This window comes from Sorghum bicolor, chromosome 6, assembly GCF_000003195.3.
Source record: "Sorghum bicolor cultivar BTx623 chromosome 6, Sorghum_bicolor_NCBIv3, whole genome shotgun sequence".
Lineage (NCBI taxonomy): Eukaryota > Viridiplantae > Streptophyta > Magnoliopsida > Poales > Poaceae > Sorghum > Sorghum bicolor.
This window is the reverse complement of record NC_012875.2, coordinates 51,731,272-51,989,433: the sequence shown is the minus strand read 5'-3', so window position 1 is coordinate 51,989,433 and position 258,162 is coordinate 51,731,272. Positions and strand designations below refer to the sequence as shown.

The window sequence follows — 258,162 nt, the reverse complement described above, 5'->3', positions numbered from 1 at the left end:
CAGGATTGGGATGCCGACTAGTTTCGTCTCAGAATCTGGTACACGTTTCTGCAAACGAGGAGTTTTGTTCGAGAAACAAAACAGGGAATTTGAGCACGTCGACTCATTCTGGAACAAATAGCTACTTAATGTAGCCTACACAGCACAGCAATTTCTACGTATGCATGGATACGCAAGATATATGTGTCATGCTCCCAAATATCTAAAATACTCTACTGTTCAATTTTCAGTTCGGCAGGCTACAGCTCTATATATGTTGAGGAAATTTCACTTGCACATACATCTTCGGATTTATTTTTAGTATATGTCAAGGAGCGGGAGTGTGGTCATGCATGCTTAGGGCTGTTTGACGGAGCTTAACTCTTCTCAGCTCTAACTCCTTCACCATTTTGGTAGAGTGTGGTTTTAATTAATTGATTGTGCTGGTGGGGGAGTAGGGTGAGGAGCAGCTAAGAGTTGATTCTAGAGTGATGTTGCTGGAGATTGAATAGGAAGCTTTGAGAAACATTTTTTTTAATGTTCCAACTCCTCATTAGAATATACGCGTAGTTTGGTTATTTGGCTAAGGTCTAAAGAAGAGCGATTCTTAGAGAGAAACCACTCCGAGAAGCTCTATAAAATGGTCTCTGCTCATGCTCCTCCGTGTGGAGACCCATGGTTTCGGGTTTGAATCATAGCAACTGATGATTGTCACACTAAATTTGATGGTTGAAGCAAATCACTTTTTATCATATGAGGAGCATATGAGTTTTGAGAAACATGTTTTTTTTTAAATTTCCAGCTCCTAGTATAAATAGAGCAATTATTCTTGTTTGCTCTCCACCAGCATCTACATGTAGTTTTGTTGTTTGGCTAAAGAGAAGTGTTTCTCAGAGAGAAACCACTCCGGGGAGCTCTATCAAACGGTCTCCTCAGATAGATAAGCAGCATTCAAATTTCTCCGCATGGATACCGTGGTTTCACGTTAGAATCATAGCCAACTGATGATTGGAACACTAAATTTTGATTGTTAAATCAACCACGATCACATTTTGGTTTTGGTTTCTTGCCAACACGCTTAAGATCTAAGCTACGCTTTCCAAGAGTCGATGAGGAAATTATGGAATTGTGATCCTAAGAGTTTTTTTTTGGAATTATAGAAAAACAAGCCGCGGAGGGAATGACCTCGCCACCGGTTTTCATTAAGAAGAAGAACTTTTCACGCAGCTCGAATTTTTTTTTATCTTCTCCATATTACCATATTACTTTTTGATAAATATTTTTATAAAAATAAAAGGTTAAAATTATACTTTGAAGACCACATGATTGTCTAAAATAACTTTATTTTTAAGTATGGAGGAAGTACTATCTATTTTCTAACTAAACTTTATAGTTCGTTTTAGATTTATACTAAAATAAAAAATAAATGTGTTAAATTTATAAAAAAATACACAAACATCGAAGATGTCATATCACCTTGGGCACGAAATACCGAAAACCGAAACTGAACCGAAAAAACCGAGAACCGAACCGCAAAATACCGAAACCGAATAATTCGGTTCCAGTTCGGTACCAGGTTCTCAGGTACCGAATTTACAGAGTTACTTTCGGTACTGGGCCTAGGTAAACCGAAATTCCCAAACAGTACCGAATTAGCCCAATAGCAGCCCATGTAAGTACGTAACAGACTAACAGCCCATGAGTCCATCCAACCAAAACCCTAGGGCACTCCTGCCCGCCCCCGACTCGATGCGCAGCCCCCATCCCCCGAGGCCCTGACCCCGACGCGCAGCCCCCGTCCCCCGACGTGCAGCCGCCCGCTCGGCGCTCGCCCCCTACGCTGCGCGCCTGCGCCACCGTCGCCCACTCACCCGTGCCTCCGCCGCCCACCGCGCGCATAGGTCCGCCACGCGCCCAAGCCGGCCGCGCCCCCTCCTCCGCGCAAAGATGCCATTTGCCATATTAGGCCTTGTTTAGTTCCCCAAAAGTTTTGCAAAATTTTTCAGATTCCCCGTCACATCGAATCTTTAGACGTATGCATGGAGTATTAAATATAGATGAAAATAAAAACTAATTGCACAGTTTGGTCGGAATTGACGAGACAAATCTTGAGCCTAGTTAGTCTATAATTGGACAATATTTGTCAAATACAAACGAAAATGCTACTATTCCTATTTTGCAAAATTTTTTGGAACTAAACAAGGCCTTAGTTTCACTACTTTTCAAATATGTGTTTTCGTGTATTTCTTTATAAACTTAGTCAAAAAGTAACTTAGATAAAGCTAAAATAGAGAATTTTTATATTTTAGGTGTCTGAACTTTTAGAAATTTTAAGCAACATGCAACATTATTAATCAAACAAATAGTTCAACTGAAAAGTCAACTCATAAGAGTTTTTCTTTTTTTCCCCTGGAAAGCATAAGAGAATTTTTATAGCCAAACAATGTCAAAATTACATATTGCCTAAACAATAATAAAAAAAATCAAGCATAGAAATAGAAGAACTAGTGGCTAAAATAATCTATGGTTTGGAACCGGTAGAGCATAACAGCATATATTCCACTGCCCACTAGCCTATAAAAAATAGCAACCGGTTCTCTACAATGCAGGTATATTCTCATTAATTTGTTTTCAGTTCTGCAACATGTGTTTGCGTAGGTCCTATATTTATAAATTCAATTCAAAGATCACATATCAAGTTGTTTAATTTGTCTTATACTACATGAACTTTAGCCAAAGAATTTAAAGGACGTCACCTCATTCTGAAGCAACTATCAGCACGCGCCTTCCTGCGTGGGCTATGTCTAAAATATTGTACAATTGTACAGACATTCAACGTTCTGTGAGGTGCAGTTCTCTATTGACCCATGAGAGTAACTCCGACAATGACCCCCATAAATCAGGGTTTCTATTAGGATGTGTTTAATTAGGTGTGGAATGAGCTAGAGAGACGGGATGAATCCCTTTCAGTTTTTTTCAATGGGATGGTCTCCGCTGCTGGTTTGATTGAGGAGATGTAGATATCCCTATTTTACGTTTGGTTAAAGAGATGAGAATAAAAAGGGTAATATCCCGTCCTTGTTCTATTACACTTAAACATTTGTTAAGTGGGACCTGCATGTCATTCTCCCTTACCTTCTTATTCCTTCCTCTTCACCATCTATGCCCAACCCGCATCTAGCAACCGGGGTTGATGTTGCTCCCACACCATGGCCATGGTTGCACCCGCCAGGGGTGAGGTTGCATCCACGACATGGCCATGTCCGTGGTCGTTCTCGTACTACGTCGAGGGCTGTGGACGAGCTCATGCTCATGCCATAGTAGTGTTGGAGCTCGCGACAAGGCTGGGCCGAGCCCGAGCTTGCGCTTGCGCTGGGGTCTGACACCGAACATGCATCAGGGTCGAGAAAGAAGCATGAGAAAAAAAGAGAATGGTGTTAGAAAGGGATGAGCTCGTATCTCAGATTTGGAGGGACACCTTGGGACATTTTGAGGGAATATTCTTCCTAGTGTCAGTTCTGTCCCACCTGCCTCTCAACTAAACATCGGAATGAAGTAGGATATCCCACTTTGCCTCTATCTCGCCCACAACCAAACACAATCTTAGGATTCGAGTACTCACCTACTTTTGAGTCTTCAATTTTTTACATCACTCTATCAAATAGTCCCTATATTCCAGCCTCAAATTCTAGGACCCATCGATCATTGGAAATAATGTTTTTCTCTCCCTCTCCTTTAACACCAAAGAGAGGTGTGTGCCAACAAGAGGCGCATCGGGATGGTCAGCGCGCGTAGGGAGAAGAGCACCCGGAGGATGTCCGGGAGAGAATCTTGCAGTAGCGGCACCTGGGAGAGAAGCTAGACATACATAGTGTATGGGAGTAGAGGGAAGCCACAGCTAGAATAACTTTTCGAGAAAGAATAACTTCTACCAAACAGTGATCTATAACATCAATACAAGCAATTTTATGTACATTGACCAATCCTACATACTCCTATCACAACATTATATACCAGCCATCATTTGACCGATCCTACTCTGCCACAACATTTTGTATATTTGGATGCTACTACCATACTTTCCATAGGATTAACTTCCAAGGGTATTTATTCTGTAATAGATCCTTTAGGTTCAACCTTAACTATGTTACAATCTCAGATTGTTGGCCACAAACATTATAAAACCGTGCAAGAAATTAAGAAAACCTTACAACATTACAAACAACTTCAAGACATTACTGCAATTCTCGAATTGAATGAATTGTCAAAGGAGGATCGTTTAGTTGTAGCAAGAGCAAGAAAAATCAAGCAATTCTTATTACAATCATTCTTCATGCCAGAAGTTTTTACTGGTTCTCTAGGAAAGAATGTTGGTGCGGGACAAAGGAGGCTAGATTTGGCTAGTGAGGAAGGAGGGAGCGATTGGCAGGGGCGAGTTGGGAAAGGGCTGTCAGGGAGGGCGCACTAGTGGGCACAAGCTGGAGAAGGACAGTCGAGGAGGGCATGACGGGCAGGGGCAAGTCGGGAAGCATGCTAGCGCGAGCAAAGGAGGGGCTAGTAGGCGGTGACGGAGGAGAGGGCATGAGCGAAGGCCTCGGGCCCTCGGCTCATGTTGATCCAAAGGGACACTGAGGGAGCAACCGGATTTTTTCCACCACTAGCTTGAGTTGGGTCATGCTTAAGTTACCCTCTTGCTCTAAGAGCATTCACAGTGTGTATCGAAGCCGGTTTGATGCATTTAATGCATGTATAGAACCCGGTACGCTACACTGTGTGGTTGTTTCTATGGAGGAGTTAGCTCCGATATATAGAACTCATCCCTTTAAAAAATTATATCACTCTGACACATGACACAGGTTCAACACCCGCTCTCTTTTTTTTTCTGTATGTGGGTCTGGCAATCGAGTCGGCGTCCGGTTCTATCCATTGGGAGCTCATTAGCAAGATGCGTCATGTTGTTTGTGGAGCCCATGATCGAAACGACCCCAGTACTCTACACTGCGGACACTCTAAGAGGGCTAAACTTACACAGTCCTTGTTGGTTAAGCAACAGAAAACCCATTTTTAAATTAATTATCTATCAGGAAGATTCAACATTTATACGGAGAGATGCTTTAGCCATTCCTTGTTACAATAGTGTGCTATGAAAGCAAATGCATAGTTCTTAATGAACAAGATGCTTGAAAATAGATATCTATATCCCTTAACTTGGTCCTATTGCTAAATCACCATTGATGATTGGCAAAGATCTCTATTGGGGCACTTTCAAAGAAGAACAGATATAACTTGGTCCTATTGCTAAACCACCATTGATGATTGGTGATCTCTATTGGGGTACTTTCATAGAACAACAGATCTTGCGCACAAGTTCCCGATCCTACTATTTTTGTAACAGCACCTAAAACCTTATTGGTATTGGTCATTTTACTTACACCACGTAGCCAAGAACCAAACCAACTTAAGGATGCATATATATACTGCAACCAATGTCTGGTGATTGGTAGTACTTGATTTCTGCTCGCGATAATAGTCGACAGGCCCACTTTGATTAGAGTTGAAGGTAAGGTAAGCATGCGCGCGCTCGGCATCAATCGATCAGTGGCCTCCTCCCCAGCTCTCAGCGCGCTGCTAGCTAGCTTTCAGCATCAGATCGACAATGACAAGTGAGAAGAGACAAAAGGTGATCTGATGATGTTGTGTGTCACAAACTTTTGCCGCAACAACATGTCTAGTTGTCTAGTAATCTAGTACCAGTAACTGCTGGGGCAGCACTGCTGGTTAAGTTCTGGTCTAGATTCTGGAATTCTGGATGAAGGAATCGCAGTTGCCTGAGGGCACCTACAACGGAAGCATACAGAACCATTAGCCTCAGGTTCCACGTTGACAAAAAAAAAAGCCGCCACTCTCTCTCTCTCCTAAGGCCACACCATCACTTTGTCCCGTCGTTCTGCTCGCAGAGAAAAAGATAATGCATGCAGTACCTTTTGTCCTTTCTCTCCTCCAAAGCCACCATCCGGCCGGCCACAACGCAAGAAAAACGTTCTCTTCTACTTTTTGTCAGGTGAGGAAGCGTTCTCTTCTGCAAGCTACTACACACATCTGCGAGACCACCAAATGAAGTGACATGACATGTTGATGCCACACTGGAGGATGGAGCAGCACGCCATCTGGCGCGTTGGGGAAGCCCTGAAGAAGCAGGTTGCGTCAACGGCCTATACCAAACCTAGCCTTGTTTAGTTCGCAAAATTTTTTGCTTTTGGGTACTGTAGCATTTCGTTTTTATTTGACAAATATTGTCCAATCACGGAGTAACTAGGCTCAAAAGATTTATCTCACAAATTGAACCAGGGTATTTTTTTTTTTGACGAAGGAATCGCAGTCCATTGGAGAGCATCCGTAGATTCCATGCGTATATAACAGGTTAATAGCTGGACCGGACCACATCAATGGCCCCGGAGGAAGGAATTGTCGTCACATGTTTTTACTGCCAAAGGTAGGCCCACTGGGCCCCGATCCGAAAGGACAGGAATTTCTTCATCTGGAAGGCCGACGGAATTGCGTGCATCCAAGGCTCCGGCGGTCCAGCCTCCAGGCATAAATGCAGCTTCTCATTTACACCCCTTATCTCTCGTAATAATAACAAGCAAAGCCCCCGATCTTACACATGGGTACATCGTGTTATCAGTCAAAGTTACCAATGACACACAATGACACAACTACGTAATAGGTGCCGGATGAAGCGCTTGCCAAGTGTTGTCGTCTCGGCCAGCCGCCCACACGCCCAAGGTGCCGGTCGCGGCTACCGACAAAACCGCGCACCTGCGCGGTGCTCCTCCCTGCCGGCCGGGCGATTCCTCGCGCCGGGTTCGCTTCGCTCCAAGCGGTAGAAAACACGCGCGGCCGCTCGTCTGCGTGACGCATTTTAGGCCTTGTTTCCTAGAAAATTTCGTAAAATTTTTCAGATTTTCCATCACATCAAATCTTTAGACGCATGTATAAAGTATTAAATATAGACGAAAATAAAAACTAATTGTATAGTTTGGTCGGAATTGACGAGACGAATCTTTTAAGTCTAGTTAATATATGTTTGGATAATATTTGTCAAATACAAACGAAAGTGGTACTATTTCTATTTTGCAAAAAATTTTGAAACTAAACAAAGCCTTATTTCTTCTGGCGGTTCGTTCTATGCTGGTACACTACTCCAGTAGACGCTTTTCCCTCCCGGAAACAGAAGAGTCTCGTACCAACACTGCATCTGCATGTGACCACTGGTGCCCATGTCAGTGCCCGCGACTCATCGAAGATATTGGCACTCGGGGCTGCCCGTCTCGGCGTCCCGTGCGCGTGCAGTGGTGCTTCTGTGCCACTTCTGCTTGCCAGTCGCGCTGCTTTGAATTGCGCGTTGTTGCCTTGGCGGCTCGGCCTAGCAGCGGCGGCGAGAAGCACTTCTCGAGTCATCGGAATGGAAGGAGACGAAAGCCCTTTTCATGGGACAAGCCGGAGCTCGAAAAAATAGCCTCGATCGCCTTGGGGACGCGCGGACAAAGCTCTTCAAACGGGACTCTAGGCCTTGTTTAGTTCCGAAAAGTAAAAAGTTTTCGATATTGTAGTACTTTTGTTTGTTTGTGACAAATATTATTCAATCATAGACTAACTAGGATCAAAAGATCCGTCTCGTAATTTACAGCTAAACTGTATAATTAGTTTTTTATTCGTCTATATTTAATATTTGCCACAAGATTCGATGTGACGGGAAATTTTGAAAACTTTTTGGTTTTCAGGGTGAACTAAACAAGTCCCTACTATATATCACTCTAATCAGGCAACGAAGTCAGAGTCGCTTCGCCATGCATGCTGAGCAGGAGAAAAAAATGGTTTTGAATATGCAATATACATTATGATAAATAAAATTGCTGTTATTGCCAAACATTTTCTCTCAAGTGGAGCGGTTCTACAACAACTTTGTACAGAGACCCGGCTTGCCGAGTGGTCGTACGCGTACGACACGTATAGTTTGGGTACCGAGTCCTTTTAATTTCTCTTAAAAATGAAGTTTTTTTTGACTAAAGTGGCACGGGCACGAGCAGTGTGTAGACAGGCTGTAGTTGTATTATTCGAAAGAGATATATACACGCAGTACTCTTTTTGCAGAACAGTATTCTTGGTGTCTGGTGGTAGATGAACTCATGGTAGCAGTGATTTTTGTTCTGAATAAAGGAGGCGCGCACCTATAGTTGCCAGAGCGAAATGAGTACCACATGATCATGCACTTCTGGACGGTGCATGAGTACTGCAACTTCCAACGACGATGCAGAAACGTCGCCTCTAGCGATAAAGGGTTAAACTTGAAAATTACAACCCCCCCCCCCCCCCTCTCCATTGAATTTAAACCCTTTGTACATCTACGTGCTCTAATTAGTAATCTCGTCGTGCATGTTCAAATTAATCAACAGGAAACTCGAGCGATTCTTACGAGTACAAACTTGAAGTAAACTCTAGAATGACCAAACTTGGGAAGCTGATCCTGACCGTGCAGCTCAATGTCCATTTTCAAAGAACAAAACGATGCTGTACTTCTACCGGACGAAACTACCGATGCTCAATTTTGGTGAAGGTTCCGGGTGGAGTCACCTTTTCACGCTAGAACAGAATACTATGGGCCAGTTTGATAGAGTTTTGACTTTGGCACTTTTTTTGTGTAACTACTTCTCTAGTAGAGGTAAACTATTTATAGGAAAACATTTGGCAAAAATGACTCTAGTTTTTTTTAGTTTTGTGACAGTTTGTGTTAAGTTTGCGAAATAAAACATGGAGAAAAAATCACAATTTTTACAGTTCCGACTCATTATCATTATAAAAATGGCTCCGACTTCGACACTGACGGACTCCTTGCAAGAAGCCATTTTTATTTCGTTTAGAGCAACTCCAGCCCAGCATGCAAATTGGGCCCCTATTTTTTTTATTTGCATGCTGGGCTGCATACAATAGGGGCCTGAAATTGAGTCCAACTCCAGCCCAAAATGCCCCGCCCGCACGTCGCGCCGCCGCCTGTGCCCCGCCCGTGCGTCGCGCCGCCACCCGCGGCCCACCGCACCCGCCCGAGCCGCGACGCTGACCCTCCTCCTCCCGCTCCGCCTCCTCGCCTCCCCGTCCCTCCTCTCCGCCTCCGCCGCCGCTGGGACGTCAGGGCGTCGGGGCCGCTGGATGGTGTGCTGCTGGGTGCTCCCCTCCGTGGACGCCGAGAAGCCGACGTACATGGCCTCCTTGAGGTACGGCGAGAGGTCGACGGCGACGGAGAGGACCGGCCGCTTCGGCTTGGTGGCCACGGCGTAGCTCAGGAACACCTCCAGGCGGCGGTCCCCGCTGTGGTAGTCGATCCACGCCGTCGTGAGGCTGCCGCTTTTGAGGTTGACACCGGACGCGGCGAGGTCGACCGTGGCGACGGAGAGCGGCGAGCCGAGGTCCAGGCCGACGTGGTTGTCGCCGGGGTCGGCGAACTCCGGGTTGGCCATGGTGTCGAACTCGACGGCGACGATGGCGGCGGACGCGGACCCGTTCTTGGCTATGGCGGAGTCGGAGGAGTTGAAGAGGCTGAGGTATCCACCGGTGGCGCCGAGCGTGGCGCGGCTAGCGGAGATGAAGAACGCGATGTCGTCGCCTCCCGCGGCGCCAGCGTTGGGGTCCTATTCCTGGGGGCCTCCAACTAAATTTAGGAGCTCTCCTAAAATAAGAGCCCAAGTAGAAGGCCCACTGGAGTTCTCAAACTCCTAAAATTTAGGATGGGAGCCTGTTTAGGAGGTCCATTGGACTTGTTCTTAGCATGACTTCACGACATGAGCCCCTAAAAGCCAAAGCCACCGTGACGATAAAGGAGCCCTATATATGGTAATATAATATCGATAACATCATAACAAATTAACAACTTGCCATCACATGCATGCATTGAGAGTTTAGTTTATCCCAGAGACCACTAGACAATTTGCATGCGCACAACGGCACAAAGAGATCGAACAGCCGAGCGGTCGCTATTCCGCGAGATTATAAGATACTATAATAACTGCGTTAGCAAAAGGGGTGAAAGTAAGGTGAGTGATGCACGGCTAAATGAGTACGTGACGATCGTTTATATATGTCTCACAACACCTCGAGTGAAACCGAAGAAACCTCATAGCGGCACCCAACAAGCAGCATTTGCTTTGCCACCAAGGCATTGTAAATCGCCAGTCGTATCAGCGTGAATCTTCACCCTTTTCTCCAAAGAAATTCTCTAATGCAAGATCGTGCATCATTCATCATCGCCCACTAACCGAGCCATGTCGACTATCCTATGATTCCCTATCCTATCCACTAGCAGCAAAATCTGCCTCGGCAAGACACCTTTGTAGCTATGAGTCAGTTCTAGAGTTCGTAGCCTAAAGTGAAGTCATTTAGGCCCCCATTTAGTTACTGTCGATAAATTTTAGTCCTTATCACATCAGATGTTTAGACGCATGCATAAAACATTAAATATATTTTTAAAAAATTAAATATAAATTATTTATAAAACTAAAATATAGTTAGAGACTAATTTGCTAGATGATTTTTTAAGCGTAATTAGTCTATGATTAGACACGAATAGCTATAGTGACACATGTGCTAAAGATGAGTTAATTAGGCTTAATAAATTCATCTCATAGAGTACCGACGGAATCTGTAATTTATTTTTCTATTAATATACAAATACCCCATGATACCTATTAAACTTTAGTCCCTACAATCAAACACCTCAGTCATTTATTTATTTTACTCTATATGTATATAAACCCGGAAATAAAGTAATTTAGCTATGCCAAGCAGGGCCAGGGAGACGCGACGCGATCACGGGAGTCGCACGCAATACGGCCAAGCGCCGAGGGCCTGCACGCAAAACGTGCGGCGAAGACGGTAGAAAAAACAGGGGGAATCAAATTTAACGGTCCCCTCCTCCCTCTCCCTCTCCGTGCGTTGCGGGGTAAAATTGAAAAGCAGGCGAGGAAAAGGAGGAGGGGGCGAAAAGGGCCGCCACCGTCCTGTGCGATCCTCCCAAGAGGACACGACCACCACTCTCCACCAGATCGTGGCTTCGTGTTCGTGGGGGAAGTGGTGAAGGTCGCCGCGGTGGCTTGCTGCTCCCTCATCCAACCGCCACTGCTTGCTAGACCAACAACCCCTCTCGGCTTCTCCTCCTCAAACCACTGCCCAATTCTGCTAGCTGCCCAAACGACGCCCGGCCGCCGCCAGCCGGCCGACTAGTGCTGCTCCGCCATGCCCGCCGCCGCCGCCGACGAGCTGAGCCCCCGCGCCGTGGCGGGCCCACATCTAGGCTGGGTAAAATTCCGCTCCCGCTCTTATTCCCAGCTCCTTCCGTGTCGCTGTCGCTTCAGCATTACAGGTTTGCCGTGGGGGATTGCGATTGAAAGCTTGGTGGCACAGTGATGGCTGGTGAGTGTGTGAGGCGCCGGGTAAAATTACGGGCAGTAGGGAGACTGTCCTGTCATGTGATCCCGCTCCCGCCGTCGGTGGGATCGTAAAATATGCCTCTCTCCCTCTTTCTCTTTCTCTCTCGCGGCGTCCTCGGGAAGCAGGAAGGTCAACATTGCCATGAGTGGCTACGCTGGTAGATTCGTGCTCCTCGTCTTCCCCGGCCTAATCAGTGTGATCCCGATGTCGGAGTAGACGACACTCTAACCACCATCCTAATCAGCGCTGTAGCACCGCCGGGACGGGCCCCGCGACGAACGCCCGCCCGCCCGCCTGCCTCCTCCGCCACCTACTAGAGCAACCACTTACTTGCTCGACAGCGTGGCTAGCTAGCTAGCTCCGCTCCACGTCCAGATCACTCGAGTAGGCCGGGCGGGGCGCTTCGATTCCTCTCCCAGTTCCGTTCGTTGGTTTTGTTTGTTTTCGATGTTGGTGCGCTTTTTCTGTTGCTTATAATGCTGTGTGATCTTGGCAGATGGTGTAAGCGGGGGCAGGGAACTGCGGAGAGGAGGGGGAGTGAGAGAGGAGAGGACAAGGAGCGAGAGAAATGGGGGCGATTGGAGGCGACGCGCCGGTGCAGTGGGACAAGGTGGATGGGGCCGAGGTGGCCAATGGCGGCGGTGGAGGTGCTGCGGGAAGGCTGGAGAAGATACTGGTCTCGGTGAGGCTGAGGCCGCTCAGCGACAAGGAGATTGCGAGGGGGGACCCGGCGGAGTGGGAGTGCATCAACGACACTACCATCATCTCCCGGAGCACCTTCCCGGACCGGCCCACTGCTCCGACTGCATATTCATTTGGTTAGTCCTTTGCAAATCAGGTTTCTTTTATTCAGTTGGTCTTCTGGATGCAGCATTTCATTATCTCTGCAGGTTCTGTTTGGAAATTGGCTGCCCAACTGCTACATTCAATTTGAAATACTCATGTTCAGTTTTATTTCAGGGTGAAATGTTGAAGTTTCATAGTTTATGCTTTTGATATTGCTCAGAATTCGGAATATTTGTCTTACCTCCATTTCCCGGATCGTTGGTTGTTTATCACTATAATTACTGTCGTTTGTTACTAGCAGTGAAAACACCTTTGCTAAGTTGATTTTGGAGTAATGGTATGAACAACCTGAAGTGACTCTTTCAGTGTAGCAAGATGGTCCCCTAAGAGTCTATTTTATCATAAAGAAACTCCCCTGAAATTTAACCGTACGATTTCAATTGTAGTTGGCAGATTTTTATCTGGCTAGAGTACAGATAGTCAGTGATGCTTTACTCTTTTCACAAGTATGCACTACAAAGTCCCTTACTTTCCAGCTATGTTGTAGTGTGCAACTTCTTTGACACAACTCTGTTCATTTGTAGATAGGGTATTTCGTTCTGACTGTAATACCAAAGAAGTATATGATGAAGGGGCCAAAGCAGTTGCCCTCTCTGTAGTTAGTGGCATTAACTGTAAGTCAACACCTGCTTCCTATCTTACTCCATTTTTTTAATCAAAGTATTCCATGAAGTCACTGAAATGTGTTTTTTCCCCCTTTATTTGTTTGTTACAGCAAGTGTTTTTGCATATGGTCAAACAAGTAGTGGAAAAACATACACCATGACTGGAATAACGGAACATACAGCAGCAGATATCTATGATTACATTGCCAAGGTAACCAAATAATCATTACTGAGATTAAATTCATAACAAATCTTCAAAACTTTACCATTTATACTTGCCAGCTGATACACATGGCCATTTCTTTCTCGCAGCATGAGGAGAGAGCATTTGTATTGAAATTTTCAGCAATTGAAATATATAACGAAGTTGTAAGGGATCTTCTTAGTGCAGAAAGCACATCACTTAGACTCTGGGATGATGCAGAGGTCAGAGCAAGAAATAGCTATATTTTTTATTTTTTTAGAGAAAAGAAAGAGAGAAGAAAAGGTATCCTACTGTCCCCATGCACTGATTATGGTTTTTATGCTGTTTATTTCTACAGAAGGGAACATATGTAGAAAACCTTACAGAGGTGATCTTGAGGGATTCAAACCACCTGAAAGAACTTATTTCTGTGTGTGAAGGTGTGTACTTAGTAGTTTGTTTAAGGAACACCTTTGTTTAATATCTAATTGGTGATTATTGTCATCTCACTGTACTTTATGTTCTTGTACCAGCTCAAAGGAGGACCGGAGAGACATACTTAAATGAAAACAGCTCCAGATCACACCAAATACTTAAACTGGTTTGCCTACTGCTTGGTTGCATGTAGAAAAGAAAAGAGCTTGGTAGATTCATGTTAAATAGCCGCCGCCTAATTCCATCACTTATGATTTGATAAATGACTCTTTCAGACTATCGAAAGTTCTGCTCGTGAGTTCTTGGGTAAGGACAAGTCAACAACACTTGTTGCTAGTGTGGTGAGAAATAATAATTTACTCATATTTCTTTCTTGGCATAAAATGGGTAAGTAAGTGTAAGCACATTTGACTGTACCATGCAGAACTTTGTTGATTTGGCTGGAAGTGAACGTGCATCTCAGGCATTATCAGCTGGGGCTAGGCTGAAGGAAGGTTGTCATATTAATAGAAGTCTACTGACCCTAGGAACTGTGATTCGGAAACTAAGGTGCAACCTTAACTCTGTTTAAATTCCAGTTTAGCATGCTCCTCATACGATAAACATATGCTTTATTTTTTTGGAGCATCAGAGCATTTAATTGTTTACCTATTTTCATTTGTGCAGCAAGGTAAGAAATGGACACATACCATACCGAGATTCAAAGCTCACACGCATATTACAGCCTTCTCTAGGAGGCAATGCAAGAACAGCTATTATTTGTACAATGAGCCCAGCCCGAAGCCATATGGAACAGTCAAGGAATACCTTGTTGTTTGCAAGTTGTGCAAAGGAAGTGGTGACAAATGCCCAGGTTAATGTGGTTATGTCTGATAAAGCACTAGTTAAGCAATTACAAAAAGAACTTGCAAGGTTGGAGAGTGAATTGCGATGCCCAACTTCATATTCTGGTCTTGAAGCATTAGTGAAGGAAAAAGATAATCAAATCCGGAAGGTAACTGCTACTTATGACTTTTTCATGTGTATTCATCTCACCATCTGTGTACATGAAAAAACATAGTAACCATAGTGAACTAACTACGCATCTTGCATTTGCTATTTATCATGCCAGTTGTCTTCACTGCAAAAATATGACTACTTCCATACATGGTGTAAAATTTCACTTGTTCTTTGCAGATGGAGAAAGAAATTAAGGAACTGAAGTTACAACGTGATCTCGCTCAATCTAGACTGCAAGATTTGCTCAAGGTTGTTGGAGATAGCCACAGTTCGAAGCATCCCCTGGTAGACACACTTCATTGCTTTCATGTTGATCAGCTTGACTGTTCCTTCATAACAAAAGAAATTTCTCTCTGTACAAATGTAGGCTTCTTCTGGAAGAAACTTTACTTTTGATGTTCCTCAGCCATGTGAGGATGAGCGATCGACGACATCAGAAGTTGTCAGCAGTGGCCAAAATTTTAGGCTTCAAGGACGCCAGACAATACAAAGAGATTATAGGTCCCAGCAATCTGAAAATGATGTGCAGTTTGCTACCCCTCTTAGCTATTCAGTCAGTAGTCCCCCATTCAGTGGGATGCCCCCAACTAATGGCAGAGATGATAACTCTCAAATATCTAATGAAGATTCAGAGGATCTTTGCAAAGAAGTACGGTGCATAGAGACCAATGAAACAGAAGAAAATGAATGTTTAGAGTCATCAGCTGTGGGAAGCAATAGTCTGCAAGATTCAAATGTAGCTTCCAGCATGCAAGGGGGTAATCATCCAAATCGATCTGTGAATTCTAGACAGCATGATGCATCTCCTATTACCCTGGAACAACATTTGGAGAATGTCAAAAAACCGTTTGCCAATCTTGGCATGGATCTGGGATCCTCTACGCATAACTCATCAAGGTCAAGAGTAATTGGCAGAAGCAGGAGCTGTAGGTCTCTGATGAGTTCTACTTTGTTGGAAGACTTGGAGAAAGAAGATTGCACCCCTCCAAGCAGAAGTTTCATGGACTACCCAGGGAGACCAGAAACATGTCAAAGAAGGGTACCTGCACTGAACTATGATGCAGAGAGTGAAACTTTATCCAGAGCAGGATCAATGCTATCTGAAATTATCACCACGAGGGATGGACTGAAGGGAAACAGCTCTGTTGCTGGTGATACAGAATTTGTTGCTGGCATAGGTGAATTTGTCGCGGAGCTAAAAGAAATGGCTCAGGTACAGTATCAGAAGCAACACGGTGATCAGGTGCGAAACTTGAAATGTTCTGGTTTTCCTGCTGGCATGGTTCATTTCATTATTATTCTAATGAAATAAAATTTAGGGCACAGCTATGTCCTACATTTTTTATTACCTCATTAGAACAATGTAACATGCAGAATTTCAGTGAAACACCTTTTTTTATGTTACCATTTTCAGGGTGATAATGGAGAATTGGCCGAAGGGACCATAAGGAGCGTGGGTCTGGATCCCATTATGGATGCCTTGCAATCGCCTTCTCGCTGGCCATTAGAATTCGAGAAGAAACAACAAGAGATCATTGACCTGTGGCATGGATGCAACGTTTCCTTGGTCCACAGGACTTACTTTTTCCTGCTGTTCAAAGGGGACCCAGCCGACGCCATTTACATGGAAGTGGAGCTTAGGAGGCTATCATTCCTCAAAAATACCACATATTCCAACGGAAGCATGGGGCGTAACGTGGTGGTAGCAGGCAGTCCGAGCACTTCTCTGGTCTCAAGGTAACTCCTCTCCATATCTTTCGCAACTTTGCTGTGTTGCAGCACTCAAACTCAGTGACCTGCTGTGCAGTGCAAAGAAGCTGCAACGTGAGAGGGAGATGCTCTGCAGGCAGATGCAGAAGCGGCTGACGATCCAGGAACGTGAGAGCTTGTACACCAAGTGGGGAGTCTCGCTGTCCTCCAAGAGGAGGCGTCTGCAGGTCGCTCGCCGCCTTTGGACGGAGACCAAGAACCTGGAGCATGTGAGGGAGAGCGCGTCCCTCGTGGCCAGACTGATCGGGCTCCTGGAGCCTGGCAAGGCGCTGAGGGAGATGTTTGGTCTCAGCTTCGCGCCGCAGCAGTTCACCCGGAGATCGCACAGTAGTTGGCGATATGGCCGTTCTTCTCTAGACTGACTGAACTCGAAAGACGCAGCTGACAAAAAAAAAAGTCTTTTTCGTTTTGTGTAATAGGTTGTTGTTGCCCTGTTGGAAATAGAACATTTTTGTGATTAGTTCGCGAGGAAATTTGCCTGGTACCATTATCAAGATTTACACTTGTTTACAGTTGCAATTGGCAGCAAACCGTCGACGAGAAATCGAGACGAGTTATTAATAAGAAGATAAAAAAAAGAAACAAAAAACAATGGCAATGTTTCTTGGCTTGCTAATAACGAAGAAGTAATGACGCGACGATGACGATCAATGTGGCTGAGCTAGGTGCCAGCCAAGGTCATGGCGGTTCCCGGTGTCTTTGCCGGAGTCGACGGCGGCCCCGTGGGCCGTCCTCCCCTGCATGGCCTCCTCGACCGCGGCCCACACCATGGCGTCCACGAAGTGGCGGGGCCTGCAGGGGACGCGGATCACGTCGCCTTGCTGCACGCCGTACTCCGCCTCCGCCTCGGCCATCAGCGGCGCCAGGCGCTGGTGGCCCAGCAGCGACGCCGGGAGCACGTACTCGCGGCCGACGTGGCCCGGGACCTCGACGCGCGCCGTGACGAGCCGCTCGGGCGACGCTGCTGGCCCTCGGCGACGCCCCTGCTCCTGCTTCTTCTTCTTCTTGAATAGTAACATCGTGGCGGAGTCGTCTACCGGAAGCTGGTGCCGACTGCCGACCTGGGAGCTTTCTGTGAACTCAATGACCTGGGAAGATACTATTTATCTCCAGTTGTCCAAAATCCGAGTCCGTCCCGCAAAACGGGCGCACAAATCGGAAAACAACCGAGCAAAGCAATCCTAATCTTCCGAGTCCGTTGCAGGTAAGCCCGCCTTGGTGTCGCTTGCAAGTGGCGCGGGCTGCGCCGTCGGCCCACCGGGCAGACCGGTGCCACCAGCCTGCACAAACCCGCAGAGTGGCCCACCTTCTTAAAGCAGATTTATGCGGCTAAACCCGCATAACCCAGCGGCGCCGCTCCAGCCCGCGTACTCGCAAGTCACGACTACCGCCGCTTGCCTGGCGTCCCTTTGGGTAGGTCGTGTTCGTGCCCTCACCTGCAGCGTCGATGACCGGTTCATCGTCCTTTCCTCGCTCTCGGCGGCCGCAAGGGGAACTGTGTGACTGACCAGCTAAGGCGGAGCATGATGCTATGATGAATTGACGATCAGCAGAGGCGGCAGCTGAAGCTTTGCATGTGCGCAACGAGATCTGTCCTTGTTCGATGTCCATGGCTGTCGTCCAGTCCTCCTTGATCCCTCCCCGTTTGCTTGTATGCCTGAAGCTGTGTACTCAATTGGCCCAATTTTCTATTCGGAACTTAGGTGCTGATGTCTACTTGAGGAGTTAAGCGCTTGCGGACAGAACTGCGCGCCGCCGGGCGCCGCAAGCATAACGCGGTGCAAAACGGGCGCCGCGCGGACTAGACGGACTGCAACATCGCTGAATAGTGAATATTAGCCCCTGAACTTCTTGTCGTGGTTTGAAAGTAGTTTTGAAGGAGGTTTTTTTGTTTTTAGTTAAAAATAAATTGATAACTACTTGATAATAAGACTATGTAATATTCTAAAAATTTTTTGGGGAAAAAATCCTAGTTATAGATTGGGATATGATGAAATCCAAATAAAATATTTTGAACTCATTATATTTTTAGAAATTTCTAGAAATTAGATTTATCTCAAGGAAAATAGAAAGGTATCTAAAAAATCTAGAAATTCTGAAAACATGGATGTTTAAAATGTTCTTAAAACTTATCACAACAAACAAATAATACACAACCAGCACAAATGCATAGCATGAATCCATTCAGCATTAATATATATGTTGCGTTTATGCTGACTTCATCTCATATTTTTATAGTGCAAAGTTTCTAAATTTTAGACAATGACTGAATATAAACTTTTGGAATTTTCTAGATTTTCTATATATTTTTCTCATTTTCTTTGACCTATATCTATTTTTTGAGGCTTCTAGATATGTTTTCACGAGCTCTAAATATTGGATTCTTCATATCCCAATCTATCTCTATGATTTTTTTTTTGGAATTTTTAGAAGGCTAGAGACATTTTGTGGTTTAAAAACCTTGTCAAAGTATTTACTGAAAAAATAACTAAAAAGACAAAACCGCCTTTGTTCAACCCATGGTAAGGAGGTATTTCAGATCATTTTAAGAGTTCAGGGATAAAGATGTCTAATTTTAGAGTTTGAGAAAAAAAAAACTACGTCAACATTTTAAGAAGGAAAAATACTTTTTTTTTGTCTTGACTGTCTACTACAATTCCACAGGTCTGGCAGAATGATGGGTTGTGCTCCATCCTCCCTTTATTTCTAGATAAATACACGTAGAAAGATTTCATTATAGTTTTTTTCGCAAATACCAGTGGATATGAAAATCAATGATTTATTTATCAAATCAAACCTTAGAGAAAATTATATTCAACTTACTGATTTAACGGAGAGCACATTTTACAATCTGCTTGCCAGGGCCATTAAGAGCTTCCAACTTTGGGTTTTAACACGAAGTCTGGCCTATTTTCTGTGCAGTAGGACGGACTCACGAAACGGGGAAGCAGCGAGTGGACACGACTAGACGATTGTCCAGAATCCTAACATGTCACACCGTGTGCTCATCACTGAAACGCCCACGTGAACAATGAGCTGTTATATGAACCACTTGTGATAATGTGATCTTCCCGGATCAGATAAGGACGATTTAAAAACCATAGAACATGACTTCACCGGAATGCTGTCCCAGCAAGTAATGTTCCGAGTACTCGGTAAACAATTAGTATAATGCTGGATGACAAAGAAGAGGATCAGAAGTTTCAGCATTATACATTGTTTACCGAGTAGTTGAGTGTCATAAAGGGCGGTGGAATGAAGGAAACATCTGATAGTCATCTGATCTGATATTATATGAGCAAGTGCGCTGCATTTTCTTCGCTCGACGAGGTCGTTGTTTCTTGCAGGTACAACAAGTGAAGGGCTGGATCTGTGGATCATGACACAGCAGTCGACAGAGAGGACTTGGAAGTCGTCATATCAACAAGAAAACGGTTTCAGGCGCTGACGGGGAGTTTCAGGGGTGGTCGATCGTGTGTTTAAAGACCGGCTAACTGGTGGTTATGGATAAGCGTCTTCGCTACCAGTGAGTCAGGCACATTTGCTTCCTGGCTAGTTTATATGGATGGATATATATCATCATCATTTGAGCAGCAATCAACAATTAACAACAAACTCTGTTTTGTCAAAGAAAAAAACTAACATGCAGGAGAGATACTCCCTGCACAAAGGAAGATATGATAGATTAAAAATAATAGGATGGCCAATCCTTCGTTTCAAAGAAAAGACGAAAGTTTGGTAAAGGAGAAAAATTAGGCGCTGACATAATCTAGGGAGCATCCCACAAAAGGCATAAAAGCATCCCAGTGTCATCTACAACAACTATTTGTTGTCACTGAAAGCACAAAACCAAGAAGACAACATAAGATGATGATAGAGCACTAAAAGAATGCACGGCAACCCTTTACGCTTCTGACTAAACAGCCTAAATTTTCTAATCGCAAGTCGACCCATCTTACCTTCTTTCGTTGTCAGAGAACATATGTGATTATGCTACTTAAACTCCCAACCCAAATATGTTTTTTTTGCGATATCGACGTTACTCTTTTTTTTAGATAAAACAACGGCGCTATTGATGAAACACTTAGGTTTATTAGAAAAAATATCTATTTTTGGCCATCTAGTTATTGCTTTGTGTCAAAATTATTTTGGTCATGCAAGCCTAAAACTATGCAATCATAAACTTGGCTATATAATTCTTTTTAAATGTAGTGTTGTGTTTCGACAATAATAAGTGTGTCTTTATTTTCTAAAAAATCCATAACCGTTTTATTTTAAATAGAAATTGAAACAAGTATAAAAAAATTCTAGAAATATAGTGTGTCATTGGTACCTGATTTGGTGCAATTTGGATTTATTTATATACTTGTCCCTAGTGTTTTTTTATTGAATCATAGTATAGATACCAACGCTCACATGCATACATGCACATTTGACTTATCCCCTATGAACATCTCCAAAGACTAATGATGTCATAATAGTTCTAATGTCTAAATTCGATTTATATGTGGTGGAGCATGGCACCTAGGAGCTTGCTGTGGATTTTCTTGGTCAATCTTGTGGTACAACATAGGACAAAATGACATTTTAAATAAAGATAATGACTACAAGCTATAAAACACTAGCTAGGAATAGGGACAAATAAAATGCAAATAGCTCTAAATAGAGTATGGATAGAAATATTATGTTATAAAAAAACTAAGTATTTAGCTCATATTTTCTATTTTTCTAATTATAATGAATTTATTATGTAATTTTAAAATATAAATGATTTTATTGTAAATATAAAACCACCTTAAAACCAACTAAATATCCAAATTTGTCCATTATGGATAGTTTCATAGTCAAATATTATGATTTTAGAGCTATGTGGCTAAAAATAAGCTCACACAATAATTGGATAAACAAAAAGCAAAATTCTCCCAAAAAATATACAGCTCATTAATTAAAGGCAAGAACTAGTCTTCTAGCCCCAAGCTCTCCTTGTAGCTAAACCCTTGTTTCCTTGATTATGTTGTCTCCTCCCTCCTCTCCTCTTTGAGTTGCAGGCAACAAAAGGGATGAGGTACATCGCTTCCCCTAGTTTAATAGAAGTTTTATGTTTACTTCACCCATAAGGGCTTTTCCACCTCTGTCGCTATTTTCTATGGACTTAACTTGGCCACTATTGTCATTTTCATTGTTGCCGCTATGTTCCTCGTCATCAAAGGCTCCAATGCTTTGTCCTCTATTGTGGTTGTTCTCTTGCTACATGGGGTTCAATAAAATAAAGCCCCATGCCCACCGTGACTTAGATCTGTTTTGCCTCACCTCGCCTCGCGTTATCACCGACTCGGATCCACCCGCCTTTACCTCATATCCAATCGTTTAAAGGTGGATCATGCCACCCCAACCTCTTACAATATCCTATGAGAATATGAGTGGCCAACTATTCCTACTCTTAAGTTATCTAGCTAGTGCCAAAGCCGAGATCAAAGATTGATTTTAGGGTTTCAGTGGTTGATGAACACAAGTGTTACGACTAATTTGTGTTTTTGTAGTAGTAATCATATTTGAGTTAGTCATAATTTGAATGGACACAAATGACTTCACCCCGATGACTTGATTTGAATTTTGGTGTATGGCGCAAAGGATATTTGTGAAGACTTAGGACACTATAGTGAGAATGTAGGATCTGTGCATGCAGACATTTGCTATAGTGTGTATTTTTTCCTTTGGCCATACTATGAGGGGGTTACAATTACAAGGCATTCATCTTGAGGGAGTCAAAGCAAGGGGATGTGGATGCATAGGAAGCTAATTCTCACTCGAGATGATGATAGTAAGTGGCCAAGTGGTTTCAAGTCAAGAATCTCAAAGAAGTTGGAACGATCAATCAAACTTGAAAAAGGTAAAATCAGCATTGCAGTGTGCACTGGACGATGGGGTTGATCCCCGCTGGATCGTCTGATGGTACCATTTTCCAGTCAGAAGTGACTTTGCCCAAGTGATCAAGTGGTCACCATATGATTCAGCTGGGATTGTGTGACCCTAGTGGATCATCTAGTGAGGCACAACTTGACTTATTGACTCATTGATCAACCCATTTATGTGTGTCATATGATTCGGTAATACTATGTGACTCACAATGGGTCATCCGACAAGGCATCAACTTGACTGAGTGACTTGTTGGTAGGGTTATTAGAGTTTACCATATGATCCGGCGTTGTTTGTGTGACCTCGAGCAGATCATCTGCTTGGTCAAGCTTGATTGAGTTAGTGATAAGTTGGCTAAGTCTCTATGGTACACCATATGATCCAATGAGGTCGTTACTCACCGGTGTATCATATGGTGAGCACAACACCATTATATGATTTTGGCTTGGCCAGTGGAGCACAACACCACTAGTCTTTTATAGTTTTTGTTTACTACAATGGCTACAACCTCTTCATCTTGTCTATAAGTGGTACCCCTAGCTAATTTAGAGACGCTCTTGCACACCATTGCTACTAACACTTATTGAGAGAGTAGTGAAACAAATGGGTAGCCACCCAAGCTAACAGGTGACAAATGAGTGTTCGCCTTGAGTGATATCATGTTCTTGTCTGTTTTTCAAGCTGAAAACTTGTTGCACTTGGTGACTGACATCACCTAGACACCATTGTGGAGGACTTGGTGATCTTCCTCAAGGGAGTTATGATGAGGAAGCTCCGACAGGTGTATATGGTCTTCAAACCCACCATGTTGAAGTGGCAAACATGTATGTGGTGGATAGGTTTTTAACCGAGTCTTGGATGCTCTAGCATGAATTAAGGGGTGTGGCAACAACTTGAGACCACATAAAAAAGAGTAAAGTGCACTAGCGGTCCTCGAGCTAAATATTCAGCTGTGTCATCTTGGTCTTTAAACTCGTAACTCGACCATTTAGGTCCTCAAACTTGTTCATATATGTCATCCAGGTCCCTAGACATGGAAATTGCTCGCTTACGTCCTCAAACTTATTCGACTATATCATCTAGATCCCTAAATATGCAAATCGCCCGTTTAGATCCTCAAACTTATTCAATTGTATCGTACCGGTCCCTAAATATTGTAAACTTATAAATTCAATATATATTTATAGAACTATCAAAAAGTATAAATCTAATTTTCTTAGGCTCCTCGTAACATGTACTTTAAATTAGAATAAAAGAAATTACCATATATTTTCTATTTTTAACTCTATAGTTTAATAACTAAATGTGCATATACATTTTTAGGATTATAAAAGTATACGTAACTATTTAGTCATTTAACTATAGAGTAAAGAGAAAGTACATGCTGTTTTCTTTTACTCCAAATTAAATTTGAAGTTGCTAGGAGTCCAACAAAATCAAATAATTTTTGGACAATTCTATAAATATATATTGAAAATTTATAAGTTTATAGTATTTACAACATTTAGGGATCGGGATGACACAAATGAACAAGTTTGTGGACCTAAATAGATGATTTACAATTATTTAGAGACCTAGATGATACAGTCGAACAAGTTTGAGGACCTAACCAAGCAATTTACGAGTTTAGGGATTGAGATGACGCAGATGAACAAGTTTGAGAACCTAAATTGTCGATTTACGAGTTTAGGAATCAGAATGGTACAGACGAATAAGTACAAGACTACTAGTGGACTTTACTCTAAAAAAATATTATGTCTTTCTTACTCTTTACTTGCTCTACTTTTGTTGATTGCAAGTTTCTTTGTTGACAACTAGGATGAAATTGTTGGTGTGCTTAACGTAGGTTTCATATTTGCAAAATTATGTACCTTACTCTTACTGTAATCCTCTACTAAGTACATGGCTGGTTGCGTTTGCTATATAAGAAATCATTAGCTTGTTTTTGCATAGTTTAAGATTACTGCCATTAATTTTTTAGAGTCCAATTCAGTCATGTTGGGCATTCGATCCTTCATGGTGATGATCGCCCACCTAAACCATGAGTGCCTAGGACACCACCCAGCCTCTTTGCACATGCTGGGTATGTTCGTGTTGTTGTGTTTTCTATTAAACTTGTTTTTCTTTGTCCCTCTTTCTTCCTCTCCCTATCTCCTCCCGTCTCTCTATATGAAATATTGTTTTTTATAGAAAAACTATATAATATCAGTTATTTTAAGTAGAAAGAATTATGTATCACAAAAATATATTTTCATGATATACAACTATGCTAATATGGTTCACCTATACAATTTTTAGTTATTAATGATCAAAGCAAAAAGGTATCTAACTTTGTATTTGTTTCATTCTAAATTATAAATCGTTTTAGTTTTTCTAGGTATATTGATTTCGCTACGCAACTAGATACATTATGTTCAGATAAATATCAAAAGTAATATATTTAAAAAAGATCATAAGGATTTATAATTTGGAATGGAGAAAGTATATGATAAATATTTAATAAGAGCAGAAGTAAATTCATTCATATGTAAGAAGAATCGTGTTCTTTACATAAAGAAAACAAATTAAACAACTTATGTTTCTCTTTAGGATTCCGTATCCGGTCCATGAAAGGGAGAAAAAAAATTAATAAAACTAATGAAAGCAGAAATTAGTTCACACGGTCATCTATACCCCAGGAATCGAAAGACCCACCATACTTAAGCCAGAAAAAACCCTAACACTAACCATCTGCTATCAAAAAAAAGTTAATGTAGATGATTGACAGCTTAGAAGTTTGAATGCCACGTTTACCAGCGCATAAAATCACTTTGGGTTCGTCTTCACCGCCATAATATATCCATCATGACGACACCAACAGCGACGTATTAACCCAAACCCGGAGCACAGCCAGCGATCCTTAATCCTCCCTGCAGATAAACACCCCCTCTCCCTCTGCATCTCCACACCCAAATCCCCAACTCTTTCAACCTCCCCTCTCCCTCCCCATCAGCGCACAGATCTATCGATCGCTACGATCCCACGCACCCAACTAGGCCTCCGATTCCGATCGCCAGCGGATCGGATTTATGCAGTCTTACTGCCGCGAGCGCCAGCCATGCCGCGCGGCAGCAGCTTGGACCAGAGCTTGAGCGACGACGAGGAGGGGTCGGCAGGTGCTGGGGCGGTTTGCGTTCGGCGTCGCCGGCAATGTCCGGGATGTCCGACTCCGGTGGGGGCGTGCGCGCGGGCGCGGAGCTGATGGTGGAGCAGTTCCACCTCAAGGTGCTCCACGCCGTCCTCGCCGTGCGCACGCCGCGCCCGCTCGCCGCCGCCGCGGCGTCGTTCAGGCGGAGGGACAGGTGGTTCCATCTCCCGCTCCATGACCCGCCGCCGCCGCCCGAGGCGGCCGACCGCCTGGACGAGCTGGCCCCCGGGGAGCCGCTGGTGGTGGACGTCCTCCTGTGCCCCGCCGGTGGTGTGGGAGCCCGAGGGGAGGTGGTGGAGAGGTGGACTGTGGCGTGCGAGCCCTGGCCGGACGCCGCGGGCGGCGAGGAGGTTGCCGTGAACCGGGCGTACAAGCACTGCTTCACGCTGCTCAGGTCCGTCTACGCCGCCCTCCGCGTCCTCCCGGCGTACCGCATCTTCCGCCTCCTCTGCGCCAACCCCTCCTACAACTACGAGATGGGCCATCGCGTTGACACCTTCGCTGAGCCCTTCTCGCGCCCCCAGGAGGCCGCCATGCGTTCCCAACGCTTTGTTCCCGTCGAAACCCAGCTCGGTCGCCTCGTCGTTTCCGTCCAGTACCTCCCCAGCCTTGCCGCCTTCAACCTCGAGATCACCTCCCTTTCGCCCTCCGTGATAATCCCAGACTACATCGGCAGCCCAGCCGCTGAGCCCATGCGAGCCTTCCCGGCCTCCCTTACAGAAGCCACGGGCTCCGGCTTCCCGCCGTCCTATCAGCAGCAGCGCCCACACAGCTGGGCTTCGCCTGCTTTCTGGCCGCACACGCCGGCACACCAGGCCAGGTTCTCGCCGCCTCCAGTGTTTTACGCGTCACCGACGCCGTCGCCTCCCCACTTTCCACCCCGTCTCATGAGGTGGGAGTCTGCACCAATGCCCATACCACAGGTGAGCGAGAGGAGGAGCCCCGCACACCGCCAGAATATGCTGCCACCTCCTTCGCCGAGAAGGGGAGACATGGGGGCAGCAGGTGCTCTAGAGTCTCCATCTGAGAGTGGCCGGTTGATTGGGAGGATGGAGGAACTTCGGATAGCTGATCCATATGCAACCTCGTCACCCAGACATAAGGTGATTCATGACTCTACTTAATATGTTCAACTGTCGTACTTGTGTGTGAATTTCAATTCTTCAGAGTGAAAGATTGGATCTTTTTGACCAGTAGAGTTTGGACAGTAGGATACCTGATGTCCTGATCAATTAGAATGATCTGTATATATGTATTGGGTCTGAGTTAGTAATGGAATAGCTAATCTTCGTTTGTTCAATTTATTTTAGCAGTATCATATTTGACAGGCTCATCGCACCAGTTTATTTTTAGAGCAAGGTGGAGCAGATACTTACAAAATAATAAAAAAAATTATTCAGAGTCCCAAGTATCATGGTTTCATGTATGTACAGAACCGATTAAAATGCAAACAAGTTGAACTTTGAACCTAAAAACTTCGGCTCCAAGTTCCTTGCTAAGTTACTTGTACCAAACTTCGCTCATTACCATGTTTGATGGAAGTTTTCTTGGCGTATACCATGACATCTAGTCTCGTGCTGAACCAATAATCTATAAGATGTTCAATTTAGCTCTTTTTTTACATGCTGCGACAATACTGATTTTGATTTTGTACAGGTCCAATCATCCTTGATGCTTGTAAAAATGCATATTGTAATAATATATAAGTTGAACTATGAAGAAATGTTTAATGACGTTGTGATTTTACTCTTTGCAGTCTATGAATCTTAATTATCAACTGAAAGGGCACTCTAACAGTTTGAGAATAATTAAGTTGATCTGTTTCCCTCAATTGACACTGTTTGGTGGATATGCAGGGCAAGGACAATAAAGATGAATCTGGCAGATTCTCTGCACTCTCCTCATGTGATTCACCACGGCAAGATGATCTGGATGATGTGGATTACCATTTTGACGTTGATGATGTTGACACTCCAGTCTCCCAGCCTCGGTATGTTTAAAATGATATCCTTTAAGGTCATTTTTGGTGTGTGAGTTTCACAATATTCAACCCTATTGGCTTTATCTGGTTCTGACTAGAGAATGTGCATCTCAGAGTTAAATTTGATACCTTTTGAATATGCCAAGTAGGCAGTAGCGCAGGGATAACTTCCCTTCATATAGATAGACTGACTACTGTCAGTATCATGTGGTAGTGTATGAGTGCATTGGAGATCTGACCGACTACTGTCATGTGGTAGCGCATGAGTGCATTGGAGATCTTGATTTCATGGATTATTCTTTGTCTGTAGAAACTAAAAGGTAGAGCACATTTCCATTAGCAAATTGTTTGTTGGTTTGTGTATCTAGCTGTTAAGGAATGTTAGAGCTATATTATCGGCATATGTAAGCTTTCAGCTCTTTCCTGTAGCCACATGATTGATCTTGTCAAAATTCTGCACATTAATGAGATTGATGTTACTATGAGGATTTAAAACCTTGGCATGAGAAAACTGCCTACAGTATTTGATTAAGTGAAGTTATTTTTATTTTCATTTTATTGTACAAAATAGTGTGTTGGGAAATTAGTTTAGAACAATCAGATGGCAATTAATTTGAGACTTTGAGTCTGCTGCTGGAAGCATTTCTTTGATTGCTGTATTTGTGAGGAACCAATCCTAGATGGCCCTGAGCCCAAGTGTTGTGACCAGTCTTACCACAAGGGCATGTAGGAAAAGGGAGACATCAGACAGATTGGATTTCTTATTGCTTGGTGAATGTTGATATGCTAGCAACCCTTTTATAGAGCTTCACTCCCCCTAAGAAACCAGATATAATCTTATCTTTAAGTGAAAATCATGTCTAATCATATCTTCAATTGATATCCAATCTAATATTAGCACTGGCAACTGATTCTCTCGGCTAATAACCTATAATTGATGAATAGATAAGGAGGCTTATCACCCATCGTTAAAGAACTGTGGGTAGTAATCCATGTAAACTGTCTGTAGTGAACAGCCCTTAGGGCCTGCATGCAGCAGTAACTCTGAAGTACAAATGTAAGCAGTTATACATTATAAGCAAAGATGAAAAAAAGCTGTAACTGTCTTCATTTTACAAGTTTGTTATTCTATATTAGAGTGGAAGGCATTGTGTTTGGTGAATTTCATCTGCGAGCAAGTTCTTCATTGTGTTCTAGTGAAGTGGCCTTATTGTTTTGTACTTTTATCTTTTTCGGCTAACTGTGAGAAAACATTTAACTTCATCCATATGCCACATTCCATGTATGTCGCTATTAAGTCCATTTTAACGATTAATTGAGTTATATATTTTTTAAAAGAAAATTCACTTATGTTATTGCTAGTGATCTTGATCTGTGACAATGTAGTGGCAAATTTTGCAAGTGAGTACTATTTGGTGTGCAGGCAACATTCCTTGCTCAATAGGCTGTGGTTTATATTTATTCTTAGCAAGATGTTACTGAGTGGATTTCATAGCATCAGGCAGTCTCTTTTGGCCTCTTGACAGCTCCCTACAACAGCAATACACATAATCAATTGACAAATTTGCTTTGTTCATGGACCACCTCATATCGCTACTACTCCACTCTTGAATTTATTAGGAGTCTAATTTCTTCTTTGTGGATTATACAGGAGCGCTGATGGGAAGGAAACAGGTGATCAGGTTGGTTCATCATCCCATAAATCTCAAGACGCACAAGTCGGTTCTCTAGTCAACCTGCTGAGAAACGCCTGTCCGCTGCGAAATCCTAGCAATTCATCACAAACATCAAGGGCTGAGTCTAGCGAAGTAGCCTCAGCAAGCTCAGTTACGTCCCGCAGGACATCTGATGCGCTTGAGGAGCTCCAGTCCTTCAAAGAGATAAGGGAGCAACTGCTGGCCCGGAGCAGCTCAAAACATCAAGAGCCACCGGGAAAGCCATAGGGCCATTCTTTGCTTTGTTTCTCTTAACGTGATCGCTGATAGACCGACCCCCAACTGCAAAACGGGATGCACAATGAGCTAAGCGAACTATAGTCGCTGTGGTTGTATATATGACTGCTGAAGTTGATGCATTTGGTTGAAGAGAAGGCACCAGTTTCCATTTATTTCAGCGGAAGAATCACTCGTCGTTCTTAAGAGTGATGCCGTTGTTGTTACTCTTTTGTGTATATGGGCAGTGAAACCGATACACGTAGGTGGGAGCGAGGGAGCCTGTGATGGATGAAAGCAGGGCTCAGTGTGTGTGCGTGTGTGTAAATTATGTAACTGCTGGAAATCAAATGTTCATTAGACATCAACCTTTGAAGAATTGCTCGCACTTAACAATACTAGTTTTATTTGCTCTTGCTATTGGATCTGGGAAGTTGTGGATTGGCGAACTGCAGACTGCAATTTGAAAAAGAACTCTCAGTTCTAAGTTATAAGACGTTTTGTTTTTTCTAAATATATTGCTATATATAGTGTACAGTTAAGTGCATAGTAAAACTTATATATCTAGAAAAGTTAAAACATCTTATAATGGAGTATATGTATATCGTGTGTGTTTTTATGTTTCTAACAATCGGTTGTGCAATACGCACGATTGTTGCTGTTACTATTATCTGATCGGGAGAGGCACTGGTCAGAGAGATTCAGAGTTTCCACCGTCTCTGAACTTCTTATCCACTCGTGTTGTGTCCTTTGGGCCTCGAGACAATAGGCAAAGCTTGTGGTTGTGGACCTCAAACTGTAGCGCGATCCCTTGCACAGGCCTAATCCCAACGTAGTGTTTTATAGGTGGGCTGCTCTGTGTGAGCGTGTTTTCCTATCATTTTCATTTAAAATTGTTTTTGAAAAATTTGCTCAAATAAAAAAGGCATACAAATATGTACACCTCTTGCCAACTGAAAAAAGGAGAAATTAAGATTTCACCATTTCAAAGGGAAAGATTTAATTTTACCATTTAAAATGGAAAAGTATCCCTTTCAAGTGCAATACATTAATAACTTCTCTGTATGAGCTTTAATGAAGATTAAGATTTATATAAAAATTACAGAGCTCATCAGAGTTTACAACTTTGTAGCCATGTTCATATATGTGTACAAACATGTAGATCAGTCTGAAGTCTATATCTTTTATGTAGTTTTTCTCTATCCATGTTCATTTAAAATATTATGGTTTTTTTAATATATATTGGGCTAGGGAACGTGAAAAATTATAACTTCTTCATATGACCTTGGATGGAGATAAAAGAAATAGATTATAGATAGATGAGGTCTATAAATTTGTAGCTTATTATGTTTTCATTTAAAGCGATCTTGTACAAAATAATCAACACAATGTTCATGTTTGTAACTAAGATGGCTTCAAATGACAAAGTAACGAGCTACAATGTTGTAGATCTCAAGGGAAATCTCCCACTCCAGTACCGAGCTACAAGGTGGATCCACGTCTAGAACATGTAGAACCCCTATTTGAGGTGGAGTTCCCCCTTTCTAAAATAAATAAATTATGTTCTGATATCTATAAGAATTTTGCATACAACCATATGTTATTATAAAGTCTAGCAAAAAGCAATAAAGCTTTGGGAAAAAAAGGCAACTCAAGCGGCACCAAGACTATTAGATACATCGTACATCCACCATAAGATCTCTATCACAGCTGTTTCAAATAAACAGCAAGCCTACTTCACCATTGTCTGAACACTTTCCTTCTGTAATTGGGACCAAAAGGGAATATGAAGACTTTCTCTCATCGAGCTTGTATAGAAAGAAGTATGTTTTTTTATGATGTATTTAATAGAAAAATAATATCTACTTGAAATGGAGAAATTAAATCTTGTTATTTCAGTCGGTTAGAAGAGTATTTCTGCATTTTTATTTCACATTTTAGGGTGTGTTTAGTTCCTCATAGAATGCAAAGTACAAAATACCAATTACTTTGGAATGATGAAATGCAAAATACTAAATTTTTTATGGTCATGTTTAGTTCCATCTAAAATGAAAAATTTATTACGCTCATTAGAGTATCTTGAAGCTCTTTTAGAACTTTTTTTGGGTCTCTTGAAGCCAAAATCTAAAATGGAGAATAACCACCTTTTTGCTAAAAATTTGCATGGTGTTTAGTTCCATTATGCAAAATGATGAACCAAAACAAAAAAATTTGAAATAAAAGGAAAACTAAACATCCCATTATTTTAGAAAACTGTAATTATTTATACATAAAATGAAAATGAAAAACACTACATGCCTTCCTTACTGATTTGCCTTGCCTCGGTGTCTTTCCCCCGCCTCTCTCCGTCCGTTTATTGAGAAATTGAGAGGGAGATGGGCCTGCGTATACTATGCCAAGCCCAGCTGTCCTCGAGTGCGTCACACGCGCAGCCTACCCGACCCAACGGGCGAGCGCAGTCAGACTCACGACGTCAAAGAAAAATATAAATCACAAAACGGAGAAAAGGGGTTTCTTCAAAAAAAAATGATGAGAAAAGTAAGCCAGAAGCAATTAGTGTCTGGAACGGAGGAAGTGGTGATTCTTTTTCATTAAAATATCACGCCATATTTTAGCATATATTCATAGCGCAAGAATTTGACAAGAGTGTATAGAAATTCCTAGAAATCAATTTGTTTTCATAAAAAAACATAAAAATCATGATAAAAATCCTGCATTTCAAATAAGACTATAACATAAAAAAATCAAATTTGAACCATATGTTTTCCGATGAAATTCCTATAAAAACGCTTTTATCTTTAGTCTTGTCTTATTTTTGTAGTTTCGTAGAGGAAAATGAGATGAAAACCGAGAGCTAACCCAAGCAAAAGTAGCCAGCTTGGCAGGCTCCGGCTGCTATGGAGTAGCTTTTCCGAAGAAGCGGAAACTATTTTATAAAATATTTGCAAAAGCAAATTTAGTTCATTTTTATAACAATTTATATCAAATTTGTGACAAAGATCAAGAGGAACCATATCTTCTGGCCTGGCTCCTTGATATAAAAGGGGCTCCATCATATCAAGTTGTTTTGTCGATGATCATTTGGTAGGGCTTCTTACAAGAAGTCAAAGCCAAAGCTCTGCTAAAAACCTAGTTATTTGCTCGTTACATTTGTGATGATCTCGTGTAGGTTACCACACTTGTCTGGGAGGACGTGCCTACCATGTCCACATGGATTAGCGCTAGTGCAAGGAGATTACACCACTTTTCTATATGTATGGTTGTATGTAGGACCTTTTGCAATTTGGATCATGGACTTCTAATCAATGTAGGCAGCAAGCTATCTTAGCCTAAGCACCTAAGACTATCTTTGACAACATCACTCAAAGGTCCAATGTGTCTTGTATTTTAGATGGACATCTCACCCAACGTCACCCAAAGATTAATGATCAGAAATGAAAAACCCAGTCTTGAAAAGGCTGCCCGTTGCTTTTCTCGACATCGGCCGTTAGAGATGTTAGAGTGCGCAGCAGAACTTAGCCTAGCTTGTTATATGCACGAGCTGTCAGCCCCTCGGGTCTAGGTCCACCGAAGCCCACAACATAACCAGGCACTGGGCCTAACTCAACCTAAAAGACTAGCCTTATAGGTGAGGGCTGCCCCCGCTTTATATGTTGTGTTCTCCCACCATCAATTAACGATGTGGGACTAAACCTAACAATCTCCCCCGTCACACATCGGACCCAACTCTTCACATCACACTACACCATGTGATCTCCGGAAGTTGTTCTCCAGGCCCCGAGTTCAACGCTCACATCACACACAATACCAGTGTGATCTCCGAAACGTTAACGGGCTTCCCCGTCACCATGTGACCCGTGAGATTTTTTAGGTTTTCTAACCATGGGCTCTACCACTTGTTAGAGTGCGCAGCGAAACTCGGCCTAGCTCATTATACCCACGACCTGTCAGCCCCTCAGGCCCAGGTCCACTGGAGCCCACAACATACCCAGACATTGGACCTAACTCAACCCAAAAGACTAGCCTTTTGGGTTGAGTTAGGTCCAATGTCTGGGTATGTTGTGGGCTCCAGTGGACCTGGGCCCGAGGGGCTGATGGCTCGTGGTATAACGAGCTGGGCCGAATTTCGCTGCGCACTCTAACAAGAGACGGTATCAATAAAAAATTGATTTATCTTCGTCAATCTTGGGTGACTATCTTCTAATAGGCTTAGTGTCTGGTTTGGTCCATAAGTGTGTTTTATATTCCTATTAGTTTTCTCTTTGGGAGTTTGTTCATTAGTAGGACGCTAAACTTGTAATAGGGAAGGGTTAAGCGATGCTAGAATAAAAAGAATTCTATTTTTGAAATGCTCATGCGCATCTATTAGCAGAGCGATTGAGTATGCAGCAATATATTGTTGACATCCTCCAAAACCTCCTCTTGAGGGACTAGCTGGATGTCAACTGTTTCTATATTTGATTTGACCAAGTAATTAGATGTGCAGCTTAATCATATGAGAGTATGTCACTTAGAACTAGAGATGTCAACGAGGAATTTCTTTGTCGGGGATAGCTTCACATCCTCATCTTAGAACAGATCAGAGAAAATCCCTCTGTCACCATCCCATGAACACCTGTCACCATCCCATGAACACCGCCGGAAAGCATTTTGCTCCCATCCTCGCTCCATGCTGAGAACTTTATCCCTGTTAGCTCCCCAACCCCGCGAATACAAGCAATCAAAGCTCTTTCTCCTTATCCATCCACTCTCCATAGGCTACAATGCGAGGATGCATGTGCCTCCCTAGAGCCTTGACTTGCGCTCCTCGCTAGCACGACCACCTATACGCGCCTCCTCGTTGGCACCAAAACCTCTCCTCGACCACAGTAGCCACCATCCCACCATCTCGTCAATGTTGTACTACCTCTTCGCTAGATCTAGCTAGAGCAACAAGGTTGACCAGATCCATGTTGCTTGGTTGCTCCTCCACTCGATGACGTGGGGGCCAAAGGGGCCGCGAATCGCGCTGTCGGGCAGGCAAGGTGGCAGCACAAAAGAATAAGTGGGAGAGTAGAGGAGATGCTGAACATGTGGAGTGGTGGTGCAAAGGAATCGTAGGAGAGGATAAGATAGGGTTGGTGGAGTCTTAGGATGGGGATCCCCACATGGATGAGGATAGTGGTCCCCTTCCCCACCAGTCCGGGGGGATAAAATTATCCCGTTTTCATTTTCTTGAGAATGAAACTCTTCTATATCTATTTTTTAATGAAAAAAATCACGTAAAGGAATTGGGCCTAGCATCATATATGGATGCTCCTCACGTCACCTCAATAGCTAGCAACTGACACTAGTTGTAGTTGCCTTGTAACTGAAGCACCACACGCTATGAACTGAAATCCTCCATCTTTGGGCTTGGCCATCCTTCACATGTCATGGCCTCACTAGATGTCTCTAAAACTGACGCCTAAATTGTGCCTAGCGCTCAAATAATATAGGTGCACGCATAGTATTTTCCCATACGTATTTTTTGGTGTACCGAACGGGCACGCAACAAACTACCGCAGAAGCCGTTCCAAAATTCCTCATCAGGTCCAGGCCAAATGGACCTTCGTTCTAAGCGTACGTGTCGAATATGCTTATACGTTCAACGGAGAGTATCTTTACCCAAACCGTTTGTTTTTAGTTACATATACCGTTCCGTATATCTACACCTTGAATTTACTGCACATTACTCTGATAGGCTAATGCGTCCGATATATGGACGAATAATTCGTCGCGCACTTGGGCCTGATGATGCCGATGCCGGTCGCTTTTTCCCGTGGTTTACCTTTTCACCAGAAGGGACGCACTACCCGTGGTGGCCACGCGCCCATCTCATCTTTTTTTGACGCGAGTGGCCGCACCCACGCACATTCCGCAGTTTTAATACGAAGGGACGAAACAGCTCTCGTCTCCATCGAATATTTCCATGTCTCCCACTCGGCACTTTTGGCGTTTGGCCGCCATTTTTTAAAAATAAATCACTACAGTTTTTCAACCATTGTCATGGTCGAATGGCCGAATGAACGAAGCTGCCGTGCTGTGCTCGACGTGGATTTCTACCACCACTATTAAATCAACGCTAATGCTATCCCGCACGGGATTAGTGCTACCCTAATGGGCAGTAATGCATTCTGACTAGACAACGCTAATTATTAGGTCTGGCCAAAATTAAAAAAAAACATATCTCACGGATGGTTTTATTGGATTTTTATTTACATAAGTATAGGTACATATCTCATGCATTCATACTCCATATTTAAAAAAGATTATGTAAATGAATTAAGGCATTCATACTCCATATTTTAAAAGGTTATATAAATGAATTAAGGCGTTAATTCACACTCCATATTTTAAAAGATTATGTAAATGAATTAAGGCATTTACGCTCCATATTTTAAAAGAATATGTAAATGAATTGAGGCATTCATACTCCATATTTAAAAAGATTGTGTAAATGAATTAAGAGTCAGTTTAGAGACACTCCGGCTTCTCTCGAAGGGCTCCGGTTACTCTTGTGAATCAACTTTTCTGATGAAGTCGAAGCCGTTTTAGAAGACATTTAGCAAAAACAACTGACGTGATAGTTTTGTTATAATTTATAACAAATTTGTGAGAAGTTAGAAAAAAATCATACATGTTGTGGCAACTTTGACTCCCGAATTAAAAAAATATTGCTCCTGTTTCTCTAGACATTTTTTGTGAATGAGCCTTTTTTTTTTTTGAGAACATGTGAATGGGCCATTTTGATACACACTGTTTGGTACATCTTCAGGACAAGAGCCGCTAGGAGCGGAAGCAGGCGCCGTGCTAAAACGAGCCTCTAGTGAATTAATCAATGAAATATAACAGATTGTGGGGCGCGTGCCACGTTGTAACTTTTTTTTTAAAAAAAAGTGTGTGGGTATGTGGCTATGTGCAAGGCAGCAACTGAAAACAGTTTGGAGGCGTGCGTGGAATCCGCGAAGCGCCTCGCGTACACGCTTACACTTCAGCATGGAGCGCGTGCTCGCCACAGGCGACGCGATCGCAGCCGTCCGTTCCTGAGAACCCTAGCGGATTCCGCTATAAATACCCCTTCCCGGGGCGTGTGGCAGCCACGCACCCATCCTCATCCATCGACCGATCTCACCTGCACACTCCCCCTTGGCCTCCTCCAGTCCTCGATCGACGATCGGCTTGCTTGCTTCCTCTCGGTGATCCATTAATTCCCATGGACCCTCACCTCAGCTCCCAGGTCCACGCGACGGCGGCGGCCGCAGCCTCGGCCTTTCCGAATGGTAAGAAGGTGGAGAGTGACGTGCTGCCGCCACCAGGGGTTGTCATCCTCGACGTCGAGGCGGGTGCGCCGACGAACGCGGCCGGCGTGGCCGATCCGCGCGACGTCGACGACGGGGACGACGCCGGCGTCGACTACATGGCCCGCGCGCAGTGGCTCCGCGCGGCCGTCCTGGGCGCGAACGACGGGCTCGTCTCCGTGGCCTCCCTCATGATCGGCGTCGGCGCCGTGAGCGCGACGCGCAAGGCCATGCTGGTGTCCGGCCTGGCGGGGCTCGTGGCCGGCGCCTGTAGCATGGCCATCGGCGAGTTCGTCTCCGTGTACGCGCAGTACGACATCGAGGTCTCCCAGATCAAGCGCGACGGCGGCGGCGAGGACGAGGAGGAAGGCGCCAGGGACAGCCTGCCGAGCCCGACGCAGGCCGCGGTCGCGTCGGCGCTGGCGTTCGCGTTCGGCGCGCTCCTGCCGCTGCTGGCGGGGGTGTTCATACCGTCGTGGGCCGCCAGGGTGGCCGCGGTGTGCGCCGCGACCAGCGTCGGCCTGGCCGGGTTCGGCGTGGCGGGCGCGTACCTGGGCGGCGCCAGCATGCTGAGGTCCGGACTGAGGGTGCTCCTGGGCGGCTGGTTCGCCATGCTCGTCACCTTCGGCGTGCTCCGGCTGTTCGGGACGGTGTTCCACATACAAGTCTCGTCGGCGTGACAGCCCTCCCCTCGGGCTGTGGTGGCAAAGGAATAATGGGACAGGCAGGGCCTAGAGCAGCGCCTAGCTCTGCTTGACATCGGAATGTGAAAGCCTGCATGTCTTGAGTAGGAAACCTAGCGGTCGCCTGGATAGCGAAATGAGGAGGAATAATTAAGGGGTGTGTGATGTGGGTAGTGGATGTACTGGTTGTTGATTGTAATGTTATCTCGTGTGCTAATGGTATCTGACGAGAAAATTGAAAACATAGTGAATTATATATACTTCTGCTTGTCTACATGCTTGCCAATTGTTTTGTTTAAGATAATTCCTCATGATCTTGAAGGCTCACAGGGTACATATGCGCAGTGCCGTGGTTGTTTGCTAATTATACTTCTGCTTGTCTACACGCTATGCACGACTTCCGGTTTGATATGCACTTTACAAAACGAACTGATGTTTTCAACATACCCATGAAACTGAATATATATCACAAACAGTATGAGAACAACAACAAATAGATATTTTTATCTGGTCATCAGATAAAGTTTAAAGTAGATATGCTACAGCAGGGGCTATCTGAATAAACTTGTGCTTTTTCTTCCGGTTCCGGTTGATCAGCAGAGACTTTTAGCTGCTGCTGCTTATTTAGATATAGTCAATCATACCAGCAATTCTCTTTTGGAAGTGATGAATGACATTTCTTCCAACATCATGGCTAAAGATGTGGATCAGTATGAGTTGTCACGCACCTCTCAGTTATCATGCTTGAGCACTTATGTATCCTGACGACGACGGTTGAATGCTCAACAACAGGCCGATCTAGGATAATAAAACAAACAAGAATTTAGTAGTAAGAGATATTTCTGTGCCTGAATGATGAACTTCTAGTGGACAATCCGGGTAAAGTTGGACCTTGCAGTACCCGCATAATCTTTACTTAAAGTGCTTATTGTCATTGTCTTTTTAACACTTATTGGTTTCTCCAAAATAATGTTTGCTAAAAAGCAATAAAGGATGAAGCTTTTTTTGTCACTTGACATCTGAGTTTTTCTTAGGTCATATTTGGATCCACTAGTGCTAATAGCTAGCTAGCTATGAGTATTTCCAAAAGAGATGCCCTTGAAGTTGCTTTAGTAGCTACTAACTATTAGTAGCTAAATAATTATTAACGAGATCTGTTTGATTCCAGCTGCTGATAGGTGGTTGGATAGTTGATTAGATGTTTATGAACTATTAGCATCATCCACCTACTAAGAACCTATTTGGATCCACTAGTGGTAATAGTTAGCAACTAAGATTATTCCTACTAGATCAGAATAGATCTGCTAATAGACCAACTAGATATTAGCTAGAGGACTGCTAACTATTAGTTCCACTAGCATGTGCTAACCATATATTAGCAAAATATTAGTATATGGATATCTAAACAATCTCTAGATAAGAGCATCTCTAAGAGATTAGCCAAATCATTTTCTATAAAGGTAAATTTGGCTATTATATTGATTAAAGGGAAAACGTCTCCAACAGAGTTTGTAAATGACTCTCCAAATTTAGTAGCTCTCCATCTCACCTCATTCATTCTCTACCTTTGGATAACCTACCTCAATAGCCATCCATAGCCATCCACCCTCTTGGCGCTATCGGCCTTTCGTACATGTATGCTTTGTTAATTGGCTCCCCTGCATGCTTTGTTGATTGGATCCTATTGATGGCGTGACACTTTTGAATATGGAGTGGTGGAGTCCTCTATTCTTTTTTGTCAAATCTATTTTTGAGAGAGTAGCTAAATTAGTAAATTTAACTAATCTCTTGGCTAATCTCTTTGGCTAGTCTTCTTTGGTTAGTCTTCTTTGGCTAATTTTTTGGCTAATCTCTTGACTAGTCAAATCTATTAGTACTAGTGGATCCAAATAAGCTCTAATGAATAAATTGTTAGCCCCTACACTTGCTAATAGTCAGCATATTTCTATTTGAATCCCTACTTGCTAATTTTATCTTATACTCCTAACTACTAGCACTAATAGATCCAAAGAAGCCTTTAAATATCTGAATTCTTTGTAGTAATGCGAACACAAGGTCGAGAAATACTCTTGTGGTACGTTTTGTGATGAGTGGTTGTCAACGTGATCCACGAATAGGTTGAGTTGGTGACTAATATTACCATGGCGAAAGCTATGTGTGCGACATGTCTCTTGGCTTGTGGTGTTCAGCTGTGGAGCTCGGAGGCGGTGGTCGACGGTGAGGTGAAGGTCAAGTAGAGACGTGTCGTGCCGATGGACCTGGAGCGGTGAAGGACGGACGTGAGGCTTGGACTGAAGGACCAGGAGGCTGGGTGACCAGCCGCAGTGGCTGACATCTAGAACATCGACAAGTGCAAGTGTACATGGGAGTGACCGTGTTGACCAAGTCAAGACGGCGGACGCGAGTCGAGCGAGGCTCAGGAGGACTTGGTGGGCCGACTGGTCGAGGACGACGGCGACACGTGTCGAGTGGCGGAGAAGCGTATGGAGTACGCTACTCGCGACGGGTTTCGTGGGTTTGGGCATCAAAACCCGGGCGGAGATCCCGATGCGGACGGATGGCACGTGACGGCATCGGAGAGATCGCTTCGGAGCGAGGCTAACAGTGAGTAGGCGCGGTGGCCGTCGGATCAAGAGAAAGAGTTGGACTAGAATGCCCTGGGGCTAGCTAGTTCGCTCAAAAATATCTAGAGGACATTTGGGGAATATGTAATATGCCTGAATAAATAAGCCGGGGGAGTCCCCCATCTCCTCTGCCTCTTTTTCCACCTCTCTCCCTCTCTCTTGGTCTGTTCTCCCGTAGGTCTCCTCCCTCCTTTAGGTTTTGCTGTTTAGTTTTGGAGAGGTCAAAAAATCTGAACTTTGAGTATGTGTATTCGTTGAGATTTGAGATGGGAAAGAAGGCCCAAATCCTTCTCGTGCCCTCTGGGTTTCATGACATATATTTGTGATTTGGGCAATGCTAAGGTACACTTTTTACCTAGAAGAAAGTAATATCTCAAATAGATCTGAGCCGTAGATTTTATGAGTTTGAATTAATTAAGAAATTAAAAATCTAGGAAAACAAATAAAACTCCTCTCACTTCCCATAATGACGTGAGTAAACATGGTAGGGAATCCTCCTTTCTCAAAAACAAGCCTCCTGATTCTTCTCTAATACTGGCAGCAACGCATAATTTCATAGGACTAGCCAGCTTGACAGGTTTTAAAATATGTTTCAAAATCTTTTACACTCATATTTTAATTATTACTTGCACAATTATAATTTGTTCTACTAAAATAATCAATAAAGCAAATGGATATTGCATTTGTTGTCTTCAAAATCAAAGTTGATATTAGGATGTAAGTATAAATTCGAACTATCCATATCGGTATTGAAATTTGAATTAAACTCCTGCTTAAGAAAAACATGCCAAAGTACGATCTTGAAAAAAGAATGAAACTAAAATAGGGTAAATAGTTCTATCTGAATTCAATTTCACACGTATTTGATTTAAATCTACTGACGGTCTTAGACATGCACACACATGCAAATCATTGAGGCTAGCACGCATCAATCAAATCAAGAAAAAGATTGTTTATATCTAAACTTCCCTTAATTATCTTATTTTACAAAATAAAAAATATGTATTCCACATATTACCTCCTATGAGGTAATAGATGATTGTAACTATCCGATCAAAATAAATGAATGGCTCACAGTTGTTTGTGAGTATCATAGCAAAGCTCCTGTGATTTTGTTTTCACTGTGTTCTTCATTTTTCTTTATTTTCGTGCTTAGCTGTGATCCAGTTTTCCCGGAGTTTGAGCGAATCTCAAGCAATGAATTTTAGGGAATAGTTTTGTGCCTAGGTGAATTTTATCTGACCAAAATTTGGGAGCGATTCGTGAAGATTTGAGTCGAATTTTGTTGTTTGTTTTAGCCGCACTTTTTTTTTCTGTTCTTGGAGCTCGGTCTCCTGTTCATCCGTTCAACCAATCAGGCTGCAAGTCACTTGAACCAATGGGAGCTGGGTTTTGTACGTGAGTACCCAGGACCTTCGAGTCTTTAGCCAGCAACTCTGCAGTCCACTGCTTTTTCTCTTCTGCTCGATCTTGGTTCCTTTGTTCGGTAAGTGCTGGTACTGGAGAAATAGCAGCAACGCTGCAGTTGCAGCGCTGAGCGCCTCCCAGCCAGCTAGTGCTTGCCGAAGGTCTCTGTTGCTGGCTGCTTCCGCAAGTGTTTGATTCCTATCGCTTCAGGTTTCTGGTAGTGCAGTTTCAGGCAGTGCAGACCCTGCCTATCCTCAGCAGTCACGTTCAGGAGCTCCAGTTTCTCCGCTCATCGAGTCCCCAAACAGGTCATCGATTTTGTGCGTCTGTATTCGTCTGCAGGTTGCCGTTTCTGCAGGGCCGGCGTCGAGCAAACAAGCACAGCAGTGCTTGCCCTTGGTGGGCTGTTCGTGGAACGGAAGCATAGCAAAGATTTCGTTTGGGTATCCTGCAGTTTTTATTCTTCCATGATGAACGATTTTTCAGGGGATTTTCTGTCTATTTTTTTCTTAGTCATGATTTCTTGTTTCACTCGTAATTTGGTCGTTTGAGCTCCAATTCGTGTTCCGTTTGTTTCGTTAGTCTCCTACCGTTCTGAAGAATTTTTCTAGATACTTTCGTCACTAGTTGGCTAGAGTATTTTAGTTTTGGATCGTATTTGCGCTTGCGGTGATTTTGGGACAGCAGCTAAAATTTGAGACTCTCATTCACCCCCCTCTGGTCGCCGTTTTCGGTCCTTCGAGTAAAAAGGAGTTGCATACATGGTCATCAACACGGTGCTATGCGGCCGGAAAAACCTGCTTCTAGTAAAAGCACACCCTGACTTCTAGCTTCTCAGGCTATAGTAGTAGTAACAAAATATAAGGATGTTATTGCTTCTCGAAAACTATAGCCACAAGTCAGAAACTCAGAATCCAAATAGAAGCGTAAACGAACAATGTTACATCCTGTTCGTTTGAGCTTATCAGCTGAATCTGTCAGTCATTCAGCAGTGTTTTTCTCTCACAGCAAATCGGTTAACGGTACTTTTTGCCATGTCAGAATCCAATAAAACCGGACAATTAGTTTCACGATTCTAGCTGGTGCATCATTTCAGAATCAAGATAAAACAATCAGTTTCGGACATTCTTGCCACAAGGCTTTCTGGCTTTGTCATGGACTGGTAAGGGCCGAGCGAGTACAGTGGCCATCTTGTTTTTGTGGCCATTGCCCATGCCCATGCAGGCTACAGTTCACCCTGACGCCAGCAACACTGCCGTCATCTGCCGACGAGGCGGCGACCGGCGTCGAGCGTCGTTCGGAATTGCACCGTTCCTGTGGTCGCCACGCGCCACATTCCCCTAGTTTTACTCGAACTTCACGTAAACTGTTGTGCTGACCTGAGCAAAATACTACTCACTGGCTACCGGCCGGCGTGTTGCGCCATGGCAGTATGGCACGCCGAACCTGGACGCTTTACGCCAGCTGCTCCATTGATGACTTGTGAAAGTGATTGCTAGAGGTTCAGCGCCCTTGATTTTGGTCAGCTTGTGCTTATTGGAGCATCCGCTTGGATATCTTCAGAGCGTTTTTCTTCCAATCGAACAGAATGTTTATTTTTTCTCTCTCCATCTCCAAATAAATTAATTTCTAGAATCTATGTCAGTCAAACTATCTTAAGCCTGAATAACTTTATAGAAAAAAGTAACAACTAATATGACATAACATTAACACATTATGAAAATATATTCTATGGTATATCTAATGATACTAATTTGGATGTCATAAATCTTGAAGGGGTTTTCTAGGAATTAAGTAAAGTTTTAAAAATTTAACTTAAGACAACTTTAAGAATCTATTTATTCAGAGACAGAGGGGGTACTTTGAATAAACAGATTGTAAGTAGATACTGACGTAACTAAAAAATCAATAGGGGATAGAGGCCCAGTTTCGTAGGTTGTTGTGGTGCTCTTAGTTCAGTTATATACTATTTATGTAATATCGAAGTTTGTAATAATCTGCTAGGAAGGTCCAATCTAGATGTAAGATCATCTAGCGTGTTCTTCAGAAGCGTGTCTTTTGTATGGTTAAACTCTTGTTCTTAATTACATTGATACATAAATCTTTTGCGTATTTGATAAAAAAAAAATCTAATGGAGATGAGGAGGAGGCTTGGGTGATTAGCTTCTCCAGCTTTGGAGTAAGCGACCCGGCCAAGTTCAAATCCCCGTGGGTGCACTCTCTCGCTAGAGTTGGAGGACGACTTGGCCGAGGGAGAGGTCCTTGATACCTATCGTCCTTTATTGGAGCTTTGCCGCTGGCAACTTGCAGCAGCATGTGCCCAACCTCAAACCGATTCCGGCTGAACAGCCGAACATGTGTGCTAGCTTGGCAACTCCACCATTTATGTATGGCTCACGTACAACTAGCCTAGGCGTCAGCGGACTCAAATCACCTCTTAGTAGATGATGTATGTATGGATCATGAGCTTGAAATATTGCAACTTTTCGCATGAAACTTACATGGCTGAACAAAACTATTTTGCCTTGAGCAGGCAAGAATATTTGTAATACTAATTGAGTAAATTTTTAGTGGGAATGATCTTCTAAACATGGGTGCATTTAGTTCAAGGACGAAGTTGGATGAGATATGATGATCTATGGATATTGGGACAAGGATATCATGATGTATGTTTGGTTGGATGATGAGACAAGTCATTCTTCTGTTTGATTGGATGGATGAAAGTGGATGGGATGAGAATAGTTGACTAATTATATTTATTATTTAAAAATAAAAGCAAATAATTAGACACTAATAAGTATGCACAATTACTAATTTTGGCATGATATTCACCATTCTAAAATATGTTAGCCAGGCCTGGGACTAGAAAGTCCAGTGCGATAGCTGTTATCTCGTACCGTACGAGGCAAAAGCTAAAGATGGGGATGATCCTTTAAATAGATAACCGCGGTTCTTCTCTAGTGTAATTTAATGAACTAAGTAGACAATTTCTCCTCTTATTTTTTTTTCATTTAGTTACCCTAGAAAAGACGCACCCTCCCATCCTTAGGCAAAGCTTTGCTTCTCCTGCTCAGCCAGTTTTGCGGCCATCCAGCATTCCAGCTACAGTGTCCCACACGGCTCTGACAACCCGGAGTCCCTGAACCCGATCGCGTCGAATTCCTGTGGCCAGCACACGCCGCCGCATCTTCTCACAGCTGGCCGAAGCTGATCAAGCGCCCGCGCCGCGCGGCATCGCCGGTGATCGCAGCCGTCCTTTGCGGGGATCGGATTCGCACAAGTCCCGTGGTCGCCACGCGCCACCGGTTAGTTTAGTCTCGACCTGCACATAATATTCGTACTGGCCCGAGAAGAAAACTGGCTTTCGGCGTGGCAGCCACGCGCCCGGCGATTAACCTATTCCCATGTTGCAACATGGCACGCCGAACCTGGACGCCTTACTACGCCAACTGCTCGATCGTCCACTGGCCAACCAATCGTCGTGACCTGTGAAAGTTTACCTCGAACGAGTATTATAAGCTCTGCTCTCGAAGGCGTTAATTAGGTGATTGCTGGAGGTTTACTGCCGCCCTTGATTTTGGTCAGCTTGTGCTTAGCAAGTTAGCATCATCTCGGTTAATAAGGTTGAAGCCAAACATGCCTCGCCAAACATCGAGTGCCTCATGTGCACCCACTACAGTGCGCATACTAAGGAGATAATAAGGACACTCACAACACACCGTAGTTTCTATAGATATTAATTACACTATTGATGAGAGAGAGGAAAAATCCAAAAAAACATATCTAACTAAGATCAATGGACAAGAAACTACTCGTGGTCTATTGGGAGAGTGAATATGATTTCTATCACTCTACTTATGTCGTGTACTGTGAAAAAATTTACATCGAGAAGGATGGTTTCTTGTTACGATGTCATATGCTATATAGAAATTGCTAATAGTTTAATGCATTGGGAGCGCCCTAGTTGTCGCTCTTTCCTACGGCGAATGACTAATTTCTCAACAAAATTAGCAAGTGATGGTTATCGTGTTTTCGTGAACATGAACGACTCAATTCTAAGGGAAGTCATTTCATAAAAAAGAAACCCCCTCCGAACATGTATTTCATCAGGCTACACTAGGTTGAGTGGTAAGTTTAGAGCACCGCATCCTATCACTATTGTTAGTTCAAGAGATGAATATTATGTTAGAGATGAAAAAAAAGATAAGAGAAACAACACAAAAAAAAAGATTATTTTGTTATATTTGCAATCAATTTGTTAGGTAACCACAATCGGCCATCACTCTTTACCATTATGGGCTAGCATCGTCATTTCTTTTGGCGTTGTTTCCTACCTGAAGACATCGTAGGCTTTTCTAGCTCCGCTGTTTTGACAAAGCCATGATAGTGCTCCACGTTGTCTTGTTGGTGGTGCTCGTCAACATGTCAAATTTGTTAGTTGTGCTCTATGTTGGTGGTGCTCGACAACATGCAAGTTTGTTTTTTCTCTATGGTGTTGCTTGGCAATGTATCTAAATGGCATATACATTCCCATCAGGTTGAGATGCTTTGTGTCGCTTTAGAAGGTGTTTAGGACTACTTTCTAAATTTTTTAGCTCTGCTCTAAGAAACTTTGCCCTAGGAAAAAATATACGGTGGAGTCTTCACATTCACCAAGCAATGCATGCAGTTATTGATAGACAAAAAAACCATAGTATGCATTTCCGTGTATTAGGTAAAGCATTGCGTATGTCGGGGGGAGATCATATCAGTAGGTAAGTTAGAAGGGGAACGCAAATTAACTTTAGGTTTTGTTGATTTATTGCACAAAGAATTTATTGAAAAAGACCGTTCTCGTGGTATCTTTTTCACTCAGGATTGGGTATCCATGCCAGGTGTTATACCGGTGGCTTCACGTGTATGATAGCACCTAAACGGATTGTCCACATACTTTTTACGAAGTTACTCCACGGTGAAATTTGTGGAGGAGTCACAGACACCCCCTTGGTTGTTACTCCCTCCATTTTGGTTTGTTAGGCGTTCTTACGTTTTGGAGTTAGTCTGCTATGTTAGGCGTCAATGCTTTGGAATACTTGCACAGTAAATGGACTTCCATGGCGCTGGGTGAGAATACGAAGCATTTGCATGCAGGCGACTCCAAGAGACGTGCGGTGGTGCTATTTGTACGTATTGCACTCTTCTTTCTTCTTTGTGTTCTCTCTTTCGTTGGTTTTGTCTCGGCGAATCTGTCACCATGACAGCTCCAGGTGCAGGGATACAACTTACCTTCTTCATTCGCTTCCCAAAACTCGGTATTGTTGAACTGAAACAAATCTTCCGGTACGTCATCCCAATCGCTAGGATTTGGCAGGTAAACCTCAACGGTATTGCGCCGCTCCACCACATCAACTGCTACATGAGCATGTACAGGCAACGGATCATTGAGATCAATGTCATGAACTGGCACCTGTTCATTTAGATCAATGCCAACATCTCGTTGTGGGTTTGCCATGGCTAAAGTTCATGATGGGAAGATGAATGGGGATGAAGAAGAAAGGGCTCCGGAGGGCAATTTATAAGCATGTAGTTGACGCTGTTCCAAATTTGTTTTAGTGGCGCGAACGACTGGGTTGGAAAGGCGCCATGCAAAATTTTTGAAAGGGATGGCTCGCATGTTTTGCCACAGCGTCGAAAAAAACGTGCCACTCTTGCCGCGCGATTAGGAAAAAATACGAAACTACTCCGGCTATACACGCGCGCTCGAGGAAGATGGATCGGTTCAGCTTCTCCGGCTGCATGGCAGCTTCATGCATTTAATCCCCGTAATCACCGTACTCTGTGCTGCATGTATTAACGTGTGTGTTTATTACTCTCCTTGGTATCTGAGATTTTGTTGATATGCCTAACAAACCAGAATGGAGGGAGTAGCTTTTTGTGAGTTGAGCTACTAGTTGGGTATTGGATTAAATTGGCTCAGTGTAGTTCATCTGAGCAAGTAGTGGTGTGAAGCTAAAATATTTTCTTGAAAGAAAATTATCCATTATGTCTCTATCCATTGGCAAAAACTACCCATTAGCATCACACACAAAATTTCTGATAGATATATGATGGTTGAACTGAAAGTGTTAAGGGCACAATATCCAATCCAATTGAATATAAAAATTATTAGAGAAAGAAAATAATATATGATCCTACTCATATATTACGGCCTTAAGTCCAAAAAATTTCAAAATTCTTTATCACATTAAATCTTGCGGCACATATATGGAGTATTAAATATAGATGAAAATAAAAATTAATTGTATTGTGAGACGAATCTTTTGAGCCTATTTAGTCCATGATTAGACAATAATATCAAATACAAACAAAAATACTATAATACCCAAAATTCAAAAAAAAACCTACTGAACAAGGCCTTACTTGGTCTGCAGCAAGAGAGGGGCGAGGCCGTAAGGACCTAGACTGCTGGAGCCTGGAACAGTGGCTGTCTAGCTGGTCGTTCATAGTTCGGCAACCAGGAACAGGAAAAGTCAAAGGCCGACGACCGGGCGCGGGGCGGGGGGCGATCGTTCTCCATCACATCGAATCTTTAGACACATGCATGGAGTATTAAATATAGACGAAAATAAAAAGTAATTGCACAGTTTGATCGAAATTTACGAAATGAATCTTTTGAGCCTAGTTAGTCTATGGTTGAACAATAATTACCACAAACAAACGAAAGTGCTACAGTGTTCCAAAATTTTTCAGTTCCGGAACTAAACACGGCCTAAATACTGGACTGCTGAACAACAAAGGAGTAAATACTGGACTCTTTGTTCAGTGAGATACAATACCCTTTATTGTCTCTGAGAGTCTCCATAGATAGTAATTAAGGCCGTCCCAACAGCACCAATTAACTAAGGACTTCAGTTCAGGCTATCTGATTCCCTTAGCCTTCCTTAGGGCACTTACAATGCAAGACTCTATCACAGAGTCCAAGACACTTAATTACATATTGGTATTTTGCTGATGTGGCAACATATTTATTGAAGAAAGAGGTAGAAAAAAATAAGACTTTAAGTCTTATTTAGACTCTAAGTTCACATTTTTCGAGGTAATAAATGACTTTAGACTCCATGATAGAGTCTGCATTGTGAGTGCCCTTATGCTCAGACCTACATCATCTGCTTTATTAGATCGCCATCATCGTACTCGCCACATGCCTCGCGAGTAATTTAGCACCTAAGATTCCTGCTACGCATCAGACTATTCAAGCCTTCCCGTGTTAGCCACGCGCCTCGGATTAGTTTAGTACTAAGAGTGCCATCACATGAGCTGGATACAGCTAACTTGGTAACCCAGTGGCACTAATTAGTCCATCCTTAATTGACCGGGAAAAGTTTCTCTCCTCATTGGCAAATGCTGGACAGTCCAGATGGATTAGGTAGGAGGTTTCACCAAGCGTTGTGATTATAAATAGCTGAGCCCCTAGATATGTCCACCACATACCCATTTCATTACACGCAAACCTTTCATCAAGAGGAGAGAGCTAGCGTCAGAGTCGCATACCTTGGTATCAGAGAATATAAGGTAAGCACTTAAAGTAGGCAAGTAGCATAAGAAGCACACGTATTTTGAGGTGTTCAAGTTTTGGTTTCCTTGTTGACCTTTTGTTTTCCATATCACAAGTGTTTGCTGTGTCAAAAACCAGCATACACGGCATATATTTATATACTATATTTGAGTTGTCTGTGTACTCTATACTGTCTGTAGTTTGGTTTTCTTCTTTGATCTTGTAGCACACTTTTTTTCATACCACAATCACTGAAACTGTATTGTTATTTGGGACAAGCAATGGTTCAGACGTTCAGTAAATCTGATCTCCTGCCAAATTCTGAGCCTTGCTGTCGAAAATGTCGATTATCTGGGGTTTATTTGTTTCCGTCTGATTCAGTCAGTGGCCTTTATCATCTCATGGTAATATTTGAGAGATTGAAGAATCTAGTTTCCATTATCAAGTAAATATCAGATTGTGTCAGTAGTATTTATACTGCCAACATAAGACCAGAAAGTGTACTAATCATCTCAATAAACTCTCAGATTATCTGAAACAATGAACTCATGACCCTGTAGCTGTAGACATGAAATTTGTAGACCCCAAGTACTTAGCGCAAGGAAATAGGAATCCATTGTTCCTCATTCGTACATTAGTTCCTTTATATATGGTTGGAAACATGGACTGTCGAAAATCCTGATGCCTTGCAGTCTTGCAGATGAAAACAGCACTTCTTATCAACATCTGATCATATTACCAAATGCAGATATCGTCACAGGGACTATAACTGAACCTTAATATATAATAAGGTCGCTTTGGGCAGCGGCACACCATGCAGCGGTGGACTCGCAACGGGATGCTCGACTTCTCGCAGCCGTCGGCGTCATCCCCGTACGGCTTCTACGACGCCGGGCAGGGAGCGTCGAGCAGCCGCGGCGGCAGATCACACGGCTGCCGGAGCCAGGACAAGGAGCAGCGCAATCTGGAGAAGAACCTGAGCAAGGTGCGCAAGGAGTGGATGAAGGTGAAGGAGGAGATGGGGTACGCGAGGCTGCTGAGCGAGCACCTCAGCGAAACAGTGACGGAGGCCGACCGGAAGGTGGCCGCCATGCTGGAGGAGCTCGACCGGACGGACAAGTATATGCAGGACATACTGTCCTCGTCCCAGCACAAGTGAGAATTAGCCGTGGTGATAGATGCAATTTTTTTTTTGGTGCCTGATATTCTAGCTACTAGAGCTTCCTCTTTGGGGCATTTTGCCATTTGGTATTATGGTAGATGATGTCCAGGCCGGTATGGCCGGCGTATGTGTAGTTGTGTACATCGTATGGAGTTGCATTGTTCTTCAGTTGGCTTCATTTCAGTGCTTGATTACTATGAGTTTCACCTTCAGTCTTCTAAGCCTTGCTGAATTTAAGGCGCAAAACCAATGACTCATCTTAGCTACTACTGAGTAATCCCTTACCCTTCAAGTGCTGCTATATAGTGTTTTCGTTTTATTTACTAATTTAGCTTAAAACATTCGTTTCGCCATTTACAGACAAACTGTATAATTAATTTTTATTTTCGTCTACATTAATGTTTTCATGTATCAAAGATTCAATGTGATGAGGTGAAATTTTTTTGTTTAGGGAACTAAACAAGCCCTTAATTAAACAAAAACTGAATGGGCCCGCCCAGGCCCTCTTTTACCAAAAGCACACTTGGCGTACGCTAGGAACTAGCGTCTACAGTAGTCATCTGTGGCAGCAGGCAGCAGCATGCAGGAGACAACGAAATCTTGCGTCGCGTTAGTTTACAAGTAATTACCCACTTGGGAAGGCGCCTGCATTATGAAATCTCAGCAACAGTGGTTTAGGGTTCCTAATCCGGTGGGCGGTTTGAAGATTATATGTCAGGCCTGACGTAACCCCCCATCCTCTCCCATCACATCACACAGGTCAGGTGCCATTGCCAATGGGCGTGGCAACCATACCGGGCGGCGCGGCAGCTCCTAGTTTAAACCCAAGTTGAGCACCTCAGCAGATAGACACGGGCTGTAAATTTACCTGGGCTCAACTTGATAGAGACGGGCTGTAAATTTACCTAGGCTTGTACAGTTGCGACGATTATGTTCCGGGCCCAAAATCTCTCGTGGGCTTGTCAGCTTCGGCCTCCTTTAGCAAAGGCTTTGCAGTTCCTTACATAGAGCTCGGAGGAGGAGGAGCTATTTTGTACTGAGAGACGAAGTCGAAAAATATAACTTCTCATCATGAACTTGATATAATTATTATAAAGTTTTCATTGAAGACATTTATACTAAATATTTTTCAAAACGACTTCAAGTCCACTAGAGAAATTGCTCCACAGGAGAAGCAAGAGCCCTAAACAGGGCTTAATATATCCTTTAAGGAAGAATGCACCAAAAAAACACAGAGGGTGAAAGAGTGAACTTGTGCAAATGGCACAAACTGATACTAAAACAATCAATATAAAAAAACATATCTTTTTTTAAAAAAAATATATATATTTTTATTCTAGTATCTACATAAGTTGTGCACTCAACTAAAATAGAATTAAAACCTATTTGGTCCCTACAAAAGATCATAAACATTAGTAATCCAAACAAGACCAAATTCAGTGGCAAAGCACCGTACATTCGGTGAACTCGAAAAGAAACTATTCTTTATTTTTTAAAAATCACTATAATTTATTAGGTAACTTTTTTTTACACAATGAAGATCGCTCTTGCTCAAAAAACTTCTAGCTCCACCACTGACCAAATTTACTAGCACCTTATGAAAGGGACATCCCATCCAACCGTTCAATCTTATTTCAAACATTTCTTCAACTGTTTTTCAATCCTTGCCATTTAATTTAATTTTCTAATTAACGTGCATGAACGCCCATGTATCCAAATGGGTATGAGCTGAATTTACATTGCCCAAAGCAGTAGCTTCAATTCAATTCTGTGCATATCCTTTCATATTACCGTGATCCATATATTGTCGGCTAATCATCCTCTTTCGCTTAGGGAAAATGGTAATTAACGCATCCACCATTAGGGAACTGTATATTGGTGCACACATCACCAACGACAGCAGCATCCGGCTACTAGCTCCCATGTTTGTTTTTGTTGAAATATGGCTTATAATGATGCTGATGCTGCAATGTTATGAGAGAAAAACATTGCTAAAAAGGTATTACTGAAGTAGCAGGATTTGCGAGCACAAGAAAAAGCCGAGTGCGTGGCACGGTACGAGACCATAAAAAAAGTTCATGCACGGGAGAGAACTGAACTCACAAGTCACAAGTCAGAGACAGCGCGCGCGAGCACAAGAACAAAACAAGATGAAAGCAGAGTATCTGGTTGCTGGCAGTAAGAATTGGCAGCCGTTCTGCCAAGAAAAATGCGTGCAAAACTTGGTAAAATTCGCGGATTTTGCTGCGGATGCGAGCGGGGGCAGGGCGCAGGCCCTCAAGTTGGCGGCGTAGGATGCTTTCGTGTGGTGGCCGCCGAGCTGTGAGCACAAGAACGTCCAAAATTTGGATGACTGCACCGGGGCCCTGGCCGCCAAGGGGCGGGCATGCACGGCCACTCGTGGTCGGAACTCGGAAGTGTGGAGACGTGGCCGTTTCGCCGGCACCATTTTTCATCCTACCTACTACAGTTGCGAAGTTGCCATGATTCGATTTTATATGACCATTTTTTTAGCCACCAAACTACACTGCTTCAGCACCAGGCTCATAAGTCAAAATCCGTATAATAAATCCCATAATTTGCCTCTGACAGATGGTGAAATACACCGGCTTCAATTTTTCTTCTTACTATTACCATGCAAAATGCAAAATACTGAAATGAAATGAAATTATGAGAGAAAAGTGCTCTGATTAGACAAGCGAAAAACTGAAAAAAGCGGCAATCCATAACGTGAGACGGGGAGGCGTCGTCCCCTCCTCGCAGCCGCGCGCGGCTCACATTATCCTCAGGCATCACCGGCGTCATTGGCCGCTCGCTCGCGCGCATAAAACCCACAGGCCCCCGCTCGCGACAGCCTCGCGGCGCAGGCGAGCAGGCGAGGGGAGAGACGAGAGAGCTCGCGGCAAAGCCACACCAAGAGCGAAAAAGAGCCAGAGAGACAGTTCTCCATGGCCGCCGAGGTGCCCGTGCGAGCCCCCGCCGCCGCGGCGCGGTCCGCGCGCAGCCGGCCGGCCGCCGCCGCCGCCGTCGTCTCCGCCTCGTCCGCCTCGCGCCTCCTCCTCGGCTACCGCCCCTTCCACGCGCCGCGCTTCGCCGCTGGGCGCGCCGCGGTGGCAGGCCCCGTGGCCGGACTCCGCCCGCGCTCGCGCAGGCCGCGCCTCTCGGTCGTCGCCATGGCTGGCAGCGGTGAGCCAGCACTGTAATCCTTTTTGTGAAGTTTCCGTTCTCTTATTGGGCGCGGCGTTTCTGTAGTGCACCGGTGCGTGAGTGGTCTAAGTGTTTGTCAAAATGGCCAAGAGCGTACCTCCGTACAGCTGCGGTGGATTGTAGTATACGGGAGCGAAATTATGGTTGGTCGTTAGTGATTGTGCTGCGTCGTGCTTACCCAAAGGGACCGGTTTGCTTGTTCACGTGCTTGTCTCTGCAGTGCCTATAATGCTTGTTTATCGTCTGTGCTCTACCGGGCAAATTATTGTAAGTTGTTTCTTGAAAAAAGATGGTGGAATTATGCTCAGAATCGAAGTTAAAGCAATGATGAACTTCATAGCTTGCTGATGGACTTTGTTTCTGTAGATGGGCAAATTTGATTATGCTCAGAATTCAAGTAGAACTAGAACCACTCAAAAGTCTTTCTAAACTTCAATATCTATTTATCTATTAAAGAGCCATGCCATTAATATTCTCTTTATATGTCTCTCGTGTCTCCAATCGACGGACTCCAATAGCATATCATAGTTTCCTTGTGTGAAAAAAAAAATCCATAAGAGAACTACCATATATGCCTCTCCATTAGTGGAGGGCGAGAAGGGTGGTTTTGGGGAGCGGAAAAGATGTACAGTGGTGTAGAGAGTCCTTTGGAGTCTGAATTTTTGTCCCCTGAATTTTGTGATAAAGAACCATGAAGAGAGTCACTTGTAGATAGTTTAAAGAGGCCCAGTAATGGAGATTCTGCAAATATTTAGGAAAAACAGGTTCCATGCCTCCAAGGCCTTGTAAATGATTGTACCTCTTCATGAGTTTGCTTCATGCGAATTTTCAGCAAGTATGAAATGTGGAGGGCAGAGGGTGTCAATGTCCCGTGCTTTTTATGCCACTTGGTACTATAGATTTGGTTGTGTGCAACTTAAAATATTGGCATGTGTCATATCAATACTAAACCAAATGAACTCTGAAAATTACATGTCACTTGCTTTTTTAATTACATTTTCTTATTGCTAAATCCACCATTCTTGTTGGGAATAATATAACATTTTGTTGGTTTAATGAGTTAGATATTAACTTGCTTTTTTTGTATCCAGACCGTCAAGTGCCTTTACATGATTACCGCAACATTGGTATTATGGCCCATATAGATGCAGGAAAGACAACAACTACTGAGCGCATTCTGTATTACACTGGAAGGAACTACAAGATTGGTGAGGTTCATGAGGGAACAGCTACAATGGACTGGATGGAACAAGAACAAGAGAGAGGAATAACCATTACATCTGCAGCAACGACTGCCTTCTGGAACAAACACAGAATCAACATTATAGATACTCCTGGTCACGTCGACTTCACTCTTGAGGTTGAACGTGCTCTCAGGGTGTTGGACGGTGCTATATGTCTCTTTGACAGTGTTGCTGGGGTAGAACCACAATCTGAAACCGTGTGGCGCCAGGCAGATAAATATGGGGTTCCAAGAATATGTTTCGTGAACAAAATGGATCGCCTTGGAGCTAATTTCTTTAGAACTAGAGACATGATAGTTGCAAACTTGGGTGCCAAACCATTGGTGATTCAGTTGCCGATTGGTTCGGAGGACAATTTCCAAGGAGTTATTGATCTAGTCAGAATGAAAGCTATTGTATGGACAGGGGAGGAGCTGGGTGCAAAATTTGAATACAAAGACATACCTGATGATCTCCAAGAGCTGGCTCAAGATTATCGTGTTCAGATGCTGGAAACTATTATTGAATTGGATGATGAAGTTATGGAGAATTATCTTGAAGGAACTGAACCAGATGAGGAAACTGTTAAGAAATTAATCAGAAAGGGAACAATCTCTGCCAGCTTTGTTCCAGTTTTATGTGGTTCAGCATTCAAAAACAAAGGTGTCCAACCATTGCTTGATGCTGTTGTTGATTACTTGCCATCTCCACTTGATCTACCTTCAATGAAGGGTACTGACCCAGAAGACCCTGAAATAATATTTGAAAGGCAACCAAGTGATGATGAACCATTTTCTGGGTTAGCTTTCAAGATCATGACTGATCCATTTGTGGGGTCATTGACATTTGTTCGCATATACTCCGGGAAGCTGGTAGCTGGTTCATATGTTCTCAATGCAAATAAAGATAAGAAAGAAAGAATTGGAAGACTCCTTGAGATGCACGCAAACAGTAAGGAAGATATACCAGTTGCTGTGACAGGTGACATAGTAGCGCTTGCTGGTCTGAAAGACACAATTACTGGTGAAACACTCTGTGACCCAGACAAGCCTGTAGTGCTTGAACGTATGGAATTTCCTGATCCTGTCATTAAGGTTGCTATTGAACCCAAGACCAAAGCTGATGCCGACAAAATGGCTAATGGGTTAATTAAGCTTGCTCAAGAAGACCCGTCATTCCACTTCTCTAGAGACGAGGAAACTAACCAGACTGTTATTGAAGGAATGGGAGAACTGCATCTTGATATCATTGTAGACAGACTAAAGAGGGAGTTCAAGGTTAGTATTATGACTATCTGCATTTATGCAGTGCATGCCGTCGTATGTTTCGTTAATTCTATTCTATATAGAAATTTATTATTTGGTCGTTAGCTGTTGTTAACTCAGAGTTTTGTACCTGTCACATTACCTTTACTTTTATGCAAACGATCTGTGCAGGTTGAAGCAAACGTTGGAGCTCCACAAGTCAACTACCGCGAAAGTATTTCCAAAGTTGCAGAAATACAATATGTCCACAAAAAGCAATCTGGTGGATCTGGGCAGTTTGCAGACATTATTGTGCGTTTTGAACCTTTGGAAGCTGGAAGTGGGTATGAGTTCAAGAGTGAAATCAAGGGAGGGGCAGTGCCCAAAGAATATGTACCAGGAGTGATGAAAGGATTGGAAGAAAGCTTACCCAATGGTGTCCTCGCTGGTTACCCAGTTGTGGACTTCCGGGCTGTGCTGGTTGATGGCTCATATCATGATGTCGATTCAAGTGTCTTAGCATTCCAAATTGCAGCCAGAGGAGCCTTCCGTGAGGGAATGAGGAAAGCTGGTCCAAGGCTTCTCGAGCCTATAATGAGAGTTGAAGTGATAACTCCTGAAGAGCATCTGGGTGATGTTATTGGTGATTTGAACTCTAGGAGAGGACAAGTTAACAGCTTCGGGGATAAGCCTGGTGGACTCAAGGTATGAAATAATACATCCTCCCCTTTTGTAGACTAGTTTATCAGTCTACTATTTGCAACATGAGCTCAAACATTTTGCTTACAATGCTATTGGTCACAATCCACAGGTGGTTGATGCTTTTGTGCCACTTGCTGAGATGTTCCAATACGTCAGCACCCTCCGGGGCATGACTAAGGGGCGAGCATCCTACACGATGCAGCTCGCCAAGTTTGACGTCGTCCCACAGCACATCCAGAACCAGCTCTCCACCAAAACGGAGGAAGCTACTGCTTAATTTTCATTTCCCGTAGATAAATCCATACTGCAACAGCAGGGCAGGTTGATAGGAAGGGCATCAAGTGTATGTAGCTTTGTAGTGTATTTAACCCCGTGAGGGGGCATTATTTGCCATTGATTTTGGACCTGATAATGGCCTTGTCGAGGTTTTGCGATGAGAGGACAGTGAAAATATATGTTTTTGGTTCCTTGCTCCTGTTGAGAAGCTGAGAAGTTGCACCGTTCTCCCTCTTGTTCTATTACGATATGTAAAAAGTAACGTAGAGATTACTGGGATAGCATTTCCAATGCTATGACCTTTCTACAGAAATGGCGCCCCCTTCTCGACTCGGAGCAGTAGGTGAAGCGGTGCCATGATTTCGTCCCCCCTGATGAGCAATGTTTCGGATACTGAAGAATTCTGATTTTGCCTAGACTTGTAATAGGCTGTTGTCCCCTCTTGTGATGTTCTTTTGTGAGCTGGTATGCCCAGTCTTCTTCTTCTTCTTTGATACGGTATCCCCAGCCTTACTTTGTGAACATTTAATTGCTTTCAATATAAGCAGAGGAATCTCGTTTCAAAAAAAGAAAGTACTGAGCTAGCACGATGCCATTATGATCACCTGGGAATTACTGCAAGAAGCCAAGATGTAACAATTTTGGGCTTCAGGAACTCGATTGGCGCCTGTTACCTATTTTACCCAAAGCATAAAAGCAATTATCAGATCATCGCCAATCTGAACTTTACACGATGGAGACCTGCCACTCCACTGGCAAGGCCCGACGTATCGAACTATCGAAGGAGCCGAACCGATGTGGTGTTGTTGGCGAAACAGCTGGTGCTGATCCGACGAACCCGGGTGGTGAACCACTGCAGCTTTTCATAATCTAGAAACTGCTCGAGTGCGAGGAGACTGAATACTCTTCCTCTTCACACGGCAATTCAGGGGGGGAAAAGGGCACGAATTCATCTTGTAAACCATATGGATAATTAACAGCCATGACCACACAAACCGATTCAGTTTCCAAAATGCGAAACAATGATGATCAGGTTCATAGCATTTCCAGCACAGATCCCAGTTCTGAACCCGGACATTCCAGCCACTGTCTACTTCTACTTCATCTGAACTATCCCTGCGCTGACGAGCTTCTGGATCTTTTGCATCACTCCGGGGTTCTTGAGGTGCGCCTGGGCAGCCCGAGGGTTCTCCTGCAAATCAGTCAAAACCTGCACGGCAAGGTCGGCATCATCAGATCTTCATCAGCCTCACCTACCTTAAGTGCACATAAAATCAAATGCAGACGTTTGTCATTACCTGCCGCATGATCGGATCAGTAAGGATGTTCTGGATTTCAGGGTCCTGCATGGCTTTGTTCTACATAACAAAGGGGCTGTTAGCCAGTTTGTTCTTGGTTTATTGCATTAATAGTGGATGGAACGACTGACAACTACTCTATCCATAACGAAGATTTTCTAGAGACCGTTTACCTGTCTCTCTTTCAGTTCCTCCTCGCTGAGTTCGCCCCTGCTCGCCTTGTTGATCTGTTCAACACACCTGAAAAGAAATATATAAGAGCAACGATTAGGATTGCTGCTTAGCACACACTAACATCCGTGTATGATCTCTTCCACCAGCAGCATTACCTCCTTACACCATCAAGTAACTCCTGGTTTTTCGGGTCATGCTTTAAGCCAGCTTGATAAGTTTCCAGCGCTTTGTCATATTCTTTCATGAAAAATTGGATAGCACCTTTCCTTGTGTATCCCTTGGAGAATGTGGAATCTAGCTCAATGCACTTCTCAGCATCTTTCAAACCTTCAGGAAGCGCCCCCAGCTTGGTGTAACAGGCAGCCCTATTGCTGTATACCTGAAAACATCCATGAAGGTTAACTTAGAAAAACGTCCACACATCAATCACATGACTACCTGGAAGCCAAAAGGCAAACCTAAAGTTCGTCTAAAAAAAAGGCAAACCTATAGTTTTCAAATTGGAACTAGCAGAAGTCAAAGAACCAGTTGTAGATTCATTCAAATGCTATATTCAAGTTTTCCAGTGTTGTACCAATTTATATTCTAAAATAATTTTACCCAGTAGATTAAAGGATGCACAATGACTCTATGCAGACTACAGTTTATGCAAGTGAGGAAGGATGTCCAACAAATTACCCTTGGGTCTTTGGGGTTTCTCCTGAGAGCTTCAGTGTAATGCTTCACTGCTTCTGGATATTTCTGCTGCTTAAAGAACTCATTACCTGCACAGAAATAACAAATGGTTTTCAACACCACATGCAATTCTTAACAAGAAACAAACTGCAGACAACAGAACTCGCTGCATGAATAAGGATCAAGTGATATAAGTGATAGCAGACAGAAGTCATGTGGCATACCTTTTTCTCTCTCCTCGTCAGCAATTCTTGGGTCATAGTACTCTTGTTGCTCCAGCTCCTTCTTTGCTCGTTCTGCATCATTTAGTTTTTTCAGGGTATCTGGGTTCCGATGCTCAGTTAACGCCTTCTGGAAAGTCTCAATGGCAGCATCATAGTCTTGTGATGATTTAGCAAGTTTGGCAAGAGCAGTTCCTTTTCTGGTGAGTGCCCTCGAGATCATCTTGAAATCAGCATGTAGTTCCCTTCCTCTCTCAACAGCCTTATCACAGTCCTTAATGCATTCATCATACTGGAATTCAAAGGAAAAATATTATTAGTTTCGAAGGACACCTGAATCCTACTTGTACAACGCCAGATAATGCTTAATAGGAATGGGAAAACCACTGCCAAGATATTATTGTAGGACATGCCCTAATTATATATGTTGTTTTGTTCTAGCTACAAACACTTCTGCAGTCCTCAGATTAGTAGATTACCATCTAGCAGAGACAATTTCTACCCTTTTTCTATTCTTCAGCTCCTTTTCTGTGAGCTACCCAACAAAGTTCCATTAAACCTTTTGGATTGCCTAAGCATAAGCCAACAATAGGAGTGAATTTATTCACGACTCGAAGTAAAAAGAATACAAGGAATCACTTCAACAATAATGTTGTTCTGGCTTGAGCCTACTCATCAAGCTCCAGTTGTCCCTATCAGAAATTTCAGGACTAGGGAACTCCCAAGTGGCATGTATCAGAATTTCATGACTGTGGAACACTAAATTATTTTGCATTTTTGCTCACTATCACGATCACCAACTCCTACCACAAAACTTCCTTTAACAATGCAACTCGCGTTCCTGACCAATTAAAGTGGGTCTAGAATATCATTTGCCTCAATTACTCCAAGGAGAGACCAATACTTAGCCAATTTCATATCTAAAAGCTGCTTGCAGTATGTGGTAAAAAGGTCTCCATCGGTAGCTGATCAATACACAAAATTCAGACATCCCACATTTTACGTTTTTTTTCCCTTTAACTACAATCTACATGTAAAATAACTTCGATTTAGAACTAGGACGTAGGAGGCCTTACCTTTCCCATCTCAAGATAAACAGCAGCACGATTGGTGATGTAGGAGATGTCCTCATCATCGAGCTCCATGGCCTTTGTGTAGTGCTGGATCGCGGTATCAAAATCCTTCCTTTTGTAAGCGGCGTTGCCGGCTTCCTTCTCCTTCTGCGCCGACGCTTTCCTCTCCTTCCGTTCCTTCTCCTCCTCTGTTACCTCCATAGGCTCGGGCTCCGGCCCCGGCTCCGGCTCCAGTTCCCTTGCCTGCGCCTCTGGCTGCTGCTTTGGTGGCGGCGGGTTCGATTGCGCTGCGGCCGGCTCAGGCGCCCCATTGCTCTGGTTCTGGAGCTTGATGCCCAGCATGAGGGTGAGCACCTGAACCATTCGTTGGTCAGAAAGGTAGCTGTTCAGGCTGCTGGGGTTCCGCTGCACCTCCCGCAGCATCTGAACGAAGTCCGGCTGGTCGAGGTAGCCACGCGTGGTGGGATCCGCGGCGACCTTGGTCCATAGCTCAGGGCCCTGGAACATCTTGCCGACGGCGTCCGCCCCGGAGCCCACCGGACGTCTCGGCGCCGACGCGGCCTGGCGCGCCTGGGCGAGGCCGGACTTGAGCGCCTCATTGGACGGCTCGAGCGCGAGCCCTTTCTCGTACGCCTCGACGGCCTTGGGCGCGTCGCCGAGGCCCAGGTGCGCGGCGCCGAGGCGGGAGTAGCCCTTGGCCCAGTCCGGCTTCAGCGCCACGGTCCGCTCGGCGTCGCCTAGCGCCTCCGCGTAGCGCCCGAGCGACGCGTACGCCGCCGAGCGGTTGGAGTAGAGGACGTGGTTGTCGGGCGCGAGCACGATGGCGTCGCTGAAGTGCTGGACAGCCTCCTCGAAGCGGCCGGCCGCGAACGCCGCGTTGCCCTTCGCCTTCGCCTCGTCCGCCATCGCGGCGGCGGCGGGTGCTGATTGGCGTGCGATCGGGAAGGTGGATCGATCGGGATCGTCGGATTCGAATCGGCTGGCGGTGTTCGTTCCGGACCATTTGGCGAATCGTCGAGGGAGGGGCAAGTATAAAGAGGAGAGAGAGAGAGAGGGAGCAAGTTCTAGTTCCGTCCGGTCTCCACGATTCTGGAAGGTTCCGACTTCCGATAGGAGAAAACGAGAAGTCGCCAGACGCCCAGAATCGAAAGGTCATCGTGTGAAAATGTCAGAAATTTCGCCCCAATCCTACAGAAATTTGACAAGAATCGATTAAATTCATAGAAAAAGTAGAAACAAACGGAGTATTTAGTTTGTGGGATAAAATAATCTTTAGATTTTTATTTGGTTTATAAAATAAAATATGTTAATCTATCTTTTTTAAAAAAAAAGATAAAATATATTAATTTATCGCTGTCTTATTCTCACAAACTAATTACTACTAGCACTACTAGTACGAGTAGTACACTTAGATTTTTTACCCTAACCTCACTTGACCTTTGGTGGAGTTGACACACGCATCCCTCACGCACATCACTTGCACACAAAACAAACCTATAACTACACTTAGACCCTGTTTGGTTCACCTTGCTAAATTTTAGCTAGCTAAATTTTAGTCACTTTAGTAGCTAAAGTTCCAAACACATTGACTAAAAGGAGCTAAAACAGTTTAGTTTCATTAGTCACTCAAGAGTAGCTACAATAATTTTAGCTAGCTAAAATTTAGCAATGGGAACCAAACAGGCCTTTAGTAGATTTGAAGACTGCGTCTTTAGAGTGATCACCAGGATCATCTATGGCACTGTAGACGATGAGCGTATCGTATTCTCTTTGTGCTTTAGGGCACTCACAATGCAGACTCTATCATAGAGTCTAAAGTTATTTATTACCTCGAACAATGTGGATTTGGAGTCTAAATAAGACTTGGAGTCTTATTTTTTCTACCTCTTTTTTCAATAAATATGCTGCCACATCAGCAAAATACCATAAATAATATGTAATTAAGTGTCTTGGACTCTGTGATAGAGTCTTGCATTGTGAGTGTCCTTACGCACCTGAGAAACTGGAATTATTTGGGGACATACCTGTGTAATTCCAAGAATCGAATTCGCGCAGGCTGTACGCACCTGGCTCCGCTAGCCATCCGAGCACACGCTCGGTTCTCAAAGGATGTTATTATAGGTGTGCTCGGTGCGTAGCTAAGATCATAGCTACAGTGATTTCGCCGTAGGCCGTACGCAAATTGGATGTCTAGGCAGAGAATCAAATGGCTAGAAACTCAGGTTCGTAGGAATGATAAGGATCTCATAATAAAAGTGAAGAAAATGGCAACCATTGGTAATGCAAATATGCAATGCATGGCGAAAAATTTCACAAAAACCAAATACGGAACTACATGTATACCTTCATGTAAGAGTCAAAGGAGCAACACGCGGGTGAATAATACTCTACCAGCTAAATTACAATTTTGACATGTAGTTCATGATTATATACATGTCCTAAGACTCCTAGCGTCATGAGTATAATAATGACATGATGTAGATTTTCTGATTCTTTGCTCCTCTTTCAATTAGAGGACAATTGTTTTTTTTCCTTTTGAAGATTGAATTTCTATAGAAAATTTTGTATTATATTTTATAAACAAAGGATGAGTTCTACGGCATCGTTCGAGATTTCTGTGGAATGTGCTATGCAACGGGACTTTTGAAGGAAAATATGCATAAAGTCCAACCTCATGTCTTCTTACCATCCAAACGCCTCATTCGTTATTCTCCCATTCTGTTTTCGATTGAATTTTAATTTTTAATCGGATAGGCACGCCAATCATACGTTTTTTTTTAATTCCTGATAGGCGTCAATTTTGATTTCTGAGTCGCAAATCCTACTTTGAAATCTCTTCGCCATCAATTTTGAGTTCTTGAGTGGCACATGCTACTTGAATCGCAACCGCGCTCGATCTCATTTCAGACCGCGTGAAGCAATCACGTTATCCCTCCTCCTTGGTCCTTGCTCGCCGGCAACGTCTAACACCCTTTTTGGCACAAGCAGCACAAACGCATGCCCCGCCCCCGGTTTGCTCGAGAAGAGACGGAAACGTTCCACGATTTCCTGCAGCGATTCCAGACTCTGATGATCAGAAACAGTCGGTTTCTTTGCGTCTCCCCCCTCTGGCCCTCTCCCTTTCCCTTTCGTGGCGATAGACCAAAAAAAAAAAAGGCTAAGCAGATCACGCGGGTCACTGTCAACTCTTCGCTTTATCAGCTCAAGAAATCCCTTCGAAATCAGTCAGTTGACGACGACCCGACGCGCGCATTTTCTTACGCCGAAGCATCGGAATCTTATCCGGTGCTCACTCACGCGACGGAGTCGTGTTTCCAGCGTCCAGCCTTCCGGGCGCCTCTGCTGCCTGCAACGGTGCAGCCTGCGCGCGTTGTGATTGTGAAGCCGTGAACGGCAGCTCGGGCTCGGCGCAGCCGCGCAGGGCCCCTGCCGCGCCGGCATCGCGCCGCGGCCGCGGTGCGGGGCATGCTGCCTGCGTTGCTGGCTTGCTGCGGCACGCCACGTCACATCGGGTTGTTTTTAAGAGGCGCCCTCCGGACCTAGACTCGCCGTCACCGCTCACCACACTCTCGCACCTACTACCCGCCTGCTCTCTCTCTGTCTGACGCGCCGCCCTCGCGATCGGTGATGGCAGCTGCGGCGTGGCTGTGTGGACTCCTGTGGCTCCTGGCCCACGCCGCCGCTGTGGCGTCGGCGGCGGATGGGGCGGATGGTGGGTGGGAGCCGCTGATACGGATGCCGACGGGGAAGGGGGGTGACGCTGCTGCTCGGGCGGTTGAGGAGGATGATGAAGTGGGGACGAGGTGGGCCGTGCTCGTCGCCGGCTCCTCCGGATACGGGAACTACCGGCACCAGGTGAGCCGAGCGGGGACTTAATTCGAAGCATGGGATGGATTTCCCCTCCTGCGCATGCCTGTTAGCTTGATAGTGTTGCGACTTTGCGATTGATTCGAAGCTTTTCGAGTTTTGGTGCTTCGAATTTGTGGGGATTTGAAGCTGATCTGCGCTTCCGGTCGCTATCTGGAGTTTGGAATTGTCTGTGTACAGTAGACACGGTTTGCCCCGTGAGATTTTTAGGTATGAAGGACCGGGCTGTCCGATCCTTAGCTGCTTTGCTTCGTTAGAAAGGTCCATACATGATTTGGCTCAGCTGTTTGGGGCGGTTGCTATCTAGGTGGATAATTTTAGGTGCGAGACATGCTTCATTGGTGGCAGGAATTTTGTTTGACTGAATATCTGCTAGGAATGTCAGGAATGTGGGGGGCTATTTGAGGTTTATTATATTACGCCTGGATTCTAATGAATGAACGTGCCACAGAGAAAAAAAAATGCTATGTCGTGCTTCCTTCTGTGCAACTATATTTGTTTATTTTGTGTTTTCTACAAAATTTGTTGTATGAAATCGTTATGACTGCTTACTTACGGCATAATGGTACACTTGATGCTTGACAGGCCGATGTGTGCCATGCGTACCAGATACTGCGGAAGGGAGGAGTGAAGGAGGAGAACATTGTGGTGTTCATGTATGATGACATTGCCCATAACATTCTGAACCCGAGGCCTGGGGTTATCATTAACCATCCAAAAGGCGAAAATGTTTATAATGGTGTTCCAAAGGTAAATACTTGGTGTTTCTTCACTTCAATCTCAGTTTTGCACAAGTGCATGAGTAGTCTACCGTCAAAATCAAAATATGATTGTGCTTTGTGATCACATATGGATTGGCAGCTCCATGTTTTGCACCAAGTTGATCAAGTTTGCATTCATTGCAGGATTACACAGGTGATCAGGTCACTACCGAAAACTTCTTTGCTGTCCTCTTGGGCAATAAAAGTGCTATCACAGGAGGGAGTAAGAAGGTGATAGACAGCAAACCTAATGACCACATCTTCATCTATTACTCAGATCATGGGGGTCCTGGAGTTCTTGGTGCGTACTTTAGACTTACTGTGTAAGGGATGTTGTTCAGTTGATTTTCTGTATGGTACTTACTTAACTAAGCAAAATTTTAGGTATGCCGAACTTGCCATATCTGTATGCTGGCGACTTCATCAAGGTTTTGAAAAAGAAGCATGCTTGCAATAGCTACTCAAAAATGGTATATATCCTTCATTTTCTTTTCTACTCCAGAAAAGTCCATTCTGGAATTGATACACTTTACATTGAATGTCAGGTTATATATGTTGAAGCATGTGAGAGTGGCAGTATCTTCGAGGGATTAATGCCTGAAGATCTGAATATTTATGTCACAACAGCCTCAAATCCAGTTGAAAATAGTTGGGGAACATACTGCCCTGGGATGGAACCATCACCCCCTCCTGAGTACATTACCTGTTTAGGTGATTTGTACAGTGTTTCTTGGATGGAAGATAGGTAAGACCATAAAACTCATTTGAGATCCACTGCTGTGCAACATTATATTATGTTAGATCAAAAAAAAATCTAGCTTTTCTACACTCGTGGAAGGTATATCTTATGGAGCCTGCATATTTGATATGTTGTTTTGCCACTTTTAGTTATATGTGTGATACAATTCAAGTTATACTAGGTGTTTTTATGCTTGGACTATTGTGTTATGGCCCATGATCAAATTGCCTTTTTTCATGATTGGTCCATTTGTTTTATCTTGGATTCTTGGTTCATTCTACGCAGCTAAACTTTGCGTCAACTCTGTTATTTGGAACCTATTCATGAATTCTTTTCTAAACTTGTTACTTGTACATACATGTTATTGACATGTCTTCATATCACATTAAAGAAATGCTACTCCCTCCGATGTTCTAGTTTTGTCCAACCTCCAACTTTATAAAAAAAATATACTAACATCTACAGTACCAAGTAAATGCACTATCACGACATATTTCCTGATGGATTTCATGAAACTCATTTGATGTTGTACATATTTGTGTATTTTCTATAAACTTGGTTAGAGTTAGAGAATTTGACTTAGGACAAAACTACAGCATTTTTAATTTTGGAACACAGGTAGTACGTACGAAGGTATTGCGGTTGTTATTTAGTACAATATATTAATCCACTTTGCTAGTATTTAAGGTATTGACAGATCAGTCTTGAGTCCTAAGTGGTAATAGCAAATACATGTAAAAAACAGTAGATAATTGAAAAGGTTGTGGAAGTATTGGTTGTCGAACAACCAGAGGACTGTTAACAAGTAAATGCATAGTGCTTTTATGCTTTACTTTTCTTTCAGTCAATATGACCTGAATATACAAGCTTGGTAGTAAGTACTTATGACTGTTATACGTACTAAGCCTGCTCTTTTGAACTATCTGGCTCTAATTGGCAGTCAAACCCACAATCTAAAGAAGGAAACCATCAAGGATCAGTATGAAGTGGTGAGTCTCAAGCACATCCTCCACGTTTAATAGCAGTTATTAGTCACCTGCTTTGTTAGGAAGTGAAAAGGAGAACTAAAAAAAAAACAAATAATTTGTTGGGCAGGTGAAAACAAGAACCTCAAACTCGAATAAGTACAAAGAGGGTTCTCATGTTATGGAGTATGGTGATAAGACCTTCAAGGATGAGAAGCTTTTCCTTTATCAAGGTTTTGATCCTGCTAATGCCAACATCGCAAACATGCTGCTTTGGCCAGGCCCAAAGGGTGCAGTCAATCAAAGAGATGCTGATCTTCTCTTCATGTGGAAGAGGGTAAATCCGAGCTATTCTTTCATTCTCCCCCATAATAGTTTTAACTGTTCCTCTAAAAGAAGAACTGCAATGATATAGACTGACAGATTGAAAAAAAAGATGGACGCTATTCTGAGTAATATTCATGGAATATATCATGCCAAATAGGACTATTGGTTGTTTCTTGTTTTCTGTTCTTGTCCTCTACTTTGCTGAATTCAAACATGATGCATTGTTGCGCTAGGTAAAAACATGCAGAAGCCATTTCACTGATGAAATCTCTGTAAATGGCTACTTATTTGTCTTGAAAAGTATGCTACTTGCTACATTGCTTGATATATATGGCATACTTACATTGTGTTGTTACAGTAAGATATTTTATTTCTTGTTTTTATAACCATCCTTATGCTTATTTGTATGGTTTAGCTGGTAGAGTTGTTTATTTCTGTTTACTTGGTTATCTTCCAGAAATTCTTCACACAAAAGATCAGGCTCTCTTTTTTATTATGTGTGTTGTTGGTAATGATACAATGAGTATGCTTTAGTTTTTTATGACCACTTTATTTCTTTTGTTGGAACATGCAAATTTAAGTCCTTAAAAGTGCTCATTTGAAAAACAAGCCTAGGGGCTAACATCTGGCACATTTTATACCTATGTTTTAGAGAAATTTAGATAATAATTGACAACAGTTCAAGGAAGGGATTTTGCTTGTTCCATCACTGGCAAAAAGCTGTTGTGCTTTTTCCTCCAAGTTCACACTATCACCATTAAAAGTTGAAACTATGTGGCTTGTTTGGTATGGCTTAGCTAGTCTTGTAGACAGGAGGAAGAACTAGCTTTCTAATATAAATGTGGTCTTGGTGAGAGGCTGTTGCGATTGCACCACGCTTGAAAGGGTTAGGGCTGGTACATTCGCCTCAATGTCAAGCTCACTCCTCTAATACCAAAGCTGAAGTTTTGCCAATCACTTGTGGTAGCCACCAGCCTCCTATTTTTTTTGTTTCCTAATGTTCAATTCTTTCTTTCAGTATGAGCAGTTAAATGGGGAGTCTGTAGAGAAGCTGAGGGCTCTCATAGAGATTAAAGAAACTGTTCAACATAGGAAGCATCTTGACAGCAGTATCGATTTCATTGGGAGGCTTCTCTTCGGATTTGAGAAAGGGCCTTCAATGCTTGAGGCTGTTAGAGCCTCGGGTCTACCATTAGTCGATGATTGGGATTGCTTGAAGAGGATGGTGAGTATACTGATTTTTCTTATTCGAATCTGACATAAGCCGTGCACATGAAGTTCCTTGCTATTGCACATTCGCATTCAGTCTCAGTGTCGTGCTGAACTTATTTCATCGTGATGTCTTTTGCTAGGTGCGCATTTTCGAATCCCAGTGTGGTTCACTCACTCAGTATGGCATGAAGTACATGCGAGCATTTGCAAACATTTGCAACAGCGGTATATCTGAGATGAAAATGAGGGAGTCCAGCATCAGCGCTTGCAGCAGCTACAACTCCGCGAGGTGGAGCCCGATGGCTCAGGGACACAGCGCTTGATGCTAAGATCAATAGCAGAACCCCCGAGGTCTGCTGCCCCCTCCCCCTGTGTGCGAGCTCGTATCATCTGGGGACCGTGTGCACCCATGATTACTTGTATATATCATCATGTACTTATGTTCGTAGTACCTATGTAAAGTAATGCCAAGTCTGATCTTCATCCAACTACCGAAATGATTAAGATCAGATGTGAATGGTGTTGCGATGGATGATCGCAAGGTAGGCCATTTATCAGTGGACCAAAAATGATGACCCAAATCAAGGTAGTGCTCCTCTGATAGCCCATATCTATTGCTAACAAAATGAGATTACATTACATGTGCTTTACGAAGCATTTTGCAGGCCATATGCTAGTAGACCAATCTCCTTTCCGAGCCCTTCCCTATGTTCTCATGCCGTACGCGTCTGAGAGTGGAAGCCCGTTTCGTTCCAGTGGCCAAGCTAGCCTGCATTGGGACACCAGTTGCATGAGGTTAGTTAAGGCAAGGGCTCGATCCCTTGTGCATGATTGCACGACGCTTAGCAGGTCTGGGGCTGACATGTTTTCCTGAGGAACGAGATGAACACCACGAAGAGCGCCAGTCCTGCCAAGATGCCGACGATTATGGCCACTGTCCTCCCGACATCATCCTGCGAATAATCTGTGACCACAACCACAAGAGGACATCAGAATCAGATCATCGGATGCAGGATTAGAATAGCATATGCAAAGTTGGCGCACTTGCCCGAGTGCTCCTTTTGTTTTATCGGGAATATATTCATCGGCACAGGAGGTGGTTTGGCCGCCGCCGCCGCCGTCAAGCCCCAATCCCACAATGCGCGTGCCTATCGCGGCCGCGCAGTCCTAAATAAACCTGATAGATATGCTTGGTGATAGGCATTTTTTGTTTATTAGTGGAGCTACCGGTGGATGAGGACAATCCTTTGGGTCAGTATATACGACAATAGATAGAGAAATCGACGGCTAGCTTACTGCTGAAAAGTGCTTTGTATCTGCAGGTGACGATGCAGGGACATGCAGGAAATACGAATCTAGCATACTCAAATTAACTTTTTTTTAATTAAAATGTAAGGTCAATCTTAATAAAGTTTTATTAAAGTTTTATGGACATTAAATATACTGATATGACATTATATTAATGAAAATAGAGATGATAAGAGTTTTATACGAATAGAGAGAGTTTCAGTACGTCGAAAAACTGGATCACGAAGCTCCACTAAGGATGATGCAGCTCCTTACATTACTGTCACTTCAAAGCATCTACTACCTGATTACAATGGGTCCAGTTGTAAATGTGCGTCGCATGCGGTCCACTAGAAACTCCGGGATGATTGGCATACCAAACCCCATAATATTGGACCGGATTGTGCTGGAGCCGCTACTGATTTGACTGATCAGTTGGCGCGCGCGGCGCGGTTGTCAATTTTCATGTAACAGGCACGATTGATCGAAAATTAAGCCGTTGGGAGTGAGCTTTCGTGTGGAATTATTACTCGCCTAGTCGCCTTGTGTGCGAGGGCCTCGGACATTCTCGTCCGCTCGCCATCCATTGGTATGACCATAGGGAGGAAAAGGGTGACAGAGGACATATTCTGCCTCATCTCTTTGTTACAAACTTTGGGAAGTTTACCTATCGGCTATCGCCTACTGGAATCAATTCCTACTGCAACTCGAGTTGGGCACTCGCAAATTGCGATCCGTAGTACCTCGCACTAGGCAGCACTGGCAGTCTAGCACTGCAGCATCAGTATTTTCGCCGTGCCGAAGGCTCAAACGCAAGGGCAAAAACCGCGTACAATTTGCGTTGGAAAATACAGTAGTAGTAGTTTGTACGTACCATGTGTCGGGCGGAAGTAGTAGCCGCTGGCCCAGTACCTGACGTAGCACTGGGCCAGGTACACGTCGGCGGCCAGCGCGGTGCCGCAGGTGCCCTTGAGCTGGCCGACCGCCTGCGCCAGGCACGCCGTGCAGTCGGCGGCCGCGAGGTCGCCCAGGCACTGCGCCACGCCCTGCACGCTGCCGGCGGTGCTCACCTTGTACCCGCTGGCGTTGGCGCCCTGCACCTGCACCTGCTGCAGGTCCCCGAGCACGGCGTCGCGGTTGCTGAGGAACCCGCCGTCGCTGCTGCTGCTGGTGCTGCACTTGCGGTACACCATGGCGGCGTCGGGCGTGCCCAGGAAGTTGGTGCTGTCGTACCGCACGTAGCACCCTTCCAGCTGCAGCGACGCCGCGTACGCCGCCGCGCACACCTGGCTCAGCTGCGCCAGCGCGTCCCGCACGCACGCCGCGCAGTCGGCGCCGCCGCCCAGGTCGCCGCGGCACTGGTACAGCCCGTACGCGGCCGTGCCCGCCGTGCCGTTGTTGGCGCCCGCCGTGAAGCTGCTGTACCCGGCGTGGGGCGCCGCGCTGGCCATGGAGGCGAGGAGCGAGTCCAGGTTGCCCTCGAAGGCGGTGCCCGGCTGGTACTTGGACGGCGAGCAGCCGGCGTAGATGAACGTGCCCGTGGCCGCCTCGACGACGCCCGCCGCGACTAGCCCGATGATGACGATGGTGGCGGCGAGAACAACCTCAGCGACGACGCGGGAGCGGCGAAGGTGCATGGCTGATGATGAGACGGCGGAACTGCGCGCCTTCTTGCTTGCGGTGCGTCGCTGGCTTCGATGGCTGGACCCTGGGGCTGCTTGGGAGCAGAGCAGGGGCGATCGCCCGATGCCTTTTCCGAGTCCTTGTCCGTCTAGTCTAGGCAGTGAGGAAGAAAGGTGGTGGAGGGGAGATTATACAGAATAAATGCGCGCTTTCGTTGCGCTTGGGCCGGGGAAGCCGGAGGACTTGTGGTGCGCGCGCGGCCTCTCTAGAAATTTTATACGTCGGTCGAGTCCACACGATGATTCCTGCTTGAACGGTTGGACGGACCTCGTCTGGCCGGTGACTCTGGTCTGGCTCCGGTCCGTCCATGAGCAAAGGGATCGTAGTCAGGCGAGAGCGAGACTACGCGAGGAGTAGGTACAGGGGAACGGCTGTCGGTTCTCGCTCCTTCTGTCTCCCCAGCTGGCGATAAGAGTGCAGCATGGGCAATTGCGTAGTGGCGCGACTCCGACTGTTGTCGCGGACCGGTGACGCCTTGACATGGTAGCACTGTAAGCACAAGTACATGGAAGGCAGATGGTTTCAGCAGCTGCTGTTCATGCTGATTTATTACGATAAAAAAGTATTTTTTTTTTCTTCAAAAAAAAAGTATGACTAGTTTCCCTCGTTGAGTGCGCACCATCGGAATGTCCTCATCGGTTTATGGTGATCGCGACTTGCTTTCGCGTGATTCGAGGATTTTTGTGTGTCCGTGTATCGTGACCGATTCTGGATCGGCGACCCGGGGAGAGGATTAGTAGGCCCGTCGATCCTTGTTCGTCCGGGTGTGGTCGCTTCCATGACACATAACAGTGGCACGTATAACGTCAATGCAGGGTTACTTCAGCAGCAAGCCGGCACCGATCCCCGCCCCGGCTGTTGGAATCCACCGATCCAGTGTGCTTGCTATAGTGTGCTCCGTAGATTTCAAAGCTCTGATGGATGCACAACATGGTTTCCTTCCATTGCAGGATGACACGAGGGCGGGTTCTACTGCATTCCTCGTCGAGATAAAAAAAAAAAAAAAGACGAGCACGAAAAACAGCTCGGCGGACTCGAGACCGGACAGGAATCGGCCGGCGACGACGGACGTGCAGAAAACGACCGGACTCACCCTCCGCCTTTTCAGCGCACCCCTGTGTTCCCTTCCCGTCTTCCCGAACGTTCCGAGGACCGGATGGCTGGGCTCCACCAGCGGACGCCCAACACTGGGACCGTCCTGCCGCTATGCCGCGTCGTCGTCCATCGCGTCGATTCCATGGCTCATGCGGAGCACCGTAGTAGTAGCCGGTAGCCCGGACACCGGACAGGGCACAGGAGCAACAGGCCAACAGTCTGATCTTACCCCGCCGGTTGTAAAAAATCATCATAAACTACTGGATCGTGTCAAAACTAGCATGAGCCAATTCTAAACAGGCATGGATCCAATTTAAACGTCAACAGTTCATGTTTGCAAAATGTTTTCACCTGAACTACTATTAAAAGGTTGATGTATATAAAAATAGAAAATAAAAGTTCTCACGAAGCATCCTACTCTGTAAGACGCAACTTAAGTTGCTGAACTTATATATTTTTTTATATAGAAAATAATGATTATGTGTTTGAAAAAATGTTGTACCTTGTTTTAAAAAAATATTGATAAAGGCAGCCTAAAAGACACAACCGTAAATTGCTAAACCGTAGCCTTTGGCGTCAGGTATGAAAGAATCATTTCACGTGCAGTTTAACACCATTAGCCTATCAAACTAACGAAAAGGCCAAAAAACCAAAGCAAATTCGTTTTAGGGCTAAATAAACAAGTTCGAGAAAAAAAAAGAGTCAACATACAGGGCAAGCAAATGATTTCCTCTATAAAATATGGTGGTAAAAAAAAAGTAAAGTCTATCACGGGTCCTTAAACTTGTTCGGGTGTGTCATCTCGGTTTCTAAACTTGCAAAACGATCGTTTAGATACCTAAACTTATTCGGCTGTGTCATCTTGGTCTAACTTGGAAATCTCCTATATATGTTCTCAAACTTGTTTAGTTGTATCATCTCGGTCTGTAAACTTGTTTTTGAGTCTCATCTGGATCAAAACAAGACGAATCTAAAAACTTTATATCGAAAAATAACTCATAACTTTTTCATATGAACTTAAATAAAAATAAACTTTATATCAAAATTATAGTTAGCAACGTGATCTATAACTTTGTAGTTGAAATGTTTTTAAATTAAAATTGTTTAGGATCCCATTTTTTTTGTAAATTTATAGATTTTGAAATTGAAAATCGAAAATTAAATTTTGTGATACTAAACGATTTGAAATAAAGACTTCTCAACTACAAAGTTGTAGATTGCATTGAGGGATACATCTTTGATATAAAGTTAGTCTTCATCCGAGTTTATATAAAAAAGTTATGAATTATTTTTTGGTATAAAGTTTTTATATCACTTTGTTTTGACCTATATGAGACAAAAAAACAAGTTTAGAGACCGGGATGACACAAGTGAATAAATTTGAGAACCTAAACGGGTGATTTGCAAGTTTAAAAACCGGGATGACACAATTAAACAAGTTTAGGGACGGAATGATATAGACAAACAAGTTCGAGGATCTGAATTATCGATTTATGAGTTTAAAGACCGAAGTAACATGAGGTATAAGTTTAGGGATCGGTGGTGAACTTACTCTAAAAAAACATCCAGAGTGTTTTCACCCCTAAAACACACAGGGTACTTCTGTACACAGCTTCGGGCTTTGGGTGAAACGAAGATCATGGATACGCCATCTTGGCCAAGACTTCTGTCTGGGCCTTAGAGCTCTTCGGCTTCATTCCTCTTTTGCACACACGATTTGTGGACTTGTCATGAAATCGTTCTGTTGACGCGGCCCAGCGGCCAGTGCATTTCCCGAAGTAAGGCCCAAAATCTGTGGCCCTGAAACTGCCGTGCTAGTTGGCTGGCCCAGGTCCTCATTTAGCCTTGCTTCTGGAGTTCCGAACGAAAGCACGCATCTGCACTTCTGCAGCAAGCTGTTTCGAAGTGCTTTAGAATAGAAAATTTTGGCGGAGACCTTGGCGATGCGAAAAGTTTTTGAATTTCGCTAGTGTAGTACTTTTGCTTGTTTGTAGCAAATATTGTTCAATTATAAACTAACTAGGACTGAAAGTGTACAATTAGTTTTTATTTTCGTCTATATTTAATACTCCATGCATGCGTCTAAATATTCGATGTGACGGAAAATCTGAAAAATTTTACAATTTTTTTTGAAAACTAGGACTGGAAGGCTGCAGGCTAAATCTTCACACTCTTTCAAATGCATTGAGTTCAGATTATCTCACAGTCCGGTGTATTTGTAACTGGCTCGAAGCCTCGAACTCGATCGTCTGAACGTCACATCAGACTCAACCCTGCAACTACCAACTAGTACGGAGTATGCTGTTTAGATTGGGAACGAAAATTTTTTGGGTGTCACATTAGATGTGTCGGAAGAATGTCGGGAGAGGTTTTTAGAAACTAATAAAAAACAAATTACATAGCTCGTCAGGAAACTGCAAGACAAATTTATTAAGCATAATTAATTTGTCGTTAGCATATGTGGGGTTACTGTAGCACTTAAGGCTAATCATGGAGTAACTAGGCTTAAAAAATTCGTCTCGCGATTCTTAACTAAACTGTGTAATTAGTTTATTTGTTTATCTACATTTAATGTTACATGCATGTGTCCAAAGATTCAATGGGATGGATGAAAAAAATTTGGGTAGGGAACTAAACAGGGCCTTAGTTTCCGGGCGAAAAAAATTCACGACACTGTAGTACTTTTGTTTGTTTGTGATATTTATTATGTAACTATAGACTAACTAGACTCAAAAGATTTGTCTCGTCAATTTCGACCAAACTGTGCAATTAGTTTTTATTTTCGTCTATATTTAATACTTCATGCATGCGTCTAAAGATTCGATATGATGACGAATCTTGAAAAATTTTAGGTTTTTGAGTGGAAGTAAACGAGGCCTGAATATACTGTCATCCCGCATCCGGGTCTATGTATGACCTTGCTTAGTTTTGAAAACCTTTTAGTTTCAGATATTGTAGAATTTTCATTTTTATTTGATAATTATTGTCTAATTATAAACTAACTAGGTTTAAAAAAATCATCTCATAATTTATAGGTAAACTATACAGTTAGTTTTTGTTTTCGTCTATATTTAATACTCCATATATATGTCCCAAGATTCAATATAACGGGGAATCTTGAAAAGTTTTTGGCTTTTGGGTGGACTACGAGATTCCATGCATGCTTCATTTCATTCTGACATTTAGGCCGTGAAGGAAAAATTTCGCGACATTGTACCACTTTTCGTTTGTTTATGTTAATTAATGTCCAACCACTAACTAGACTCAAAAGATTCGTCTCGTACATTTGGACCAAACTGTGCAATTAGTTTTTATTTTCATCTATATTTAATATTCCATGCATGCGTTTAAAGATTCGATGTGATGAGGAATCTTGAAAAAAATTGGGTTTTGGATGGAAGTTACGACACATTCATGAAACATTAAATATAGATTAAAAAGATAACTAATTGCGTAGTTTATCTGTAATTTATGAGACGAATCTTTTAATTTTAATTAATATATGATTGGACAATAATTGTTAAATAAAAACGAAAATACTAGCCTTGTTTAGTTCGCAAAAAATTTTGTTTTTGACTCCGTTTTTATTTGACAAACATTGTCCAATCACGGAGTAACTAGGCTCAAAAGATTCATCTCACAAATTACAGGTAAACTGTGCAGTTAGTTTTTATTTTTATCTATATTTAATGCTTCATGCATGCGACCAAAGATTCGATGTGACGGGGAATCTTGAAAATTTTTACGAACTAAACAAGGCCTAACAAAATCCAAAAATTTTTAAGAACTGAACCAAGCCTAAACAAGGCCTACCGGAGCAAGCTTTGCATTGTTACCACGTGAAAACGTATGGAGTGTTTTTGACTCGGTCGGCAACCAAGACGAAACAAGCACAAGTACGGACACCGCGTCGTCCTGTTGTTGTCGTCGTCGTCCTACACGTAGGTCTTGTTTAGTTAAAAAATTTTACGATTTCTCATCACATCAAATTTTGCGAGATATACATGAAGCACTAATAGATTCAAAAAAATAATTACCGACTGAACAAGGCCATAACCAAACCTTAACCCAGTCCAGATACAGATATACCATATATATCATCCAGCGCAACCAATCCGCGCATAGCATAGGCCGTAACGAAACTCTCCATTTCTGACATCGGAGCTTCTTCGTCTGCTCACTTCAGGGGCAAGCCCCTCGTGTTTCCCCAACCGTGCCGCGCTCTTCTGGTTCTGGCTTACAGTAAAGAACACAACGTAGGTGGAATTTGAAAGGGACGCGATGGAGTGGAGCCGTACGTCCTGCAAAGACGACGCAACGTACATATCTTCCCTTTTTTCCCGAAAGATGGACGGCAGATTTTCTAGTTCGGCTTTCTTGATCGCCTGACATAATGCATAGCAGATTAGCAGGATATCGTTTTTTTTTCTGAAGACCCGGTGGTCCGGCCCGGCGGAGCGCCAATCCTGGGCCCCAGGCGGCGGAAGGAACGAACGAACGAGGCCGGCCGGGGAACAAGCTCGAAAAGGGACGTGATGGACGCCACGCCAGTGCACCACGCGCGCCGCGCGAAACGGCGATCACAACTTTTTTTGGCAAAGCCAATCCGGGGAGATGTCGCGCGCGGCTCTATCGTCTTTTCTCTCTCTCTCTCTCTCTCTCTCCGGCGGGCGGCTGCGCTGCGCTGCGCTTGCGTAGCGTGGTGGTGCGCGACCCGCATGATTGCGTCCGTGCAGCACCCACGCCGGGACGGTGAGCGCGCGGCGCGTGCCTTGCCTGCGAGGGAGAGCGCCAGGGCCGGGGACAGGACAGGTCTCTCGTCCTGCTCCTGCGCCTGCGCGAGCCATCGTTTGCCCCGTGAACGGACAGCGGCCTCCTTGTACGATCCCATGATTGTTGCTGTAGAATTCTGGTAGTGCACAGCAGCCGGCCGCGCGCGTCCGCGTCGATCAGGCGCCAGGAAATCTCGTCCTGCTCCCTGCCGCCAGGGGACAGCCAGGGAGGGCGGTGCACTGTACTCGCCGGGCACACGACGGAGCTTACCACCAGTGACCACGCACGCTTGCTTCCTCGCCAGCAGGACAGGGACAGTGATGATGCCTAGCGAGGCCAGCCAGCCAGCCAGCGCTCTGGCGTGCTGCGTGCAAAAGCGGCGCGCGGCCGAAACGGCGTGCTCCAACGGCCGACTCTCGATTGATCCTGCGTGGGGTACGGATGAATGCGTGCGTACGGTACGGGTTCGTGCAGTGGTTGGCGCGCCGTTTTCACCGCCCGAGCACGTTGGCTGAATCTGGATGGCACGCTTTTCCGGGCACCTGATTCTGGCGTACTAGTAGGCAGCAGAGGTAGCAGAGCAGATGAAATTGTTGAAGAGAGTGGGCCGTGAGAAGTTTGCACTCAAACGAGGCACACAAGAAGAAGACAGAGCATTTGCTCTCGTAGTGCGTAGTACTCCAGTACCGCTGGATTGTGGCAAACGTGGAGGATTCAGCACACTCGGTCAGCGACACTTGGATGATCCGCGATGAAGGCAGGAAGCCCGTCGCATAACGGAGAAGAGAAATTCCAGCGATTTGAAGATGAATCGGCGTATTCCAGGACCAAGAATTTTAAGCATCGACGAACAAGAGAACCGGGTGGGATGCATCAGTTAAACAGGACCAAGAATGCAAAGATTAAAAGCAGCCCCATTCTGAACTTCTGATGGAAACACATATGTACACCATCCGCCTCCGCCGCCGGCCGGCCTGCGGCGGTCAGGGGCCTCCCTCTCCCCACCTAAGGACTAGTGCCCGCCCTGCCTACCACCTGCCGAAGCCCTTCTTCCCCGCGGCGGCCAGGGCGGCGGCCTGCTCGAACCGCGCGGCGGGGCAGGGGATGGTGATGACGCCGGGGTGCTGGAACCCGAACTCCTCCTCGGCCTCCCTGAGCAGCTCGCCGAACATGGGGTGGTTGAAGTACACCACGGGGACCACGTACCGCAGCGACGGCGACGCCTCCCCGCCGCCGCCGACGTACACGGCCACCTGCCCCTTGGGCGTGGTCACCGCCTGCCCGCCGCCGCAGCCGTCGCCCAGCATCCGGTGCCCGCCGGCCCTCCAACCGAGGCGGCTCAGACGCCGCGCCAGCGACCGGCCCCACCGCAGCACCGGCGCGAGCTTCCTCGCGGCGCGCTCGGGCGTGGAGTCGCCGGGCTGCTCCTGCGGCTGCTGCTGCTGCAGGCGGCGGTAGCCTCCCCGGCGCCGGCACCGGCCGCAGAGCGCCCGCCGCCACAGGCCGAGCAGCTTCCGGCCGAGACGGACCCCGCCGTGGCGGGACCTCCTTAGCATGGCGAGGAGGATTGGAGGAGACCGCGGAAAGATCTCTCCTTTGTTGAGTGCGTTACGTTAATGGTGTGGTGCTGCGGAGTTGCAACGGAAGCGCGCAGGAGACGAGACGAGACGTCGTGACTCGTGAGGGTGCGGCCTGCTGAGAGGAAGGAGTGTGAACCCGGTGGGGGACCCGGGCTGTTTTATACAGCGCTGGGGGCTGGGGCACACGCGCGAGTGGAAAATTTGACGGGGGGGTTTTGCTAGGTCCTCGGGGCCCGGGGGGGGCTCGGTTTGGCCTGGCTCTGCTCCCACTGGCATGGCTTGATATCGCGTTTGGCTTGGGCCTTGTTTAGTTGCAAAAAATTTTGCAAAATGGGTACTGTACCATTTTCGTTTGTATTTGATAAATATTGTCCAATCATAGATTAACTAGGCTTAAAAGATTCGTCTCGTCAATTCCGATCAAACTGTGTAATTAGTTTTTATTTTCGTCTATATTTAATACTCCATACATGCGTCTAAAGATTCGATGTGACGGGGAATCTGAAAAATTTTGCAAAATTTTTTGGGAACTAAACAAGGCCTTGGATTTGCCGGGCTCTCGTCGTGGGCATGCGGCTGCGTTTGTTCGGAATGGCTGGTGCGCCTCGGACGGTGCGTGGTCCATGATTCCTTTGGCTCCGGAGAGATGTCGCCCAACCTGAATTTCTTTATTTCATTATCTAGGCCCCTTTAATATGTGTCCATCATGGTTAAAGATACATCATCAGAGTTCGTGATCTCAAACTACATATTCCTTCCATAAGAATCAATTCTTAGAATTATCATAAGTCAAACTTTTTAAATTTTAACTAAAATTCTATGAAAAAATGCAAAGATTTATAATATTAAATTATTGTAGTTAGATTTATTATAAATTATATTTTGACAAGATACATATTTTATGTTATATATATTGTTACTTCTTTTTATAAAGTTAATCAAACTTATTTGGTTGATACATATTCTAGAAATTGATTTTCTCGTCGTCAGAGGGAGTATGGACACCATGCATCTGCTACTGCTCTTTCTTTATTTGGCAATTATTTGGCAACCGCATCCACCATATCTTAGCATCAACTTTTACCAATAAAATGTCTGTTGTAGTGTGACTGCCTCGTCTTTGAATACGATGACATGTCCGCTTGAGTTTATCTGCCGAATCTATCAGTTATTTAGTAGTATTTTTCTCTCACAATAAATTAGCAATCAATATTTTTAACCATAACTTTTCAGACAAGCGAACAGACTCGTTTCATCATTTCATAGATACCAGTAACATAGGGCAAATAAAAGTACTGAAATGATGTTTTTAGGAAGCTTGGAGGAAATTTCATGGACTGGGCTATCTACAAAGGTCTTACGGCAATGATTCACTCAGACATTGCACCCTCCTATGGATCAGAAGCCAAACAGAGGTATGGTTAACCCTCCTAGGTTGCTTTGTTCGGTCATTTCTTTCCAAACAATTTTGTTCTGTGGTCACTCCAAAGGTTGGTGAACGCGGTTACGCGGAAGGAGCGCGACGAAGTTACTTGCTCTTCTGTTATCGGCCACATCGACCGTTGATTGGATCGAGCTCTTAGAGTGGAGATTGTTTAGTACTAATAGCAATTTTCTTTTAATTTGGTGTAACCGGGGAATGTGATCTCTTTTCTTCGCTAGTACCGTAGTACGTATATACGGACACTGAACAGACGCTGAGACCTGACTTCACAGAATATGAACCGCAGCCAAAAGTCCAAATCCACCTCGTTTTCGTACGGCCCGCCAAAAGAGTTGCCTACAGACTGTACTGTCATTTTTGGCAAAAGAAAATCTATTTTTTACGACATTTACTGCCGAGTGACGGTGAGCTCGATGGTGAGCTCGATCACATGGTCAGCTCGACTGTGAAAAAAAAAATCACGGCGTTTGCTGGGGACCTGGGATACACAGACATCTATCTGGCACTCGTGTGGTGTGGTCTGCCTACCAGGTTGCCGCGAATCAGCGGTATCTGAGATCAAGCAACAGATCGAGGGGCTACACGATGTCTAGTATTCATCCCAAACCCTGAATGATGTCTAGTATTCATGGAGCAGGTCTGAACTGTTGTCACAGATTTATCAAACACCTTCCACTCTTGTACTCCTATTTCGAAACCAGAACCGTGCGGCCACATGTGGGGGGCAGAATGCCAGAGACACGACGTGGGAATCCTGTCCGGTACTCCGGTTACTTGCACGCCGCTCCCAGTCTGAGCTGCACCGGGTGCATCTCCCAGTCGGACTTTCGTCGAAGACCGTACTACGAACCCAGTGGACTTATGGCTTTTCTGATTTGTTTTCCCTCCAACAACTTTGGCTTTGACTTGTATTCATGCTAGAAGAAACAAACGTTAGAGTACTAGCACGTTTGTATGACATTGTCGAAGGTACTTGCCGTACTTATGTTATTTTTAGTCAGGAAAATCGACTTAGGTTGTTAAACCGGGAAGTAGATATAGGTCCGATTAGGTGGCAGGGCGGAGCTACACCCTTTTGTTGAGGTCAGCTGACACCGAGAGTTTTCAAAAATCCCAGTAGAAAAATCACCGTTACTAGCTGTGTTATTATACTACAGCCCGGCCCTGTTTAGTTTCCCATCCAAAAAAATTTCATCTATCCCATCGAATGTTTAGACACATACATAATACATTAAATGTAGATAAAAAATAAATTAATTACACAGTTTGGTTGAAAATCGCGAGACGAATCTTTTAAGCCTAGTTAATCAATGATTAGTCTTAAGTGCTACAGTAACCCACATGTGCTAATGATAGATTAATTATTCTTAATAGATTTGTCTTGTAGTTTCCAGACGAGATATGTAATTTGTTTTTTTATTAGTTTCTAAAAACCCTCCCGACGTCCTTCCGACACATCTGATGTGACACCTAAAAATTTTTCATCTCCAATCTAAACAGGGCAAAGCTAGATGAGCTTGATGGCATGCGCCCGTTCGGTGGCACGAATATTGTGCTGGCTTCGCAACTATTAGGCCTTGTTTAGTTCTCAGAAAATTTTACAAAATTTTTCATATTTCCCGTCACATCGAATCTTTAGACACATGCATGAAGTATTAAATATAGACGAAAATAAAAACTAATTGCACAGTTTGGTCGGAATTGACGAGACGAATCTTTTAAGCCTAGTTAGTCCCATTGGACAATATTTGTCAAATACAAACGAAAGTGCTACAGTGTTGATTTTCCAAAATTTTTCGGAACTAAACAAGGCCTCAGATGGTACCAAAAATAGAGACATATTCTATGATTTAGCTCTTACACAGTAAAAGCATTGTGTTCCCAAAACTTTTATTCTCTAACAACAACTGCAAAAAACAGAGCACCTAAACCTGTTATGCTGTTCCGGCCGCTCGCCGCAAGCTCTGGCGGTGACGAGCGTTACACCTCCAAGCACCACCGCCACGACGAGGACAAGGACCATGGCCGCTCCTCGTCTCGCGATCGCATCGCTACCTGTGACCCGCTCAGCGCATTCGCGCTGGGCAGCAGGCAACTCCTAAGTGGTCGCCGCCTCTGCCCCTAGGTAGCCAACCCAAGAGGGGCTGCCTGTATGTGTCTTGGAAAAGAGCGGAAGGAGCAGCAACGTCTCAATGACGAGACAGAGCGCCAACGATTTGTGTCTTGAAGAGAGACGAGGCAAATAAGCTTCCGCGTTCTCCCCTTCACCAAAATAGATGGTATGTATGCATTGTCTTTTGGAGGGTGCTAAGGGGGTGGCTCAGCTGGGCTCTGCGCTCCCCGGCTGCAAGTGCGCGTGTTTGTGCACTTGGCCCAACACGCAGCCCGGCCTCCACAGCCAAAATAGCCCTCTCAGCCTCGCTCTAGAGATACACTAGGGATGGGCGTTGTTTTGGAGCCAGGCTCCTCGCGGCGCACAGCAGGGGCAAGTGGGGGGCAAGATAGTTGTATTTGGTGGTTTGGCTCGGCCCTGATATGGTTCACTAACACAATCTCCTCTGGACCGGACCGTTTGCATGCTGGAAAGACAAACATGGGCTGTTGCAGTACTTGGGCCTGGTCTAACGTGGCCTGGGCCTAGCGAGCAAGCCAGGCTGACCACGGCCACCCTCACAAACGCCCCCTAAAACACTGTGCATGACTTTTTTTTTGTGTTTGCCTCTCGTGTTGTATGAGCGGCTGGAGACAGCCTTAGATGGTACAAAATGGGCAGTCATCACATTACAGAATTTAACCTCCAACCTCGAGTCCAAATCCACCTCATTTTCATGCGGTCGGGCTCGTCATAGGAACTCACTCTCCAGTGTGCACTGTCATTTCCCTCGAATGACAAACACTTTTTTGACCGCATTTGGAAGGAAAGAAAAAAAAAGAGAGACTAATCTCTTTTTTAGATCTTGTTTTCAATTTTTTTGCAAAATAGACATTGTAACACTTCCATTTGTATTTAGCAAATATTATCTAATCGTGGATTAACTAAATTTAAAAGGTTCATCTCTTAAATTATAGATAAATTGTGCAATTAATTATTTCTTTTATCTGTATTTAATGTTCTATGCATATATCGGAAGATTCAATGTAACGTAGAATCTAAAAAAATTTATAAAACTTTTTGAAAACTAAACAAAACCTTAGAAAAAAGAGAGACTAATCTAATACTGAGTGCAGTGAAGTCACCGCCTGGGGAAAATCATGGCGTTTTGCTCTGGAACCAGGGACACCGGACACGGACCTTATCCGGTGCATCCACGCACTCAGGTGCTCTGAATCTGCTATGAACCAACAGGACAGTCAGCTCGCGTATGCACGGAGCGGGATGCATCGGCATCGGCTGGATAGGATGGTCGATGGTCCGGATTATGACCGGCCAGGCGACAGAAACTACTGCCCTTCCCTCTGATCTGCCGATCCAAGCTTATGTAGAGTAATCATGCCTTTAGATCCATTTTTTTATTTTGATAGTGTAGCATTTTTATTTATATTTAGACCCTGTTTGGTTTATCTTGCTAAATTTTAGCTAGCTAAACTTTAGTCAATTTAATAGGTAAAGTTCCAAACACATTAACTAAAAAAAGCTGAAATAGTTTAGTTTTATTAGTTACCTAAGAGTAGCTAAATTATTTTTAGCTAGATACAATTTAACAAGGGGAACCAAACATGCCCTTAGTCACTATTGTTCGATTATAGAATAATTAGATTTAAAAAATTTATCTCGTAAAAGATTCGATACGAGAAGAAAAATCTTAAAAAGTTTTTTAAGTATGGGGTGAATTAAACAAAGCCTCAATAGTATGTTTAGGGAGCCAAATGCCCAGATCTGAAGTGTTGCCACAGATTTCCCCAGCACGGCCTGCTGGCTGCTGCCCTGCAACTCTCGGAGATGGGAGCCGTGTAGTCCACATCTGGGGCAGAAAAACCAGACACCCGGTGTGTCACGTCACGTGTGGATCCTGTCCGGTTCTGCCGGCTCCTCCTACTCCCGGCGGAAGCGGATGTGGAACTTTCATGGAAGACCGTACCTACGAGCTCGGTGGACTGTGGACTACTCGTAGACGAATTCTTGATTTGTTAATGAGATGGCACCTGACACCATGTGTTAGTTTAGGCATGTGCTAGTGCCAATTTAGGCCTTGTTTAGTTGGCAAAAATTTTCAAAATTCTCCGTCACACCGAATCTTTAATTGCATGTATGGAGCATTAAATATAAACGAAAATAAAAACTAACTGCACAGTTTACATGTAATTTGTGAGATGAATCTTTTGAGCCTAGTTACTCCGTGATTGGACAATGTTTGTCAAATAAAAACGAAATGCTATAGTAGCCAAAAACAAATTTTTTTACAAACTAAACAAGGCCTTACTTGCACGCATCAGCGGTTGCCTGCCTGCGGCATGGCGATTGGCGAGTCATCCCAGCCACCTGGCGGACTCGTTGAATGTTTTGAGCGGTGGTGGCAGCATATTCATTCACCTACCCCCGCGGTGAAAAATTGCGAGGAGACGATCGCCTTTGTCGGCAGAGTAAAAAAAACACGCCTCGTTGATTCATAGAACTCGAGTAGTAAAAAATTTTACATGTGATGTGCGTGGTGACGCGGACGCAGCATACAGTACCGTGGGATCCGAGAAGAACGAACCCACTGTCGACGGGCTCCGGGTGGTTCTGGAACGCCTTGATCTATCTGATGCCTGCGTTGAATGAATGATCCAATCCAACAGGCCGGCGTCCAGGCGACGCAGTCACGCAGACAACCCGACATAGGAAGGGCCAAAAACTGCCACATCCACATCTCCGTGGAAATTCTGGTCTTTCTTGCTGAGCTGGATCAAGCGACGGATCAGCGACAACAGATGGATAGATGCTGATAAAACATCGTTAACAATCACTCTTGTACACAGATGACTTCACGGCATGTACCGGTGCGTACTAGCTAGTAGTACGTTTTCAACCAGTGCCTACCAGTGCTCGCTGCTGCAATCATCGGTGCTGGTACGTTCTTCCCTTCCTCTCGTACGGAAATATCTGGGCGCCTCAGCTCACAGTCCCATCAATCCACCCATCGCGATGTTACGCACCACGGTCCGTCCGCTTGCCGGAGGACGTTTGCGGCCGCGAGGAATATCGGCGGAAAACCACACCGAGTCACCAGTATTTCTATGAATAAAAACACCGAGGCCTTGTTTAGTTCTAAAAAAATTTGCAAAATTTTTTTTAGATTTCTCGTCACATCGAATCTTTAGACGCATGCATAAAGTATTAAATATAGACGAAAATAAAAACTAATTACACAGTTTGATCGGAATTGACGAGACAAATCTTTTAAGCCTAGTTAGTACATGATTGAACAATATTTATCAAATACAAATAAAAATACTACAGTACCCATTTTGTAAAATTTTTTGCAACTAAGGCCTTGTTTAGTTTGCAAAAAAAATTATTTTTGGCTACTGTAGCATTTTGTTTTTATTTGACAAACATTGTCCAATCACGAAGTAACTAGGCTTAAAAGATTCATCTCATAAATTACAGGTAAACTGTGCAGTTAGTTTTTATTTTTGTTTATATTTAATGCTCCATGCATGTGACCAAAGATTCACGGGAATCTTGAAAATTTTTGCGAGCTAAGAGCAACTCCAGCAGTAGCCCCAAAAACTAGGCCCCTACTTTTAATTTGGGTGCTCCCCATACTTCTTGAGGCTCAATTTTTTTGCTTCAACTCCAACGGTAGCACCCAAATTTGGGCCCCCAAACCTATTCCAGAGAGAATGACAGAAGGGACCCACTCGTCAGTGTCTTTTTATTCTTCCTCTTTCTTCTTTCTTTAGACATAGACACAATTAGAGCATTGAGCCGGTTACCGTAGGGTGTCATGCACAATGCAAAGGTAGAGAGAGATGGAGCATGCGCTGGGGCTAGGACACGCGATGGAGGATGGGGGCTGCCCTGTTGGGCCAACAGGAATGGGGTCTGGGGGAGAAATATGGGTGCCCAGCCAAATATGGGGTCTGGAGTAGGGGCCCTGCTGGAGTAATGTTTTTAAACTGGACACCCATATTTAGCTATTGGAACTTAAGTAGAGGCCCCGCTGGAGTTGCTAAACAAGGCCCGAGTCACCGGAACAAAAAACACCGATTTTCCTCGAGCCCCCGCCCCCGCCACCCCCTTGCGCGCACTGCAGTCGGCGGGCCGGCGTTTCTACGGCTACGGATCGGAGCCAAGATTTTACGGAGGACCACCCGCGGAATCCACCTCAGAACCCGGGCGCCGAGGGGAGTCTCATCCGCTTCGGTGGCGGGGAGGGAAGAGCGCGACGAGGTAACAACCGAGGTAGGCAGATCGGCCCAGGCAGCGCGGGGCCCTGGTGGTGCCGTACGTGGTTGGTGGGCGACTCGATGTCGACGGCAGCCGCGCAAGCGCAAGCAGTACCCGCGGCCGCGCGCAGCGCCGGGGGGCGCGGAGGCGGAGCAATCCGACAAAGCGAGCGAGCGAGCGCGGCTGGCTGCTAGCGGCGCTGCCCCAAGTCAAGTGGCTGGTACGGACGGACTACGGACTAGTACACGGAGCACCGCCGGACCAAAAAAAAAAAAAAACGAGCTGCCGTGTCCATCCCCGCCCGTCGTCCTCGTGCGTACGGCGTGGAGTGCACTGCACTTGCATTGGTCTTGTCTCGTTTACCTGTCTAGGCTGCGCTCATGTGCGTACATGGATGGACGGTCGTTACAGATATCCCAAGGGTGTATCGAGTCGCGACAAGTTTGGAGTGGAGGTATAGCAGGCGAGAGTGGAGTGCGAGGGCAAAGATCAGGTGGTGGTGCGGACGGAGAGACTATTTTATGAATAGAGGTTTGCCGGGTCCTGGAGCGGAACACACCAAACATGGCGAAGGTTCGTGGTAGCCGGCAGGGGGGGCAAGTGCCAAGTGCAACCCGGCCAGAGAAACAAACAGCGCAGCACTTCCTGTCGTATACCATTACTTCCTGTCTTCTCCCGCGGGGTCACGCAGTCGTTTTTTAATTTTTGATTTGATGAGCTGACGAGGAGGATTGGCGGATGTACGGATCAAGCTCTTCATGTTGAGCGTATCAGATCAGTGTGGCAGCGTTGTCAGCTCAGGCTAGTTCCAAAAAAAATGTAAAATTTTTCAGATTTTCCGTCACATCAAATCTTAGACGTATGCATAGAGCATTAAATATAGACGAAAATAAAAAAAACTAATTACACAGTTCACTTTAATTTGCGAGACGAATCTTTTGAGTCTAGTTAATTAGTCTATAATTAGACAATATTTGTTAAATACAAATGAAAATGCTACAGTGACCACTTGAAAAAAAATTGAAACTAAACAAGGCCTCGGCATTTGGGCTGTCCCATGCATGAATGAAGGTAGCAATCAAGTGTGGATCTTCTCTGGATTCTGCCTGCACATACAGCATCTCCCAGTTTCGATACGTGCTATGTCTAGTAGCTCCAGAGTATATGCATATTCGTCCAATATGATGGTCCTCAGATGTTGGGATCAACTTTTGTGACCACTTGGAGCTGAAGATTTGTTGCATGCAGTACAAAAGATAGTACAACAGGCAGCCCGCAGGATAAGCCAGCCCTTTCGATCTTGAGAGGCTTTGGGCGATTCAATTATTCAAAAGGCAAGAGGAAGAATCCAAAACGTATCCACGAACAGATACGACGCAACGACTAGTCAGCCACTCACCAGTACACACCGCAACTTGTCAAGTGTGCACGAGCACCACTCGCATTGGGCTCCAGAATATTCAGGCGCGCTTGAGTAACACGGAAAACTAGGTGTTTGACGCAGCAACACAGGGCCCCGATTATTCTCCGTGCAACCGTTGCACGGGGCCGTACCCGTGCCGTACGGTCCTCTCATCCTGTCCATCATGCATGCGTCGCGACACCACGCCAGGTCTAAGGTTGGCGGCCGAATCAATCCACTGTTTCTATTTGTCAACTGACGTCCCATAGAGCTTCAGCTTCACCCAGCTCAAAAACAGGACAGCCATACACAACGCCTAATTTGAAAATAAAGTCTTCTCTCGGCAAGGTCAACTTCTACAATTAATTTTCGTGTTCCTTGAGATAAAAGTCAGCTCCTGTTCCTGTAATCAACCACAAAAAAACGTCACAGTGAGAAAGCCAGCTCGATGGTAAATTGGTAATCGGAACCGGCTAAATACCCGGCACAAGTCAAGAATAGAACAGGGCAGGAAGCCCATCACGCTCATTCAAAAAGGTGGGTTTGTCTACTCGCTTTTCTTATCCATCAATTGCCTGAAACTTGTGCTTTCGTTCAGACGACGTGTTGTTCGTTCATATCGCTTCAAGAGCAACGCATCCATCGTGCATTCATGGATTGCAGTTTCTGCAGTTCCATGCTCACAGGGTGACGTTTTTCTGTAATAAAGTACTGAAATGTGTCGTGCATCAGCAGCAAGGGCCATCAGTTTTCTTGTCGACATGGAGAGACAGCAATGGGTACAAGGCAAGAGGTGTGCGCCACGCATTGCCACACTGGAGCCTAGTGCCTAGCGCTACTCAATGTTAGCTAGCTGACGGAGAGCCATCGGACTCGCGGAGCCGTACGGCGACCGTGCTCCCACCACCTCCACGCAGGCACGTCGGTACGCTCACCCACCCATCGATCGAGGCGAGGCTAGCGGCTGATGACTCTGAATGATCCAGTTGAGTCGGTGGCAGGGACACATCAACTTGTCTTGGTCGAGGTCTGAACGCCGGATGCCCGGTTGGCGGCTGCTTATTAATAATAAACTTCAGAGACAAGAACGTTGAGGTCTGAACGCCGGACGTTTTTCGAATTTTCGATGGAAACTCGACGAAAATTTAAGCGAGGAAGAGTCCATCATCATTTGTCCTGAGCCTCTCGAAAACTCTCTGCTTATCTGCAGGCGCGGACTTCACAGTCACATACATATTCAGTGGTGCCAGGCAAATTGGGGGGTCTCGGAACCCTTGGATTATCATCAGGAAATGTATGTCTCGGACCCTTGGATTACACAGGAAATGTGGGGACTTGGTGGCCTCGTTGATCAGGACAGATGCACCTATGCTTGCAGGTGCAATGCAATTATCCAGGAAGGCGAGCACTAAAAAGGCATATCGAGAAATTTTTCAGTGCCTGGCCGCCTGGGAGTGCAGGCGTAGTTAACGAGCTCCCTTCAGCTACAACATGAACCCATCGTACAAGAATAGTACATGATAAGTATAGCAGTGCACAGTACATGAATGTCAGAGATGGAAAATGGTATGCAGTTATGCACAACAACAATGCACACAGCATTCACAACCGCAACTTCTGACACTATCTCAACGGTAGGGCAGGTTTAATGCACCTTGGTCTGTGACAGGGCAACAAAAATTGAGAGTAGGCGGTGGGTTTTACTGGCATAGGGTTATACTCTATATTCTGTATGTACCAAAAAAGAAAAATTTTCAGTCGAGCACCCAGCACTCATATTGGAAATTGGGAACACGAAACAACAAACAAACTCATCGTTAGAGCTTCGCTTTGCCAATCTTCATCAATTATCTACACTAGACCTGCAGACCATCCGAGGATGCTTTGTTATTGTACTTCTTCCCGGACATCATTCCTCTTCCTGCGGCCAAACCCACATCTACAGATGAATTCAGGGACTGGCCCCTCACCCCCAGCAACCCAAGGATGCTCAGCCGCAGCCTGCAGCGTGATGCGATCTCCTGGATCTGCAAATCAAGCACATGGAAGGAGCGGGCAGGGACATTGTGTTAACAGAGGGCATCTTGCACAAAAACTTAGAAACTCCAGGTTATCAGAATCATAGGGTGAGAAAGCGACCAAAAAGGCACCTTTGCAGAGAAGCCTTAGGAGCAAATCAGCAAGTTGGGGGTTCATGTCTCCAGGTATTTGCACAGGATCATTGGCAATCTATTTTGTAGCAACCGCTCAAGTGAGTTTACTGCAGAGTGATAAAAGGCAAAAGGAAAGGAAGGAAATATTTTTTTTGCACCTTATCATAAGTCTCCTGCAATGTATCCCCAAGAAATGGATAATGCCCAGAAACCATACAATATAAAGTTACACCAACTGCCCATGTATCAGATGCCCGACCATGGTAGGCTGAACCTGCAGTGAAATAAAGAGAGATACTTCTATCATATTTAGCAAGTCTCCGTGCAGCTAAAGAATATTTAGTAATTTAAGTTAATGGCAGGAAAATTCTGGGCCATTCCATTTTTCATTAATTTGTGATTCTGTGATCATGTAGCTACAATACAACAATGGAACACCCAGGGAATGTTGCTTTCCAAAAGAACACCATTATATTCATAGATAATCTGAGTGATGATTGACTAATTTTATGTGCAGCATTTATAACTATAACTTAAATATCAAAGGTAGTTCTACCTTGACAGCACTCTGGGGCAGTGAAAACAGGAGTGCCAGGAGATCTCCAAAGCATATCATCATCATCCTAACGTTGCAAACACATGAGTATCACTGTACTAATATATCAGTAAAACACCAATATATAAAATTTTATAGTCCAGAAGAAATTGCCACAAAAAACACACATACTTTCAAAATATCGAATATATTTACTTGAGTAAATGATGTAACAAGTTTCATCCAATGATAAAGTTGTGGGCCGTCTACTTAAAAATCAACATATCCAAAACAAGAACAGAAAAGCATCTTAGTTTGTTTCCAACTCAAGTTATCTTAAAACTACTCATGAGCACAGGGAACAAAGATCATATTTTATTTTATTTTTACATTAATATAAACCTGTTTTTGAGGAACTCTAAATCTACAGAGCCATTTTTTACCTGAGCAAGAGCAATTAATGATAGAAATACAAATTTATCCCTTTCAACAGTGGATCCATTTAAGTGGAAAAAACAATATTTCCATAACAAGAAAAAAATCACTAAGATACACAAGTTGCAGGAGTACAGAAACCACCTCAAAAACCTGGCTAACACTGAAATCCCCTATCTTCACATTGCCGGCACTGGTAACCAAGAGATTGTCTGGTTTGATATCACCATGAATAACGTTCTGTGTATCAAAAGAAGAAAAAAATATCAGTGTTCCAAGAAAGGGAAACACACAGCATAGTACAAAACTGCATAATATAGAAAAAAAAAGGCCATAAATGGACACATGTATAAAGAAATATATGTCCAAAAATGTGGTAGAGAATCATCAGCTCTGGGAACTGTGGAATTCACTCTTGTGGGTAAGCACAAATGTAAACCATGGTTGGGAGTTTAGTGCTGCTGTCCTGATGCGGACCAGGATGCAAGAAAACATGGTTTGCATCAACGATTGCTACCATGCAGGGGAACAGCCAGATGGCGTTACTTGAATTATCACTAACAGAACACACGCCGACACGCAGGCACTCAATCTAAAAAACACCAGAAAGATTACAAGCGCACCAGGACAAACCAAACAATCAACCACCAGACCAAACAAAGATCAGCGCCCAAAGAGACTCCAACTCAGAGGCACCCGCAGAACACCAAATAGTGGGTTCCTCTCTGATCTCTTGTAGAAGCTGATTGATGCTAGGATTCATGCCCTCGCAAACGCATCCATTACAGTGTTTCCAAACGAACAAAGCTATTAGCATGACCGGAGTGGAATACTTCTCACTGATGATTATCAACCAATAGTGTAACCTCAAACCACCTGGACCAGAACAATTGATTGCAAGATCTCCATTCACACTTACTCCCTCTGTCCCCTGATAGATGACGTTTTAGCTCTGGGCACAGGAATTAAGGAGTGGAAATGTTGTAGTGCACAGGAAATATGAGAGAGAGAGAGAGAGAGAGAGAGAGAGAGAGAGAGAGAGAGAGAGGTGCATTGGGAAGTGAAAATGACAACTAATTTGGGACAAATCTAGAATGCTCGAAGATCAAGTATTATGGGACCAAGGGAGTATTTAGTAAAGGCACAGTCGACAGTCGACTAGTAAATGTTTAATTGTCTCGTCCACATGATCACAAAGACAGCACAAATAGCTCAGTGGTTTCAGGCAGGCCTCGGCGCTCAAGGCAGTCAGAAGTCCAGCAGCGGTTATGACAAGCTAACCAAATGAAATATTTCACTCTGGGTGGTATCCAAGATTTCCAAAGTCTTTGCCGAAATTGAAACTTGGTGGTTCCTGATGCAGAAGCCGACCAGATGTGCTTCTCCCACATCGTCTTGTAGTTCCACTCCAGCTAGAAACTCCAAAATCTGAATGATTCCTCCAGAACTTGGATTGTGACAGTTATCTTCCTAGAAATACGTTTGGATATGAGAGCTGCATAATATCGATCAACGAGCTGCAAATAAAATTTTCAAAATCCCAGGACTCTACAAAATTGTTCTAAACATAATATCAATCATCTGATATACTATTTGTGTTTCTAAATACTAAACTTTGAAACTTTGACGTGAGTATTCATCATGACAAACTAGTTATTGAAAATGAAAACTGAGAGCTTACATGAGAGTGAAGATACATAAGACCAGATATTATGTCTCGCAAATAATTTCTGGCAGTAGCTTCTTCTAAACCATTATCACAAACCATTTTCCCTTCAACATACTCAAGAACTGGCAATGCAAATGAAGAAAAAAATGTAAATGATAATCGAGAGAACATCAATGGAAATGTGATGGGTCATCAATAAAAAAAATGTTTAACAGTGGTAGCATAATTACATACCCATGTAGAATTTATCTATGTTTGGGTCATCAATCACTTCAACGAGATTTACAATGTTGGGGTGATTCAGCATTTTCATTATGGATACCTGTCTCAAAAGAAAACACACAAACAATGAAGAGGGAGGGCACACGGGGGGAGGGGGGGGGGGGGGGGGCAATTGAATACTATACACAACAGAAATTGCAGCCTATTAACATGTAAAATCAGGATCGTATGGTACACATGCAGTGTGCTATCATAGTGCCGGTTACCAAATACCAATACACTATGCTTCTACATTTTGACAATAAAATTACCAATGATTCTAACAATATCTCAACCCTTAATCCACCAACATATTGGCAATGGGCCATCTATTTAACCTCTTATGGCAGCTCAAGACTGTGAATGAATTTCATCAATAGGGAAAGGAAATAAAGCTACAATTGTGCTGAGGATTTGTTCTACAAAAATCATATGAATGGCTCAAAAAAAATATCATATGGCCAATGAAACTGAAAGCAAGAAGATAGTTTCCGTGTAAACAGAAGATATATGAATTCTGTATCACACTCCCCTTGGTCTCTTTTTCTCTTCAGAGGCTAAATGGGGTCCTATTTCACAAAAAGTGCTGAGTTAATTGCTTATCAACATCTGAACATTAATTCATCACTGTAAGAGCACCATACTGCAAATAAATGTTGTTGGTCGCCTTTGTATCATATAAATCCATTTCCAATATGCTAATGAGCAAGATACCTCATAGTTGGTTTTTTGTTAAGTAAATGGAAGTTTGTAAACAATTGGGAGCCTAAAGCAAGATTTCCTGGTACAATAGAAAAAGTTCCCTACAGTTACATGTCAAGTATCTGAAAGAACAACATCAATTAGCATTTGGAATGGCTAGCTTATGCATGATAGATCCTAGAGAGAAGTCCAGAAAACATGCACAAAAACTTTAAAAGAAAACTAAATCACATATGCATAACAAAAAGAAAATATGAGTATTGCATGGACAGATAAGCTGACAAAGTCATCACCTCCCGAAGAACATCTGTCATGGCAGTTTCTGTGCGTACAACACGTACTTTCATCATGTAAGGCTTATTCAGAACCTGAAAGAGAAGGTCAAAAGCTAAAATTCCATAAGTGAGACATCAGCACATGCACCCAGCACATATACAAAGGCTAACAATAACAGTGTTGAGAGCAAAGAAAAGGAAATGGTGAGACTGAACGAAGTCCTGAAGCAAGCAAATTAGTAATCAGCCAAAACATAGAGTACAACATATTAGAAAGAAACAAAGTATAACTAATAGCTACCAGTAGAAAATAGCTAATTGTGATATTTAACAACAATTTGTAATCGTGAAAACCTGCTTATATGAAGAAAAAGTATCACAAAAAGAAATTGTATGCTAACATCACAAAAGAGAGTAGCAGAAAGCACTACCTTCACTGCATACAGCTTCCCATCTTTAATGTTTCTGTACAGAACCTGTTCAGCAGTAAAGTAAAAGGAATTTAGACATCCATTTGGAAAATTTAATATCAACATATCCATGGTATCTTACCACTTTGCCGTAGCTTCCAGAACCAATCTTTCCCAAGTGGACATATTGATTGACCATCTTATTACCATTTTCATCCTTAACATGCCAAAAGTAACAACATTATTATAGTGATCAATGCAGAAGGTAGATTCTCTCATACAAATTGCTGCCTTCACTTGGCATGCAAAAGTCAGCTATTAGAACTAAGCAGGCAATAAACACGACCAAGCTCTTTGATGGCTAATCAGAACAGTGAAACCAATGCAAAGTTATGCTTTCGAATTATTCTCAAATGTTATGTGTGTATATGTTAATAGATCATATAAAGTGAGATTTTGCTGAGGAAGTAAAAACAGGCTTTTTCCTATCACACAATAAAGGATGCACATGTTGATTGGGATGCTGGAAAAGATGCATTACTTCTTTATCGTTCCAGAAAAATGGTTACCTTATTCAGCACCCAAGAACGTAAAGAAGATGCACCTATCGCAATCCATCACCAGTGTTCACTTCAAGAGGGGCATTCATAACTACTGATGGGCATGAATAACAGCTCATTTCCAGCAAGAATGCGTGCAACTACTAAGGGGGCATGACTTTTCTGAAGTCTATTTATTTTCTTTTTCCAAAAAAACAAATTCATGCAAGGCCCAATGGTAAAAGAACATAAAAAACTATTGGGAGATGTCACATGTCAATTGCCTGATATGATTATATAAGCCAGGTTCTTATGAGTTGGACTAGCCCATGCATAGAGTGGGAAAGAATAGGTGGGATCTCAATAGCACTGTTTCAAATATGGACATGCAAGTAAACGGACAGCTGGACAAAAAACTGAAATCTTAGAAGAAGTACCTCTGAGCGAAATACTTTTTTCGTCTCTTTAACTGGGATCTCTCTACATGCAAAGCCATTTTGAGTTCTTGACTGTATAATATCTTCAGAACTCTTCCTCGGTGGTCCATCATCACTTCCCTCAAGATAGTCAGTATCATCTCTATCATAGAAGCTTCTATCAGGATCATCTCCATTGTAAAAGCTTCTATCAAGATCATCCCCGTTATAAAAGCTTATATCAGGATCATCTCCAGTGTAGAAACTTCCATCAGGATCTTCAGCTGATTGACGCTTCAGTAAATCTTCAGATAACATGGCATCAGCATCCTGATGTTGACGTGCAGGTACACTGGGCTTCCTTAAAAAGCTAAAGCAACTGCAGCAACCGATGTCTGTAATGTCCGCCATTCAGAACAAGTAGGCACCAGAAACCCTAGAATGACAAAACATGTAGCAATGTTAAAAGAAACATCGGAATAGGAAAGCCACAAATTTATCTGCTACTTTATTGGCTACCGCATCACCGCTGCAGATGAGATGAAACTACAATAACAGCATAACTTGATGCCAGAAAGGCACACATGATCGGCCTAAAATTGCTAGGGTTAAACTTGGGCCCGGGAACAACGTCCAGGGATTATAACAAGAAATTTCATTCAATTCTATGACAAGAAATTTTATTCAATTTTATGCTATGATTTCATTCACAGAAACAAATCTCTAACAGATAATATGGAATCACACATCAATTCCACATAAACAATCCCTAAGCCCAAATTTACAGTCCAGTGCTCGTTTTCAAACCCTAGGGTATGAGGTTTCAGATTTGGGAAAGCTCAGAACTTCAAAAACACACTACCTGACTCACCGGTCGAGGGGCACTGGCGCGCTACTCTGCAGCTTGGCGCACCCGGCGGCCGGATTCGGCGACGCGCAGCCTGCTCAGCGTCTCGGCGCACAGGCTCGGCAACGGCGACTGGCGCCAGGCCGCCAGGAGGGGCGGCGGCGGGCGGGCGGGCGGCGGCGTTTCCAGTGCTCCGCAAACGTAAATCGGCCTCGGTGCTCGGGGGCGGCAGTGCTCGCGCTGGTGGAGTCCGCCGGGTCGCCGTCCGCCTCACGGTCGAGTGTCGCGCTCGCGGCCTCGGGGGCTCGGGGACACGGCAGGTTTCGCGCAGTTGCGTGGGGGCTCGCGACGGGGATGTGGGCTTCTTTCATATCTTTCTTGGGCCAGATTCTTTTATGGGCTAAAAGGTAGAAGGAATACTGTGTACTATGAAGTTTTGGGAAAAGATTTCTTGGGCCTCCCTGGACTACTTTTGGGCCCGCCATTGCCTCCCACACAAATTAGCACCGCCTTTTCTCAAAAAAAAAAAAAATCAAATTAGCACCGCCTCCCAGGCTCCCACACAAATTAGCACAAAATAAAACTACCCAATTTTTCTAAGGGCCTGTTTAGATTGGAAACGAAAATTTTTTTGGGTGTCACATCGGATGTGTCGGAAGGATGTCGGGAGGGGTTTTTAGAAACTAATAAAAAAAACAAATTACATAGCTCGTCAGGAAACTGCAAGACAAATTTATTAAGCATAATTAATCTGTCATTAGCATATGTGGGTTACTGTAGCACTTAAGGCTAATCATGGAGTAACTAGGCTTATCTACATTTAATGTTCCATGCATGTGTCCAAAGATTTGATGGGATGGATGAAAAATTTTTAGGTGGAAAACTAAACAGGGCCTAAAAAAAACTACCCAACGGCCATCACCACGCCTCAATATCAACCTTCTACCAGGGATGGAGCCCCGAGCCTCGGTACCCAGTCGTCGCAGACACCAGACAGAGAGTATGAAACGTGAACGGCTGTGGCGGATCAGCAATAGTCTGGGATTGTTTGGTCGACGAGGTTTTTTAGCAAATTGTTCGGTCGAGGGGTAGTGCACCTGCATGGCGCTTCTAGTGGGCAATTTTTTTATGGATGGTTCCTATTTTCTCATAATATTGTTTTTTTCTACTACTAGAATCATGTTTGTGTGTTGCAATGGAAACATCTAATGACAACAGTACATTGATAAACTACATGTATAAAATCTAAAACTAATTGTCATAATTAGTTTTATTTGAACCATATCATTAAACATATCTCCGAATTCACTCTGGTTCCAAGCATAGACGGCAGTGTTTGTTTTGACAATTCATTGCTAGGTCCATAAATACATGGAACAGATAGACATTGTTGAATAATGATCTGATTTTCGTATTTGTATAAAAAATGAGTGGGCATGACCCTCTCCCACCATTGTTGCCTCATACTTCGAGTTTTTCACCAACGGCTGTGAAGATGGGCCTAAGCTCCCCATCACATGGCGGACGAGATCGATGCCCTTTGCGTGGTGAAGTGCGACCTAGAAGAGAACCTCCATGTTGTGGGCCATGAGAACCAATTCATATCCTTTGAGCCCCGCAACCTCGATGTTCATAAAGCATGATTTCCCAAAATGCAGAGAAGGTGTTTCCTCTAATCTGTCACCTACACGCAAGGTCATGTGTGTTTAAAAGATGGAACTACCGAGGAGCATAGGCTTAGGGTACACACCACCATCATTGGTTGTCCTCGCCATGATAAGGGAGTGTGCCAATCTATGGCTGCACCACCCTAGTGTGGTGGAAGTGTCATACTATACCAACCCTGTTGAGACATACATTCAAGGGAGAGGTCAATGTGTGTGTGTGTGTGTGTCAGTGTGGAGGGTACGAAGTTCATCTCCATTCCCATGTAAAAGGCCATGACTCAAAATAACACAAGCAGAGCTCCGGCTCTCTCAAGATGTATGAATTTATCCCCAACTAAATGGGGCATGGACATGAATATCACTCATTGAGCTCTTGCCATCTGAAACCCTCTTATGAACTTAGCCTAGCCTTGGCTGCTCTCTTTTTTTTCACATTCGTGCCATGGCACTTTTTCATTCATTCATTAAATAGAAGAAGATTGTTTGTTATGAAGTAGCCCAAATATGGTAATTAACCCACGATTAGCAAATCTGGTGATACACATCTCACACATGGTTGTGTTTACACAATGATCAATTTGCGATTGGACGCCAACTAACAGTGATACTAACAACAACGACATTAGCAACATAAGATGCATGTAACCTGCCAAGCACAAGTTGTTGTGATCATCCTCAATCCGCTAGACTAGTTGCGCCACCGTCGTCACCACCCTGTTCAAGGTTATGTCATTCCCTCTTCGTCCAAAGCATCCAACTAATGAGAAAGGATAGTGTATCGAATGAAACTTCGATGAATTGGCTTTGGAAATAGCTTATTGTTACATATCCACCACTTAATCAAGCTATCCCTGACTCCTCTCATGAACAAGCACAAGCTCGTCCAGATGCAGTCACCATAACCACCAAGCCCACACCTCCCTACTAAAAACACATCCAAGCAATATGTGGCCCATCGTTTTGGCCCCTTAATCACAGAAGACGCAACTATTAGAGTTTTGTAGCCCATGTCAGAAGCGTGTCGTCATAGTCCAACACTGATCATGCATAACTAGCGAGAAGAAAAACTTCAAGCCCTAACATTTTCCATATTTCTCTTGCCCCCAATGGACTAGACGAGCCAAAGAACATTGCTCCATAAGTAGACGCTACTAAGTATTGGTCATCAAGCATGAGTGCCAAGCGAATGTGTCCATCACATCTAGCATGAGCTGCACCTCTCAAGCCTCTCCCACAGAGCGATAAACTCTATAAGAACTTGCATAGTTAGGGGTCAATGATGTGGTAAACCCAAACTATGCCATGGAGCACATCCGCCACAACCACCTACCTCTGTTTACCCAGAACTGCTTGCGAAGACAATAGGCGCTAAGTTTCGAATGTTGGAACCGTCCAGCCAGTTGTCGGTCCAAAAATAGGTGGATTCACTGTTCCCATGAGGAGACATCATTGTCATCCTAAAAATGGCCACTAGAGCTCACTCATCAATGCTGGGCAGCCCGAACTAGGTCCTATTGGCATCGAGCCTTAGATACTCTGCCAATGTGTTCATTTGTCGATAGCTATTTATGCCATGACTTTTTTCTAAGGATGGCAGGGGGTCACCTAAGGTGTGGGTGGAGTAAACCTTGCTTTTGATGAATTGCCTAATGGGTAAAATTTCACACGCGCACACACACACACCCGCGCGAGTACATTATGAATGTAATAGTTAGAATCCTTTATATTTTAAGCACTAAAGGGTGAAGCGACATACACATAACTATGACTAAAATCTTATGCCCACACCCACACTCACGGATGAAATTATGTACCCACTTCCACACTCGTTAAGTACAATGTATGTGAGTACCCACACATGCGGGATTGCCCTCCCTAACTATTCATGCATTCTAAATGGTTGTCTCCTTCATATGCATCATCAAGCCTCTTCCATACTTGATGTGCCATCTCCAAGTACTTGATGGACTCAAAGATCTTGGGATCAAGAGCTTCATAGATCACATTGAGCGCTTGATCATTGAGTCACAACTAGATTTTTTCTACTTCTCCTAGTGATATGGGCTTCTCCTAGTGTTTTACCATTCAAAAATTAGTATAACTTTCCCTACTAAATGTCTCCTAGTGAGGATCCCACGTATTATGACTAGTGCTAGTGTTTTATTACTACTTAAATAAACTAGGAGAATTCTATCTTTTTAGTAGTGAGTTATAGCTTCTCTTCTTCTCTTGGAGTTGGTCTTCCATGTCAAGCACAACAAACTCCTCTTCCATAACTCCACATATCTCCAGGCTCATAGCTCTGAGGTGCAAGCACATCCTCTTCTTTTCAATAGTCATGGTTTGTGTCATCAAAGGTCAAGGCTCAGCAGAATTGGATCCATTCCAAATAGTGAGATTTAGGATTCTTGATCCCTCTCAGTCTCTCTTTCAATTTGAGGATCCGAAGAGGTTTTTTCATAGTCATCTCCCGCTTGCCAACATGATTTGTAGCCATCCTTAACACCATAGGTCATTAGACCATGCAAATCAACGATGACTTGACTCTAATACCACTTGAAATGATCTAAATAGAAGACTAGAGCAAATTAATTAGTGTGAGGTGAAGTTCACTATGTAGATTTTTCAATATGATCTCAGAGAAATTCCACACGGGTCCCATGAAGTGTGAGACGAAGCTGTGAAAAAAAATACTATTTTCAGCTTCACCCCACCCTATTTGATCGTGAGAGCATGATTTAAGGAGCTTTATCCATGAAGCTATATGCAAAAAGGGTGTTTGGCAAAAAAATCTCACCTGAGCTCATTAAGTTCTGCCAAATGGGGCCTAAATATAATATTATAAATTATTAAAGTCTTGACTCCTTTTTAATAAACAATTTTGTTCACCACTAAATTGTTGATACTCTTTCCATACCCATAATTCTTGACGTTTAAGACATGATTGTGGTAACCAAGGAGTAATTAATTAGGGGTTAGTTTTCCATGTCTGCCTCTAATAAATAAGATTGTGAATGCTCTTTGTATGAGAAAGTAAATCAGTTCAGCTGGCAAATGCGCAAAGATTGTGAATGCTCTTTTCTCCTTCCACATCTCAACGTTGTCCTCCGCCTCGATGGAGTCCAACGACTCCATATTGTCCAGCGGCTCGACGTCTTGCAACGTAATGGAGTCCAGCGCCATGGAGTCTAGCGCCTCGACGGAGTCCAACGCCTTGCCGACGTCCTCCGCGGCGGCCTCCTCCGAGTCTGGCACAACGTCCCCCACGGCGACCTCCTCCGAGTCCGGCACAACGTCCCCCACGGTGAGAAGCACCGGCGTGATGTCCTCCACGGCGAGCAGCACCAGCGACGCCAGACTCTGTGGCGAGCAGCACCCGCGCCACTGGACTCCATGGCGAGGAAGCGAAGGGCAAGGAAATGAGAGGAAGGAGGCGGCACGTGTGCCTTGCTGCTACAGCCGAACGAGAGGAAGGAGGCAGCGCGTGACCCGAAACCGAACAGGCGAGTGGGAAACCTGGAGCCGCGCATGGCCAAGGAAGAGGCAGGGGCAAGCACGTCCAGCCAAAAGCCCACGCGACCAGAACTCAGACTTCGCGAAAATGACCGAGTTGCTCACAATGTCAACTAAAACGGGTATGGAGGGAGTATAGTTTGGATTATATATATATATATATATATATATATATATATATATATATATATATATTCTAAAATTAAAGACGCAAATTTTTTGTTTATCTTTTTTTATTCATCTTTGCCTAACTATCTGGACGGTGGAAAGTTTATTCGCCCTATTTTTTTTAGTTTCCTCAACTATATTTATAACCTTCATGTCTCATATATGACTCATATACTTGTACGAGTTAGGATGGCTCATGTTTACAAATGATGAATCATAACTAGAATTTGTTATTTCTTCTAGTAAAGTGAGTTTTTTCTGATGTTTTAGCATTGAAAATTTAGTATATATTTTTTTCTAGCAGATGTCTCCTAGTGAGTAGGTTCTTTTGCATTGATCGATGTTACCTCCCGCCTGTTGATCGACGTAAAAGTTACCACGTGCTGCCACGGATCGATCGCATTGGTGGAGCTGAAGAATAAAACAAGCTGCAAAAGTTATGACCGGCGGCCGGATAATACTACTCCGTATTTCTCGTATGTAATCGCTGCAGTGCACTCCGCGCGTTCTACGGTTGCCTATTGTGGTTGTGTGGCCTGTAGTACATTTCGCATTGCACGCTGTATGGGTATGGCGGTGGCAGCCGAAGCCGATGGAGTCAGGTTGGTGGTGGCGGCAGCCGGCAGACTGGCAGACGCTACTCGTGCGCGGGCAGCCATGATGGCGTTGTACGCGGGTCGGCAGGTGCCGGTGCGCGGCGGGGCCCGAGGGAGTATTGCCGAGCCCGCAACGTCCCCATTGGCTGCCCCGCCCCCGCCCTCCCCAACCGCGGCCAGTTAGGCTGCGCCACAGCGGACGGTCGCCGCCAAGCAAGGGAAGGCACCGCGCGCACGGACGCAGCCGCCGCATGCATCGGCATCGCTAATGATTTGTGCGCGCGGCGGGCCGACATGGGCCGACCAGACCTCTCGATAAGCCGATAGGCGATAGATAATGTACTAGGCTACGCAAGTCTTCGTCGTCGTCAGGGCTTCCGGCGTTTGGAACTTGCGCCGGCGATGACCGGCCGGTCGTGCACCACCAGTACCGCCTACAATACGACGCCGACCCGTAGTCCCGTCCAATACTGCTAGTATTCTTGCAAGCTCCGATCGAGGTGTACGTTGGTTTATCGGTGGAAAAGGTGCAGAGCTCCATCGCATGATATTCTGCATGCAAGTGGATAAGGAGTGCCGGCAGCCCGGCACCGGCGTCTGGCTGGTGCTGGGGCACTGATGATGATGCCGTCCACACTCGACCAAGGCTTGGTTGAGTTCGCGATTTTTTTTGATTTTACTACTATAACACTTTTATTTATTTATGATAAATATTGTTCAATCATAGACTAATTAGGGTTAAAAGATTCGTATCGTGAATTACAGACAAACTGTATGTAATTATTTTTGTTTTCGTCTATATTTAATACTTCATGCATGTGCTGCAAGATTTGATGTGACGAAGAATCTTGAAAAATTTTGAAAACACGAGTCGGGCCGGGGGTTCGATTCTGATAAGACTAGCAGGCTCGATCGAGTTCGTACTAGACTACGTATGGACGCTTCGCTTTGTAGTACAAATATATATGGTTTGTCCCATGACACATTATTTCTGGTCTAGTAAAGTGTGCTGCGTGTGTCTTTGATGAGCCTCACTGCCTCAGCATTCTAAGGGCCTGTTTAGATTAGAGATGAAAAATCTTTGGGTGTCACATCGGATGTGTCAAAAGGATGTCGGGAGAGGTTTTTAGACACTAATAAAAAACAAATTACATAACTCGTCTGGAAACTGCAAGACAAACCTATTAAGCATAATTAATCTATTATTAGCACATGTGGATTACTGTAGCACTTAAGGCTAATTATAGACTAACTAGGCTTAAAAGATTCGTCTCACGATTTTCAACCAAACTGTATAATTAGTTTATTTTTTTATTTATATTTAATGTTCCATGCATGTGTCCAAAGATTCGATGAGATAGATAAAAAATTTTTGGGTGGGAAACTAAAGAGGCCTAACTGTCGACCTGTCGAGTGTGTTCTTTGCGTGCACCTTGTTGTAGCGCGCGGCAGCCTGCAAACGGGATTTCTAAATAACAGCTGAACCGTACGTACCAACAGGCCGATTGCAGGCGTTGCTACACGAGTAGCAGTAGTATACTCGAGTGTGCAGGAGATGAAGCACAGAAATGAGCACGCGCCTCAAACTTTTTGACCAATGCCTCACGCTTGTTCTTCGCCGCCTTTTTAACAGAGACTGACGACACTAGCTAGCTCACTGTCTCCTTGCTCAGTCTCTCGTCGTTGCAAGCCAGACGACCATGCATACTCAGTGTCCTTACTGCTTTTGTTTAACAGCAAACGTCTATAGTTAATCAGAAGCTACTTATCAGAGCTCCGGCCCAATCATGACTGAAAAAGCCTTACATGAACCTTAATATAGGACTCTCAGTGTAGTAAGGCAGCATATGTTGGTATGCTCAAATGAATAATGCACATATATATAATAATGCAATTGATACAAGAGACCCATCGTCGTCGAAGGAAAAGGGCCCAGTATGACGTCTGCAGGTGGCCAAGATGATGCGCCGTGTCGCACAGTCCTTTTGCTTCACTTCTCCCCAAGAAGATGCAGCGCACAACCCTAGCAACAAGCACAACTGCTGTCCACCCAAATAAACATCCTAGAATGTATCGCCATCGGAGCTAAAGAAAAGGCATCAGCATCTCCTATTCTATCCACTTGTTCGATCAGCTAGGCCTTGTTTAGTTCAAAAAAATTTGCAAAATTTTTCAGATTCCCCGTCACATCGAATCTTTAGACACATGCATAAAGTACTAAATATAGACAAAAATAAAAACTAATTGCACAGTTTGGTCGGAATTGACGAGACAAATCTTTTGAGCCTAGTTAGTCCATGATTGGACAATATTTATCAAATACAAACGAAAAAGCTACAGTGTACATTTTGCAAAATATTTTGGAACTAAACAAGGCCCTAGTTCTTTGTGTGCTCCCAAAGCATGCGAGCTAGCTAGCACAAGCTCCCCGGCGCCAATGCCGCTTGCTCCGGGCCGGGCATCGCCATCTGTCCCACGTACGCCCACGCACAACCCTACTAGTTTATGTTTGTGCCAGGGTAGTACGTGTCGACTGCCAAATAAAAGCTCTCCCTGACCCTTTTTTTCCGTATGGAAAGATAAGGCTCCTTAACCTAACCTTGAGCTCAAGGCAACAAAGAGAGCAAAGCAGCTATAGTAGCTGGGGATCGGACAGATCGATAGACCTAGAGCTATAGGGTTCCTTCTTCATTCTCTGCCAGAGTGCCAGATCGTCTAGCTAGTTGTTGCACACGCACGTGAAATATGTGCATACATCGTCGATCGGTGGATGCATGTAGTTCTTGCAACGGCATGCAGTATGAACTGACAAAAGCCAGCTCTCATTCTTGCGTGCGAGGGAAGGGCGTGGATGTCACACTGAGGACCACGCCTAGAGATCGAGAGCATGCAAAGGCACCGTGATCACCAGTTGCTTCGATCATATATAGCCAGGGAGGGGGGGCTTGCCTAAGCTGTGCGCTTAATTACAAAAGAGTGGTTTTGGATGCTTGCATATTATTGCCTAGCTTGCTACAGTTTTAGTATTATTGTATAATCCATATATATCTGATGTGGATTTGGTGTGTCTAACAGCAATACTCTGCTTCTGGCTCAAGATCAACCTATATCAGTTTTGGCCTGTATCTAGTTACATGTCGATCGACCAAATGGTCCAGCCGGTCTAAATTTAATTAATAACAGAGCAAAAGAGATTGAGATATAAAGTAGGGCTGCGTGATGATCAGGTCGAGCCCACGCCGGACCGCCCGCCGCCTCTGCCTGACCACAACTCTGCACCACGCCGGCAGCCCCACACACGGCTAGCCCTAGCTATTCGTTCAGTTTGTCTTGCCTCATGCCCTCGTCTTATCTGGAACTACTTATATTTAATTAGGTTTAACACGCACTCTCTTGTACTGCCCATCGTCTGATCTGCCTTACAATCGGAACCTATATTACTAGTATACTACTGCTGTGTACTCCGTACACAAAACCTAATCTGGTCAATGATGGGTGCCAATATAAACAGTTGCATGGGCATCAGATGGCAAACGAACCTGGTTTTACAATGAAGATAGACACACAACAAGCCCCATCAATCTCTGCTGGGCTGCTGGCTGTGGCTGGCTGGCTGTCCAGGATAGTAAAATTAACCAGCTACTAATGACACATAGCTAGGCAGCCCTGCTAGGTGGTCCTGTACTGTTCAAACGTGACGTATCTTGAAAGGCTTAATAAGATCCTTTTGGCCTCTTTTTCAGGAAAGGATACGAGCACTAGTAGTGTGAGTGTCCGAGGCGTTTGCCCCTGTGTGGCAATGAGTTTCCATTTGGAGGAAGGTCGCTATCCAAAATATACTTGGGTCGGTCGAGGAACGGGCCCAGCCGACCTGAGAGCGACCATCAGGGTTCAGGGAGAACAAGAAAAGCTCAAGCGCAGAGCTGGATGAGTTGCTGTGGTACAGACAGCTAGCTCTAGCTCTAGCAGACACGACCAACCGTGGACAGGTGCAGCGTTAACACTGGGTACCAAGAGCTTAAACCGTACCTATGATGAATTCACTAAGACATCAGAAACTACTTGGATGTATGTATGCATGTATGTTGTCTGAGAGTGCGTAACAAAAGCTATCATTCCACGTATAATTGCACAAATCGATCGATAGCCTTTGGGCCACAGTCACTAACATTAACAAACAAAGTGAACTGTGGATGAACATGTAACACCACCTGTTAAACGTCTGGTTGTTCATCAGAGAGTCCGGTAGTGGTGGCCTGGCGTGGATGCGATCGATTAGGTTTACAATACAATGATGAGAACGCATCCCATCGATCGCCGTTGATAGCCATAATAACTTGGCTTTTAGGGCCACACACACCGATGCACGTTTCGGTTAGGGCTCTCACAGCTCTCGATCCAATGTGACAATTGCCCATCACCGACAGGTGAAAGGAGAGTAGCAGCACCTTTTACCACATCGTTACACTCCCTAGCTCTCCCTGTCTCTGAATTTCAGGAGAAAGGTGGTGGCAGAGCCAGTTGCATCCGGCGGCCTTTTGCGTGCTCGCTCTCGGTCTGGCACCGCCCATCTTTTCTACTTGCAGGTTTTGCAGCCACCCTCTTTGCATTGCATGTCTGGAAAGGCCAGGCGTGGCTAGCTGGCAGCCCCTCGCTACATAAGCTTGGCGCACTGGATCGAGTGAAACCCCCTCGCACGTTTTGGCTGAAGGACCGGAGGTGGTGGTAGATCAATCGATCGCTGAGAGGCCGGCCGGCCGGACGGCCGGGCGGGCGGGCGGGGTGGCAGAGACCGTGCGTGGATCGATCGATCGCGATGCCGCCGGTCGCTGTCGTCGGCGGGTGAGGCGAGGTGGCGGTTACGGCGAAGAAGCTAGTAGGCCAATAGAAAAACGCGGGGGCCGGGGCGGCCGGGGAGCGAGAGATCGGGGCAGAGATCTCCGCGCGCGTCGCTGTCCGCCCCGCGTTGCGCCTGGATTGCACCCAAGCCTTGGCCCGCAATCCATCCGCGCTTTCCGGCGCCACCCACCACCGGCCACCGCCATATATACCCACGCCGCGCGCGGCCGGCCTTATCCCGCCTCTCTCCATATATATCCATCGTTCCGGCCGGCCGGTTGACGACAGCGAGCCAGGGGGCGCGCGCGCTTCCGATCCCGGCAAGCAAGCACGCATCCAGGTAGTAGCCTCCATGCATTTTCCCCTGATCTCTAGCTAGCTAGCTCTCACTCTCTCGCTGGCTCATTTGCTGAACTGCGGCTGATCGATGATATGCATGCATGGGTACGTCTGTGCGCGCGTACAGTGCAGTCGTTTGATTTCATCGTAATCAAGTTTCGGCGATCAATTCGCGGGAAGCAGGCAGGCCGGCCGGCGAGGAAAGGGAGCGGCGCGGCGAAGCGTTGGCCGCGGTGGTGGTGCTCCAGTACCTGCTTGCAGTCGGCGTGCTATACGGAGTGTAAAGCCAGCGCAGCTTTTGGCACGAGGCATACACCAACAGGTTAACTCAGGTAATATCGGCTATATATCCACCTTATTATTACGTCTGTACGTAGGTTTCGATATATACTCCAGCTACTACGTACGCGTACTCCACAGTCGGGATTTGCAAAGGACATATTCGACGTGTTTTCAAACTCGGATAGTTAAGGCAAACTGTTGTCGGGATTTACAATCCGTGTACTTCTGGGTTAGATCGAGGAAAGCAAACATGCATGCATTAGTATATGCTAGGTTATGAGCTTTAATTATTAATGCTTTCCCCCTGAGGATATATTTGCAAAATGTTTCCGAGATAATAAACTACTTCGAAGCCTTTTTCTTTACCATGCTGTCATCTTCGAACATTAATTTAATCAATTCAACGTAAAGGTCTCCACAAGGGTACGGTAGAAATCTAGCTTCATTGACACAAAAGAAATAAACAAGGCAAGATATTGGGATCTGATCCGGGCCATCCTCCGTGCATGTTTCATGACTCAGTTTCTAAGGCCAGTCTCAGGGGAGGTTTCATCAGGATGTCATGCATATTTATTAGAGTGTCATGTCAGCAAAATCGCACTTTTTGCATGAAACGAAGAGGAGAGAGAAGGAAGTAGTTTCACCATGGTGAAACCCCACTGAAGACTAAATCGTTTCACCATCTTGCATGTGATCCAATTATTTTACAGTAATTAAATGTTTTGACCAGCTTAGGAAACGTCAAGGTGAAACTCATGCATTGTGGAGGTTGTTTCATTATTCGTTTCATTGATGTCCTGTCAGCGGATTTGTTTTGTAAACAGTGCATTAAAACGGGCCATTGAGACTGGCCTAACATATCCATATTTTAGGAACAATACGGGCCATCCTCGATGCATGTTTTATGGCTTAGTTTCTAACACATCTATATTTTAGAAACAATGCAGAAGAGTTTCATCCTCATGAAACTCTCTATACTTCCATAAAGCTCTTATCACCTTTCTATTCATTAATACGGTGTCACATCAGCATATTTAATGTCTATGAAACTTCAATGAAACTCTATTGAGACTAGCCTTAAGGCCTTGTTTAGTTCCCCACCTAAAAAATTTTTCACCAACACATTATTAACTATTTGAATACATGCATGAAATATTAAATTTAGACGAAAAAACTAGTTTGGTTGTAAATCGCGAGTCGAATATTTTAAGACTAATTAGCCATAACTGCTACAGTAACCCACATAAGCTAAGAACAGATTAATTAGTCTTAATAAATTTGTCTCGCAGTTTCTGAACGAGCCATGTAATTTGTTCTTTTTATTAGTCTATTGTGACACCCAAAAAATTTCTTTTCGCGAACTAAACAAGTCATCAGTAGGGTTGAAGCTAGAATAAATTTGAGATTGGATGCGTTTGCGTGCATAAACTTTTACTGTGTCAGGATGCGTGTATGATGAAAAATTAACTAGAATTGTTGTTTTTTTTCATTTTTACGTGAGTGCGCCCGCACTCTTTATTGTCTATACAGACTCGCCCTCACTATTAGCCTACGTATATAGTGGACGTAATGATTCTCACCGTTTCTAACAAACATTTAGAGTTCATGGAAAACTAAAACTACTATCTGATTCTTAATTATATGACATTTAGGGGTTTCGGAAGATATTTATTTAATTAAGTTCAATCTCTGGAGCAAATAAAATGATTTAGACTGGTTACATGAAAGAAGTACTCCCTCAATTCACATATACTTGATGTTCTTTTAAATCATTCGTGGCCTCTGAAGCTGTTGTGGTTTTGGTCATTATGTTCTACGAATATATATATCTCTAGAAAACCTAATAGATTTATACGAGTTATGTAAGTAGTCTTCTAGACAAATATAATCTACACATATGATCTTATGTTTTCGAATGGCATGTTTCTAATAGAATAAATAATATCATATCTCCGAGGCTATGGATCGCAAGTACTCTGGTCACAAATTTAATATAAATATAAGTACATTTAGCTAGGTTTATCCTAATAAGTCAGTTGTTAATTATTTACTTTTCACTTTTCTGTCTAAACTTTATATAGATTGACTTCACAAGATTGGTATTAATAGATTTATTGTGAAAAATAACCGCATAATGTATGATGATAACATTTCTATATATTTATATCATTTATCAAAATATCATATTAGAGATCGTGCATTGGAGGAAGTATTGTTCAAAATAAATCTATACATATGATTTTTTATGTTTTAAACTACATACTCCCTCCATACCCGTAAAGAAAGCCGTTTAGGACACAACGACACATCTTCAAAGACTAACTTTGACTCCTTATTTTTATAAAAATATTTATCAAACAGTGGTATACTTTTATGAAAGTATTTTTCAAGACAAATCTATTCATATGGTTTTCACATTTCCAAACTCAACAACTTAAAATTTATTCATGATTTATATTCCCAATGTTTAACTCAAACCTTGTCCAAAATGACTTCTTTACGCGTAATAGAGAGAGTATCTTTTTATGGTAAACAGAGACGAGATATATAGTATATAGTACCCACCTGAGATGTATTCATGTATTCCAATGAACGGAGCAAAGTGCTCCAAAATATTTAGTAATAGCCAAAGTTGTAAGATTTTGATGGGACCTACAAAACCACAAGTGCTTTCAAATACTTTTAAACTATTATTTATCACTACAAAACTAATTAAGGGTCAAGTTTTCTAATCATAAAAAAACTTTCGCTGCTTGTCCAAATCTTAATATACCTGTACAAGACGGAGTCATGCATTCTTACCATTTAATTATTTTGCCTGAGCTAGTACAATATAGATATGTCCACACATCACAAGACTAGCTCTGGCTAAATGATAGCTTTGCCTTGTTAACCATTGTGCAGTTAAGTTTGCTCGACGTCTACCTGCATAATAACTTGGTTCAGAAGATGGACGCTTTCACACATGTTCCTCCCGGCTTTCGTTTCCACCCTACCGATGAGGAACTCGTTGATTACTACCTTAGGAAAAAGGTAGCAATGAAGAAGATAGATTTGGATGTTATAAAAGATGTGGACTTGTACAAAATTGAGCCTTGGGATCTGCAAGGTACAACAATATGTACACTCATAACATGTGTGGAATAACATGCTTCTTGTGAAGTTATTTGTGCTTATTCATGAAGCTCGACGGTTATAAGCCGCTAACCCACTTCTATATATGATGATATGAAACAGAAAAATGCAGGATTGGAGCTGAAGAGCAGAACGAGTGGTACTTCTTCAGCCACAAGGACAAGAAGTACCCAACCGGCACTCGCACCAACAGAGCGACGACGGCTGGTTTCTGGAAGGCCACAGGGAGAGACAAGCCGATCTATGTGAAGAACTGCCTCGTAGGGATGAGGAAGACACTAGTTTTCTACAAAGGCCGAGCGCCCAACGGGCAGAAGTCAGACTGGATCATGCACGAGTATCGCTTGGAGACCAACGAAAATGGAATCCCACACGTAAGATCCCCAGGATTGTTCACCTAGTGTCATGTATGCATGGTCCATGTTAGCACCCTATGCATGTGTGTTAGCTATTCAACACCTGTCTAACAAAAGATTGTATGTACGCATGTCATTCAGGAAGAAGGATGGGTTGTCTGCAGGGTGTTCAGGAAGCGACTCGCGACTGTCCAAAGAATGGTTGGGGACTCACCTTACTGGTTCAACGACCACGCAGGGTTCATGCCACCGGAGCTCGGCTCGCCGAGGCAGGCGGCACACCACCAGCAGAGCGCCATGATGTACCATAGGCAACAGAGCAGCTACCCTTGCAAGGTGGAGCTAGAGTACCACCACCTCCTTCCCCAGGAGCACTTCTTGCAGCAGCTCCCTCCGCTGGAGAGCCCCAAGCTCCCTGACCTTATTGGCCAAGTAGATGCTACTCTCCAGCCATGCGGCCTTACACCGGAGCATGGTCTCGTTCGCTACACCGTGCAAGAGCTCCAAGCCGAGCCGCTCTATCTGACGGCTAGGAATGTGTCTGGCACAGATTGGCGAGCTCTCGACAAGTTCGTGGCGTCCCAGCTCAGCAACGACACCACTCTGAAGGAGTCAACTAGCTACTCCAATCCGACACAGGTGTTTCAGCAGTCTGAGGAGAAAGAGGAGGCATTAGACTACGTGTCAACATCAGCTTCTTGTGGAGGTGACAATGATTTCTGGAAATTATAACGTCAACAACATATACATACATATTCACATACATACTAAATCACTGAAGTAGTGCATTATTGCATCATTACACATTTAATAACATTGAGGTGTGCTGGATGTAACATAGCCAACCGATTCATGTGTCATGGTAGAATCGTATGTACATAATAAAGTGTAACCAATTAGGCTACAGTTCCATGCATAAGTTGGCATAATGTATGATGTTAATAAGTAAGGTTAGCTAACAGCTAAAGCTAAGGGCTTTAGCCACTAATCTGGCGATTCGTGAAGATTTATTATATAGGTAATGTGTCAAAGGCAGTAATGCCTTGTATTGTCAATTTGTCCATGTTTACAAGTGCATCACTACTGTCATTCTATTTTAAAAAGCTAAATGTATTGATACCATGAGAACACCCCATGATGGGAGTAGAGCCATCCATGGAGAGATTACAAGTGCCTATTGCACAGAATAGGGTCGAATAGCTAAAGCTCCATAAAAAGAAAGACAAAGGATAATGATTGCTTGTCTAGTGTGTGCAACTAAGTGAAACACATGAGTTTAAGTACCACCATGATCACAAGAGTCTAAGGTAGCCACAACCATTCATAGTGATAAATGCCGAGCATCTCCAAGAGTTTGCTATTGTTTACTTGGCGAATCTTGTGATTTGCCAACTCCTAAAATAATATGGAGAGTAAAAAAATAGCCCCTCTCTAAGAGTTTGCTATTTCGAACTTGGCAAAATGAAAAAAAGAAGGCCCACAAGATGTTTTTCCCCGGGTCCTACTAGATTCCACGTGCTTCCTCTCCTCCCCTTCGTGCGAACGCCGCCGCATTGTAGCTTCATCGATCGGTTCCCTGACGTCAGACCTAGCGTGAACCCTAGAAGGACGATGACTATCCACAGCGCTGGCCCTGTCCTAGCAGACATCGACTACCCTAAATGAGCATGAAGATCGACAATGAAGAAAAGAGGGAACCACGTAAGTGAACGCTGGATGGTCTGGCTTCGCGTCGAGGAGAAACAAAGAATGGCGGCGGTGCGACCTTTTCTTCACATGGACAAAAGAGAGGCATGCCCTTTTCTTCACCCGCGTGGGGGAAGGAAAGGCGCGAAGGCTTCGTATGCGCCAGAAATCACGATGGCAAGTTGATATGCCAAGTTGCTATTTTTGAGCGCTCGGAGTCATGATATGTCAAGTTGCTATGCTATTTTTGCCACATTGCCCAACTGTTAAAGGCAATTTTTTCTTGTTTTGCCAAAATTAAATGGATGCCAAATTGTTTTGCCAAACTCTTGAAGATGCTTATGCGCTCAATCAAAAGTTCACTACAAATTAAACAAGTATCTAGCATAATGTCGTTCAAAAATGGCCACCCATGTTTGGCGAGAATCTCCATTGTTGCTTTCTCCATGATACGGCTTGCCCACTTTAACATTGGTCGTTCATAATTTTTTTATAAGATGGACCAAGTGCGACTCAACCAAATAGACCAAATGATTGCACTTGCTTCGACACAAACTTGAGAGTGTAACCTGCGATCTACTTATTGAAGCCAAGGACAAAAACATTAGCAGAGCTTGTTGGTGGACATAAACCAAATGCAATTTTAAATAAAATGCACAAAATCGATTTTGGAGTGCAAGCTTATCAAACTTCAACATTCACGTCGTCAGCAGCTCGATAGTGCTTCATTAGGAAGGCCATAACTCACCCATCCTGAGTGTGATTGAGGCTAATGAGCACTTGATGAAAAGCTTTTTTGATAAGCTTTAAATAGATACAATCCCACATCAACACCACATCTGAAAGGTCTTCAAATAATCAAGACATATTGTCTCTATTTCTATCAAGTGCTATGATGTCGTCGTAGGCTTATTATTCACAGTTGGGACAATGGCCTAAGTTGGAGCACGTCCCAACAAGTGGAGAACAAACCATGGAAGCCATTGGACGTCCTCCCCTTTGGCCACCTCCTTAGAAGGCCAGTAAGGGTGTCCAAGTTAAGTTGGAGGCCCAATCTATATTAAATTCGAGTCTATCTCAGAATCTAGGACCAACCTACAGTAAAATAGATGTCTCGAACATATAGAGACTCCAATTTTATGATCCACTTATGGATGAAAAGATAATTTTATAAGCTAACTAATGGCTTTGGTTTGACATCAAAGTTCCACCAGAGTCCACGAAAACCGTTAAAACAAGTTAGTGTCCACAGTCTATTAGGCTGCTACATCACTGTCTTTTAGGTTATTGGGCCATATAACATGTAGGCCCATTAGGGGGCATAGATAGGGGTTCTTGGATGCTCCATAGACAATACAATAATTACTTGTAGCCCATGTTAGGGTTTGAGTTATGCTTTTTGATCAATCTATCATTGAACAGTCATCGTTATTGGTTGTGAAACCCCAACTTTGAGTACTTAATCATTGATTTGTAATTGTCACTTCAATTGAGTTGCGCTTGTTCATGTTTGTGTTCTTCGATTTGCACTAGAGATAAGCCTTCTTCTCAAGGTCAACCAAATTGTGACACGGTTCATAACCAGAGGAGATGTGGTGCTATGGTTGCAGGGTTTGGATTTTTGTGATATGAACCCAGATCATTGTGTCGCTCTTCACTAATTAAATCGATAGTTATCTTAACTTGATGGAAGATCGGGAACCTCATTTGTATCATGTGGGGTGATAGAGCTCGATAGGGCAGTTGACAATAAGCCATAAATTAAGGAGACACCTGTTGAACTAGTGGTCTATTTGGAAAACAAGTGGAGTAGGGCCTTGTTTAGTTCCAAAAAATTGTGCAAAATTTTTCAAAGTCTCCGTCACATCAAATTTTTAGACGCATGCATAGAGTATTAAATATAGACAAAAATAAAAACTAATTGCACAGTTTGATTGGAATTGACGAGACGAATCATTTGAGCCTAGTTAGTTCATGATTGGACAATATTTGTCAAATACAAACGAAAGTGCTACTATTCGTATTTTGCAAAATCTTTTGAAACTAAACAAGGCCTAGGAGCATGGACTTGATGGAGAGAGTGGGGAACAGACGAGTGACCAGGAGACAAGAAAAAAAAAGGAAAATCGAAGATGAAGAGGATCATGGAAAGAATCCTGGTTGTAATAAAGAGCAATGAACAGAGGTTGATGATGGACCGTAGGAGGTTGCGTTGTAACATAGTGTGTAACCCAATGACCCATAGTGTTTCAATATGGGACTTATCATTGGGTTAGCCCTATAGAGTTTGTATACTAAAATTTACAAGTCAGGACCGTAGGACTGTTCTCAATCAATACCTGCTCGTGCACTTCACTGTAAATTCGAACAAGAGAACGAAATTATGAAAATGAGTTCACGTTGAGATTATACAGTATGTCAGGATGAGTATTTAATTTGTGGATGCAAGTGTTTGCATGCAAAAATGCAGCCTTTTTCGAACGGAAAGCGCGAGGAAGCTAAGTTGACCTTGGTGCTGACGATGAGCAGAGCCTAGACAAGTCAAAGTCGCGATTAGCCGCAACGCTGGCCCTGTGTGCAAAACTGTCAAACGACAGGCAGGTCAGCTAGCCCTGCATTCATCCATCAAGGTCCGTAGCTAGGCCAGGCCTCGATGGGAGCGGCTACGAATGTGTACACGCTTTTTCGCGAAACGTGAAAAAAGAACAGTAGCATGCAGAATGTGTACACGCTTTTACGCGACAGAGAATTCCTGCCTACGTACGCGTTCCTGCATGCAGGACCCAGCAAACCTAAGCGCTGTAGCGCATGCATCCTGTGGTGGATCGACTAGCAGCGCCGCAGCGTCTAGCTCGGCCGGCAGACTGCAGGATTCCCCAAACAAAAACGTGACGATCGAGAACTAACGACGAACGGAACACGTGACGAGCTGAGCTCATGCCATGTGTGAAGATCCATGGTCCATCCAAAAATGAAGTTTTGTTCGAACAAAAAAAAAAAAAGTGTGTTTCTGAAGTGCGCCCACTGTAGTAAGACTGCAAGAGTGAACGCTAACACGTCCAAATGACCAGGCCCGGCCATACATGATGACAACCGACGCGGCCGCGCACGGCTGTGTTTGCAGCTCGGATCACGCGCGATTCCACCGCGGCCCACCTCCTCGGTTGTGGACGTCGAGCACCAGGCCACCGCACGTACCAGAGCAATGCAAGCGGACCTGCTCTTTCGTTTGCGATTGCAATGCAATGTACTAGTACTCGACAGCCCGGCCCCGGCCGGTCGCGGCTGCCCAGCGCAGCGCAGCGCAGAGAGCGCACACAGGCAGCCCCGGAATATTATATTCCGGCATGGAGTGGCGTGGCGTGGCGGCATGCGCCGGCGGAGCCTTTCGTGCCGCGCGCGCCTGCCTGCTGCCCGGCGGGCGCCTCCCAAGCGGAAAGCGACGAAACGAAAGTGCACAGGCCGCCGGCCCGGCCCCGGTCCCAGCGACTGTAATCGCCGTAGCTACCTCCTCTGCCGCGCGCGCCTAACCTGCTTTTGTCTCCATTTAAGCCATCTCTCTCGGGCACCAATTACGGCACAGTTGCTAGCTAGTTAAGGGGACCATGCTCCACGCATGCATTTGGCTTGCAATTTGCAAAAGATACTAGAGGTACGGTAGCTGATGGGCCGCGCAGGGCACGCCATGGCATCGACGCAGGGCTACGAGCTCTCGCGTACGTAGGCGTACATGCATGCAGATGCAGCTTGCAGCCCAGAGCCCAGACCCAGAGGCGGCCAGGCAATGCAATGGCAAGGACGACGGGGCGGATTAGATTTCTGTTTTGCCATGCTGTAATCGCCTCGCGTTGGGGCAATCAATTCTCGCGCGCAGGCGCAGAGGCAGCTGCCTACCCCTGCAGATCCTGCTTTGCCATGCTGTAATCGCCTCGCCTGCCCGGCCGGCCGGCCCTCTGTCGCCGCGGCCGGTGGCCTCAGGCACGCAGGTCCTCGGCCGGCGTCGTCGTCGGCAGACGGCCGGGGCGAGTGGCAACAAACAGCAAAGCTGAGCCTGACCACTGAGGTACTAGTAGTAGCTAAGCTACCTAGCTACCCTAGCGTGGTACTCCCTAGTCCCTATATATCAAGTATCAACAGTAGCGACCCTGTCCTCATCTGATATATAGGACCGCTTTGTGTGCGGCCTTGTTTATTCCTAAAAAAGTTCACAAAATTTTTTCAGATTCCTCGTCACATTGAATGTTTAGACACATGCATGAAGTATTAAATCTATACGAAAATAAAAACTAATTACACAGTTTAGTGAGAATTGACAAGACGAATCTTTTAAACCTAGTTAGTTCATGATTGAACAATATTTGTCAAATATAAACAAAAATACTATATTATCGATTTTCCAAATTTTTTTGGAACTAAACGTGGCCATAGAGAGATAGAGCTTTGCTTTTGTACAAATCATGCACGGCCAACGCACACCTGCTGGGGTCTTGTTTAGTCCAAAAAAGAAAAAAATTTCAGATTCTCCGTCACATTAAATCTTTTGACGGATGCATAAAGTATTAAATATAAACAAAAATAAAAACTAATTGTACAGTTTGATTTGAATTTACGAGATGAACCTTTTGAGTCTAGTCAGTGCATGATTGGATAATATTTGTCAAATATAAACGAAAATGGTACTATTTCTATTTTGCAAAAAAAAAAAATGGAATTAAACAAGGACTGAGTAGGATCATTGGAATGAAGTAAGATCGATGCATGCCCGAACTCGACCGTCCATATGACGCTTGATCGGTTGCTCCATACTATGATGGTGACTGCATGCATAGCCACAAGAAAATCTACAACATATACAGCGATGTGGGCAGTTAGTAAATCGGTGCCCGAAAATACATGCACTACGTGGCACCGTGTGTAAGGTAACTAATAACCGTGCACCGAACGTGTCGAAATCGCGGCCACACCGGGACAGGACCAGACGGCATCCATATCGATCATGCATCATCAGGCCGGCCGCGGCGCGGCCGGTGCCCGGTGCTGGTCGATCGATCGGAGAGGCGGGCGGGCCGGGGCAGTACAACGTGGCCCACTGTGGCTCTGGCTCTGTCGGGCTGCGCCACGATCCCCCACCACTCATTCCGGCCCTGCCCGCTTTTCAGACAAACAGTCGCTAGCGGCTACTGCTGCTGCCACAGTCCGGCAGAGACGCCAGAGAGGGTGATGGTGGACGACGCTCTCGGCTTTGCTGCCTGTGCGGCCGCCTCGGCTGTGCCCGGCCCTGGTGCCTGGCCTCGCCCTACCACCGATGCCTTTCCCAATTTGCCCCCCGCGGTCGCGGTGTGGCCTGGGCGCCTGGCCTGGCCATTCACCCACACCCACCCGCACCCCACCCCAAGGAGAACGAACAGCGATCAGGGCAGGCAAGGCAGCCTCGCGGCGCCGTTTGTCGCTGCTGTCTCTCTCTCTCTCTCTCTCTCCTCCCGAGAGCGAGCATGCATCATCATTCAAATCGGCGGGCCGGGAGGCAACAACAGATCCGATGCTTTCTCGAATCGGGCAGGTCCATCAATCAAATCCGTCAGGGGGACGAGCCCCAACACGTCAAATCCAACGCCCGATCGATCCGTCGGCTCGTCGTCGTCCATCACATCGAGATACCACATCGATCGATCCATCGATCCCAGGGGGGACCTGCTGGGACCGAACCCAGCCGGCCGACCGCCCGCCACGCCCCTATATAAACCCCCCCCTCCTCCGTCCCCCCCTCCCCACACTCCCGTGCACACCCATCCATCCACTAGCAGCCTGCCCAAGCGGCCAAGCCCTTCCCTGCTTCACGCTCCAGCCGCATCATCCACTCCGTCCCCAGTCCACTACACCACAAGAACGCGTGCGTGCGCCGGCTGTTGCCGTTGCTGTGAGCTGCACAAGCTAGGAGAAGCACCGGATCTTTTGCTTCTTTTGGCGCCATGATGTCGTCGGTGCCGGAGACGTTCAACCTGGACCAGCAGCACCTCGTCGTGCAGCAGCAGCAGCCTCCGCCGGCGGAGCAGGAGCAGATCTGCTACGTGCACTGCAGCTACTGCGACACCATCCTCGCGGTACGTACGTACGTACATACGGCATACTAGGGCATAATACATATACTACGTGCACTTCAGTTACGTGCCGCGTCGTCGCCTGCCTGATCACGTTCCTCCGATCCGGCGGCCGTTTCTTCCACAAAGATTATTAGGAATTAAAACTCATCTCTGTATACTACACAGGTGGGCGTGCCGTGCAGCAGCTTGTTCCAGACGGTCACCGTGCGGTGCGGCCACTGCTCCAACCTGCTCTACGTCAACCTCCGCGCCCTCCTGCTGCCGGCGGCCGCCAACCAGCTACCACCCTTCGGCGGCCAGGCTCTCCTCTCCCCAACCTCCCCGCACGGTCTACTTGTAAGTATACGTATATATACTGCTTATTACTGGAGTACCACTCTGTATTTATTACTAGTATTTCCAGATGTTTCCTGCTGCCATGCCTGCGTTCTATATATTTCACCGTATTACTATTGTGTTGACGCATGCCATGAACTATGTATATATGCGTAGGATGCTGAGACCATGTCGTCGTTCCAAGCGCCGAGGAGCCTGCAGCCGAGTACTGATCCGCCGAGCGCTTGCGTGAGCACCATCACAAGCATCAACAACACCTGCGGTGGTGGCAACAGCGCGTCGGCCATGTCGTCGATGGCGCCGCCGCCACCAGCCAAACCTGCACTGCTGGAGCCGCAGCTTCCCAAGAGCGCAGCGTCAGGCAACAAAAGTGAGTGCCTATAGCTCGTTGTACTTCTCTCATCTCCATTATCGTCGTTTCATTCGGTGTTGCACTAGCAAGCTAGCCAAGAGGAAAACTGCACGGTTCTTTGGGAGCTCGATCCTCTTGATGAGACTTTGGAAGTCTTTTATTTTTTTTTAAAAAAAAAGACATACCAGTTTTCCATCACAAACGATTGCTTTTTATTAGTGGTCAAAAGTAGGACGGTGAATAGTTTGCAGGTCAGGTCAATAGTGCCTTCTGTCCGTGTATGATCCCTTTTCAGTACGTTCACGGTAGGCTCTTCCAAAATCCCGACATTAAAACACGCACAGTGAGAACTAAATTAAAAGTGAAAATAAATAGAGCGTTTAAAGCCCTGTTCTAAATAGCGCGCTATATGTGACGCTATAGCGCTATTTAGCGTTTCTGGAAGAGAACTGCTAAGCTAAGAAGATTTTAACGCTAAATGATTGTTCCCGCTATTAGCAGCTAATAGCGCGCTAATTTCGCTAAATTGGATTAGTTTAGCGCCGCTATTTGGCCTTGGGCTTCATTTCCATCGGCCCAAATAGCAGAGATATGTCCCTATGTGATGTATGTTATTATTGATGTATCATGTATGAACTATGAACTTTGATGTAATAGACTTTGAAATATCTATTTCTATTGGTATTCATAATGTTTTCATCTTTATTATGTGTAAAATGACATGATGTTTGACATATTTTTTGTTCAACCGCTAAATGGCTTAGCTCGCTATTAGCACGCTATAGCTTTTTTTAGCCTTTTAGAGATGCTGCCGCTAAGAGGCTTAGCCCGCTATTTAAAACATTGGTTTAAAGATGCTGGTGCGAAGCATAGGAGATCCAACAGTGATCTCCACGGGACCAATGAGAACAACACACGCACAGAATCTTGGCCAAGGTTGCCCTTGCATGTAGTATTGATTTTTTTTTTTGGAGTGTTAGGGACTTGCTAGTACGTTGTTCATCAGTTGTTGTAATAACTGGATTGCTTTGGTTGTGTTTCCCGCAGCTTCAGAGAAGCGGCAGAGAGTTCCTTCCGCGTACAACCGTTTCATCAAGTGAGTTCATCGCTGTTGCTTTCACGCATAACTTTTAACCCTTTTAATTAGCATGCATGAGGCATCTACTGACGAACTTGCTGCTCATGTTTATAGAGATGAGATCCAGCGCATCAAGGCCAGCAATCCGGACATCACTCACAGGGAAGCTTTCAGCGCGGCTGCCAAGAATGTAACCCTCTCTCTCTCATCAAATATTGGGCATACTTCTTACTCTCATAAATCAGAACTGCACATATGTACTGACTTTTATTTTCCCCCTCTCTGTCTACCCTTCGATCAGTGGGCCCATTTCCCGCACATCCATTTCGGTCTCATGCCCGACCAGGGCCTGAAGAAGAACCCTATGCAAAATCAGGTAAGATCCTACGAAGAATAAACCCTAATCGATCGGAACTCTCAGAGCCGGCACAGATGAGCAACACTTATTTTTCCTGCTGTGCTTTGTAGGAGGGAGCTGAATGCATGCTTTTCAAGGACGGTCTCTACGCAGCAGCAGCTGCCGCTGCAGCAGCAGCCGCCGCCGCCACAGCTGCGTCCGGCATGGGCATTTCACCATTCTGACTTCACCGTACCCCACACCGCGGAATGATCTATAGTGTTCTACCTTTGTGCTTAACCGCTTAGGGTTCTGTTTCGATCGGTCCCTCGATCAGTATCCCGGTTGCTTGAGAGATAGCTTAATAATAATGTCTATCTAATCCGGATAATCTCAAGATGTCTCTCTCAGTAACCGTATATCTATATGTGTCCTCTCGTTCTCCTTACTTAGGTTGCAGTTTCTAATTTTGTTATTTATTATTATGTAACCTAGAGTGGTTTTTATGTGTATGCTGCTGCCTGTTATCTTATATGGACATGATTCGAGCTGGATATTCGGCTGAGCATCTACGATTTCAACTATTTCCTATTTTTTGTCGCAAAATTAATCATTTTTTGTGAACAAAATAAATATATAATTTTGGCTACATGCATATATATGTGCTTTGAAAACTTTTAAACTATATATTTGCCTATTTCTATCCGTAATGTTTTCAGTGGAAAACATGAAAATCATATAAAGTATGATATATGGAATTTTATTAGTCCAACAACTAAATACATTTCCAGTAAAAATGTATTGAGATCTTCTCAATGCATTGTCAAGTCTTTTTAGCTATTCGAGTACCATTCTATCTTGATGTTGAGAAAATCGGTGTCTCGACATAAAAACTGACCTTTTGAAAATTGTGACATCACTTTGAACTTATACTTTTCGAGGTGACCTAGCTCTGGCATGGAGTATATTTTTTTTTGTGAGAGCATGGAGTATATCGTCTTTATTACATTAACATGGGGATCACATAATTGTAAAGATATAAAAGGTGGTGCTGGTACCAAAACAGATTGTACACACCTTATTATTCATATCTATAGGTTTTTTTGTCCAAAATTTAACGAGTAATACTTTTAGTTTATTTAATGGTTTATTTGGTTTTCAATTCTTGTCCAATTAAAATCATGATAAAGCCAAAATTAAGGCTTGCCAAAATTAAGTCTTGCCAAAGTTAGGCAAAAAAAACATATGTGCGCTACTGGTTAAATGTCATAACAATAGTAGGAAGCACTTTTTTCTCTCTTATGCTAACACTTGGAAACTAAAGCGACTTTCATCGTAGCAATAACATATGGCCGTAACTGAAATCAAACATTTCAGAATATATAAGACTGGACATTGTGCATGCTGGTAAAATGGAACATTTAAAATATATATAACATGCATACATGTTGAATACGATAGACTTTTGAGTCCATATGCTAATTGGTTTAGTGCCCGTTTGGGAATCACGCTATATTTTTTTTAGCCAAATAGGTGCAACTTCACTAAAAAGTGGTCTTAGATTTTTTTGTGTGTGGAGTTATTTCATGGTGAAGTTTGTGGATCATTTCTAAACAGGCCCTTAGGTAGAAAATATAACTAGGAAGGACTTGACCGCCTAACTAGCGACTAGTTCTCTATTCGATTACAATCGGATCAGATTACGTGCCTGTCCATCTAAGACATGTATGCAAAAAAAAAGTGATGAAGCCTAAATTAGACCCGCCAGAGACAAATTAGCCGGACCTACTCCCATCTGGTCCGCAGTTAGGCCAGTCTTAATGCATGTTTTATTAGAGTATCATACACATTAAATAGGGTGTCACATAAGCAAAAATGCTGACTTGGCAGAGCCATTAAATGAAGGAGTTTCATCAGATGAGAGAGGAGTTTCATTCACATAAAACTCATGTGGTTTGTTTACATAGTTTATAATCTTGATAACTGTGTTATGAAACTATACATCGAGACTGATCTGAACTTAGTGAGGTTAATCGAGGGCCATGAACTTTCCAGGTGGCAGTGGTCCTGTCGCACCAATCTCTAGTGCTACAAATAGTCGATGTCATGTCATACTGATTACATGGCAGAAGCACATCTCATCAACACGCATCGCTAATATGGCAGATTTGTCACGCCATTGTATATGGCAGTGCAATTTTATCTTGTCATGCCACTACCTGAATTGGCATGAGTAAAAGGTTAGATAAAAAGTTAGAATAAATTGTTTTTGAAATAGGTTACCATGTATGGAACTCATGATATTATTTTCTATAAATATAGTCAACGTTAGTATTTAATTTATAAATACTAAATCTATAGAATTAGGCCTTGTTTAGTTTCGAAAAAATTTCAGATTTCGACACTGTAGCATTTTCGTTTTTATTTGACAAATATTATCCAATCATTGACTAACTAGGTTCAAAAGATTCATCTCGTGATTTACAGACAAACTGTGTAATTAGTTTTTATTTTCGTCTATATCTAGTGCTTCATGCATGTGCTCCAAGATTTGATGTGACGGGAAATTTCAAGACCAGATGACGAAGGAGTTGCTTGTATCTCCAGGGTCCCAAAACCTATCTGTCTACTGGTGAACCGCCTTGAGGACTGATGAATGCCTATCCCCGCGACGACAAGAAGACAGTTGCTCTACACATGCATACAACGGCGGCATGCGGTTGTAGTAGCAAGGTAGCATCTCGTTGCGCGTGCATGGCAGGCGCGCGGCCGGGGGCAGCAGCATGCCGTAGCTCCGGCGCTAGGTGACGATAAGAACTGAGGCTCAGGCCACGCAGGCGCGGACGCGGACGCGGCAGGCAATGGAACAGGGTGCAGGGACAGAGCAGCGGCAGGCTGTGCGGCTGCCAAAGCCTGTGCGCGCGGTCCAGACAGAAGGAGTCAGTCAAGGGCGCGGGCCGCCGGGCCGCGTGAGGTGACAGTTTGGGGAGCCGAGCCGCGAGCACAAGCAGGCATGGCTGCTGCTGCCTACTGTACCTGTATGTATGGCGCAATTTTACAAGGGCGGGCCGGCGGGGACTGGGGCACTCAGGGCGCTGAGGCCCTGGGGAGGGAGCTGCCCGCTGCCGAGCCTTTTTCGCTCGACGAAACCTGGCCACCACCCGACTGAATCTCGGAGGTCCGCCGCAGTCGACTACCGAGAGCTCCGGCCACACCATCTCGCGGCTCGCGCTCACAGGTCACAGCCCAGTAGTGCGTACGTATTATATACTACGTACGTACGACGACCATATGACTTACGAGTACGACTACTGCGTGGCAGCGTGGGCGTGCCCTCTCGCGGCCGATCCAGCCGCCGCTAGCTGCCGCCAGTATGATGTATAGACGAGCAGCGGATCGCGACTGGCGAGGTCAGCATGACCGTGCGGAAGCGCACGCCGCCGACCTTGAACGTCATCAACCTTTGCCGCAAGTACCACCATAGTATGGTCTGGTAGAGTCGCTGCTGGCCGGCGTCCTGGGTGACTTCCACACAGACGACGATTAATTCCCCGATCCGGCGCGCGCTTGCAGAAGCGAAATGCATCTTACGTGCCCGCGCGCGACGACGACTGCCGCGCGCGGTGGCGATCGACGACGACCAGGATGCTGAGGAGCGTGTCCTTGATCTGCTCCACGAGCCACGAGGAGCTGCAGCGGCGACAGCTAGCCCCCCGGTGCTTGCTGGCAAGCTCGTTGTTGGGGCCATGCACGCGCGCCTGCAGCATCGTCTACAGGGATATATACGGTGCGACCATTTCCATATGTCTAGAGCTAGTAGGCTGCTTGTAGAGCACTGCTGCGACCTAACCCACGCGCCCCTAGGCTCTGCTGTGCGCTCTCTCTTTTCCTTTCCCCGCTCTGTCGTCGCGAGCTGCTCCTCTCTCATCTGTCCACTCGCCACCGTCCGGCAGTCCTCGTCCCCGTCCCCGTCCCCGTCCCAGGGCGTACGACTGGCTCCTCTCCGCCCTCCTCCGTCGCCCTCCTCCTCTCCGCGGCCTCCGTCCGGGGCGGTTTACACATGCATGCATCGAACGAATCGACGCGACGATTTGATCGTGGTTTCCCTCTCATGGGTCAATGATTGCTGTTTTTCGGCTGCCATGTTGTGCAGCAAAGCACAGGCACAGTCGCGGCATCATCGGAACTGTCATGTCATCGTGTGGACGACACGACGCGCGAGCCGCCGGAACGGCCACTGTTTCGATCGATCGACCGCGCAGGCTTTTTGGGGCTCCAGCGCGCGCCCGTGACGAGCAAATTATCTCGCTCGTGTCCAAGGACGTTACTGTGCACGCGCGGTGGATAAATAATGGATGATGGAAAACGTTATGGGAAACTTTACAGAAGTGTGCTGCTGTGAGAATGGTTTTGTGGACTAGGAGCATCCTGATCAGAGCAACCTCAATGTATATGGACCAAGTAGTCCATATATATGGGGCCTACATAAGTAGACCATAGCTATTATTTTTTACTCGCAATGTTCAGCCAACAAAGTAGTCAATAAGGTAGGGTCCACTAGAAATTAAAAATTATTCTTTCCAACCATCTCATGTATCATGACATAAGAGAGAGAGCATGGAGAGAGAAAATAACATTTTTTTACTGCTTATGAGTAGTCCATAGGGCTATGGGTAGCTTTTGTTATAGACTGCTATATGAACTACCTCCACAATGTTTCAGTTAGCTGATAGAGAGTATTTTATTCCCTATGGACTACTTTCTCTTAACATTGTGGTTGCCCTCAGGTCATGTAAACTGAATATGATTTGACAGTTCAACTTGGGCAGGGATAGGGTGACATGGCATATATTGGCATGTCAATTCTGGCTATGGCTATGGCCTTGTTTAGTTCACCCTGAAAATCAAAAAGTTTTCAAGATTTTCCGTCACATCGAATCTTATGCCACATGCATGAAATATTAAATATAGACAAAAACAAAAACTAATTACACAGTTTAGCTGTAAATCATGAGACGAATCTTTTGATCCTAGTTAGTACATGATTGGATAATATTTGTCACAAACAAACGAAAGTGCTACAGTACCGAAAACTTTTTACTTTTCGGAACTAAACAAAGCCTATCTCACTAAACGGACATTTATGCGTTTCAATAGCCTTATTTAAAAAAAATGGGAAAACTCTAGCCTCTATGTAGAGACGCACACATAAGTTTTGCAATTTGCTGACAGAAAATAAAGGGGATATATAAGCAGAAAAATGTAGAAAAAACCATATGCAAAGTCTATCTATTATCGCTAACAATTCTTAGTAAAGGCATTCAAGGTCGCATAACGGTGCAACTATTCTGGTAATACACACAATTTAGATCCTATTTGGATGCAACTATTTTTTAGAGTTTTGTAATAGTATCAAAGTTTTGAAAAATACATTAGTTTTAAAGGCTCATGAAGTGTTTGGATGGAACAAATTTTATAGTTTTGAAAACAATCATATTTACTAAAACTGTATTTTTCTGGAGTTTTTTTGAACTCCTGCAATGTAAAGTTCTTTTTCCTAAACTATGGTTTTACATGTATCTTGCTTTCAAAACTAAAGTTTCTTGATACTAGATATTTTAAAATAACAACAACCAAAGACGGGAGGAATTATTAACAGCGCATTTAGGGTTTTTAGAGCACCTTTAGATTTTTTAAATAGATCGCATTTAGATTTTTTTTTTTTTTGAGAATAAGATCGCATTTAGATGGACTCTTCAAACTTCACCAGGGCCGTTAACCAATTGATGGGCCATATTTATGATGGGCCGTCCATGTTTTTGCAGCTAAGGCCCATTTGTATGTAAACTTGATCTGGGGGGCCTAGGCCCCATCAAGAAAAGTTACCACACGAGGCCCGCCACTTCCAGGCAGAGGGGGAATAAAAGCACTGCAGGCAGTCAATTTAATCTTCACATCAAAACAGTTAAGTTGGGTGGAAATCTGAATTTCACCGAGTATTTGATGAACACATAATCGCAGTTTAAATATTGCAATTACTACTGATGACACAATTGACTGTTATCTCTTAATCTAATGACTATAACTGTTGTTCGAAAATTGCCATATTTTAGGCACCTGAATATAATAAGTCCCTTTATATATTCTTCATAGAAGCTCCTCTCCACACTAGTAGAAACAATAGTACATACAGTATACTTTTGCCCGTCATTCGTTTAATAAATGGTGGTCACAAAGATCACACTCTGCCTCTTTATCTTTCTTTAAAAAAAGCTGCCGAAAGCACTGACATATCATGTAAGAACTAAGTGGACATTTGCGCACGCCACACGTTCTAACATGGATGAGGGTCCTACACACAAGCTTTGTTCCCCTATGGGGTTTCATTGTGCTACTTGTGTACCATATAGTTCCACAAAATGTATAAGAAAAAAGGCAGCAAATAAATATAAATTAAACAATCACTACTCTACGAATGAGTTCATGGAAGCATGCAACTGTTTGCATTGCCTGTCACTTCGCTCATAGAGAACTCGCTTCATACGGCCGGATGTAGGCGGAGTTGAGCTGCCAGATCTTGACGGATTTTGCTTTGACGTGCACATCTGTGGCGTTGTTGAAGAGGAACACGCGGGCGGAGTCGTAGATGGCTCGTGTAGGGTACACGCGCGACGTGATGCACGTCCTTCCGCCTTGAGCAAAGCTCTCCACGATGGAGTGGTCAACCTGTACGTATGTGTGTGCATCATCAGAAGCAATGAGCATGCAGAGCGAAGAACGAGCTAGCTGCTAGGTATATATATACATTGGCATAACATTTTGAGCACTGTAAAAACTTACCAGTATTCTGACTGAAAGATTCTCCCCATCTAGCACAGGGACCAAGCTTCCGTATACTCTCTTAACCAGATCGTTCGCCTTGGATGCCCTAGTGGAAACAGAAGATTGACAAAGTACAATAATAAGCATCTCAAATTGCCTAGCTCAGAAATGACGCATGAATGCATGGTCATAAGATACACAGTAATATAGCTAGCTAGTATACCTGAGCTCGTCTTGGCAGAAGAACGTTTGGAGGCTGCCGTCCGTGCCCTTGACCAGGTAGAAGTACACGGCGGTCTGCTCGGACAAGTCCTCGTCCGCCAGCACGAGAAGGCCGAACGGGCCGAGCAGGCCCCGCCCCGCCGCGCCGGCGCTGGTGCTGCAGTTGAACGTCACGTCGGCCTCCGTCACGCCCTCCACGGCCGCCGCGTCCACCTCGAACACGGCCTCGATGTCCAACTGCACGCACACGCACACGATCGATATCAACTAGTAGAATTAATAAGTCAGGCAGCATGCAACGACGCGCGAGTTCGTTCGCTGTGCTGCGCCATCACGGGCCCGTGCGCGGCGTCGTCACCTGTGTCGCCTTGCCGACGTCGAGGGGCACGACCGATCCGCGGTGCAGCGCGACGTCGTCGAAGCGCTTGCCGCTCATCCGGAGGTTCTCCACCTCCACCACCGGCCACTGGAGAAGGTTGCTGCCCGTCTTCGTGTCCAGGAGGACCGTCCTGGGGATTGACTGCACGTGCACGGCATGGGAAAATTTAATAGGTGAATGTACGTGCTCGGTACTGTAATTATATGGCTCTCAAAATCCGGGTGCCCCGGTCATAATTCACGGCTCTCAAAAAAAAAAAAACTAAACGCTCAGAAAAGAGACCGTTAACCAGAATCTGTGTAAACGTACGTGACAACTGACAACTCCAAGAAGAGCATTATTACTAAACAGTGCAATAATAGCACTATGTCGATCGATTTTTTCAAAGATCAATTATTTGTATTGTATTCTACGTATCGCAACTGGTCAAAGCAGGACATGGAACCGATTATAGCCCAGATGTCAATGCGACCTCCACGTCTCTTCAACTGTGCGCTGAGACATGACATTCGTATCAAAATACACACTGGTAACGACAGCTCTACAACGATCTCCATGCCTGACAGGGGCCATTGAAAAAGTTTGAGTCCAAAATAAGAAAAAAAACCACGAGCGACGAACTCGATAATTGATGTATATATAATAATTCATCACGGTCAGCTAGCATCCTTTAGCGTCAAGTAAAACGCAAAGCTACACTGCGCCCCGTATGCAAACATCATTGGAGGCAGCAAGCAAGGCAAGAACCACACAGCTCTCTGGACTGTTTCCTCATTTGTCGTTGGACGGTTTTGACTACGGTGTACGTAGCATTAGACAAGACGCGCGCGGCGGCAATTCGCCATGCACATCTGAGGAGACAAGTCACGGTCGCACGCCTGCAGGAAATAATTTCGCTGATCCGCTTACGCCATCGCGTTCGTGTTCTCGCGTATCCGGCCAATTGGGGAGGCCAGGCGCCGGAGATCTTCGTTGGGACCTGATTTGTCTGGTCGGTTGCTTACGAGACGGCTGGAAGGAAGGATTAAACAATTCGGATCGTGCAACTCGTTTTTCCGGTTCGGATAAAATGGCCGTGCGAGGGCCCGGCCCCGCGTAAAGTGTTGTGCTTGGACCGTGTGCTCCTCTCGTTTTCCGTGTACTAGGCGGAAAGCAGCGTGACTCACGTGCTGGAGTTGGACACTTGGACGTGGAGGGGACGGGACGACAACGGACCGTACAGGGACATGTACAGGTGCATGTGAGGGTTGGACCTTCAGTTGGGATTCAGAGTCCTAGCAGGTGTTTGCATGGATCAAGCCACGCTCGTCTAGACGGTTCTTTAAGATTCTCTATGAGATTTCCATGTTTGTTGGATGATCATAATTTCCTTATCTTTTGCTGTACTAATTTTTTTCTTCCAAAAAAAAAACAAAGAAAAAAACAAGTCGACGAACCCTACCAGCCCGCTACCCCTACCGTTGTCTCCTTCAATCGGCTGTCAGAATTAATTGGTAGCACAACTGTCGTTTATACGCAACCCCCATTGCCCACCATAAACCAGCATAGCTAGTACATTATTACTATCGAGTTACGTTACGTGACACCATCGCGCGCCCATCACAAAAACCAACCCAGATTACCAAGTTAATTATGTTATCTGGACATTAATGATCCGGATGCATGTCAGTTGCCAGCCCAATGCCCAACCCAACCCAGCCCAGCCTCAAAAGGATCGGAACGAACGTCGTACCTGCACGGATGCCCAGCCCTTGAGGATGTCAGCGCGCTCGCTGTCGGTCTCGCCGACCCACCCCCAGAGCACCCGCCGGCGAAGCACGGGGTCGTAGAAGGTCTTGGACGCGTAGTACTTGCCGTAGTCGTACCGGAGTCCGATCCCGACGTCGTTCTCCGCGTCGTCGGGCGTCCACGTGTCCGTCGCCGGGTCGTAGGTGCCGATGGCGTAGTAGTCGTGCTTGTCGTCGTCGAGGCTGGCCTTGACCACGTGCTTCACGCCGGGCCCCGGCGGCACGGACGTCTCCAGCCCGTCCCCGTTGTTGGCCGCCACGGCCACCGGGTAGAAGTCGACGCACTCCCACATGCCGGTGCCGGGGACGACGTGCATCAGCGCCGGCACCGGGTCGTACCGCACGAAGTCCTCCGTCCGGTACACCAGCGCCAGGCCGGCGTGGTCCCGGTCCTTGGACCCGATGGCGACCCGCCACGCCTGCTTCGAATTCGTGTCGTCGTTGGCCGCCCGCCACGCCGTCGTCGGGTCGCGGAAGTCCGTCGCCCCGATGCCCGGCGGCGGCACCAGCACCGGGTTGGCGTCCGACTTGACCCACTCCCGCAGCAGCGGGTCCGACGCGTCGGCGGGCTCCGCGAGGTTCTGCACCTGCACCGACTCCGCCGTGGAGCCCGTGTAGAGCATGACGATCCGGCCGTCCGGGAGCCGCGTGGCGGATCCCGACCAGACGCCGTTGGCGTCGTACGGGTGATCCGGCACCATGGCCAGCGGTAGGTGCAGCCAGTGGAGGAGGTCGCGCGACACGGCGTGGCCCCAGGTGATGTTGCCCCACACCGCCGAGTCCGGGTTCCACTGGTAGAACAGGTGGTACCAGCCCTTGTGGTACAGAGGACCTGCGCGCAGGGAAGAAACGGCGCCGCGTGCCCAAAAAGAAAAAAAAAATGTCACGGTTAGTTCACCACATCAATGCACGAAAGCTAGCTAGCTGATGGGATAATATCTCTCAACCGATACGATCGTATCGTGCATTAATGCGACCCATGGAATGCTAGGAGCCACGCAGAAAAGCATGCCTGCCGAGCTCACACATGTGATGGATGATGGATCGATCGGAGTGAACAACTTACCGTTCGGATCTGGAGAAGCCGGTCGAGGAAGATGGCGGATCGGGGGCATCGGCATGTGCACGAGGCGTCCGTGACAGGAACGCGGAACGAAGTTAGAGCCAGATCGAGGAAAAAACACGATCGCGTGATCAGCGATGGATGGCGACGGGTCTAAAACTAACCGTTCATCCAGTTCTTGGGGGGCTGGAAATGGAACGCCGTGCGCTGCCACGCCAGCATCGCGTTGGTCCAGGAAAAGTCCTCGACCGCGCCGGCGCCGGCGCCGAGGAGCGGGGCCGTGGATTTCTCCGACACGCCCTCGGCCACGCCACGGGAGGCGGCCACCTCCTGCACGACGGCATGGCCGCCGCCGCCGCTGCCGCCCGCGGGAACGACGACGGCGACGCCCCCGGCCTGCCCGTCGTCGACGTGCTGCGACGCGAGGACGGTGACCGCAACGAGGACGAGCAGGAGCACGGCGGAGACGACGGCGGGGAGAACGGTCGTCGTCGCCGCCGGCGGCGGCGGCCGCTTCTGCCCTGCGCCGGCACGCCCCCGAGGGTCCGTCTCCGGGAGCAACGGTGTGCTCGCGCCCACGTCGTCCAACGTCGCCGGATCAGCAACGGCCGGGATCATGGCTGGCTAGCTGCCTCCGGAAACACCTGCAGAGGCTCTCTCTTGCTATCTAGGGTTCGAGCAATGGCAGACGAGGTCGAGGCACATGCACGGTGGCACAGCAGTCTTATGCTGTGGCTGGGCCGTGTTCATAGGTAAGTATGAACGAGAGAGAGAGGGAGGTGAACGTTGGAGCAGCGGAGCAGGCGCCAAGCGAGCAGTATTTATAGCCAAGCAGCTTTATTTGGAAGGACATAAGAAGCAGTTTGTTTGGCAATCATCGTCTTTCGCCTATTGTTTGGAAGCCAAGTGCAGCTACCGGACGTATCGGGAAGGAGAGGAAAAAGGAAACCGCGCGGGACCCATCTGCATCGGAACCAGCGGGTTGGTGTCGGGGAAATGCCATTGGCCGTCCAAGTGGATAGGAGGCCGAGTCAGCAAGACCACGGCCCGATTCATGTGGGTGGCGCCCTTGTAGTCTCGTTGAGAATTCAAAACTTTGTGCCCAAAGTCCATTTCAAGAGAGCACCAAGCTAGTTTTGCACAAGAGACGTGCGGAGTTTAGTAATCATATATACTCTCTCGGTTCTAAATTATAAGTTGTTTTAACTTTTCTCATATATCTATTTTACTATACATCTAGGTATAACAATATATCTAGATACATATTAAATAAAATAGATAAACCAAAAAATCAAAACGACTTATAATTTGGAACGGGGAAATATATATGAAATACGTTTTTATCTATATGTTCTAGATTTTTTTGTTGTGTTCAAGTGACATTTATTTTCATTATTGTTTAGCTACAAAAAAAAATTGTGAATTGTCACTTATAAGTTGTCCTTTTAATTGTACTACTTAGTTGTGTAAGATTTGTTCCCTCAAAATCCCAAAAAATTAGACACATTAAATGTAGCAAATAGCAATTATCTTATATTCTACTCCTGTACATACACAAAATTCATTTTCAGCTATACTATACAAATAAAAGGAAAGGAATGTGCAGGCGAACTCATTGGCAAGGACAACAGACATTTACTAATATTCCACACATAATATTTTTACAAATGCTACCTATGCGCACGAACAACAATTGATTAGTCAGGAAAAAATTGTAACACAAAGTGATATGGGGTACCACACTGTGATATTTTTATGATGCTTTGAAATTTGCCCTTAACGTTAGGTTCCACGGTTGGCTAGAAAGAGAAGCATTTCCATGATACATGCTGGCAATGATTTTCTGCAACCAAGTAGTGGATGTGGATTTATTTTGCTGCAATTCAATCCACCTCAATCAATATATATCGGGTTAGAAAAAATAACTAGTTCTTCACCCTAATCAATTTTGATACATGTGTGAAGTCCAAAAAGAATGGTTTAGCTTATATTTTGTTACGACGGTTATGGAAAGGTTATTTTATGAAGTCACCACAACCAGTGTGCCACTGTTAAGTGACGACAAATTAAAGATGGTAAAATGTCATTACAATCAATCTGCAAGCTATTAACAGAAGTAGCACATGCAGATTAGTACGGTTGAATATGACAAATTAGTGAACAACAAGCAGATGCAACCACCAAGGAGACCCCATAAATTCATTTGTCATTTATGGCCAGTTTGGCAGAGCTCCCCTCACACCTTCTTTGGACTTCGGAGTGGATTTTGTGGATCCTCGCAAAACACTTAACGCATCTTTAGACGTATGCATGGAGTATTAAATATAGACGAAAATAAAAACTAATTGCACAGTTTGGTCGAAATTGACAAGACGAATCTTTTAACCCTAGTTAGTCCATGATTGGATAATATTTGTCAAATACAAACGAAAGTGTCACTATTCATATTTTGCAAAAAGTTTTGGAAGTAAACAAGGCCTAGATTTCTAGTGAGGTGCTGACGAAAATCACTTCTCCTTGAACACTATGAACTAGAAGCTGAAAAAACACGCTCTCCACCACTTCTCACTCCTCTCCATCCATTTTCCACAAAAATCACTTCTGAATTGATTCTCACATGCTCCCAACCTTGATCCTCCACCAAAATAACTACTCCAGAGAATTAAGAAGTGAAGCTCAAGAACTAGAAATTTATTTCCACACACAACTTATTTAAACTTTCAATAAAGGGTCTAGACTAGTTTTAAAATTCAGCCCCTCCCCCCCCCCCTCTGCCCCCACCACGCGACCAACCGAATGGTAAAAGTTGTTGCTGAACTAAGTTTTTTTTTTTTTTTTTTGCTTCAATAGGCACATAGAAACTCAAGTTTGAGATTTTAACTTTCATCTTATGAAACTTAACCATGTAAGACAAAATTTCAACATGTAAATTACAACTTGTATTTAGGCCACGGTCACAACGTTGCATGCGCAAATAGGCACCACCGTACCCTCACGTAGCTAGGCAAAGATATAGCTACATCATGCAAAAGAAACTATGAGGTATATCGATCTATTTCATAGATGGACGAGTAGCAACTCTCTGAATTTCTAGCCAAGCATATATGGGGAAAACTCTTTTCATTCTGATAGCTACCGCTTACCATGTGCTCTCTATTTCATTTATTATTGATAATGTAGTTGTAGGTCTATAGTTCCACATGTTCCGCACGATGACTATATTTACACAATTAAATAGCAAGCTGCGCGTGACAAGCCATTGAAAACGATCGATTGTTACCTGCATTATTTGACTAAAAAATGGTCTATTATTTTTCTGAGGACAATTGGAGTGTCTTCTGCTGAAGGTTTCTTTCCGTATTATTACCAGTTGTGTCCTTCAGCTGGCAAGCGCGCATACATCGTGCTTCCTACTACCAACGTCGAGTTTGTGTGCTCCACTCCAAAGCAAAAGAAAAAATAAAATAAAAAGAGAGACGTCGTTTATGTGCCCGTTTGGCTATCTATAATCGGTGCAGATCAAGCAACTCGAGAACATGCTGTAGATCCGTTTACGATTTTTTAGGGCTATGGTCTTGTTTAGTTTAAAAAATTTGCAAAATGAACACTGTAACACTTTCGTTTGTATTTGATAAATATTATCTAATCATGAGTTAACTAGACTTTAAAGATTCGGCTCGCTAATTACAGATAAACTGTGTAATGCTCCATGCAATATGTGCCGCAAAATTCGATATAACGAAAAATCTAAAAAAACTTGCGAATTTTTTTGAGAACTAAACAAGATCTATACATATATGTATACGTATACTATACGTATATGATTGTGCTTGGCTAATGGCGCTACTACGTACGTACAATTTGCTAATGATTTAAATGTACGGACACTTGCGTAGAAGCTTGCGGCCATTCAGCCGTGCGGTCCTCGTGTCGTGGGATGGAGCGACAATTCTGCGAGTGTTGTTCATTTGTTTATTGAAAGTTTTTTCCAGCTAGTTCACCTCTAAAAACCAAAAACTTTTCGAGATTTCTCGTCACATCGAATCTTACGACACATGCATGAAGCACTAAATATAGACAAAAATAAAAATTAATTATACAGTTTACCTGTAAATCAAGAGACGAATCTGTTGAAGTCTAGTTAGTCTATAATTAGACAATAATTATCAAATAAAAATGAAAATGCTACCGTTCTAAAACCGAAAGGTTTTCGAAACTAAACAAGACCCTAGCTAGAGAGTTCTTCGCCAGCGGTGGAGATTGAGATGAAGAGAAGCTTAATTAGGAGACTAACCAGACCATTAAAAAAAAGATCAGCCGGTAGACCGAGAGTCTGGATCATCGAGCTACTAGCTAGCGCACGTGATCGATCGACCAAGCCGCGACTGGATCCGTCTAGCTGGAGAGCCAAATAAAGTTGGCATGGCCAAGTGCATTTCTTGCTACGTGGAGAGCTTCCCGGCCAAGTGCTCGAAAGTCGAAATGAATAGGAAATTTAATACGTCGACAGGGACATGATGGGGTGATGGACTGATTGCTGGGTAGGATGATGTGCAGTCGAGTAATAGTTTTAAAAAAAATTTGTAAAGTTTTTTAATTTCTCGTGACATCAAATTTTATGATATATACATAGAAAATTAAATATAAATTAAAAATAATTAATTATATAATTTATTTGTTATTTGTTAGACAAATTTTTAAGCTTAATTAATTCATAAGTAAATAATATTTATCAAATAGAAATAAAAAATACTAAAATATTTATTTTGCAAAACAATTTGGAACCAAACAAAGGCATTGATCCAACATTTTCAATACGATGCGTACGTGGGCCGGCCGCCCGGTCTCCTCCGATCCGGGCGTTCCGCGACGCGACCACCTTGCCGGTGGGCGGTGGTCTCGGCGGGGTGGCCGGTGGTGGCCAACGAATTGAACTTTCTGCAAGCCGCGCGCCCGGCCGATTACGCTGTTTCCCTTGATAGTTCCGTGCGCATCAGGCTGTACTGTGCCGCGAAAAGGACGAGGAACGGTTGTGTTGACAAAACGCTGTGGTATATATGTGGCCGGTGGATTTTCAGATCAGCCGACGAAGGTTCGTGCGCCGACGATGACAATGTTATGGAGTATACGCACACAAGTTAACTTTGTGTATTTGTGCTCGACGCGAGCTACGAGCTTAATTTCTTCTATGTTCATCTGACTTGTCTTCGCCAATGTACAGTATTTCATACATGATCGCAAGAATTCAAACATTTTTTATGCTCCAAACACGAAACATGCAACATGGCGCGCGTGCGCAAGAAATAAATCTACACAACCATGCACGAACAAGCTCAAGGAACCGTGTGGTCTCTGTGAATACCACCGCCGCCCATGACGACGCGTGGACACTGGACGTCTGCAACCTTTGGTCAAGTCTACATGTTACGAGTTGCACAAGGCCGTGTTGTTTAGTTACGAAATATTTTGCAAAATCGCTATAGTAAGTGTTTTGTTGGTATGTGACAAATATTGTCCAATCATAGACTAACTAGGCTCAAAAGATTCGTCTCGTATATTTCGACCAAACTGTGTAATTAGTTTTTATTTTTATCTATATTTAATACTTTACGTATGCGTCTAAAGATTCGATGTGACGGGAAATCTTAAAAAAATTTGTGTTTTGTAGTGGAAGTAAACAAGGCCCTAGGCGGAACACACAAAACAAGTTGACATGTCCCAAGTGGAAGGATAGGCACTGGACAATAGAAAAGTGAGAATAAAACCTTGATCGTCCTCTTCGTGGGCAACCGTCACACGAAAAGTTCCAAAAGCCAAGCAACGAGGTAAATAGGTACACTATAATCCGCCGTTTCTGGCGTGCACATCTTTAATTTTCCACCAATGCAACATCTGTATATACATATAGTATGTATTATGCATGACGTCGCCATTTTCCTCCATGTGGTTGAGCCGTATAGAGTATGGACCGACAAGGAGCCGTGTAGTACAGACCTCCTCACATCACATTCCACGCCCGACGTTCAAACCTGCCGGTCTCGTCAAGTTCTTGATAACTCGTGGTGGCTCACGGTTGCTGAAACTCCCGCGCCATGGAGCCGTACCTTGTTACGGCTAAGTTTCGTTGCGTGTCAAGTGGTGTAATCCTGTTCAATCCTCAGATACAAGTGAAAATAAAATTTGCCATTACATCCTACGTAATGGTGGCGTGGGAAGATTTCTCACTCCATCATCCTTAGCATTTATATATTCATCAACATTTAACAGTTATATACAGTATATGTTTATGCGGTTGACCAATACATTATACTACCAGTACCACAAAATGAGAGAAAATCAAGACCTTACTTACTGTTGTCAGAGCCTTAGAGGGCCTCAAGAGGCTGCTCATTGAGCCCAACCCAATAGCACTTAGTGGGCCTACGCCAGCTAGGCCCACCTAACTGCCGAACCGGCTGCAGTTCCTGGGCCATGGAATCACATACACGGCGAAACCAAAAGGAAACTAACTCCGACGACCGACACGACGGCGGCATCCCGGACCCCGAGCCGGCCGCCGCGTCCGGGAGCGTCGCTGTTGAATAGGTCAAGTCCACCCCGCGTCGGACGGAGTCCCGCTCCCACTCCCACCTTATCCCGAACCAACCCGCGAGGGGTTGCGCCATGAGGAAGACCTTCTGCTTCGGGGGCAGCCGCTTGGCCAGGAGGATGTCGGAGCGGGCGCCGATGGTCGACGGGTGCGTGTTCTGCGACATCGCCCGCCGCGGCCCCACCTCCACCACTGCTCTTCTCTACTCCGTTCCGTACCGCTGTCCCATGTACCTCCTCCGATCTAGTGCTGCTTTCGCTGCAGAAAAATATAAATCCTCTTTTGTTTTTTTTTTCCCTGTGTGCAGGATGACAAGGTCGTGGCCTTCCGCGACATCAACCCGTCGGCGTTCAGGTACTTGCTGAGGTGTTGTTGTTCGTTTGTGTAGCTCTCTGCTGCTTTGATTGGTCTAAATGTCGCGTTACGAGTCGTCGGACGAACTAGGGCGTGGGTTCATTTCGTCGACCTGGTGAGCATTGAAAGCAATGCGTTTTTTTTTTTTTTGTGTGTGGGGGAAAGGTGGAAGTATTGGATTGGAGCTTATTTTTCTGTGTGCTAGGCTGCTACGTTCTCTGCGTGTCTGTAATCCTTCACTTAATTCATTACCTTAAGCCCTTGTCGTTTTTCTAAGTATCACTGTGTGATCCTGAAGCTATTAGGCCTTCTTTAGTTCCCCAAAAATTTTGCAAAATTTTTCAGATTCCCCGTCACATCGAATCTTTAGACGTATGCATGAAGTATTAAATATAGATAAAAATAAAAACTAATTGCACAGTTTGGTCGGAATTGACGAGACGAATCTTTTGAGCCTAGTTAGTCCATGATTGGACAATATTTGTCAAATACAAACGAAATTGCTACAGTGCTCATTTTGCCAAAAATTTTGGAACTAAACAAGGCCGGGTTATCTGCAGCAATTTACTTTTTTCATAGACTACTATATGTCTTCATTGTTTTCAATAACTTTCACTGACCCTTTTTTTTTTGGCTGTTCCTTATGGGCTTATGGCGTATCAGCTGGCAGTACTTCTGCCTTCTCACCATCTGTACCAGTCTCACCTTAATTGTTATATAAGTTTGAGTATCCTGTCAAACACTAACTCCTAAGTGCTCCTTTGGACATTGGAGGGCTAGTAATGCTGAGGTGCTAAACGCAAGTTCATGTCCATGTATATGAACTTCTCTGTTCATGTGTGTAGAATCATCACATTTCCTTGCTAGAAGTTATCAGGAAAGGAATATGTGCACAAGAAAGTATCATACATTTTACAACATACTGTATATCTTTATAATTGTCTGTGCTAGTTTCTTGTAGCAATGGCATAGTTGGTTTACAATTGAAACATAATAATTTGTGATGGTACATGATGCCATGATGGTGATCAAACAGCATGATACATTGAAGTCTTCTTGTGGTTCTTGCTGGCTTTGTGTTTGATAAACATTAGACATGCTAGAGCAATTTTTCACATGATTTACTCATAGGGCTAAGCATGAGCTCGGTTCTCCTATTCACAGCCAAAAGAAATTATTGATTCATTATTACTGTTTTTGGTACCTCATTCTGCTTTGTTTTATCCTCGTTTTTTTTTTGTTCTTGTTCAGCTTCATCTCCAGCCTACCCCAACTTGCTTGGGACTATAAGGCTTTGTTGTTATATTATTTTTCTGAGAGCTTGTACTTCTACTGTTGTAAATGCCCAATTTATTTTCCTGGATATTTGTTTTGTGATTTATTATGCTGTGCGATATTTGTAGGCACTATCTTGTCATACCCATTGATCATATACCAACTGTAAATAGCCTCCATAAAACCAAAGATGATCACCAGTTAGGTGGGTACTCTCTGGCTTCTTTCATCATATAAACCTGGCTTGATGTTGCATTTCACTATGCATTGTAGTGCAAACCAGATTTGAAGAGTGAGCTGTTGCATTTATTTTATTGTTGTTTTTCAGTCAGTCACATGGTGAAGGTGGGGAAAGACTTGCTCAATCAAGATGCTCCCAATTCTGAGGAACACAGGTATTGCGAAAGCCCAAATGGAACATATATGATCGTTTGTGCTGCATACCTTCTCCAAAGCTGTCTCATACCCGGGCAGTATTTTTAATACTTCATATTCATACTTCCTCGTTCAAAATTGCAAGACGTTATGGCTTTTCTAGGTCATAGGTTTTGCTTCACACCTAGATATACATTATGCCTGGATACATAGAAAAGCTATGTATCTAAAAAGCTAGAACGACTTACAATTTGGAAAAGGGGGAGTCAAGATACTTATTCAACATTTTTGCTGTCATTTCTCTTACATATGTAGTCTGCGTTTTAGGTTTGGGTTCCATCAGCCCCCATTTAATAGTGTCAATCACCTTCATCTTCATTGCCTGGCACTTCCCTTTATGCCCAGGTAAGTAAGAGTGATACTTTGAATTAGAGCTTTAGTTGCCATCTAAAATCATTTGTGCTACTTCATGTGGCAGTTGGAGGCAAGTAAAATATACCCCTCTGGGACCTTTAGGGGGTTTTATCGAAGCTGAAAAGCTATTGGAAAGAATAAAACCAGAAGCGGAAGTATACAGTTAGCATTTATATTTTACTGATACTTGCTATCCCTGCTTATTTGCATTATTTTGTACTCTTATTTATGGGTCAATCACTGTTTGTACATTATGTGAGTATTTACTCTCTTCCCTCTTTTGTAACCATCAGTTGCCGCGCGTTGTGTATTGTAGTCACTGGTTGGACTTCTCTGATAATGTTGAACTAAATGAAACTAACCACTCTAGAAGTTACACTGAGCTTTCATTCCGTGGCTATGTATTCAAATTTAAATAAGTGCCCATCGCCCCAATATGCACGGGGAACTACTTGATGACTTCAGGTAAGAAATCATACCCTATCCTTTGTGCTTTAGGAACTGTAACTCAGTCAAATGGAATATAGATGCTGATTTGTTATTAAGTTAGGAAGTTAAGTATTACTTGGATGAAGAATGTGATAAAGAACTGCTAAGAAACAGACGTGCTATGAGCCTATGGTAGCACTGGTGCTAACTGTTAACTGGAGGTCTCTTTGATCAGCTCGCATATGTTGCTCAAAAAAAAAAAAGATCAGCTCGCATATGGCTGAACCTGAACTGCAGTTTCCTTTTGGGTACGACAGCCTCTATAGCATATAAAAAGGAGTGCAACCTACATTTGGATTTGGTTCATGGCATGTTGTTGCGTCATCACAGTTCGGTAGGTCGCGCTATTATCATATGATTGCTCCCAGTTAGCCATCACTATTATCATATGATTGTTCTCAGTTAGTCATCACTATTAGCCTGTGCACTTCGGCCCCTATCTGAATGCATTATTGGAAGTACCGGAGACCCTGTGACCACGGTGATAGGCACGGAAACCTGCACCCTGCAGCGATATTTGTGGAACTCTTATAGTTGTTTGCCCCGTTTTTTGATATCTTTTTATTGCATAATTGCCATAGTCCATTTGCTATTGTTCTAGAGTGTCTACGGCTACCTGCTACGGCTTGTGTTGTCCGGCTTCCAGAGTTGTGTACCACTGCGGCATGATGCCGTATGATTACTGCTAATATAATGTCTACTAGACCACTACAAATCATCTCGTTAGAAACATTAAAAAATATGTCATGTGCCAATTCTTAGGCCTTGTTTAGTTCACCCAAAAAACAAAAAGTTTTCAAAATTCACCATCACATCGAATCTTTCGGCACATGCATGAAGCATTAAATATAAACAAAAATAAAAAGTAATTGTACAGTTTACCTGTAAATCGCGAGACGAATCTTTTGATCTAGTTAGTTCATGATTGGAAAATATTTGCCACAAATAAACAAAAGTGCTACAGTAGCGAAATTTAAAATCTTGTTGCATCTAAACAAGGCCTTAGGTGCTATTTCCCTGGAAATAATGTGGCCGCCTGTACCTGCTTCCACCACCAGCAGGCAAGCAGGAAACCAGGTGATGATGATACTTTTGTATGGTAAAGTGATAGAACAATGGTTGATCCCTATATGATTGCAAGCAAACAAATACAAAATGACGGAGTGCCTCTTGCCTTCGCTTTATTCCAAAGCAAAATGCATGGCTTTAAAAAGCGTGCTGTTTTGCAAATCTTCTGTCGCAATTCAAAGTGCTCCAGCAAAATACCCATGAATTTTCAAGTCACTCTGTTGGAAGATTGCAGGCTCGGGTTTCTAATCATGGAAAATGCAATCAATAGCAGGCTTCACGTCCCATGAGCCAAATCCTCACACAATCTAACAGTGTTAAGGTAATGATAGCCCATATTGTGTGTTGTGCACTTCGGTTGCCTTCGCTCGTTTTCGGGCACGCAAAGTTGGACAATATTTGAAGTGACTATCTCGCCTCTTTGCCTCTGCCATTTGTCATGTTCAATCGTTCAAAGGCTCCTCGCAGTGGTTTGATCCTGGGAGAATCGTAGGCCGTCTAGTACGTATTTCCAGTCATACGTTGCCAGTGTGGGCTGAGTTTGCAGCAAAGCAAACCATGAAGCAGTTTACTTGGGCCTTGTTTACTTTCCAGAAAATTTTGCAAAATTTTTCATATTCCCCGTCACATCGAATCTTTAGACGTATATATGGAGTATTAAATATAGACGAAAATAAAAACTAATTACACAATTTGGTCGAAATTGACGAGACGAATCTTTTGAGCCTAGTTAGTGTATGATTGGACAATATTTGTCAAATACAAACGAAAATGCTACAGTGTCTATTTTGCAAAAAAATTTGGAACTAAACAAGGCCTTGGACACAGATAACCGCCCGTGTATTAAAAAAAAACGCCCTCGTCACCTTATGACGGCAGAGAGGACATGCAAAGCATGTCACGTGGCCACAAACATTCCTCGATATACACAGCACGTCTCACGGCTTGCGTTGTTGCGTTTTTGGCCTTGTGAAATTTTTTTCAGATTTTCCGTCACATCAAATCTTTAGACGTATGCATGGAGTATTAAATATAGATGAAAATAAAAACTAATTGTACAGTTTGGTCGAAATTGACGAGACGAATCTTTTAAGTCTAGTTAGTCCATGATTGGATATTCTTTGTCAAATACAAACGAAAGTGCTACAGTGTCGATTTTGCAAAAACTTTTTTGAATCGTGAGCAGTCGGACAACTCCTTTTCTGTAGGGTTTTCCAGCTGCTTTCGGCTTTTGCATTCTCACGGCTCTGTCGAGTGTGTACCAACGGACAACAGAGTACCAGGCTCAGGCTCTAGGCAAGCGCCCATCGGCCGGGTCCCCCGAGGCCCGAGCACGGGCCACGCCATACGGCAGCACTTGGCCAGCTATCCACAGCTGTTCTCCTCCGGCCGGCGTACGGTCCCGTACCTATCCATCATCACGTCATATCGTGCAGAGGCAGGGGCAGGGCACCCGACGCAGACTTGCAGAGCCGCTCGGCCGCTCGCGCTTTCGTCCCTGCCCGCGGTGCTGCCCCCCTCGGCCCCGCACCACCGCGCCCGCGCCCGCCGCCGTATGTGAGTGCTTGTCGTTGTGGCAATGGCATGGGAATCCGAGACACGAGACGCGACGACGGAGGAGGAAGATGACAACGGCCTCGCTGTCTCTCGCGTTGTTGCCTGTACAGTACGTACATGCGGACCCCCTGGTCCCTACAGAAGCCTCCCGAGTCCCTCTCCGTCCCCGTATACCGTATCAGCTAGTTGCACGAACGCTCGTCTTCTTGTGCCGCGATTCGACGAATGGAATCGACTCGGCGTTTCGCAGGGCCAGTGAACGCGATTTCAAATTCGAATCCATATTATGATATCTCTGGGGGCGAGTCTGAGAGAGCAGTCGTTAGCTTGCGAGACAGGCAGGAAAGGATGCAACGGCCCTGCATTAACCTCTCGTCTCGTATAGTTTACGTTACGAGTTGTTTTGTACCGCTACAAAGGATGATGTCCGTAATGTACCTTGCGGAATGCGTATTTCGAACGTGACGCGTACATTGCTACAGTAGAGGAGCGCACCAGAACAGGGACAGGACACGCTCCCCAGGCAAGATTTCTTTTTTGTTTTTCATGTAGTACGCCTTGACAACATGTAGAACTGCAAAAACCTTGCGCGATACTGTATTTGGTTGGCGCACCGGCCGGTTCCAGCTCACTGTGATCACGATAACGTTGCCATGATGGCGCCTAATAATTCACGGGAACTGATGAGGCGAAAGATCAGTCGAACTAATCCACTTCGGTGGGCCCCCCATTGAGGTCCTTTCGGGTCTTGCATAGTATCTCTTTTGTTTGGCTTGCGGCTTTGCATCGTCGTGTACGGTAGCCCCATTGCCCCAACGTATTTTCCTCGGAAAAGTGAAGAAAGTATGGGGTTCACCAAAAAGCACGGGTAATCTAGTCACTATCTCTATGGCTCTATACAAATGCAATGCACGGGTCCTCCTGAAATTTATGAGGTGGCCTTTAGTTTGATGTACATGTACTGTACGTATGTTGTAACAGCTTTCTCTACTTTAATCAAATGTGCATAGCTGTCCTTGCCCTCGATGTAGTGACGTACTAGGAACTAGTATACCATAACAGAAGTACGTACGGAGTAGAGCATCGTGCATTCGTGCAAATAACTGCGCTGAACAAAGTGAAAAAAAAAAGCAGAAATATTCATGCGTGCAGGTTTTCCTTTCTGGAACTCATCATGCATGCAAGTACAGGCGGTCGCCCACGAGATGATGAATTGACGAGAACTGAATGACCCCCCGTGTCGCGGAGGTCAACCAGCCGGTGGCTGGCAGTCTGCACAGCAATTGGAGGATCCGCTCCCGTCCCGGACCTCCGGCTCCGCGGACTGCCCGACCACCGCGCTTCCAGGTCAGCTCCACCGCTTCAGGCACAGCCACGCCCGCGAGGCCGCGACCTTGATCCGCCTTTGTCCACACACGTCAAAACCAAGCGGCCGCCGCGCCTGCGTGGCCCTCCATGCACCGTCCCCGGCCGCACGGACACGGACCGCGCCAGCCCACCGTGGCGCGCCATAAGATTCTCCAACCGGCCCCAGTCCCTCCCGCCGCACCGTCTCGACGCTTCAAAAACCCCCGCTAAACCTCCCGAGTCCACCGTCTGCCACGCCCAAAAACACAGAGGATTTTCACACGCGAAAGCGCCACAGCCATGCGCCTCCTCTGCTGCTTGGTCGCTCTCCTCGCCCTCGCTCTCCAACACCAATGCCACGGCCTACTCCTCCTGCCGCTCACCAACACGCTCATCTCCTCGCTTCGCGGGGCCAATGACACCACCACCACGCCCATCCACCACCTCCTCCGCTCCTCGTCGCTCCGCTCGGCCGCGCGCCACGGCCGCCACCGCGCGCGCAGGAGCGCTCCACCGCCGCCGCCCGGTCCCGGACGACGCCACCGCCAGCTCTCGCTCCCGCTCTCCCCGGGCAGCGACTACACGCTGTCCCTGTCCGTGGGGCCGGCGTCCGCCGCGGCGCCGGTGTCGCTCTTCCTCGACACCGGCAGCGACCTCGTCTGGTTCCCCTGCGCCCCCTTCACCTGCATGCTCTGCGAGGGCAAGCCCACGCCGTCTGGCGGCCACTCCTCGAGCGCGCCGCTGCCGCTGCCGCCGCCGCCGGACTCCCGCCGCGTCCCCTGCGCGTCGCCGCTCTGCTCCGCGGCGCACGCCTCGGCGCCGCCGTCGGACCTCTGCGCCGCGGCGGGGTGCCCGCTGGAGGACATCGAGACGGGCTCGTGCCGCGGCGCGTCCCACGCGTGCCCGCCGCTGTACTACGCGTACGGGGACGGCAGCCTCGTGGCGCACCTGAGGCGCGGCCGCGTCGGGCTGGGCGCGTCCGTGGCCGTCGACAACTTCACCTTCGCGTGCGCGCACACGGCCCTGGGCGAGCCTGTCGGGGTGGCGGGGTTCGGCCGCGGCCCGCTCTCGCTGCCCGGCCAGCTCGCTCCGCAGCTCTCCGGCAGGTTCTCCTACTGCCTCGTGTCCCACTCCTTCCGCGCCGACCGGCTCATCCGGCCTAGCCCCCTCATCCTGGGCCGCAGCCCAGACGCCGCCGCCGAGACGGGCGGCTTCGTGTACACGCCGCTGCTCCACAACCCGAAGCACCCGTACTTCTACTCGGTGGCGCTGGAGGCTGTCTCGGTAGGCGCGACGAGGATCCAGGCCCGTCCGGAGCTCGCGCGCGTGGACCGCGCCGGGAACGGCGGGATGGTGGTGGACTCGGGGACGACCTTCACCATGCTGCCCAACGAGACGTACGCGCGGGTGGCCGAGGCGTTCGCCCGCGCCATGGCCGCGGCGGGGTTCGCGCGCGCGGAGCGCGCCGAGGAACAGACGGGGCTCACGCCCTGCTACCACTACGCCGCGTCGGACCGCGGCGTGCCGCCGCTGGCGCTGCACTTCCGGGGCAATGCCACGGTGGCGCTGCCCCGGAGGAACTACTTCATGGGGTTCAAGAGCGAGGAGGAGGCAGGCGGGGCCGGGAGGAAGGACGACGTGGGGTGCCTCATGCTGATGAACGGCGGGGACGTGTCCGGTGAGGACGGTGGTGATGATGGGCCCGCCGGCACGCTGGGCAACTTCCAGCAGCAGGGGTTCGAGGTGGTGTACGACGTCGACGCCGGCCGAGTCGGGTTCGCACGCCGCCGGTGCACTGAACTGTGGGACTCGCTGTCTCGCCGGTGATGCTTCCACGTACTCGATCTCCACTTGTATTGTATCATCACCCAGTCACCCCCAGACGTAGCTTAGCATGTGCTGGTTTGTGCTTGTACAGAGCCACTGCCGCCGCGTGTGTTTAGTTGTATGTTTATAGATAGGCATCTCGCTTTCTTTGTAGTTTTTGTAATGTTGTATCTTCTTCGGTCTAATCATGTCGTTCTTGTTGTAAATGAGACGAAATCGTTATAGCCCAGTATTTTCAATTTATATGTCGTGCGCTGTGGGAACCTGTGTTCTTGCCAAGATCGAAAAGGACTCCACGGGTTGCTAGCAACAGGGAGACAGCAGTAAACAGAGGGGAAGCTTTGGCGCATTTGACGAATCATTGTCCTGCTGATGCTGTTGCTAGTTCCGTTTCCAAATTCCGAGATCTGCCTGTCCCACGAGGGAGAGCAATCGCATTCGAAATCGCACGGCACCTTGCTGCAGCTCTAAACATAAAACACCGATGCAGGTCTAAACAAAAGAAACACCTTGTCGAATGTTGATTGCTGTTGCACAGGAAGCTAGTGGATTTGTCAAAGCTGGAGTCATTGGAAAAATGTTAGGATATCCTGCACAGAATTTGCAGTCGAGCAAGGCGGGTCTCGTTTAGTTCCCAAAATTTTTTAGTTTTAACTATTTCAACACTTTCATTTGTATTTAATAATTATTATTTAATTATAGACTAAATTTAAAAAATTTGTCTCACAGATTATAAATAAACTGTGTGATTGGTTTTGTCTCACAGATTATAAATTTGATATGATACAGTTTATAAAAGTTTGATATGACAGAAAATTTTAAAATTTTTAGGAAAAAACAGGCCGCAGTAGCAGGCAGGTTTTGCTTCGAGCAAAATGATGGACGATGGCTGCGGCGTAGGAGTACGGACCTTGGAGGACCACGGAGTGGCTGCGCACGTGTGGAGTGGTGAGCCGAGCATGAGCTGGCGGCCTTTGTCTCCTGCTGGAAAGGCAGGGCGAGGTTCAATGTGCTATAGAATTTGCACGGTCCACGTGCGTCAGAAACGTCTGGAGGTGTCCCAAGCTTTAATGCTCAATCAGCAAAATAATGTGGATTTTGTCATAGAGTCTAAAGTTATTTATTACCTCAAACAATATGGATTTAGAGTCTAAATAAGACTTGGAGTCTTATTTTTTCTACCTCTTTCTTCAATAAATATACTACCACATCAGCAAAATACTATAAATAATATGTAATTAATTGCCTTGGACTCTATGATAGAGTCTTGCATTGTGAGTGCCCTAATGATTGTAAATTCGTGGATACGGAAGGCTCTGGTTGGGTTAGCCTAATGACTGGTGTCCGGACCAGCTTTAAGCCTTTGATTAACTCATGCTCAAAAGTCTCTCATCATCTGCATGGCTAGGCTGGATAAACAAGCAAAGGGGGAGCCGTGCTATGGCTTTGGTCGGTCAGGTGATGAAAATGGATGTGGATGCTGACAGGATATTAGGCTAGTCTCAGTAGGGGTTTTACTAGGATGTCGTGCACATTTATTAGAGCGCCATGTCAGTAAAATTGTATTTTTTGCATGAAACGAAGAGGAGAGAGAAGAATGTAGTTTCACCGTGGTGAAACTCCGTGGACGTTGTTTTCCACGCGGTGAAATGGGATGAAATCCCCACTGAAGGCTAAATCGTTTCACCATCTTGTATGTGATCCAATCATTTTGCAGTAATTAAATGCTTTGCCTAGCCTAGGAAACATCAAGATGATATTCATACATTGTGGAGGTTGTTTCATTATTCGTTTCATTGATGCTTTATCAGCGGATTTGTTTTGGAAACAGTGTATTGAAACGAGCCACTGACACTGACCTTACACACGGAGTACAGTATTTAGCAAACTGCACCCCAGTGACCCGAGTCCCGAGCATCCCTACTCTTAGGCCTTGTTTAGTTCACTCCAAAAACCAAAATCTTTTCAAGATTTCCCGTCACATCGAATCTTACGTCACATGCATAGAGTATTTAATATAGACGAAAATAAAAACTAATTGTACAGTTTACTTGTAAATCACGAGATGAATCTGTTAAGCCTAGTTACTCTATGATTGGATAATGTTTGTCAAATAAAAACGAAAGTGCTACAGTTCCGAAAACTTTTCAGTTTTCGGAACTAAACAAGGCCTTATCTCCATTGTCTTATCTCCATTGTGCTGGTCTCTACCGAGGGGTCAGTGCCAGGATATTACAAGCAAACAGCAATCCAACTTGTCTCTCATTTGCTAAAAGAAAAACAAAAGAATAAAAGCTTGCCTCTCGTTTGAGGCCTTGTTTAGTTGATAAAAATTTTGGATTTTGAATAATATAGCACTTTCGTTTTTATTTGATAAATATTGTCCAATCATGGACTAACTAGACTAAGAAAATTAGTCTCGCAAATTACAGATAAACTGTATAATTAGTTTTTGTTTTCGTATAAATTTAATACTTCATGCATTTGCCACAAGATTCAATATGACGGGGAATTTTGAATTTCTTTTAGGAATTAAACAAGCCTTAGCTTGCTAAAATCCAGCCGGTGCACTGTTCTTCACCGGTGAGCCTGGATGTCCGCCAGGGAGCAGTTGAAGTTTCAAGTTTGCATTACGCCTGGCGCCGGTATGGCCAGCCTGGCAGCGCACTGCACTCGCGTTCACGTCCAGCCGCCAAAATGCATTCAGACGACTGCAGTAAGGCGATCAGAGAATGACCCACCGGAGGAGGATTAGGAAGAACGAGGGATGATGTTCGCAAATGCATTTCACCATTTTCAAATGCAATGTTAGTGAATCCCGTCACGCTCCTGAATGCACTATTAACGCTATGTTAATAATTTATTATTTCGATATTCCATTGGAGCATATAACAATTTACATGGTTCTACTATCTTTCATGACTTCATGAGTATGCCAGCTTAGCGAAATAGTAAGAAAAACATGCACATGGGCTGACCCGGCCCAGCTCACGAGGGCCAGTTTCTGTACCAGCCGGCCCACGCTGAGACGAGGCCGCTAATCCCCAGCGTGACGGCGTGGTTGCAGAACGGGTTGGGATCGGTTTCCGCGATGCAGATGATGAAGTCGGCGGCGTTGGCCGCCGTCGCCATGAGCCGCATCACCCTGTCCACCCGGATCCTCCGCACCTCCTTCTCCGCGTCCTCGCCGCCGTCCTTCTCCTTCAACAGCTTCCTCTCCCGCCGCAGGCCCCGCCTGATCATGATGAGATCCATGGCGACGAAGAAGACGTAGCCGACGGCCTCGCCGAAGGCCGACACGTAGCTGGCCCGGGGAGCTATCCAGGGATCGAGGACGCCCACGCGGGACAGCCACGTGAAGTGGTCGAAGAAGAAGTAGACCATCTCGCCGGCGTTGGCCAGCACGGCGAGCGCGCCGAACTCGTCCCCCGGCGGCGGCGGGCCCCGGCGCAGCGCGTTGAAGCCCGTCAGGAACCGGCCCGACCGGAACGCCTTGCGGCTCAGCCCGGACGCCGTCTCCCAGCTCTTGGCGCGCCTGGCGAGCTCCGGGAGGGAGGACGACTCGGCGCCCCAGTGCGCCAGCTTGGACACGTACTGGAACGTCTTCACCAGCTTGTCGATGCCATCGCGCTTCGCCAGGAACACCACCAGCTTGTCGAGCGTGTCGCCGGTGCCCATGTCTGGCGCGCGACGCGATGGCTAGACGAGCAGTAGACGCTGCGTGGGGCTTGGCGAGAAGCAAGACGACAACGCGTGCGCATACAAGCGTGAGGGTGAGGCGGGAGTGGGAAAATGGGCGTGTGGTTTGGCTTCGGATAGAGCTAGGCCCTTGACGGGTACTTGGCCAGGATGCTCCAGAGTCCAGAAGTGTTGTTTTGTGGTGGTGATGAGGATTGAGAGGGGATGAGGAGCGGGGACTGGGGAGCCATGTAGCAGGAAAGCTCCCCTCATCTTTGTCTCCTTTCTTGATTGGTGATTGGTTTTGTTGCCAGCAAATTTTGGAATGAATGTAGCTGTGGCGGCAGAGTATCCCCTACGACTGGCAGCAGCCGACAGCCAGATTCCAGAATCTGTAGGAAATTTGGGATCTGCCTTTTCAGGTCCAAAATATTGTTCTCTTGACGGCCGCATGCATCAGACACAAGGAAAAACAACTTTCCATCGCTCCCATACAAGGAAAATGAAGTCCAGTCCATGAAACACCGAAGACAATGGCAGCCATTTTTTTTATCTGGATTCTAAGGATCTCATGGAATCCAAACGCAGACATCTTGATCACTGTGGAGTGTGGAGATTCTTCTGTATCAATAGGTTCAAATGCCTTTAGTTGCCAAGAAGGTTCATTCTTCACCTTGTGCAACATCTTGATCACTGTGGAGATTCTTCTGTATCAACTCTATCAATAGGTTCAACAACACCTGTCGTCTTGATTATGCTGGCATCATCCTTTGCACAGGCCTATGGAAGGGGGATTTTCGTGCATCGTAGCACAAGATTTTCAAAATGGTCTGATCGCAAGGTGTTAAGTAAAGAGACCTTGGCAAATTAAGTCTCTTCTCTAAACTTTAGAGCACTTTCATGAAACCTCCTCTGTAGTAGGCCTCTGCAGGGATAAATATGCTAGCTTAAAAACAAAATGTTCAACTCAAGAAGAAAATGTCGTGTTAGCCTGCCATTTGGGCTGTTACCGTAGCTACAATGGAAATCAACGGCGACAAAGGCAACGGATCTAGTGCAAACTTATCTCCCGTGCAATCTGTGCAAACTCTAATTTAGACCGCAAGATGTTGATCCAAAGGGGCGCATGAGAGAGGTGGAATGAGGGATTTGTAAAAGTGTGATTAAGAACGGGTGGTTAAGTGCAAAATTACCCAATCTCTCCGCGCCTCTTGGATCAACATCCTGTGTCCAGATTAGAGTTTGCACGGGAGATGAGTTTGTACTAGATCCATTGCCTTTTAAATGTGTGTTCCAATTAATTATTTTTTATTTCACACAAATATGTCATGAGAATTTTTCTCCTGAATTTGTAATATTTTTTTTCTTGTGATGTTGGGAGATATTTTTCTCATGAAGTTGGAATAAATCTCTCTTAAACAAACATTTTGGTCATAATGCTGGAACATTTTCTTATGGAGGAGTTGTAACATGTTTGTAGTGGCAACTCATCTCCCGTGCAACTCATTTTCTAGTGAACGGATCTAGTGCAAACTCATCTCCCGTGCAAAATGTGCAAACTCTAATCTGGACCACGGGATGTTGATCCAAGGGGCGCGGAGAGATTGAGTAATTTTACACTTAACCGCCCGTTCTTAATCACACTTTTACAAATCCCTCCTTCCACCTCTCTCATGCGCCCCCTTGGATCAACATTCTGCGGTCCAGATTAGAGTTTGCACAGTTTACACGGGAGATGAGTTTGCACTAGATCCGTTAACCATTTAAAAACATCGATAACAAATTTATCTAGGCCAATGAGAAAATAGAAAAAAAAGGCTTAGCTAGTGGATAAACCGTGAAAAGAAGCTAGCTAAAATTATTTTAGCTACTCTTAGATGACTAAGGGGACTAAATTATTTTAACTTTTTTTATTTAGTGTGTTTGAAAGTTTAGCTATTAAAATAACTAAAATTTAGTTAGCTAAAATTTATTAAGGGAACTAAATTTTGATGGGCCGCTCTCGTATCGAACTAGCAGAAAGAAGAAGAAAGAAGGAAAAAGTCTAGTTTAGATCCCTCAACTTTCGCGAAAGTTGGATTTTCATCCCTGAACTCTAAAACCGGACAAAATACATCCCTCAACTTTTAAACCATGCACATTGCATCCTTGACCTGGTTTTGAAAGCGGTTTTACCTTTTTCTTTTTATTTATTTTGGTTGATTTTTTTTTTGAAAAATCATAGTAAATCACATAAAAATCATAAAATAGAAAACTCAATTTGTTGGACTTCAGATCAGTAGATCTACACATTGAATATATAATATAGTATGTTCTAGTACAAATTTTTTTGATACATCTTTAGATCTATGTTTTTCTGTAATTAATTAGACTAATTATAGCTACATTTTCTATGGTCTAATTGTGATGAAATTTATATAGTGAGCTAATTATTCTATGTTTGAGTTATAGTAAAAATATTGAATCATGTATTACTTAGTTATATATTTATTTAAGTTTATGCTTGTTAAATTATAATAAATCTATAACTAAGTTATACATGATCTAATGAGTATGAATTTTTTTACCATAGTTTAAACATATAATAATTAGTCTAACATAAAAAATTCACCACAATTGGACCATACAAACTATAGCTATGAATTATTCTAATTAATTATAGAAAAAACAATTCTAAAGCTACAATAAAAATTTTGTACTAAAGCATACTATATTATATGTTCACTATGTAGATCTACTTATCTGGAGTCCAACAAAATCAGATTTACTATTTTATGAATTTTATGTGATTTACTATAATTTTACAAATATTCAGCCAAAATAAATAAAAATGAAAAAGATAAAACTGCCTTCAAAACCGCTCATAACCATGTCAGGGACGTAATATGCATGGTTTCAAAAATTGAGGGATGTATTTTACCCGGTTTTAAAGTTTAGGGATGAAAAACAGACTTTTGCGAAAGTTGAGGGACCTAAAGTGGACTTCTTCCAAGAAAGAATGAACCAGTTTCATGGGCCGCTCTCGTATCGAACTAGCAGAAAAAAGAAGAAGAGAAAATAGGCCCGTTAGCCATGGAAGAATTGCTCTCGTACGACTGCAGTTGTTTCTTCTTGTTCTCCCGTTCACCTCGCCCGGCCCGAGAGCTATACGCTCGATTCGGCCGCTTGCTGCATCAACGGGGACAAGAGGAACAACCGAACACGCCGCCGCCGCCGCCTACTCCCAGCTGCCCCCGTCTTTGCCGGACCCTTTGCCGGCGACGAGCACCCACCGCACCAGGTATGCCTCCTGTGCAAAACTGAGCACCCGAACCCTAATTTAAGCTATCTGTATTCGGATCTGATCTAATCACAAGTGTGCGAGTATGTGTATGAATGTATTATGCCTACCAAGTACCAACTTCGTTCTTTTGACAAAAAAAAATATCCGGTGTACATGGGTACACCCGTGTCCTTTATTTGGGTACAGGTCTTCGAGTTTTTAGTCTCGATTGAGTTAATTGTGTTATTATACAGTTTATGAACCTCAGCAGCCAAGGGATCAGAAGTGGTGGTGTTTAGTCAGCTATCACACAGGTCCTGAATTTCTTGATGTGCAAATCGGGTGTTATGATGTTTCTCAATTCTGAGACTCACTGTGTTCAAACTTGATTTATGTTTTTAGTACTGTAACCAATCTATCATACTAATTAGTGCTTATTAGTACTCTTAGGTAAAGGATTTTCTACTAGCATCAGTTCATTCAACGTTTGGTAAAACCTATCAGACACAGAAAATGTTGCAATTGTACACATAACCTTTTAATGCTTCACCGGGCTCTTGAATACGGAGTATTATGTTATTGGAGTTAGCTAGTTAGTCGTGCTGTACACTAGATGTTGAAACTCTAGTTTATTTGATAATTCTTAATTTATTGCTGTGGAATCAAGGTGATCACCTCCAAAAGGGATTGCATGTTTTGTCCATCCATAAGTCCTTGAGCATTGGCTTTAGACCTTCAGTGTTGTTCTTGAAGGCATCTTACCAGTAGGGAGGTACGAAGCCTAGATGGTATGTTCATGTCGTTTAGAGAACAAACACAAGATGACAAAGCTGAACTTGGAGTTCAATTCTTTAGAAGAAATTTATTAACAAAAACTTAAATCATTTACTGAAACAAGGCAGTATGAATTTGCCTACTGTACTAAGTTTAAGTTCTTTATTGTGCCATTACTTTTGAATCTATGATCCACTGGCCACAGACACTGATACCTTGATTCAGTACCATCCACCAAGTGTTTTTGTTGGATACAAGGGCAATCAAATACTAAGACAATCATTAATCTAACTTGGATTACTATTATATCTGATTTTTTAGTTTCTCTTGACTTCATTAGAGAGATGCTAATTTGTTTCACTTCTTTTGCGGTTCTGGAGACAGATTGACATCCTATACCATGGCTTCTCTGCTTTGTCCACAAATAAAGTTAAGCAAAGTATTTGTTAGGAGGAGGTTTCATGAGAGTGGACAGACCAATTTGCCAAGGTCTCTTCACTGGAAACCCTTGCGACCAGGCCATCTTGAAAATCTTGTGCTGCGATGCACCGAGAATTTGTCATGGGAAACCTCTCTTCCATATGCCTCTGTCGAGGATGGTGCCAGTATCATCAAGGGAACAGGTGTTGTTGAACCTATTGATACAGAAGAAGCTCCACAGATTCCAATCCTCCAGAGTGATGAAGATGTTGTGGAGGTGAATAATGAACCTTCTTGGCAGCTAAAGGCATTTAAACTGCCATTGTGGCTACTAGGGCCTTCGGTTCTGTTGGTTACGGGTATAGTTCCAACTTTATGGTTGCCACTGTCTTCAGTGTTTCATGGTCCCAACATTGCTGGCCTTCTATCTCTAGTTGGACTTGATTTCATTTTTAATATGGGAGCGATGTTGTTTTTCCTTATGGCTGATGCATGCGGCCGTCAAGAGAACAATATTTTGGACCTGAAAAGGCAGATCCCATTTTCCTACAGGTTCTGGAATCTGGCTGCTACCATAGTAGGCTTTGTTGTTCCATTTGCCCTGTTTTTTGCAACTCGTAGGGGCACTCTACAGCCACAACTACCATTCATTCCATTTGCAGTGTTGCTTGGACCATATCTTTTACTCCTATCTGTACAGATGTTGACTGAGATGCTTACATGGCACTGGAAATCGCCGGTATGGTTGGTAGCTCCTGTGGTTTATGAAGGCTATCGAGTACTACAGCTGATGAGGGGTCTCCAGTTAGCTGACGAAATTAGTGCGCCTGGCTGGATGGTGCAGAGTCTTCGTGGCCTGGTATCATGGTGGGTACTCGTCCTTGGAGTCCAATTGATGCGCGTTGCCTGGTTCGCTGGACTCAGTTTTGCTAGAAATTCAAGGTATGGAGAAAGTGATGATATGAACCAGTAAGTCGTACAAGAAAAACTTGAGGTGTCTTCTTTTTGGGGGGCTCATGGTACTTCAACCTGCAACAATGCTCTTCGTGTTGATGGTGGTGCGATTTTAGTTGCTGGACGTACAGAAAGGCCGAACATCCTTGAAAACCTGCAATGCTTGGGCAATAGTTTTGTAAGTGTTTTTCTTTTTTGTTTGCCTGTGGTAAATAGTGCAGCTACTCTTATGCTGGAGCAGAGCAGGAGCCAGGCTGCTAGATACTTCATATTATGAACAGTGTAATTATTGTAGTATATATATATATATATACAGGAACATGATCATTTGACTGAGCACCATACTAAACACAAACATCACTGTGTACGTTCCTTGAATATACTAGTACTGTATACCCTTTACATCGCCCAGATGGCCTTGTTTAGTTCAAAAAAATTTTACAAAATTTTTTAAATTTCTCATCACATCGAATCTTTAGACGCATGCATGGAGTATTAAATATAAACGAAAATAAAAACTAATTGTACAGTTTGATTGGAATTGACGAGATGAATCTTTTGAGCCTAGTTAGTCTATAATTGGATAATATTTGTCAAATACAAACAAAAATGCTACAGTGTCGATTTTCTAATTTTTTTTGAACTAAACAAGGCCCATTTGTTGCCAAAATGTCAACAGAATCAGCTGCTTTTGCTTTTTTTCCCCCCTGCCGCGATACTGCATCTCCACTCTCCTCATTGTGAGGTGATAGTCATGTGCAGGCTAATCAAGCTAAACAAAGTTTAGCAAGTCACGTTTCCTCTGCGTAATCTTTGTTGATACGGATGTAACACTATATCATGTGGCAATCACGACAAACTGACCTGATGTATCTTGAGACTAGTATATGATACCTTACGCCTCCCCTACCAGGTCAAAAGTTCAAACCTACAGCCATCGAATCTCTCTGTTTTTTTTTTTTAAAAAGCTTTCCACGATGATCCAACGCCTAAAATGAGTGAACTCCACGCTTGAACGGCCAAGTCAAATGATGAGTTAAAGAGGGACAAAGATAAGGAGTAACATTAAAGGAATTTCAAATACCAAATCCATGTCTTGTTTGGAACGCAGACAAAAAGTAGTTTGATTGCATGATTTTTGTGGTTACTGGTTAAAAGAAAGGGTAAATCTATACCTCATTCGAGTGTTGGAGCGCTCAATTCCTCTTGTTCTCCATTTTTGGCCTCTGCTTCTTTTCTCAATTTCCAGCGAGCTTAAAAGAGATTTTTGGAGAGATAGGCAAGCCAGACAATGAGGGTGGAAGAGACAGTGGCGAGGCAAAGGTGGCGGTGATACTGCTAGAGCAGGCGACACAGGCGGTGGTTGGTTCCAGAGAGACCCTACCGTGCCGTGACGTGGCGGTGCGTCAGAATGAGAAAGAAGGTGCGAAGATAAAAAAAATCAAATGTTTTAGACATCAAAAACACTGTTTTATAGACAGACGACACGGACGAAGGCCTTGTTTAGTTCCATTTTTTTTTTGCAAAATGGACACCGTAGCATTTTCGTTTGTATTTGATAAATATTATTTAATTATGGATTAACTAGGCTCAAAAAATCTATCTCACAAATTATAGACAAATTGTGTAATTAGTTATTATTTTTATTTATATTTAATGCTCTATGACGCAAGATTCGATATGGTTACAATTTTTTTTAAGGAACTAAAGAAGGCCTTAAAAAAAGCCAAAATGACATCTAGAAGTACATTGCAATGCGTTATTGCTCTTTAGAGCATTCACCTACCAAACTTTTTTGCCGTTTTCCAGAGAAAGGAAACGGCGGTAAAGGCATGAGTCTTTTTTAAACCCAGATCGTGCTCGCCTAGTCGCCTCCAGCGTGGCAGCGTCGCCGGCCTCCCACATGCCGACTCTCCTTTGACAGACAGAGGTCGCACCAACCCGCATTCCCTTCCGCCTTCCGCTCTCCCTAGTTCCTACCAACTCCCGTTTTCTACGGCGATTCCAAATTCCCATCTGCTACTGCTCCACTCCACTCCAGACTCCACTCAACTCCAGGCTCTTGCTCTGCTCCTGTGGGCGAGCGCAAACCCGCCTCGCTTCCCCAAACCCTAGTTCCTCGCTCGCCCGCGTGGCCTGCGAGGCTGCCACCCCCGGATCAAGTCCGTACAGCGCCCCCCGAGCGCGCGTCCACCCCCTCCCGGACTCCAGCGGCGGCGGGATGGGGTCTGACTCCAAGGGCTTGCTCGAGATCGAGCCCCTCGAGCTCCGATTCCCATGTACGGTTCCTCGGCCGAACATTCCCTCGTGTCCTAGTTAGTTTAGTGTTTCCTGCACATGCTTTCGTGTTGTTTTCTGAAGCGGAATTTGGGCGGTTGCTGGGGTGCCTGCTCACAGATTCTCCCGCATGTTTTCCCCCCTATTTAAGAATAAGAATGTCGAGGGAGTTTTGGCTTTGTTGTCGCGCTGATTTTCTCTCTCGTTGGTTTGTTCCCCAATCACGCAGTCGAGACAAAGAAGCAGATCTCGTGCTCTATGCAGTTGACGAACAGAACAGATGACTACATCGGCTTTAAGGTAAACTCTGTATTCTGAGGGCGGCCACCTTTTCCAACTCAGCTAGATTGCTTTGTCAAGGTCATAGAAGTCAGCAACTCCGTGAAACGTTGAGATGATTGGGTGGATTTTGTGTCTGTTAGGTTAAGACAACGAGCCCGAAGAAGTACTGTGTCCGGCCGAACAGCGGCATTGTGCCACCTCGGTCCACCAGCGATGTCATCGGTAATTCCAGCAGCCATCTCCTTCCCTACAAGTTCATTTTACATGGGCCTCCCCCAGATTATTATCGAAATGCTTGACACACTTTGCAATTTCTCAGTGGCAATGCAAGCACAAAAGGAGGCACCACCAGACATGCAGTGCAAGGACAAGTTTCTTGTGCAAAGTGTAATTGTGGCGGAAGGGACGTTAGTCAAGGACATCACTGGACATATGGTAAATGTTATCATCTCTGTGAAGATTTTCCAGCAGATGTTTGTTTCTGAAATGCTTGACGTTGTACCTTGTGTAGTTTCTCAAAGAATCAGGTAATGTGGTGGATGAGGTTAAGCTGAAGGTTGTCTACGTCCCGCCACCCAAACCACCATCCCCAGTGCGTGAGGGATCTGAAGAAGGCTCATCACCCCGAGCTTCATTATCTGATGGTAGTAACTTGAATTATCTAGAGGTATGGCCTGCAAGTGTTATTTTCTTGTTTCATTTCCTTGTTTGTCCATAAATAATTCTCCTGTGATTGGTTGCTTTTTAGATGCAGACAACGAGGGAATCTGATGAGCCACTGTTTTCCGTTAGTATCTTAACCTTCATGCACATTTACAGATTACTTCTCTTTCTCAGACTGATTTAAACTTGCTCATTGCTCATTGCTTGTTACAGGCTGTTAAAACTCACAAAGATCAAGAAGACTACACCTCTGAGGTGAGCTCTAGTAAAGATAATCTTAATGTATCCTCTCTGTGTGTTTCAACCAAATCTTAACGAAGCTTACACTTGAATCTTCCATTGAAGTTAATTTCAAGGTGCCTTGGGGGCTGGTGATAAAAACCTGTGTTTTTTTTAAAGTGTCAATTGACTGGTTGACCACTACAATGAACAGGACCATTGCTAAGCTGATGGTACCTAAGCATCACATATTTGGAATGAATGCAACTATTATCTCCAGAATTTTGCAGCTCATGTGCTTTACAACTATGAATGATAAACATTTTAGAGAGCCACACTAACACCTTGAAGTTAGGAGTGCCGGTTCAAATGCTAATGAGATATTGAGACTGACTTGGTGAATTTTATGTGGCACGGTGGCACCTGTCAATGATTTGAGTATATATATTATGCACCTTCATCAGATTTATAAAAAGAGACATTTAGCAGCTTAAGCCTCATCACGTGGTGCGATAGAATTCTATCAAGAACCTGTATAGACACCTGAAACCACTTTACAACAGGTTGATAGTAATTATCCAAAACTGATGATGTTCTCCTTTGTATTATTGGAAGTTTGGGATTTTGATTTTGATCCTTGTTCAAGGAGATACATAAGCTACTATTGACTATGTTTATGCTCTAGCCTGCTCAGTCATTGTACATGTCATACCTGCACAAGATTGCAGCACTGTGCATCAACATCCATACAGTGGAGTTGGTTAAGTTTCCAGGGTGCTGCTGCGTGATTGATGTTTGTAGCTTCAGCTTATACTTATTGTCAATTTGTCATGCTCCTGTGTATATTTTGGCATGGTCCTTGTATGCATCCACCTCAGTATTGATATTGATTTATGCAATCTCCATTACCCATTGGTCCTTTGTACTTTTGTAGTTAGTCTTAGTGTGAACTGTGAAGTTGTCTGCTGTAGCTGGTCTCACAAAATATCAAGCGTTATTATATCTTAGCACTGTTGTTAACTTGTCTCACAAAGTAGTTAATGTGGTCCAACATTTGAGTTGCATTTTGTGAATAAGGCACCTTATCCCTATTGTTCTCTGTGTAGACATCTGCTTTGATTTCAAAGTTGACAGAAGAGAGAAACTCTGCCGTTCAGCAGAACAATAAGCTTCGAGAGGAACTGGTTAGTCCATTCTATCTTTATGCAAATATTTTGCGCATGCTCTACTATTCTATTGCAGCAGTTTTTTTTCCCTGTAGTTGAGGTTCATTCCTATATGTGCATTTGTCCTTGGGAAACATTAGCTCTTTCCACTCCCACTATATTTTCATCAGGAACTCATCTCTAATCCTTTTTCCTTCTCATTTTTGACTCTTTACAATCATATGTATGCATCTATTTACATTTCTTTAGGTTCATAACGTTCCACAAAGGTGATATCCATGATTTTCTAGGCAAACTTTTTATATTGCATCCATAACTAGCTCTGCATGTAGAAATATAGTACATCTGTAACTAAAACGTCTTGCTTAATCTCAATAGGACCTTTTGAGGAGGGAAGTCAGCAAGCAGAATGGTGGATTCTCCTTTGTGGTCGTGGTGGCCATTGCTCTCCTGGGAATGCTACTAGGATATATCATGAAGAGATAGAGTTCGTGTGACTCGCGTCATGTTAGACCGGTTTTCCTCACAATATTGAATATTGTCTAATGCACTTTTCACATGTACACTGCTACTCCATAGCATATTCATATGGTGTCTTGCGTAATTGCGTGCATGGGATGGCTAGTCACCAGTCACCACACACAGGCTGTCAGGCAATAAGTCTGTGTCCTTAATCTTGTTTTAGCTGTTATATGTTAGTGTGTGCAACTAAAAATTTGGGTAATTAATGATATCTTTTTGGTAGACCGTTGAGATTAAATCTTTTCAGGCATCTAGGGTGTAATTGGTTTGTGTAACAGCCAACCCTAGCCTGTTATGGGAGCCAAACCCTTGGTGGACAGGCTCAGGCCGAGCGAACCCAACATTGCCATGTTTGGTTGCTTGTAATGATTAGCCTGGCCAAGCAACATTGTCATGTTTGGTTGCTTGTACTTCGTTAGCCCAGCCAAGTTTGGATAGTGCATGGTTGGTTGCACGAGAACATATTTCATGAGATAAAAATAGATAAATAATCATCACGATATTTATTATGTGCAAGTGCAACTATTCTTCTATAGTTATTAATCATCTTATTATTTGATGAAGCCTATCTTGAATTAAAAAACATGTTTGCCATTCTCGTTTCTGGCCTAAAGCACCTTTTGCACCTATTGAGCCAGGCCCAATTACTCGAGCAGGCAACAAAACGTGCTCAATGCTTATGGGCCTGATTGATTGACTATCAAATACCATCCTATTTCATGCATATTTATTTATATGACTCTTTAGAATTTCATTAGAAGTATTGTTATTTAGATACGTGTATCCAAATTTCGGTCAAATATTGTATTAATGCAAGTCATAGTGGGCTGAAATGTGAATGAGGTGGCACCCCCTCATTTTGCTCCAGCTAATCATGGAGTACTGCTTCAAAATTATAGACACAGCAGATGGATTAGGAAGATTAATAGCTAAGCATCTAATATGCTCTCGAAAAAATAACAACCAATCTCGCTTGACAACAAATTGCCACTCAATGTGTCACTCAATCGCGAATTGGATGTCCAATGGATTAAAGGAGTTCGGAAGGGAAAAAATAGAAGGAACAACAAGAGCTCAGGAAGTGAAGAAGCAACCATACATACGCCTGCCGTAGTTTTTTTAATCATTAATTAATTAAGAAGAAAATAGGGAACTTGATCTCTACATCCGCAATTTGATCTTTGCTCAGTTTGATCTCTACATCTGCAATTTGATATACAATTCAAGTTGAAAGAGGACTGGAACCTGTTGTTGGTCGTATGATCACACCTAAACAGTTGAGTTAGGCTCGCTTCCTTTCAATTATGGCGGATTTAGAGATCAAACTGAGCAGTGAGCCAAGGAAAACAGAGTGCTGTACTTCAGTATCATTTCGGGGGGAAAACTGTGTAATGTGTGAGCAGAACCACATGCGGACTGGACTGGTTCACATTAAAACAGTGGACGTACATCTTTCAAAAAAAAAAAACACACACACACACACACAGACACATTGGACGTTCATCTTTCAAAAAAAAAAACAATGGACGTACGATAGTTACTACTAGAGCCCGAAATAAAAAGAAGACAATAGTGATACATAAAGGTATTAGTAGCGCACCTCTTAAAAAAAAACTTTAAAAGCTACGATTGCAGCAACTGTGATTTTCAGAATCTGTTTGTTTACACGGAGGAACAGTCATGTAGAATCATAAAATCCCTGGTCAAATGGACTTTGACAAGCTCCAACAACAAAGGTTATGTTCAATGGCTAAAAGGGAAACACAAATGGGTTTCATTGACTCACTCTATGTCCGCCCGCTATGCCAGTAATGTTGATGCAATGTCACAGGCTGGACCATGCATAACTATAGTACAAGCATCTTCAGACCAGCAACATCATCCTCACTTCTCATGCTCCTGCAACATGTTGCATTGAGATACAATGCTGCGGAAATCCTCGAGGTTTATCTGTGGAGCGACAAAATCAAGATGTTAGAAAATAGGGGAGAAAGTATAGTGGAATTGGAGGTTGAAAGAACCTTATATTTCTAGTGCTTGTTCAACATTGGCAATCATGAACAGATGTATATAAGGCTGTCTCCAACAAAGGAGACCTAAAACAGATACCCATTCTATGTTATAGGTCATGCACAGTAAAATAAATAACACCCTAAATCTCTCCTCCTCCAACAGCTACCGCAATTAGAACACCCAAAACTGCCGCTCGTCATGGACACGACGCACTGCTGTGGCCCCCGCAGACGCCGCGAACCTGGATCAGCCTTCGTCTTTGCCCACGCGCTGCTGGAAGCCACCACCCCGGCCGCAACCCTCGCCATGGGGCGGTGCAAAGCTGGCGGGCAGTAGCTGCTGGATCCTCCGCTGGCCTATCGGACAGGGCAAGCAGCTCTCCAGACCCATGCGTATCGGCGGTAGCCGGAGCTGGTGCATCTGGTACCTCCGCGTCCGCAGCGCCGCCAAGAACAGAGACCGCCACCACCACGCAGTGCGTCTGGGAGCGTGCCGTCGCGGCGTGCCCTCACCCGAGGAAGAGGCACAGTCATTCCACTCCAGCTGCGTGGAGACGCAAAGACACCGAAGAGGACGCATATTTGCGTTTCACAACGACTACGACGCAAAATAGGTTGTAGGTTTGGGTACTCGGTTGGAGGATGTTTTTTTACTACTAAAACACTGTGCAAGAGGCATTTTGGGTATGGGTCTTATTTTGCCTATCTTGTTGGAGATAGTCTAAAGAAGAATTTCCGGAATAGGAATCAGTAGTACACATCCACAATGCTAACTGATGTCTCATTAAATTGACAAGTTAAAGAGATTGATATCCATTGAATTGCAGATTCAGCGTGTTCATGGTGATCACGGTGTTTTCAAAGATACAGATCAACTTGCTTTGGTGGGGCAAATAAAAACGAGGAAACAAAATTGTCAGTTCTGGTTCATTTCCAGGTGCTAGTGAATGCTTAGCAAATCACATGAACCAGACTGGTTCTACCTTTTCAAGTGGGTTCCAAATAAAAACATTGATACTTAAACTTGAGTGGAAATCAAAGACAAACCTTTCCATCACTGTCACTATCAAAGCAACGGATCATCTTAGATATCTCAGAATCTGTCCAGATGAAATCATTTATTGTAGCCATTCTTTCAAGATCCCATGGCGTAATATATCCTTTACCAACTTCTGTGAAACAAAATATGAACAAATCAATACTGTTTGCACAAGTAATATACCAAGAACAGTATTTTCACAGAGCATGCAGTAAGTATAAGCAATAAGTGTATCAATCATTTTTTTCAATAAAAGTGTATCAATCATTTGTTTGCTCTTTAGGCCTTGCTTAGTTCCCAAAAAAATTTGCAAAATTTTTCAGATTCCATGTTACATCGAATCTTTAGACGCATGCATGAAGCATTAAATATAGACGAAAATAAAAACTAATTACAAAGTTCACCTGTAATTTACGAGACGAATCTTTTGATCCTAGTTAGTATATGATTGGACAATATTTATCAAATACAAACGAAAGTGCTACAGTATCAAATTTGAAAAAAAAAATGGAACTAAACAAGGCCTTAGATAACTATATATCCATTTCCCTCACAACAAATACCCAGAGAAGCTACTTCGAGGCTAGTAATTTCAGTTTGACTCATGATATACATAGAGTACTACTTACTAACACCTGTGCTACCATTTTTTGGCAGATATTGCACGATAAATGGATTGTAGATCAAAGTAAGTTAACAAATGTTCCTACCAGCTTCTGCAGAAATTAAATTGCGAGCAACCAATGAAGCGAAAGTGCATCAGTTATTCCTTTCAAGTCTGTGTGCACCAACATATTATGATAACGGCATAGTCCTTCTCTAGAAACAAGACTAGAATACATGCTAGTTTTAAGTTTGGTTTAAGCTTCTATCTTGCATCTAAACCTACAACCGATCCATAAGCAGATGGGGATTGGGAGGGGGGGGGAAGGGGCTAATTCTATGAGCTACAAACAAGTATGAGATGGTCAAACTAGACTATAAAAGTCCGCACAAGAGCAGATTCAAACGAAAATTGATTGAAACCAAGTTACTTTGAGTTCATTACATCATGAAAATACTATTCATTGCACTTAAGAAGATCCTAGAATAACGATCAATATTCAACCCATTTGATGGGTCAGACATGTAGAATGAATTTTGGTGTGAGATAAGAGTACCGTCAAATGAGAAGAAGAATGCAACCACATCATCTTCTGTCAGCTGAATCCTGCTCTTACCCTTTGGGGGAAAAAATGTGTGTCAAACATACATGGCACAGGTGAAATTGGTACAAGTCAAGCTTGAAGGGACGTACCAGCTTTTTAATCTTCTTGTTCTTAGCTGTGTCGTGAACCGATGCTTTGCTGTTGTTCTTGTGTGGAGTACTTTCACTCGCTCCTGTTACTGTGCTTGATGTTTCTGCACCCAATGCAGTCGCTGGCTTTTCTGAATATTCCGCCAGGGAGAGAGCAATTGCCTGTATATTATAGTTGAAAGTGCTAACTAAAGCATAAAATGAAAACTTAGCAGAAACGTTTAGGATTTGAGCGCCATTCTAGGGTCAATATTGCTCTGGTGGTGTTGGTGTATTCGTGGTTATCACAATACCTGCTGTAAGGCTGCATCATCATCCACCACATCAGCCAAAGAAGCACTACCCTTGGTAGGTGTGCTCTTTGTAGATTTACCAGATTTTGACAATTTCTTTTTCTTTCCCTGAAACAAAAATGAGGGAACAATTATGCAACACATCTGTGGTATAATACTAGAAGCTACCAAATCGTACCCCATTGTGCTCTTAAACCCCCATTGTGCAGTAAAAATCACCATTTATGAGGGTGACGCCTAGACGGCTAGACCCCATCAAAAAATGAAGATGAATGGACGACACACAACTGAGGAAAGGGGAAGCCCCGCACCTTGGCGCGTGACCTAGAAGCTGATTTCCCCTCTCCCTCCACCTCTTCGTCTTGCGCGCTCTCCGACGAGCTCTCGTCGTCCTCCTCAACGCCGCCGCTATCGGACGGGACGTACTCCTCGTCCTCGTCGGCGGACCGCTTCTTCTGCTTCCCCTTTGCCGCCCCCGGCGACGGGTTGCGGAGGAGAGGGGAAGCTGCGAGGCTGCGGAGGCCCAGGGCCTCGAGGCGGGCCTCGTTTTCGCGTATCCGCGACAGCCGCTGCTTCTCATACTCGGTCAGCTGTTCGTCGGTTTCTCTTCCCGCCGCCATGGCGACGGCCGCAAAAGGTCCTCATTCCCTTCCCCAACGCTTATTATATTCTCACTCATCAAAAAGAAAAGAAAAGAAAAGGAAATTTGGGCTGTTTTCTTAGGCCGTTGGAGATTTGGGCCCAACGGCCTCCGTGGTTCGTAGGCCGCATTCGTTTGGGCCTCCGATGCAATGGAAATAAAGAGTCTCAGGAAATGAAAATGCTACCCCAAAAAAAGAGAAAATGCTCCCTCTGTATTTGAAAGGATAAAAAAGAGACTGCTTTTCGTGCTGATCAAATCAAATTTGAGTCATTTTTAATTCAGATTTATCTGCCATTTTCTCCCTCCAGAAAAGAAAAAAAAAACATTACAATGCCAAACCTAGTAACAATGGGTCAAACCATCACTGTCCAAGCAACTATACAGTCTAGCGAGTGCAGCAAAACGAGCAAAGGGCATCTAGGAGATGGCCAGCTCGGCTTCGGCCCAGGCCAGAGACGAATTCCTGAGCATGGTGGCCGCCGACGCCTCGATGCCTTCCTCCAGGATGGCCGCGATCATGCTCATGGACGGCCGCCGCGACGGCTCCGGGTCGATGCACAGGTTCACCACGTTGCAGACGATGCCCAGGCTCTCCTGGTTCACGCTCTGCAGCCTCGGGTCCACCAGCTTGCTGAACTCCTCGGGCTGCTCCAGGTGCTTTCTTGCCTGCATGCAACACGCCCAGTCGTTGTCAGTGATCACAGATATAGGTAGTCTGAAATCACTCATGCTGTCATGGCCGCTTGAGTCAAGAAGGTTCAGGAGTTACCCAATCCACTAAGCCCCCTGTATCTTTGGAAACCGAGGCTCTGCCACTGATGAGCTCCAGCAGGATCACGCCGAAAGCATAGGTGTTGGCCTGGACGTCCATGAAGCGCTTATGCCGAGAATCTGTAATGCTGTTGACAGACTCGCCATTCAGTGAGGCAAATCCTGGTTTGGTCGCAAGATATCTCCACCTCTCGAAATCGATTATCTGCAAAACCGCATTCAGTTCCAGTTGTTATCTGAAATGAACTAAGACTGGAACCTCATGCTCAGGAATCAGGATGCTATGCTACCAGCAACTAGTGTTCTTGATTTAGCAGTGTGTCTAGGAGTGCATACATACAAACACAGACCTTTGGGGAGAAGTCTTCGGTTAGGTAAACTGAACTAGACGTCAGTGCAGCAACTGCAAATGGAGGTTGCAGCTCGGTGTGCAAGTATCTGAGAACCCGCGAGATGGCCAGTGCTAATTTCATCCGTCTAGGCCAAGATAGCTGCCACCCATCTCCATCTGCAAACAGATGACGCACCGAGTTCATGCTACCATACTGCATACATGGAGGCATGGAGCTTGTTGACTTACCGTGCAGATGCTCGTAGAGTGTCCCATTAGGTGGATACTGAAAGACTAGCATTCTCGAAAATGGATCAGATTCCTTGCAGTATCCCACCATCTTTGCAACATTTTCATGACTCAGTCTGGACATTTCTATCACCTGAATATTTCGAGCATATTATGAGATATGATTATACAACAGTAAAATCTTAATATGGGTTTAGTTGGTGAACACTCGCCTCCTTCTGAAAGTAAAGTTCCACATAGTCATTCCAGTAATGCACCGGGACAGTCAGAGACACAACAGCGATTTCCCGGCCATCCTTCAGAGTTCCCTTGTACACAACTGTCTCCTGAGACGATCCAATTATGTTGCTGAAGTCTTCACAAGCCTCTGCCAGCTCTTGCCGGCTTATCTTTGGCACATTTACCAGGAGGTCATCATCTACACAAGCAAAAACTGGTAATCAACACAATTTCTTCTTTATCAATATATAAATAGGCACCTCTCGTGCCTGTTCATTTTATTTTGAAGGCAACCCGTAATCAAAACAGTGTAAAGTTCAGTTCTTTCGGTCACTCGCAACAAAAGCAGGCACTGACCGATTGAGATTACGGTATTCTCCTTCCAGCTTACAGCTCTTGTCCATGGAACACTGGTCCCGGACCCAGAGGATCTAGTTCTGCACCTTCGGAGGCCAGTCATGGTACAAAGTGTTAACAAACAAAGCAATGAAAGTGCCGCGATGACTTCCAGAATGAATAGCCAAAGTGGCTCTGGCAGGCCTTTCTGCGCATTCTCATCAGCACCATTGTCTTCACCTCTGTCCTGATTAGTATCACCTGTAATTATGCAGTGCACTTGCTCACTATTCAGAGAAGCAAATTACAGTAACAGGGAACGTTCTAGTTTAACAGTATGTATAGACCGTATGAATCATATTGTAATGCTCAGATGTAACAAGCATATGAAAAACACACAAAATCAATTTGGGCATCTTTAAAAAACAAGGTGGAGCTATTAACATGAACCAAAACAAAAGGAGCACTAAAAATCGAAGGACAAAAGAAAGAATGTGGGAGATCGGATCCAACAAAGAAGCAAACAAAGTGTCAAGTTCAGGCCTTTATTTTAACAACCATAGAAGGTTACACTATCCCAGGTCCCGAATCATCCGTAACTTAGTGATCTGAAACTGACAACGCAATAAGCGATGTGACTAGGGTTACTTTTTCTGTTACGTGTCAGATAAATTTTAACAGCCTATAGTTAGGTTTCCAACATCGCACTATGTCCTCGAGCCCAGAAATGCACCCCAAGTTCATCTTCTAGGGATGAACAAAGGGTTGGACTTCTTTACTCAGACTAGCCTAATGGGGTAGTTCACAGAATATGTAGTTTAGTAACTTACTAAAAAAACTGTAACTAGGATTGCTTTACCAATCTGTTATTTATAAAGTATTTTTTGTGAACTTTTCATTTTGCTCAGCACAAGGATTTTCACCAGGAACCAATAATTGTATCTTGCAACCATCGATGTATATGCACTTGTCAAATAACGAAGGCAAGGGGTGTAAAACAAAAGGAAGAGGAGGAACAAACTGTATTAGTGACTATAATATGTGAAAAATTAAAATATAAAATATCACCATACATTGCTGTAGTGGACGGTTTGATGTGTTGTTCTGGAAGCAATTCCCCACCAAGCTTGATCTGTTCAAATACTGTAAAACAGGTAAGTGCAGGAAGACAACTGAAACTTTTAAGTCACAAAAGGCGAAGGTGTACCTTTGGATTTGCTGTAAGCATGAAGGAATATCTCCAACCAAAAAGTTATACGAGAGATCAATATTGGTTAGCGGAGATAGCTGACACAATCCAATTTGATCATTGCTGTTGACAGATCCCCTGAAAGAAGGATTACAGGTACAACTGCTTGTTCATATGCCATACCAATTCATGTCTGAATAGAAGAGTACTGTTAAGGTTGTGGAGTTCACAGTTTGATCATTGTTTCATATCTCATTCAGCTTGTCTCCAGATATTTAATTAAATTCAAATTACATGCTTGCACAGTAAGCAGATTGATGCTAACTTCTTAACTAATTGTTTGATTCCTTTGTACAGAAAAATACATGCTTACTGAAAACAACCTTTGGAGTTTTGAAGACACTGAAAAACAGTTACTTACATGTCTGAATCATTACTTGCAGGAATAATGCCTGTAAGGCTGTTATTACTCAAACGTAGCTCAAGGAGGCTTCCCAACTTGCCAAGCTCAGGAGGGATAGTGCCATCCAACCGATTTGCATGAAGGTCTCTAGGGCATAAGAGAACAGATGAGTTATAAAATTGAAGTAATGCCGAGAATAACACAAGTTGATCTCTAGCTCTTCTTGTACATTTTCGTGATCTTTGCCATGTCACCAATCTCACTGGGTATAGGCCCTGCAAGTTGGTTGGAGCTAAGGTTCAGCTCAATCAGATTCTTTAGCATGCCGATGTCTTTTGGTATTGAGCCCACGAATGTATTGTGATCCAGCATGCTGCAAGAAGTTCCCCAAGACTATCAGTTGATATTATTTTTGGGTGAAATTAAAATTGGAGTTATGGAGTGGTAACACTCACAGAGTTTGCAAAGATCTTAGGGATCCGATCTGTGGTGCCAAAAATCCTTGGAGAGATGAATTTGACAGCTCACTATACAGTGAAAATAACAAACACTTAATTATATGAGAACAGGACGTTCATCAACAGAGAAAAAAAGTAGTTAGGTTCTTGTTCAAACAACAAAATCCCTATCTGAATTTGGAGAAATAACATTTGTCATTGTTTTGTTCTTTCAGCATAAAATCTTAAAAATACTAGTTGAGGATTTGCCTTCCGGACGGACCACAAAACTATATATGTGCATGTTTTTTTAGGAGGAGAATTGGAGAAATATTGTGGATGCTTGTTAAGTCAACTGAAGACAGGAATAGATAAAGTTGAATGATAGCTTCCAGCTGGGTGCCTTATCTGGTGTCAGAAACTTTGTCCACTTTAACTGTGGGAGAACATGCATCATTCTGCCATTGCTGCAGAGATTTCTACCACCAACAAGTGTATAATTTCAACCACAGTGCATAATTGTCCGTTATCCATTTGAGCAAGCTCTAAAATAGGCCGGAATATCACATTTCGCATATGGTTAGCAACCTTCTCTTCTTCTTCATCTGAGCTAATGAACCATGCATGCTATTTGGACAAATAGACAGGGGAGGCCAAGAATATGCTTCAACAGACAAAGCACTTGTAAAACGAGAATCTCAGAATTCTTTTGCTTAGAATCATGTGACCTTAAGCAATGCGAGAAAGGAAAAAAACAGATGAGGGATCAAAAAGAGGGCGGCCAGTTCTTGTGATTCTTACAGCGTGACCACGCGGTTGTTGAACGGCGAGCACCCCACACCGGACCAGGCGCAGGGATCCTTGTCCTTGGAGTTCCAATCCGACAGCTTGGACAGAGGGTCCTCGTAGATGGCTCTCTTGAACGCAAGAAGCGCAGATACTGGCAAACGCAACGCAAGAACAGAGCAGTCAGCGGCTATCAACTTGTCACCAAGTAGGTAGGAGTATAGCTGAAGGTCAGCACACAGAACACAGGAGAGAGGAGCAGCAATACCGTCATCCGAGGCAGATTCAGAGTTCCCGATGACAAGCACGCAGAGGAAGGAGACCCCCAGCAGCGTCGCCGTCGACATGCCGCCACGGCCGCTCCTCCCCATCCGTGTGCGCACACACACACACCAGCCCCCCGGAAAATGCTCACGGGTGCTGGCCTGCTGGGTGCAACACCACGAGAAAAAGGAGGGGGGAGAAAGAAAAGTATCACGCCGGCGGCGGCGGCGGGTGCTGCAAGTGATCGAGAGGAAAAGCAGAGGCGGCTGCGGCTCGTCGTCGTTCGCTTGCTTCACTTGACAATCACATGGTCATCGAGGTCCGTCCTCGTGTCGTCGCGTGTGTTTATGGCCCGCCGATGGAAGGAGCCGCGAGGAAGGTGGAAGAGGACGAAGGGAAGCGGGTTGCACTTGCACACTGCTTGCGCTTAACGGCCACGCCAAGCGCGCGGTGATGATGATGGCCTGGCGAGGGCAACGGCTTGCTGCTAGTACACAGAGTCCAAGACAATTAATTACATATTATTTATGATATTTTGCTGATGTGGCACCATATTTATTAAAGAAAGAGGTAGAAAAAATAAGACTCCAAGTCTTATTTAGACTCTAAGTCCACATTGTTCGAGATAATAAATAGTTTTAGACTCTATGATAAAGTCTGCATTATGAATGCACTAATCGTACGAGGACAAAAGCCCCAACCAAACCCACCCCCTGGGTATTAATCCTGCCGTGCAACAGCCATCACACCCCCCACTTTATACTCTGCGCCAGGTCTCACACTCTACAGCCGCTGTACAGTACGTACACGTACCGGGGCCGAGTTTGTACACCTGGGGCACGTGCCGCCTACCTACTCTTCCGGACACGGCCGCACGTGACATGCTGCTCTCTCTTGTCCCTTTAGGCCTGTTTACCCTAAAAACCAAAAACTTTTCAAAATTCTTCATCACATCGAATTTTGCGGTACATGCATGAAACATTAAATATAGATAAAAAACAAAAACTAATTACATAGTTTGCCTGTCAATCACGAGATGAATCTTTTAAGCCTAGTTAGTTCATGATTGGACAATATTTGTCAAATAAAAACGAAAATGCTACCGTACCACAATCCGAAATCTTTTCGAAACTAAACAAAGCCTCAGTCTTCACAAACTTTTTGTTGTGGGGGATGGAAGAAATACAATGCTTCCTCCATTCCATCTCCAATATCACAGTTTTTTTTGGGTGTACGTGAAGCTTGGCACCGAATCTGAGAGAAACCCTGGCCATGTTATGGTGAAAATTTTTGGTTTTGGATGCTGTAGCACTTTCATTTGTATTTAGTAATTATTGTTTAATCATGGATTAACTAAGCTAAAAAGATTCGTCTCGTAAATTAAAGACAAAATATACAATTAGTTATTTTTTTAATTTATATTTAGTGCTCTATACGAGTATCGTAACATTCGATGTGATGAAGAATTAAAAAAAAACTAAACAAGACCAGGTACTAACGAGTAGTACTAGAGAACAGGACGCGCGCGGGACATGGCCAGCTCCAGAGCACCAGATCAGGTAGCAAATCATCCTTACCTGAAGCTGACAGTTGAGCTTATCACTTTATCAGAGTACTGGTGTTCATCCGGTCATCCCTCCATCGGAGTTTGAAATCTTCCGGGCCAATTCAGGTCTTCTCGATCAGCTTGGAGGTCCGGTCCGGACACGCTCCTTCACGCAGGCACACTGAGAGCGACTGGCCCGGGTTAGGTGACGCTTCAAATCTTCCTGGGATCAGGGTTCAGGGGGTATAGAATACACTTTTGCTCCGTGTCACGGCCGGACCCGGGTGTTTCTTTGTGCCGTGGCCGTTTCCTCGCACTTGCTTGCAGCCAGATATCTTTGACATTTTATTAGGGAAGGATGACGCTATTGCCTCAGAAGAGTTGTTGCAACCACTAGTCCACTATTGCAGAAAGTTACGACAATTCTAGAGTAATCACCTCCGTTTCAAAAGAAGAAACCTTGAGTAATCACTGATCAGGGATTGGGGGTACACGTCACCGTTGTCACGTACTACTTAGTTTGACAGGGCGCCATCACGCCGTGACCTAGCCAAATGTTAGCCTGCAAGGAAAGGCAATAAATGGTACACTAGTTGATCAGAAGAAATGAGTCACTCAAAAGTCACAATCATGTTCTCAAGCTTTGATTCAGAACACATCCTTCCTAGCAGTTCTTTTCTTATGTGGAACTTCTAAAAGAAAAGGAAAAAAAATGCTTGCTGTGTGTTTTTTTTTTGAGAAATGTGAGGCGTTTCCTCACTTTCCAGTGTTCAGTTTCTTTTAGCATCTGTGAATTTCTTAGAGCCTAGAGGAGAGAAATTTTCTTTCTTCACACGAATGTACACGTGCAAACCATTGGAGATTGTTTAATTTAAAGATGGCCTGAAAAGGGAGATAGTGCTGCTTCCAAGCAAATCAACACAAGACTAATCATGATTCCTGTGGCTGCCAAATGGAGTGCGGTGTGATATAGCCTTCAGACACAAGGTTCCCTGGTACTCTATTGAGAATGGCATTCTTTACTTTATCTCTCTCCTTTCTACATTCGCCACTCAAAAAGTCGTTTTTCCACATTGTGCATCAAGCACCTGTAACCGCTTGCAATTCCCTAAAAGAGCATGGGTACGGAAAGAAATACATCACAAATCAACACGATCTAAACAGGTCCAACTAATAGTCTCGACTAATTATTACTAATAGTCTAAACTATTAGTCTAAATTTACAAAATCTATAACAACAAAATTAGATTCATTAGACCCATCTTGAAACATTTCCTGACAGGACATTTGTTTGAGCTTACAGATGTTAGCCAATTCGGACAAAGAAAGTGACCTAACTTGGAGCGGATAGAGTAACTGACGTCATGATCTTGACCATGTCACTGTAGCTACAAATTGATAATGTCTACGACTACAAGAACCTGGATGCAGTCTGGACGCAATGTAATGGATAAAGGAGCAAACAGAACAGTAAAAGGTGAAAGAAATACTGATGACATCAAACTTGGGGGACTAATGAAGAATTCTCAAAGAAATTAGGCTTCTGATTTCTCCCATAGTCTCTTTTTACTCCATTGACTATAAGCTTGTTGACTGTTGAGAAAATAGTCATGCTGCATAGGCCCTTTTTCCACAATGGACTGTAGGCGTGGACACCAAGGTGAGATTTTCAGCTCTCACTCCAACCAAAGCCATAAGCAAGGCAAGTTCAGATACTTGATATATGGAAGAACTCAAAGAAATCTAGTAGTAACAACCTTTACCTGACATCAACACAAAGAAAACAATGCATTGCTGCCTGTTCAACACAGAAAAATGCTGAATTGGATTGACTCTTAAGAAACTGACACAGGCTTCGGAACTCCCCAGTGATGCAAATCATAAATGGACCAGAAATATTCACTAGGCACCACATTCTTTTGCATTGTCTATCAGAGTACCATCGATTCAAGAATTTTCTGCAGGACAAAATACTGGTGAAGTTTTTATTTCAAAAAAAAAAAAACTGGTGAAGTTGTTATTTGTGTAAAGAGTTTTCTGCAGGGTAAAAATACTGGTGAATTTGTTCTTTGTGTGGAAGTAGCAAAGTTGCTTACCATGCCAGTGAATCAGTGACCAGTGAAAGAGAGCATCTCAAGTAAATTTAATTAGTTGGAGGTCATGCGTTAAACTCCCAGAGGATACCCTCAACATGCTCCATCAAACTCTCCACGGTACAAGAACACCAAGCACAGATATCTATGACATCCAATCTCAATGAGGAAGTGGATATTGGCTAAGAATTATATATTCTGCATAATTGTTATTGAACTGTTTCTGTGTAACATTTACAGTTGCTTTACAAAGAAGCGAATAAAAACAAAATTTAATACAGAAAAATGGTTATAGCTAAGTAGCTAACCATTTTTTTATAAGAAAAAAATACCTAAGGAATGAATATTTGCTCAATTTATCTAGATTATTCTACATTGATTTCAGCCAATGAATAATTGGTATTTGGTCGCACCTCAATGACACTAAGTTAGATCATACTCCTCCCATTCCAAATTATAAGACACCAATTAGGGCTAGTTTGGAAACACATATCTCCTTGGGATCTCTGACTTTTCCCAGGGTGAGCAATCCATGGGGATGTCATTTGAATAATCCATTTCTCCATGGTGGGCTTTCCATCCCTGGGGTTTGCCTCCCCCTTCATTCCAAATTAGGCCTTATGTGTGCCTGTGATTGAAAGAAAAAAGGCAAATGGATCAAAACTCGTTATCTAAGCCCCTAAATCTCTTTGCTCCCACATTTGAATCTGCTTTATTGAATTTTCTTTCCTCTGCTTTAGCAACTTTAGCTCATGAGGGTCGAAAGGAGGAGGCAGATCACATGGGCCTGCATCACGGGCAAACTTCACCATGGATTCCACAAGAAACTTCTTCTCGAGACCTTCAGCTTGGCAGACCAAAGACTCTGAACAGACCTCAACAGCTTCAGGTGGCTTAGTGGGCTTGAATTTTAGGAGCTTGGCATATTCAGTTAGAAGATGAAGCATGTAGTCATAAACATGGTCCATATTGAGCTCTTCTTGAATGAAATTACTTGCTTGCTTTCCTATGTGCTGTGCCTACGAAAGATTTGGAGTATGAGAAAAGTATTTCATTTGAGAAAAACATAGGTAGAGAAACAATCTAAGAGATTGCAACATAAAGGCACGCTAAATATCCTAAACAGTGCAAGGAAAAAAATCACTGCCACCTGTCCAATTTAGTAGTTGTTTATAACATTAACACTCACCTTGAGTTTTTATTTTTCTAAGATATATTGAATTCATAATACTATTACCATTGAAATACTTTTGACGATGGTAATATAAAGTTCTGCTTGACAAATCTAAACCATTTTTATTAGCATAATGGTCCCGACTCCTGAGTTTTGAATCCTAGGGCATATCTAAAGCATTTTTATTAGCATGCATCCTAGGACATTTGTTTTGGATCAGATTCAGAGGTAGTACCATTTAAAAATTTTCTTAACTCTATGGAAAACTCAATATGGCTGTTAGTGAAGAGAAGCCCAGTGAAACAAGTGTTCACTGAATGGTGGACACTTATCCAGCCTAAGTTGAAAAGTAGGGCACTTCCAGTTTTGGTGGAAAAAACTTGTATCTTTAAGTTCTTAATCCCATTCCCATGCAATAATATTATCACATATCTGTTTGCTCCATTTTATGTTCTGCCATGTTTTGCATCATGGTGGATTTTTATGCTATTTACAATTCGACAAAAGGTCCCAAGTTGATTTCTCAGTGCACGCTATTATGGGCAGAAGTTGTTTGCACCAAACTCTTTCAGTAACACCAATGGGTGATGATTTACTTATGTTGCCTCAACGGGGCATAGATATTCTAAGAAAGATTAGGCACAAAAGGTCCCAAGTTGATTTTTCAGTGCACGCTATTATGGGCAGAAGTTGTTTGCACCAAACTCTTTCAGTAACACCAATGGGTGATGATTTACTTATGTTGCCTCAACGGGGCATAGATATTCTAAGAAAGATTAGGCACCTTGGGTTCACACCATAGACCATACGTTGCATCTCAACTGAATTTCAGTTAGTACCAAGCGGAGCTTGTTACTATTATTTCCAAATCTAATATTTAGCACTGCAAAAAATTGCCTACAAATGTAGATAAAAAAATATAGATAGATGCAAGGTACCATTTGCTTGTGAGAGTTGCCCCAATCAACAGCATATTTTATGGAGGCACATTTATTGTCATCCCGAACAGGCCAATAATGCTGAGTTGGCATAAGTGACCTTGAAAAGAAATCATAGTATCTTGGTGTAACCAACAGGGTCATTGAATCACATGCTAGTATATATTTCTCACTGATGGACCATGCTGATCCTTCAATATAGATCTTGTACCTGGAAACGGTTAAGCAAAAGTGCTAAGAACATAAAGAGCTATTGATAGAACTATGTAACTCCTTACTTGTTATAACTCAAAAGGAACAAGGGGAAAAAAAGGCAAACCTGTGAGCACACTGACTACTCAAATCTGAGTCCTTATATCCTGCCTTGCTCTCCTTGAACCAGTCCTAAGTCCCAGAAAACCAAAAATAAAGTAAGACAATAAATATTTTCAGTATTTATCCACAAAAGCAGCAGTTACTGAAGTAAACATGTAATGGTATTTACTAAATTCGAAGAGAACCATTTTAATCTATTAGGGGAAACAGAGGAACTCTACTTTCTCCAAGGATCCCTGTTGTAGGGATGGAAAAATTAACAAACAAAAACAAGTTACCTGAGCGTAAATCCTTGCGTTCCAATCATGTGTACTAGAGACATTACACTTAACCAGTTCCTTACGTGTCGCAGAAACTGATGGATTCCCTTTCCAGTAAGCATAAGGCTCTCTATCCATCCATCTCACTCTGTTATTACCATCCTTCAAGTCCTCCTGCAGGGCATCCCATGGCTTTATGTTGATCTCCGGCCTGCCAAAGAAGGATAGTCAGTATTATTAGATCCCTTGTACTTCATATACATATAAGTTTAAGGTATAGGAACTACGGATTTAAAAAACTATTACTGAAAACATTTAGCATTAATCGAACTAGCATGTGGATAGCTGAGCAAACAGTTTCTTCTAGCACAATAAGGAATATAAATGGTGCATTCAGTAGCTCTTCGACCGATGATGTGTGCATATAATTGACATACATTTTTATGCCATCTTCTGGTGTTCAGTTCTCAATTTGTCCGTTTTAGACTGAAAAATGTGCAATTCAAACAAGCAGGCGAGTAAAATTACCATCCCCAGAACGACCAATCCGGGAAGACGATATCCAGTGTTTTATCATCCCCGCAGTAGCGGAACAGCGGTGGCAACATCTCGGCGTACTTCCCGCGGTAGAGGTGGGCGCGGACGATGGGCCAGTCGACGGTGTCGAACATGAGGTCGAGATCGGGGACGCGGCCGGGGTAGCGACGGAGAAGCTGGAGGACGCCCCAGATGGTGAATAGGTCCCGGGTCTGGAACGCCGGGCGCAACCGATGGACGTAGGCGCGGCCCCCGAGCACGACGAGGCGGAAGGTGGCGGTGAGGCGGGCGCGGTCGAGCATGGCGCGCGTGATACCGCCCGCGGCGCGCCATGGGCGGAGGTCCTCGTGGATGAAGCGGAAGTAGGACGGGCACGAGTTGTTGGAGGATGGCGAGCCGGCGGCGGAGGGGGAGGGCGGGGGCGGGCTCGGGGAGGCCGGGCAGATGGAGGGAGAGGAGAGAGCGCGCGCGAGGGTTTGGGAGGTTTTGGGCGCTTTGGCGGGGTTGGAGAGGTTGAGGCTGGGGCAGGAGAGGGAGTAGGAGGGAGGTGGTGTTGGTCGGGAAGGGGGAGGAGGCGCTGGTGGTGTGGACGGGTGCGGCGGTTGTAGCTGTTGCGTTTCGGGGTGGTGGAGTACGGCGGCGGCGGCGGGAATGGCCGCGGTGATGGGGAGGCGCGTCAGGGGTCCCTGCAACGGCAAAGAGAGAAGCGACGAATAAAACGGTTAGCCTAAAACAATTCATTAGAATATAGTATAAACCATTTGGGCCCTAAGGCCCAATGTAGATGTGATTCTATCATCATGCCCAGTTATGAGCTAGCACAGAACATTAGCTGAACCAAGGCTCGTCAACACTTGTTAGAGCATTTTCTCCCAAAAGAAAAACTTGTTAGAGCATAATTGATCCTTAAAAAAATAGATAGAACAATACGTTTATTTAGCGCTCGTACGCTGTTTCATGTTTCCAACACATAGTTTTAAGTCAGACTCTTTCAACTCTTTGCATAGCGTTTTTTTAGACTTTTCCTTGCATAGTTTTTTTTTTAGAGTTTTCCTATCTCTCCTTTTCTTTACATGTTGGGTTCTTAATCTCTCTTTTTATTTGCCTTATATAAATGATTGTACATATCTTTAGTTAGTTTATTATTTCAGAATTAATGAATTGTATTCGCTGTTAGCCTTAGTAACGAGTGAGCTAAATGAGCGTTCGATAAGAATCCGGCTGTTAGGGCACTACGTATGGTTTCTATACCTATTAATTTTAAGACACTATATATAAAAATTATGGTCTCAATAGATAGATAGTTTCTATAGAATATTATTTTATCCAATCGTATTCATTGTCTCTCTATTCTTAGTCAATCATATCACTTCATGTCTTGGATTTTGTGAATACATGGTTAGACTCAGTTTCTATGATTTTTGCTCTTTCTCTTTAATAACTCTTTTGTCATATCATCAAAATACTTAGGTGGTACTATAATTAATTAATCTCTGTAGTGCCGGAGCTGGCAGCTCCACCCGCAGAGCCGAATGCTGCCGTTTCTGACCAACGAAGAAAGCAACCCCACGGAGCAAGATTCTCGCGGATTCGTGCAAGGTAATATCCGCTTGGTCACGGCACGGCACATCACATGTCACTGGCTCGCCCACGCCCCAGTCACCAAGAGACGTGGCGAGGTTCCATTTGCCTCTGTGATGTGAACTGTTCGTGTGTTCGTGAGGACTGAGGAGCCACGCACGAACGTTCCTTGCCTCCTTGGGCTTTCTATGTGTCGCGCTGTCTCTTCTCTTTCCACTTGAACCTGTTCTTTAACGAGACAGCCTACACCGCTACACGAACTCCCGTGATCGTACCAATTCATCCGTCTGCACGAACGAGCAGTCAAGCACCGTGACGCGCGTGCCGGAGAAAACAGAATACATAGCAAGCCTCTTCCCTCGATCTGGGGTCCCCTAGCGTTCACGCACAAAGCAGTAGCACCGCCGCCTAGTCTCGTTCAGTGGCTCTCGTTGTCTCAGTGGGCACTACACGACGCTTCATCATAAGGCTTTGTTTAGTTCCAAAAAATTTTAGAAAATTGACACGGTAGTACTTCTATTTTTATTTAACAAACATTATCCAATCATAGAGTAACGAGACTTAAAAGATTCGTTTCGCGATTTACGGACAAACTGTATAATTAGTTTTTATTTTCATCTATATTTAATATTTCATGCATATGCCGCAAGATTCGATGTGATAGGGAATCTTAAAAAAATTTGGATTTTTTGGTTGAACTAAAAAGGCCTAAAATAAAAGTCAGCTAAACGAATAAACTTTGGATGACTAGCTCACTCCTTTCTGAGCTACTGGAACTCTACAACTAATCATGCAGCAATTGTACATCCTCCCCCCGGGGGGGTAAGGCCATGAAAATAATTCTAGGTCATGTTTGGCCTTGATTAGCAAGTCAGCCCGGCAAACCAAATCCAGAATTTAGAATTAGGTGCACTGCACACAAGGGTTTTCTGCCGCCGCAACCATGTGCAGGCCAAACAGAGCTCAACAGCAAGGCGCGCGGCTAGAAAGGGAAAACCGCCAGCTCCACCACGCCTCCACGCCCGAAATTAGAACATAACCAAAACCATTCGGGGCTTTGTTCTGAACTCAAAATATTATTAGCAAGTTAATTCGCGCACTCTTGTTCTGATGAGAAAGGAAGTTTTACTCCATCGCTGGTCAATTCTTTCAGTTTAACAAGAAAAGCTTTTCATGTTTGGTCCCGTCTAAAACAGGGAAATTCTAGCGATCATGCGGAATTAAGCATGTGCCGGTCGTGACACGACAAGAAGGAATCAGAGAGCGTGGACTCACAGCGGTGGTGGCGGCGGTGATCCAGCGGCCGGAGACGACCACCCCGACGGCGACGACGGAGAGGAAGAGGAAGGCGGCGGTGGTCCTCGACAGCGCTGCCGCGAGCACGGTGCGCACCAGCCGGCAGTCCGCCGCTGCCGGAGCCGCCGTCGCCATGGCAGCCGCCGGCCGCCGGAGCCGCGACGGTGAGTGCGCGCGGTGCGCGGAAGCAGAGGAGACGGGAGAGGCAGGCTGTGCTTCCTCTGCTGCTGGAAGAATGGACTAGTGTAATCTGGGCCGGAGCGCCCTCGTGAGCTCTCAGTTATGACGACCCCAACGGCGCGGAGGGCGACGGCTTTATTTCCGAGGCCTGTGCGGGCGAAAAGGCGGTGCAGTGCAGGCGTGCGGCAGTGCGCGAGGCAGCATGGGGAAAAGGGACGCAGATTCAGTAATGTTGGTTCAGTAAGTCACAATGTAACTTTAGCATCATCTGCTACGTTGCTTTGCCATCCAACGGTCTGTCGAGAATCTACTAGAGCTGAGGCTGCTGAAGGCCGGACGCGGACTCTATAATGCCACTTCACATGCTCGCTTGATTTCTCCCAAATACAAATGCCCTATTTAGTTGTGACTTTTTTTTTCAAAATATCTACTATAGTATTTTTGTTTATATTTGATAATTATTGTCTAATTATTGACTAACCAAGCTTAAAAAATTAACTAGGTTTAATTTTTTTAATACATTATATGGTAAACTGAATAATTAATTTTTTATTTATATTTAATGTTCTATGTATGTGTTTAAAGATTTGATGTAATAGAAAATTTTAAAATTTTTAGAATTTTGAAAAAGTCTAAACAAGACAGTATGATGTATTTGGGGAATTGGGATAGAGTCACAGGGAGTATTATTGGTACGTGACGAAAATTTTTCTTTTACGGAACCCAGTAACACATACACATATGTATGTATGCATATTCTCTCTGAGTAACCAAGTTATGAACCAATAAATTTTGAGATTGATAATGTCATCGTAAACATTTTGATGTCAACTGATACCATACATCGTATGCAAAATAATATCACTGTTGAAATGCGATAGCTTGAGACGTTGATTTTGTGTGATCATTAGACTCTTGCTTCGGTGCTATTACTCTTCCGATTCGACTCTTTTCATTCTGACTTTAAATTTCATCTATCATTAGGTTTCATTTGAGCTATCTAGTGCTAGTTTTAAAAATACGAGCGTATCCACTTACTAGTTTATTTACGTTAAGCTATCTATTCATATATCTTTTCGTAGTATGAAGGAGAGAATGAGAGAATCAGGGGCGTTCCTGAGCCCGTGCGAGCTGTGCGACCGAACTGGGCCTCCAAAATTTATGGGCTCTAAAATTTACTAAGTGTTCTAAGTATATATAATAATTAGTAAAAGCTTGTTACTTCCTTCGTGAGAAAACACATTGAGTCCATAATTGTGAGTTAGAAAAGTCTATGGTTGGTAATTTTTCTTCACATAAGTTTGTAACCTTTCGTGAGTTCGTGGTTTCGTCCCTTAGACTTATTCCTCGCCCTTGGTGTTGTTCGTCGCTCAAGAGTCGAGACCTAATAGCAATTATAGACGGCTGGACCCTGATTAGGACGCCAGACAGAGATCATTGCCTGGTATAATCCCTATTTTATTTAGTTAATCTTTTATACATTGTCTTTGTAATATGTTGATATTTAATATTTTTTTAGATTTTGACAATAGACACTAGGCCTCCACTTATTGTTTTGAACTGGGCTCCATATTTACCCGGGACGCCCCTGGAGAGAATAAGGACCTAAATTACTCTAACGTAGTATTTTGATTCAAAGGACGGAATAGTCCTAGGTGGATATCCAACTTTGACTTAGTATTTGGAGATAAGATAATTCTACTAAAAATATACCTTTTATATTTTTGTTCAGTTCCCGCTACAAATACCACAGACAGAATCATCCTAGTTAGAATAAGGAAGAACAGAATCATCCTAGTTAGAATAAGAAAGAACAGAGCATGAGCTAGGATGGCACCGATGTTGAGGGAGAAGACGACTAGGCGAGCATAAAGAGCTGCTACAACATGAGGCGACACTCCGAGTGTAGCACCGCATACTCACAGTGGCTACGTGCTGGGGGTGAGGCCATGCTCGAGTGAGGTTGTGCGGCTGCCGCCGAGCTTAGGCCCTGTTTAGATCGCTGATAAAAATTTTCTAGGTGTCACATCGAATGTGTCGGAAGGATATCGGGAGGGATTTTTAGAAACTAATAAAAAAATAAATTACATAGCTCATCAGGAAACTGCAAGACAAATCTATTAAGCATAATTAATCTATCATTAGCACATATGGGTTACTGTAGCATTTAAGGCTAATCATGGAGTAACTAGGCTTAAAAGATTCGTCTCGCGATTTTCAACCAAACTGTGTAATTAGTTAATTTTTTTATGTATATTTAATGTTTCATGCATATATCTAAAGATTCGATGGGATGGATGAAAAAATTTTGGATGGAAAACTAAACAGGGCCTTAATGGCGGAGAAAGAGAAGAAGAGGAGTGACACTCGGTCGAGCTGGCTTGCAGGTGGCTTGGCAGAGCTAATAGTGGGAGCAAGTATTATAGCAGGCTGTAAAGTCAGCTAAATGCTGAGGTGGAGTTGAGAGAATATGAGAGAGAGTAAAAGCGGGTTGTAAGCTTACAGCCGGCTCAGACACAAAAAACAAAAGAATCTATGAGACAGACAAGTGGGCCATGTATTAGTAGTGATGAGCTAACTATTAAGGCACTCACAATGCAGACTCTATCATAGAGTCTAAAATTATTTATTACCTCGAACAATGTGGACTTAGAGTCTAAATAAGACTTGGAGTCTTATTTTTTCTACCTCTTTCTGCAACAAATATGCTGCCACATCAGCAAAATATCATAAATAATATGTAATTAATTGTCTTGGACTCTATGATAGAGTCTTGCACTGTGAGTGCCCTTATATGAGTGGGCTACAAAAAAGTTGTAAAGAAATCTTACAGCCAATAGTTGTCTGTATTATAATACTTGCTCTAAGTATATCACTACTAGTATATGACTTTGAGAAGGGAAAAAAAAAGCTGTGCGAGTGAGGTTGTGCGGCTGCCGCTATTTTGTTTGAGAAGAGAGATCGCTAAAGGTGTTAGCCCACGGTTTAGAATCGGTCTCACTAAATTACGAACGTTCAGCCGTAACAAAGAAAACGATCAATTTCAGACATATCTTATTTAGAAAAAAAATCCCACTCATTTCTCTTTTTGGCAACCGGTCAGCAAAGCTCACTACGCATGCACGCTTCTTCCGCACAGTGCCTCTATATTCATGTGCGCTTTTTAAGGATAGGTGACGTCACTGAAAAAGAGAAATAATTATTTCAAAATACTATAACTTCTGAACGGTGTATCTTTTTTTAATTTCGTCTGCACTGATGTGTTCTACGCGACGAGACGAACAAAATTAGATCTCACTTGCACATGTTTCAAAGATTTATTTTTCCTGCTACCAATTTATGTATATTAACTTACATCATATAACTTATGCCATGAAAGTTATAAAATATAACTTATGCGAAAAACTTAAAATCTTAAGAGCTATAAAACACCTTTTATGTATAAAAGTTATTAAACACAAAGGAACGAATTAACTAACTTGTGCCAAAACTGCAAACACAAAAGTCATTAACAGACAAATGAATGAATCAAATTTTAGAAACACAAAAATTATGAAACACAACTTATGTAAAGTTAGACATATAAGTTATATTTAAAACTTATAAGTTATACAACTTAATGAATGGCTTAGATGTAAAGTTAGGTGTATAAGTTATATTCAAAACTTAAATATACAAATTAGTATCACAACATATTAGTAGAAATATGCTAAGTTATATGTTATAAGTTATTCTTATAAGTTATAACCTATAAATTATATAATATTCTATGATATAGATAAATTACTAATAAAATAAAATTCTTCGAAACATATCTAAGTGGGGTCTAGTTTTGTTCGTCTCATCGCATAGAACACAGTGATGAAGACGAAAATAAAAATAAATACACTATTAAGAAGTTATAATATTTTGAAATAAATGTTTTGCTTTTTTCAACCTGAGATCATCGCTGACGTCAACGCATGGGAGGGGGTTAAGCTCTATCATTCGTTGTTGGATCGTTCGCTCGGAATGAATCTGCTAAACGACCGTAGAAGTGGATTTGGGGTTTAGAATACCGGTTAAAAAAAGCTATTTAATTTACAAAATTCGCTCTATTTCTTTGACCAAATTTGGGAAAAAGGTGAAAAAAAAAGGTGCAATCCTCCTCCGTACCTCCTACTTCTCCCACGCCTCCACTTGCCTCACCACATCCTCTCTCGCTCTCCGCAGCGCCTCTAGTTCCTCGGCACTGTAAGCCGGCTGCAGCCTGCAGGGGCCTTCGCCGTTCGCGGCGGCCACCGCCGTGTCCGCCATGAACTGCCTCTCCAGCCCCCGCTTTCCCCGGGTCATGGACTCGACGGTGACCTCCGCGGCGCCGCGCGGCACCTCGGGCCTGTACCGCAGCAGCCTGGCGTACTCTGTGAGGAGGTGGAACATGTAGTCGTAGACGCGGTCCATCGTCAGCTCCTCCTGGATGAACCTGCTCGCGTTCCCCGCCATCTCCTGCGCCTGCCACCACCATTGCCAGACGAGAGCGTTCGGTATTGGTCATGTTCGGAATTCGTAGTACTATACGGAAGGGGTGAAATCGATCGGGGAAGGGTACCCTGTCCGTGTGAGCGTTGCCCCAGTCCACGGCGTACTTGATGGACCGGCACATGCCTCGGTCGCCGCGGACGGGCCAGTAGTGACGCAGCGGCGACAGCCCCCGCGAGAAGAAGTCGTGGAACCTCGGCCGCACCATGAGCGCCACCGAGTCGCACGCCAGGATGTACTTCTCGCTCACCGACCACCCCCGCCCCTCGATGTAAATCTTGTACCTGCGCGCACACGAGCGCAAAAGCATACTAAAATGTGTCACGGCATAGCAGGTGCAGCAGCTAGTTATTGGTGGTGGCGACCAAGCTCGTGTTAGTACCTGTGTGTGCACTGCTTGGACAGGTCCGATCCCCTGAATCCGTGCCGCACCTCCTTTCCCCAGTCCTGAAAGTTGTAGCCTCCCGTGTCAGTGTCACTTCACGTGGACCTGGGCGTTCAGAGAGGAGTGTACCTGCGCGTATACTCGCGCGTTCCAGTCACGCTCGCCGGACGCGTTGCACCTGAGGAGAAGCAGGCGTTCGGCGCCCACCTTGGGGTTCCCCTTCCAGTACGCGTACGGCGCCCTGTCCATCCAGTTCACCATGGCGTTCTCTTCGTTGATCTCCCTTCGCAGCGCCTCCCATGGCTTTATGTTGAGCTCCGGCCTTCTCCAAATCCAAAGAAGAACGGACCACTTTGTGAGTCGAGAGATTACGGAGCATTTACGAACAGACATGATCATGCATGTTCACGGAAGGCGATGAGCGTATATATTTACCAACCCCAGAATGACCAGTCAGGGAAGGCGATGTCCAGCGTGGTCTCGCTGCCGCAGTACCGGAACAGCGGCGGCGGCGCCTGGTGGCGGTCGCCAGCGCCGACGACGGGCAGGTCGTCACAGTCGAACATGAGGTCGAGGTCCGGGACGCGGCCGGGGTAGCGGCGTAGCAGCTGCAGGATGCCCCACTGCGTGAACGCGGCGCGCGTCTGGAAGCACCGGCCGTAGCGCGCCACGTACAGGCGGCCCGCGACCACGGTGACGCGGAACTTGGGCGCGAATAGCCGGCGCGCGCCCTCCAACGCGCCGCGCGTGACCCCCGCGGCGCGCCACGGCCGCAGGTCCTCGTGGATCCACCGGAAGTAGGATGGGCAGTCCGGCGGCGGCGCGTCTGCTTCCGCGGGCGCCGGGGCGGGTGGCGCGAAACTGGCCGCTGCCGACGGCGTTTGGTTCGTGCTCGCACCGACGATGGCGGGGAACCGTGGCGGACCCGGCGCTGGCTCCGGCCCCGTTGCAGCGTTGTGTGCTATGCCTGGGGTGGCGACAGGAGTGATCGGAGTGACCTGCAACTTAGGATCAGTAAAAAAAATTGCATAAGATACGCTATAAGCTCATATGTGTTGCAAGAAGAAAAGCAATTCACACATTATTCCTGTATTAGCTTGACCCTTCTTGCTTCAAAATAAATCGTGGAACGAAGTTAATGGATTTGACGACAGAAACTTGTCGGCAGCTGTGACACTGTTCTAACGTAACGTGGTTATTCAACAACCAAGCAAGCATATGGCCGCTGAACAGATTACCCAGCTACTACTCGCCATGTGTGTGGGGACTGGGGAGTCAAGAATCGATCAAGAGACAGACATCACACAAGAGAAAAGCAGGTAGGTATTGCAGGGAACCTTACTCTGGCGCTGACAGACATCCAGCAGGCGGAGACGAGAGCTCCGGCGACGAGCGCGGCGAAGAAGACGAACACGCCGCTGTAACAAGGCGCTGCAGCAGCCAGGCTCCGAGCGAGCCGGGACGACGCCTTCGGTGCCGCCGCGGCCTCCATCCTCGTCCCTCAATCAGATGGCATATGGCCGGCCGGCGTTCCGCGAGCGAGGACGAGCTGACAACAGACGCGTGATCGAGTCAACGAAAACAGCACGCCATGGTTCCTTCTCTCTCCCCCGTTTCCTATCGCGGTAACCGAGCTCATGTGCCTGAATTCAATTTTCTGCTCGGCCGTTCAGGCCTTGTTTAGTTCCAAAATTTTTTGGGAAATCGACACTGTAGCACTTTCGTTTGTATTTGACAAATATTGTCCAATCATGGACTAACTAGGCTTAAAAGATTCGTCTCGTCAATTTCGACCAAACTGTACAATAAGTTTTTATTTTTGTCTATATTTAATACTCCATGCATGCGTCTAAAGATTCGATGTGACGGAGAATCTGAAAAATTTTGCAAAATTTTTCAGGAACTAAACAAGGCCCTTGTGCCTGGCTTTGTTTGGGCGTGTAGGATGGGTAAGGTGGGAACGCATGGATCAACCAAGACCACGACGCGATGCAGCGTGGCGCGGTATCGTCGCCCCTGATGCTGACCGCATGCCTACTTTCCGCTCCCTCCGTGCCGTCTGCTCACTGCAGCGTCGGAATCAGATACTGTACCTCTTTTTTTTCCAGAAAAAGATACTGTACCATTTTTATTGGCCTTATTTAGTTGGTGAAAAATTTTAGTTTGGAGTACAAGAGCAGCACTTTCATTTGTTTGTAATTATTGTCCAATCATAGTCTAATTGGACTCAAAAAATTCGTCTTATAAATTACAGATAAATTATGTAACTAATTATTTTTTAATCTATATTTAGTGTTTTAATGTATGTGCTGTAAAATTTGATGTGATAAAAAATTTTAAATATATTTTTTAACTAAACAAGACGCACGGCGGCCAGCCGCCGGATGTTGTTTTTGCCTTTGGCCGCGTGCTGAGTCTGCTGACCTAGGTCGCGTACGTACTACGTGAAGCTTCCACTAACTCTCGCTCTCCCATCCAAAAAAAACCAATCCTTAGAATCTTGTGCCCGTTAAATTTAATTAAATTTGACTAACTTTATACAAAAGAGCAACAATATCTATAACATAAAGTGTGTCATATATAAAAATATATTCTATGATAAATCTAATTATATTAATTTGATATCATAAATCTTAATATTTTTTTTAGAAATTTGATCAAAGTTTAGAAAGTTTGACTTAGGACAACTCTAGAAATTGACTCTTTCGTGGACGGAGGGAGTACGTCACTGCAATTTTTATCCATGCACAGCCTTGTTTTTTCTGCCATCAAAGTTTAGCTTCTATCACATTAAATATTTAGACACATACAATCATCTAACCTTTCTTCTGCTTATATACATATGTAAGGTTACAACAGTTATAAATTAGACGCATTTTTGTAGGGATACAGATTTTTTTTTTGCTACTCTTGATTATTATTATTATTACTACTAGTACATCTCGAACATCATATTGACTAAAAGTTTTTAAGAGAAGCAAAATGTTTCAATAAGAACTGTAAGTATCAAAATCCGTGGACAAAATTAGGGCATTTAGCTATTTAAAACAGGAAGGATGCCATGTGGGCTGCTAATTAGTTGCTACAATGCTATAAACAAACATTTTACCAACAATGCAGTGTCTAAGATGTCATATTTTCTCTATAAGAATTTGGTCTAGCTGCATTTTTTTATTTAAAAAAAACTTCAGAGTGCTACTTAAAAACACGTAGTAGCTGTTGTGAACACGTTGCCATGGACAAAGTGGTAACAATCCAAACAAGACTGCCAAAGTTTCAACGTAGTATACTACTGTATATCACAGGACGGGCCATTAACGATTAATCAGTCCAGAAAAAGGGTAAAAAGAAGCCCGAAGGGCCGAGCCCAACTAGCCATTATCATTCGGTATGAAGCCGGCCCCAAACCATACAAGACTGCGCAGCCGCTAGTCAATCTCAATTCAATCCTCGTTGGAAGGGTCAATGACGTGGCTTAGGAACAAGAGCTCGGCCTTCTCGTACTCGACGATCGCGAACATGAACGGATGGTCCGCCACAAAGCTCATCGGCTGCGGGCTGCGGCGGGGGTGACCAGCAGGGACCGGTTGGGCTAAAAACGGAGCCCGTCGCCGCAACCGCTGTCGTGCTTCCTCGTCGACCTCCACAGCGCACGTCTGCCTCATGGCGGACACGTAGAGCCCCTCGGCTGGCATGCTCGACACCATCCCCGACAGGTCTGCGGCGTACGTGAACGGCTCGGACAGGCCGAGCTGCCGGAGCGCGTTCCCGGCGTCGAACGCGAAGGAGAACTTGAACTTGGGGACCTTGCACGGGCACACTTCCTGCTCGCGCCGGGGCGCGCACCGCATGACGAAATCCGGCTCGGTGACGGCCAGGCGCAGCAGGTCGAGGAGCCCGTCGTCGCTGTGCGGCAGGAATATGAGCATGCAGAAGCATGGCGCCCTGGAGTCCAGCCTGCCGTCACGCCCCACCATCTTGTAGAAGCACCGGAGGACCTTGAACTCCAGGCCAGGGGCGTCGAAGCTCTCGGCGTAGTGCATGCCAGCGTCCGACAGGAACGGCACCCACACGGGCTCGCCGTCGCGGCGGTAGAAGTAGTGGGGAACGGTGTCCGATGGGTCGAACCTCCGTGCCCACGTCGCCTTGAAGTGCATGCCGTTGGCGAGGACGACCTTGGTGTCGCCGTGAACCGCACCATCGGACAGGAGGTTGCGTATGCGCCCCGCCGTGGCCTGCTCGACGAAAGCGTTCATCTCAGCGGTCAGGAAGGTTCTTGAAATCGAGAGACTATGCGACGGCCTGGTGAGCAGAGGCGGCGGAGGACACGAACTCCGGGTCTCCGGCTTGAGGAGGAGCGTGCGGTCCACAAAGATGCCGGCGGCGAAGGAGAGCTGCGGCCACGAGGTCACGTTGGACGTTGCTGAGGAGCCTCGCTGTGGCTGCGTCGAGGTGGTGCGTGTTTTCGGAGCCTAGGAACGTGAGAAGCTCGCGCAGCGTCGCGCCGTGCGTGCCCACGGCAAGCAGCGCGAGCCCAGCCCTGAGGGACATAGGCGAGAAGATGAAATTGGACTGCTCCGTTATCGCCTTCATGCCAGCGTACCAAGCGACTTTCAAGCAACAGTCCATGGCGACCGGTTATTCGATTAACGTGAAGTGATTTTGATTTTTAGCAGAGAACCTTGTTAGATTACGGTGACGTGATTAGTTAGTTAAAGGTTCTGCGCCGCTGTGCGTAATGCAGAACGCGGGGTCGTTTGTGGAAAAGCAGAGGAAAGAGGACCCATCGGGTTGTATTTATAGACCGAACACCTCGGGTTCGCTTCGAAGTAGATCCGGATGCGTTTTCCAGACTTAAGCCAGACGCCTGATGTCATGGTTTAATTCAAACAGAACAAAAGCTGCACTCTTCTGAATTTTCAGCAACTCCTTATACCCTCTAGTTGATCGGAATTGGAGCGTAGCCCCGCGGTTCCTCGACGTGCGCCGGCGTGACTGCGGCGACGACGACGGAGGCGCCGAAGAGCACGACGACGAGCGCCGTGAAGTTGACCAGGAACGCCTCGGCGCCGTACTTGTCGAGCCCCCCGCTCTCCAGGAAGGTGAGCTTCTCCAGGAACCCGAGCTCCGCGGTCGCCAGCGCCAGAACGTAGACGAAGAGCCCGAACAGCGCGTGCCAGGGCAGCGCGCTGCGCCTCACGCTCGGCGCCGCGCCGGGGAAGAAGAAGGTCACGAACCCGAACACCCACTGCGAGCAACATCATCGACAGACAGGACAATCAGCTAATCCACCTGCAAGGCTGCAAGAACTGGGGGAAGGCTAGCTGCAGATTCTTGCGAAATACGCGCGACGCCGGCGCGTAGTGCGTCACCTGAATGGCGTACAGAGAGATGGTTCCGATCCCGAGCCAGGAGTGCAGGCTGTAGAGGTTGGCGATGCCGCTGTCGTTGTGGTACTTGAACGCGCAGTAGATGCCGAAGGCGCCGAGCACGGTCGCGATGGCGTGGAGGATGAGGTGCGTCAGCTTGGCTGTGTCGTGGTTCAGTTTTGGAAACACCTTGTAGATCATAATGGCTGCCATACAGTGGATCTTTAGAAACCAACGTTTAGTGCTGGTTTGGACATGATTGTGTATTGCTGTTACCTTCACTGCCGAGGATAATGTAGCCAATCAGCATAAGAACAGGGTGAACCTGCAATAGACACACAAGAAAACCACAAATTTACAGCAATTGACAAGTAAAGACATAGGATAAGCTACATTGCCACATTAGCCATCCAAATCTAATTGATGCAGAGGTAGAAAAACGGTGTAAGTTTTTAAGCTTCGTAACACTCTGCACATTAGTGATCCAGGGCAGAGACAGACATCTAATCTAGGTTCTTGTGCAAGACATGACATTTAATCTAGGTTCTTAGTGTAAGATACTGCACATTAGTCATCCAGCCATCCAGGGCAAAGCCAGACATGCAAGGGTAGAATTGGAGTCTGCATTATTCCACCGTAGCATTCCCAAACTGCAACTGCAAGCAATGTTTTGAAGCAGGGTAGAACAAATGGTCAATCCTGAAAGTTTAAGACCAGTCCGGCAGTCGCCATGTGATGTTGCTTCTCTTATGCTCTCAACAGTCTCTGCGCCATTTTCGTCTCATTTCCTGGGCACATTTCCTATGTGTGAACTAAGAATATGATGAAAGGGGCCACGCAAAGAGAGCGAATGGCATTTTGGTGATTGCTCCCTTCTACTATGTTCATGAATTGGACCCAAAGAGTACTTTAGTCTTTTACTCGTCCAATGATCCAATTACAGCGTCGGGGGCTGAAATGATCTTCACATCCTTTTTCAAAAGAAAAGGCATTGATCTTCAGAGAAAAACAAACATAGCAGTGAGCTATGTTTCTTCTACCTCCCAGATCAAAAGTTCAGAACTGTCATGCAGTCCCCAAGAAATCAAACGCTCGAAGCTCACAAAGCCGACGATTTCATTGTAAAATCCCAGATTTTGGGAACAGTGTGTGACGCACTACCGCTAAGAAGAAGGGAACAGACGCTACGGTAGGATATTCTTCTTTGCTGCTAAAGCCGCGCCGCTGACGTGGCTCGCATTCGCAACAAGCAAGCAAGGAACAAAGGTAGCCAAATCCCGAAGGGCGAAGGCGGTTGCAACTTGCAATCGAAAGAGGGCACAAACAGAAACAGGGGGTCCGGCGCTTACGTTGAAGATGAGGTTCTTGTTCTGCGCCTCGAGCGCGAGGCCGCCGCGGAAGTGGACGCACCACACCAGCACCAGCACCGCCGCCGCCGCGGCCAGCGCGTGCGCCGCGTATGTGAACGGCGTCGCCTTCACGCCCAGCCCCATCTCGCTCTGCTTCTGCTCCTCCGATCCGCTTCTGCCCGGGCCGTACGGTGGCTGGCAGCTCGTGCTCGGTGCTCAGCTCACTAGCTCAGGCTGCTGGAGCCGGTGGTGGAGGCCTGGAGGAGAGACTAGAGAGCGTGAACTGAGAAGCTATATTGCGGAGTACGTGCGGCCTCCTCGTCGTCGTTTATGAGAGGGAGAGGGACTGAGGTCTCAGGTAGGGAGCGAGTTAGAAGTGTTTCGGTTCTCTTCCCTCCTTTTCGTGCTGTGGTTGGTTGGTGGCTGAAGAAATGAGAAGCTGCTGCGTGCTGCGAGGCCGGAAAGGCGTCCTTGTTCGTGGCTGGGTGGATCCGGAGAAGTGGAGATGGGGATTTGACCGTAAGGTTTACCCCCGACCCCTTCTCATCCAACACAACACCCCTCCCGTAAGAAAGGAATCCTATGGCACGTCGTCGGTCAGCAAAGCCGTTGGGTTCCGCCCACATTCTTTTTTTTTTCTTTTTTTTTTGTTAATCTCTGATCGCTTGTGCTAGTTGATTTGGCTCAACCTTCCACATTGCCCGTAACCTGTGACTATGAGGTGCAGTCAGCGCCGTGGCATGTGGCATGCATCTGATCGACGGCGGGACGCCTTGTCTGTGGCAGCGAACGTGGGCAGGGGGGGCGCAGGGCCCAGTCGTCCCAATCCGAGTATTCGACTAGTGTCAGGAATCAGGATAGGACGCGCACGAGATCCACGAGCTGTCGACCCGTCTCCGTCTCGGCTCTCCGTTCGAACGGCAGGTGATCAGCGCACAAAAACTACGTGAGTACTGTGTACGTCATGTACTCCATAAGTCCATATATATGCGCAGGTCCAATGTTATGCATGTTTTGGAATACAGAAATTTTGCAGGGATCGTGCACACAGGAGTCAGTTTAATTTAACATGAAAAATGCATGAACAAAGATTTTGCCCATATTTTTTCTATTCCAAGTGTGGAGCCTAGATTTAGGGATGAGCATTTTTCACCGAAAACCAAATTGAGCTAGACTTGTTTCAACTTTGTTTTCTTTTATCCTAGAAGTGCTGTGTTTAGATACTGCTTCGGTTTTGGAGCCGCAAAGAATCGAACAAACCGATCCACTCTGCAACTCTTGTCCTTCCCTGCATAGCCCAAACTTTCCACTCCACTGGTCTGTCCAGTGTACCCCAATGTCTCGAAACACACAACCCTTCCTCTCATCCCACTTGGCACTCCATTCCTCACAACCCAACCCTATCCTATTCCTATCCTACGCCCCGAGCTATGGTGGCAGTGCAAGCAGGAATGGGGCACGCGACACAATGGAAAGGGGCAGGAGCAACCGATCAAGGAAGGGCGCGCGACGTAGAGCATGCCGGAGTCTGGAGCTGCAACATTGGCGCGACCTGCGGGATACGAGCGAGGACTGGCATTGGTGTAGTCGATTTTCGATGAGTGACAGTAGGCATCAAAACGACGGGGCATGGAGCAGTCCATTCGTCAGGAGATGACAACCAGGTATGTCGGCGAGCAGGGAGCATTGATGCCAATAGGGTAGGGCGATAACGACAACTAGAGTACCAAGGGCACCCGACTACATTAAGTAGAGGCCACCCATATGGACATGTGGCATTGGAATAGTTCAGTTAATTCGATTTAAACAGAGTAAAACACCGACACTGGATTTGTTAGTTTTCTATTCTATACGTAGAGGACCAACTGGTTATTAGTTTTCAAAAACAAAGTTTTTAAAAACAAAAAAAAGGATATTTTGATTTAAACCGATAGTCTTACATAGATTGGAGCATAGCAAGACCGTTTTGACGATACCAACCATAATCACACGTCATAAAATGCATGCACGTGCACACATAGTTTTTGAGTTAGCAATATTAGAGTTAACAACCAAATTGACATTTGTTTTCAGATACAAAAGAAATGTAGAAACAAAAGTAATCTCCTCTGACTAATCTAATTCATAGGCAAGAAAAAAGGGGCAAGATAAAAGAAAGTTAATGCCAAAGTGTAAGTGTATCAAATCTACTAATATGTTTTGATGAATAGTTGATGATGCATATAAAGAGCTAATGATGTTTCATAAGAATTTCAGTTATATACTAGTGTGAAAAGTGCAAATGGAAACATTTGGCCCCTCATTTCTAATTCAAGTACAACTATGCAAAATTGATCTAGTTCTAGACTTCCGAGGATTTTAATTTATTTTAATTATATGATTTTAGTGCACCATTAGGGATGTAAACAAAAAATATATAATTCTATTATCTAGACTCGTCTACTTTTTTTTATGTTCGCATGATCTTTTTAGTTTAAATCGTATTGCCTTTGGTCGTGTACCGATATGCTACATTCATGGTGATTGAAAAAATTATACTATAACATTAGATCTCACTAGCTATAAATTTTGGCTACGTTGAGAGATGAAAACTCATACAACCTTTTTTTTATATAAAACTCATACAACATTGTTTATGAGAATAAGAGCAACTCGAACAATAGCCCCCAAACTAGGGCCCCCTATTCTTAATTTGGGTGTTTCCTCATATTTTTATTGGCCCTCTATTTTGCATTTATTCCAGCAGAAGCCCTAAAACAAAGCCTCCAAATTCTCTTAATAGACACTGACTATTGGGATCCACCTGTCATCTTCAATTTAGGAAGGGGAAGGGCGGGAGCCAGCGACAGAGATCGCACAGGTCAGGTCAAGGGATTAGAGAGAGCTAGGTTGGGGTGAGGGAAGAGAAAGAGTTGGTGGTGGTGGGCCGGGTGCAGCGGGTGGCCGCTGCACTGTCACATCCCCCGTGGAGCTCACCGCCAGAGGAGAGAGAGGCGGGCAAGCGGCAGGCAGGGGAGGGAGCATGCCGAAGTGGGCAGGGGACATGTTGCGAACAGGGGAGGGAGCACGTCAAAGTTGACATGGGACGTGTTGCAGTGACGGAGCGGCCTCTCGGCCTCCATACGGGCATAGGAAGGAAGGAATCACAGGATGAGAGCCGAGGTATTGGGCCAATAGGAATTAGGTATGCAAGGGAGATTTGATTGTCCATCTCAAATAGAGAGCTCTAGTAGATAGGATTCCTACTGGAGCTGTATTTTTTTTATTAATACCAATATTTAGTTATAAGGCTCGAGTAGGGGTAACCCGGTCCTCATCCTCCTCAAGCTAGCTAGGAGGTTCACCGAGACGGTTCGGTCTATAAATACAACCCGATGGGTCCTATTACCCGCAGCTTTTCCACGAACACCTCTAACTAACTAATCACGTCACCGTAATCTGGCAAGGTTCTCTGCTAATAATCGAAATCACTTCACGGTAACCTAATAGCCGCTCGCCATGGACTACTGCTTGCAAGTCGCTTGGTACCCTGGCATGGAGGCGATAACCAACCAATCCAATTTTATCTTCTCGCCTATGTCCCTCAGGGCTGGGCTCGCGCTGCTCGCCGTGGGCACGCAGGGCCCGACGTTGCGGCAGCTGCTCACGTTCCTGGGCTCCGAAAACACGCACCACCTCGACGCAGCCACAGCGAGGCTCCTCACCAACGTGAGCACGTGGCCACAGCTCTCCTTCGCCGCCGGCATCTTCGTGGACCGCACGCTTTTCCTCGCGCCGGAGTTCGTGTCCTCCGCCGTCTCTGCTCACTACGCCGTCGCAAGGTCTGTCGATTTCAAGAATCAGCCTGCGGCAGCGACCGCTGAGATGAACGCTTTCGTCGAGCAGGCCACGGCGGGGCGCATACGCAACCTCCTGTCCGATGGCGCGGTCCACGGCGACACCAAGGTTGTCCTCGCCAACGGTATGCACTTCAAGGCGACGTGGGCACGGAGGTTCGATCCGTCGAACACCGTCCGCGACAACTTCTACCGCCGCAACGGCGAGCCCGTGCGGGTGCCGTTCCTGTCGGACGCTGGCATGCACTACGCCGAGAGCTTCGACGCCCCTGGACTGGGGTTCAAGGTCCTCCAGTGCTTCTACAAGATGGTGGGGCGTGACGGCAAGCTGGACCCCAAGGCGCCCTGCTTCTGCATGCTCATATTCCTGCCGCACAGGGACGACGGGCTTCGCGACCTGCTGCGCCTGGCCGTCACTGAGCCGGATTTCGTCATGCGGTGCGCGCCACGGCGCGAGCAGGCAGTCTGCCCGTGCAAGGTCCCCAAGTTCAAGTTCTCCTTCACGTTCGACGCGGTGACCGCGCTCTGGCAGCTCGGGCTGTCCGCGCCGTTCGCGGACGGTGCCGACCTGTCGCGGATGGTGTCGAACATGCCACGCGAGGGGATCTACGTGTCGGCCGTGAGGCAGACGTGCGCCGTGGAGGTCGACGAGGAAGGCACGACAGCGGTTGCCGCTATGTACTGTTAGGGTAACTGAATTGGGGAAGGAATTAGAGGACAGACTTTGGGAAGGGGAAGCAGAGCACGGGATAGGAGTTCAGAGGAATCTTATAGATGGGTTCTGTTTTGCGTTCAATACATGTTGCCGTCTCAACTGAACTCTCTGGACTTTATACACCCGGCAGTGCCGGTTGCTTGCCCAAGCGGCGCAGCCACTTCTACGCCTAAGGGTCAAGCCCACTTTGGGACGCCGAGCGCGTGTGCTCTGTCTTGCCACCGATGCCGGATGAGCTGCAGTCGAGGGGCCGGCCTCTGTAGATGTAGCAGCGGTAGTAACATGTACGAACCTACGAGCCCGACTTACAGTCCTCCGGTGAGGCCCCCGCCGCCGCCGATGAGGTTTGTGGCGGACCATCCTTTCATGTTCGCGATCGTCGAGTACGAGAAGGCTGAGGTCTTGTTCCTAGGCCATGTCATGGACCCTTCCAAGGATGATTGAGATTGGCTCCGCGGCTGCTAGTTACTAGTTGGGCTCGGCCTGTCGGGCCTCCTTTTCCCCGTCTTTATGGACTGATCAATCGTTAAAGGCCCGTCCTGTAACTTCCTGATAATAAATAGCTAGCTAAATACTTCCTTCATCTAAAATACTTTTGTTCTTGGTTTTTTCAAACAGATTAATGTTTATGTTATATGACGTTGATACCCTTATTATTAGCCGTGCAGAATTGTTGCTGCATGAGAGGGCCTAGACAATTTTTTATTTTAGTTGTCAAACATCAAGTTTTTTTTAGACAGGCCGAGTAGTTAGTTATTAGCTAGGTAATGATTAGTACCAGTGAATAGTAAGTTGTAACATGGCCTAAATAGCATGAACCATGAACGGCTCTAATCCACTAGGAATTTAAGCCAAAAGCCTAAAAAGGGCTAAGAATATAAATGGAGGCGAACATTAATATTGTGGTGAGAAAGAAAGGCGACTGTTTCTTTTTCCTATATGATTATCTGTAACATGACACTCAGCGACTCAGGGGAAAAAGCATCATCTTCTCCGTAACTGTAAATCATATTCAACGAGGTGATCATGAGAAAGATTTTGTACTCGAAACAAGCGTGCTTTTATAACTGTGTGTAAGTGCTCAACTGGTTGAATTGTGCTACTTTGTTAGGTTAGGACAGATTAAGTTGGTACTCCAAGCAGATCGTGTGACCTCAGCAGATATGAGATGCATAAATAACTCCCCTGGAATCAGCACAAACGAAAAAAGTCATTATTATTCATGCCCACTCTTTGCTTGATTATTGCAAACGCTAATTAGAGTAAATATGTTTTTTTAAGAAAAAAACGCTTAGAGTAACTGAGTAAGCATACTCTTGGCCATGTCATTTGAGAAGGACATGACAATCATGTCGGGTCGCCGTGCGTACTTAGTTAACTGTAAAGACACAGCATTCCTCCGATTTTTGCGATAAACTCGAATCCACCATCATGGCCTTGTGGTTGTTTGCCATTATCTTATGTAAAGGAAAAGGAATCACCGGGGCCCTGAAAATAAGAATAGAAAAGATTGGCCACCAAATGAAAAGGACAAATACTGTCCATATATTCAGTACTACCGCAGGTGGCATATAGTTCTTAGTTTGTTCTATTGGAAATGGAGAATACAGTCCATATATACAGTTAGCTGAAAATTTCTCCTTTTGTTTTCGCAGTGATATTGTGTTCTATTAGTCAGTACTATTTCAAAATAACGCTTCTCTAACTAGAGGATCAAAATGTCTAAGATTATGAATTCAGTTGTTTGATTCTTGATGGTGTCACCTTCTGAGAATCATGGCCCTGTCTGCTTCGTGGCCTTAGGTCTGTCAGTTCTTTCCAGTGTGGCCAATTGCGCAGAACACATCGATCATCGAATAAAGCATCCCCATCATTCACCTGCTTTTGGTTTTGCAGTGATGAAAGAACTCTGATGGGCCATCAAGCCCTTCCTTTCTCTCATCTGCTTTGGACTAACGGGACAGCCAGTGACCTTCTTTATTCTCGTGGGTTCTGAACCTGTCCGTGTGTTGTCATTTGTGACCTTTCCAGCAAACAATATCCGATTACTCGCTGGTGCTTATCAGCTTATGTACTCGCCGAAGGAAACCTTGCAACTGCGACGCAGATTTCCTGTTTGGTCATTTGATGGAAGCAAGAACTTAAGCCCTTTTCAGACATCTTCTGCCACATCGATCGGTGGCTGCAAGAAAAGTAGTAGAAATTTTGCATGCATGCATTGAACACCTCCTCGACTAGGATTTGATGTAAAACGTGAACGTGAAGATTACCCTTTTTGACTGAAACGATCTTTACCATAATCTCGTGAGGAAAAAGGAGGCAAAACATACGAAGCTGAGAAAAGGGTCTTAATCTGATCACTGTAACAAATCTCAGGAACGTGAACAAGAAGACATTCAGTCGTTTCACAACTGCAAATCAGGTACAAATTACTTTTTTTTTCGATACAAGGGATCTTCCCCATTTCCATTGCTTCCAACACAAATACAGTTTGAACATAGAGTTTAGACAAGAACAGTTACCCAGACCTACACTTACAACCATCGAGAACTTTTAAAACGTATTACCTGCTGCACTACCACAGCCGCTATCCTGAGAACAGCACAAGACTGTCTGGTTACGTGAATACTGATGCTTCAGAGATGTCGACCTGAAAACACTGCACCCATCCATGAATGATACGTCTGTGTTCACTGAACGGCCGTTTCGTGAACTATTGCAGTGCCGGCTTGCCGACTGTCGAGGCTAAGTCCTGTTGGAGAGACTTGGCTCCAACCTGAACCACTGGATTCTGTTCTGACCTGTCTTTTTTCAGACAACATATTAATTTGTTCAGTACTATATATGTATACAAAAGCCTATTGTAGTACGCATTTCAGGAGCGTAGTTGAGACATTGTTGGCTACAACTAAAAGCCTCCGATTGGAAAGCTTTGCTGTTGGCAGAATCTCCAGCAATACAATCATAAAGAACCGGACGTATACCGGGAATAATGCAAGTCCAGCCGTCTAGGTGACTTGGCTCATAAAACATCACCCTCCAGATCATCGCGCCCATCCCTCCTGCACGGCTGCACCTGTAAACCCTAGCCTGAAGATAAAGAATGCATACATCTTTATCAAGAAAAAGCAAAATACAACCCCTCAAGCACACGGAATCGCACATTATTTTAAACATCGTGCAGTCATCAGAACGTCAGAAGGGTTAGGGAACGAGAAGAAAAACTCCAGAAGAAACCAGGACAAGTTGGGGCCAGGTGGTGATGGCTCGCACGCAGCTTGAAAATGATCCTCCTCCTTTGACTCCAAATGAGATTTATAAGGCCGAGAAAGCCAACAAATGTAGGTGAGAGCCTGCCTGTGCCTGACAGGGATTTGGAGGCATGAGGTAGAAGCCTGATGATTTCCAAATGGCTACGTGGGTTTGTGGCTGCAACGTTGGCAGCGTATCGCCACGGATCTTTGGCAAATATATGCATGTTTTTGCTAAGGCTTAGCAGAGGATGAGAATGGCGACTGGATTGGTGGATTACCGACACGCGTCGCTGTCGAGCCACGTTATCCCCGCGATGCGTCCAACGCGCCGGCGGGGCCCCGTGAGGATGTGGATGCAAAGATTTTTTGAAGAGCCTGCCTGCTTGCTTGTGTGCTTCAGTATTAGTAGCAAGGAAAATCAGAGTATTAGTGGCATGAAAAATCAGGCATGTCTGTCATGCCGTAGCCTTTAATCTGACGCGTGCCTGGCCACATCCATGTGCTAACCTGAGAAGAACATGTTGGTAACGAACCAAGGGTCGGTTACAGCAGCCCCTGCTTTGGGTCAGCTTGGTTAACGAAGAAGACAGCGAGGTTTCAGAGTCTTTCGATCGGAAGGAGGGAGAACAGCAACAGGAAGACAGCGAGGGATGACGTAGTATATACGAGGAGACTGTGGTCATGTGTGTGATATCGGTGCGTATTCCTGATGATTTCCATACGTAGGCGCCGTTCGAAGACGTACAGAAAATATCGAAGCAGATTTGTTCTGGCCGCTTATAATATTCGGCCACTCTCTGTTAACTCAGCCCGGAGTTCGTTTGCAGTAGCTGGACGCAGGACGCATCGCGTAGCTGTGGCTGTGGCTGTGGTCGCACTCACCGGTCACCAGCAAAGGCATGTTGGCTTCTTGTGCATTTGCCACCTAAATCATTGCTCCAGCACATTGTTGGACAGTTGCATGCACACCGAGGCCTTGGCCGGTCCCCCTGCCTTAGGAGAAGGACAAGGCTTAGTTGGCCAGCTATATATCCTATGACTTGCCAACGGTATGTCTGAATAATCAAAACAAATCCAGTAAACTAGTAGGGGTGATTTGTTTCGTAGCTGAAAAACCGAGGAGCTTCATTCGCCGCAATCATTTGCCATGGATCGATGGATACGGCCATCACAATTCACACAACCACAACGAAACATGTAAACTTATACGCAGAGCCGCCGCGTAACGTCCAAACGAGGATCCGCAACCGCAAAGTGTGTCCGGACGAGCGTGTTTGTCCTGCTCCTGCCGGTCTTGTCATGGAGAATACGAGGACTCTCCAGCAAGAAATCCTAGAAGCCCAGTTTTATGCTACTTTGGTAATGGTACAGGAGGAGGAGGAGGTAAGCGAGCCTCCCCGGCCCGGACGTGGACGGTGGTGGACCCGTGGTCCATGCCGCGGTCGCGCATGTGGACGTGCCCGGGCGGCTCGCGCCGGAACCGCCCAAAACCGCGCAATTTCCCGTGCCGAAAGCGCCGCGCAGTACACTTGTCGGCCGCGGCATCCGGGCGGGCGCGGACAGATGCGCGCACGCCCCCGCTCCACGGGGGAGGGAACACCCGTAAGTCCGTAACGGTGGGGCTTCCCGTCCGGCCCCGGCGCCGGCGACCTAGGAGTTAAGAGTAGTAGGCTAGTAGCCGATGGATAAGATAGGAACAACGATTCGGCGAGGCTATAGTGCTACGGACGGGAGTGCCCAATGGGGAACGACCGGCTTTAAAATCCACGCACGATGCAAGGAAGGAACCGGAAGGAAGCATATGATCACCGATGGTCCTTTAGCGACGTCGCCGCCCACATTGATGCCGCGCTGGTACTGGTAGTGCCGTGGTCGAGCGAGCCCCGTGGTCTGGCCGGCCACACGTTTGCCGTCCGGGCGTGCTCTGTCATTCTGTCAACAGTGCCCACGGGCCGACGACGGCGACGCTGAACGAAACGAACGTTGCTGGCGTGGTTGGCGACGCGCGCGTCGTGCAAGTGTGCAACGGGCACCAGAGTCTCCGCGCTCACGGGATCCGAGCGCCCAGCGGCGCGGGCCGCGGGGGCGCCGTGGGGCGTGCGTGGGGGTGGCGGGGGGTGCTGGGCCAACTCGTCACGGCGGTGGCACAGCGCAATTGCGCTGGGAGGAGCCAACGCGCTGCGCCCGCGGCGGGCCCATGCCATGATGCGCCGGCCCGGGTCGCCGTCACCTACGCGCCCATGGCTTCCATGCCGACTCCCCCTGAAACTACTGATCTTGGGCGGACACCCCCAAATCTTTTGTATATTTTTATTACACCAACCATACCCAATCAGGTTAACTGCGCGAAAGAAAATTTGAAAACAGTTTAAAAATAAAAGCCTTTTCTGTATCTTTTAGTTTAAAATAAGCTAGCAGCAGTTATTTTTTTCCCCATCAGGATAACTATTGTCATTCACCAGAAGGATCGAGACCAGCGCAAAGCAAGATATAAACAACTCTATACGTGCCTGCAACTGCAAGGCTGCAAACGGCCGTCCCTGAACCGAGGAACCTGGAGCCCCACACCCCCCAATCCGGGAGAATACGAGGCCCTTTTTTCTGTCAGAATTCAGAACACACACCAAAGCCTCCACTGCCTTCCCCTTCCCTTGTGGCCTAAACTACTCTCCAGCTTCGTCCAGAGTCCAGCAGACACGGCCAACAGTTAAACCAGTTGCTATTAGTACGCGCCACCACGCTCGCACGCACACGCACACGCACAGCTAGCTCGCACCCCTACACACTCAACAGCAACAGCTAAGCTTCTCCAACCAGACAGCAACATGGCTGAGGAGGCGGCCAAGAAGGTGGAGGTGGAGGTCACCAAGGACAAGGAGCCCGAGGCGGCGCCCGCGGAGGCCGTGCCGGAGGCGGCGGCCAAGGAGGACGTCGCCGAGGAGAAGGCCGTCATCCCCGCGACCGAGCCGCCGGCCGCCGAGGAGAAGCCGCCGGCCGACGATTCCAAGGCCCTCGCCATCGTCGAGAGTGAGTACAGCTTGCTCTGCTTAATTAATTCCCCCCCCCCCCCCTCTCTACTTGTGATGCAAAGGTGGTGCTGGCGTACTGCTGGTTTTGTGCTTTAAATTCATGTGCTAGGAATTCTGAGAAACTTCCCTCCTCTGACCTCTCTATGCTTGGGTTCGTCGTCTCTGTACTTTCTGGTAGCTCTACAGTGGCAGTACTAGGTACTTGTGAGTTGTGATTCTTGACAGTTGGTCATGGTCTGCTTCTCTTTTCATGGGTTCCTGATTTGTCGGCATGATCCTCTTTGGTGCTGGTTGTTGTCGAACCTATTTGGTCCGACTACTTTTCGTCGAGAACAAAATTTTTCTTCTTAGGAATTCAGAACTATTTGTGTCAGGCTGTGAGGTGCAAATCATATTGAAACCTGCGATCAAGTTCTAAAGTACTCTAGTCCTAGAGTGTATTTTTTTTTTTAAAAAAAATTGAAGTAAATTTTCGAGTCCGGTTTTCAGAATTATTTACCAGCTTGCTAAATATTTTTTCTTTTCATTTTGTGAGAGTGGCAGCCATGCCTGCCAAGGACTCTGGAGGAATTGCTTGTCAAGTTCTGCAGGGGTACGGGGGTAAAAAGGTCTACAAACATTTTGCCTCACTGAAACACAAAATTGTTTTTAGGACGACGTGGCCATCTAGTTCTAAAAAAAGTATGCTAGTTGTTTGATGCCTAGACATGTAGTATTTCCTTTTCTTGAAATTTGATTTTAGTGAAAATTCAGATTTTATTTCGGAAAAAGATGGTAGTTGGAACTTTCCTGAATTCTTCACTTTCTCGGTTTCTTCCCACCTTTTGTCCTCTCCTTTCTTGCCTGCTCTCATCGTTCTTCTGCCTTTATCCATTCGAATTTCCCTTCCAATAAATAAATAAATAAAATGGGCAAGCCTTAGAGTCAGCATGTATTCCTATCGTTTTTCCTATGTCAATATAATGAAGCGCAGCTCCCATGTTCTAGAAAAAATATCCTTTAGAAAGATTCTAAGTTTCATGCTAAGAGAAAAAAGAATCAGACATTAAACAAAGGAGTATATAGAACAACTTTCCACTGTGGGCTTGGATTGTTTTTTTTCGGATTATCAGACAGTTCTTTCCTATTTCTTGAAACCATGGAGCAATTATTTGGGTATTAGAACAGACAAATTCTGTTATTTTGCAGCTTTGTTATTCTTCAGTTTAGATTAGTGAGTACAAATTTCAAATGACAGATGAATCATGACAAGGTTATGATAAATTTTAACTGACTTCTTTAGATATATATTTCTCTCATATTAACATGCTCCATCACAGCTTACAAAAGCTAGACAATGCTTTCTGTTGCTGCTACGCCTTCAAAGATGTAGTACATCAGTTCCTTGCATAGGTGGGCAAATGATGAAATCATGCGCTCTGAAGCATTCGGTTTCCCTAATGGTTATGCAGATATACAAAATAAACTCCTTTTTTATACTTTTGAAGAAAAAACTGTTTTTTTATACAATTGAAGAAATATCCAGCTTCATCCCCACAAGTGAGGAGTCAGACAAAATAAGCTCATGGAAATTTAATTTGCTTCTATTTCCTTTGGCCTAGGCCTTGTTACTTCCCCTATTTTTTCAATAAACGACAGGTCCTGCTTGTTTACCTTAAAAATTACTTTTATTGTTTAAATGGCCAAAAACATGAACAACTAATCAACAGAACACAATGGGTGCCAAATTTGAGCTGGCAAACCAGGCAATTTGCTGTTCTCTGGTTTATCTCTTATCATGTCGATCAATCTTTTGTTATTCTCCTATATTAATCCTACAAAGCCTACTCATGCACATCCAAAGCCGTATTATCTGGAACCAGATACCAACAAACTTGTATACAAACGGAACACTGCATCTCACACATACAGTGTTGACAGACAAAATTAATTAACCAACAAACCATATTCTAAAAATTTGTTAAGCACATCACAAATACATAGAAGAAGATTTTTTTGTAGTCAATTTTGCATTAACTATGCTGGTGGCCTGGTCATGTATCTTCAGAAGACCAATCTTTTTTTTAAAAAAAAAGAAAGGCAAAGCTCAATTTTTTTTAACAAAAGGCAGGAGCTCAATTAAGAAGAAGAACAGAAAACTGATCATCGGGTATTTAAAAGTTGGAACACTATGTCATCATTTGGTCATTCCTTTCCTGAAAGAGGTAGAGTAGGTTTCTATGGTTACTATCTATCGCTTTGTAGTTCGTGTAGTTTAGAATAAGATTAATCCTATGCAAGCAGGAGCATACTAGTCAAATAAGAGAAAGGGGAATCTACAATCTTTCTCACTAAGCAAGCTATCTAAGCAGCAGTTACATAGGACCTGGATCGGATACAAATAAGTTGTGCATGGCAATCTCAACTGCATGCTTCTGCACAGATAATAGTATAGTGACACAAATTACATTTTGCACTGTATACAGCCACTTGCTAGCTTCTTCTTCTACACAAAATTGTTCAGCAAAGTTTGCAGAAAAGCAAGCCTAAATTCTCTATTTTTCTGTCTTTCCAGAAGTTGCAGATGAACCTGCTCCAGAGAAGCCTGCTGCTGAGAAGCAAGGGGGTTCCAATGACAGAGGTAATAATTGAATAGTTTCTTGTTGTCATCGAGTACAAATGTACAACTATGCCTATTAAAACCTGAAACATGATCTGCAGATCTTGCTCTTGCAAGGGTGGAAACAGAGAAGAGGAACTCTTTGATCAAAGCATGGGAAGAGAATGAGAAGACAAAAGCTGAGAACAAGTATGTTTCTTACCTTTTCTTATTCCCCTGAAGTCGTTTCAGTGGAACCATTATTTGTTCATTACAGTAGATGTAATGTTTGCTCTGCATTCTTCAGTCATCTATAGTTTTTTTGAAAAGAAGTCATCTATAGTTCTTTCATCAAAGGAATTGGAAGTTTAGTACAGGTTTCTCTGAATGATATATTTCTAGGCTTTTTAGCATTACAACCAGGGCAGTGGATACAAAATTCTGCTCACTCCAAACTAAAATGAGAAAAGGCATAAGGGCAAACAGGATAACATAGTATGTGAAGTGGAAGATATCATATAGAAAACAATTCACGTCTTCACATCTATTTCGATTTTTAATATCCAAAAGAAGTTGATATAATCCGTAGGCAGGTGATAAGGAAATTCCTAACTTGAATTAATTGGCACAATTGTGACAGGGCTGCTAAGAAAGTATCCGCTATTCTTTCATGGGAGAACACAAAGAAAGCAAACATAGAAGCTCAACTGAAGAAGATTGAGGTAATTTCATTCACTCTCTTCTTTGCCCTTTTAATAGAAGGATTGATCTTTTTTTATCGTCTGGTATGTGCACTTACTAAATTTAAGCATCTCTCATATATTTTAATAGAGATTTGAGTCACTGATAACAATTGATCAATTATAGAGGAATTCAGAGAAGGATAGGTCCAGGAGACTAATATGCTGAAGCTTATGATTTATTCATGTTCAGGAACAACTGGAAAAGAAGAAGGCCGAATATGCTGAGAAGATGAAGAACAAGGTTGCAATGATCCACAAGGAAGCCGAGGAGAAGCGAGCGATGGTGGAGGCAAAGCGCGGTGAGGAGGTCCTGAAGGCCGAGGAGATGGCTGCCAAATACCGGGCCACCGGGCACGCTCCTAAGAAGCTCATCGGGTGCTTCGGAGCCTAAGAAACATTCCAAGTCACACCCGAGCAGGAAGTGAAAAACGTCAACCAGTGATTGCTTGGTCCTCTCGCTCTATCAAGTGTGTAGTGTGTCTTCGAAAGTGTGTAAAGCCTACTGCTGCTCTGTATATACAGATGTTGCTTCCAAGACAGGCGTTTGGTGGGTGTACATGTTGAATGCTTGACGAGAAACATTCTTATTTGTAGTTAAGGGGTCACACTGTTGTTGTTGCTGTTGTTGTTGACATTTAAGCAGACATTTTGTTCTTCGCCTGCTGTTATTGTTTTTGTCCCTGTCTCTTTGTTCCTTACTGCTGATTTCAGTTTGTCTATCTATCATGTTCTTTTCAAGTACAGCTTTTCGTAGCACCTGAATAGCACCCATACTTAAATACTAAGCTCCTGAAACGGGTTCTGTCTGGAAAATATTGTGATTTGGTAACTGGTAAGAGGTGAACGGTGAAAATTCAGAAAGGTTTTCGTGGGAACTATGTTTTAAAAGTATTGTTAGTCTTATTAAAAGCCTGTAAGCAAGCGACAGCCATTCTTCACGGAGTTTCAGCTCCTTTGTGCTGCATCCGCAGTACCGCATCTCGTTGGATTGTGATCTCACCAAATCTCGTGATAATAACGAGATTGATAATGACGAGATTAGTTAACTATGTAATTAATTAAGGATTAAGTAACAAGTCCACATGTCATATCTATCCAACATTGATAAAATCTGCCGCGATCAGCGGCGGCTCTTAGATTTCATCTAAAGTTTAGCCCCTTAGCCCACAACGTTCATTTCCACCAAACCGATTAAATCAGGTGCTGGAGGGTTTAGGAAGGTTCCACGCAGATCAACACCTGTAGAGGGTTTCTCATCCCTCAGCTGGTGATTCACATGCATCTACGCCACTACCGTCTACTGCATCACTACCGAAGGCTCCTACGACGACTGCTAACGCTGGTGTAGCACTGATTTCATTAGTATTTTCGCATTAATTAACTAGTGGTCATATAATAGTCTAAGAGTCAGATCCTGTATAAAGTTATTTATGATTTATGATATATCTAGATCTATTACATCTCAGGCTGGATTGGCTGGCTGGCGCTGGTTCTAATCCAGCGCGCCAATAAGCTGCAGCCAGCTCCCAGCCAACATAGGTAGGAATGTGCTATTTTGGAATCTTTTTATTCAGACTCTGTTTGGTTCCCCTTGTTAAATTTTAGTAGCTAAAGTACTAAACACATTGACTAAAAAGAGTTAAAATAGTTTAGTTTCATTAGTCAACCAAAAGTAGCTAAAATAATTTTAGCTAGCTAAAATTTAGCAAGAGGAAACAAACAGACTCTCAGTTTAACTTTTTTTTAGCAAAACTACAAGGAATAGTTATAGCCTTCGATAACATTGAAGGAATTATCCCCAGCATGGGTTCTTAAGAATAGCGGGCCTCGATCCTCAACGAAGGACACTTTCATGCGGCTTGGGCCGAATAGCAATTATACGTGCTAGTTTGGGCTGAAAAAGACAGGCCTCCCCGTGTCCGGCTTATGTCGTCAGTGACAGGCTGATAGCACAACGTTTGAAACTTTGAATGAGATGCGCGCTGGCCGCTGGGCACCACTTGTATACCCCTCAGGCTTCACTTCGTTCTTTTTTTTTGGGCTAAAGTTTTAAACTGTCCCGGTACGAGAGAACCATCAGCCGTACGTAGAGCGACGATTCTGCATCCTGCCGATGAAACTGGCAGCGTCTGGGCAATGTCATAGCTAGGTCTTGTTTACTTCCACCTCAAAACCTAAAATTTTTTCAAGATTTTCTGTCACATCAAATCTTTATACAGATGCATAGAGTATTAAATATAGCTAAAAATAAAAACTAATTGCATAATTTGGTCGAAATTTACAAGACAAATCTTTTGAACCTAGGTAGTCCATAATTAGACAATAATTATCACAAACAAACAGTGTCGCAAAATGTTTTTCTTCACCAACTAAACATGGCCTCATACTATATTTTTCCTCCCTTTTCTCACAGCCAGATCAGTCAGTCAGACCAAGCTCGTCCTCGGCGTGCCGGTCCCAGCGATCCGGCCGGCCGGAGCACCTCCGTACGGGGTCGGCGTGGAAACGGATCAAAACGGGGAGGTAGCTAGCGCCCGCGCGCTGTTCGTCGTCGTGGACCAGCCGGCCGGCCGGCCGGTGGTATATGGTCGGGGAGGACGACGACGCACGACACGGGACCGCGCGCGTTTGATTTCGCGGTGGAAAAGTGAAGCGCGCTGCCGCCGGCCATGCATGATCGGCCACTCGAGAACCCTAGACGGCAGCGGCATGCACAGATCCGGAATCATCGGGCCGGCTCGAGCGTCTACTGGGCACACCCGCGTACGTACGCATACGGACCGCATGCATACATATATGCACGTTCCATTGGTCCCGGTACGTACGTTTGTACGCCAGCCTCAGGCACAGGCTTGGTGAAAACCATGTCAAAAGTCCTTATACCCCGGAGAAAACCCCTGAGCCTACGAGTGTCCTTCGTTCAAAAAGAAAAATGTTTATTTGAGGCCTTGTTTAGTTCTCAAAAATTTTCAAAATTTCTCGTCACATCGAATCTTTGTACGCATGCATAGAGCATTAAATATAGATAAAAATAAAAACTAATTGCATAATTTATCTATAAATTACGAGACGAATCTTTTGAGTCTGTTATTCTATAATTAGAAAATAACTGTCACATATAAACAAAAGTGCTACAGTAGCCAAAACCAAAAAATTTCGTGAACTGAACAAGGCCTGAAGAAAGTTCGAAAAGAGAAATGAGACTTGACTTATAAGGAGTGTGGCATCCACGTGGATGATCAAAGAGTTTTTTTCTACCCTTAAGGGTATACGCTCCTACTGCATCATTAGATTCACATTTTAGATGTGGATTATCTAACGTCGTTTTCACATAATAAGGCCCTGTTTAGTTTCCCATCTAAAAAATTTTCATTCATCCCATCGAATCTTTGGACACATGCATGGAACATTAAATGTAGATAAAAAAATAAACTAATTCTACAGTTTGGTTGAAAATTACGAGATGAATCTTTTAAGCCTAGTTAGTCTATGATTAGCCTTAAGTGCTACAAACTCACATGTGCTAATGACAGATTAATTATGCTTAATAGATTTGTCTTGCAGTTTTCAGACGAGCTATGTAATTTGTTTTTTATTAGTTTTTAAAAACTTCTCCCGATATCCTTCTGACACATCCGATGGAACACTAAAAAATTTTCATCTCCAATCTAAACAGGGCCTAAGACTGGACTCGGCCTTGGGCCTAGCATCTGATTAACCATCACATCGGTCACATGCGTATATGAGAAATATAATACTATTTGTCTTTTGTAGGAATTAACCAACATATAATGTGTATACGAGCAATAGTGTGTCCTGAGAATTGTTGGTGACGCCCGATTAACCATCTCATCGGTCACATGCGACTACAAACCTATTGTACCAACAATTCTTAGGGCTGAAAGATCAAATCATGCAATGAAGTTCACAGGTGTCTAGAATTCACAGATGTCCCTTCCAAGGCTTTCATGAAAATCACCACTGAATCGTGGGAGAGCCATATTGCCACTCACTTTTTGTTACCTACAGCTTGCGGCGTGCGGCTAGTAGGATGCATGTGTTGCGAAGTGATTTATTTGAGGGAAGTTCAAAAGGAGAAATGAAACTTGACTAAGGAGTGTGGCATTGGCATGGATGCCCTTAAACACTATATTATTAGATTTATATTGAGATATGTGCACTGAAGGAGGGGCATATGTCCCTAAGCATATACGGTGCCTAGGGGCATATGTCCCTAAGGGTAGATTTAACTTATTCGTCGCATAATCACGATCACGGAGACTCATCTACTATATGTGGGTTCTTAGTGTAAATTTATTATGACGGATTATTGTGCTATGCATAGTAACTCGTGGTTGCAATGTCTAGCTAGTGCACAGGTGATCCGCTGATCCCACTTTATGTAGCGTGAATTGATCCGTTCGCATAACTGCATCTCTAACAAACACCACAATAGGAGATGAGATTAGGAGAAGTAGGGTCAACTATAGTTAGCTGCTAGCTACGGTACTCTATCTATCTCTGAAAACTTCAATTCCTAGAATCTGTACCAGTTAAACTCATCACTTGCATAGGCAGTATGAATGTGTTTATTAAAAGTGTCCGCATCTATAATGTGAAAAGAGTCCAAATTAATAGCAGACACTACTCGTATAGGAGTATGTCCATCTCCTATTTTGAGGGAACTAAACCCATATGACTTCAATTTGGAAGTGGGGTTCTTCTCTTTCCACGTAAATGTTGTAAAGTTTCATGGCACAAATGCTTATAAAATGATGTCAAAGTAGCAACTAATCATGTATTCTAAGCTTTATGGGGGCATTGCTTCCATGAGGCAATAACTTCCTCCTCTCGTCAAAAAGCTCAATATCTTCTCTGGTTCATCATCTAAGGGGATGTTTGGATTATAGCCATCATGCGCCACGCCACACTTTATGGCTGCCACAGCTCCAGAGGATGATGTTTGGTTGGTGATTTATCTTTGGCTGCCATAACTTTTCACAGACTGAGATTCTGCCACAACTGTGGCATCCAATAACATTGCCACAGAAGTGTGGCCTCGCCATAGTTGGTGTGGCCGAGTGTGGCTATAATCCAAACATGCCCTAAAACCTTACATAGAAATGTACGCATCAGTGTGACTGTTTGGCTTTAAATCCAGAGAGGGACTAGACATCATCCAATCTAGAATTATAAGTCATGTTTAAGAAGTAATTCTTTCCCTGTTTAAATATGTCGTTCTAGCTTTTCTATATACACAACTTTTAGTGTATAATACCCCCCGGTAAAAGTATTCTCTCTCACACTAGTTTTTGCTTTTCTTTCTGTATCTTCTTTCTAAATACTAGCACATAATGAAAGGGAAGGTGAATTTTTTTCCACTTAATTTTAGTTACGGTCTACTAATGTTGGATTTACTCTCGATTTGTACTAGAGTTGTGGTGTAAATATTTTATTTCACATCTTAATTTTAGTTACGTTCTACCAATGTTAGATTTACACTTGACTTGTACTAAAATTATGGACGGTTTGTTTTTCTAAATACTAGCACATATGAAAAGGAATAAAATTAACATTCTACTAATATTGGATTTACACTCGACTGTACTAGAGTTACTAAAACGGTACACTCGACTTGTAATAGAGTTAACGGTGACTAGACTTATACTCGCTCGGTCCTAGAAAGAATGCAATTCTAATACCATGTCATGTTTTAGTACCTTAAGTTTGATCAATCATAGATAAAATAATATTAATATTTATGATATAAAATTAATATTATTAAATTGATTATGAAATGTATTTTTCATAATTGATCGATTTGGAGACATGCATGTGAATATCATTTACTAAAAACTTGGTCAAACGTAAATTATTTTAACTGACATGCAATCCACAAATCTTTTTTTTTGGATAGAGTGAATCCTAGAGTTGGTGACTAAGCTTGTACTAGAGTTGCGGTGACCGTTGAGTGTAATTTCTTCATAAATTGATTTCTTTTGCGCGGCGTTGGGGTTTTTTGATTGGAGGTGGGCACAATTTTTGCCCGCCTCCATTGTTCTTAGCCAAGCGAGCCACAACCAACCCCTAAATAGCCCGCCTCGGTTAAATGTTAATGGAGACGATCGTCTTGAGGTGCCCATCTTCATTAATCGATATTTGGGGGCGGGCACACTATAAGACCTGTCTCCATTAATCCATATTAACGGAGACGGCCGCCTTAAGGTACCCGCCTCCATAAATAGATTTTTGGAGGCGGACACACTATAAGACCTGTCTCCATAAATCGTTGTCACTATAAAATTCAGGAAGTTAGCATTTTTCCTTCACTTACTCTCTCTCTCTTGTTCTCTCTCCCACACCTCATAAAAAGGCCGCCCCACTCCCTCTCCACCGAGCGTCGCGTGCATGCCACGGGAGGAAGGCCTACTCCTCCCGTGGGCGGCTGTCCCTCCCTTCAGTTGCTCTCCCTTCCTCCCTCCCTCTCAGATCTGGCAGTGCAGGAAATTCACTCTCCCTCAACTTCGAGGTCTAGCGGCGGCAGGGCAGCTCTCCCACGAGAAGGCCACAATATCCCTTCATCCCCCCCCTCTCTCTCTCTCTCTCTCATCTATGGCCGCCCTTCACCTCACCTTCTCTATTGTAGATCTATGGCAACGATGACGGACAAGTGGCTTCTCTAGAGGTGGCCTGCTCCCTGTCTTGGTCTCCCCATGGCGCGGTGACAACGGATTGGGTCAACAGAGCGGCAGATCTAGGCGCAGGCTCCCCGATCCTGCAAGTAGATTGCCGGATCTAGCGAGCAGCTTCTGGATCCGGCCAGCGGGCACGACGGCGGTGTAGATCCAACATGCGAGCGCACCGGTGGCGTAGATCCGACTAGCAGTGCCTGGATGGGCTCGGTGAGCTTTTTTCTTTTTTTTGTTTTTTCTGATCGACTAACCGAGGCGAACGTTATAAAATGTCTGTCTCCGTTAATCATTTTAATGGAGGCGGTTGCTTTATAGTGCCTACCTACATTAATACTATTAATGGAGGCAGGTAGTGTAACCGTCTCCATCGATTAACCGAGGCCTTTTATTAGAGGCAGTTGGATTGGTCCGCCTCCATTAACCAAAAATCAACCGCCTCCATTAAAATTCCTATACTAGGAACTAAGAATTCAGATTCTATGGTACTTCTAATTTAGATGTAAACCAAATACTTAGATTTTTCTTTTCTTAGGTTGTCTCCAACCGTTCAGACCTAAAAATAGGAGGCATTTGTTGGTTTGCCTCGTGCACAGTAAAAGGGTTATCGCACTCGAAACTCTCATCTCCAACAGACGACGCAAACGAGAAGCCTTCTTCCTCCTTCCGCCTTGCTCTGCCCTTTGCCTCGCTCCGCCGTTCTCTCTCTCGTGCGCTCGCTCTCTGCTCTCCGACCAGATCTCCGCTCGTACCTGCTCTCTGCCCAGATCTTCCTTGCTTTGTCTTCCGCGCCTCGCTCCACCCTTCTCTCTCACAGTCGGGTCCGCCATCCATGGGAGTCCATCGTTCCTCCATTGGCGCCGCCATCCGAGCGAGGTGCGCCGCCGTGGGGGAGAAGCAGTCGCAGCCGCCGGTGAGGGAGGAAGCACCGGTGGACCTTTAGCACGCCACCCGGTTCGTCTGTCTCCTCCCACGCAAAATAGCTACTCTGATTGTCTACTCTGTTGGACGGGAGTTTTTCATTGTGTAAAATGTGAATAGTACCAAAATATTTTGCAAAATGTGAATAGTACCAATTTCGTTTGTATTTGACAAATATTGTCCAATCATGAACTAACTAGGCTCAAAAGATTCGTCTTGTCAATTTCGACAAAACTGTGTAATTAGTTTTTATTTTCGTCTACATTTAATATTTTATGCATACGTCTAAAGATTCGATGTGACGGGGAATCTGAAAAATTTTGCAAAAGTTTTTGGGAAGTAAACAAGGCCTAAGATGCATTTTGGGTTTGGGTGACCAATTGCTTATGTTGTTGGAGACAGTCTTATATCTTGCTCAGAAACGAGACCAAGAGCCGCCACCGTCGCCCCATCTCCCACCATCGCTGGTGCCCCTCCCTTGACCTCTGGCGCTTGAAGGGAGTGAGAATTCATTGTTTTCAAAAAGTTTTCTAGTAGATTTAGTCGTCTCTCGATGCCAAGTTTTTTGATATTGGGGAATTTTCTCCTGTCTGGCAATGGCAAAGGCGAAGGATAGAATTGTTTTCTCTATGACGACTATGTTGAATATGAGGATAACAACTACAACATCAACAACTTTATCAGCATGACGATATAGAGACCTTTCTTTTCTTATATCTTGTTCAGAAAAAGACATAAAAACATAGGAGGACAATCTTTCACACCCGTGTGATATAACAAATCTAGTTTATATTATTAGAGCCTATTCACTTATAAGGCGTACATTTTCTACATATCGTTGCATCAGCGTGAAGTGCACGCATGGCCGCCACGCCCTCGGTCGTGCAAAAAGCGCTCAACTCTTTTCAAACGTCATGCAGAGAATTCTGCATCCACACACAGTAAAAGTCAGAGCTTGTACACAAAACACACAAACACAAAACCGCGACCATGTTCCATGTACACACGCTGAGGCAAGGCAAAAGACTTGAAAAGTTGACAACATTCACCAGTGACCAGAGCAATGCCACGGCTAGAGCAGTCGCAAAAACCTCTTGCTCTAGGGCACAGACTACGTACTGTCACACGCCAACTCCTGCACCCATCCGGTCGTTGCGTACAGGCACGTACATACGCCATCTTCGTCCCCAAGACAGGCGGCATGTGTACGTACGTATGTATGTACGTACGCGTACGCAGACGAACGCATGCAGAATGCGGTCACGTACGTCTAGTCTACTACTCTGGTGACTGCTGGTAAATGAGCTAGATCGAGCAAAGCTACTCAAACGGAGCGAACAGGCAGCAGGGCGCGTCGGCGAACACGTCGGCCTGCGGGAACACCGAGAACGCGCCGAGCCGGCCTTGCAGCAGCGTGAACTCCTCCATCGCCAGGTCCAGGAACGCCTGGTAGTCGTCATCGGCCGCCGCCTCGGTCCCGTAGGTCGATGCGGCCGAGGAATCGTCGCCGCCGAGCTCAGCAGGCAGCGCCTGCGCCGGCACACCAGCCGCCGCCGCCGCCGCACTCGCCTCCGGACCATGCCTCTGCTGCTGCACGGCGGCGGCGCCGCGGAAAGAATCCCCGACCTCGGAGTTCCAGAGACGCAGGAAGATGTCGGGCGCCGCGTGCTCAGCAGCGACGGCGGTGGACGAGGAGGAGGAGGCGGTGGCGGCGGAGGCGATCGTCGTGGCCGAGGACGACAGCAGGGAGAGGCGCGCCTCGGCCTCGAGGCGGGCGATCTCCCACTGGGCCATGTGGCGGGCGGCGGGGCAGGACGACGACGCAGCCGCCGCCGCCGTGGCGAGCTGGGCGGCAGCGCCCTCCTGGCGCAGCTGCTTCTTCATGTGCGTGTTCCAGTAGTTCTTGATCTCGTTGTCCGTCCGGCCCGGCAGCTGTGCCGCGATCATGGACCACCTGAGATCACAGCGTTGCAGCTAGCACGTGAGCGAGCGAGGCATGCCGTCTGTGTGTGTCTGGCACTCTGGCTGGCTGGCTTTCGTGTGCTCCAGATGCATGTTCGTTACATGAATGCACATGAGTGATGAGTTGCGTAATAAATACAGAAACGCATTGCTCCGAGTTTGACGCCTACGACTGTACGCATGAGTTGAGACTTGGGACTCTCACTTGTTGCCGACTATGGCGTGGAGCTGGAGGATGGAGTTGTGCTCCTCGGGGGTGAAGGGCCCGCGCTTGATGTCCGGGCGCAGGTAGTTGGTCCACCGCAGCCGGCAGCTCTTGCCGCACCGGTTCAGCCCTGGAATTGCAATGCAAGCAGCGCGCGCGGCAGATCACGCAAATCGGTCAAGAAACGACGAGTTCACGCATGCACGAAGCGGGCGGGCTCGATCTCGATCGATCGAGGAGCAGACAGAGCACGTACCCGCGAGCTTGGGGAGCATGCGCCAGTTGCCGGTTCCGTTGGCCTGGACGTAGTCGACGAGCAGCTTGTCCTCCTCGGGCGCCCATGGCCCCTTCTTGATGCCCTTGCTGTCGCAGCACGGAGTCCTCCCCATGGTCGGTGGTCGGTCGATCTCCGTTTCCCCTCGCCGGCGGCGTCGGCAGCGACAGCAACGAGAAAGTGTAGGGGACGAGCCGTGCTCATAAATGCCGAGAGACGGATTTATAGGCCGAGGAGGATCCCGGTGGCCATAAATGCGACGGATTTTCACCTGCTGGGCTGTGGCTGCTGCTGCAATGCAACGACGACGGGAAAGGGGAAGCGAAGGCCATCAGGCCATGGCATCAATTATGAGGCGGATCGACGGGGCAGCCGGGCCATGCATGCATTTAATAGGGGCGAGGTGCTTTCTTGCAAGTACGCCGGGCGGGGCCAGGGGGCCTTGAATGCGGTAGGGGACGACCGGTTGTCTGTTGTTGCGAGCCGTACAACTGCCTTCCTGCCCAGGAAATTATCACGCAGTCACCTTCCGAAAAATAGGCCTAAGCGCGTACTATTACAGTTTATCCATCAAATCACCAATAGCATTTTTAACCATACTTTTCAGCAAAGGCTTTTTGGATTTAGATGTAAAATGTTTTTGGATTTCGCTACTGTAGCACATTCGTTTGTTTATGGCAAATATTGTTCAATCATAGCCTAACTAGGGTCAAAAGATTCGTCTCGCGATTTACAGTCAGACTGTCTAATTAGTTTTTATTTTTGTCTATATTTAATGCTATATGCATATGCCGCAAGATTCGATGTGATGGGGAATCTTGAAAACTTTTTGGTTTTTGGAGTGAATTAAACAATATGCGAAAAGATTTTGGATTTCGCTACTGTAGCACTTTCGTTTGTTTATGGTAAATATTATCCAATCATGAACTAACTAGAATCAAAAGATTCGTCTCGTGATTTACAGTAAAACTGTGCAATTAGTTTTTATTTTTGTCTATATTTAATACTTCATACATGTGCCGAAAAATTCGATGTGACAGAGAATCTTGAAAACTTTTTGATTTTTTGGTGAAGTAAACAAGGGCCTAAGCAAAAAATCTTTTTGCTTGTGAAAGGCACACCTCCTTGACCCACCCTCCTTGCCTTACTCATGCACTCACCGCCTTATCTTTGACCCGCCCTGTGGTGTCCTCTTTTTTGTCCTCCCCGTTCTACCGTCACCATAAACATGGACGCCACCGTCCCGACGTGGCCCGGCCGCCTCCAGCGCCATTAGAACTCTAAAGTCGTCCTTCAGCCTTCACCGCCGCTTGACCAGTCTTCCCTTGAGCCCCATCTCTTCTAAGCTCGCCAGAGTTCGAAAGAAGAAAGGAAGAAGTACTACGCCTTGTAAGTTCACTTGAATCTTAACTCTTAGATGCTTGAACATAGGAGGAGGACACACCTCGGTGGTGCTGAATCCGTGACCACTACTGGAACCCTATTGCCTGCTGAGTCACGGAAGGAGGGTGAGAGAGATGTAATTTAGGTTAAGCTCAGTTGGGGATTAAGAATTGGTCTATAATTTTATTATAAACTTTTAAATACTTAATCAGGTTAAGCTGAATTGCATCTTTTTCGGACAGACCGGTTCCCATTTGGAAATGTAGAAAATTCACCGGAGGCATTCCAATTTTACGCGTCAGAATGTTGTTTGCAATGCCAAGTGTCCGAGGCTCCGAGATACGGATGACGGGAAAACAGAACGACCAGAAAAGGGGATCACCGGCCGGCTAGGTTCGTAAAGTATGGTTTCACAAGGCCCTAGCCAATTTGTCCACAGGCCACAGCAGCTGCGGTGGTAGTGTGGAGCTGCACAGCAGCAAGCCACCAACGCAACGCAAAGAGTCAGAGATGGGCGGGACTGCACTCTGCACTGCACATTTAGTTTCTAAATTTTTTTAAGGCCTTGTTTAGTTCTCCAAAAATTTTATAAAATTTTTCAGATTCCCCGTCACATCGAATCTTTAGACGTATGCATGGAGTATTAAATATAGATAAAAATAAAAACTAATTGCACAGTTTGGTCGGAATTGACGAGACGAATCTTTTGATCCTAGTTAGTCCATAATTGGACAATATTTGTCAAATACAAACGAAAATGCTACTATTCATATTTTGTAAAAAATTTTGGAAGTAAACAAGGCCTAAGATTCTCTATCAAAACGTGTATATATATATAGCACTAAATATAAATAAAAAAAATTAATTATACAGTTATATATAATTTGTGAGAAGAATTTTTATTCTAATTAATTTATAATTAAATAATAATTATAAAATATAAATAAAATGTTACTGTAGCTAAGCTAATTTTTTTCACAAATTAAACAAAGAATATTTGGAGGAGGAGAGGAACGCCGGATCGCCCGGCCCGCCGATGGGACCGAGACGTGAAGAGGAGGTAGCCACCATAAATGAGCTTTCGCCACTGCCACTGCCACTGCCACTGCCACACGGGTGCGGCTCGGACTTTGGCGCGGCCGGGCGCCAGGCGGTGGCGGAAGCGGAGTGGGCCGGCGAAAGGGCAGCCCGGCAGGGCGTCGCAGCGGCGGCGGACGAAATAAATGCAGCTGGCGGGGGCCGGCCGAGGGGGTGAAACTGTGGAGCCGCAGCAGGTGACGTGCCGTCCCAATTTTTTATAATTGGACATTTTTTAAAAGAAAATTTACATTTGCAAGGCCTTGTTTTTTACACAATAACACTGTAGCATTTTTATTTGTATTTGATAAATATTGTCCAATCGTAACTAACTAGACTTAAAATATTTGTCTATGCAATTAGTTACTTCTTTTATCTATATTTAATATTCTATATATATGCGTAAGATTTGATGTGACGAGAAATCTAAAACATTTTATAAAATTTTTTAGAACTAAACAAGGCTCAAGTCTCGATGATACAGATCTCCACTGGAGGGTGCCTGGCCATGCATAGCGGAACATCTTAGATGGTATTGACGTATTTCGAAGCCAAGATCTGTTACCCTAACTTTGAAGCCATAAATATTGGCCTCGAACGTGGATTCAAAAACCACGACCAAATCTGGACCTGTTTTCATTTTTTCCTCCTCGCTCTTAGGTTCTTGTCCTTTCGCATTCGTCTAATCTCTTAAATCAACGAATTTAACCTTAGAAACTTAAATTTGATCCATAGATCTTCGCTGACAAGATAATCTCTCTCCTCTCCTCCTCTTTTACACATCGATTTGGTATATAATAATCTAAACAATTTTTTTACATACTCACGATGGGTGGCAGTGACTTTTTTACGCTTTGAATCGATAAGTTTAGATCTTCACTATGTCACCTAATAATAATCTAAATAATTTTGCTAACTACATTGCTTAAACTACATCATCTAATAACTTTACTAAATAACTATCTAAATTTATGAGCGGAAAGGAGCGTGAGGGAGTGTGATCAGTGGCGAAGCTAGAGCAAATTTGAGGAGGGTGCGGCTGTCTTATAGATGTATAAATTTGAATCATAACCATAGTGGAATTTCAATCCTATTAACTGATATTCAAAATTTTTGTGGGTGCATCCGCATCCACGAGCATACACGTAGCTTCGCCACTGAGTGTGATGGCATGCGACTCACGGTGGTCGGCGGATGGAGGAGGTGAGGACATCTATTGCGCAGGATGATAACAGGGAGACAAGGGAGCGGGCAATGGCGGCTCCGCGGCTATCAAGATGTTGCGATGGCACAAGCAGGCGAAGGGGGCGCGGCGGACTTGTGTTGTAAATTGCCTGACATCTTAGGCTTTGTTTAGTTGCCGGAATGAAAAAATTTCGGCTACTGTAGCATTTTCGTTTGTTTGTGGCAAATATTATCCAATTATGGACTAACTAGGCTTAAAAGACCCATCTCGTGATTTACAGGTAAACTGTGTAATTAATTTTTGTTTTTTACTATATTTAATACTCTATGCATTTGTCGAAAGATTCGATGTGACGAGGAATCTTGATTTTTTTTTTGTTTTTAGGGTGAACTAAACAAGGCGTTAAAGTCAGGTAGTAGCACCGAGATGTGTTAGAGTCATGGATTCTGTCACATGTCTTTAGGGCCTAAAAATCAGTTTACATCTTCAAAACTTAAACATATTTTTTAAAAGAAAAATTCAAAATGTAAAAATTTAGGACGTGCCGTGGCCCGCGGCGTGGCGGTGGTGGCAGCAGCGGCAGATGCGGGGGCAAGGAGGTTAACGAGGACGGTGATTTAACGGGACAGGGAGTCGTGGCCGCCTGACCGGGTCGGTGTTGTCAAAGCCCCCTGACGGCCTGACATGCCGAGCGCTACCTGATGGGACCTTCCGCGTTTCGTCTTTTGTCTTGTCTGCTTACTGGTGTACCAAGGCCCTTCCAAAAATTGAAAAATATACGCTATAATATTTTTATTGTATTTAATAAATATTATCTAATTATAAATTAAAATTTTGTCTCATAAATTATAAATAAATTATATAATTAATTATTTTTTTTATTTATATTTAATATTACACGTGCTGCAAGATTTGATAAGACGAAAAATTAAAAATTTTATAAAATTTTTTGGAACAGGGCACTGCGCCTGTTTCGTCATCCATCCAGGCGGCGCCGGCGCACGTGCTTGCCTTTTTTTTTTTTGGCAAAGTAGCTGATGGACCAAAGGACCGTGTCATGATCTCCATCAGTTTGCTATTTCTTACTTGTCAAATTTTATATTTTAGTAAGTTACTATAATTTTTTACTAAGTTGAAAAAAGGCTATCTACAACAAATTGCTATATCTCACTTGCCAAATAAAAAAAAGAAGATGGCTCACCAGATTCTGGTTGTTGACCAGAGATATCTTCTCTTCATTCGCTCGACCGCCGCAGCCCCGACGCCTTCGCTTCCATCGCCTCCCTCGGATTCCATGGCCAGAGCGACGGCGCCGCGCTACCGCTGGTGTCGGCACCCGCTCCGGACCAGGTCTACCTACCCGTGTGGTACCGCATATACGATTGCCTCGTGAAGATGCTACGCCAGGCGTACGCGCAGGTTGAGGACCTCACCGTCGAGCGCGAGCACCTCATCACCGAGCTCCAGTTCCTACAGAGCGACCGCAACGAGCGGAAGGAGATCTTCTAAGCCTGCCTCCATCCCGGTGCGTGGGAAGAGACCGCGGAATTCTCCGACTACGCGCAGGAATTAGCTTCGAGAGACGCGGGCGAGTGATGACAAGCCGGATATGCGCGCGCAAATATACGGATAGCAAGCAGGGACGAAGCCATGAAAAAAATTAGGAGGGGCTGAACAAAAGTTCTACATCAACTTAGCTCTACTATTACTTCTCGTAAATATAGATTAATGATGAAATTCACAAAATATATCTAAAAAAATAAAGTGTTCAGCCCACCCTAATTTATAAATTTGTGTCTAAAATTAGAAGGAGAACACTAAAAATTCCACTGGACCAGCAGCGGTAGGGGGGGCTGGAGCCCCCCTAGCCCCCCTGCTGGCTTCGTCGCTGGTAGCAAGTGGGACAAGATGACAAGCAAGTTTAACAAACTATTAGAAAACATTTTTTTCTATATTTTACCTAATTTTAAAGTTTAGCAAGTTATATACAAGATGCTCGCTTCGTGGCATGCCTGCCCTTGCTCTATGTAAAGCTCTGCTATGGTTCCGGCCCAAAGCCAGCGGAGCTGCATTAAACGCACATGAAAAGATCAGTTTTCGTCGAAGAAAGTGAGAAGCCAGAGCTGTTTTCGTCGATGGGAACAGTTTTCCATGAAGCACAGGCTCCCGCACGGGTATAGTTGGCCATGCAGCCCGTGGTCCGTTGGCCCGGCCCGTGGCATGGTATTTTGGTCTGGCCCGAGCACGGCACGGCCCGACAACTATCGGGTCCGGCTGGCGCGGCCCGAGGCACCGCGCCGTGCCTGTGCCGCCACCGTGGCCTGTGGCACGGCTCAGGCACGGCCCGACGGCCCGATGCTTAATGACATAGTAAAAAAATATAACTTTTTAATTTTAAAAAAAGAAAATATAGATCTATTGGCCCATCCATCCATCCTAATTGATCTGTTAAAAAATATAACATGCTAATTCTAAAAAAAAATATAGACTCACTACTCATCTGACACGACCTTGGCCCGGTGGCCAGGCCTTTGGGCCGGCCCGATGGCCCACGGGTCGTGCCTTGGGCCATACCCCCGGCACGAGGCACGGTGATGGCACGGCCCGGCCGGCACGACGGCACGGCCCGATGGCCATCTATTCGCACGGGAGCATGTACGTGTGGGTAGAGCCCTCCCAAGTCCCAAATGGCATGCTCTCTACAATGCGTGCTCAGGAACTCGGGACTTGTTTAGTCCCAAAGAAATTTGCAAAAAGTTTGAAATTTTTCATCACATTAAATCTTATGACACATGTATGAAGCATTAAATATAGATAAAAATAATAATTATGTACACAGTTTTATTTGTAATTGCGAGACGAATCTTTTGAGCCTAGTTAGTCCATGATTGGACAATATTTATTAAATACAAACGAAAATGTTGCGGTGCCCATTTTGCAAAGTTTTTTTAGAACTAAACAAGTTTTACAAATTTTACAAACGAAAATTTACAAATTTTTTTAATACTCTCCGTCACACGCATAAAGCATTAAATATAGATAAAAAATAATTAATTGCATAGTTTAACTATAAAGACAATCGTACAGTAGCCATTTTGTAGAATTTCCTACAACTAAGTAAAAAGAAAAACAGTTTTTTAATCTGAAAAAACTGTTATTTCCGTGAATAAGAGAGCCGGATCAACCAGAGCCAAATGTGTACGTTCCTAGTCATTTTGGTCTGGCTTTATTTAAATCTTTGTCAAAGTCCAAGGAGCTTTGCAAAGAAATATGTTGCAACCATGCGTTTCACAAAAAAAAAAAAAACTAAGATAACTCCTGCTGTTTGTATGGGAAACTAAACTGGGAAATCGTATTGCAGGCAGCAACAGTGCTACCCTCCTTCAAATCAAAACACTTAAATGCAGAAATCCAAACATCTATTATTAGGGTGCCTATCATCACCAAGAGAAGACAATAACTAGCTACTTGTTCAAATGAAATGCAAGACATGAATAGTACTTGTCTGGTGCGACCTTTTCATCCCAAACGAGTAAGTAGAGAATCAGGTTTCGACTAGAACCACAACAGCAAAAGATACATCATGAAAGAAGGGAAACGAAAATTCTGACCTGTGTAAACACGCTCTAGCAGACCCTAAACTAGACAACTGCCATATCAGCGTTGGAACGAAAATGATGATTCAAATACAAAATACAAGTGATGTAAGTCTAATCGAGCACCCCGGATACAGAGCTTCACACAAATGACATGGCCGAGGGGCACTGCACAGCCCAGAGGTGAAAGATCCGTTTGTTTGCACCAAGGTCACAATGCAGAAGGTATCAGGGTTAAAATGTCCTGTTGTAAATGCCAGTTGTTACATTGTTGAACATATATCTGGCAAGCTTTGGGAAAACAGCCTGGGGACAGACCGCTTTAACTGGGTTGACCATATGCATCACCGAGTCCGAATTTTGATGACCTTGGTTATATGTCACTTAGACTTAGTTACTCAGTGCCCCTCACAACTACGGGTTACAACACACCACATGATATAACAGAATGAAACCTGCAGAATGAATAGAAACTGAGTCAACTAGGCATCTAGATATAGATACAGCTTTGGAAAAACTTTGCACGGCACTGAAGGCATTTTTTTCCTGTTAGGCAATGCTAGGCTTAATTTGTTATATAAAATTTGGGGTAGGTGAAAATTCATGATACCACGAAATCATACAAACTACTACTGTCCAACAAATAAAATCTTTGAGCATTGAAATGTCAACTCCCATTACTACTGCCAAGGTTGTGGAAAGTATGGAGAAGTTCATGGTTGGACGAAAACTAATACCGCCATCAACTGTAACTAGCGTTCATACCTGATGAGCTGGTATTTACACAATTTGTCTTATTCCTTCAAGAAAGTTGCTACAACATCACTCTCTCATATCACTATTGGCAATATATAGCCCGATCTATCTGAGGAGGTATTGGTTTTATCTCTGTTCCAAGTTCTTGCTCAATCCGATACCTGTAACCAACAGGAAAAAACATATTATGTTATAGCAGGGAAAAAATAGACAAAAGAAAACATCTGCAACACTCATCAGAATGCGTACAAGTTAAAGCGATCCTCATAGGTGATCAAATTCACCGCCAGACCAAGGTGGCCAAACCTCCCAGATCTACCAGAGTTCAGTTTGCCTACTCGTTCAAATCATAAGGCGAAAAACTAGACTTGAAACCATGCAATTCCGACCAGCCGTGAGGCACAGCCATGGAGTGGACTGGAAAGGAGACAATTCCTCACACATCTTTACTCAGCTCTGCATATACTATATTTAACTGTACATTGGTATAGCACACAATTTACACTTTGCCCTACGGAAGGAACAGATTCGACACAATGCTTCGCGATGAACCGTTGGAAAGAAGGACAACAACACTCTGACGGCCTAGTTGATCCCAAGGAACTCGCTCATGGAGAGCAAATCGCAGAACCCTCCTCCACCCTGCACGTCCAACTGATCCGCCGCCGCGTCGAACTCCCAGCACATGCCGCCGAGCCCGTGCAGGGAATCCACCGCGCCGCACGACGGCCCGTCGACCTGCACGGACGACCCCTGGTGGCTCAGGCCCTGCGCCGGGCTGCGGCCGCCCACGTCGAAGACACCGGCGTCCGGACCCAGCGCCACCAGGCTGGTCCCGTAGTCCATGTCCAGCCAGTCCGCGAACATGACCTTCGGGAGCACCGGCGCGTGCGGTCGCACCGCGGCGGTTGCGCTTGCGCGCGCGCCCGCAGGCTCGGTGACGGTGAGGCAGCTGGAGTCGTCGGCCGACGACGACTCCACCGCCGGCTCGGACGAGTCAGAGTTCGCCGGCCGGCTGACGACGGACCCCTGGCCGTTGTTCTCGCTGGGGTCGTCCGGGCTCCCGTGGACGTCGGAACGGCCGGGTGTCGCCGGGTCCGCCGCGCCGTGCTTGCCCTGCGCGCCGCCCTCGACGCGCTTCTTGAGGTACGAGTTCCAGTAGTTCTTCACCTCGTTGTCCGTCCGGCCCGGCAGATGCCGTGCGATCTGAGACCACCTGAGGCCCAAGAATTTTACAGTGTCAGAGAGTCGGTCATTTAAAAAAAAGTTACGTTAATTACTCTGAAAAACTACAGCTCGAGAAACTTCTTGTGTCGGCGGGCACGTTTTTGGCATCTCCATCGCCGGCGCTTACTCGTGTAGTAGCTTTCTATTATACTATGTATAGGGAGAAAAAAAAAACTTGGACATGACGTGTTCGTAAGAACTATGACACCTCTGATTCTTTTTTCTTTTTTTAGTAGGATTATATATAAAATTACAAATCAGTTCAATACACCAAGTCTTCGTTCATATCGTCAAAGTAAATATAACATATAATTGGCCTGGATAGTTGACACTTGTATTTATAAATCGTTGCATTAATTAAGAGTGGTATCGTGTTTTTGTATAGTATAAGTATATATATATATATATATATATATATAACCGGAAGTAGATAAAGTACGGGGGCGATTAAAGTAAGCTTTACTTGCAGCAGGAAGCAACTGCTGCACCTCCTCCTCCAGAGAGAAAGTAGTAGCAGACACTGCCTTTTCTTGCCCATTTTCTTTTTCTTTATTTATTCTGTTTTCTCCCCGGGTCTTGAAAGGGGCTCACCGTGACTAAGCGCACTTTTTTTCAATCATTATTAAACAAATGAAAGAGATGCTTGTCAACAATCATCAATTTGAGCACTGGGAAAAGATGCAATCGAGTATCTCGATAGTCGATATGGAGCGCAGATGTCAGCATCAACTCCACTACTTAAAGCGGTGTCCACGTTAAACATCAGCATTTCTCCTTTTTCTTCGCACTGATTGACACTTTTCTACCCTAAACTACCTGGATTTTCCAGCTTAACCACACTGCCAAGCACACGCACACTAGTAGCAAAGCTAAAGCACAGCCAGGTAGAAATGGAACGCTACTAATATTATAATCTAGCTAGCCATTCGGTAAAGGAAACCTTACTTGTCAGTAATCGTTTTTGTAGCTGTACAAGTGTAAAAAGTGAGGTGAAAACTGAGAAATTAAGTGTGCGCGGTGCTTACTTGTTGCCCAGCTTGGCGTGAAGGCTCATGACGGTCTCCTCTTCCTCCCGGGAGAACACGCCGTGCTTCAGCCCCGGCCTCAGGTAGTTGATCCATCGCAGCCTGCAGCTCTTGCCGTTGCGCTGCAGCCCTGAACGAGTGGCAGGCAATTCACACAGAATTCAGCACACCAGCGCCAGCAAGGTGCATTTCAGTTCGCAATCACAAGGGGATTCGTTACAACACAAGCATGCATGCAAGAGCACGCGAAATTGAAGAGCTACCCTGCTGCTCTGAGAGCTGAGCAGCAGACTTTGCTAAAATTGCCTCCCTTTTTCCCTCTCCAAAAACCAAAAGCTAGCAAGGTACATTTGAGAAAGAACACGAGAGGAGGAACAGAGCAGCTGAAAATCAGGGCCCTACTAGCTTGTCGCTGCGAATTCAGAGCTCGGCGCAATGCAATTTGCGCCCAACGCGGCCCTTCGAATTATTCAGGGAGGATTGTGAACTGACGCGTGCGATGATTTCTTACCAGCCTTGAGGGGCAGAGCGCTCCAGCAGCCGTGGCCGTAGCGGAGGATGTAGTCGCGGAGCTTCTCGTCCTCCTCCGGCGACCACAGGCCCTTGCGGTACTGCACCTTGGGCTTCTGGCACGCCTTGCACCCCATTAGTATCTGCTTGTTGCCAGCCAGAGGAGAAATAATGTCGCGGCAGAGGACGCGGGAGCGGAGAGCTCCGAGCAGGACGAAGGAGGAAGGAAGGAGCACTAGCTAGCTTGGCAAGAGGATTGGGGGTTACTGTGGTGTCGGTCCTGCCTCCTGCGTTGCCGTGCGAGCACAGAGAGCTAGCTGTGCGCACGACTTTATAAAGGGTGGGAACCAATGATGAGGCTGTTGTTACTCGGAGTTGGAAATGGGAGTACTCCGTATCTTTCTCTTGTACTAGGAGTACTACAGTTCATTATGTGGCGCTAATCACCACAGGTTCTATTTCTAACGCCAGACATCTATTTTATCTTATCTTACTGTTACTAGATATATTACTTAATTACTACTAGATAGAGACATGTCGATTTCCACCATACACACTAGAAAAAAGTTAATAAATTCTAAAAATTCTCGATATGACCTTTAGTTTAGCATACTCTTATCATTATCATAAATAATACGTACATAATTAGACTATTTACATTTTATAAAAAAGATACGTACATATATCATTATGAGAAATACATATTGCCATATTGGTGATGGTAGATAAACTGCAGATTCATATTAACATGTGGATAAAAAAAATGAAAGGATGTAAAATGAGTTTATATATATATATATATATATATATAGTTTAGGTTTCAACTAAATACATATTGTGACTAGAAAAAAGTAAATTACAGGAATTCTTACTAAAGTTCCTAACGGGGACTCCACGTTAATCCTCATAAGACCCTCTTGAAAAAAGTCCTTGAAATTCTTATAAAACCCATAAATATCCTTCTATTAATTAGTAGACTCTAATCACTGTTGATGATAATAATAACTATTTGATCTATTCTATTTAATTTATAAATAAAAACTTACGTATGCCTCTGCAATTTTATAAAACAAAATAAAGTAACCCATGGATCTGTATTTAAGTTATCTACGTGTGCTATTGAAAACATGTGTAAAGTAAATCTACATTTGTATCTAATTATCTACATGCTATTATGATAAATAATCTATGCAACCCCTTAAAGTTGCTTCTAAAGTACCACTTCGATCATTACTAAAAAAACTAAACTATAATATCAAATTTACATGTAAGCTATACACATCTTTTATTACAAAAGAGGTTAAATACATTCTTATTATGACATAGGGAGTATCTTTTTATTTGTCAGGGGTATTAAACAATAACAAATACTTATGTCTTCTAAATTATAACCTATGCGAGTGCACAATTAAGTGACGGATGGATCAGTGCGGCTGGGGCCTGGCACCCCAAACCTCCTGGGTGTCCCATAGTACAATCCTCATCATTTAGCTAATTTGACAATGTTATTTATTAAAAGTGTTATCTTTGCTAGCGCTCTCTCTTTGTGTTAATCTCTAGTAACACTTGTATGATTTATGACTAATCTTCATGTTACCTCCCCCCCCCCCCCCTCTGTTGTTCTGGTTATTGTTGTTATAGTTTTTTTTTTGCAGGCATAAAGTTCTAGCTAATCTGCCCACTGCGTGCCTGACTTAGCTATTGATGATGGTAATTAGCGGTCTTTTGTTTGTTCTCCCTTCATACTAATTTCCAATGACATCCTATGAATCTATGATTTAGGATTATCTTCTTCTTATCTCCCCCTCTTCTTTATTCCTGCTATTTAGATTTTCTTTCAGCCTATGAATTAGATTACTTAGCTAGGTCTAATTAAATTTTGTTTCTCTTTCCCTGTAATCTGCAATGACATTTAGTTTTTTAAGTTTCTTTTGTATCACAAAACAAATGTTGATCTAGGCCCTTGCTATGTCTCTCTCTCTGCGCACGCGCGTTTCATCTATGATTATCGTCAGACATTGCACTGATTGATGAACTAGTTTTAACAAATCAAATAAGGCCTCCAAATATAGCAGTACCAGATTAACAAGTATAATGCTCACTTTGCAACGTGAAAAGGTAACTGTGGTGCTCAACACTTTTTTCCGGACTATATAAATAGACCCTTTGCGGTTTGCGCTCAGTTCTGTGATGCATGCTGCTGAAAGCATCGGCAACGGGCTTGCCTGCCTCCGCACCAGAGGTCACTGTGCACGTTGTCACCACTGCACACTGACTTGCGTAGCAGCCGCAAGGCGTCCGATCCTGACAGCGCTCTCTGCGCAATGCACATCTACAACTCGATGCACATCCAAAGGGGAGGGGATTGTGTTTTTGGATATTTCCTCGAGAGACCAAGTGGCATGTGATGCCTTGATGATGGCTGCGTGCCTTAATTTACCTCCGCCCACCATTTTTAAATTATATTATATTCTCATAAGGTTGAAATATATTTATATTTTTATAGGGAACATGTTCAGCACCACATAGGATACCTACCCTGGGAAGTACAAAACTCCTACGTCCATTAGTACATGGCACACTGTTTGTTAGAAGTCGCATTTCAGCTACGTACACTTATGAACTGTGATCACACCAAAGCACCAATCTCTATCTGCCTCGGTACATTTTTATTCTAGTACACCTTTTTCTATAGCAAGGATAGATTATTTTAAAATAAGAGGTACAATGCTGAATTTTCTTCAAGCCAATGGCTTGCCCACAGGAGTACAGCTAAAATAATGCAGTGATGTTCATTTATTTTTTAATTTATTATGTACAGCCGATCGAAAGAAAACTTCTTATGGCAGTACTTTACTAAAAGAAACTCGATCCAAGGTACACACGTACTCCCGTTTGCACGTATCTAAATGCAGAAAGGCCGGCACGATGAAGTACTATATATATACATATACTGTACATATTGTTGAATTATTGCACTGGACTCGGGACTTTTATCCCGTTTTGTTTTATGATTTAATTATGTGGTTGGTTAGCCGAACCAATATCGTTTACTTCGTTTTGTTAATATTTTACCGTTTATTAGCGTGTTCGGGTACCAAACATGTGTCATTTCAGATTTGAAAAATAGCGGCTACCGGTGTGTATGTTAGTTAGTGTGTAGGCATGTCTCCAACTTGGGGACGCCTCAACGCCTCATCACAACACAAGGCCTTGTTTAGTTTCGAAAAGTAAAAAGTTTTTGGTACTATAGTATTTTCGTTTGTTTGTGACAGATATTATTCAATCATGGACCAACTGTGTTCAAAAGATTCGTCTCGTGATTTACAGCTAAACTGTATAATTAGTTTTTGTTTTCGTCTATATTTAATGTTTCATGCATGTGCCACAAGATTCGATGTGACGGGGAATCTTGAAAACTTTTTGGTTTTCAGGGTGAACTAAACAAGGTCCAAGAGTCTAAGGCCTTGTTTAGTTCACCCCGAAAACCAAAATTTTTTCAAGATTCCCCGTCACATCAAATCTTGGAGCATATGCATAAAGCAATAGATATAGAGGAAAATAAAAACTAATTGCACAGTTTGTCTGTAAATCACGAGATGAATCTTTTGAGCCTAGTTAGTTTATGATTAAATAATATTTGTCAAATAAAAACGAAAATGATACAGTGCCAAAACCCGAAATTTTTTCGAAACTAAACAAGGCCCAAACCGTATTGAATCGGAACATGCGAAGCTTTATCGAGATGCCAAACCGTATTGGAATCGGAACATGCGAAGCTTTTATCGAGATGCCATGCGCCAGCAGCACACGGAACTACGGAAGTCTAGGTAGGAGCATGGAGCAACGATTTCGCATGTCTGAAAGGACCGCACACTGACACTGCGATCAGCAGCAGCGGCACTAGAGAACAAACGAGCGATGGCTGCGCGAGGTGCAATGCATGCAGGTCGGCTACTATCTCTTTCTCGAGTCGGCCTCACCTGCTGCGAAAAGAAAGAATATACACGTGCATAATTAAGTGTCATTCTTCTCCCTAACGACGAACGTACAGCACGTATTGCGTCCCTCAACACGTACTGGTGTACTACGCTAGCTGCTCCGGAGTCCGGACGACCATGTGCTGTGTGTATGCTGTATGGCCGCTGGAACCAACAAACCAAAGACTTTCCGTTTCAGAGAGTGCGTGTCAACGCCGGCCTCGTTCGTCGTCCACTCTGACACTCTGTATATCCGCGTGCAGAGCTTGGCAAGACAGCTGAGCTGTTATGGAAAACAGGGAATCAGGGATCAACTGCCCCGCGACGAGCCGAGCGGCAGGAGCGCGGGCGATCCCGTCCTCTGCCGAGGCGTGAATTGCCCGTGCGGATGCGCCAAAACGGGGTCAATGCACAAGGGGAGAGAGGCAGGCAGATCGGCGTCCGCCTCCGCCCGCGTCCTCAGCCATCTCCGGCCTCCCAGGGTCGTCGTCTCCATGCCCAGTTGTTTTTGCCCACACGGGCTCCGTGTGCCCGCGCGTGGCTAATTTTTTCTGGTCTTCCTCGCGGCGTCGGCGCTCGATCTCGCCGGGAGGACTAGTCATGAGTGGCGCGGTCGCCGACTCGCCGCACCGAACAGGGGCGAGCCTGAGCCTGATCCGTTGTTTTTCCGGGGTGAGCGCACATGCATGGATGGATGCATTGCACCGGATGTAGCCTGTAGTCTGTAGATCGTGCTGGGAGTCGGTCGATCGGATGACGTGCCCTCCTTCGTTTCATTTCACGCCACAGGTAATAAGTGAGAGTGTCTCACGCGAACAACGTGCGCTCCTCCACAGCTTCCTTGACAATCTCAACCGCATCACGGTCACTGGGAGCAGTTTGCTCTATCGACGTGTCGTCCCGGCCGCCGGCAAAAAAAAAAAAAAAAGAAAAGAAAGAGAGAGGCTAACTAGTAACCAGTTCATTTTTTTCCTTCCTCCACCTCTTCTTTTCTCTCACCCTCCTATATTTTCATATATTGATGCACCAGGTGTAGGGGGGCTGGAGCCACCCCAACCCCCTCTTTAGATCCGCCCCTGCTGGTAACCAGTGACATAAATTGTGCCGTGACGGTGTAACTATTACATACACGCATTATGCCCACGGGTTTTAGAATATACTATCTCCATCAGTAAAAGAATACAATCATAGAATACGTGCTAGTCAAACTAAGTTAAATTTAACCACATTTATAACAAACTAGTATTGACATTTATATTTTCAAATAAATATATTATAAAAATATATTTTATAACTAATATAATGATATTTATTTTTAATTATGGAGATTATAATTTTTAATATAAATTTAGTTAAAGTTTAAATTATTTGACACTCCGGAAAATGAGAATTACATTATTTATAGATAGAGTACCGGTTACAGATGCAGGAACGAAAAGCTGTCTACACATTCCGTGTTACTGCCCGCTTATGCAAAGGCTTAGTCTTGTTTAGTTTGTAAAAAGAAAAATTTTTAGTGTAGCATATTTGTAACTATAATTATTGTCCAATCATAGGCTAGTTAGGCTTAAAAATTTATCTGGTAAAAATACATGCAAACTGTACAATTAATTATTTTTTAATCTATATATAATGTTTTAAGCATGTGTCAAATATTATTTTATGGGATGAGGTGAAAAAAATTTAGGCCAAACAAGACCTCATCAAAACTCACCGGCGACGTCGCTGAACTGACTCGTCACTCGTGCATGCGTGACGACCGGTGAGCCCTTCGCCAGGCGCACACGGATACGCGGGGCCCTGCCATGCGTGCTCGTCTCTTGTTGGCACCCGCTGACGTGACCCGTGCTCTGACGTGACCCGTGCTCGATTGGTCGCCTCGCGTTTTGCACGCTGCTGTGTTGGCTCCCATGACAAAACAAACATCCCTCTACTTTGGATCGCGACATGTGAAACATCAATATTTTTTTAATAACGCATCACGGCGACACCAAATTAAAGGGAAGAAAAGCCTGGAGCGAACCGTGGTGCGCCATATGCATGGTGGAATATTTCAAAAGGACTGGAGTTGAAGGACGACGAGTCTCACTTTCAGGGAGTTTGTTGCTGTTATAAGTGTGCCATAGACTCTTATGTTGTCAAGCGAATGCGACAAAAACTCAGGATTATTCGCTAACAAAGTGCTGCCGTGAAAAAACGAACTTCCCTCAAGAATAACGTTTTATAAACCACTTGGTGATGGATTTTCCTTTGTTAGGTCGCCACTTGCTTAAAGGCAACTCCAATTTGCTTGCAGTTTAAGGGAAACGGCGGCTCTAAAATAGTTTTTTTTTTAAAAAAATAAAAATAAAAAATGCTCTATGTGGTGGGTACATACCGCAACAGGTATATTTTGTCCGATTAACACGTCTGCACCATTAACGAAATGGAAGAGTTTTGCTTAGTAATAGTTAATCATACTGTCTCTTTATGGAATCATAAGAATGTATATTTAAAATTTGCAGGTGGTATTACCATATCGTTACGCGTTATTTGTAAAGGTCATAAAATGAGAAAAAACATATATTATGCTCCAAAATGTAATAGCATTATTATTTGATTGTTTCATACTCCCTCCGTACTAAAATGTTAAGTCATTTTGGACAAGATTTGGGTCAAATACTGAGAATATAAATCATAAATAACTTTTAAGTTGTTGAGTTTAAAAATATGACAACCATATTTTTTTTGAAGAATATATAACAACCACATGAATATATTTATCTTGAAAAATACTTTTATAAAAAATATACATACATCATTTTTTTGTAAACATAAGAAGTCAAAGTTATACTTTGGAGACCGTGTTGTTGTCTAAAACGATTTTTATTTTTTAGTATGGAGGGACTACCTGAAATCTAATAATTGCGTGAATTTGAGGTAGCAAATTGTTAGGGAATCCGTTGAGCTCATCATTAAGCAATGTATTTAAACATTTTAACATCAATTTCCCTGTATTGGGATTGGGCATCATTCTCTAGTACCGAACTTAAACATGTCGTCGACCAAAGGATCGATGCAGGGACGTGTCACCTAGGTTGTTTGGTACACGAGTAGTCGGCTTTGAATCCATAGCTAGGGAGGCTATGCTTAGATGTAAAATCATTTATCCTCCTCAGCGCACCTCTCGGCGTGTTGTGTAAAACAATCTTCTTCTTAATACAAATATGCACAAATCTTTTGTGTATTTGAGAAAAAAAAGTTATTTAATCTTATTGGAATAGGAAACATATAGCCCATAAAAATTAACCATATTTACAGGCTCACCGGACAAGCCCACTTACATTCCTATTATATGTAAAAACAGATCATGATACGATCTCTATGTAACTATATCCCTCGACTATATAAGGCGGGTAGGGAGTCATTGACGGGGATTGCAGCATTTCTACAACCTCGTAGCATCTAGGAAAATCCTAGACCTCATCCATAACGATACACAAACAATAGTGCAATACAAGCACCATGATACACCGGCTATAGTGCACCCTTTACTTAAACCATTATAAATGTGTGTCCTATATATTACCCTTTATTAGGATCTATTATAATATATATGAGTGGATTTATTGAAGACAATATTTTCGCTCCCACTTTTTTATCTTCTTATTCTACATAGAAACTTGAATATTCTTTTTGTAAAATATAGACCTCCCTTTTTCCATGTTAACAAATTATTTTTTAACTAGCCAAATAGCCTACACAATTGCTGGGTAAAACACACGGTTGCATAAACTAAAAAGTTTCATGAAAAAGCACAACTTTCCATTTAAAAGGACATAGTTGTATTTATTTGTAACACAACATTGCTCTATCATAATTCGATGCCACAACACAAAATATTCTACGCCTTTCTCTCTCAATTGATGGGAGAAGCTCCAGTGTATTTACCCTCTGATATTAGATACACGGGGTGTATAGCGGTTTGAACCCACGATAAAAACGTGTAATTTTTCTATAATAAATAATGTAATGTGAAGACACATTGATCGAGTGGTGGCTACGCTCAAGAGTCTGCTGACATCTGATTCTAGACCGATGCTGGACGTGGCCACGCTACTGGTTTCTTGGTCCATCTGGAAGGAACGTAACAATAGAACGTTCAATGGAGCTTCAGGAAGTTTTCGGGACATGTTATTCGCCGTCCTCCATGAGGCTGAGGATTGGATTATGACTGGCTTTCTTCCGATTGGTGAGGCTTATGGTTGTTGGTCACACCTGAGTGTTGTGGTAATAGCACTTTACTAGGCGTTTCTCTCTCGTCTCTCTGCTGGTGTAAGGCTAGTGAGTGGTTGCTCGCCACTAAACTCCGAACACCCTTTTTGTTTGGCTAAGTGGCTAACTCCATTTCCTCTTAATGAAAAATGGGTTGTTTAACCCGGTCAAGAAAAATAAATAAATAATGTAATGCTACTACGGGCAGTTCATCAACCAATGGCGAAATAATTTATTCAATAGTTCACTCCCTTTACATTTTTTTATTTGCACCGAGATTTATATGAGCTTGTATAGTTCTAAAAGTTTCCGAGATCAAATAGTATAATGCCGACACTCTTAACTTATATAATATGTGGATTTGCAGTCACGATCTCTAAAAGTATATCTCCCATCGTATCTTCTTCCTTTCAACAGGATCCCATTTGTTCTATTTAATTTAATACAAAATACCAGTAATGAGTCATACCACTTGTGCAACACGAACTAGCTACTCTAGCGTTTGTAGTCGATGTTCGTCGGCTACACTTCTCTTCTGTACAGCTTGAAAAATACAAGCGCCAAAATGCTGATCAAACTACATCCTACTAGTACATTAACTTATCCAACATTAAAAAAACTCTTGCTGCAAAGTCAGCAATGCCACATGCCAAATTATCAAATCATTTTTGGTCCGCAATATTGTATTTCTGTTGAAGACAACGCAATTTTGAGTTGAAGTCCTGAATAGAATATTTAACATCAATCCTAGCTCACACAGGAATTATTTCCTTTTCCCATTTGGAAGAATCATCTTAGAGATACACATGAGACAATACACCATCTTATTACCAACATTTGCTATTATGAGATAGATTACCAACATTTGATATTAATAAAAATGTTTTAAAAATCAATAAGGTTACCTATATTGTTTCTAAACTACACACTCTATTATGATTAGTTAATATACAACAACTAACTTAAAGTAATCATACATTTTGTGCCATTATGTAGATCAATTATACATACAACATGGTAAATATATATTTTATTTATACTTCACAAATAGTGAAAAATGTTCCTTCATGACTCATATCCCAGTGAACAAATAAAATATTTAATACATATGAAAATCATTTATATAGGTTATTAATTAGATAAATCATACATTTTGACCCCGAAATATTTTGACATATTCATACTGATAGTATAACTATAAAAGCTCTATTTTATTTTAAAAATACTACTACACATATACTTGTTTGATAACCAAATTTAACATCAGTGGAGGAGTAAGTGCATATGAGAGGTGGCTATGACCTCATTGGTCTTAGATATTCCTTTAGTAAACATTGATTATTAGGCTTAAATATTAATGTGCTCTGAAGATTAACATCGCCGATCCCTCCTAGATCTCACTTCAAGCTTAACCATAGACCTTAAGCACAGTAGTATGCCCTAAATGACCATTTAGTGTGAAATGCAAGACCAAAAAAAATATTTATTTTTAACAAAATAGATTTTTTAGAGTTTTTCAAAAAAAGGTACAATAAACATAAGGGTCTCGTCTTATCTTGAGGGTAAATTGTATCAACTAATAAGATCAAAAGTTTGGAAAGTATAAAAAATAAACTAGATTCATGACATCAAGAGACATGGGCCAAGAACCACCATAACTTAAACCGTTCTCAATTAAATTTGAAACACGTGTGGAGGCGATAGTAGATGGAGAAAAACTATAGATATGGCTAAAAGCCTATAGAGCAATTGGTAATTTTATCATAATCGGATAAAGATTATAGAGTATCTATTCGAATATCGTGCAAAAAAATGAACAAATAGAGAACTTAAAGATAAGTAATTTCTATTAGGTATTAGACATTAACTTCTTTTTGTTATATGTATTCTAAAACTCTAGCCCGTGCATGAGCAAGGGTGATAGAACAGTGTTCACGAACTGAAAACGGTATGACATCCTTTTTCTTGATCAGTTTTCATCTTCTAGTGATTAAAGTTTCAACTGCAAAACTTGATGACCCATGTACTTGTTGGGAAAATGCTCTCCGCACTCCCCAGCAGTACGGTGGATAGTGAACCTTCTTACTCGGTGCCGTGAGAGGTCTGAGCTCCAACGGGCAGTAGGCTCAACGGTAGGTGAAAAACAGTGAATGCTCTCTCCCCATTAACGGCGGTATCGCGCCCCTTATATAGGGCCTGGAAACCGACCTAATGACATTTACATAAATGCCCCGTGACGGTGGGGGAATATTCCAGTATATTCTTTCATCGCAGTCTACTGACCCTAATACACCTGCGTAATTTCGCATTGCAAGCCCTTCGTTCATCCTCTGACTGGGGCCTCGGCTGGTCGGAGGCTTGGATCCTCCGCCCAGTTGCGGATCCTTCGACGCTCTGGTGTCGGAGGTTCCTCAGCCCGGCTGGGCCGGAGGTTGCTCGACCCGGCCACCCCGGGAGCTCCTCCTTAGCCTGGTCCAGCCGGAGGTTCCTCGGCCTGGCTGCGTCCTCCCGCCATCCTCGGATCCGGGAGGGTCGGAGGTTCCCACCTTTCCTCGCTCGTGGACCTCCGCCGGTGTCTCAGTCCCTGCACACACTTAGCACGACCAGACGAGTCGTTAACATTAGCATTTCCCGATGAAGGATATCCTCCGACGTTTTAGGCGTCGGAGGTTCCCCAGGTGAAGGATAACCTCCGACGCTGCCAGGGGGAAGGATGCAGCTGTTCCCCAACAGTTCCCCCCTTTTTGGGCTAATGGCACTCCTGCGGTCCATGTGCTCAAAAACATGCTACGCTGCGGGGACTATGAGCATGGCTGCTGCCTTCCCCCCTGGTGCGCAGGATGTGTTTGTTAGCAACTGTTGGATTATTGTTTCTTTTACTTAGTCATAAATTTTCTTGGTTTCTTTATTTTGCCGGGATCCTCCGGTCATTGTTGTTATGTTAGTCTGATATCCTACGCGCGTTAGATTGCGGAGGATTGCGGAGGATACTATTGCCGTTGGAGTTAGCCGTTGGCATTGACGAAGCGCAACGGTCTGGCCGATTCCTTCGCTTATAGCCGTTGGGCGCGGGGAATCGCAACGGCCGCGCGGTCGCAGGCCCCCCCCCTATAAAAGGGGATGCTGGGGAGCTTTGAGCTCTCACCCCTGCTGCTCATTGCCTGCACACTTTCCTTCGCTACATCTTTCTCTCTGAGCTGCTCGCGTGCGTTTTTGTTGTGTTTAGTTCTAAAGTGTTGTCGGAGGTTTTACGGTGGCTCAACTTCCTCCGCCGCGTCCTTCGAGGTCAGATTTTTCTGGTCCTTTGCGCAATTTCCTTAGTGTGAGGTCTGGAGGTTGGCTGCGGAGGTTTGAGGAGTGGATGCTTGAGGTGGCCGCAGCTCGAGATCTGGAGGAGACATTATCTGACGTCGAAGCTTTTGTTGGTGACTTGATCAGTGCGAAGGAGTTTGAGGAGATGGCGGCGATTACTTTTGAGTTCGGGCAGTCGACTGTGAGGACGGAGGATATCGCTGACATGGTTGAGGCTAGGTTTTTCAAGGATGGCCGGGCGGAGGCTCCTCCTGCGGGTCAAACGGTGCCTGCGCCTGGGGAAGGTTATGCGGTGGTTTTTAGGGATTTCTTCACCTGCGGGCTTCGGATGCCTCCATATCATTTCCTTCGCGAAGTGATGGAGAGTTTCAACGTGGAGCTACAACATTTCAGTCTCAACGGGATACTAACACTTAGCAAATTCGTCTGGGCGTGTGAATCCTACGGAGCCATGCCCCACATTGATACTTTCTGCTCGTATTTTGAACTTCAGCGTCAGCCTAAGAAGGTGAAGGATGCTGAAGGTGTTGAGTGCATTGCGCAGTTTGGAAGCTGCGCGTTCATGCCGCGCCGCACAATGCCTGGGCCAAGGTGCGAGATCTCCTACTGCCAAAAGGGCAAGTGGGAGAAGGATTGGATGAGAGCCTGGTTCTACGTGAAGACCCCCGCTGCGTCGAAGACTTTAGATGACGGCAGCGTTGATAAGGTTTATCCTTACGCGTCGCTGATGAAGGAGCTGAAGCCTTTCTCGAAGGTTGATCCTTCGCAGGAAATGTCGGAGGAGCGACTGGCCTGTGATAAGGCATTTGCGCTGGCATGCCGATATTCCGGAGGCCGGGATTTGGTTGAGGAGATGGTCGCTGCTGACTACTGGCCCCTTGGCCGCAGGACCGATGAGTTCAGCATTGAGATGGTGCAAGTCCCTGTGTTTGGTCCTCCGGAGGGGTTGCCATTTCCTCGGTTCGGCGCGGGTATTCCGGAGGATGAGACCAAGGAGTCCTTCCTTGATCGTGTGGAGGTTTCTGCCCGGAGGATCGTCGGGAAGATCTCGGAGAAGGAATATCTCCAGCGGAGGTCTGCGCTTGGGACGATGCCCCGGTTCAACCGCGTTTTTGAGGAATTGGGGATCGAGTATGAGGATTATGTTATTCCTCCGGATGTGTTGCTTGGATTGGAGAAGAAGAAGGACTCTTCCAAGGCTGTTGCTTTGGCGGAGTCGAAGAAGAGGAAAGGGGGCGGCGCAGTCAAGCAACTTGCGAAGAAGCGGAGGGCGGAGGTTGTGCTAGAGACTCCTGTGGAGTCTTCCTCCGCCCGCTCATCTGCTGCTGAGTCAAACTCGGTAGCTTCTGCACCTGCGGAGGCCGCTGCTGCTGGTGGAGCTCCTGAAGTTGAAGCTTCGCGTGCGGTCTCCTCTGTGCGCGCGCATTTTGCGTCTCTTCTTGGGGAGGAGTCTTCCGACGCGGAGGCCCCTGAGGCGAGCCCTGCGCGGTAGGCAAATCCTGCAGTGGCTGAGGGTCCTGCGCGTGGGGCTTCAGTTGGCGGAGGTTCCCCGCCAAAGGATGCACGGGATGAATCCAGTGACGATGCAGAGTCCGTCTCTGTTCGGAGGATAAAGAGGGTGGAGGCTACCCCGCGTCCGGCTGTGGATGCTATAAATTCGTTGTACATAGGTTCGTTTCCTTGGTATTTTTGATTTTTATGTTTGTTTCTGTCATAACGATCTTATATTATTTTATGTTTTTTAGAGGATGTGGTCGCAGGGTTGGCCACTGCGGAGGAACTGGCTAAGGGTGCTAGCATAGCGCGGGAAGGTCTTGAAGTTCCTCCGCCTAGGGTTCCTGCGCCGTCTGCGCTGGCTAGTAGGCCTTCGCCTGCTAATGTTATGGGTCCTGGTTAGATGATATTGCTTTTGTTTTAATGATTTGGTTTATTTTGGTTTGTGTTGATTTACTCTTTTTTGTTGCGCAGGTGCTTCTGATCCTTCGATCACAGGTTGGACCGATGCACTGCGCGAGGTTCATTCTTTGGTCGGAGGTTCGTTTCTGGCCTCCGCTGTTGATGATTTTTCTTTAATTTACTTATGTTTTTCCTTACCTCTTTTGCTATCTAGATCGTCTCCGCCAGAAGCTTCGTCATATGGACTTTGACGCCTTCCTTCGCGTGCAATTTGAGCACCATAGCCTTGTAAGTTTTCCAATTGTGTGTTTTTCCTTCGCGTTTTTTGTTCGAAGGTTTGATTGTTTGCGTTTTGCAGAGTCACCACATGGCTGCGGCCTTGGAGGAGCGATGCTCCCGGGAGATTATTTGCCGGGACGAGGCTATTGGTGCTCTTAAGGAGGAAAACGAAAATTTAGAGGCCGAGAAGGCTCGCCTGTCGGAGGATGTTAAGGAGCTTTCCTCTGCCCGACAGGAAATTGAGTCCCTGAGGAAGGAGAGGGATGATTTAAAGGCTGGGTCGGAGGCCTTGAAGAAGGATAAGGAAGATGCCGAGGCTTCGGCGGCTGTCCTCCGCACGAGTGTCGCTGAGGCGGGGAGAGTTAGGGACTTAGCCCTGCAGCGAGCCGAGAAGGCGGAGGACATTGCGGAACGCCTTCGCAAAGAGCTCGACGCTGAGCGGACGTCTGCGGCTGAGCTGCAGACTCGCATACAGAAGGCGGAAGCGGAGGCTGCAGCTATTGTTGGGCTCTATGCCGACTCGCTTGCGAAGTTTGGGGGAAGCACCTCTGCTCCTCCGCCCGGCGGCGATGTTGGGGCTGCCCTCGCGTGGCTGAAGTCTCATATCCGCATGCTCCCTGACTTTGTCGGGGGTGCTGTTGATTTTGGGGCTTTGGCCGCGGTTAGCTCCTTCGCTAGGCTTTTACGCCGCGGAGGTTGCTCTCACGCGGAGGGAGTCGCCAAGGAGGAATTTGCTGCGGCGGAGGACGTTGGCGAAGGCACTCCTAGCCTGCGCAAATCTGTCCGGAACTTTATCAGTTCGTTCTGGATTAGGTTTGGGCGGGCCGAGGCGAAGAAAATGGCGGAGGATCGTCGAGCTGAGGTTTGTACTATTTGGTTATTCCTTTGTGTTTTTTTTACTTTTCGACGCTACTTAAGATTACTGGCTTGTAGGAAATTGCGAAGAAGAAGACTAAGGTTGATAAGGCCGGTCATTCGCGTCCCCCTGGTGAGGTGCGTCCTTCGGCTCAGGCTGAGGCGGAGGTTCGTGTCGCAGGTGTTGAAACTGCGGGGGAAACCGGTGCCAAGGCTTCAGAGCAACCCGAAGCTCCTGCTCCTCCTCCGCCTCAGGTGTGAGGTGTTTTTTAGCTTGTAGGTTTTTTAGTTTTCGCGTCTGCTGCACATGCGACGCTTTTTTTTTTGTAAGGAAAGTCGGAGGTCTTGACTTCAACTGTAAATACTTTGGTGGTAATGTAATATATCGGGTTGTTTTTGGATGAGTGTTTTACAATTTTATCCTGCGCAGGTCTCTAGCGGAGGACCTGCGCAGGATTCTTGCGAGGCTCCGCTTTCAATTTTTTATAAAGGGATTTATGTTTCTGGTGAGTTGTGGGATTATTGGCGGATTGCTTTCCCTAACATGAGATTGGTGGATATGTTCGAATTTGTTGGATATGATATTGATGGCGAAGGATCTGAATTTGTCCGGTCGCTTGCGCGCCGAGGTTCATGGCCTCCGGCTTAGGTGGTGGTTTTTGTTTTGGTTCTACTTTATCGTAGGCTATTTGTATTTTTCTTTTTTATGACTTGGTTTGCTGTGTTTATGCAGTTTAAGTATCCTATCCTTCGCATATTTGGGGAGGATAGGGTACGCTGGGTGTCGGAGGTTTCCGAGGATTTTGCTGAGCCTTTTCTCCATGGATATCCGGAGGTTCGAAAGCTTCGTAATACGTTTTGGTTTTATCCTTCGTAATACGTTTTGGTTTTGAAGTTGTTATTTTGTGCGCAGGTTGTGAGGTCTGCTCCGTTGGAAGATCTTCCTTCGAATTTTGTCGAAGGAAGTTATGTTACCCCGGTGACGTTCAATCGTGGAGATCTGTATGCGAGGGGTTATCTAGTTGACTGGTGGCGCCATAAGTATCCTACGCGTAGTATTGATGACTTAGTTGATTTCCTTGTTCGTGATTACTGCGATGATCTTAGGCTTTTTCCAGATTTGTATGTTAGAATTGTGCGAGGGTCTTAGAACCTTCGACGTTTTACGGTCGGAGGATGTTTCTCGTTTTTTGTTGTAAGCTTCTGTTATGTACATTGTATATGGTTAATAAAGATCAGACATTTTTACCACATGGTCTCAGCTACCTATAACCTTCGACTTTTTATGGATCGAAGGATGATTTTATTCTTTCCTTGTAAACGTTATTTTGTAATGATTTCTTCATCAATAATAAAGTTTTTAAGTTTGCTACAACCTTCGATCTCATTTTTATTACAACCTTCGCGCTACAGCATTTATATATTGCAACGTCACGGTGGTGTTGATCCTAAGGATCTTTGTGTTGCTGTGGCTTGCTTGTTCTTGATGCTTGATGTTGCGAAGGTGTTGTTGATTTTTTCTTGCGCGGAGGATCGCCGCTTCTTGGCCTTAGAACCTTCGACTTTTTTGGCGCGAAGGATCCTTCGCTGAATTGTGCTATTTTTTTCCTTTGCTCGACTCCCGTGGAGTGTTGTCGAGGAGAACCTTCGGCTATCTGAGTCGGAGGTTCTGAAGGGACGTTACGAGACTTCGTGCGATACCCTTCAGAGACCTCTGAGTCTGACTTCCATTGTTTCTGTTGTGGCTGTACACGACTTTGTGGTCGATGTTCATCACAACGCCGGAGTTCTAGTATTACGAAGCTTCGTGCGATACAAACTTTTGTTGGTGTTGTGAGGCTAACTCCTGCTTCCATGGTGGCCTAGGATTTTTGCTTTTTGACTGCTAGGTTTGCACTCGATGCTCGGGTCTTTGTATACTGATCCTGATTGAGGGTGGGGGTAGGGTGAGCCTGGTTTTATAGGCTTTCGTGCATTTATTTTTTGTACTTAGTTAGGTTAAAATTTATTGTCGGGTTATTGATGGTTGTTGTGGTAGTTGGTTTTGCTGTATCTGACCGAGGGTTATTGTAGTTATGTTTTATTTTCACACTTTGTTTGTTGGGGGTCTGCTTAGAGTAGCAGGATACCTTCAACCTTATTTTGGTGAAGGTTATGTGAATTTTGTTGAGGTCTGTCCTGTGAATGTTAAACCTCCGCTGTCTTTTGGTGAAGATAATATAGTTCCTGATGCCTGATTCTCCTCAGGTCTTTGTCAGGTTTGAAGGTTTTGCTCCTTCTGGCCATGTTGTGATGCCTGAGAAGGACAGGACTTTTTCACTTTTTGGCCATGTTATCCTTGCTGCCCGGCTCTTGGCTAGGTCTTTTGCTAAGGATTTGGTGTTTTTTCACCTTTGAGGACGTTCCGAGCTTTCTGAGCTTTTGGATGAAAGCTGCGGAGGGTCCTTGTGATCACGTGATGTTTTGTCGAATGCTACAGCCTCGTTGCTGGCTGTTTTTCGACTTTTTGGGCTTTGGTTCTGGGGTGGATTCCTCTTTATATTTCAGAGGTTTTTACATAGGTTCTGCCTCGTTAAAAACCTCACCTCCTGGTAGGAGTACCCCTGTGAGGAAAAGAGTGCAGACCTTGGAATGCGAAAAAGTAGAGAAAAAGAAAACAAGCGTATTTAGGGATGTGGATGCCGCCGCTTATTTTGCAGGGGTCATCCTTACACTCAAATGTAAAATCTACGTAGGTTGTCGACGTTCCACGTGTGGGTGGAGGTTCTTCCTTCGAGGTCTTTCAGGTAGAAGGATCCCGACCTTCCCGCTTGTATTGCTGTATAAGGTCCTTCCCACTTGGGTTGCAATTTACCAGCGTTTGGGTGATCTCCTTTTTTCCTGAGCACCAGGTCCCCATTTTGTATGTCTTTTCGTACTACCTTGCGGTCTCTCCAATTCTTGGTTTCTTGTTGATACCTGGTAATGTTCTCCACTGCCTCAAGTCTTATTGATTCTAAGGTTTCCTTGCAGTACTCTTCATCTTCAGCCAACTGCTGCTTCATGGAACGCAGGCTTTGGTGTTTAATTTCTTCGGGCAACATTGCCTCTTCCCCATACAAGAGCTTGAATGGAGTGAACCCAGTTGTTCTTGAAACTGTTGTGTTATGTGACCATACAACTCTTGGTAGTTCTTCAACCCATTTCCCCTTGCGTAGGTTGAGTAAGGTCTTGGAGATTGCGGAGAATATTGTTCTGTTTGCTCTCTCTACGGCCCCGTTTGACTCTGGGTGATAAACAGATGCGAAAGCAATTTTGGTTCCTATGTGATGGCAGAATTCCTTGAAACTGTCTGAATCAAACTGCTTCCCGTTGTCAACTGTGAGCAAGCGTGGGACTCCGAATCTGCAGACTATGTTCTGCCAGAAAAATTTCCTGATTGTTTCAGAGGTTATGGTTGCCAGTGGCTTAGCTTCGATCCATCTTGTGAAGTATTCGATGGCCACGACTGCGAATTTGTTTCCCCCCTGGGCAGTTGGCATTGGTCCTACCAGGTCCATTCCCCATCTCTGCAACGGCCATGATGCTGGTATGAGCTGAGTTAGTGCTGAAGGTCCTGACTGAATTGGTGAGAAGGTTTGGCAGGCTTTGCATGTCTTCACTATTTCTTCAGCATCTTTAATGTGAGTTGGCCAGTAGAAGCCTTGTCTTAGTGCTTTAGCAGACAACGCGCGGGGTCCAATGTGAGACCCGCACATCCCTGAGTGTATCTCTTGTAGGAGTTCTCTGCCCTCGCTTTGTGATATGCATCTCAGCAAAGGTTGAACTACGCCTTTCTTGTACAGGATCCCGTCAATGGAGGTGTAATTCCTTGCTCTTGCCTCCATCCTCTTGGCTGTTGCTTCGTCATCTACAGCTGTCTCGCCTTTGAGGCAATCAGCTATTGCCTGCCTCCAATCTTCGCTTTCTGTCAGCAGGACTGAGCGAAAGGCTTTTGGCAACGATTCGGTTGCGGGTGTTGCAACAATCTGGTGGAAGGTTCCTTCTGGCAAGGGGGTGTTGTTGGCTGCTGCTTTCGCTAGCTCGTCTGCTTCGTAGTTTTCGGCTCTTGGAATGTACTGCAGAGTGAATCCCTTGAACCTTCTCTCCAGGCCTCTTACGACGGCCAGATACCTTGCCAGCTCCGGGTTGTGTGCTAGGTATTCCTTCTCCACTTGCCCTGCCACCACCTGGGAGTCTGTTTTGATGAGTAGGGTTTTTGCTCCCGAAGCCTTAGCTTTGTTCAGCCCGAGGATGAGACCTTCATACTCGGCTATGTTGTTTGTTGTTTTGAATTCGAGTCGTATAGCAAACTTTAGTTTGAGTCCAGATGGTGCGATTAGGACGGCTGCTGCTCCTGCTCCCGCTTGGCCCCAGGCGCCATCTGTATACAGCGTCCACGGCTGATCGATTACCTTCTCCTCGTTTTTGTCCGAAGGTGTCCAATCTGCCATGAAGTCAGCCAGGGCTTGAGATTTGATGGAGGTTCTGGGGACATAGGTGATATCAAACTGTGATAGTTCGGCCGCCCATTTTCCTATACGTCCGGAAGCCTCTTTGTTCCTAAGGATATCACCCAGTGGCTGTGAAGTGGGCACTTTAATCTCATGGCTTTGGAAGTAATGCTTGAGCTTCCTTGATGCACACAGGACCGCGTACGCGATTTTTTCTATCTCCGTGTAGTTCAGCTTTGCTCCTGATAGAGCTTCAGATACGTAGTAAACGGGTCTTTGCACCGTTCCCTTACTGTCGCTTGTCTCGTGCACCAGGACACCACTGACAGCGTGATCGGAGGCAGCCACATACAGTAGTAGTGGGGTGTCCGGCTCAGGCATTGTCACCACCAGGTTGGTTGCAATGTAATTTTTGAGATGCCTGAAGGCCTCTGATTGTTCCGGACCCCATTCTGTTTTACCTTCTCCTCTCAACACTTTGAAGAATGGGAGGCTCCGTTCTGCCGATCTTGAGATGAATCTGTTGAGGGCTGCTATTCGGCCAGTCAGTCTTTGCACTTCTTTCTTGTTTGAAGGTTCTGCCATTGACATGATTGCTTTTGTTTTGTCTGGGTTAGCTCTAATTCCTTCAGAGCTGATGATATATCCCAGCATTTTTCCCTTGCTGACCCCGAACACACACTTCTCCGGGTTAAGTTTCAGCCCGGCAGATCTAAGATTGACGAAGGTTTCCTGCAGGTCCTTGATATGATCTTCCTTGCGCTTGCTCATGACGACAACATCGTCGACGTAGGCTATGATGTTTCTCTGTAGCTGACTTCCTAGAACCTTCCCCATCATTCTGGAGATGGTTGCTCCAGCGTTTTTGAGACCTTCTGGCATTCTGGTGTAGCAATACGTGCCGAATGGGGTTGTGAAGCTTGCCTTTCCTTCGTCTTCTTTTTTGAGCCAAATTTGGTGGTAACCAGAGAAACAGTCCAGCAGTGAGAATCTCTGACAACCAGCTGCTTTGTCCACAGAGGTATCTATCCTTGGCAAGGGGAAGGAGTCTTTGACACAAGCCTTGTTGAGATCCGTAAAATCTATGCACATTCTCATTTTGCCATTTTTCTTGGGGACCAAGACCACATTTGCCAACCATTCCGGGTATATGACTTCTCTGATGACCTTTGCGTCCAGGAGTCTTTGTACCTCTGCCTTCGCGGCTAAGGTTCTTTCTTCAGACATTTTTCTCTGTCTCTGCTTCTTCGGCCTCATCCTCGGATCAATGTCCAGCGAATGCTCTATTATGTCTCTGCTGACTCCTTGTGGGTCAGCGGCACTCTAAGCGAAGATATCTTGGTTCTTTTGCAACACGTCTAGCAATTCGAGTTCCTCCTCTCTACCAAGGGTGGCGGAGATGGTGACCTTCTTATCTGGAACAGCTTCCTGCAGAGGGACACATTTCGTTTCCTCCTGATCAGCCAGGTCTGTTTTCCCCCTTGGCATGTCTGGTGGCTGGGAAGCTTCATGCTGCGTAGAGTCTACGGAGTTTATGTTCCGGAAGGACTTGTAGATTGCTTTCTCTATGTTCCTTGCCTCCTTTTGACTTCCGTGAACCGTTATTACTCCGTGCAGAGCCGGGATTTTCATGCACAGGTATCCCATATGAGCGGCCGCATTGAACTTGTTCAAGAATCCTCGCCCGAATATGGCATTATATGGGTAGTGCAAGTCTACCACATCGAAGGTGACGTACTCTGTTCTTGCGTTCTCCGTTGTGCCGAAGGATACGGGCAAGGCGACCTTCCCCAGAGCATGTATCTGCTTTCCTCCGAACCCGATCAAAGGTGACTCCGAAGGTTGGAGTTGGCTTCTACTGAGCTTCATTTGGTCAAAGGTTCCAGCAAATATTATGTCTGCGGAACTCCCTGAATCCACTAAGATCCTGCTTACTCCCCAACCCGCAACATTTGTTGTTATGACCAAGGCGTCTGTGTGAGGGTAGCTTTCCAATCTTAGATCTTCCTCGGTGAAGGTTATTGGGGTTCTGGACCAATCAGTGCATCTCACTGGCCCTTGAACTGCAACGTTGTTGACGAGCCGGAGGTGATCCTTCTTCTGCTTCTTTGTCTGGAACTCCATTGAGGACCCCCCAACTATTGGTAAGATCATTCCAATCGTGGGCAGGGGTGTATGAGGGCCGATCTGATTATCAGGGTGGGGTTCGGTTTTTGGTTTTGGTGGGGCTTGGAGTAGCTGTAGCTGGTTTGGGGGAGGAGGTAGTGACTGCTGGTGGGGTTGCGGGGTTTCGATGTACGTAATGTGTGGAGGTCGTGGAGGAACATAGTTTGGTGGAAGGTTGTGGTCCGCGGTTTGCTGGGCTGGGCGCCAAGCTGGTAGGAAGGTGGGATAGTAAGCGGAGGCTAGCGCGCTGGGCTGAAGTGGAGCTGGGTGCTGCTGGCTTGAACCTCCGACATATGAATGGTAGAAGGTTTGAGGGAATGTGTGATTTACTTCCCGAGGTTGAGCAGCTGGTATCGGAGGTTGCGGAGCTGACCTGCTCTTGATCCTTTCCTGAGTTTCTTTTGCATCTGGGCAATCTCTGGTGGAGTGACCCTTCTCCTCTCCATGGAAGAAGCAATACTGTTTCCGTGGTCGCTGACTTTGATTTTTTCGCCATCCCGCATTTCGACCCCCTCTTCCGGCTTGATTGGGTATGCGTTCCGAGCTCCGCGCTTCCACTGGTGGACGGTTATTTTCCGGCCTGTCATTTTTCGGTTGCTCGATATTCATCATCTGTCCACCAGCCTCTCGCTGTGGCCGGCGTTCATCCTGGCTGAGGTTCTTCTTCTGTGAATTTCTATCATTGCTCTGCCTCTTCTGAGAGTTTTGGTCTTCCAACCTTTTGCGGTAGTCGTTGTCTGACCTGCAATACTTCTCAAACTCGTGATACAGCTCGTGCATGGATGGTGGCTTTTCTCTGGCCAAATGAGCCGCGAAGGGCCCTATGCGAAGACCCTTGATGGCCGCTTCAATGGCAACCTCCTCCGGCACGCCAGGTGCTCTCGCCTTAGTCTGCACGAACCTTTGGAAGTACTCCCGCAGTGCCTCTCCCTGACTCTGGCGACACTGGAATAGGTCCGTGGAGGTTAGTGATTCAACTGCGAATCTCTGGAAATTCGCTAAAATCTTGTCTCGAAGGTTCTCCCATGAATAGATCGACCCGGGTCTCAGCATCGAATACCATGCCAAGGCATCTCCCTCGGCTGCGATCACGAAGGATTTTGCCATTACAGTCTCGTTCCCTCCAGCTGAGGCCACGGCTGCCTCGAAACTCATCAGGAATTGGCGCGGATCGGCCTTTCCGCTGAATTTAGGGAGCGTGATAGGTTTGTAGGTTGTTGGCCAAGGCGAGGTCTGCAATCCTTCGGACAAAGGGGAACGAAGGTCCAACGTGCCCCGCAGCATGCCGCCGTAGTTTGTCGGTTGCACATCTGATGTTGGGCCGGCGCTGTTCAGAACAGCGGGCTGAATTGTCGGCTGAGCTGGAGGTTGCATGCTAAGGATTTCTGCCTGCAGGAGCGAAAGCTGCTGCCTGATCTCGGCCGCTTGCGTCGCGGCTACCGCTGCCTCTTGGCTGGCGGCGTAGGCAGCAGCGATCCGGTCCCGCTCTTGCTGAAGGTTCCGCAATTGCGTTTGCAGCTGCTGGAGCTCTTGCGCGGCCGTGGGTTGCGCCGGGTCTGCGGCGGGAGGAGGTTCCCGGCGTGTTTCCGGCTGCTCGTTCTCTGGCTGGTTGCCCTCAGAGCCTTCTCCCTCCACGGTCGCGTACGTGCTCCGCGCGGCCCTCCTCGGCCTTCCTCTCCTGGAGGGCCCTGCCCGAGGTCTTGTGGTGCTTGTTCTCTTTCCAGCCATCGCAGGTTATTCTTCGGCCCCACGGTGGGCGCCAATGTTGGGAAAATGCTCTCCGCACTCCCCAGCAGTACGGTGGATAGTGAACCTTCTCACTCGGTGCCGTGAGAGGTCTGAGCTCCAACGGGCAGTAGGCTCAACGGTAGGTGAAAAACAGTGAATGCTCTCTCCCCATTAACGGCGGTATCGCGCCCCTTATATAGGGCCTGGAAACCGACCTAATGACATTTACATAAATGCCCCGTGACGGTGGGGGAATATTCCAGTATATTCTTTCATCGCAGTCTACTGACCCTAATACACCTGCGTAATTTCGCATTGCAAGCCCTTCGTTCATCCTCTGACTGGGGCCTCGGCTGGTCGGAGGCTTGGATCCTCCGCCCAGTTGCGGATCCTTCGACGCTCTGGTGTCGGAGGTTCCTCAGCCCGGCTGGGCCGGAGGTTGCTCGACCCGGCCACCCCGGGAGCTCCTCCTTAGCCTGGTCCAGCCGGAGGTTCCTCGGCCTGGCTGCGTCCTCCCGCCATCCTCGGATCCGGGAGGGTCGGAGGTTCCCACCTTTCCTCGCTCGTGGACCTCCGCCGGTGTCTCAGTCCCTGCACACACTTAGCACGACCAGACGAGTCGTTAACATTAGCATTTCCCGATGAAGGATATCCTCCGACGTTTTAGGCGTCGGAGGTTCCCCAGGTGAAGGATAACCTCCGACGCTGCCAGGGGGAAGGATGCAGCTGTTCCCCAACAGTACTCTCACAGTTACAAAAATGGGTAAGAATTCTACTCTAGCTGTCTAGGACATACTATATTAGCCCGTGCATGCATGAGCAAGGGTGATAGAATAGTGCTCATGAACTGAAAACGGTATTACATCCTTTTTCCTGATCAGTTTTCATCTTCTAGTGATTAAAGTTTCTACTGCAAAACTTGATTACTCATGTACTCTCACAGTTACGAAAATGGGTAAAAATTCTACTCTAGCTGTTTAGGACATACTATATTAGCTCGTGCATGTGCACAGGTGATAGAATAGTGTTCATGAACTGAAAACGGTATGTCATTTTTTTTCTTGATCAGTGTTAATCTTGTAGTGATTAAGTTTCTACTGCAAAACATGGTGACTCATGTACTCTCACAGTTACAAAAATGGGTAAAAATTCTACTCGAGCTGTCTAGGACATACTATATACTCGTCGTCCAGTTTGTTTCAAATGTATTGTTGAGCCTCTGTTTTGTTTTTTAGAGAACTCCACTGAATGTTTCTGTATATTAAATTGTTCTCGATAACAACAGCCTGATAGCGAGCATATATATAAGCTTAGTATGACGCAACAACGTCGGTTATCAAATGAATCTTACATTCATATATGCAAAGCACGAGCTTCTAAAAGCTAATTCTACATGAGCAAAGGAAGATGCCTTTTAAATTCTGTGGTTGGTACAATATGTACTATAAAATAAAAAATGCTGATTGTAACCAATTATGGTAAGGAAAACTCCTCATTACGTTACTTGGAACAGTCAATATTCATATTTGGGGGCCGTACGTTTAGCAAAGCTCTAACTTCGAATTCATGCAGCATTTGAGTTTTTTCTGAGAAAGCAATTAGGAAAAGTGGGTTTGAAGTTTGAACCAAAATAAGTGTAACTCAACTAAATACGCTTAATATGTAAGTAGCTCCAGCTCCAATTTCTCGAGCTAGAGATGACCAACTAAAAAGAGAGAGTTAGATTTCTACCTAATATATTAAGCTCTTATTGAGCATCATGGACTTCTATGACGTACCCATATACACAAGCACTAAAATCATATATCTTCAGGAGTGCTAAAATCTTTCCTATTATTCTAAGCATACACTTGTTTACTTTTCTTGATAAGACTTGTTGCAAAAGTGATGAAAAAGGGGTTTTAGAGGACAGGGCTCAGTCATCTGAATATATATATCTTATCTTCTTGGGGAAATCGGGACAGATAGAATTTGCATGGGAACTTAACTGTCGGTGGCTCTTTTCGGGACTTTATTATCATGCAAAGGTTGCACGTAATATGTAGCTTTGGTACGGTCCCGGTGCCCAATGAGGAATTGAGGATACGTTGTATTATTCACATTTCACACCTGACAAACAAATGTTCCTCTTTGGAAGGAAAATGTTGCTGTTCTTGCTGCGGCTAGTGTTAATGTGCGTCCAGCATAGTGCAGGTAATAGATGTCATCTCTTCTCTGAGGCCTCAGCGACCGCCAGTAGTCAGTCATTCATAAACATTCATTCTCAAGTCAAGAGAACAGGGCGAAGAACAGAACACGCTGTTGCATCTTTCTATATGGCGCGCCAACAGAACACGCTGTAGGTCTGTAGATGCTCCCGTTAGTCTCTGATTTCATTCGTTGGCGCGCCATATAGAAAACTTCCATTCTTATATGGACTTTGATGCTATAACTATTATTTCTCGAAATTGGTGAGCCGGTTCAGTAGGAGTATTAAACTGGTGTCACACTTCTGTCATCAGTAGTTCTCTTGTTGGCATCAATAGTGTCGCTATTCTATTTCCAACTAACTGCATGCATGGTGAGCTTTGACGAATCTTACAGCCCCCCAGACTAGCTTATGAGATTTCAGGATATAAATAAATATAACCCCCACACATTGACTGCACCAGCTAGCAACTGAGATCATGCAGTCTAAAGAACTGATGCACTTGTATCGATGAGGAGCATAGTTTTTGAACAACTGATGCACTTGTAAGTTGTAACCTCGGGATGAATTAAATTGATATACCTGCTACTGCTCATTGGGTGTATATAGTGCGTTCACCTGTACTCTATCCCACTGTTAGGCGTGGGCACCATCGTCACAATCATCTGCAATCTTACAACAGTTCAGAGTTAACTGCTCGGAAGTCGTCCGAACTCCAAACTATAGCTCGCTACAGGCTGCCGCTGCATTCGTTCTGAAACTGAACACACGAACACTACAGTCTCGGCTACCCGTGAACTTTTTCACCTTAATCAATGATGCTTCCCTTGATTTCATCCGTTCGATATGGAACTTCCATTCTTATGGACATTGATGTTGTTAACTATATATTCTAAATTGATGAGCCGGTTCAGTAGGAGTATTGAACTGGTGTAGTTCTCTTGTTTGGCATTCCATCTTTCCAATGGGCACCACATATACTACTGTAGATGTTTCCATTAGTCTTTGATTTCATCCAATCTGTTCACCATCGAACTTCGATTCTTATGGACTTTGATGTTAAATACGGTGGATCAACTGCACCAATAGTCGAAAACGAGATGAGCCGGTTCAGTAGGAGTATTGAACAGCTGGTGTCACACTGCTGTCGTAGTAGTTTCTTGTTGGCATCAACATTTATCGCTATTTTCTAGGAGTATTTCCAATCGGCTGCATGCATGGTGAGCTCGAACGAACCATGCAGCCCCAGGCTTATGAGATTTCATCAGCATATATATAACCCCGCGCATTGACTCCACGTTCACGTATATCAGAAGCATATCAGAACTGTTGGCAACTAATCACGCGTAATTAAGAACTGTTCACGTATATTATATCAGAACTTCAGAAGCATAGTTGTTTTTCTTTCTGAACAACCGATGCACTTGTAACCTCGGCGTGTAGTGTACCGTGCAGTGTGTGTTCACTTGTTCCTGCTATACCTGCTCCGATCCTGCTCATTGGGCTGGGCGTGTAGTGTGTTCACTTGTTTATCCCACTGTTAGGCGTGACCGCGTGAGCCAGCTGCCAACGTTGTCAACGCTGACTTGGGCACCACCACCACAATCATCTGCAGCCTTGCGTGGAATAGTATTGGAAAAACAGTGAGATCACGACCGTGCGGCCGGTGGTGCCCGGTTAAAAAATAAAATCCGAGAGAAGAATCGGCATCATCGGTAGCGAACAGCATCGGGGAATAATGCCAGCACAGAACACGTAAGGCCCAGCCATTCGATCGCTTTAAGTTTGTCTTCTTCTAGGCCTTGTTTAGTTCACCCCAAAAAGCGAAATCTTTTCAAGATTCTCCATCACATCGAATCTTACGCCACATGCATAGAGTATTAAATATAGATGAAAATAAAAACTAATTGTACAGTTTACCTGTAAATCACGAGATTAATCTTTTGAGTTTAGTTACTCTATGATTGAATAATGTTTGTCAAATAAAAACGAAAATGCTACAGTTTCGAAAACTTTTCAGTTTTCGGAAGTAAACAAGGCCCTAGTTTCCTCCTCGAACCAAACCTAGGCTAAGCACCCAGCTAGCTAGCTAGTTATAGTTTGCGTACTAGCTAGTCGTCATCAGCTAGCACCTACCTAGCTACCTCATGGAGTTGTTGTTGACGCCCGGCCGAGATCAGCTAGCGACGCCATTAACAACAAACTGATGAGCAAGCGTTTCGCACGAGCTTTAACCAGTTGCATACGTATGTACCGGTGCATGACGCAGCAGACGTACGCGTGCGCGCCATGCATGGCACGACGACAAAGAATTCTCATCAGCTAGCCCAGCCACAGCCAGGCCGCCAGCCGCCAGAGGAGTGTCTCCTAGCGGTCCTATAGTCCTGCTCCACCACAAACAATTAGGCGCTAATAATTTGTGTCAACGAGCAGCATGCAGGATCGTACGTGTTGTTTGTTGGCCAAGTCAAGTCAGCCGGCCGGTGACCTTGCTTGCTCCTTGCCCGGCCTGAGTTGCGTGTGCGCGATATCTTTATTCGTGGCGGTCGAATTGACGACGGGAATGTTTGTCAAGTCCCCAAGTTCCCGTTCGCACAGCTAGCAGGCCGGCCGGGGGAGCAGAGGGAGCTAGCCAGCCGCGGGTGCCCGGTGATGAACGGCTGTTGGATGGAGCAGCAGCAGTGTGGAGGAGAAGCAGGGACAGCAGGGGACAGTAGAAAATGTTATTACTGATCGAGTTTATAATCTACGTACGTGCATGCCGAAGCATCAGCATGCTGCATGCATGTGTCGCCTACGACAACCGAATTTGCATGGTTGAAGCAGGCAAGCCTTTGGTGCGGCAACGACAGTGGGTTGGCGGTATAGTAGCTTCTCATAGACGTGTCCACGATAGTTGATCCCGCCTATTGGTGGTCAGTTAATTTGGTTGGCCGTGGTGGCTCATACAATTGGGGCTAATTAAGCAGGTACTTTCTCTGTCACATCATATAAGGCATAACCACTTTTTACTCATGTCTCATAATTTAAGGCATGCTACTACTAGTGCTGTGAGAGAGAATTAAATGCGTTTTTGGTCTTTGAACCAGATGTGGTTACACATTATATACCGGGACAGAGGGAGTACATGACTTCTACCAACCTTGGATCATGGTGGATGCGTGAAATGCAATAATGGCAGGTTTTCCTCCTGAGTGATATGCTTTGGGCTGGTGACCATTGGGTTTGGCTGCGGTCCATGTCGGCCGATGCAGCTACGACGTGCCACACCTGCCTGTGGCTTGCTTGCAACTGCTACAACAATCAGCAGAGGGTGGTTCATTGTGGACGACAATTGTGTGGGGATGCTAGTGGCTTTGACTACAAGCTTGAAGGGCGACGATGTGGAGCGACATTGACTACACTCCTTGCATGGTGCAGGAGCAACTCGTGGTTTTGCATGGTTGTTGGTGACATGTAGGATGGAGGCGGCCCTTGGGGGCCATGTTGCGACGATAGGTCATGCATGCCTACGACCTTGTTGGTGCCACAACTATATCCTGTTGGCAGCAACTTTCTACAATCGTTGCCTCGATGGCTTGTTGTCTCGCATGTCGATGGAAAGATTGATGTAGTTGGGGTGATCCATATCGTGATAGGGTTTGGGTCTTCAGTGAAGGGGGGTTTCGGGCATAGGCCCTACCTAGGCTTTGGCTACGGCCGACAATGGCGACGACACTCTACTCGTTTGGAGGCACGATCGTGAGGTCCCTCTCGTTTAGGAGCTTTGGTTGAAAAACTTTGGTTCTTCGTTCGACATTTGTGGCATTGCTTGATGTTGTTCCTGTCTCTAGAGGATTCACTGCGCAATCAAATTCTCCTCCTTCCCTAGTTACAAAACTTGTTTCCTGTGCCATGCAGGGTGGCGTTTGGCGGGCATTGCTTTGAAGGTTGTGCTACTGTTGTATTTGTTGTGGTGGTTGTCTTGTTGTCACCTCCTTTGTGTGGTTGTCAGTTTTTCCTTTTATGTTTGTATGTTGTTTCTTGTCTATTAATGTATCCACAGCAATGCTCTTGTCGTGGGCTTTTCGGAAAATAAATTTTGAAATGGATCGGAGTGAGTACATTTTTTTTCTCAACAAAATCTCCAAATGTCCATATCCTCCCTAATTTATATATGCCGAGGCAGTAAGTAGTAGTAGTCTGCCTCCTGCCAAATCAAATTTCTGTGTATAGGCCATGTTTAGTTCCGCAAAAATTTTGCAAAATTTTTCAGATTTCCCGTCACATCGAATCTTTAGACGTATGCATAAAGTATTAAATATAGATAAAAATAAAAACTAATTGCACAGTTTGGTCGGAATTGATGAGACGAATCTTTTGAGCCTAGTTAGTCTATGATTGGACAATATTTGTCAAATACAAACGAAATTGGTACAGTGCTCATTTTGCCAAAAATTTTGGAACTAAACAAGGCCATAGTCTGAATCATTCAAGATGAAGACAGAACATTTGTTTAAGATATTACTACTTGATTTAATGTCCTTTCAAGTGTAAAATAATTATATTTTGATACATAGACTTCAAATCTAAGTTATTTTTTGTATGTCTATACGTCAACATTGTCAGACAATATACTTTGCTCAAGAAATAAAAAAAAAGTTTGTTGGTCCCCTCGTACTGTATCTATACTTTGTTCACTGCATGCACCTTGCCTTAAATTAACCCTTTTGACAGAACAAATAGATGATTTATATGCCCTAAATTAAGTTGACATCGAACTTTTGTTTATGAAATTAATTGGTCGGCTGACCTAATCATTTCTAAATGCCTAATTGAGCTCTGTTTTGTATTTTATGCAACTCGAGTACACTGAAATATTTCTCTGCATGTCAACTGTTCTAGATAAACATAAGTTCATAACGGCAATTTACTTCAGGCAGCACGGTGTAAATGTAACACAACAACAATGTCAGTTGTAATGCAGCAAAATGATAATATTCCGGAATCAGCAAAATGTAACACAACATATTCGGGAATCGGCAAGAGTTACAGAGAAGATGCCTGTGTTGGGAAGCAGGGGTTCATGACGTTAATCCTGTGGTTGGTACAATGGGCTATAACTTAAGGCAGACAAATCCAAAAAGATGATCCTACTTGAGCAAATGATGAAGCATTTATTTATTCTTGTGGTTGGTTGCAATGTGCTTTGGCCAATAGCATAAGAAAATACCTTATCATTTTGCTTGGAACTTGCAATATGTCATATTTAAAAACGATGATCGTGGACTTGTCTGATGGGCCAATACAGGCACTACACACAAACTTTTTCGATCTGCCCGAGCCCGAATCTCTCGTGTTTGTTCTTAAATTTCTTTTCATGACTGTGACTTGTTGTGAAATCGACTTTTCAAAGAGAAAAGAATAACTTATCGTGAAAGTGACAACAAAGGTTGTCAAGGACAGAAGAACACAGTCGGTCTAAATGATACCATATCTTTTGTGGAATCTGGAGTTCTGGACAGGAAGTTTGGTAGGGCTATTTGGGAACTTTTACAGAACTGTCGGTAGCTCCTCTTTGGAAATGTATATCACGCAAAGATTGCATCCCTCCCACGAGGAGTTTTGTTTTCAGACACCATGAACAATACTTGCTGCTTGTTGCTGCTGCTGTGTTCTTTTCCATTTGAATGAACAGACAAAATAGTTGCATGCATATTGTTAAGATAGAAATTTGACTTGCAGCAATTATTGGTTGTAAGAAAGAAACAAATCACAGAAGACGGCAGCTACAGTCTACAGTTTAGGTGAATATACATAT

The 258,162-nt window shown here is 44.8% G+C and overlaps 28 protein-coding genes and 1 long non-coding RNA gene across 39 annotated transcripts; 14 read left to right on the top strand and 15 right to left on the bottom strand.

The window, feature by feature from the left end:
* On the top strand, positions 11,665 to 16,811 carry LOC8055919 (kinesin-like protein KIN-7F). Its single transcript, XM_021463339.1, is given in 15 exon segments — positions 11,665 to 12,278; positions 12,831 to 12,920; positions 13,022 to 13,122; positions 13,224 to 13,337; positions 13,454 to 13,535; positions 13,629 to 13,696; positions 13,806 to 13,871; positions 13,955 to 14,079; positions 14,197 to 14,251; positions 14,254 to 14,322; positions 14,324 to 14,524; positions 14,707 to 14,814; positions 14,897 to 15,772; positions 15,944 to 16,266; positions 16,337 to 16,811. Coding segments are annotated over 15 exon segments (2,853 nt in total). The 5' UTR covers positions 11,665 to 12,028; the 3' UTR covers positions 16,662 to 16,811.
* LOC8055918 (autophagy-related protein 13a) lies at positions 25,081 to 29,734 on the top strand. Its single transcript, XM_002448197.2, has 3 exons — positions 25,081 to 26,505; positions 27,259 to 27,392; positions 29,035 to 29,734. The coding sequence occupies exons 1-3, from the start codon at positions 25,405 to 25,407 to the stop codon at positions 29,324 to 29,326; spliced, it is 1,527 nt and encodes a 508-aa protein (XP_002448242.1). The 5' UTR covers positions 25,081 to 25,404; the 3' UTR covers positions 29,327 to 29,734.
* Positions 36,420 to 37,590, top strand: LOC8055917 (vacuolar iron transporter homolog 2). Its single transcript, XM_002448196.2, has one exon. The coding sequence runs from the start codon at positions 36,549 to 36,551 to the stop codon at positions 37,311 to 37,313; it is 765 nt and encodes a 254-aa protein (XP_002448241.1). The 5' UTR covers positions 36,420 to 36,548; the 3' UTR covers positions 37,314 to 37,590.
* On the top strand, positions 48,829 to 50,279 carry LOC8058347. The gene is made up of 2 exons (XM_002448194.2): positions 48,829 to 48,898; positions 49,630 to 50,279. The coding sequence occupies exon 2, from the start codon at positions 49,696 to 49,698 to the stop codon at positions 50,038 to 50,040; it is 345 nt and encodes a 114-aa protein (XP_002448239.1). The 5' UTR covers positions 48,829 to 48,898; positions 49,630 to 49,695; the 3' UTR covers positions 50,041 to 50,279.
* Positions 52,842 to 56,922, top strand: LOC8083327 (elongation factor G-2, chloroplastic). Its single transcript, XM_002448193.2, has 4 exons — positions 52,842 to 53,229; positions 54,342 to 55,750; positions 55,910 to 56,422; positions 56,529 to 56,922. The coding sequence occupies exons 1-4, from the start codon at positions 52,992 to 52,994 to the stop codon at positions 56,694 to 56,696; spliced, it is 2,328 nt and encodes a 775-aa protein (XP_002448238.1). The 5' UTR covers positions 52,842 to 52,991; the 3' UTR covers positions 56,697 to 56,922.
* Positions 57,636 to 61,186, bottom strand: LOC8058346 (hsp70-Hsp90 organizing protein). The gene is made up of 7 exons (XM_002446816.2): positions 60,140 to 61,186; positions 59,067 to 59,355; positions 58,846 to 58,931; positions 58,323 to 58,546; positions 58,167 to 58,233; positions 57,994 to 58,053; positions 57,636 to 57,905 (listed from the first exon to the last, which is right to left on the bottom strand). The coding sequence occupies exons 1-7, from the start codon at positions 61,040 to 61,042 to the stop codon at positions 57,792 to 57,794; spliced, it is 1,743 nt and encodes a 580-aa protein (XP_002446861.1). The 5' UTR covers positions 61,043 to 61,186; the 3' UTR covers positions 57,636 to 57,791.
* On the top strand, positions 63,422 to 68,646 carry LOC8083326 (vacuolar-processing enzyme beta-isozyme 1). The gene is made up of 9 exons (XM_002448192.2): positions 63,422 to 63,991; positions 64,589 to 64,753; positions 64,909 to 65,065; positions 65,149 to 65,234; positions 65,310 to 65,509; positions 66,444 to 66,492; positions 66,599 to 66,805; positions 67,814 to 68,020; positions 68,148 to 68,646. Exons 1-9 carry the CDS (start codon positions 63,764 to 63,766, stop codon positions 68,328 to 68,330), a joined length of 1,482 nt encoding a protein of 493 aa, XP_002448237.1. The 5' UTR covers positions 63,422 to 63,763; the 3' UTR covers positions 68,331 to 68,646.
* On the bottom strand, positions 68,580 to 71,524 carry LOC8083325 (cysteine-rich repeat secretory protein 15). The gene is made up of 3 exons (XM_002446815.2): positions 70,169 to 71,524; positions 68,870 to 68,971; positions 68,580 to 68,776 (listed from the first exon to the last, which is right to left on the bottom strand). Exons 1-3 carry the CDS (start codon positions 70,929 to 70,931, stop codon positions 68,772 to 68,774), a joined length of 870 nt encoding a protein of 289 aa, XP_002446860.1. The 5' UTR covers positions 70,932 to 71,524; the 3' UTR covers positions 68,580 to 68,771.
* On the bottom strand, positions 77,659 to 78,585 carry LOC8083324 (auxin-responsive protein SAUR50). The gene has a single exon (XM_002446814.2). The coding sequence runs from the start codon at positions 78,399 to 78,401 to the stop codon at positions 77,874 to 77,876; it is 528 nt and encodes a 175-aa protein (XP_002446859.1). The 5' UTR covers positions 78,402 to 78,585; the 3' UTR covers positions 77,659 to 77,873.
* LOC8058345 (serine/threonine-protein kinase GRIK1) lies at positions 89,148 to 96,214 on the bottom strand. 2 transcript variants are annotated; one of them, XM_021463480.1, is made up of 12 exons: positions 95,902 to 96,214; positions 95,061 to 95,475; positions 94,227 to 94,301; positions 94,106 to 94,150; positions 93,693 to 93,767; positions 92,671 to 92,758; positions 92,449 to 92,558; positions 90,912 to 91,007; positions 90,354 to 90,420; positions 89,956 to 90,071; positions 89,795 to 89,873; positions 89,148 to 89,671 (listed from the first exon to the last, which is right to left on the bottom strand). In XM_021463480.1, the coding sequence occupies exons 2-12, from the start codon at positions 95,448 to 95,450 to the stop codon at positions 89,532 to 89,534; spliced, it is 1,281 nt and encodes a 426-aa protein (XP_021319155.1). In that variant the 5' UTR covers positions 95,451 to 95,475; positions 95,902 to 96,214; the 3' UTR covers positions 89,148 to 89,531. The 2 variants fall into 2 exon arrangements, with proteins under 2 accessions (XP_021319155.1, XP_002446858.1); XM_002446813.2 differs by having other exon boundaries at positions 95,911 to 96,214.
* On the top strand, positions 106,871 to 112,066 carry LOC8058344 (NAC domain-containing protein 7). The gene is made up of 5 exons (XM_002448191.2): positions 106,871 to 107,009; positions 107,136 to 107,340; positions 110,195 to 110,399; positions 110,528 to 110,799; positions 110,923 to 112,066. Exons 3-5 carry the CDS (start codon positions 110,240 to 110,242, stop codon positions 111,511 to 111,513), a joined length of 1,023 nt encoding a protein of 340 aa, XP_002448236.1. The 5' UTR covers positions 106,871 to 107,009; positions 107,136 to 107,340; positions 110,195 to 110,239; the 3' UTR covers positions 111,514 to 112,066.
* LOC8083323 (protein YABBY 5) lies at positions 118,235 to 121,090 on the top strand. The gene is made up of 7 exons (XM_002448190.2): positions 118,235 to 118,568; positions 118,734 to 118,904; positions 119,061 to 119,274; positions 120,304 to 120,352; positions 120,449 to 120,524; positions 120,636 to 120,710; positions 120,803 to 121,090. Exons 1-7 carry the CDS (start codon positions 118,437 to 118,439, stop codon positions 120,914 to 120,916), a joined length of 831 nt encoding a protein of 276 aa, XP_002448235.1. The 5' UTR covers positions 118,235 to 118,436; the 3' UTR covers positions 120,917 to 121,090.
* Positions 126,796 to 131,825, bottom strand: LOC8058343 (beta-fructofuranosidase 1). The gene is made up of 7 exons (XM_002446812.2): positions 131,109 to 131,825; positions 130,948 to 130,956; positions 129,827 to 130,713; positions 128,074 to 128,235; positions 127,717 to 127,952; positions 127,512 to 127,599; positions 126,796 to 127,397 (listed from the first exon to the last, which is right to left on the bottom strand). The coding sequence occupies exons 1-7, from the start codon at positions 131,560 to 131,562 to the stop codon at positions 127,194 to 127,196; spliced, it is 2,040 nt and encodes a 679-aa protein (XP_002446857.1). The 5' UTR covers positions 131,563 to 131,825; the 3' UTR covers positions 126,796 to 127,193.
* On the top strand, positions 137,425 to 140,343 carry LOC8058342 (bifunctional adenosine 5'-phosphosulfate phosphorylase/adenylylsulfatase HINT4). Its single transcript, XM_002448189.2, has 6 exons — positions 137,425 to 137,742; positions 137,841 to 137,887; positions 139,291 to 139,367; positions 139,491 to 139,557; positions 139,865 to 139,942; positions 140,016 to 140,343. The coding sequence occupies exons 1-6, from the start codon at positions 137,608 to 137,610 to the stop codon at positions 140,116 to 140,118; spliced, it is 507 nt and encodes a 168-aa protein (XP_002448234.1). The 5' UTR covers positions 137,425 to 137,607; the 3' UTR covers positions 140,119 to 140,343.
* On the top strand, positions 144,119 to 146,482 carry LOC8083322 (probable aspartyl protease At4g16563). Its single transcript, XM_002448188.2, has one exon. It carries the CDS (start codon positions 144,713 to 144,715, stop codon positions 146,237 to 146,239), a length of 1,527 nt encoding a protein of 508 aa, XP_002448233.1. The 5' UTR covers positions 144,119 to 144,712; the 3' UTR covers positions 146,240 to 146,482.
* On the bottom strand, positions 149,074 to 150,195 carry LOC8058341 (peroxisomal membrane protein 11-4). The gene has a single exon (XM_002446811.2). It carries the CDS (start codon positions 149,915 to 149,917, stop codon positions 149,228 to 149,230), a length of 690 nt encoding a protein of 229 aa, XP_002446856.1. The 5' UTR covers positions 149,918 to 150,195; the 3' UTR covers positions 149,074 to 149,227.
* LOC8058340 lies at positions 152,988 to 155,707 on the top strand. Of its 2 annotated transcripts, XM_021462253.1 has the most exons (3): positions 152,988 to 153,197; positions 153,434 to 153,493; positions 154,338 to 155,707. In XM_021462253.1, exon 3 carries the CDS (start codon positions 154,354 to 154,356, stop codon positions 155,344 to 155,346), a length of 993 nt encoding a protein of 330 aa, XP_021317928.1. In that variant the 5' UTR covers positions 152,988 to 153,197; positions 153,434 to 153,493; positions 154,338 to 154,353; the 3' UTR covers positions 155,347 to 155,707. The 2 variants fall into 2 exon arrangements, with proteins under 2 accessions (XP_021317928.1, XP_002448232.1); XM_002448187.2 differs by lacking the exon at positions 153,434 to 153,493 and having other exon boundaries at positions 152,989 to 153,197.
* LOC8083321 (vesicle-associated protein 1-2) lies at positions 157,266 to 160,694 on the top strand. 2 transcript variants are annotated; one of them, XM_021462885.1, is made up of 9 exons: positions 157,266 to 157,606; positions 157,834 to 157,904; positions 158,027 to 158,108; positions 158,206 to 158,321; positions 158,398 to 158,553; positions 158,641 to 158,673; positions 158,763 to 158,804; positions 159,875 to 159,952; positions 160,313 to 160,694. In XM_021462885.1, exons 1-9 carry the CDS (start codon positions 157,549 to 157,551, stop codon positions 160,418 to 160,420), a joined length of 744 nt encoding a protein of 247 aa, XP_021318560.1. In that variant the 5' UTR covers positions 157,266 to 157,548; the 3' UTR covers positions 160,421 to 160,694. The 2 variants fall into 2 exon arrangements, with proteins under 2 accessions (XP_021318560.1, XP_002448231.1); XM_002448186.2 differs by having other exon boundaries at positions 157,270 to 157,606; positions 158,635 to 158,673.
* On the bottom strand, positions 162,060 to 165,755 carry LOC8083320. The gene is made up of 6 exons (XM_002446810.2): positions 165,409 to 165,755; positions 165,098 to 165,205; positions 164,805 to 164,966; positions 164,668 to 164,728; positions 163,516 to 163,640; positions 162,060 to 162,406 (listed from the first exon to the last, which is right to left on the bottom strand). The coding sequence occupies exons 1-6, from the start codon at positions 165,715 to 165,717 to the stop codon at positions 162,341 to 162,343; spliced, it is 831 nt and encodes a 276-aa protein (XP_002446855.1). The 5' UTR covers positions 165,718 to 165,755; the 3' UTR covers positions 162,060 to 162,340.
* LOC8083319 (probable LRR receptor-like serine/threonine-protein kinase At1g63430) lies at positions 165,955 to 171,162 on the bottom strand. 2 transcript variants are annotated; one of them, XM_021462884.1, is made up of 13 exons: positions 170,730 to 171,159; positions 170,477 to 170,615; positions 169,694 to 169,765; positions 169,468 to 169,611; positions 169,257 to 169,385; positions 168,854 to 168,973; positions 168,720 to 168,778; positions 167,668 to 167,907; positions 167,304 to 167,509; positions 167,092 to 167,224; positions 166,862 to 167,019; positions 166,510 to 166,716; positions 165,994 to 166,406 (listed from the first exon to the last, which is right to left on the bottom strand). In XM_021462884.1, the coding sequence occupies exons 1-13, from the start codon at positions 170,830 to 170,832 to the stop codon at positions 166,158 to 166,160; spliced, it is 1,959 nt and encodes a 652-aa protein (XP_021318559.1). In that variant the 5' UTR covers positions 170,833 to 171,159; the 3' UTR covers positions 165,994 to 166,157. The 2 variants fall into 2 exon arrangements, with proteins under 2 accessions (XP_002446854.2, XP_021318559.1); XM_002446809.2 differs by having other exon boundaries at positions 165,955 to 166,406; positions 168,720 to 168,973; positions 170,730 to 171,162.
* LOC8083318 (protein O-glucosyltransferase 1) lies at positions 173,504 to 181,034 on the bottom strand. 4 transcript variants are annotated; one of them, XM_021464072.1, is made up of 8 exons: positions 180,445 to 181,032; positions 177,580 to 178,274; positions 177,070 to 177,262; positions 176,796 to 176,860; positions 176,477 to 176,687; positions 174,368 to 175,383; positions 174,035 to 174,229; positions 173,504 to 173,950 (listed from the first exon to the last, which is right to left on the bottom strand). In XM_021464072.1, exons 1-6 carry the CDS (start codon positions 180,598 to 180,600, stop codon positions 175,036 to 175,038), a joined length of 1,668 nt encoding a protein of 555 aa, XP_021319747.1. In that variant the 5' UTR covers positions 180,601 to 181,032; the 3' UTR covers positions 173,504 to 173,950; positions 174,035 to 174,229; positions 174,368 to 175,035. The 4 variants fall into 4 exon arrangements, with proteins under 4 accessions (XP_021319747.1, XP_021319748.1, XP_021319749.1 ...); XM_021464073.1 differs by having other exon boundaries at positions 173,504 to 173,911; XM_021464074.1 differs by having other exon boundaries at positions 173,504 to 174,229; positions 174,368 to 175,377; positions 180,445 to 181,034.
* Positions 184,664 to 187,215, bottom strand: LOC8083317 (protein O-glucosyltransferase 1). 3 transcript variants are annotated; one of them, XM_021462409.1, is made up of 6 exons: positions 186,891 to 187,215; positions 185,984 to 186,552; positions 185,678 to 185,870; positions 185,546 to 185,610; positions 185,234 to 185,474; positions 184,664 to 185,136 (listed from the first exon to the last, which is right to left on the bottom strand). In XM_021462409.1, exons 1-6 carry the CDS (start codon positions 187,038 to 187,040, stop codon positions 184,804 to 184,806), a joined length of 1,551 nt encoding a protein of 516 aa, XP_021318084.1. In that variant the 5' UTR covers positions 187,041 to 187,215; the 3' UTR covers positions 184,664 to 184,803. The 3 variants fall into 3 exon arrangements, with proteins under 3 accessions (XP_021318084.1, XP_021318086.1, XP_021318085.1); XM_021462411.1 differs by having other exon boundaries at positions 185,234 to 185,447; XM_021462410.1 differs by having other exon boundaries at positions 185,984 to 186,546.
* Positions 188,992 to 189,804, bottom strand: LOC8056940 (putative non-inhibitory serpin-10). Its single transcript, XM_021463628.1, has one exon. The coding sequence runs from the start codon at positions 189,802 to 189,804 to the stop codon at positions 188,992 to 188,994; it is 813 nt and encodes a 270-aa protein (XP_021319303.1).
* Positions 190,311 to 192,789, bottom strand: LOC110436204 (probable ascorbate-specific transmembrane electron transporter 2). The gene is made up of 4 exons (XM_021462615.1): positions 192,267 to 192,789; positions 191,194 to 191,242; positions 190,921 to 191,123; positions 190,311 to 190,796 (listed from the first exon to the last, which is right to left on the bottom strand). The coding sequence occupies exons 1-4, from the start codon at positions 192,408 to 192,410 to the stop codon at positions 190,488 to 190,490; spliced, it is 705 nt and encodes a 234-aa protein (XP_021318290.1). The 5' UTR covers positions 192,411 to 192,789; the 3' UTR covers positions 190,311 to 190,487.
* On the top strand, positions 195,765 to 196,790 carry LOC8056048 (putative non-inhibitory serpin-10). The gene has a single exon (XM_021463627.1). The coding sequence runs from the start codon at positions 195,765 to 195,767 to the stop codon at positions 196,788 to 196,790; it is 1,026 nt and encodes a 341-aa protein (XP_021319302.1).
* LOC110436574 lies at positions 199,221 to 200,275 on the bottom strand. Of its 2 annotated transcripts, none has more exons than XR_002454371.1 (2): positions 199,802 to 200,275; positions 199,221 to 199,622 (listed from the first exon to the last, which is right to left on the bottom strand). It is a non-coding gene; the product is annotated as an uncharacterized LOC110436574 (long non-coding RNA). The 2 variants fall into 2 exon arrangements; XR_002454372.1 differs by having other exon boundaries at positions 199,221 to 199,618.
* LOC8083316 (remorin) lies at positions 202,597 to 207,102 on the top strand. Its single transcript, XM_002448184.2, has 5 exons — positions 202,597 to 203,098; positions 205,655 to 205,720; positions 205,801 to 205,888; positions 206,319 to 206,400; positions 206,612 to 207,102. Exons 1-5 carry the CDS (start codon positions 202,897 to 202,899, stop codon positions 206,810 to 206,812), a joined length of 639 nt encoding a protein of 212 aa, XP_002448229.1. The 5' UTR covers positions 202,597 to 202,896; the 3' UTR covers positions 206,813 to 207,102.
* On the bottom strand, positions 214,726 to 216,688 carry LOC8083315 (transcription factor MYB41). Its single transcript, XM_002446805.2, has 3 exons — positions 216,455 to 216,688; positions 216,199 to 216,328; positions 214,726 to 215,985 (listed from the first exon to the last, which is right to left on the bottom strand). The coding sequence occupies exons 1-3, from the start codon at positions 216,585 to 216,587 to the stop codon at positions 215,352 to 215,354; spliced, it is 897 nt and encodes a 298-aa protein (XP_002446850.1). The 5' UTR covers positions 216,588 to 216,688; the 3' UTR covers positions 214,726 to 215,351.
* LOC8056047 (transcription factor LAF1) lies at positions 224,834 to 227,557 on the bottom strand. Its single transcript, XM_002446804.2, has 3 exons — positions 227,234 to 227,557; positions 226,723 to 226,852; positions 224,834 to 225,686 (listed from the first exon to the last, which is right to left on the bottom strand). The coding sequence occupies exons 1-3, from the start codon at positions 227,367 to 227,369 to the stop codon at positions 225,056 to 225,058; spliced, it is 897 nt and encodes a 298-aa protein (XP_002446849.1). The 5' UTR covers positions 227,370 to 227,557; the 3' UTR covers positions 224,834 to 225,055.

Bases quoted from the DNA above. Each gene is read 5' to 3' on its own strand.
- LOC8056047 (XM_002446804.2), bottom strand. From the start codon at position 227,369: ATGGGGTGCAAGGCGTGCCAGAAGCCCAAGGTGCAGTACCGCAAGGGC. The intron at 226,853-227,233 runs GTAAGAAATCAT...CCACTCGTTCAG, and splicing joins CGCTCTGCCCCTCAAGGCTG to GGCTGCAGCGCAACGGCAAG. The intron at 225,687-226,722 runs GTAAGCACCGCG...CTTGGGCCTCAG, and splicing joins CACGCCAAGCTGGGCAACAA to GTGGTCTCAGATCGCACGGC.
- LOC8056048 (XM_021463627.1), top strand. From the start codon at position 195,765: ATGGACTACTGCTTGCAAGTCGCTTGGTACCCTGGCATGGAGGCGATA.
- LOC8083323 (XM_002448190.2), top strand. From the start codon at position 118,437: ATGATGTCGTCGGTGCCGGAGACGTTCAACCTGGACCAGCAGCACCTC. The intron at 118,905-119,060 runs GTAAGTATACGT...ATATATGCGTAG, and splicing joins CCTCCCCGCACGGTCTACTT to GATGCTGAGACCATGTCGTC. The intron at 119,275-120,303 runs GTGAGTGCCTAT...TGTTTCCCGCAG, and splicing joins CGCAGCGTCAGGCAACAAAA to CTTCAGAGAAGCGGCAGAGA.
- LOC8058341 (XM_002446811.2), bottom strand. From the start codon at position 149,917: ATGGGCACCGGCGACACGCTCGACAAGCTGGTGGTGTTCCTGGCGAAG.
- LOC8058340 (XM_021462253.1), top strand. From the start codon at position 154,354: ATGGCTTCTCTGCTTTGTCCACAAATAAAGTTAAGCAAAGTATTTGTT.
- LOC8056940 (XM_021463628.1), bottom strand. From the start codon at position 189,804: ATGAACGCTTTCGTCGAGCAGGCCACGGCGGGGCGCATACGCAACCTC.
- LOC8083322 (XM_002448188.2), top strand. From the start codon at position 144,713: ATGCGCCTCCTCTGCTGCTTGGTCGCTCTCCTCGCCCTCGCTCTCCAA.
- LOC8055918 (XM_002448197.2), top strand. From the start codon at position 25,405: ATGTCCGGGATGTCCGACTCCGGTGGGGGCGTGCGCGCGGGCGCGGAG. The intron at 26,506-27,258 runs GTGATTCATGAC...GTGGATATGCAG, and splicing joins CCTCGTCACCCAGACATAAG to GGCAAGGACAATAAAGATGA. The intron at 27,393-29,034 runs GTATGTTTAAAA...TGGATTATACAG, and splicing joins ACTCCAGTCTCCCAGCCTCG to GAGCGCTGATGGGAAGGAAA.
- LOC8058347 (XM_002448194.2), top strand. From the start codon at position 49,696: ATGCAGCGGTGGACTCGCAACGGGATGCTCGACTTCTCGCAGCCGTCG.
- LOC8083317 (XM_021462409.1), bottom strand. From the start codon at position 187,040: ATGGAGGCCGCGGCGGCACCGAAGGCGTCGTCCCGGCTCGCTCGGAGC. The intron at 186,553-186,890 runs GTAAGGTTCCCT...ACTGATCCTAAG, and splicing joins GGATGTCTGTCAGCGCCAGA to TTGCAGGTCACTCCGATCAC. The intron at 185,611-185,677 runs GTACACTCCTCT...TACAACTTTCAG, and splicing joins ACGCGCGAGTATACGCGCAG to GACTGGGGAAAGGAGGTGCG.
- LOC8083315 (XM_002446805.2), bottom strand. From the start codon at position 216,587: ATGGGGAGGACTCCGTGCTGCGACAGCAAGGGCATCAAGAAGGGGCCA. The intron at 216,329-216,454 runs GTACGTGCTCTG...TTGCAATTCCAG, and splicing joins CATGCTCCCCAAGCTCGCGG to GGCTGAACCGGTGCGGCAAG. The intron at 215,986-216,198 runs GTGAGAGTCCCA...CTGTGATCTCAG, and splicing joins CACGCCATAGTCGGCAACAA to GTGGTCCATGATCGCGGCAC.
- LOC8083318 (XM_002446808.2), bottom strand. From the start codon at position 180,600: ATGGCGACGGCGGCTCCGGCAGCGGCGGACTGCCGGCTGGTGCGCACC. The intron at 177,263-177,579 runs GTAATTTTACTC...CTTCTTTGGCAG, and splicing joins GATTGGTCGTTCTGGGGATG to GCCGGAGATCAACATAAAGC. The intron at 176,688-176,795 runs GTTTGCCTTTTT...AACCGTTTCCAG, and splicing joins AGTAGTCAGTGTGCTCACAG to GTACAAGATCTATATTGAAG.
- LOC8058342 (XM_002448189.2), top strand. From the start codon at position 137,608: ATGAGGAAGACCTTCTGCTTCGGGGGCAGCCGCTTGGCCAGGAGGATG. The intron at 139,368-139,490 runs GTGGGTACTCTC...GTTGTTTTTCAG, and splicing joins CAAAGATGATCACCAGTTAG to TCAGTCACATGGTGAAGGTG. The intron at 139,558-139,864 runs GTATTGCGAAAG...TCTGCGTTTTAG, and splicing joins CCCAATTCTGAGGAACACAG to GTTTGGGTTCCATCAGCCCC.
- LOC8083320 (XM_002446810.2), bottom strand. From the start codon at position 165,717: ATGGCGGCGGGAAGAGAAACCGACGAACAGCTGACCGAGTATGAGAAG. The intron at 165,206-165,408 runs GTGCGGGGCTTC...TTTTTGTTTCAG, and splicing joins CTTCTAGGTCACGCGCCAAG to GGAAAGAAAAAGAAATTGTC. The intron at 162,407-163,515 runs GTTTGTCTTTGA...GTCGCTCCACAG, and splicing joins ATAGTGACAGTGATGGAAAG to ATAAACCTCGAGGATTTCCG.
- LOC8083321 (XM_002448186.2), top strand. From the start codon at position 157,549: ATGGGGTCTGACTCCAAGGGCTTGCTCGAGATCGAGCCCCTCGAGCTC. The intron at 157,905-158,026 runs GTAAACTCTGTA...TGTGTCTGTTAG, and splicing joins ATGACTACATCGGCTTTAAG to GTTAAGACAACGAGCCCGAA. The intron at 158,322-158,397 runs GTAAATGTTATC...TACCTTGTGTAG, and splicing joins AGGACATCACTGGACATATG to TTTCTCAAAGAATCAGGTAA.
- LOC8055917 (XM_002448196.2), top strand. From the start codon at position 36,549: ATGGACCCTCACCTCAGCTCCCAGGTCCACGCGACGGCGGCGGCCGCA.
- LOC8083319 (XM_002446809.2), bottom strand. From the start codon at position 170,832: ATGGGGAGGAGCGGCCGTGGCGGCATGTCGACGGCGACGCTGCTGGGG. The intron at 169,386-169,467 runs GTACAAGAAGAG...CTTATGCCCTAG, and splicing joins ATGGCAAAGATCACGAAAAT to AGACCTTCATGCAAATCGGT. The intron at 168,974-169,256 runs GTAAGTAACTGT...TCCTTCTTTCAG, and splicing joins GCAAGTAATGATTCAGACAT to GGGATCTGTCAACAGCAATG.
- LOC8083327 (XM_002448193.2), top strand. From the start codon at position 52,992: ATGGCCGCCGAGGTGCCCGTGCGAGCCCCCGCCGCCGCGGCGCGGTCC. The intron at 53,230-54,341 runs GTGAGCCAGCAC...TTTTGTATCCAG, and splicing joins CGTCGCCATGGCTGGCAGCG to ACCGTCAAGTGCCTTTACAT. The intron at 55,751-55,909 runs GTTAGTATTATG...CGATCTGTGCAG, and splicing joins GACTAAAGAGGGAGTTCAAG to GTTGAAGCAAACGTTGGAGC.
- LOC110436204 (XM_021462615.1), bottom strand. From the start codon at position 192,410: ATGGGGCTGGGCGTGAAGGCGACGCCGTTCACATACGCGGCGCACGCG. The intron at 191,243-192,266 runs GTAAGCGCCGGA...TGTCTATTGCAG, and splicing joins ACAAGAACCTCATCTTCAAC to GTTCACCCTGTTCTTATGCT. The intron at 190,797-190,920 runs GTGACGCACTAC...TGTTGCTCGCAG, and splicing joins TCTCTCTGTACGCCATTCAG to TGGGTGTTCGGGTTCGTGAC.
- LOC8083325 (XM_002446815.2), bottom strand. From the start codon at position 70,931: ATGCACCTTCGCCGCTCCCGCGTCGTCGCTGAGGTTGTTCTCGCCGCC. The intron at 68,972-70,168 runs GTACGTACAAAC...TTGTGGTCACAG, and splicing joins CTACTTCCGCCCGACACATG to ATTATTCGCAGGATGATGTC.
- LOC8083326 (XM_002448192.2), top strand. From the start codon at position 63,764: ATGGCAGCTGCGGCGTGGCTGTGTGGACTCCTGTGGCTCCTGGCCCAC. The intron at 65,066-65,148 runs GTGCGTACTTTA...GCAAAATTTTAG, and splicing joins TGGGGGTCCTGGAGTTCTTG to GTATGCCGAACTTGCCATAT. The intron at 66,493-66,598 runs GTGAGTCTCAAG...TTTGTTGGGCAG, and splicing joins TCAAGGATCAGTATGAAGTG to GTGAAAACAAGAACCTCAAA.
- LOC8058345 (XM_021463480.1), bottom strand. From the start codon at position 95,450: ATGGCGGACATTACAGACATCGGTTGCTGCAGTTGCTTTAGCTTTTTA. The intron at 93,768-94,105 runs GTAGTGCTTTCT...CTTCTCTTTCAG, and splicing joins GGAAGCTGTATGCAGTGAAG to GTTCTGAATAAGCCTTACAT. The intron at 90,421-90,911 runs GTGGTTTCTGTA...TTGCAACGTTAG, and splicing joins GTGTTAGCCAGGTTTTTGAG to GATGATGATGATATGCTTTG.
- LOC8083316 (XM_002448184.2), top strand. From the start codon at position 202,897: ATGGCTGAGGAGGCGGCCAAGAAGGTGGAGGTGGAGGTCACCAAGGAC. The intron at 203,099-205,654 runs GTGAGTACAGCT...CTGTCTTTCCAG, and splicing joins GGCCCTCGCCATCGTCGAGA to AAGTTGCAGATGAACCTGCT. The intron at 205,721-205,800 runs GTAATAATTGAA...CATGATCTGCAG, and splicing joins AGGGGGTTCCAATGACAGAG to ATCTTGCTCTTGCAAGGGTG.
- LOC8058346 (XM_002446816.2), bottom strand. From the start codon at position 61,042: ATGGCGGACGAGGCGAAGGCGAAGGGCAACGCGGCGTTCGCGGCCGGC. The intron at 58,054-58,166 runs GTAAACGGTCTC...TTTGTTATGTAG, and splicing joins AGGAACTGAAAGAGAGACAG to AACAAAGCCATGCAGGACCC. The intron at 57,906-57,993 runs GTAATGACAAAC...CTTGCCGTGCAG, and splicing joins CTGATCCGATCATGCGGCAG to GTTTTGACTGATTTGCAGGA.
- LOC8083324 (XM_002446814.2), bottom strand. From the start codon at position 78,401: ATGCTAAGGAGGTCCCGCCACGGCGGGGTCCGTCTCGGCCGGAAGCTG.
- LOC8058344 (XM_002448191.2), top strand. From the start codon at position 110,240: ATGGACGCTTTCACACATGTTCCTCCCGGCTTTCGTTTCCACCCTACC. The intron at 110,400-110,527 runs GTACAACAATAT...GATATGAAACAG, and splicing joins TGAGCCTTGGGATCTGCAAG to AAAAATGCAGGATTGGAGCT. The intron at 110,800-110,922 runs GTAAGATCCCCA...CATGTCATTCAG, and splicing joins ACGAAAATGGAATCCCACAC to GAAGAAGGATGGGTTGTCTG.
- LOC8058343 (XM_002446812.2), bottom strand. From the start codon at position 131,562: ATGATCCCGGCCGTTGCTGATCCGGCGACGTTGGACGACGTGGGCGCG. The intron at 127,953-128,073 runs GTGACGACGCCG...GTGTGCGTGCAG, and splicing joins ACGTCGGCAAGGCGACACAG to TTGGACATCGAGGCCGTGTT. The intron at 127,398-127,511 runs GTAAGTTTTTAC...ACATACGTACAG, and splicing joins ATCTTTCAGTCAGAATACTG to GTTGACCACTCCATCGTGGA.